The sequence below is a fragment of the Anticarsia gemmatalis genome, chromosome 2 (assembly GCF_050436995.1).
Source record: "Anticarsia gemmatalis isolate Benzon Research Colony breed Stoneville strain chromosome 2, ilAntGemm2 primary, whole genome shotgun sequence".
Classification (NCBI taxonomy): domain Eukaryota; kingdom Metazoa; phylum Arthropoda; class Insecta; order Lepidoptera; family Erebidae; genus Anticarsia; species Anticarsia gemmatalis.
Genome location: NC_134746.1, coordinates 10,339,105 through 10,577,900, shown reverse-complemented (window position 1 = coordinate 10,577,900; position 238,796 = coordinate 10,339,105). Strand labels below are relative to the sequence as shown.

General features: G+C 35.2%; 7 protein-coding genes and 1 non-coding gene across 18 annotated transcripts; 5 read left to right on the top strand and 3 right to left on the bottom strand.

The window, feature by feature from the left end:
- Positions 1 to 4,918: 4,918 nt before the first annotated feature.
- On the bottom strand, positions 4,919 to 45,784 carry HERC2 (E3 ubiquitin-protein ligase HERC2). Of its 4 annotated transcripts, none has more exons than XM_076131959.1 (89): positions 45,372 to 45,784; positions 45,046 to 45,220; positions 44,481 to 44,625; positions 44,008 to 44,175; positions 39,800 to 40,054; positions 38,465 to 38,620; positions 38,253 to 38,381; positions 38,056 to 38,176; positions 37,798 to 37,966; positions 37,363 to 37,573; positions 36,857 to 37,005; positions 36,437 to 36,596; positions 36,212 to 36,309; positions 35,970 to 36,125; positions 34,386 to 34,491; positions 34,200 to 34,305; positions 33,898 to 34,120; positions 33,546 to 33,690; positions 33,364 to 33,446; positions 33,184 to 33,263; positions 32,936 to 33,078; positions 32,521 to 32,717; positions 31,969 to 32,185; positions 31,420 to 31,657; positions 30,943 to 31,110; positions 30,463 to 30,675; positions 30,078 to 30,240; positions 29,860 to 29,978; positions 29,390 to 29,562; positions 28,712 to 29,283; positions 28,507 to 28,631; positions 28,042 to 28,409; positions 27,615 to 27,781; positions 27,353 to 27,492; positions 27,055 to 27,238; positions 26,715 to 26,948; positions 26,509 to 26,627; positions 26,153 to 26,339; positions 25,775 to 25,926; positions 25,558 to 25,654; positions 25,052 to 25,203; positions 24,421 to 24,562; positions 24,052 to 24,177; positions 23,764 to 23,925; positions 23,380 to 23,487; positions 23,206 to 23,307; positions 22,739 to 22,971; positions 22,576 to 22,644; positions 21,972 to 22,143; positions 21,797 to 21,892; positions 21,460 to 21,614; positions 20,957 to 21,223; positions 20,507 to 20,626; positions 20,335 to 20,436; positions 20,093 to 20,248; positions 19,765 to 19,926; positions 19,312 to 19,542; positions 18,878 to 19,001; positions 18,248 to 18,381; positions 17,718 to 17,873; positions 17,150 to 17,384; positions 16,767 to 16,906; positions 16,346 to 16,504; positions 15,774 to 15,893; positions 15,558 to 15,693; positions 15,135 to 15,287; positions 14,702 to 14,869; positions 14,448 to 14,545; positions 14,215 to 14,371; positions 13,753 to 13,955; positions 13,148 to 13,437; positions 12,690 to 12,910; positions 12,420 to 12,514; positions 12,230 to 12,336; positions 11,849 to 12,026; positions 11,493 to 11,616; positions 11,242 to 11,371; positions 11,033 to 11,139; positions 10,800 to 10,927; positions 10,350 to 10,499; positions 10,095 to 10,217; positions 9,644 to 9,854; positions 9,156 to 9,350; positions 8,724 to 8,896; positions 8,338 to 8,468; positions 7,920 to 8,083; positions 7,465 to 7,619; positions 7,259 to 7,371; positions 4,919 to 7,164 (listed from the first exon to the last, which is right to left on the bottom strand). In XM_076131959.1, the coding sequence occupies exons 1-89, from the start codon at positions 45,642 to 45,644 to the stop codon at positions 6,984 to 6,986; spliced, it is 14,598 nt and encodes a 4,865-aa protein (XP_075988074.1). In that variant the 5' UTR covers positions 45,645 to 45,784; the 3' UTR covers positions 4,919 to 6,983. The 4 variants fall into 4 exon arrangements, with proteins under 4 accessions (XP_075988074.1, XP_075988080.1, XP_075988089.1 ...); XM_076131965.1 differs by having other exon boundaries at positions 16,352 to 16,504; XM_076131974.1 differs by having other exon boundaries at positions 18,248 to 18,366.
- Positions 45,785 to 46,242: 458 nt separating this feature from the next.
- Atf6 (bZIP_ATF6 domain-containing protein ATf6) lies at positions 46,243 to 54,150 on the top strand. 2 transcript variants are annotated; one of them, XM_076131948.1, is made up of 13 exons: positions 46,243 to 46,400; positions 46,717 to 46,912; positions 47,115 to 47,236; positions 47,323 to 47,423; positions 47,603 to 47,669; positions 48,443 to 48,708; positions 48,986 to 49,191; positions 49,598 to 49,748; positions 50,281 to 50,378; positions 50,773 to 50,867; positions 51,831 to 52,028; positions 52,284 to 52,673; positions 52,788 to 54,150. In XM_076131948.1, the coding sequence occupies exons 1-13, from the start codon at positions 46,358 to 46,360 to the stop codon at positions 53,204 to 53,206; spliced, it is 2,352 nt and encodes a 783-aa protein (XP_075988063.1). In that variant the 5' UTR covers positions 46,243 to 46,357; the 3' UTR covers positions 53,207 to 54,150. The 2 variants fall into 2 exon arrangements, with proteins under 2 accessions (XP_075988063.1, XP_075988055.1); XM_076131940.1 differs by having other exon boundaries at positions 47,112 to 47,236.
- A 421-nt stretch (positions 54,151 to 54,571) lies between these two features.
- On the top strand, positions 54,572 to 55,420 carry LOC142978568 (uncharacterized). The gene has a single exon (XM_076123066.1). It carries the CDS (start codon positions 54,716 to 54,718, stop codon positions 55,367 to 55,369), a length of 654 nt encoding a protein of 217 aa, XP_075979181.1. The 5' UTR covers positions 54,572 to 54,715; the 3' UTR covers positions 55,370 to 55,420.
- A 262-nt stretch (positions 55,421 to 55,682) lies between these two features.
- On the bottom strand, positions 55,683 to 56,752 carry mRpL30 (mitochondrial ribosomal protein L30). The gene is made up of 3 exons (XM_076123055.1): positions 56,544 to 56,752; positions 56,334 to 56,460; positions 55,683 to 56,040 (listed from the first exon to the last, which is right to left on the bottom strand). Exons 1-3 carry the CDS (start codon positions 56,654 to 56,656, stop codon positions 55,738 to 55,740), a joined length of 543 nt encoding a protein of 180 aa, XP_075979170.1. The 5' UTR covers positions 56,657 to 56,752; the 3' UTR covers positions 55,683 to 55,737.
- A 309-nt stretch (positions 56,753 to 57,061) lies between these two features.
- Positions 57,062 to 60,577, top strand: ana2 (anastral spindle 2). The gene is made up of 5 exons (XM_076131918.1): positions 57,062 to 58,785; positions 58,859 to 58,916; positions 59,051 to 59,181; positions 59,458 to 59,675; positions 60,057 to 60,577. Exons 1-5 carry the CDS (start codon positions 57,245 to 57,247, stop codon positions 60,146 to 60,148), a joined length of 2,040 nt encoding a protein of 679 aa, XP_075988033.1. The 5' UTR covers positions 57,062 to 57,244; the 3' UTR covers positions 60,149 to 60,577.
- Positions 60,578 to 60,729: 152 nt separating this feature from the next.
- LOC142984327 (GTPase-activating Rap/Ran-GAP domain-like protein 3) lies at positions 60,730 to 231,321 on the bottom strand. Of its 7 annotated transcripts, none has more exons than XM_076131907.1 (25): positions 231,229 to 231,321; positions 186,831 to 186,855; positions 103,369 to 103,438; positions 83,886 to 83,975; positions 80,284 to 80,365; positions 70,377 to 70,483; positions 69,818 to 69,949; positions 69,608 to 69,734; positions 69,434 to 69,532; positions 69,219 to 69,322; positions 68,271 to 68,376; positions 67,716 to 67,858; positions 67,224 to 67,346; positions 66,728 to 66,887; positions 66,447 to 66,587; positions 66,090 to 66,374; positions 65,834 to 65,943; positions 65,646 to 65,759; positions 65,453 to 65,564; positions 65,146 to 65,235; positions 64,514 to 64,635; positions 63,935 to 64,098; positions 63,491 to 63,639; positions 63,103 to 63,238; positions 60,730 to 62,971 (listed from the first exon to the last, which is right to left on the bottom strand). In XM_076131907.1, coding segments are annotated over exons 1-25 (2,874 nt in total). In that variant the 5' UTR covers positions 231,230 to 231,321; the 3' UTR covers positions 60,730 to 62,889. The 7 variants fall into 7 exon arrangements, with proteins under 7 accessions (XP_075988022.1, XP_075988005.1, XP_075987973.1 ...); XM_076131890.1 differs by lacking the exons at positions 186,831 to 186,855; positions 231,229 to 231,321 and adding exons at positions 185,127 to 185,300; positions 186,535 to 186,568; XM_076131858.1 differs by lacking the exons at positions 186,831 to 186,855; positions 231,229 to 231,321 and adding an exon at positions 170,803 to 171,753.
- Atac1 (Ada2a-containing complex component 1) lies at positions 184,990 to 186,594 on the top strand. The gene is made up of 2 exons (XM_076131929.1): positions 184,990 to 185,166; positions 185,316 to 186,594. Exon 2 carries the CDS (start codon positions 185,321 to 185,323, stop codon positions 186,296 to 186,298), a length of 978 nt encoding a protein of 325 aa, XP_075988044.1. The 5' UTR covers positions 184,990 to 185,166; positions 185,316 to 185,320; the 3' UTR covers positions 186,299 to 186,594.
- TRNAP-UGG (transfer RNA proline (anticodon UGG)) lies at positions 215,195 to 215,266 on the top strand. Its single transcript has one exon. It is a non-coding gene; the product is annotated as a tRNA-Pro (tRNA).
- Positions 231,322 to 238,796: the final 7,475 nt, after the last annotated feature.

The following is a 238,796-nucleotide window of genomic DNA, read 5'->3' as shown; positions in this document are numbered from 1 at the left end:
TGCAAATCAACGAATAAATTCTTTCAAAATAAATGCTTTATTTCGACAAAATATTTGATTAAATTAAGCAGGACTAATATGGCAGGACATGGAGTAGATGATGACCCAAATTTAAAAGGACTTAGTCGTATATTCAATAGTCAAACAAATAGAGGCAGAGCAAATGTAAGTATCAAGTAAATTATTATCTTGTAAAGGTATTCTATATGATTAGGTTTTAAATACCTAGATGAGAAGTGCTCATGATGGTTCCATCTCGGATAGACGCCGACGTTATCTCCATCATTCGCATTCTCTCAAATCCCCCCCGAATCTCATGTCTTTACTCTCTTACTCTCTCCACTACGACTTGCGGCTATATTCATACACACAAAGTTATTAAACGCGTGCTATACCTAATAGACTGCTAATTGAACTAGTTGGCTGTGACGTCAATAAAAAGTGTATTTCGGTCGATTAACAATTTACATTTATTTATTCAACCAATTGGTTAAACTCTTGGTATATACCTTAACAGTACGGACATACCTAAATATTTTAGTAAAAGTTAAGTCCTAATAATGATTTGCCGGGTAAGTTTATTACTTCTAAGGGCTCCCCTACACAGTGCCAGCGGCATGGCCACTGGTTGAGCCGTCGGGTTACGCGGCTTGCCGGCGTCATTTGTTTCTAGCATTGGAGCGGTAATGCTAGGTATTGATAGCTCTATGCGGCCTATGAGAATAGTTTAAATTGACGGCTGTCTCGAAGGTCTCGGTTTGGAATCCCGAGTCGGGCTCCTAAAGGGCTCCACCTTGTAGACTTCCGTGCTTCGGAGAGTACAAAATCGTCGGACCTCTGCCAGACCTCTGGACGGTTATGGCAGATACTGTCTTAAAATGATATGAAAAGTGGTGAACTGCTTCTGTGGCGCAGTCGGTAGTGTATGTTACTTCCGTGCAAAAGTCTTGGGTTCGATTCCCAGGACGATTATATGAGACTAGCTTGCAAGGGATTTTAAAGTAAAAGCCTAGCCAAATAACTACCAAGTTTTGTACGAGTGAAAATCTATTTTTTTTAACTAAATGTGACAATGTTCTACAGCATACACAGGTATGGTATGTATCAATCTAATAAAACAGGAACATTGCCTGTTTGAGGTTTTACTCTTTCTACACGATTTTTGTATATTTTTTTATGATTAAGATTACCTATAAGCCGGTGAGAGTTTTTTTTAGATATGATTAAATCGATTAATCAATAAGTAATAACATTTATTTTCAATTTAAGACAGCGAAGGTTACGATGGGTGCGATAGCACTATATTATGTGTATTACAAAATCACCAGAAGAAAGAAGTAATCGTTACAATGGTAAGACTTGCAAAATTTATCTAATTATAAGAGATAGCCATTCACAAACTTATAAAAATGTAAGAAAATAACGATATGTAAATACAAGTAGCAAACAAATGAGCAAAAACTAAACGTTGTCTGCCAAATGACCTTTTGAATTGTTGGTTTCTTACAAGTTCGAATTTAAAACATAGTAGTTTATTTTTCTCTTTCACTCTCATGCAATACGAATAAGGCTATCCTGCTTTCTACTGTCATGGGTAATGCTGAACTAATGAATATTTCCATGTGTAGACTCGATTAGAGAAGTATTGTACCTACTTCGCGTTATTACATAAGGCTAGAATATCTATTTATCAGGTAAAATTCTTATTTTTTATATAAATATTAACTAGATTTAACGCCTATTTCCTCAGTGCCAATTCATTATATTGGCTAATAGTTATACGGTGTAAATTGTAACTTACGAAGATCATTACGCTGCTTACAGAATGGCCGGAGACAGTTCTGTCGATGAATCCCAGCTGAAGGGCCTGTCCAAATACTTCAACAGCCAAACAAACAGGGGCAGAGCTAACGTAAGTGTTCAGTACTTTTTGGAAAAATGTAGAATATCGAAAACATTACTCTTATAGGTTAACTGATGAATCTAGTAAGGAACGGTCTATGGGAGGTTTTCTTGACTACAATGCTGGATGATACTCTGATAACGTCATATTTCGGACTTATTTTAACAATATAGTTCTTAAAGTTTATGCTTATTCTTTAATAATTTGGTAGATAAAGATTATGTTGACTAATAGAGTACTTACATCACTTGAAGGGTAAACAGACATTAATATATTTATGAAAGAATAATAAATATCCTTTTAGCAGTATTATAAATGCAGTTTGAGCAAATAACTGGCAGGATTAGTTCAGTTAAACATACTTACAAGACTTCCAACAAAATAAATATCCATCTAGCTAAATCTTCGGCACACTGCAGTCTCCTTTCTAGTCAGTTCCAAAAAAAGGTTATATGTTGGTTGCACCAAGTATACTTTTACTAATTATGTACTGAAACCTTTGTCAGGAATTGCTCCATTTATTTATTACTTTTTAAAAAGTCAACAAGATTTTGTCATGTTACTTGTACAAAGAAGAGTTCCTCTTATGGTACAAAGCCCTTTCTATAATTAAAGTATTTACTTCCACTTTCATGTGACTGTATGCAGTGCATAATATGTGTTTTTTTTTATTACAGACAGCCAAGGCGACTTATGCATTCTTTGGTGCCGTTATCCTATACCTTACACTGAAGCCCAAATCTAAGAAGTAATGCTAATCTTTATGTATATTCTGTTTTGTGATTATTTTAGCCTCAAGGTAATATAATTTCAATAAGGGCAATGTCTAAGTTATTTAGTGAATAAAATCATGTGAAAAAGACAGACTTTTATTTATATCAGGAATTATCATCATCATCATATCATATCATCTATACTAATATTATGAAACCAAAGAGTTTGTTTGTTTTTTTGAACTCGCTAATCTCACTTCATTTAGGATTATCTGTTAAAACACGTGTTTATTGTAACAAGTTACCTTTATTGACAGTTACACAGTACACACATAGTGGCATAAGTCGCACATAGCTATCAAATGCCCAGTATTACCGACCAGCAGCGTAACCCCGCGGCCTTGCTGTCGGTACTGTGTGTAGTCGAGGGCGGATTTTTTAAAACTTTTTAAAACTAGCAGTTTAATTTTTTTGTTACATTTTTAAATATTTCTTTCGAAAATGTTATTGTTTAATAAATAAACTTTATTGAATAACTAATGGTTTTTACAAATATTATTTAGTTAATGAAATATAAGCGATTAAATATTCTTGTAGACGATTTTCAGTTCCACTGAGTAACATATTCAAAACCTTCCTATGAAATACATAACATAATTTACTGAATAATCACACTTTTATTCACTTACATGAAGGCCAATGAATTAAAAAAAGTGCACTAATTTCATCTACAAGAATGATTAACTATTGTAATCGACCTATTGTCTCCCCTGACTAACATTGTGACAAAGTGATAACCTATTTTTCTTTGTAACTATTTTAATTTCAACTGTTTATCTTTAATAAGTCCATATTAAAACGACCAACAAATTTAGTTTTATTATAATCAATGATATTAGTACCTAACTAATATAAATGAGTAATTAAACCTTTTTTTGTATTCTCAAAGTAATGGACACTCACATCAGTGGAATGCAAAAATTACTCAGTGGAAAAGTAAGGCTCTGATTAATATGGGCACTTTTTTTGGCAAATTCTATAGAATTCGAAAAATCAATAGACTCAATAGGTTAGGGAAAATAACTCAACCCGGTTTAAAAAAATTTATAATTTGGAAAAAGGGAAAAGGAGGCTTTTCGAAAAGGCATACTTAATAGAAAAAAAACAAATTTGAAATTGTTCAAATGTTTATGTTTTAATAAATAACCTAGATATTCTATTATATATATTAAATCACAGACTATATCGTAAGCCTCTTAGTTATTGCTTGTATCATTACCTCGCGCGGGATGTTCGCAATACTCCCTCGTACTATCGAAATACAATCAAATTAATTTGGAAGATAAAATAAATAAAATAAATTATTAAAAATAACGGTTTCCTGTGATTGACAAAATATCCACTGTGCATGCTGTTTTAGCGTTCCACTGAGTTACTATTCATTCCGATGACTAACGTTTTTCAAAAAGTTTATCAGTGGAACGTTACGATTTCGCACCAACGACATTAGTTTTTTATTTTTTTACACAATTTCACATTAAAAGCAACGAAACTTTGATACAAATTAGTAAAATATTAATTAGTTTATCGTATATTAAGTGCAAATTACTTGAAATATTGTTCATTTACCCAAAATCCGCCGTTGATCAATGGAAATATTTTTAGCACTTGACAAACCGCCCATTTTCATTGATATTTCTTTTGAGAATGATCCACGAAACAATGACGAAAAGTATTCCAAGGAGTGCACAATAATGTTGGCATATATTAGAAAGACTACTGGTGTAGTAGATTTTTAATATATCGCTTTTATGAAGCAGTTTCTCAGTGGAATTCCACCCAAGTCAAAAATTAAGACTTTCATTTAATAAATTATTAAAATTCACAGAGTTGTTTTGTACGTATAGTATTTTGAATATAGATAATATAATTACTAAGCTATCAAATGATAGGAGTTTCGCTATCGAAATATTTGTAATTATCTCGTAATTTTAATTTGTTGGTGACAAAACATCGGTAGGACAGGGCAAATATCGACATCTGCAAAACAATATTCATGAAAAAAATATTGAAATAGTTAAGTAATTAGGACAATTTTAGTAGAAAAATATAGTTAAGTATATGTTTTTACTGAGGACATTAAATAAATAAAATACTATCATGGTTATCGTTTAAAAAAAATGTAAAGTCGTAGGACATAGCAAAAATCGATGGTACACGTTTTAAAAAATCCGCCCAGGAGCTTTGACACTGTTTCTGAGATTTGTCAGTTGGAGTTTTTCAGGATTTTACATTTATGGTTATAAATAAAACAATGAATTGAAATAAATATGTATTTATAGTTACTATACGCATGTATAAAACAAATAACGCTGCACAGGATAGATCACAAAGAAAGCTTACAGTTTCAGATCTCAAGATTAATACAGTCATAATAAAACTCTTTGGTGTTAAAGGAATATTTTTTCGCTATTGTCAAGTTATGATAATGATGAAAGAATGAAACTACATTATGAGAATTTAAACAATTCTTTTGCTGATATGAGATGTCTTGAAATAGTAGAACAGTGGTCATGGTAGCAAATAATATAACTTTAATTTTAGTGAACAAACTAATTGTTATTCTAATTTTAAAACATTTTCCAAAACGTTAAAATCATTACCATAAAATTTTACGAGACAAAATATTATTTTGCATTTTACCATCATTTGTGCATTCTATTACTTTCAGTATAAAAATGTAACCCTAATCGTGAAATGCTAGCACCAAAAGCCTACAGATAATAAATAGGTACCTACTAGCAAAGCAACTATTCAGTAAACATCTATGCAAATTTAATAATGAATAAATAATTAGTTATTAGAAATAGATTACTAACTAAATTTGGACCTATTCCACCAAATCAGGAATGCTAGAGAAATGTTGACTTTAACTTTTATGTAGGTGCTACAGATGGAAATGGTCAGTAATATTATAAGATCTAGAAGTAGAATATTATTTGAAAGTTACTATGAAAGGTGTTATAGGCCCTTAATAGATTACTAGTGACATCTCAAGGTAACGTGCATTTTAACACAATTACGAGAACATATGCAACATTTAACTTCAATATACATATTTTTGCAGTTACATTACACTAAAATGTGTAAGAAGCACAATATTCATTTTAACGTTACAAAACCAATAAACCGTGCTTTTCTAAAGTTAACGAGTCATTGATTAATAACATAGAACTTGAGTTATGTTATGTTACCATTAGTTTTAATGGTCTTACTTAATGTTAAGAAATATGTATTACCAAAATATTAGATGTGAAGGTTAAATATGACTTCGTATTCAAAACTAAAAGCGACCTTTATATAAAATTGCGATCTAACAATGCACATTATTATAAATAATATCATATCGGCATCCTACATACTGCAGCAACAATGACTAGCTTTCATAACATTTGATCTGTGAAATGCACCTCATACAAATCCTACCTAATTCATTCGTACCCTCGATCTATGCCAATAACATCACAGTTCCAAGCTTCATTCAGTCAATAATTGGTTCTTATACTGGAATAGTTAGTATAGACTTATGATATTATGGTATTCGATAGCTTGACAACGGTTTGTATAACAAACCAGGCGGTAATAGGACAATATCAATAAGGAACAAATTGATTTTGGAAAAATGAAACTTTCATTAAATAACTTCATCCAAACTTTCCTTCCCGAGGTTACGACGCGACCATTGGGGCTTCATGGTTCCTTAAAAATATCATCTATAAAACACTTAACTCAGTCCTTGAAACGGAAGATGTCAATATTAAAATACATATAATTTAATCCACGACGTTTTGTGACACAAGTCTTATTGTACGAAGGACTCAGTTTAGCGGCAGACTTATAATTTTAAACAACATTTGGTGAGATTACAAAGCACGTTACAATATATTACGACAAAATGGAATGTGGCAGTGTTGCCTCTCGTTGTATACAATATTCGTCATAAACACATTCACACATTCAATACAATCGTTCGAGCGTCAGCGTCAACCTAAGCTATGGATGGAATGCTGTAATTGAGAAATCCGATTCGCTTTACACGTAACGTTAACTCATATTGCGCGGACAATACAAGGAAGTCTTTACTATCGGTGAACATAGAGTACAAGTGTAACTACATAAATATCATGATTACAATGAGTAATTGATAAGAGTATTCGAATCACGAAAATATAACATCATCAACGTCTCCTAGAAAAATACCATCAAAGCGACAATAGTTTAGGACTAGTCTGTTCACACACGTGTAGCGGTGCAGGTGAGATATAAACCTAGGGGGGTTTGTGTGGAGCGTGTAGTGGTGGTACACTCTACAGCCACGTGGGTGCTCTGGTGAGCGAGTACAGCGGCGGAGGCGGCTGCGTGGCGGCGGGCGCGGGCGCGGCGTCGGCCTCTGAGTCTGATTCCTCTGAAGACACGCGCTCGGCCGCGCTTAAAGCCACTCGCGCGTACTCGTCTGTGTCTATGCTCTTGCAGAAGTGAATCGCGTACCTGATAGATCAAAAATAGGTAATTTATGTCTTATTTGATTAGAATTAAGGTTTAAAAGAATAATATTTGTGTTGGTAAGTAATGTTGCAATTACCGAAGTTTCTCTCGTAACACAGACTTGCAGGAATATCTTGGCATCTTGAGAAGGAAGAAGCACGTGTAGCTTTCTGGCAAGAAGTGATCTGGCGGCTGATATTTATCTAGCACCTGCAATATGTTAAAACAACATTAGTAGTGTCACAACCAACACTTTCTAATAAATATGTTTTACTATAGTAATAACGAATAGTACAAAATTACCTGTAATACAAAGTCTCTTTGCCGTGGGTCCTGAGGCGCGCGCGGCAATCTCGTCCGTCCCCACACAAAACGTAGGAATAGCGCTCGCTCACTACCTGATAACTCTTCCATTACTTCCCAGAACCATTGTACTAATGGCGCATTTGGTTCGACACCTAAAAGATAAGAAAAATATAAGTTTGAATATATGCACGATACAACTGCAACACATGTTCAGTGTTCTCTCACGGCATGACTTATCTTTAAAACACAACAATTTAGTTATAGACTGTCTTATTATAATTATACAACGCTTATAATGCTCGGCATAGGTAATGCGTGTTTCGTCTTTCTTACTACTAGTCTCAAACTTGATCGCAAGAGACAATATATGGATTAACTAGCCCGAGCCTATTGCCCGTTTATTAATGAGTCTGAGAATGTGCTCCTAACGTAGTTTTGTTTAATCCATTTACCTTTGTAAGTAGCGGAAGCTCTGAGTGCGTGTACGGGAATGTCAGGCGAACCGCACACTAGCGTCTCAATCTCTGCCGCGTTGAAAAGCGCCAGTAGCGGCGCGGGTATCACTCGGGACATACCGTCACGTACCGCGCGCACTTGCTCGTCAAACTCGTGTAACCTGTGAAGACAAGATATGTATTTTTGATTAACTTAAATAAGGTGGCGCCACTTAGGCGACAGATGTTTTTTTTAAGTTGAAGATTTTTGCATTTGACCTATAGATTACTGAAATACATAACAATCCCATAAACCCGCTCTTAGCACTAGGCCTCGAGCGTAGCTGAAAATGTTAACAGGATTACTGTAAAACAAGTGGTAGTCAGAACCAAAACCAGAGTATTTTTCCATAACAAAATCCAAGGTGTTATGTACCTGTAGTGTAAAGCCAGTTGCACATATTCATCTTTATTGTCGGGTGTGACACGCTTGTGTCGGGTAGACAAAGGCACCTCGTGGCCCGCCGCAGACGGGATCGAGAATGGAAGCTCCAGATTTTGCAGTTCCTGTATTAAGATAGTAAACATTTGTAATAAAAATCCACGCATTTCAGTGACAAATTAATAAAATGACTTATATTGTGAATTTTTTTTAACCCATTACCAAATATGGTCGCCAAGGATGGTCACACAAAACCTTTAAGAAAACAATCCCAGCGAGCGAACTACGAGTAAATCTGTAAACGGCATTTGGACTATTACTGGGTAAAATATAACAAGTCTTAGGTATTATAATAACAAATGTATCTGAATTATTCTTACTTTGTTATTGGGCGTCATATCTCTGATACACAAGAGCGCCGGTAGGAAGTCCTTGTCGACCTCGGCCAAGTCTTGCGGTCGTAGCGGCTGTCCTGCTAGCTGGCGCCACACGCCCTCCGCTAACGACAGCGAGAGCGGGGATCCGGTACGAATAGCGATGCCCATTAGCACACCTGGATATACAAATATTGAAAAAGATTTTTATTATTATCTTGTTTATAAACAACCTTGGTATGAAGGTACTAATAAGATACTAATAAATGATATGTTGACGATTCCCAGTTTAAGACAATACAAAGATGTAGACAATAAAAGACTGTAGTAGTGAAATCTAGTTCGCCACAAGAACCACAAGTGCGCTGCCGATTGACACACACTACAAGTTACGTAAACATAATTAAGACAAAGGATGTATATTATTGAAATTCATACCAAGAAATCGGAAGCAGTTAAGATGTAGAGGTGTGTTCGCAGTAGGGTTGAGTAAGAAGGCATCTCTTGATGCGCCGGCGTCGCCTCGTCCGTTGGGCGTAGCCATTAATAGTGGAAGGGAACCGTTCTGTAGTTCCTCGCACATTTCTGCTATACTCTCGCTGTACCCACCGCCGCAGTCATCCACACTCTCACCTGTAAAATAGCATTATAAGCTCCATTTTTATCCTAATTACTGTGATTTTTGTCGAATTCAGGTATTCATAAACTAAAAGTACAGCCACTGTTTATCAAGTGACCATCTGAACATCTTACCAAGACATCAGCTATTTAAAATAAAGACAAGCGTGATTAAGCGAATTTGCAATATAAAGGTTATGTCAGTTCACGAAAAATTTAAAACGTCCCAAAAAGGTGAAACAAGAACTATAAAGTCTATAAAAATAATGTTTAAGGTTGCAACATTGTTCTATTTGTTCTTCACTCACCAACAAACTTGACCTTCCACACTCTATGTGGTAGCGCGAGCGCGTCCTGCGTGAGTGCGGGCAAGCGCGCTACCATCTGTCCGAACACGCTGCGCATGCCGGCTGGGCCCGCCAGCCCCGTGCCGCCGCGCCGCGCCCGCCTGGCTGCTACCCGAGATAGTTCTACTACAGGCCCGTGTTGACGCTCGCGGACCATTGTTGCCATTATCGCCTATTAGAATTTCATAAAAACATTTCCGTTGAATAAAATATAGAAGTTTATATTTTAAACAACAGTTCTATATGTGTCTCAAGCAATTAACGGTACAGAGTGAAAATTATATTTCATTCGCACTATGTAGATATGCTTGTATGAACTATATAGCAAGGAAATACAAATTCAAAAACTATTAGATTGTTTTAATCCTATTTTAACAAAACTGATGCATTTTACAATTCTCAGGAGGCTTACCTTTCTAAATGCCGCTTCCTTGACGTTATAGAACAGTAAAGTCCTAAGCTGGTCTAAGGGTCCCTCCAAAATCAGTAGTGGTAAGTTCGGACACACTAATTCAGAGAATTGATGTAAAAGTACCTGGTAAAAGAAAAGTATACAATTATAATCCTGAATGAAATATTCCTAGCTACATAAGAGAGAAAAAGAGAAAATTTATTTCATGAAATGTGTTAGTTTGTTGTTTAATAAATAGACTGAAATTTTGCATACCAATCTATTGCAAATGAGTTGCGGCGTCAAATCTCTTAGGACATGACACTCTAGAGGCGGCGCCGGCGGTGGTCGCGGGGCACGAGGCGCCTCTACACACAGAGCCACTGTATGAGCGCTGCCACATGCCACTTTCGTCACACGTTTACCCTGAAACAAGGAACCATAAAGTCCAATTTTGCAAAACAACTTACGTTTAAACTGAAAGTTGTCCCTAGTTCTTCTTCGGTAGTGCAATTTCTTACACTGGGTACCGTCAAATAGTGATAGGTTTGCATAAAAAATGACTTGACAAAAATAGTTCTACCGAAACACACCAGAGGGCTGATCAAATTTTCATGCAACATTTTTTGACAGACTCACATATAGATAGCCCAAAGTGTGGGAAATCTTACTAGATTGGTGCACGTTTACGTTGTAATCTCATAATATTTTACATAAGATGCATACCTGTAAAGCCATCAGGAGTCTCGGTCGTTGAGCTGCCAGCGTGGTGCCGTCTCCGAGCTGACCTTCATCATTGTCACCCCACGTGTACACCTCGCCGTTATCCGTACACGCCACGCAGTGAAGACTACCTATGAAAAAATATTTTAACTATTAGTAAAACTGTTGTGTGGTCAAATATAGTACAGTACGAAATACTTTAAATTATGTATTTAAAACACCGTAAGATAATTTACCTGTAGCGATAGAGACAATCGTCTTTCCTTGCATGCCCGTGACACGCATTGGTCGTCGCACGTGTTCGTAACTACCGTGTCCGAGTCTATGATAGTCACCTTTGCCCCTGTTATAAACACAAAACATTAAGTAATCATCGACAGCTTTTTAGACCATTAAAATAATTAATAATAAAGAATTTAAAATTAAAATTAGGACAATATATTACCAAGTATAAACACTTCCGCACTGACACAGCGCTACAGAGAATTGGGATCCACATTCCACTTTGATTACGCGCAGTCCTTTCAGACAGTCTATCCGCATTGGTAGTTTGCAACCTTCTGAACCACCTCGACCTGACAAACCAAAATACAGATATTTCATTATTATATTACTCGTGAGATACAGATTCTAACTCTAACATACTGATATATTGAAACTGTTTATTGTATAGAATACATAATTATAGTGGATTACCTAATTTCCCATAGTCACCGTCTCCCCACGACCAGACATTGTCATCATCTGTAATACACAGGGTCTGTGCGTCTCCTGATCCACAAGCAACATCTATCACTCTGTAAGATGATAACGCCTCTACCTAAAATAATAAAAATATTAGACAGTTGCACTATCATGTGATGTAGCAACGCTTGCTTACGTCAACCGTATTATTTTTTACGTATTGTGCGTAACGGCTAGATTTAAACACAAAAAGCCAAATTGAGAACCGCACTGTAATCGGTCACCAGACCCTAACTTTGACTTTGACTCACTGTAATTTCCCTTTCCCAAGTATCTAAGTAGACTGCTCTTAATAAAAAACAACTAACCATCTTCGGTACAAGTTGATCTTCCGAGTCACCATGTCCCAGTCGTCCGTAGCGTCCTTTGCCCCACGTATAAATACGTCCACGCGCCGTAAGACAAGCAGAGTGAGCGCCACCACACGCTATCGCTACCACTTCTAGTCCTGAGAGTGCTGTTATTAGCTTTGGTCGATCGTAACTCCTAGAAGAAAAAGCAAGTAATTTTATGAAGTGCTTAGTTTGACAAAGTACATTTTCTATATTAATAAAGTTACAATTTTAGACTTCAGATTCTATATACCCAATAACATACGCAGATGGGTCTCTAATTCTCTAACGATAATAAAACATATCGAAAGGTCTTTGACTAAAAGCTTTATAGGTGAAATAGATAGGTATACTTACACTCTGTTTCCATGTCCCAATTTGCCATCTTCACCCTCACCCCAGCTGTATACGTCACCATCAACCGAAAGAGCCAAACAATGCTTGCCTCCTGAATTGCAAGCGACCTGGCAACAACAAAATATAAGTTTAATTAACATCTTTACATTGAACAAAAGCATATAAAGTATTCAATATTTTAGTTTTGTACCTTAGTAATGAAGACATGTTGTATAGACGCCAATAAAGTTGGCTGTGAGACAGAATCTATGCCACCGATGCCTAGGCGACCGCCTGCACCATAACCTAATGGAAAGAAAAAACATGCTATAGTATAGAGGAACCAGTTAACATTAAGTTGAATTGGAAAATAGAACGTGAAAGTTTACAATTGTAAACTAGCTAATAAGTTTTGAAAACGTGGGCGTTCACATTTCAGTGGCATTGATAGTACAACTTCAACGTGCTAAAAACTACTTACCTGTAGCATAAACTTTGCCATCAGGTGTGACAGCGAACAACGTCTGTTCGCCTCCCACTAGTTGAACGGGGTTGAGTGCAGCAAGCGCGTGGCATGGCGTCGGTGTCCGTACTTTAGCACCCTCTACACCGCCGAGTTGACCGCGGTGGTTGTGGCCCCAGCCGTACACAGCACAGCCTCGGGATCCGCCGCCCCACCAACCACACCAGTCTTCTGGGCGCCTGGTAGGATGTTACGATTGATATGCAAAACTTAATCTTAATAAATGTTCTTTAAAATTCTTGTGTTCTTACTTGTGCGACCCTTTTTTTTTAAACGTCTCTTACTTAGTAGAATTTAAGCTTGCTTATAATGTCCTCTAAAGACGACTATTCATCAAGAAATATTTCTGATAAAAATTGAAACAGTATACAATATTCTCTGAAGTAACTTATAAAGTAAGACAAGATCACACTTACTTATTAACCCAATGCAACAACTGTTCATCATGTTGTCTAGTAAACTTGGTGTTATCTTCCCACGGGTAATAAGACTCGCTGGTTGCCTCATCACTATTGTACACTCCTAAATCGGCCAGTCTTTTCCTAACGTCGGATAAGAACGGCATAGGCATGGCTACTCGCCGTATGAGAGCGTCTGCCGTTCTCATACAAAGACAGTAGCGTTTGAACCAAGCCCAGCGTGCGGCTTCGGGGCCGTTGCATACTCGTGAGTCCAGACGGAGACCGCATGCTAACCAGGCAAGCTCCTGTTGATAAAAAATGTGAGATGGATATCAATATTACACCTATATTATATGTATTTTTTATAGTTCTAATGTATAGGTGCCAAAATGGATTTCTTCTTTTTATCTTAGTCTTACATAATGGTGTGATGGACTCTGAACTATCTGCCTTTTTGAGCTATAAGGAGGAGAGTCACCAACCGTAATTTTCTATGGTCCGACTGGCAGAACCATAGAAATAAGAGTTATCACTATTGTCTAGATATAAAAACCAACAAGAATAAACATTTTTATACCTACAATAAAAATAGCACCGAGTGAATAGCGTACAATATTTACCTTAAGATAATGCGTGTGTAACAGATGCGTGGGTGTACGCAGCGCGGGTTCCTCGTGGTCGTACTGCGCGTGTAACAGCTGAGGCAGATGCGCCAGCGCGGGCGGCGCCGCCGTGCTGGGGTCACCGCCCGCGCCGCCACACCCGCCACCACTGCACACCACGCCGCGGAGACGTCGTACGCACCATACACGGGCACGCCACGCTACGAATGTTATATTACAGTAAAAACACATTTTTTCTCACAGTTATCAAATCAGACAGACAGAATCAGAAATTTGAAAATAAAACACAAACAAACTCATCCCGCGATAAACAGTTTGGTACATTCATACCATTTATTGCATTTGCAGAAGAGAAAAAAATATGTGCTTGGTGTGATTGGCCAATCAAACACTTTCAACTCTTCATTAGTTCAGTATAAAATAGTATAGCATGTATATTTCTCGTCTTTAATAACTTACATAATGTAGGCATCTGCGCACATATAGCTAACGCTTGAGCTAATCGAGGTGCTAGCTGATGATCCGTAGAAATAGCTGCCAGTAACGGACCGTCGAGCAAGCGCCACGCCAATTCCACTGACGGACAGGACAGCACGTAGCGATCTGAACCGATCTCCTAGGAAAGAGAGAAAGGAATAAACATTTTTTTCACGATATGTATCTGCTTTATTAAAGTGAGAAATGTTACGTACTGTGAGTGAATGCGACGGCAATATAGGAAGAGCAGTAAACCTCCAACCCCATCCATTGACGGAACCGTCGCTTGTGAATCTCCAACGGAGTTCGTCACCTACAAACAAATATTAGTGTATCTATTACTGTAACTGTTTTATCTTTGTCAATAGCTCTCCTTTTTCTTTTTAAAAATGACATGCATTAATTGGCTTAATCAGTCTACATTTAATAAGTTATTTTTGATATAATATTATTTATGAACTGTTCTCACCATTAACTACAATTTCTTGTGCCCAATCAGTGGGCTCGCGTCCGGAGCGTGTGGCGAGCACGCGGCCTGTACTATCTGATATAGTCAGTGGGTCATTCCGCCGCTCTGTCGAACAGCCTTGTTCGAATACCACACGAAGAGATGAGGCGCCGGGGATTTTTACTACACCTATGGGGTAAAATATGTGTTAGAGATATGTATGAGTCTTGTTATTGCAGTCTCTCCAAATAATAAATCTAGTAAAGGTAAGTTTCTAGTAGCATAAATAAGTAAATTTAATAGCAACTAGATTGAAGACATGTTCTTACGATTTTATTATCGTATCGTATTTTAGTATCGCAGTCACCGTAGTAGCCCATCTACTTAAGCACTAGCAAAAATCTATTCTGACAATTTTTGTATACAAAGTAGGTTTCTAGTAAAAAGTATTTACCTGATATATCAGTATCATCAGCGTAAGGGTGTGGACTGTCAACGGTTACTGGTTGCGGGGGTGCTCTGCCTCCACCTGCTGCAGCTTCTTCCAGTTCACATACGCACACTTCCACTACCATGTCCGCCACTGCTGGTTTACTTGCACATAACGCTGAACAAAACAAGAACAACAAAAACAATAAAAATATAACATAACACACATAACATACGAGAGAATCAAAATGAAATTGTTCGAAACAGTTAAAATCTCTAGTGACTATAAGATTGGGTAACGAGAATTCTTACAGTATACTTTCATATCGAATACGAATAGACTGACATTTAAGATTACTTTATCAAAATGAGTTTCTTCAAAACATGTCAAGAAAATGTGGAATCGACTTTTCACGATACACTCATTAATGGTAGACAATGGACTTACCCATTAGAACATCAGTAATAATTTTGACAGCATTATTTGCATCTGGTATTCTGCCTGCTGCGGCAAGTTTTAATAAATCCACTAGGGCCCTTGCATCTGATTCGCCGAGTTGTGAAGTAAACTCATCAAGCACCAACTGAAAAATATCACAAAATAATATAACGATATTATGAAAGAACGTTTCTATAACAAAATTAAATTCGTTATTATTATTACCTTAGGAGCTTCCGCTTGTTGTACAGTCATAGTAGCCGCGGCTACGGACACGGCGCTTGATGACATAACCGCCGAATGTCGGGACGATATGGAACCGCTTAAGGGACTGCTCGCTCCACTCTATTTACAGACATTTTAAAATTATTCACAGCCTCCTGATTTAATATCTCACATCAGGAAAGTTTTTATTTATACCATTAACCATCGGAAGCCTTCAAAAAGATACGCACATCCATACCAATAATACAAATATGAAAAATTTACACGTCCCTAATCGGGGCAGGAAGACAGAGCACAGACAATTTTAAAGACCGAGCATGCCCATCCACCTAAATGTTACGATTAATCTTTATATATATAATTCTTCTGTAAGTGTGTATGTCACTGAACTTCTCTTAAACGACTGGACCGATTTTGCTGAAATTTTTTGTGCGTGTTCAAGGGGATCTGAGAATGGTTTAGATTCACAATTTTGTCCGCTGGACAATGTTTTTTTAATTAATTTTTAATTTATTAGACAGGACAACGTCTGTCGGGTCCGCTAGTTGATATATAAAATGCAATCTCATTACACTGACTGGCAAAGTGGCTCTGTCAGCGGGCGCCTCCCCTCCTCCGGTACGAGCGTCTGCTTCGGCGTCTTCGTCTTCAGTATCGATGGTAGGTACGACTGGGGCGGCAGTGGAGCAAGCTTCATGTGCACGTAGTGCTTCTACTAGTAGATTGCGCGCCTGGTCATTTGAAAAACATCATTATATTATGTTTCTTCTTATTTGAGTATAATACCAAACATAAATCTAATGCAGTATTATTAGAACACGTTAAAAAAATCATGTGTCATGCTAAAAGTCGCAACTCAAAGATTACTATTGTAAAAAAAAGATACTCGATTCGAGCAATCACGTCGATTGGTCATATAGTGCCCCAATTTTTCAAACAGGAAGATCAAAATTAACACTTCGAATTATGATTAATGTAGATATTTTTATATACCTGTGTTATATGTAATGCTAGTAATATTAATGACAACGCATGTTGAACTGCTACAGGCGGCTCCAGTGCTAAGGCAGCTACTGCTAACGATGGACGTGGACCTTGCGGCTCTTCAACTACCGACTCCTCAGAATATAGACCTGTTGAAAATACACCGTTTTGAACGAATTTCTAAGCTATTTTATTGTTTGATTAAGGCAAAGTTTATTTAGAGCTTACAAACCCTACTGTTGACAAAACAATTAGTTACGAAGAGAAGATACGTCTTTATTGTGTATTTTTAAGTTTGAACCGTTAAGAACGTATTGCAGAAGTTTTTTGTTAAATATAATTATCACTTATACAAGAAATAAGAACGTTTGTTATCACAAAATTTTGCTCACCAAGACTCTGTGCTCCTAATGGATCTTTCAAACAAGGGAACGGGAGCGGTGCGATATGGGGTGACTGAGCATCAGCTTGTAAAGCGGCCGGTCGTAACGACCACGCGGCTGAATGTGATGAACCCGCTGCCGCGCGCTGTACTCCCTCTACACCTGCGACGAGCGCTGGACGACGGTTCACGCAGGTCGTGCCGTTGCCTTGCTGGCCGTGGTCGTTGTCACCCCAAGCCCACACCTATGACGAACAAAATGATTATTGAAGTGCTTAATTTTAGACATTTTCTTTCACATGTGATATTTGTAATAAGCGCATTTAGCCCTTGGATTTTCGACGTAACAGAAATAATAAAAAATACATTGTTTCAAGCGTTAATCAGTTCTTCAGCATTCCAGAAACTAAAAATGGATTATTTCGTCATTCTGTTATAATGACAAACAGTAAATGTAGTCAGATAATCTACAGCACTAAATCTAAAAACACTAGTCGTTGATATCAGACAGTAGTAAAATTTTGATTTATACCAGTTATATTAATCGCCAAGAGACCAAAGAAGTAAATGTATGTTACCTGATGTTCGCTAGTAACTGCAAGACAATGGAGAGCACCAACTGCAACGTGTATAACTCTTCTGCCGCGCAGCGCTTCAACAAGAGTTGGTCTACGAACATGCGCGTCACAACCGTGTCCCAGTCGGAAGTAATCTCCTTTGCCCCATGTCCAAACCTGACGAAAGCAGTAAAGTTTTAAAGTATGTTTCATCAACTCTTGCAGACAACATAATAATGCACATAGCTCTGACAGAATAAGAAATATAGATATATAATAGAAAGTCACTTTAATGATGTTTAACAGTTTTTATGTGTCCAGGATCGATGTGTGTTTAAAATCTTATTCTATCCTACTAATGTCATAAATAAAAAGTCTGTGAAGATGTATGCATGTCTGTTACTCTTTACCGTAAGATACGGAATGGGTTTAAAAAAAATAACAACATATATAGAATTGTTTTTAACCAGAAAAGACTTTCCACGCAGACAAAATCGCAGGCAGCCGCTAGGGTAATCAATAGCTAGTGTAATATTAAGCTATATACATACCTCGCCATCCCTCGTAAGAGCCAAACTGAACTGCGCCCCACATTCCACCTGAATCACACCCAGTGTATTCAACCTTTCTATGTTCATAGGTACAGCACACCCGTCCGAGCCGCCCCGACCTGGTTCAAAGCAAGCTGGTGTTACTTTCATAGTCATATCTGTTTCTTCCACTTAATGATATACAAGCAAAGAGCATGGAGGTGATTAATATCGACAATAAAGCAAGGACCAGCAGGTTCGCTCAATATATTCACTAACATCTAAAGACTGAGCATGCAATATGAAAATGCAAAGATTTTGAAAGCTACTAGGACAAGATATTTTTGGGAACATATTTTAGGAGGAAAACATAGTAATGGGATCAGTTTGTCTGTCTGCTTTTCTCTTTTCTCAAATTGAAGTCATTTATTCTCAACTCAGGGCCTAAAAAGGAGGGTAGTTTTTCTTTAAAATGGTTACATACAGTAGTTCGAAATAAATATACAACTATTTATGGTTTTATATACATTTTCTTTTTATAAAAGGGTTATTGCCAAGTCCAGATCAGTCAAAGCTTTAGTAGATGACTCCAATCCATAGTCATAGAGGTGTATATTAATTGCATTCACTGTCAAACATGACATTACATACCCAATTTGCCGAAATCTCCGTCTCCCCACGAGAATACTTTGCCGCAAGCAGTTAAAGCTAAAGTTTGAGCATCGCGGGAACCGCACGCCACTTGGATTACTCTAAAGCTGGATAGAGCTTCCACCTAGAACATTATGCAATACGTCAATCCCATAGATTATAATAAAAATATATAATTTCAAAATCTGTTTTGCTAGTATTCAAGTTTAAAATAGGAAAATCGACGATGAAAATTTTAAATAGTCTTAATTTTCACTTCAAATCCCCTTGTGGATCCTCTCTCCAAAGGATAAGAACGAAAGACGACGTCGTTTGCTATGTCTTCGTCACCCGCAGTCCGTTTACGTCTATTGTATTTACTTCACACGTTCCAATATCTGCTATATTCAATCACACAAAATTTTACGATAACAAGCTCTAAATAAAAGACTTACCATTTTAGGAGACAACTGCGTCATATCATCGCCATGTCCGAGCCTGCCATACTCTCCAAGGCCCCACGTATACAGATGTCCGCGAGCGGTCACACACGCACTGTGCGCTGAACCACACGCGATGCTAATAACACGCTCTCCAGACAACGACTCTATTAGGCGAGGCACTTCTAATGTGATGCGGTTACCGTGGCCCAGTTTGCCGTCTTCGCCTTCACCCCAAGAATACACCTAAAAATAATTATTAGTATTAGTAGAGAAGTGATGAAAAGAAAAAACAATATATTTAGACAGAGTGTGTCAACTGCACGCATATCGTCAAATCCACCCAGGGTACGCTGATTTTGATTAAATTTCGCCTTTGCCCAGTGAAAAAGCCACGACTCGTCTTTATGCAATGCACGACATACAGTTACATAGTGTGTACACCAAAATATCAAGATTAAGGCTTACCTTGCCATCAGCAGTAAGTGCTAGTGCGTGCTTTCCACCAGAATGAACGGCGACGCGACGCACGAGTACGTGAGCGAGGTACGGGTTCGCACGAGGACTAGATACGTTATTACTGTGGCCCAGTCCTAACCGCCCATTGGTGCCTTCACCACACGCGTATAACTAAACAAGAAAAAATATTATATTTCTATATTTAAAGCAAGATATAAGAAATCAAAGAAGCTTAAATGATTTTCCATCACATTGACTGAATGCAAATAGATTTAATAATGCATATAATGTAATGTATATAATGTAATGTGTAATGAGTTATAAACAATAAACTTACTTTTCCATCATGAGACACAATGAAGAGGGTCTTAGATCCACCAGCAATGTGTACGGGACGCAGAGCACTGAGGCTTGGCGAAAATACGGGCACTTTTACTTTGGAACCTTTTACACCGCCGAGCTGATCTTTGTCGTTTAGACCCCACACATATACCTGCAGGAAAATAAATCAAGTTACTTCAAAATGTACAGTGAAATATGAACCTTACTGCTAGTAAATTATGGATCAATATTTCTTACCTTAGGAGAGTCACTAGGCAAAGCCGGTGGGTTATTATCAGCCGAAACAGCTCCCGTTAGGTTATCTTTTTCCATCCAGTCTTCAGCTACAAAGTTCATACTCTGGAAATACAAATATAATCAAAACTCATTCTTATAAAAATATTCCCAAAGTTCAAATTAGCGCACTCACCTGTAGAATTTCAGTGTAAAGTGGGTTTGGTCTGAACCCAGTGATGTAGAGTCCGTGCACCCGACAGTCTGCGTTTACGTTTCGGTTTTGTTTAATACTGATTTCTATGCAGGCGTAATACTGTAACAAGAAAAACAATTTTGTTATAAACATTGTAAAAAAAAATGTAGTCGTACAAATATGTTACGTATGGTTAATAAAATATATATTTGTTTCCGGTTTTAGTTTATTTTATATGTAATATCCCGCGCCACAAGGTGAACTCGGTACGGCCTTTCTATGATTCGTGAAGATGTGATTGGTCAAGCACTCGTTGTTAATTAATTAATTTATTTATTACCACCTTACACGATAGCATCGACTCACTATTTTATTTTCACCACAAACGAATGTCAACCATTTGTGCTAAAACAGTTAATTGCTTTAATATATTCGTAGGTACAAACAAACCTGTTTGCAATCGGCGAGCAGTTGTATCTGTTGTAAGTGCGGTGGGTGAGTCGGCAGTCGATCCCGCTGATGCGGGTGATGGGGCGGGTGTGGCGCGTGGGGCGGGTGTGGGGCGCATGGCACTGCTGCCAGCGGTGCGAGCGCTGCGTCGTCAAACGTAGCGCCCGCGCGCACGGCGAGTGCACAAGGACCGTGAGCTCCACCGCACACGCCTAGACCGAGACGTCTTACGCGAACTCCACTACGCATTTCTACTCGGATCCAGTGCTACAAAAGTAAAAAAGCAGTATGATAGTTGAGTGTTCCATTTTTGTCACTAATAAAACTAAGTATAAATTATAGTATTATCGATAAGTCTCACTAAAGGGACACTATTTTCATAGAAATTGACAAGAAAAACTTGTGTTGTCTTTATAAGTATGTAGGTAACAATGTTTTTCTTTTATAATCTGGTTTGATAGAGTTATCAGTGAAGTATTTCAAACTTCACATTTAAACCGTACCTGTCCGTTACCACTAGAGCTTTGCCAGTAAGTATGAGGCTGTGAGTCAAGTAGTCGTCGAGCACCGGCGCCGGGGCGGCATGATGACACGCGTACAGCTCGTACAGCACCTCGCCATCCGACTGCCGTACCACCCGCGCTTTCACCCCATTCAGCTAAGGAATAATAAATAAGAATATTAATTTCCATAACCTACAAAAAATACTATTTGTAAATCGAATAATAAAATCTAGGACCGCTGTATGTCTTGAATACGTCCGTTCTTAACGTATAGAGCGACCTAGTTGTAGGTACGCATTCAAAGCATTTAAAAACAATTTCCTAAAAGAGCACTTACATTGATCGGTAACAAGCTCCATCTCACTGACTTGCCCCGTCCATCCCGGTTGTTGAGGAAAGTCCACAGTCAAGTCACGTCCATTACTTGATATTGCTGCAAGACATACGCATGAAATAAATAAAATATACGAATGCATGTTGTAAAGAAAATGACTTTGTTTACATGTACGTACATGTTACAGTGCCCACGCTAGTATGATCAATACAACCCCACTTGTATCGTGGTTGTGTGACGGCAGCACGTACTCGTACGCGGTCACCGATCGCGAACGGCGGCGTGCCCGAAACTACTTCTGCGTGCATTGCGCGCACGCCAAACACACGACCTAGACCACGCCATTCCACCTGCGCAATGTATTTAAATATTTAAAAAAATACCGTTAAAACAGTGTGTTTATATTTGTTTGAATTATAAGTGTATACGTTTTGTCAAGTGGTCGGATAAATATGTCAGTAGTAGATTATTATTTTAAAAGTTCCGGTATTCATTATCTGTTTTAATGGATTAAAACAGATAGACAGACAGTATTTTTTCTTAGATAGTTTAAGAACTGAGAGCATCGTCGACAATAATTATTATTAAAATTGAAATTGAAAAAATTTAAAATTAAAAAAGAATTACGATGCGCAAATTAAGAACAATATTTACATAACTCTGAAGATAATGCAATGAGAGTATTGTGTGTGGCAGTGTGGATGAGTAGCCCTATAAATATTACAAGTGAAGGCATAGGTATTCAGGTTAAACATAAGAAGGGTTTACTAAATAAATCTTACATGCAAAAAAACATTTTGTTTTATGTCGCGTTCAACTTTTTGTACTTGTCCAACGTCGCCTAATGCAACCTGAAAAACAACAAAAAAAGGTTCTAGACTAGTAATAAATCATACCACTAACAAATTGAATGAACAGTTGAAAATACTTTAGCGTATTACGTACGGGTTCAATGGCCTTACAACAGCGTACAGTCATTCCTGGAGTGATGACGTCAGACAAGTACTGTCCGTATTCTTCTTCGGACGCGAAACAACTGCGCCACCTATACGGTGTATGTTTCTTTTCTGGTTTAGGTATGTGTGGTCTCATTTCAAATACAGAATCGTCCATTCCTTGTTGAGGTAGTTCTAGTAAGTAAGCCACTAACGATTCTACTGAAGGTAAGCTTGTACCACCTGCAAGGAACGATTAAGTCTAAGCACCTGCTATTTATTTAAATGAATATTTCAGTAGTGTGATTTTCTACAGCCATTACTATCGAAAGTATGCAATTTAAAATGACATGAAGAAAATAGTTCTTGTGAACTACGCTAGGGGCGCTAAACTAATGAGTTCACACAAAATCGATAGTCAATAGTAGTAGGAAACCAGGACAGTAAAAGAGATAATTTGAGGCAAAAGACACGTACCTAATGCTTGTATAGCAGCGTATACTGCATGTCTTGAAAAGCCCATTTCTATAACTTGCTGCACTTGCGATGAATTAGCCCACGTGTTGAGATCTTTTCTTGCTATAATTAATATTAGAAATACTTTTTATAAAAGAACGATGTAAATGGCGGTTAAGTCAATGGTTTACTTACAGAGTGAAGCCGATGCGGTGCTCGTAGATGGACCCATAGATAATTGCATAACATTACTCTTGTCTATGATTGGCATTTCTGGTGGCGATTCATGGTCTCTATCGTCACCTGCGGGGTTTATGTATAACGTCATACCACTTTACTTAGCATAATAATCCACTTAAAAAAATTAAAAGTATCCGATTTGAGATCTCCGTACCCGTTGCACGTGTGCCGCAAGTGGTACGTGCTTGTTGCACGCGCAATTAAATTACAAACAGATTTTTGTGATGGACAATATAAAAAAATTCTAGCTCTACAAAGTTACTGTCGAGATGATAATTAACTATCAAATACAACTTAACAAATGAGTGAATAACAGAACAGAATCAGTACTTTTCTCACCATTAACATGTGCAGCTAACTGTTGTACTATAGTGAGAGCGGCCGCCTCTAGTTCGCGTGGTGTATGCGACGCTGCGAGAGGACTGGGTCGAGTTGCGAGCGCTAGAAGCCGGCGAAGTAAAGTTCCTTCCGTCCCTAGCGTTGTACCTCTGTCTATATTACCTGGATAAAAATTAATAGGCTTTTATAGGCTTATTTAGAATAATAAGAACTGTTTTCGAAGAAGCCGTAAGAAAATAAGTAGTAACATAAAAAGTTACAAAGAACGGTTTTAATTATTGGACTTACCCGCATTATCTGGTGGTTGCATCAAAACTTTACGGAGTCGCGTGCGAGTTGTCAACAAACCACGTACGGCGCAAAGTGTCAATAGTTCCATCTGTTGTTTTCTTAGCCCGTATACGTCAATTTCAGCTAAAAGAAAACAAAATACCTTTTCCAAAACTAGGGCGATAAAACATTTAACCAAACAAGAAATCTTTTTGTGATTTTTTTGGTTAAACGAGGAGAGTGATGCATTTTGCCGAGACGAAGATGTACCATTCTCCATAGGCACACGTATACCCACGTTTGTGTGTTTGTGTACGCAACAGATACACGATACTTTTAGCCAGTAAAAAAATCTATACAAAATAATGCAACATTTAGCAATCATACCAGGTAAATGATGTGGATGCATCGGCGAAGCTTGCGGTCCAGCACCAAGTAACGCAGCACACACTCGCAAAGCACTCTCTCCTCCCGTCAACGGTTGTGCCAATCGTTCACATTCAGCACTCTGGATACCGCCCAACTCACACTAGAAAAAGCAACCTTAATAACTTACAGTCAAGGAACATATTTATGTACAAAAAAACGGGAATTATTTCATATCATTGTTTCAGAAAGCATCATAACAATCATTGTTGCGTAGCGGTGTTTTAATCATTAGTAAACCTGCACCCTGTGTTAGGCAAAAAGTTAGTATTTTAGTATAGTTAGTATTAGTGTAGTTAAAATAAAGCTATTTTATAACTGTCTATCGGCCGTCTTCAATAAGCAATCTTGAGTCATGCCTTACTTAATTTAAAGATGGGAAGATTATGTCTTAGTCACAGAGTTTTTTATTTGTCTGTCAACACTCAACAGGGCTAAATAATAATGGACAATAACAAAAACATTTAAGCAACTTAGCAATCTAGAAAGCTCTGACTATCTCTTTTCAGTTTCAGTTTATTGAAAATGGCCGTAGATTTCAACAAGAAGTTAAGTATTAGTAGTTAGTTGAACTGTTACGTTGATAAATTACCTTAGTACTAGTATTGTCCTCATGTATCAGTGTTATCTTTGCTCTAGGGGAGAGCTGCGTGACGATGGCGTTGCGAGGCGGTGATCCGGCTGTCACTCGCTGTCCTAGTCTTATTCGCCATTCGACTCCACCGACGACGCCAAGAGCACCAGCTGTATTAGATAATATTATATTTGAGGATTTACACTAGTTTTCAAAGCGAAAATGTAAGTGCACGTATACGCACTCGATTGACACGTAATGTACACAGTACGAGTTTTTTTAATCCGTTACTGTCCAATTGCTGGGCAAAGCTCTCCTCACGAACGAGAGAGGGGTTAGGCCTTGAACCCACCACGCTGGCCAAGGTTAGGAAGAAAATGTATTTAACAACTTTTAGGCATAGGAGCAGATTATAATTTAATTATTTATAATACGAGCCTGTAATAACATAGTGTAATGTACTGAAATAATATAAAATAAGCTAGTTATCAGAATCAGGGGCATTTATTAGTGATTGTACTTACCTATGAGACAACTTTCAAGACTAGGTGGCGTAGGTTTCATAGTTTGCGTCATATCTTGTTGACTCGTATGCGGCCACCAATGCCAGTCGCTTGTCACCTGTTACAAAAACAATTATTTTTTTCTTAATACCTCGCTTACTGAGCAAAAAATGACTGCATGTAGTCTCAATGCTTCAGAAATGTAAAATATTACGACCTATTATAAAAATACACGTACCATTTGTGCTGCAAGTTGCAGCTTGTCAAGCAACAATGTAGTTAACGGCATGTGCCACTGAGGCGCGGTGTGTAGCTGCCGTAATAACGTCACAAGCGCCGCGCATGTCCCACCCGTGTAGCTTGCCGTAGCTGGCGCACGCCATCTGTTGTCTGCACAAGAAAATTGTTGATTATGTTATGACTTATGAGTAAAGCAAGTCCAGCCAGAACTGTAAAGTGTGTTTGTTACATTTAAAGAAGATTATTAACGCCCAAAAAGCTACGAAAATCTTTATCTTTAAAGCACTTATTCTTCAGAAACTTAATATTATACTATATGTCAAACAGTAACGATGTTAGACTGCCATGTCTTTTTAATTGAAGAGATTTTACGTACCGACTTCCTCTTCCTCAGTATTAGCTGAAATCAGGTGATGGTTAGGTTTGAACGCGGGATCCCACGAATGAGTCTCTAGCCAGAGTCTTCCAATCAAAGCTAATAGTTGAGCGCCCACTGTCCGTCGCCATTCAGCCGCGCCGTTGTGTTCTACGAGCACTCGACGAAGTAACCATAAGGCTTGAATCTATAGTAACCACAAAGACACTGGTAGTTTAGTTATAGTTATCTATTCAATGGATCTTTACAAATAATTATTTTATCCGTTGTCACAAAGTTTGTTTTGATTATGACATAGTTCACACGTTTGTAATGGTCCAATGGTGATAATTATGTGATTCATTAGTTTCACTTACTTGTAAATAAACGAGATCTTGTGTAATAGGCTTGTCCGCAGCCGAGATAATACTGTAGCAAAGTTCGAACCACGAGTCGGTGCAGAGAGATATCCGCATTTCGGGGCTCTGTGCACTCGCTATACGAACAAAACACATACATATAAATAACAAAATAACCATGAAAATATGTAACTCCAACTTTATACCAGTTTACAAATGCTTACCTCTTGCAAGAGCAAGTGCAGTATGATAATGTGCAGCAAAGGCAGTAGGCGGGGGCGTGGCGTGCGCATGCGCAAGCGTGAGGAGGCGGCGCTGAAGGGCGGCGACGTTGCGACGCGCCACGCCCCCTATCCCCGCTCGTGCTCCGCCCGCACCCGCACACAGTACACGTATAGCGCCCGTACACGCCCACCGCACTTCGCTAACCGGCCACCATTCCACGTTGGGTTCTACCACTAAAATACATAAAATTGAAATGAGTAATACAATGAAAAATTTTTACACTTTAATATTTTCTTTGCAAACTTCTGCATATTAAAATATAGAAAGGAAGACACTTACCAGGTCCATGAACAGTTTCGTCAACAGAGGGCGGTGGTGATGGCGTGCGGGCTAGCTTAAGATCATATTTGCCCTCTTTGCCCATACGATAAGAATTGGTTCCCCCCGCATCCCACGCAACACGTACCCACCCATCTTCTCCAAGCTCTCCTATGACACGACCTTCGCCACCTGGCACGCCATCCTACACAAAGAAATAAAAGATAATATAAGGCGCGAAAATTTTGTTGTAAAATGAACTTTGTGAAGGTATTCATAACGTTGCTTTTGCCATGACCAACAGGAAATTGTGTGCTACCTGATCGCCCCATTTCCAATCTTTGCCTCGTACTACTCTAGTGCCGATCTTCATTAGGGACGCTAGTTCAGGACCAGACAAAGATGCACCGCGAGCGCGAGCACCTAGACGTTCGTCTTCAAATATGATCAAACAATCCGCTGCAAAAAGAAAAAAGATTTGATTCAGCATCTACAGTTAAACAGAAACTTATCGAGTCACAAATAACAATGTATTTTAAAATAATAGTTATGAACGATAACGGATTTATAAGTTAACTTACACTTTGACTTCAATCCATTAGAGATTAGTGAAGTCAATTGCGAGGTATCGCCTCCAATTTGTTTCAATAATGTGAGGCACGAGCTCAGAGCACCGCCGTTGATCAGCTGTTCTAATTCAGGACCCTGACATCCTTCTATGAGAAGAGACAGTAGAGTAATAAGGAACCTGCAATACGCAACGATTGTTAGTACTCAATTTAATATATTTAATACGAATACAATAAAGCACATGGTAATTTTGTTTGCTTTAACGCTATAAAGTTACTAGTGAGAATTGAAAAAGTGTTTGAATGATAACCATTTCCACCAGGAAACTTACCCTACGCTTTCATATCGAAAAATTACAGTAACGACTATTTACGGAGTAATTGCAATATATTCTAGTGAAAGCGCAGGTCGTAAGTACTAAACATAATGTGAACTAACCTGGCTCTAGAAGGTCTATTCAACAACGCATGAGCACCATAATTAGCACTCATCTTCAAAGGCAACGCCTGACTCTGCTCGCCTTCCAACACGCGTGCCTTCAACTCGATCAATACAAAATCCATCAGCTTCGATCGTTCTAACATCACCATGTATTTCGTATAAGGTATCACAGACTCTATGCCAGTTAGCGGCGGGATCAGTGGCATAGTTGGCTTCATAGATACATAAGGTACTGAGTCCGCCATACACCCACCGAGAAGACCGGACAAAGCCCCGTATTTAATACTGTCAGACATTGTTTGCGTTGAATGCAAAATGCTATTGATCATACTATATCCGTTTCTTCTCATTTCTGCTCTTTGCACCTGAAATTGTACCGTATTTATATGTCGTATTTTACTCATTATTTTAAAGAACTGTACTGACTTTAAAACACATGGTATGGAGATCAAAATGTAATACCTGACAATACAATGCTCTCCTAAGTATATCTATATCACAAGGTTCCTCAGTCATAACGAAGTCTATAATAGCTATAGTCAGACTTTGTTGCTCCGAAGTCACTTCCTCCAATAACCAGTATAAGTCTGAAATAAATAAAAAAATAGTCAAGTTATTCATCACTGTATAAAGAGATCTGAATCTTTAAAATCATATTTTATTTTACCTTTTTCTTCACAAGCGAGTCTAGAGACCCACGCATTAACAAACTTATTTCTTTCCGAATTATCGTCATCCTTTTCTTCATCAGCCAAAATCAAATCAGTCTTGATATCATCAGCCAGCAACATGACTTGCTTTTCGCTCTCCATCGATTCTTTCAGTATCGAGTTCTCGGTAATATCGTTAATAGAGCTAATCGATATCTCATTTGTCGGAGTCTTATCTTCGTTGTCTCTGTCTAGAATGTCGTCTCTTTCATTCACTTTATCACCACGCCCTTCGTTTTTCATATCATCGTAATTCGATGCGTTCTTCAAGTCCTTTTCTAAAGGCTTATCCTTAACTTTAATGGTAACTTTGGATCTATTTGTCAGTTCTTTTGGAAGAGCAGGTTCGTTGTTTGTTCTGGAAGTTTCGATGACGATGCTTGGTGCGTCTTCGGGAGTTTTGTTGGAAGCATGTGCGATGGAAGATTTTATGAGAAGGGCATCGCCTTGTAAAAGGCTACCAGTTGCTTTAAGCATACTTTTACTAAGACTATTTTGTCTGTTTCTGAGATCTTTAGTGGTTTCAAAACTGAAAGAAAAGAAAATTATTAGTAGACGTTATATGTATACTTACCGCGACGCATTCTACAAGCTCGTAAATTTATACATATCAATAGCTAAACAGAAGTTATTACCATTTATTAAATCCGGGAGTTTTAGCAGCCTTCATCACCTTCTGGAATATTCTCTTAGCACTAGGTGGACGACGTGTTGGAGGACGTGAGTGTAGTGCTGCGACGGCCGGAGATATTGCCGCACGCACTTCATGCAGAAGGAAGCGCGCTCTTTCTAGTGGTGCTGCACAAACCTGTATTTGAAGAAATAAAATACAAATTATAAGATTACTTCCCCTAAAATAATAAATATGTATAACCCATTAATGTCTCACTGCTGGGCAAGGGTCTCCTCCCTTAATGAGGGAGAGGGAGGGTTAAGCATTGAGTCCATACTACACATAGGAGCTTAAACACCTAAGTCTGAGTGTCGATGACTTGATCTGCTTTATTTGATAAGAACAATGGCTGGGGTTTGCACTTTGCTGACTGACTGACTCAAGATAGGACAGTATAGTATATTGCAAAAAGAACTAGTTCGTCCCTCATACCTCTTTATAACCTCTTGAAAGTTGTTGCCTAGTTCTCATCAAAGTCCATTTACTTTGTTGAACTGCTTTCACGATTTCCGACATTGCTGGTGATAATTTCACTTCGCCTTTTTCCATTTCTAAAAAAAAGATAACAATATAAGTTTATGCTAGTTCATAGTTGTTTTAATTTTATAGGTAAAATAATTATTATTTGTTTTAATATTGTTTTTATTTACCAGCTGTGGCAGTGGCCAAGGCGTGTTCTTTCAAGCCAGAGTGGTATAAAAGGGATGCCAATAACGCCCGTCGCAGCTCTTCTAGCGGATGTTCAGGAGGGAAATGAGGGGCGCAACCCTCACGCCTTTCACACGCCCACCATAGATGTAAAGCGAGTGGATCCTAAAAAATAAAAAAGGATTAGTCTAACAATAATATATTAACTGTTACTATTTTATATTCTTTCTTAAGTGAGTTCACACTTGATCTGACATTTTGTCCGTATACGCACGTACACACTCATAATTTATGAGCTTATAATAAATAAACACTGAAAACATCACTTGTCAAAATCCTTAAGTAAGAATAATGTTAATATTATACCAATGTAAAGACTCTACTAACATGTAATTTAGGTTCAGCGAGTGCATGTAACAACGCCTCGGCTCTCGCAGCTGAGTTGAGAGAAGAAGCTACTTGTACGCGTGGAGGAGGTCGTGGTGGTCGACACGCTCGTGGTTGCAACGGCACTTCTCCCGCAGGACTATTGCCGCCAGTAGATGAACCACTACGGGCCTCGGCTTTCTCTTCTTCAAATGGATTTGTTAGTTGAGGCACCTGGGAAATTTATAACATGTTTAAGCTTCACCCCAGTAAATTCTCAAATTTTAAAAAGGGGAGAGAGTCTAGCAAAGTAGCAAGTATATTTTATGTTTCCGTAGAATGGGTATGTGGTTTCCCAAGCCGAAAATCGGCGTTCAAAGTTCAACTTAACATTTAAGAGGATTTTTTGGAGAATTTCTAGATACCGTATAGTGCACGGGATTCCCAGGGTGAAATGTGTAAGGCCGCTCCCTAATGGTTAAACCAATATAATGTTGTTACCTGTAGACCACCTCTCAGGAAGACTGCAGCAGCATAAGGAGCATCCCGCTCCGCTTGTTGTACCGGCAATGAGCGCGCTAGTCGAGCGCCGCATTGTGACAATCCTAATGATACGTTGAACGCGCACGTTGATAGTATATGATGTGCTCGGAGTGTTGATGTGCTTTCCTGTGGCAGATAACCGTTACTTTTGAAATTATGAGACAAGATTACCAACTATTTGAGCATTTGTGCAAACAAATCCTTAAATATTTTATTTGTGTAACGTGTTCACTATTTCATATTTGTCTTAAAACTGACTTCAATAAGCAATCATCATCACAACATATTGTAAACTAGATAACGTGTGCGCTCGTGTACGTTTTAACCACTTTTTTAAAGGTCTGGTTATATTGTTAGTCTATTTAAATATTATATGACGATACTTAAAAATCAAACATTAATATATAGAAAATAGTAATAGAAAATTATACTTACATGACACTTGTAGCTATAAACCTGATCCACAAACATCCCAACACACTTCTCAGTAATCCTAGACAAGTACGCGGCATGTGGCTCTACGCTTAACGCAGCGGTCGCGTCGGTACCTCGCAACTTGCGTACGAGTTCCACCGTGCACGCGCTCTCACAGTCAAAGTTGTCTACGTCGAACACGTGCCCGGCGACTACTATCCATGAACCACCTTCTTTTGTATGGTTTTGTAAATCACACCTGAAAAGAAATAAACATTTAATGCTCTTATTTGATTGGGATATCAGATTATTCACACTACGACTTATCTTGACTTTTCTGTTCAAAAGTCAAGATAATAAAGTAAAAAATTTCATCTACATATTTTTTTTCAGCAACTACACTCACGTCTTTCTGCACCTACTTACATTATACTTTAAAATTACTGAGATAGTATGATAAATAAGGGTAACTTTCATTAACATTAATAGCAAATGTCAAAAACTACTAAACAAGTTTACTGTCGTCTATCGCACACAAAAATAAGTACTATTAAACTTTATTATTTTTACCTTCTAATAATACTGCTGTTCAACTGATGTTTCTTGGAGACGAGACCAGGCCAGCCAAGCAGGTCTGCGTCCAACTTGGCAGAGGAAGGCAGGCACTTGGCGGCGTCGTCGCACGCTCGCGCTATCTTGACTAGAGAGGCGGCGCAGTCGGCCAGAGCGCAAGGAGAACGAGCCGCACATGAACATAGCCAAGCGCCTAGCTCGCTTACTACACGACCTGTACAGTAAAATGCAAGTGATTAACTTTACCTAATAAAGACAATGTAAATAATTGAGACTTCCATTTCACGAATACATCATCATCAACACGAATATTCATCAAAACAAAATTCAACACTGTTGTGTCACACAATGTCAACTGTTTGTTTGTTCGCGATAAAATCAAAAACTACGAAACGGATTTTCAGCGATAACCAAAGTGATTCATGGGAAATTTCTTTAAAGAATCGTAAACAAAACAAGTAACAATCGAGTGTCCAGAATTAAAAGTCAAAATTGTCACTTAAAATGTATTAATAACACCCAATATTTGCGTATAGTTCAAATACTTACCAACAATATCAGCCATGATAAGATTGCAGAGAGCTACCAGCTGTGCATTATTGGCCCTTCGGACGGCTCGGACGAACGAGCTCAGAGTGGACTGTACATGTTCCGCTAATAACGTCGTGTATTGAGTGAACAGAGCCCGCACTCCACCGCGAGTGCTTCTACCGCCGCGGGACCACATCGCTTCACAGAATAATAGCCTGCGCCAAAGAAATATTCAATAATAAAGGGCTTTATACAAAGTCAGATACTTACAGGGTATGCAATTAAATACGATGTTTATCTTAAAAATCTCTTGTAAATAAAGAAAAACGAAACAAATTTAATTTTAGCAAATAACCTGAGCCTAAGTGGCGCCATCAAATGGAAAAGCTTGGACATTACAAAAGAAAGCATATATTATACTTTAGAAACTTACCTTTGGAATCTTATAAGTAAATCACAGCTAGGGCTCACGGTGTCGTGACCTTTAGGATCATCAGTCTTACTCGTGTCTCCTTGTAATATCGCGTTGATATGCATTTGAGTTTGACATGAAGTGTTGCGTATTAGATGTTTTACCTGACAAAGAAAAGAAAACAATAAAATATACAAACATTGGTGCAATTTAGCGGCTATCATGTTCAAAGAAAACTAACATTAATATATAAGGCGAAGGATACTTACTAAGTGCATCAAAGGAACGGAAGCACCTTTATCGGAAGAAACTGCAGTGTTAAGTTGATATTCTTCAGCACAAGCTGTAACTAATAAAGCATCACATTTTTAAAAACCTTATGCGTAGATATTTAAATGTCTTTCGATAACAGAGGTAAAGTATTAACTTTCGAGAAATATTAGAAATACCTGGTACTGGATCTGTTTCATCGCCTGTAGTAGGAGGCGGTGGACCACGTTGTCCAGTTATTATATCGATTTGATCGTATTCCCTACAAAAAGAAGTAATTTGTAATACCCTCATGTCGTATACCACTAAAGAAAAGTAAATTTGATTAGACAGTGGAAAGTATCAAGGTGAATAAACTCACGCATCAAGTTGTAAATGATTGTACGCGTCTGTAGAATGAGCTTGTAGGGCATTCTTCAGTGCGTCTCGTAGTCCACCTCCGCCGAGCAGTGACCAAACAAGGAGCTCAGTCATAAATCGTGCCCCTGCACTCGCTGGCACCGAGCCTGTTATCAAAAGATATATTTATTTAAGAAAATATTTAACAAAATATTTTCTGAAGATCAAAAGGTAGATGATGTTACCGGCCGAGCCTTCATCAGAACAGAACTAAGGCTTAGTAGGAATATTTGTATCACGGTAACGTGGATATCTAAATTAACTTACTAAAGGGCTAACAAAGAAAACTGCTGCAGTTCTACTCCTCAACTCACCTTGTGGAAGCAACGTGATTAGATGATGTGCTCTAACATGCGGCGTAGGCAGCAGTAGCGGCCAGGCGGCAGACAGCGCTCGCCTGGCCGCGGCCGCTGCGGCTGCACCCGCCCGGCCTTCCACCAGCGCCACTAGCGCAGTGTGCACGCCATTACACCACGACCGAGCTTCGCCTGATGAGTCCTCTGTCTCGGGGCCGCGGGAACACTGCCACGCTTGCACCTAGAATAATTATAACTTAACATTTTTGTATGTATAGATGATTTAGATGTTGCAAGTATGAGGATTGGTAGTTTCTTACTTGTAGCCTGAGTAAATTCAAACAGGATACAGCCATACATTCTACTTCCTTGATTGTAGCGGAGCTTGATTGTTCCACCACTAACCTCAATAATCTCTCTAAAAGCCTGTAAAATATAAAATACGTAAAGTAATGCTAATTAATTATCGTTTCGTAAATGTAATCAAAAATTGTTGATAAACTTACTTGAAAGTACTTTCAGATAAATCAATTACAAATGGCATGGAAGACGGTAGATCTCTAGGGGTTTCTTCACTCCATACAAAAATCTGAGTTGGTCCATTTGCAACACCTAAAAAAAGAAAATATACTTAGGTCACTACTTATATTTTGAGCCTTGACGAATTTGATTGTTTTAAACCCCATTTGGTGTTTTCATCGTAAAGTTTGACCTTTTTGACTACTACATTCCTAAGAAAGTTTTGAAATCTGCGCTGAAAATATTTTAATTATCGTCGATCGAAAATTGTAAGTGTGCGGGAAAATGGTATTAGGATGTTAACATTTTCGTGCAAATATTTTTTACGACTTTCGACGTGACTTATAGAAACAGTCGTGTCTATATTGACTTATTTATTATTTTGGTGATAAAGTCCGATCTTTTAAAAATTTAAAATGCTAATATGTAGAGTTCTATCATGATTATTTTTCCCTCACCAATTAAATTCCTGAAGGTCGTCCAAGGTCACCAGTTGTGTCCGGAAAAATCGATGCTGTGCGAAAATTTATTATGCATTTTCGTTTCCTAGGCCAACAATAGATCGACACAATCCTATACATTATTTCCACTCTTAGATATAAAATATTTGGAGAGAACATTTCCGTTCAGAAGTTTTTTTCTAAATGAGCCAATTTTTTTTCTACAAAAATTCGCAATGGTACTCGCGCCGATTAGTGCGAACAAATGCTTGAAAATTCTATCGTTTTGCTTCAAAATACGTGTATTAAATCGTGACAGACCACAGATCTAGGATCTATGCGCATGAGCCGAAAAGTAAACGTCAGTCGACTTTATGAATGCTTTAAGATGAACTAAATCCAGAAAAAGTTTTTCGCGCTCGAAGCACTTCGAAACAAATAGTCCCTTGATTTTTTATAAAAACTTTGTCACGGCCCAAAATGTCTTTAGCAAAATGTAGATTGGTTAATTCTTATTGATTTACAATCAAAAGTTTACCGAAAGACTGGTTTAAAATATAGAAAAACCACAAAATCCTACAGGTTGAGTGCCATAATGACAATGCTCGCCCTAACGCATCTTGTTAAACAACCGGCTGTTATGTGGACGAAAATAATCGAATAAATTAGTTTATCGCCATACACTACAGTTTAACATCAAATGACTTTATTGAGTTCCAAAACGTCAAGAATAAATAGCATTAACCTTGATTTTTCATCGGCACAAGAAACAGGTTATGCTTTTAAACACCCTGTTTTTGAGGGGTCTTCGGGAAAGAAAAAAAAATATTAAAAAAATATTTCGATCAGATAAGAATCTATCTAGATTAAGCATACGAGTACCCGAGAACACGATAAAGTAGTTTTCACTCGCATATTTACCGTTTTTCATAGTTAGGCTCAAAATATAAGTAGTGGCCCACGTATTAGCAGATAGCGGTTAAACTATTTAACTGCACTAATCAGTGCTAAAGACACTATTATTCGAAGAGTTATAATTAGGTATACACTGAAGGATTGTACTATACATAGAAAATGTATTCTGTGTCGGTTTGATATAATTTGTCGCTCTATTGTTGCCACCACACTTACCATTAGCTTTGAACGACGGGTTGAGTACTTGTAGCAGTTGCGGTACGGGGCGTGTGATCTGTGCTCGCTCGTGCGTACCCCAAGCATACAGGGCGCCCTCTGACGTCAGAGCAACACCATGCGATGCGCCCAAAGACATGTCTATTATCCTTATACCTACGAAATAGTATTAATGAGCAAGTTTTAGTCAATAGTAACAAGAGAAAATAATATGTTATGATATTACAACTGTAGTAATTTACCTTGAAACGCATCTATTATTTTGGGGATTTTCTGATTTTCCAAATTCCCGTGACCCAATCTGTAACCATCGCCTTTGCCCCAAGTGTACACTTGACCACTAAAAGATAAAACAAATTAACTTCCATAGTGTTATGCCTGTCACCAATTTTCATTCCTCGACTAAAAAGACATAACTAAATTATTTTTTTTTGTCATTTAATGTCATCAATGGTAAAGTAACTCACGCGTCCGTAAGCACAGCGTGCCAATGTTCGCCAGTGTATACGCGAGTGATTCTTAGCACCGACAATGACGTCAGAGTTCTGGGGACGCCACCTTCGTTATCACCGAATACTTGTACGGCACCTTCCCACGTGCAACAAAGGGTATGAGCTTCACCCCAACCTGTGTAAATAAATCATATATAGAAATCAGTATTACCTTACCTAATTTTATGTGAAATACCATGACTGCTACAAAATTATGTTTAACGGTCCCAAGTTTGTTCTGGTAAATCTTATGATGACATTAATGTAAGACTCGAATCCAGACTCGTAAAGTTTCATAATTATCTGTTTCATAAGTAAATTATTGTTTAAACACAAATTCAAATTCAAAACTGTTCAGAGATCTTACAAAGACAAATCTTTAAAAGGTTGCATTACCGAGTGCGACGTCAATGACCCGTTCAATATTGTGTGCGTTGAACGAGACAGGCTGCGGCGTCAGACAGTTCTCTATAGTGCCGTGACCGAGTCGACCTTGAGCACCTCGACCCCATGTGTATAAAGCACCACGTGAGGTTATTACAGCGCTAGGGACAAATTGAAGACATTTTATAATCGCGTCTTTACACCCGCCACAAATAAGACAAGTATACGCCCTCTAATAGATGTTTACAATACTCGTCTAATTATATAGGCATTTAACAGTTTTCAAACACAAAATATTAACAAAAACAAAATATTAAATACGCAACATGTTATCTCAAAGGTTCCCTCCGATTACAATAGTCATAATGCAAAGGAAAAGTACCTCTGTCTGTTACATTATCAGCGCTCAACTCTTTACGAACTCAGACTAAACTATTAGTTTTTTTATATCTTATCTATAAAAGAACGACGGTAAATAACTAGTATTCTAAATCAAACAACTTTTTTATACCACATACCTGCAAGCAGCACCAGCAGCGACCCTCACAACCTCATGATGAGCTAGATGGTGTAGATGAGAAGGCGCGTCCCTGGGCGCCGTATCACCGTGTCCCAGTCGGCCATCGTCCCCCGCGCCCCATGACCACGCGCCACCGCACGTTGAACAACACAGGTAGTGACGACCAGCCGGGTGGCATGATATTTGACTTATTATCTGGTTTTCTAGACCTAGTAACAGAAGTAAAAATTTAAGGCCCCGTTGCTCCACTCATAGTTAGAAAGTGGCAGTCAAAACTGCACTTACAGCTGTCCAAAGGACATATTGGTGGCAAAGGTAATACTTATCTAAAGGATATATTGCAATAGGAGTAGGGGGATGAGGTATACTAATACGATGAATATTGACGTCCAAATACGTTCATTTATATTTTCAACCAATGACAAATACATACCGGGAACGAGTTGAGGAGTCATCGTATCATACGGCAGCGAGTACACAGCGCCGTCGTGAGTTAAAAGTAACGCCAGTTTCTCTGCACACGCGATTTGTTGAATCCTCAATATTCCCAAGTGAAGAGGGCCAGCACCAACGGACACTACTTCTTGAGCTGATTCCATACACTGAAAATAGTTTTACATCGTTATTAGACGAAAATATAATTATGAATCTTATAGAGATTTTAATAAATATTAAAAGCTGTTTTTCTTACAGTAACAAATCCTTTCATAGGTGGCAACAAGGGGGCTCCAAGTCTGTCCAGATGGCAGAGCAACGCAATACCAGCTTTTCTCACACTCATTAGACCATCACCACTTGGAATAGTCAGCTCCCTATTAAAAGTAAACAAAGGCAAATCAATGATGTATAAAACACTAGCTTAAAAAGTTACCTTGTTATTTTACTTACTTGAGATAATTTTCAGACGGATTAGGTTCTACAATTGGCTCACTGTTGACTATAGGATTTGGCGCGGGTACTTTCGCCATACGCCGGAGAAATGGTCCCAATGGAGCGGTGCATTCTTCTAGCGTTATTCTGAAACAGCATTTAGAAAAAATATTAGATTGTTTGGTTAAATATTGTTTAAATGTGTGATAATTTCATATAAGTGTTCTTACCTATTGTCCGGCTGTCGTTTCTGTTTAGGAGGTAACGTGACTAATACATCAGCTGCCTTCAGTAAAGCGGGTAGTTCTGCTCTTCTAGCGCAAGATTCTACCCACACGCATAGTGACGTCCGCCAGTCACCCAGCGGGACGTTGCAACCTACTTCGCTGTAAAATGGAAAACATTAACTTCGTCAAATACACGAAAGCATAATAATGACACATGATGAATGATAAAATTATAACCAGTTCAAGTATAATATTGTATGAAAAAATTAACGTTTATTCCATCTAGTCCTACTAGTAGTTCGATAGTCGAACTGTTTGGATATTTTTATTCCAATTTGTTATACTGACGGATCGAACTATTTAGAAACCTGGATTTTATTCCAAATAGAGCTATTGTGCATATAATGGTAGTCATGCAGGAAGAGGAAATTGTCTTTTTTTTTATTTTTTATTAATCCTTGGTGAAGGATGTTAGAAAATGTGTTTAATCAATCATACATGAATAATTTTTAGATGAGAGATAGTAATTTTATCGATACCTGGAGTGTTTCTGGTGAAACGCACTGTACAAACAACTTTATAGAAGGTTGCCATATGAACATTAATTATGAATGTAGAAGGAAAAAGGCCACTTTATTGATGAACAAGAGAGAGCATCCTGAGAGATGAACATATTCAAAACACACCTTTTTTTTAATAACCCATTTTTGTCCCACACGAGGAGGGAGGGGTTAGGCCTTGAGTCCAAGACTCTGGCCAAGTGCAGGTTGGGGACTTTGCATGCCATCAATAAATGTATTAAACAAATTTTTAGGCATGTAATGTTTTACTTCACCGTGAGAGCACGTAATAATTATTTCTAATACACACATAACTTCAAAAAGTCATTGGTGTATTGCCTCGGGTTCGAACCTGCAACCACTTGCGTGGGAGGTGCCAGCTTAAACCATTCGGCTATCACTGACATTGTTTCGAGGTAAAATTTCAAATATCACCTCTTTCGCCAGAGATCCTTCTATGTCCTACGGATGTCACCATATTTTATAAACATCATGATTGCTTTATGACTATACTTTCAAAATATTTTATTTTCTATTTTATAAAAAAATCTTGAAAAGTAAGTAAGTAGGTGATGTTTAATTTTTTTTCACTGTACATCGGAGTCAGTAGTTCTATTTGGAATAAAATCCGCGTTTCCAAATAGTTCGATCCGTCAGTATAACAAATTGGAATAAAAACATCCAAACAGTTCGACTATCGAACTACTAGTATCTATATCTTTATTCCATCTAGTCCAGATGGAATAAACGAAAATTAAATAGTAAAGTAAATGCATACCCAATCACAACCTGATGTAGGAACTTAGCGGCACTATCGACGACCTCGGCCCAAATCCTTTGAGACCTCGGTGCATTGTGTGCCGCGCCTCCCGCGAACAACGCCGCGTCGGGCAGGGCGCGGACCGCGTCGAGTGCGTCGCGTAGCAACGCGGAGCACACGTCAGCGTCTTCACCGCATCGCCACGCCCGACGAACGAGCGATAGAGCGAGACGGAGAGCTGCGCGAGCGCCTACGCGTTCTAGACCTAGGGTACTATAGTACAGAGAATGGAGAACTTTAGTTATACTACATATAAGATTTGTTATGTCCCAACTATGATAAGTATGTTGGCAAACATTTATTTAAGGTCGAATTCGAATGTGTTTGTCATTGATTTTCGTGACTAGAAATTAAATAAAAAAAGAAATAACAATACTAGAGCCATAATGATACCTATTCATAATTGCAAACTTGCATTGACCTAGTAAATTGAATTAATTCAATAATTCAATGTTTTGTAACATGTGCATGTTTTCATGACTACATATCCTGTGTATTGACAAATAGTAACTTGAAACTCTCTCTCTCTCTCTTCCATGCTATGAGTCCCATATGGTAGTGGGGTCAGCCTTCCTAATCTTTCTCCTCCACTTCGCTCTGTCCTCGACATCGTCTTCGGAAACCTCACACTCACTCATGTCTTTCTGCACTACAGTTTCCCATCTAGTTTTGGGCCGTCCTCTGGATCTACGACCGGGGAGGGAAAGTTGTAGTGCTTTTTTTCCTGCGTAGTCTGCAGGCCTTCTCTTGACATGGCCATACCACCTCAGCCTACTCTCCTGCATTTTGTCGGCAATGTCGCGTACGCCCAGGCTTCCTCGTACGTATTCGTTACGGATCTTGTCGAGCCTGGTCACGCCGCACATCCACCTCAACATCTTCATTTCGGCAACTTGAATGGTATGCACATTCTTTTGTGTCACGGCCCACGTTTCACTACCGTACATAAGGACTGGTCTAATGATGGTTTTATAGACCAGACCTTTGAGTTTAACTGGCATTCTTTTATCGCATGTTACACCGGTGACTTCTCGCCATTTCAACCATGCAGCTGCTATGCGGTGCTGAATGTTGCATTCCAAGTTACCAGAACTGTGCATCATGTTACCCAGGTACTTGTATTGATCGCACATGGCCACTAGTTGTCCATCAATCGTAATCGGGCTATTGTCGCTTGGACCTGGTTCATTTAGGGACATAAACTGTGTCTTTGCAACACTCAGTTCAAGGCCACCGGTCTGTAACTGATGCTTCCACGATAAAAGCGCTCGCTGTAACTCGTCCCGACTGTCGGTACAGATAGCCACATCGTCTGCATATATGAAACTCCACGCTGCTGAATTCTGCGCTTCCTCTGTGAGTGAGTCCAAAATCAAGCAAAACAGAAAGGGGCTCAATACAGAGCCTTGATGGACACCTTCGGAGACCGCAATCGATTTTGTCTCACCCACTACCGTGCGTATGTTTGATTTGGCTCCTTTATACATGTCGGCTATGATATTCACGTATCGCTCGGGGATATTCTTCTTACGTAGGCTCCACCAAATTGTATCTCTTGGTACCCGGTCAAACGCCTTTTCCATGTCTAGGAATGCGACGTACAACGGTTGATTTTTAGCACGGTATTCTTCAGCGATTGTGCTTAGAGCGAACATAGGATCAGTGGTTGATAACCCTGGGACAAAACCATAATGGTTTTTAGACAATGAACACTCAGACCTGATACGATTATCAATAACCCTTTCATAGAGTTTCATTGTGTGACTTAGAAGTTTGATTCCGCGATAGTTGTTGCACTCATATTTGCTACCTCTTCCTTTGTAAATTGGAACTATAGTGCTCAATCTCCAAGCCTCTGGTATTTTTGAGGAGAGCATGAGGCAGTTAAAGAATTTGGTAAGCAAATTGATTCCGGGTTCGCCTAAACATTTCCAAACTTCTATTGGTATACCGTCAGGTCCAATGGCTTTCTTGTTAGACATCTTTTGCAGAGCATTGTTGACCTCACCTGAACATATTGGATTGATAAGTCCCATGTTAACCTCCATTTTTGGAAGCTGCACCACAGTGGGATTAGTATTTAGAAGCTTCTGATAGTATTGGTGCCAAGCTGTTATGATGTCTCTGTCTTTATACAAGAGGTCGCCATTGGGTCCTTTGATAGTTTTGCAAGTCCCTGGATCCTTTGTGCTTCTACAGCGTTGTTGTGCGAGTTTGTAGATAATTTTTTGGCCTTCCTTGGAGTTTAATTGGCTGTACAAAGATTTTTGGGAGTTGGCTCGTTCTACTGCTATTGTTCTTTTAGCGTCCTTTTTGGCTTTTCTATATTCTTCTTTATCTTCCGGTGTTTGGGTGGATTGCCACGTCTTAAAAGCTATCTTCTTTTTTTGAATTGCTTTCTGCACTTCGTCCGTCCACCACCACGTCTCTCTTTCCGCCTTTTTCCCTCCCTTTGTACGACCTAGAGTGTTATATGCTGCTGTCATAATGGACTTGCTGAATTGAGTCCAGATCGAGTCCACGTCTGATTCAAAATCAACCTCTATGTCTTTTAGATGTTCACGGAACTCGACAATCTTATCACCTTTTAGGTTCCACCACTTAGTGAGCTCTGGAGTTTGGAGAGGTTTTTCCTTAGCTGTTTTTCTAAACAGCATGTCCATTACAACAAGGCGATGTTGGGTAATAACACATTCTCCTGGGATGACTTTGCAGTTTTTTACGCGTCCGATGTGTTCTCTGTTGACAAGGATGTAGTCTATCTGCGATTGCGTGTGACCACTTTTGTAGGTGATTTTATGTTCAGTCTTTTTTGCAAAAAAAGAATTGACGATAGCAAGATCAAATGCTGCTGCTGTTGACATAATAACTTTTCCTTCATCATTTGGTGTGCCAAATCCGTGACCTCCGTGCACTCTTTTAAAGGCGGCATTTGTTTCCCCGATATGGCCATTCAGATCACCTCCCAGAATGGTAGTCTCTTTTGAGGGAATTTTTTGAAGTTGACCTTCTAAAAGAGTCCAAAATGTGTCTTTCTCCTGCTTGCTACAACCCACCTGGGGAGCATATGCTGAGATGACATTCAGGATCTCCCCTTCTACCAGTACTTTCAAAGACATAAATCTGTCATTGATACGGTTAACCTCTAAAATGTTGTTTAGGTGTTCTTCTTTGACAGCAATAGCTACGCCATTTCTTCCATGCTTTGCACCGACATACATAAGTTTGTAGCCTCCGATGTTACGGGCTTTTGATCCTGTCCAGCGAGTTTCTTGTAGGCAAGCGAAATCTACGTTTCTGCGACTAAAAAGTGAGGCTAGTTCCTTCGTCTTTCCGGTTAGTGTACCAACATTCAAAGTAGCGAAGCGGACTTTTAGGTTACGATTTGGGACTAACGTCGTTAGCCGAGCCCGTCCTTGACTCGGTAGCCCTTGCATACTATTCGCAGAGGTAGGGCGATGTGTCTGCGCGTCGTTTCGCGGCGACGCCCTATCCGTTATCCTCAATTCTTTGTGTAACCTTTCCATTGTTGCTTTTCTAAAAATTTGGCTAAATCTGGGTTTATTACTTAAGTACCGATTGCCATCTGACATACTAAAACCTTTCCGCTTGAGAAAGGAAAACCCTGGATATTTGGTGTTGAATCCGTGTACAGTTATTTCCACTGCACATAGCGAAATCTGATTATCCCGTCAGAAGTTTCGGTCGCCAGAGCCTCGTCCGTTGATCAGCAGGATGTACCGCGAGCAGGTGAGGTTGACGTTTGAGTTGGCTGAGATGGTGGTGCCAAACCCCTTACACCCTAAATAGTAACTTGAAACTGTGTTTGTAAAACTACAATGAACAAGACTCAAAATAATAAGTAAAACAACTGGTTTGATGGGATCCTACGGCCTCCTTTGACAAGTACTAATGGAGTTTAATAATCTAATGGAGTCTACACTCCACAGTCGACGTCAAATCATGGATATGACTCCTTCAAGACGAAGTATCGCCAAAATCAAGTCGTCGACATGTGTCGGCAGGTCGTTGTCTTTGGTGTCTAGACAACATTAGATAAAGTATGATGAATAGGCTGGAAATAAGTTTCTAATGTGGCTATATTCTGCTGCTAAGACTTTTATTAATATTTCAAATGTAGAATTATTACTTCAAAGGTACTTTACCTTTCTGAATCCTCTGAATGCTCTTCATTCTCCTCCTGACCATCAGCAGTGCTTTCCATGGGTTTGTTCAGTGTGTTGACAACATTGCTCAGTGCTCTATTGCTAATGGCATGTGGAGGTTTCTTATCTAATCTCACTTTCTTTAACTCTTTGTTCTGGCTTTGATCCCTGAAAAATAGTTTATTTTGTTATTGATAGTAGCTGAGTAAAAAACATAAATGGAAAATTTTCAGAAGCATTCAATTTTAATGGCTTCTGAGAAAAAGCAGAATATTTTATTTATGGTACAATAAGTATTACTGTTGCTATGATACATAACATCAAAGTGGCAAAAACAGTGTGATATTTAAGAGTATCTAAAGTTAAAGAAGTTTTCTGCACTCCACTGTAAGTGTAGTAATATAATCACAGATATAACAATACTCACTCACTTCTTACTTTCTTATTAAATGCATAAATAAATTGTAGCTTACCTTATTACAGCTACAAGATGTCTATTGCACAGTATGATTAGGCGACGGATTTGGGATATAAATGGACAGGTGACTGCTGTAGTTATAGCCCGGACTCTTTGCTCCCATAGCAATGATTCCATCAGGCTTTGCAAACATTCTGGACCTGGGATACATTTAAACAAAGATCACATCACATAAAAAAATAAAATGCTTTTTAGATAGAATAGAACAACGTGCTTGATTATGCATTGTTCAAACTAAAATTAATATTAACATATATAATGATGAATCTATTATTAAATTACAAGATTAAATTGTTGATATTTAAATAATCATCAATAAACTAAAAAAACATTTATTTTAGCAAAATGTGTTTAATAAAATCTCATAAATATAATTGCTATTAGTAAAACATGGGTCTTACAGGTTTCTAACAAGAATCAAAATGAAAATTGAAGTAAATAATTTTCAAAAGAAAAGAACAAAGAAACTTGAAAAAAAATAGCCAACAATGACATTACAGAATAGATTTATTGCATAAAAAATATACTACAAATATAATCATTATAAGGATAAATTATACCTGGATCTAATTTCCATTTGAGATCATCAATTATCTGTACTGATGGTGGGGGTGCTGCCACCCTAGACTGAATAGAGATTCTAAGCTCCTCCTCAGCAGAGAGGGCAGCACATGGAGGGCAGGCACACCCAGAATGTGGCCCACAAAGCCCATCACAGCATGTGCAAGTCAATATCTATGTGAATCATAAAAATAAACATTTGTTTTTGTTCCCATGTGTACACATTGTCCATGACTAATTCACACAATTTATAGGTATTTTAACACAAAGACATGTGACAGATAATCAAGTTGTAAATATATATTCCTACAAAATAATAACTCACCCTGAGTCCACAATAATATTTCCCACTGTCCCCTAATTTAGCAGTTATTCCAGCACTATTTACGAGCCCGTTTCCGGCATCGAAATAAATTTCTCTATCCTGTAAGAGGCTGTTGAATAGAGTGCATAACCCATCAGGATTATGCAGTGCTTCCTGTAAATCAGGATTCAACCATTTTGCATCCAAATGCTGTTGCGGACGAAATATGAAATCGTCTTGGTCGTCAGGGGCATTTTCAGACATTTTCGCAACCGGTGCCTCGGAATCGTTCATTGACCCATTGTTAAACAAAATCACGAATTGTTTAGTAAAACCTGAGTAATTATAATTAATTACTCAGATATTTTCATTCTGGAATATTTAGAAAAATAAATAAATAAAATAATACACCGAAACACTAATCGACAAATCAATCGGCCCGAGAAATAATGTCAAATAATTTACGTTCCGTTTTATTATAATCAGCTGTGTGCTTTATTTCGGATCCATAATTTGTAGCGTTAAAATCGATCGAACTATACAATAAAATATAGTAAATTGTGAAGTTTTTGTATACCTTATACATAAAAAAATACAAATGTTTCATTGCACTTGGCTTTACGTTTGTTCATATTTTCATTATTGTATGAAATGGAACGTAGAAGTCGCTTTATTCGTTCAGAAATAGGTATACGTTAAAAGTACACAGTGCAAAGTCTTCATTTATCCTTTTCGATTCCTTACTCAAAATAGGTACCTAGCAAATCTGTTCTTAATAATGTGTTAATCTATTTCATTGATTTCTAATCATTCATATAGGTACGTATATTGATTTGATTACTTCATTGGTTACACAGATTAAAAATTAAAATAGTGAAATGAAAATGAAATGACAGACAGAAGACGGCGCTGTCGTGTTGTTGTGATTGTGATGTGAGAGACCTACGCAATAATTAAATAAATTGGAGCTCATTTTATATGTATATGGCTTCTAAGCGATTGTTCTGATGGATACAGATATCTTAATTGAAAATAAGGACTGTTTATACGGTAACTTCTGTTTAAAGTTTTACTCACAAGCTCCGGCTAATATCAACAATGTGCTTACTAATTTTCTTGGAAACATGTTATTGACCCCTGTAACTTAATTTGTGTTCGCACGTGTCCTTGAGTACGCTTTCTGTTTGTATTTACAAATACGCAATGATTTATTTATTAGATGTTTATACCTACTGTTTTAGCTACGTACGCAATGTATATTTATAATTATGTATCTAGATAATGGTCAGCATGCATTGTGTCATGCTGTATCAGTAACGATAAGAGCTGTCAATTGCATAGTAATTTACGTTTACGTTTATTTTAGGAGAAGATTTTCTTGATCAACTACTATCTAATGACTACAAATGGTCATCATTGCTGGATGCTACGGATGCATCACCGAGCGAAATATTGGCTGATGCGGCACCCACCTTAATACCTCCAATATCACCTATTTTGAGCATCAAATCTTCAATAAGTAGTAGTAATTCTGATTCTGGCAGTGAAGATGACTCTAAAAAGTAAGTTTATGAATTTAAAAAGTTCTCATTCACTTTCACTTGTAAAAGTTGCAGGTTTATGTAATATTACTGAAGTCTTTATATGGCAGACTTAATTAATATTATTTTACATTCACTTTGAAAGCTGTATTTTCTTTAATTGTCTTATAAGAATAATAATTAGATTTGTAATGTGTTTGTATTTTTTTTTTACTTTTAGCAGTTCAAGTAGCCCCTCTGTAAGGCAGTCATCACAGTCACCCATTGATTGGACTTCAAACTTTAATGAAGAACCTGCCAATAACTTGAATCTTGAAGACATTGAATTATTTCTACAGAAAGCTGGTATGTCTTCTAATCTGTTAATAAGAATTCATTTTATACAGTCATTTGTCACATTATAAGGTAAATAATTATTTATTTTTCAATAGTTCCTGAGCCTGTGAAACCTCCACCTACAAAACCCTATACAAATGGAGTATCTACAGAAAGGAATGGTCCAGTTGTGGCCATCGAGAATGGTGTTATTAAGGTATGAAATCAATATTATAAAACTGTAGCACAATACACACAAGATATTAATTGAGAGCCCAAAGAAGACCCATGGTCAGTAGTGGGTTTATATGTGTATTTATTTATGTAGTAAAGATTTTTGATCATCAAAATACAAAATCAGAATGTTGACAACCACTAATATTGTTTTTTTTATAGGGCATTAAGATGGAGACTGAAGACTGTGATAATGATTTAAGTAACTCTTACACTAAGGTTCACAAAGGTAAGAATTGTTTTATTTTTCTACAATGACTAATGAGTAATGAGACAATGCCTTTGTTCAGCCAATTGAATGAAGGACTTTAGTACATTCAATAAAAAAAGTAATTTCACTTTTACAGTTCAAATGTTTTTATGTTTAACACAATAGCTGTAAAAGTAACATATGTGTCATAAATATAATTTATAATAAAAAAATAAACATGTTTTTCTGTGTAATTGTGTGAGAACTTTACAATTCTGAATAATATGTACTCATGTGTTTGTTTAGTATGACCTTGCCTGTTTTACATTTTTATTTTACTACAATCATTGTTTAGTGTAACTTTTTTATATAATGATACACATGAATAATATGGTTGCTATATTAACAGGAAAAACTTTTAGTTTCCTTTTAAACACTTCCTGGGTTTCATTCAGTTGAATAATAATTTGTAAATGAAATAGATAAATGTAGACTTAAGTCTGGTTTGACTACAAAATTTTTATCAGATAGCATTTTAGCTAATGGCTGTCCCACAGCTGAACAACAATCACCCCCCAAATAATTTGCATGCCCGCAAGAAATGTGCTAAACAACTTTTAGCAGGTTCATCACAAAGTAATCCTTCATCATTAGAGATCAGAAAGCTCATCAGATGGACTTTGGACATTGTTTTAAACATTTGCTAACACTTTATCTAGTAAATTGGTTCTTTGACACTTATTAACAAGCTCTAATACTAGCCCATATTACCTATCTTAAACTATAAATATTAATAATCACCTTCATTCCAGGAAATGGTTACCATCAGAATTCATATTTTAAAGTTGTTAATGAAAACACAAACGGGAATATATCAAATGACAAACAAATAGTAGTAAATGGACAGATAAAATTAATAGTGGAACAGAAGAAGGTGCCCAGTATACTTAAGAGAACTTCCAGTGTAGTCAAAGCACCAAGTATTATTATACCTGCGGAGAGTACCAAAGGTGGTAAGATTGCTATATCACCTCTCCCGCAGGCTAAATTCAATGGTGCCAATGATGTGCAATATAAAGTAAGTAGAGTTTCTTGAAGTATTTTTTATTGTTGGCATGAGTATTTATTTCACAACATTCATTAAACATTGGGTGTGTCACACTACAAAGGACACATCTAGTCGTCGATATGTGTTGGCTGGTCGGCGACTTTGGTATGCAGACGGCTTTAAAGAGACAATATCATTTTAAGATCCGTTCTAAATAATACTTGTACTGCAAAACTTTGTACAGGACATAATCAATTAACTTAGCACTGCAACACATTTTTTCTAATACAACATTTATCATTTTAAGGTAACCTCACCTAGAAGCAGTGTAGTGATTAACCCTAAACCAGTAGTACCTAGCAATACGAATGGTACGACGCCACAAATAGTACAAAACCATGTGATACCTCTAGTTGAGAATGACGCTCCCAGTAGCCCCAATATGGACCTTTCTAACTTCAGTGAGGCTGAAATACGAGCTATTAAAAAGCAGCAGAGAATGATAAAGAACCGGTGAGTCATGGAATGAAAAATGATGTTATAATCCTTACTGAAATTTTAAGTGTGAAGTGTGTTTGGTTGTCCCTCTTTCGTGTGAAAACGACTTTACGTATTTGGTAGCGTAATAGATAAGATCAAATCTTACCCGTGTTAAAAAGTATCCTATATGTTAATCCAGGTTATAAGCTATCAGAGTACAAAATTTTATTAAAATCCGTCCAGTATTTTTTTCGTGAAACAGTAACAAACATACGTATGTTACATTCATCCTTACAAACTTTCGCATTTATAATATTATGTTATTATAGTAGGATTGTAGAATATTCCCACACTTCACATTCATAACTTAATGACTGAAGTGTTATTATAATTCGTACATTTAGACAATACAATAATGGATCAATGGATGTCTTTTCAGTGAATCGGCGTGTCAGTCTCGGCAGAAGAAAAAGGAATATGTATCAGCCTTAGAACAACAGTTGCTTGAAGCACAACAGGAAATCGCCAGGTTGCGATTGGAAAATAAACTATTGAGAGATCAGCTGGAGGGCAATGGAAGGAGTAGAAAGGTACTTATAGTTCATGACTAATTTTATTCAAATATAGTGTGATTTCCAATACATTACCATTGTATAATTAATTTATTATAGTTAAGGTTAGAGTATGTGGTGCAGCTGTATGAGCAGAATACCATGTCATTACGTAACATCCTTTGACTAGATCATGGGTTCCCAAACGTTTGGGAAAAAAAGAATCGCCTTTACTCGATATTTACACAAATGTTATCTGAATTTGCTTTTTATCATTTGTCTTTGGACCTCCTGCCGCTCTTCACGAAATGCTTCAGCGCCCACTAGGGGACGGTGTCGCCGACTTTGGGAAACCTTTGGACTAAATACACCCCAGATTGTAGTATGTTTTTCATGTTCTTATTTGTCGATACTCTGTATAAAATATAATGTATCAATTTTATGTTCTTAGTTAATTCGAAGCTAACAGTTTATTCAGCAGGTGTTTAATACAATCTGACCTTGTGACTGTATTACCTATAAATTAATTGTGTTAATAGTGTTCAAATACAGATGGTGTGTATTGTCACAGGTGCCGAGGCTCGACGCGTCATTACTGATACCTAAGAAGAATATAGCCGTTATATTTGCTATGGTCTTCATGGTTTCATTAAATTGGAATGTTCTGGGGTAAGTCGATTAAAAATATAGTTTTTAATACTTTTCAGACCAATAACAAGAAATAAGTAGGATAAGGGGTACTCGACATGTATTCTTTTTTAGTATCCAAACCCCGATTTGTCTGGTTAGCATGATATTTATCAAAGACAATGTCTATAGTAGCATTTCATTCAATATTCCAATAAGTTTTTTTATTGTTAATGTTTATGCAAAAAACGTATCAGATAAACAACGCGTGGTTAAAATAATTATTCATTAAAACCAGCGTAAACATAAAAAAATACACATATAGTAGAATTATATAGAAACAAGTTTACTTTTACCCATCATTGTGGTCAGTGGATCATAACGATACTTATTATGATAGCGATCTATTGTACTAACATGCATTGTTACATTGTAGGTGGAACGCAAAACCTTTCATCGGCTCCCCGGCGCCACACCACAACACGAGGCATTTGCTGTGGTCTGAGGATAATGCTGTAGATATTAATAGTGGTACGTATGCATTGAAAAACTGTTAGCGTCTATGAAAACAGGAAGTTTATTAGAAACATCGGAATGAAAAACATTGACGTATCGATACATGGATCTTTCAGATAAAAAACATCGTAATGAAAACATCATATGGTGGGTAGGCTGATTTCCATATTATTAGGAAAATCAGCTACCATTAATTGCAGTTAAAATCGATGTTAATTAAACAAGGATGTATGTATTGCAACCTAATGAATGACAGAGACACCAGTGTCTATTTAGTATCCCTAAATTCCCTAATGACCTTAAGACTAGGGGAAGTCCCTAGCTACGTCAACGATTAAGAACTAGGCGTGCATGTAGGTAGGTACTAACTCGTAGTATACTAGCTAAAGCATTCGATCCAAACAAATGTTCAAAATATGTTATTATTGCCATTTAAGTATAAACTTAATCATATGTCGTCTTTTATAATCCCAAAATACCCTTTACATCTGACCTTGAAACTCAAACCGAATAAAAAGCTACACATGTTTGGGTATGCATTTATGTATCGTACGCGTTTTAAATATGCATAACCAAGCTTGACCTTGGCAGTTAAGAAGACATACCGGTTGCTACTCACGAATGTAAAACCAGTATCGCATCAAATACTTGTTTCAATGCTCTTTACTGATAAACGTAATTTTACGACGTTTGAAAGTCAGACGATCACATAAACTTGTTTTATTTGCATACAATTTATGCGATATGGCTCAGAAAAATGGATTATCTATGTGCAATATTTTCAATATTTTTACTAATGAATTTGGTCTAGGGACAAGGATAGTTATAAAACTGAATCACTTTCTAAAATATTTTCTCATTTATGTAAATGCGGAGTTCATAATGTTATCGTTGAACAATTTAGTATAACACAACCATGAAAACACTGATGCACAAAACATACATTCCCTATAATAACATACTTCTTGCTCGTTTCAGATGACATAACCAACACAACATACCCAACAGATTGTCAGAATGGTACGTTAAAAGTGTCAGACTTCATCAATCAGACGGAAAGTATACGAATAGCTGGCGAGCTGAACCGCTGGATCGGTGGCGGCAAGACTCTGAACTGGACCTACGATGTGCCAAGGAAGAAACGACAAACGTATCTCAGTGAAGAGAAGATTAACGGTAATAATTATATGGTCCTTGCAATAAAATTATACTATGGATCCCCAAAATTTTGTTCCGGGTGTGAATCTAACCCACGATTTTCCAACACTCTCGTAGTGGCGTGGCGAACAACCTTAACCTTAACGCTAAAGAAAGTCGCCAGTCGTCAAATTAACATACAAACAAAAAATTGCGAAGTACAAGAAGATTATTACTTTACTACGTTTTCAAAAAGGTCTCAATAATTTAACTAAAAATGCGTCTTTCTTGCAGGTGGCCTGTTAGAAACCTACAGATTATTCAACAAACTGAATCTGGATAGCAATCTCATAGATTTCCCTACCATCAGAAATCAAGCGAAAACAGTAAAAGATAAATCACGATTGCGTCGTCTCAGGAGGAATAAAGAAATAGATTTCGCAGACAACGCTGTTATAGACTACGACACTTTATATAGGAAACCTATAAGAAAATCAGTGGAAGATTTCAATATGGATGATCTAGGAGAATGGAATGCGCTACTTCAAGCCTTGCACAGGCGAGATGATACGTTTTATGTAGTAGGTGTTGGTAAAGGCGAACACTTGCTTTTACCAGCCGTGTCCCATAACGTCACTAGGCCACCTAAGATGGCGCTTATTCTTCCAGCCAGAACTGGTAATGGTGAGTTTCATAAATGCAATATGTATTTGTTCGCTAAAAGGCGAAATTAATATGATTCACTTTTTTCGACTTTATCTAATTAATTGATATTGACATTTGATTTCTTTGTTTCAGATTCATCTATGAATGGCCATGTGACACTCATGCAAATCGATTGTTCCGTTGTTAACACATCTCTAGTCAAACTCAAGTCCGATACACTGCCAGAAAGTTTGAGGAAACACAGTGCTAATGGAGGCACTGAAGCTGTTCCTGAAACAAAACGAGAAAACACAACTAGTGATTATAAAGTTAACGTTAAAGAAAAACTAGACGCAAATATTTTACACAATTCTAGTAATAGTATAAAAAATTATTCAAATAATCAAAATTTAAGGCAGAAAGAAATTGATATTGGCAAAGATGATCTTTTTGCCCATTACTTGTTTTCTAAACACGAGGGGCGCAAAGATAATTTAGCAAAAAGGCCACGAAAAATAATAGAAAAGTCTTTAGAAAGCCATGTGTCGAACGATACTATAAATCCGACATGATAGAACTGTTATATTTTATGGCTGGAATATTATTAAATGCAGCTGCAATATAATATTATTATTATAAACTGGCCTATGCAGTGAATGAATACACTTAATTTATATTCAATACGCGCACTTAACGAGAGTTATAGTCAATAATCTATACAAGTATGTTGTTCACAAAAATACTATCTATGATTTGTTGAAAAGTTAATTTTATTTTATATCTTTATTCCATTATCTTAATATTTTTCCATTATACATAATATAATTATAATATATTTAGACTAAGAATAATAATATATAACCGATCTCAGTATGTCGTAAAATTCGATAGCATAAAAATATCGTATAAATATTTTATGATAAACATGTGTTACAGTTTGACAAGGTGTTATTGCTTGATATTGAACTGCAAGCCAAACAGATAACTGATAAGTATAGTATGGTTTGTAATCATTACTAGACGCCAATGGTTATTCTAATATGTAGTTATTTAAATATATTTTATATTGTTATACATAATGAATAACTAGTATTCATGACAGTTATAAGTAAGCGGAAATTGTTATTATTTGCCTCTGTCACTCTCTATTGATAAATAAAACCTCTTTATGTATTTTTTTCTGACTAAAAAAGCATTTGTGTCCAAACTTATATACTTAATTATTAAGTTGTTAGCTTGCGATTATTGTTGATTTTACTTTAACGATCTATTTATTATGTTAACTATTGTCATAAAATTGATTATTATCTATAGATTGTCTATCACAAAGTAATTATTTTTAGCACCTGTTGGTTAGTTTCACGGAATTCTTCACTTAATTTAGTTTACTATGGCTATAATATATACACTTTTGTGTTTATATGCAATGTACTGTACCTACCTATTATTAGAATATATTTCTTTGTATTCCGTGAAATTGAATTTAACTAAAATAAAATAACCATTTTAATTTTAATATTAGTATTTGTTTTTATCTTCTTTTGACCTATCTACAAATCCTTGAATCCATGTCCAGTAGTCATGGTACATATAAGATGACACACTCAAGGAGCAGTGCCAGCTACGTCCACCTGGGTAGGGTTATTTCTCGTCAATTATTATTCCATCAAAATAAGTTCCACCAAACTAATACTTAAAACTGTGCAGGTGACGAATGGATTGTTTTAAAATCAAATAAAATTTATTTACCACATAACAAAGTAAGTATACTGAAATGCAATATTTACTGTGAGTGGATGGAATAGTACTAGAACTACTAGCTACTAACCTTTCAGTTGATTTTATAAGTCAACTGAAGAATTTTATAACTGTTAAACCATTTAATAAAACTTCATTATAATCTATCTCTATAATCTGTGGTGCCATTTATGTCATGTGTCATTTATGTCAATATCAGATGTGTTCTGTCAAAGTAATAGGGATTTTTTCGAAAAGAAGTAACCTAAAAGTAAAAACAATTGTGTTATCGAAGATGAATAGTTAAATAAGAATAGTAAACGATACATAAAGTTTAAACAAAGATGAATTGCCTACGTTTGCTTCAATTAGCTGAAAGACAATCTTTTAATGTGTTCCAAATATCGGCAAGATGTTCTTCCCATTACCGATTACGCTTTTTGGAGACTCAGAATATGTGGAGAGAGAATGACAATATATCCAAACGATGGCAGTTGATATACAAAGCGCCCATGTCGACAGCTCTTAATGTTGCTTCAACATATTTAACTGCAACAACAGGACTTCTCAGTGTAGGTGCAGTTTATTATGGAGCATTTGTGTATGATTCTACAAGTCTCGACCAACCTGTTATACTTGGCGATGATGTAGTGATAGCCAACAGCCCTACAGAGTGTTTTATTTACATTGGAGCCTTCATTGCTTTACATGTAGCTATAAAAATAGTGTTATCGAAATATGTTGTCCGACTATATCAAGATGGAGATGAATATTTGGCAGTTTATAGAGGGCATCTTTTCAACTCTATAAAGAAACACAAGTTCCATCTAAATGAATTTCAAAAATTGAAGGGTTCAGTTATTATTCCATGGAGTGATTCAAAGTATGCTCTTGGCAAGAAACAGGGAATTTTATTAGAAAACTATTTTAAGACTCCAGAATATTTGAACTACTTAATAACTAAAAAAAGTAAGGACACACAAGATGATGATGAATAAAGCATTGTATAGTGATCTTTGTAGTTATTAAAATAAATGTTTTAGTTATTATCTTGTGTTTTTGTTTTCCAATGTTAGCTACTACAAGACATTATAATATTCCCAAATACTTTGTGCAGTCAGGCTGTAATTAAAGTATATCAAAGCATTATTCATATAGATAGTTCCTTTGTCTATTGTCACTTTTATTTACTTCCTAAGTCAAAACACCAAATCTTTGTGTTGTCACCCTTTGACCCAGTTATTATTGTGAGGGCATATAATGGATTTTTCTACTTATTAGACTTAAAAAATGTTTAATAAAAGAAAAATATTTGTATTAACATTTATTACTAAGACACCTAAAACATTAACTAATTATACATGGTCTAAAATCCTCCAGAAAATGCATTATTCCACTTGTATCTAGAATCTCTCTTTATAGTATCAGAATCCATTTTCTTTGCATCATTAGAGAACTGTTCTAATGCTTCAATTTGTTCTGGCCTTGGTTCCAACTTCTTTGTGACAATACATTGACCATTTTCTTTCAATACTGTGTAGTTTATATCATCTTTGGTTGGCTCTCCATAAGGAAATACTATTGGTGTTATTTTGACCAAATGTTTTACTTTCCATAGCCTTGAATTGTTTTCGGGTATGTTTTTCACAATTGCCACATTTGAATCACACTGAAAGAAAGAGATTTTTAATAATTTACAAACATACAATCACATCATCATTGGTAACATAGAGATCAAAGTAATAATGATAGCCGGCGTTCAACATATTATGCTTTATAGTAAGCTCCACAAAAAAACTAAAATTCTGCTACTTGCGGTGGGGCTGTAAGCCTACTCCAACACAGTCATATGAAAGGCTGATTGGTTGGGGTACAGTTTCTTCAGGGGGTTGGCTTATGGAGGGAGATTGATTGTATATATCAGATAAGTAGAGTTAACTTAATAGCCTACAAGTGACTTACTTCCTCTAAAATATTTAGCTCCTTCAATATTTTCTTTTGCCAGTATGGATGATGTCTGGAAGGTTTAATTCTTTCTACTCGGAATAACTTTGAAGGTGTGTATTCGGGATCTTTATGATCAGGGTTCCTGGAATGGAAAAGATATTTCCAATAACACGTTCATTTAAATCAGAAAACTATTATTGCTGCATCCAGTTTGAAAATAAGTACCTTGGGTAGTACACTATACCTCCTGGATAGCGAATACCACCGGGAGCTTTATATCCTTTTGATCGCGCAAATGTTAATAAAGGGCTTACAACTTTAAGTAGCCTGGCATTCATGTTGATGAAAAAAAATTTCCCTTTCTAAATAAATTTATAACCTCTGCACCGAAATGGAACCAATATTGACATTTGAGTTGACGAATGACGGCCCTTTTACTGACATATGGTAACAAACATCGCCAATTGTAAAAATGTTATTTTTAATCTTTTTTTTTATACATGGCAGTAAAATCCTACGTTTAAAACACATAAAGGATAACTCTAACCAATACATTTTATCAAAAAAGTTAAAAAAAAATGATTTTTATTATGTAAATTTAACAATGTGAAATATCAAAATAATAAATTAAAATGTTAATCTCAAAACTATTTTAAAACGATCCTTTATTGTTCAGTGCCCGCGTTTTATTTGTGCTCCGCTGATGAGTTACTGTCATTAGACATAAATGACGTAACGTAAAGTTTGTTTGATAGGGGCACGGGCGAGTATTTTCAAAGTTATGATTTGTGTTTGAAGTTATTAATAAGTGAAAGAGTACTCTAGCAACGAAATATCTATCTTGTTTATTTCAGGTGCATTATAAAGTTACAATATTCTTATTTTTAGTAAGTCGAATATCATAAAAACAGTGAAATAGCAAACTTATGAAGAAAGTTCGGTTTGAGTCTCCTGTAAAAGTCCAAAGTTTGACTATGATGGAAGATTACGAGTGCCATTCGCCACGGCCTTTTACAGAAAGGCAGATATACACTAACGCACCCGATATTTACAATTGTCCGAAAGTTTTACCATACAGTAATGATCCAGTGCAGATGTTTGAGAGCAGCAATAGTTCTCCATATCCAACGATGAACAAAACCCAAATACCAAGCCTACAGCAAGGTTCTCAGTGGTCGCCTAGCAATGATTTGGAACTCAGTATGCTGGATGCTGGCAATCATGTTCCTTGCAGGCCTACTTTTAGTAAGTCTATACTCAAATCATCTGCGGTAGAAAACAATTGTATTGATATGAATATTCTAAGAAACATAAGACATCAAAACAAGTCACCTGTCCCAACTGTTTCTGAAAAGAAAATTGTGACACCACCCAACACTCAGGCAAGGCATGAAGATTTTTTCATAAAGAGAGATAATTTAGGTAAAATTCAATTAAACATGAATCCTATACAGCATCAAATGAGTAGATTAAGTTTAGACAAAGAGAATAATCCACTAGTCATGAAAACCCAGATTGTTCAGACTGCTGCTATAACTCGTCAAGAAAACCAAAATCCTTCTCCTGCTGAGAAGAACTCTGATTGTAGCTGTCATCATTGTATGAAGACTATACCCTCCAAGGCCAACCCTGGATTTAGAGAGCAAGTACCTCAACCTCATTTTAGAAATTGCATACCAAATTACATGTCTCATAATGCTCCGACTCATCAACACAACCACTGTACTTGTGGTCTACCTCCTGTGCCAAGCAGATGCACCTGCTGTGATTATAACTCACACCATCAACATTGCTCACATAAACCTGACATGGTCCAATCACCTGCCCCAAAAATGAATGCAATAGACAAAAAGACTTGGGCTATTGAGAAATATGAACAGAGTAAAAAGTCTGACACCATGGAGGTTGAAAGACAGACTAATATTATCAAAGAGAAAAGAGAGCCCACTGTATCTGATCTTTTCAAAATAATAAAGTTACAGAATGAACAGTTGCAGCTACTTCAAGAGAAAGTTGATAAGTTTATATCAGCTAGTCAGCAGAACCATGTGCCAGTACAAAACTGTATATCAGAACATGTGGCTATTGAGACAGTAGGCAATGAACAACACAAGATATCAATTGGAGTCATGACTAGTTTTGAAATGGTGAGAACCTCTACGATAATAAACAAAGAAGTTTTGAAGACCAATGACAATGCTCAGATACAGTGTAACAGATCACAAATAAGTATAAAGGGGGTGGTTTCTAAGTCACAGTCTCCAAACTTGAACTTTCTAGATGGTATTACTCCTATGGGCAAGTCAATGCCTGAGTCTCAATGTAATGGAGAAAATATCACTCAACCAGTGAACGAAGAGAAAACTTTTAATGAATTGAGTTTATATAATGTGCAAGTTGACAATGCTACTACACCACTTATGTCTCCAGATCAGAGCTTGTATCTGGATGTTAGGGATTACAGCGAGTAAGTATATATTGAATTAGTTTTATATAATATAGAAATGGAATCTTTGAATAACACATTGTTTTGTTTGCAGTTCTGAAGCTGACAGTGACCAGTCCAATGTTGGATGGACATATTATAATAAAGTTATGGTAATATTGCATTTCCTATACTTTTATTATTCCTATGCTTACTATCTATATTCATTTTTAAATATGGAATTAATTTAAAAGTTAAGAGCATGAGACTATGAAAAAAAAGCTTATGTTAAATATGTATGTTTCAGACCCATGTGAATGGTATGCTGCAAGATTCAGACATGCCATCTTCGGCCAGTGCTTTGTACAGAAACACTAGACAGCAGATGCAGGCAGTACAGGTGCAAATTGACAAGACTAATGTCAGTGTTACTAAGAGGTAAACACATACTTTGAACACTAATATTCTTTTTTATATTTGTATATTTTGTATGTTGTATCTAGTTTGTTATGAATACATTTGTCTATCCATCATTTTATTCTCTGATTGTGTGTATGTAAACTTTCAGTGAATTCTGGTGAAAATTTGACAAAGGTTTGTGTATACTTATTGTGACTATATCTGTCGGATATGTTATCCGACGCTTAACTATAAGCTATAAAACCTTTAAAAAATTATAACATCAATTTCATAGATTCTTATTATAATTTTCAGAGTGAAATTCGGCGACGATCCGCTAGGTATCCATCAGCCGCACATATACGCAGGGTCCACAGATACCAGTATGAAGATGAACCAGCTAGCAGCCAAGTACCTGAAGGGTGTACAACCTGCCCCAGCGCCGCATCGACCCCCGCCGAAACCTACGGCTGCTCCTATCGACATGTCATTCGCGACCAGAAATTATATGGAGAGGCATAAGATATTACAAGGTGATTAACTTAATTTTATACTGTCTTATGATCAAAATATTGCTTCAGCTACGTTTGTCACCGATAACGAGATCTCGGGTTCGATTTCCGGGTCAGGCAACACAGCTCTTCAGTTTTCCTAGTTGATGGTAAAATATGCTTAATAATGTGTGCTAAAATATGCTCAATAACTCGTGTGTGGTAGCATTCTCTGTAGTGCCATGGCAATAGGCCCATTGAGGACTAGTCCTGTAAATACCAAAAAGAAGTTGTATCTCGGAGTTTATCCAGTGTGATATTATAAAACTAAGCTGATAATTTTATTAATTGAAATTTATTTCATGTTGTATGTTATAGCAATAATTTCAATTAATTAAATCCTTATTTGTATATCCATTACAGGGGTGCCACCTTCTTCCAAGTCACCTCATCCCGCCGATATGCCCAGGTTTTTAGACATAACCGCCTTGAAACAACAACCTAAGTTTTTATAACATTTTAGTTGATATTTTAGACAATATGTAGATTTTAATTTGGTAAGTAATTGTTATTTAATATTAATATATAACCCGTGTTGTTTAGATGTATTATTCAATTTGTTCATATTGTTATATTTTGTATATAAATTAATGCAGGTATTTTTTTAAAGTAGTGACTGACTGTGTTCATATTCAATGTTTCATGTGTCCATTTCTTTGTACATAGTTTAAATGTATTTCTTGAAAGTAGTGTAGTGACTGTCAAAGACATGGTGTCAGACTTGGACGATTTTTTTTATATCAAGTCGATAATCGTTATTGCACACAGAATGGACATTTGCACATATAACAATGTGCTACACCAAAATAACTTTGTTATAAGAATGGACTAAAGCATTCCTATTTAGATACTTAATTATGGAGACTACTACTTAAATAATATATGATTAAGATACTTTTGACTGTGTTCTTGATTTTTATGGACTTGATTCCAAATACTTCCGATTCTGTGAATCGCGAAAAGAATTGCAGTATATTTTAATGACTTCCAAGCATGTTGTTGCTTGTGTTTGTTGTATAAAATGAAAGTCAAAGCATTCTGAACAGACATTTATTTAAACCTCAGAGAAAATAACAGAGTAAAACCCTACATTATACAAGTAGGTATATTTGTTATGGAACAGTTGTTTGTTAAATATATTACATTTAATATTTGTTCAGTATCTCGGGTTTAATATGAATTATTATAATAATATACATTAATTTTTGTCTACCGTATATATAAACAATAAACTTTAATTTCATACAATGTGCTATTTTACTTTTTTCCATTCAATATCACATTTTTAAGAAACAAGTGATAGGAAAATTAAGCCGCATGTACATTAGTAAAAAATGCTTTATTTAATAATATTAGACAATATTTATTATATTTAAGACTAGTAGTTGTGTGTATCTAAACATTTTCTTAGTTACACACGAATTAATGCATTTAATATTATGTGTATGCGGCTTCATATATTATCTTTTAAAATACATAATTTAATAAACATCTGAGCTACATAAAACATCTTCATTTCATATTATTTTATTAGAGGTAAATATTTTAATCTCTCACAGGCAATTGTACTTCTTTAATTTTCGGATATGGGGTAAAAATAATTTTTGATATAATATTTTCTACATTAATGTTCACTAATTAGCAGTTTAACTATACCACACATTAGTTAATCAATCAGCACAAATACGATGTACTGTTTATCCAATTATAATACTTTTAATTTTATATACACATTCATATTTCCATTCCATATACACAGGAGAAACAAACGAACAGACAAAAAAGGATCTATATCGAATCGTCTACATATTTCTATTTGACTATACTTAATACCATAAACCTTATCATCTAGTAGACTTGTCTGTATTATTTCAATTGCAATTGGACAAAACTCTTTATAACTACATGTACATTCATATTTTTAATTCTCATTGTGATATCAGCATTCATAATAAGTCCTTATGTTTATAAACTTACGATTATCAGTTTGGTTCTTTTCTTTGGTTAGTATTATACAATTACTGCACAACATCGAAACATACAACTTGCTACTCAAATTATGTTATACAAGTAAGTAGGTAACTTTAATTAATACATTTGAAACTCTTTAACGCTACTATTAATCCTCTATGTACATTGAAGATAGTATTGTATTAACACTTAAATAAGATTTCAATTCTCTTGCATCGCAAAATATTACAGTTTTTATACTATTAGTCTAGAAAGATAACCAAATAATTGGATGGCACTTCTTTTCTGATGTCAAATAGACTTCCGAGAGATAATACATATATAATCATTTGATCATAATTCGTTTAATCCTAAAGAGAACTATTTTACATCACTTTTTTGTCTTACATGTTGCACAAGTCCAGTGACTAGAATATAATATTAACATGAGATTCAGTATTTTATTATAATTAGTTTGAATTATGTATATATATCTGTAGTTACACTGTACATTGTATATTTTTGTAAAAATTGCCTCTAGGTCATAAAATGTCTTATCCAATAAAATATGTTAACATTGAACGACCATCTACATTTTAACTGTTAGTTTATATTATAATTTTGTTTAAATTATGTTTTCCAATATATTGAGCATATATTTTGTGCACAGCAATTCAGTTAATATAGAATTTAAATGACTCTAATATTCTTAATTCAAGGGAGAGAAATATAAACTATTGTTATAGCATAAGTTTTGTGATAAACCTTCGACATTGCAACATTAATAGAATATTTATAATCGTCAACGTAAGATAGCTTCGTACTAATTTGTTCATAAACTACCAAATATATTTCTGTTCGCTACACATCACCCATATTTTTATATCACATCTTTGCCATTCAAAAGTATCCATCTATTATCTACTGTGTCTACATGTAACATGACTACTTATTTAAAAATAATCTGCATTATTAATACTCGTAACGTTAGATATTTTATGTCTGTCACACACGAAATAGATTATACTATTGTATCAGAAATATTTTTTCTAAAATGCGTTCTTCATATCTACATAACATTTTCAATTTCATAAGTCTATGACGTGTGCAAGTAACCTTATATTTCAATAGTCGATACCTTTAGGTATGTATCTACCTACCTAGTACCTATTCATATTTTAAAATTGTGCACCTGGTTCCGTATTCGATAATCGCTACGAAAATTGTTAGGTTGTCTACGTATCACTTATAGAGTTTCGTCGTCGCCTCCACCTCTCGACTTGCTGTCTAGTCTTAGTTCTGCTAGCCTTTGTCTCATACTGTTTGGCCTGAAATATAAAAGAGGATATTGTTGTGTATCTAAAGTTTGTACATAATAAGTAAAAATAAATATTTTTTTATTACAAACAATTTACATTTATTCTAAAGCTAATAAAATAAAAAATGATATGAAACTGACCGTTGGCATCTCTCAGAAAAGTATGAAGTAACGACTTGGTCGGCAGACACTGACTGTCGCTGGTATGCGCCCGCGCTTAGGTTGCTCTGAGGTATCTTGTAGATGCGCACGCAACGTCCGCTGTTCTCTGGTAAAACTGTAAAAGAGATAGCAAATAGTAAGCAGCATATTCTACAATTCATTCATTTCAATCTGTTTAATTGTTTTTGCGTGACGATTCGGTCAGGTTAATGTGGTAATCACTGGTACCAATATGGTTTCGCCTTGCAGAAAAAAAGGGATTGTTTTGTTTTAGAATCTCTGTTTATTTGCCCTAACAGTGGGAAAAATTAAGTTCGATGAAATGAAGTTGTTCCTAAGTTCTATATTTCAGGACATAGTTATGTACCTTGAGGTGAAGTAGGCGGTGATATCGGCGCCATGCGTTGGAGTGGCGGTCTCATGTTCTCCTGCTCGGATGATATGGAACTGCTTCTGCTCGATGCGGAATTATTTTCCGACATTGCTGTACGGTTGCTTGGGTTGCAGTGGTCACCTCTGCAAAAATAAAATAGATTCGATCATTTAAAGTCAATTGGTATCGTGATCTTACCTCATTCTTTACTTTAGATTCTTAATGATTTTGTCTTCTGTGTCTTATCGGAATTAGACAGTTGAGGTAGCGTGATACTAATTTCAATATTGGGTTTGTAATGTATTACAATATTGAAGTTGGTGCTTAGCAATTCACAATAGTGCTACGCCGTAGCACTGTAGCAAAGCTCAACTTCTTTTATAAGAGCTTTAATGCTTATTCCGAAAGAGGTAGTTATAGTAACATTTTGTTTTTTACCTTTCATGATTGTCATCTTCATCGACGGAGTAAGGTCCGCATTGTTTGCTCATCTGTCTGACCAGTTCGTCGTGTAAGCTGAGACAAGGGTCAATCTCTCGGCTCAAAGGCACGTATTCCGGTGCGCATGCCACATAGAATATATCCTGCAACGACGGTACAGCCTTATATTATTATTAGAAGATGAAAAACAACTGATCAGGTGGATTGATTTATGTGGTGGTTATCTTTATCCATAAATTGTTCAGAAAGAGTAGTTAAGTAGTGCATTATATTTGTGATTGTAACATTTGTACAGGCATTTTTACGTGCACGTAAGCTGCGTGTGCTATGAACGTATACGCATGCACGCTTGTATCATGAGGTGAAGCGAATCTTGGCTAAAGGGTCCTATGATTATTTAGTCATTTCCTTATTACAATTATATTTTTTAATATTTATACGACTATAAGTCTTGTATTTTATTCTACATTAAAAGTAAAGAGGAAGCATAGATTATTTAACAGTTTATAAGCCAAGTGCGTTAGAAATCACTAGTACAGAATAGGACTAAAACAAGTACACTTTATAAATACTTACTTTCCTCCCACAAAGTAGTTTCAATCCAGGTATACAAGCCGCATGTACTAACGATCCGTTAGCAACCAATCGTATCTCTAATAAATCTTCAGCGAAGGCCATTATGTAAGGGAACGCACACACTGAAACAAACCACACGACACAAATTATAGACAGTCGGGCAATAAGTAGAGCCAATTTGACGACATCAGGGCACAAGGGTACCACACTACTTTGTGGGTCTGATTCCCACACGGAGCAATAATTATGTACCTACATGAAGTGAACTGTTTAACATCATTCTTTCAGACGTGTTTGTAAAACACCATATTATGTGATTCTCTACAACTATAGACTACCGTCTGCAAAGAGTTCTGTAACAGTCGGTATTATCGAGTCCCAAGAGTGAAATTTAAAATGTACTTAAAAAATTGTTCCCCTAGCATCCGTTAGAGGCGCTGATCAGATTTTAATACAAAATAATTTGATAGCTAGCCAGTTGTCGGTAGTCGATAGTAGTAGACAATCGCGGTACTGATGTCCTAGGCAAAAAATAAATGCAATAGAACTTAGTAGGTACATTGTCATTTGTAATTCTACATTCATTCAACATTGTACTAAAGTTTAATAAAGGTGAACGTATTTTCGCTTACCCACGGCTGCAGGTACAGTTGTCCAATGAAAGTCATATTCGCCGTCACTCTCCAACCCTTTGCTCGTTAACCTTTCAAAATGACACGTATCTGCAACAGAGGTTTTGAACGCTTGTACTCACGCAAAGGTTATCCTCTTATTTGTGTTTGTTTTAGTCTGATGTAGTTGTCGTACACCGGTTTGAATTCACAATGTTATGTTCTAAACATCTTATTTTTAAGATTTTATGATTATTATGTTGGATAAAGCGCCATACACTTAGATTATTTTGGTATTTTCCACAGTAAACGTAATAAACATACTTACGATTATAACATAAAACGATTTGTCCGTCTCTTTCATCGCCAATGCGTAACGCATTTACAAGAGTACCGCGACGAGGCCCACTATCTTCTGAATTCTCAGCTCGTTTTACTGACTGCAAATGTAATTCGAGATTATTATTAACAATTATTACAAAATCTAACTTCTCTACTTTCGAAACGTGAGTGCTTCTTACCTGCCCTGTACTAGATTCTAAAACTTCCCAATGATGTTTGTATCCGACTACCATGATTCCCACTTCTCCGTCCATAAGTTTGATGAGTATAGGCGATTCACTTAGTTGGATATCCTGGAAATAAGAACATAGTAAAGAGAATGAAGATTAGTAATAGAATTATGTCCCATGTGGTTTTTGGTACTTACTTTGATATGTATGTATTCAAAACCCATCTCATTTTCAGTCTTAGATTCTTCAATCATAATCATAACCCTTCTGCCGATCGCTACCGCTAATGTGGTTTTACCTCCTTCACCTAAAACGTCAACACTCATTAAAGTAAGCCAATATATATTTTCGTCTGATATCATCTAATTCTGTAGTTTAGCCGTGAACAGATACACACAGACAGTTTTATGAAATAAGTATAGTTCTAACAATATGAAATTATTCTTAACATACCTGTTTCAAGTAGATCAAAATAATGTGCAGTCTTCGTCCGTGGAAGTCTCGCGTGTTTACAATCTTGTAAGGGTCGCATCGCCCAAGCGCCTGCGCATAGTTCTTGAATAGGCAGCGCGTAAAGTCCCGCTCCCCCCGCCCCGCCAGTGGTGGACCCGCCCCCCGCTATTACCCTCGCACCGACGCGGAAGAGTCCAGCACGCTCAGTAACCCTCGCCGTCCTTACGCAACCTTCCCATCTTAATACTACACGAGTAGTTCCACTTTCTGTAAACAAAGAAACAGCTATAACAAAAATATTAATTTCAAAAAATCCTTAGTATGATCAGTATTCTTAATAATAATTTGAAATGTTACCTTCTAGGATATACGTATTAGAAGTGGTAGATAGTAAGAGTCTTCCTTCTGCTAGCTGTTCTGCACACACAGGTGTCGCTGGTAGAGGTGCGGCTCGCCACACTCGGCCTTCCCAGGGTGTTCGACGGGAACCACCACAACCTTATTAGAAATATTTTAGTTTATCTACATAATACTTATGTCTTGATTTTTTTATATTTGGTGTAACAGTTTACTGTATTACAAACCAGATTGTCTACGTAATTTATTTTTCTGGAACGAACACGAGGGTAGACAGTTACCTGAAGAAACAAGGCTTGTGGGAGCATCGCCGCGTAATACAGCATCAAGTTTGAGTGCTTGTCCTACGTGTAAGAAATGTTCGGTGCGAGCTGCGCCGGCGCCACCAGCGCCTGCGCCGCCCGACCATACGTCTGATAGCGCTCGACGCGATAGCATGGGCTGGACAAGACATATGTAATTATTTAGTAAAAAATACCGCTATGATAATCAATATAGTTTCACAAACAAAGAGCCTGCTTCAGATTGTATGACAGGTAAATCAACCTAAACTAAACGAAATTACCGCCTCGAAATGTAAAGTTATCTTATTTTCTTGAATCCTTAAATATGTGAAATAAAACTTGTTCTAATGAATTAATATTGTTTAAATGTATAACACTCATTTGAAAATACTAGAAATTGGGTTATTATAAGGTGCAAATAATCAAATCTCAATGCCAATTTCAAAATGGCTACCTATTCAAACCTAAGCTAAGTGGTAAATTAGAAACTTACCACCTTGTGATCGGAGCAGTGCTCGGCGTAAATGTCTCGTATGAGCGTGTCGAGTGTCCGCTGTCGTTTCAGAGCAAACGTCGGCGTTTGGAAAGCCGCCTTCTCTCCATTCATCAACTTCACCTGTGAATGTTCAAAATGTTTGACATTTCAACACTTCCCCATTTCTAAAGACACGCTAACGACGGGTTGAAATTTCATGTTGGTTGTTTTTGCTTTGAATCTTGTTATGTAAATGTGTGCTTTATTTACCGTTTTTACTAATTATGATTTTGATAAATGGTAATTTAAATACTATTTACACTTATACAGATTAGGAGAAAGTAACAGAAGCGGCTCTAAAATCGAACCACTGTTCAATTTCTAATAAATGTAATTATTTTTTCTTACCATGGTGACAGCTTACGTAAAAAAAGGAAATTTTCTCCTCCGTATAAATTCCGTTAAGTTGGTACATTAGTAAGTTAATAATAAAGTAAAGTTATAACTTACCAGTAGAAATTCCCTGAACAGTTGAGGATCATTGAAGATCGGTGGACATGGTAGTGAAGGTCCGAAGGGTGGAACAGTATCGTCGCTGTACACACTCAGCTTGTACCCCTCGCCTTCTACCTCTGACACGACTGCGAATATATCTGTACATTGGTTAAGGAAATTTTCCGATTTATATAGCATGAGACCTAGCAACTCTTGTACCTAAAGAGACCAATGTCCAGCAGTGAGACAACAAAGGGTTAAAAAAAGAAATTAATTCTAAGCGACTTTATAATATCAGTCGAAAACGATAAAGTCATCAGACTCTAGAATATAGTTGTCCATGTCCATGTTTGAACAGTACATCGTAATATTTGGTATGACTTATCCGTGGCATCGATTTTGCCCACTATCCTTTAAGTATAGTCTAAGTTATAACGTTCTTGGCTTAAAAATGTTTAAATGCTTAGAGGTTCTGAAAGAGTAACAGAGTGATTTTCATATTATAAACGACCACTAAAGTAAAAAGTTTGTAAAAACGGTTACAATGTATAAAGTTATTGCAAAGGATACGTGTGAAATGGCTTTTGACGCACTGCGGGTTGAAAGTATTGTGAGCCGAGTCCTCCGTGAACACAATGTTGACTATGTCGTTCCCGATGTGACGCTTCCTCTCCAACTGCAACGAACAAATAAAATAAATATTTAAAGAGTAAATATTTACCCTCCAAAATTTCGGCGCTCATATCCAGTTGCGCTCACCGGTTGGTAAATGGTCTGTGGATTAAGTAACGCTTGGAGCGGTCTTTATATAGATGGGTGAGGCTTATTGGTGTTTAAGCTTCCCGTGCTTACTTGAGCACGTAGAATGTCGGTCCCGGTTGTTGTCAATTAAGATAACAGTCGTTAATTGATGTCAAAGGCATTTCGAAAGGCTAGATCAACTTTGACACTAGTATGACCACTGACCAGACGATAAAATAAAAATATATCTCAATTTAATTTGAAAATGTTACACTTGGAAGAAGAAAAAACGCTGATACGACCGTGCTTCTCTCAAATCGTAAATTTAAGTGTATCTTCGTGAAATAATCTATAAACCAGAATTTCATCAGTTTGACTGTTTAGCTTCGATAACGCACTACAGAAAGAGCTATTTTCACATTTAAACACTAATGGATTTGTTCTGAGAATGCTGATCTCAGATGCTGATAATGTTTTGAAAGCAACAATGTAAAACTTTAATGGACTAAGTTCTGGAGTTCAAAACCTTATAAGTACCTACCTACTATAAGTTTTATAACACTTAGTTTATCCCATATCTAGATATTAGTATAGTAGATGTTAAATGTAAGTTGTACGTGTAACGTAGGTAAGAAACGCACTTTCACACTTGCAATACAACTCGTAATAAGTAAGAAAATGTTTATAAATACCAACATTCTCAAGTTTATTAAAAATAAAATGACCTTGCATTTTTAATTTAGCTCCAAAGTTGTTTCATAGTTGTATTGTCCTTACCTGTTGCTTATTATCCTTTGAGAACGGTAACATCGTAGAGACGTGGAACATTATTTCGTGACCCTGATGCATCGTATAAATGGAATGGCTGCCTGTCATGTCACCTGTTACGACATAAAATTAAATTAATGTAGCTAGGGAGGGTAGTTCAACAACTAATATATAGTTTTAGTATTTTCCATAATAAATATAAGTTTACTAAATACAAAAGTTACCTTTGACGTCCAGTCCACCTCGAAAACGATTCCATCCTCGTAATCGAATTTTGTCTCCCAAAAGCGAAATAAATCTCTCCCATTTCTCGTCGCCTTTCTCTGAAAGAATTTTACATTCAAATGATCTTTTCTTAAATATACATTTCGCTTTTAATATTTCACTTAAATATTTACCGTTTGATAGCATTTCGTCGTCAGTCTTTTGGCCGGGTTTCATTAGCATTACTCCTATCTTAAAATTTACAGAGCCCTCCTGTTCTTCCAGCAGTAAAACGTCTTTTTGTAATTCGGCACACGTTATCTGGTAAGGAAAATATGTTTTGTCAACTTCTTAAGCTTATTAGAGAAGACAAGATACGGAATGAAAGGTCGCATATGTCTCACCTCTCTCGGGACTTTATCTACACGTTCCATTGCAGGAAATTGGCCTAGAATCTGCTTGACTGTCGGTCTCGTAGGAGCTTGTCCGCCGCCGCTACTCCAAGCGCTGGGCGGCAAATAAATTTTATGCGCACCCTGTAAAATGTTTTTCAAATAAAACAATATTCAATGTACATTTTATTTATGCAGTTTCTGTTTTGTTGTGCAGGTTTAAGCTTGAACAGTGGCATTTAAGTCTAAGTTTTATTGCACAGCTTTAAACCTAGACTTCGAGCGCTCGTAAATAGCATCAAGAATCATAAAATACTTTAAATAATAGTCGGAGAATAAAACGGGAATGCAAACCCGGTAGTAGAAAATTCAAGTGTTTTACGACTTGCCGCTTGAACAAATTAATTGTTTCGTCACAGTGGTAACTATAGTGCTGAATATGTAACAGCCATATTTTTCCCAATTTTATTGTAGGGCCGATAAAAGGGGGCTATAACTAAAAGCTGACGTGAAATAAAAATGATTGAAATCGGGAGGGCGGCGTCATAACTTGGTAAGTGGCAGTTCTCACCATTTTATTGAAGAGTATAGCTCGTAAAAGTCCCGCTCCTCCTTCCTGGACGACGCTCAGCAGGTAGGGCTCTCTCGACCCATCCACGCCGATATAATTTTGATGCACTGAAAAAAAATTGCCTTAATATCTCGACATTGAAATTATATTATTTAAAAACAATATCCTGAGGTTTGTAAACATTATCGCTATAAAGACGGCATTCATACATATAATACCTATAATTCAGAGTTCTTCGTTTAGGCTTACACACACGACAAAGGGGATGGATTTAACGAAGAAAGTAAACTTTGTCTAGGACTAAGTAAACAATTTAGGTAAGTGCCACTAAACGTAATACCACAACAGTGAAGCACTTATTGTTTAAACATCGCCTACTTTTGTTTCAATATCCCTTCGTTACAAGTTAATAACTCTGGATAAATGATGATTACTTAGATAACAAACTTATTTATTTCATAAAGCTTTAACAATATTAGTCATTATTCTTAAAAGCCTAAGAAAACGATCGAAACAATCTACATACAAATGCTATAAAACTCGTTTGCTCCGTGTTTCTATTGGTTGTTTACTCGGACTAAACAAATATTTAGTCTATTAGACCGCCTATCCTTTATTCCGTGTTTAGTTTTCTAAAGTGAACACGGGCATTGAATTAAGTAGATTAAGCGGTTTGCCGTGGTCTCTCCTAAATCTACTTCGCGTTTTGTTAGCGTAGAACTGTTTAACTAAACTTTGAATCGTGTTAGAATTGTTTGCATAATGCATCTATTTCAAAGAACGTGCAGTTCAGAACATTTTCTAATTGAATTATTTTATATTTCCATTCGAGAATAAAATTCTGGTATCAAATTCATCAAGTGTTTTCAGTTTGCAATATTCAGCGGAATGCCGCGGGCCGTAATAAATAGAGCGAAAATATTTCATTTTAAAAGCACCTACGTTTTAGTTTAGAGTAGGTATGCTATCGTGATTCAGAATAGCGAATAAATCTAGACCAATAAAGGTTAAAGCGAGTTCACAAAACATCGCTACGTGTACAAATATTTAGGACCCAAGGCAAATATGTATTTAAGTATAAGACTGCTTTAAAGTGATAAGGTATATTTATAAAAGTGTATGTGTCTGTCTCATATATTAGATGTCTCTTTGATAAAGGAATTCAATAACTTGAAGCGTTATGCTCGCTTAGAGCTTGAGATCCAATACGCCTTTTATTTCTATTGTGAGTACTCTAGATATCCTATTATATTTCAACCTTTCATATTACGGTCTTTAGTTCAAAACATCAAAAGTGTGACACAAAAACCGTAATATGTAAGTGCCAATATTATACACAATTAAATTATACCCAATCAAAAACCACGATGAACAGATCTAAGATCAGAGAATCGAGTTATTATACGTAGCTTCTATTAGCTATTATGAATACCAAATCCGCAACGTGGAAATTAGGCTTGAAATTAATATTGAGGCAAATTAGGTTACGTTTGTGACTCCGTGAAAGGCAGTAGGTAATTAACCCACGAAACCATTTTAGCAAGATATTAACGTATTTCACATAAACATTTGAAAACAACTAATCTACATTCGCGTTAAATAATCTAATTTTGAGTGTGATGTGGTGAATAACAATGCTCGTTGTGCAATAACCACTAATGAGGTGGCCACACAATTTCAAATGCATAATTTCGCGATTCAAAGCTACCTATTTGCTACCTAAATATTATTTCGATATTGTTTATTGCATACTTATGCATATTACTGTTATTTATTAAATACGGTAGCGCTTTAAGTGTAGATGCTTTGAAGAGTAAGCTACAATTGCGAAATACAGAAGTACTCAGACGTCCTTCCTGTAGTCAAACCACTAACTGAAATGCTGAGGTTGACAGAGGTCTGAAATGATAATACCAGCATTGGCCTATGAGATCTACATTATTTTAGCGTTGATGTTATCTTAAGTGCATTATTTTAGCAATTACGTTTCAGAAGAAATAAAATTAAAGGGATATAGGCTAATCGGGATAGTTACACGTGGTTATCGTGGGCTTAGTCCATTGTTTAAGCTTCGATGAATATCTATCGTCGATGGGCTTTAATCACATACATAAGCTGTATCTATACTAATCTATACTAATATTATAAAGCTGAAGAGTTTGTTTGTTTGATTGTTTGTTTGTTTGTTTGTTTGAACGCGCTAATCTCAGGAACTACTTGTCCGATTTTAAAAATTCTTTCAGTTTTAGATAGCCCATTTATCGAGGAAGGCTATATATCATCACGCTACGACCAATAGGAGCAGAGTACCAGTAAAAAATGTTACAAAAACGGGGAAAATTTATGTGACGCAAGCGAAGTTGCGCGGGTCAGCTAGTAATTTATAATGATGAAATATGTTACGTAAATTACCTAGGCACATTCCCCGTTAGGCCTCATTTTAATTAGATTTTGATTAGTAGATAGTCATGGTTTATGAACGAGGTCACATAGCCAAGTGAAATATAAGAAGAAATAATACAATCACTACGCAGAAGCTAAACAAGCAGTTGCAACATTAAAATAGCATCGAAAAAAACAAAGACGAAGTCCAGAAAAAGGATGTTTTTAGCTCACGATATTAGCAATTTCCCAGATTACAAGAAACAAGACATCTTGTATTTCACGTGTAAACTGGATAAGCAATTTGATTAACAGATCCGCTTCAAAGCCAGCTAGTTTCCTCGAACATTTACAATTAAATAGAATTACGTCCCAAATCTTACATAATAATTTAATTGTCCCGGCGTTATACCGATACTCAACAGTCAAAGTACGTATAGCAGACGACGTAATTTAGTAGTCTTAAGGGAGCGCAATCAAACAATCTTTGTCTTCGACGTCTCATCCAGAGATCTCCGCGTTTAATATCGATACTGTCGGGCTTTTGTGGCGGTAATTAAATGAAGTTTGTCACTGGAGTTCCTTCTTTAGATTATTGATTTCGTCAGTGAAATGTATTCTTTAAATCTTTGGAATAAAATTGGTAAACGATCGTAGGATTATATAGGAGAAATTTTGAAAAATGTTCTCTAAAATATAAATAGTATAAGGTAAGTGTCATGTATTACGGCAGCTCCGCAGGTTAAGTTATTAGAGTGTAGCAATTTAACCTAATTTTATAACCTTCTTAATTAACCGATGCTCTACTATAAAAAGTTGTTAGAAGTAGACGCAATTACGGACGCAAATAAGCAGTCGATTGTTATTACAAGCAACTGTAAATTACACCACCAACCCTTTGATAAAATTTATTTGTGAGCTACAAAAATAGGTTTATTGTTACATTTTCCTATAGAGATACTATGTGGCGATAATAAAGCCATAAAGGCACAAGTTCCCTCCGTGACGATCTGATTATATCACGCACGCACGATAAAAGCGCTTCTATCGAATATCTTCAACGAAAATGTACCGTACCTACTCCGATCCCTTTCAACAAGCTTTTAAGGTGATTTTAAAGAAACCGTGAGCTCGGGTCGATGTGTTATGTAAATATTTATACGAGGGCTGCCGGCTTCCGATATTTATTACTTTGGACGGAAAAATGTTTATAATATGATTTAGTAGCGGTGTGTTACAACTACGCGACTTCGAATATTAAAAAGGTACTTAATTTAGATTGTGTAAGATAAACCATTTTGTAGTAGGTGCTTTAATAGCTTTGTTTTTATTTCAGGAAGACTTTTTTATCCATCGTCCGGATATTACATTAGTAAAAACCTTTTAAAGAAAAACTTCTAAGACATTGAACTGTAATGGACTAAGTTAGCAGGGCAGTTTTAAGGATAGGATTTTGTTTAAAATTAACGATGTTTATCGAATGCGACCGGGCGCGTCACTCGCACCATCAATTGTACATTGATAGGTATTCTAGTTCCAGCTTTATCATCACGAACGCATAAGAACAGTTATTTTTCAAGTAAAACCTCAGTAAAGCATTTCAAGAAAAACGATCGAGACGATTTGAAAAGGCTTTTTCGAAGATTCTAGATGTAAAGGCGACGTTAGTGATAAATCACCACTTTTTCTAAGACAATCCAGACGAGAAAAAAGTGTACTTTCAACTTTTCTTCTATTTTGAGTTATGTTCGTACTGCAATAATATTTCCGCCTGTTTAGCCAAAAAGCCTTCGGGGATAAAGTTGTTGAACCGTAATAAATAATATTTTCAATAACAATACTGTCACTAACATCTGGTGAAAACAGCTATTGTTGAATATGACAGAACCCATTTCTACAGTTGAATGGACGTAATAACAAATTAAAAACAAGAATGGCACATTTATAATTAACTAGCGGACTGGCCCGGCTTCGTCCGAGTATAGTACATTTTTATCCCGTTGATCCCATTCCCAGGGGAATTCACGTCCCGTCGATCAGATACAAACGTTGTCCTGACAGTTACATACATGTTAAAAAATAATTTAGCAGAAGCAATGAGAATTTTCAGAAGCTATGCGCGTACATAAATATCAGTTGTTAATTTTTATTTATATAGATTGTTTTACTTTTTGATGTGCTGTTCTTGAATGCTAAAAAAGGAACGTGAAATATGTAAGAGAACATATTTTTACAGTATAATTAGAACGCGGCGTTTCGTTTGATAACTCCAAGTTGATAAATGTGTTTTTTTTGGTCTTTGTTGTACGATAATAAAATGTGTTTCAATTGTTTCAATTTAATTTATGGTGCGTAGGTGTTTCGTAGAAGGTGCTACGAATGCTACGATCGATAGAGGCTGTACACATTTCGTGGCCTTTTCGACATCATATCACTTTTCGTAGTTCATACTATTGATAAAGTTTTATTTCAGTCATAATCACATAAGATCCACGTTAAAAAATACGTTGCTTACTTAGAAATAATTAAAGAAAAACCAATTATGAAGTATGCACTCACATTCTAAACAACCCAGTAAGGACTAACTTATTCAAAATCCCATTTGTTCGAGTCGCAGCAACTTAGCTTGTAAGCGTATAAAAATAACCTCAGCGGTTATGGCAAACTTAGTTTAAAACGTTGAACTTAATACTTGTCTGAGGTTCCTGTCTAACTTGGAACAGAGGCGAGATGTGAAACTTTACACAATACAGACCACTTTAGTCATCGCTAACGTACCAGGAATCCTGCGAGATACTCTACGATATTAATTTTCTTTGAAACTGACTTTTGACTTAAGAAATAGGGCGCCGGATATTAATATTCTTTACGTACAAATCATTAATCGAGTTTTTCAAAGACCCCACGTACATGTTAATGAAATGAGTTGACGTTAATTAAAAACCTTTGGATACGAAATTCATGAGTTTTATTAATTGATTTAAAATCAGTTTTAGATCTTAATTCTCAGTTGTATTACATTTTAATGGATGTTTTATTTTAAGCAATATGCTTTAGTAATATCAATGAGATTTAACACGCTACAATTGAATTGAATTTCGCTTAAGTATTTATTTTTGTATTAGTTTATAGATCGTTTCAAACTTTGATGGATGAGTATCTGAATTGCGAGTGATGAATAGGTTTTGAATGCCTAGGGAATTGTTGTACAATTAGTTACACGGTATAACAGATACAATAAACAAAAAAAAATCACATGAATTAAACAGTTTTCTCAAAGTTTTTATATTTTCAAAAGTATGAGACCTGTATTTCTAGTGCTAAGATTAAACGTTATATCTTTAGAAATAAAAGTAGTAAAGTATCCTATAGTTACATCTTTAGAAATAAAAGCAGTAAAATTACCTTATAATTAAACAATTTAAACGTTATATATCGTATAAGCTTGTCTACACGCAATTCCTTTTGCGTACATGATAATATACGTACTTCACTAGACAAGCACTGTAATGAACGTTGCGTTGTAAACTAGCCGTCGTATCTCTAAGTTGGGCGTTAGTTCTTGAGCCTAACTGTTGAAGCATCACAAATTAGCATCGAGTTCCATGTACTATATCATCTATACCGAGTATCGACTGTAGTTTAACAACTTGATAGAGCCTTTTACGCAGGGTTCGCGACTGGTGGAGGTATAAAAAAATAAGAATTTATAGCATCAGTGACTCTTAGGCTACGTTCAGATGACAGGCGTTGAACGCGCGTTTTCATAACGCGCGTTTACAACTACATACTTTTTATTCAGGCCGTACACATGCTAACGCGCGTTTTAATAAAGCGCGCGTAGACGCTGCGCTAACGCCTGATAGTATTCAGCGCGCGTCAACGCGCGCTTTGAGATCATTGGTTTTCTATGTTTCCGTTCAGTTGAGCGCGCGCTTTCGACGCGGATATACGCAATTTTAGGGATTAGGAATCTCTATGTCGGATGCGACAACGCGCGTTCAACGCCTGACAAGCGCGTGTCATGTGAACACTACACAAAAACTAAACGCGCGTTCAGCGCGCCTTCAACGCCTGTCATCTGAACGTAGCCTAACGCGTATGCAACTGATAGTTGCTAATTCGATACAGCTACTTTTCTTATTAAGACACGGAATTATTAATTATAATCTCGATATATCTTGAAACTTGTAAGGATCACCAAGTAGGCTTCTCTGGTCTCTGCCTTCCCAGAAGGCGTAATCGGTAATATTATGTATATAGGTATAAGTCGTGCATGCCAAGGCTCTCTATTAAGTTATCGAACTATAGTTAGCTCATGCAGATTGTGTCAACATAAATTTCAATATACGTAAGCTTGTTTTACCACTTTAATAGTGTTCGCAACGAGTTGTATGCAAAACTTTTTGATTGCATTGCTATGTTCGCAACACGTGGTGGTGTCGCTTGTTATTTCACCAAGTATACGTTTTAATTGGCTTCGAATTCAAAATGGATTTCAATTTTAGGAACGGGCTCTTTTTTCGATACGAATTAAAAGTAAAAATATATTTGTAAATGCTATTGCGACGGGCAGAACTGTTTATTAACCTTAAATTTAATACAGGAATTGTCTGTATTAAAAATCTGATAAATTGTATACCTCGTAATAATATCTAACATTATTGCTTAGTGTAATAGTATGTATGTCTTGTATATGTTAAGGTTTTGTTATTTAATTATTGGTAAAATTAATAAAGTAACGAACGATGCCTGAACTTATGTTTGACATTGATAAGATCAATATTTGACCTTTAACATTTTGTTCTCAAATATCAAATTCTTATGCAATCAATCTACCAACATTATGTAAATACTTATATGTTAAAAGTAGCATCTGATTGTAGTTTCTACTACGTGGTATGATTTTCTGTCGTAAATAGTGGCATAATTGTGCAAATGGCAAGTGTTAATCGACGTTAACATTATGATTTATCAAATTAAAAATAATAGGCCAAATATACTCTGAGTTTTAATCTGAATCCTAAAAGCTACACAACAAAGGAAGGCTTTGGGTCTATTTAATTTAGTAAAGACGATTTCCTTGAGGCAAAGGAAATTACAATAGTTTTGTTATTTCCCTTCACACTCGTGTAAGGAGAGTGGATATAATAGTATTTACTAAGTATGTATATGGACTTAGTAGATATTTCGTCGACTTCCTACGCTTTCTTATATTGCGCACAATTCATTATGAAAAATACTGAAATAAGCTTAAATTTGCCTGAACAACATTCGACTTGGAACACAGCCGTTGGCTATGAAAATACAATACGTTAAATTTTTTATATTATACAGTTTATACAGTACCGCGATTCTGTACAACTATCGAGTATCGACTACCGACTCGCTATCGAGAAATTTTGTATGAAAAATTGATCAGCGCCCCTAGCGGATTTTCGCAACAACTATGTTCTTCAATGGCGCCATTTTCCACCAAACATTAAAATAAAGTAAAATTAAATATTTTTTTTTGCTGGAGCGCGCTTTGGGGCAATTCGAAATTCGAAATAAAATACTCTTTCCATTTTTAATTTTAATAAATTATTTAAATATTCTATATTAGACAATTCTAGGAAGACGAGGCCAACGAGACTGAAAAGGTATTGTCTCCTTTGCCTGCTTCAACGTAGAAAAAAAAGACACTGATTCTTTTTTTGTGTTGATGTTTCGTTGAACAACATTAATTATTATTTTTATATCATTGATTTATTTTTACTTATACCGTTTAAAGTAGACTATAATTATTATTTATGAGAATAGTACCTTTCATGATTATTTTTTATCCACTATATAATATATTTAAAATTAGTTTATACACAATGATTACCAATAAAATTTTATTTAAAGAACAAATTTTCAGAACGAATCTTTTTCTCACTTTAAATGTCAAGTTTTCGATACTCGATTGCTCGCGATTCTCTGCCGGATTGCTGCCGGTATTCCTAACGAGTAGCTCGATAGAAATGTATGGTACTCGGTAGCGAGACGTTAGTATCGAATGTACAGAATCGAGGTACAGTTCACGGCCGACATAATTTCCTTTGGTTTGCAGTCGTGCAATATCAATAATAAGTAACTGCAGATTTATAGAAATTAAACCATCTATCTCTTTGGATATTCATATATAATTTGTTTGTAACTTAGAATACAAATAATAACATAAAATTCTCTCATCAACCGTAAGAGAGGAAAAATATTTTTACTTTGTTGTTCAACTTACGAGTAAGAGCCGGTACAATATTGGTTACTCTTCCCTATAAGTGGTGAACTATAACTATACATAAACATGAAACTTTTATAAATATGTAATATTATTCACTTAAGTAAATTATTTGTCCAGATAGGCGTAAACAGAGCTTTTTTATGGCACACGATTAGCATTTTATTAACGTAATAAACTGTCATAACTATACCGTTACAGATTTATCCAATTTTGACCAGTCTATTTAATTAATAGGTACTAAACATATGTGTTTACTATGAGAAGAGAAACTAGGTACTTTGTATATGAGAATATTTTTCAGTAATCTGGTTACCAAAGTAGAAGTTTTGCTTATTTTGGAATCAGATTACCATGTGTTTTGTGCAAATATTCTTATTTTATTTATGTAGGTACAATGTATAAACAGGGACGTTACGAAAGTTATAGGCGATAAAAATTATGTAATTAGCATTTAGTCTTTCGCAAATTCTCCACAAGATAATATATAGTATCTACAAGTAAGTAAATGGTTATAGGAGAAATATAACAAAACATCTTGATCTAGGCGTAAAGAAATTATTATTTAAAAAAAAATCTATTAAGTACCGTCACAAAAAAAACTTTCAAATTGAATTGAGAAGAATTTCGTGAAGTTTTTAGAGAGCAAATAAAAGAAATTTGTTATCTATGTTAAAATTAATATCTTCATGGTTACGGGAAACTAAATCGTAGTTCTCGGGATTTGACTGATCAACTAAAACTGTATTATTATCAAACGTAGTAACAGGCTATACAAACGCAAACAAATTAATCCCAACTTGTTAGCCGTGGTCATTCGTCTGTTAAATTTGCTATAGAGACAGAAATGTATTTATATTCCGTTACCTGCCTTAATTTTGCTTAGCATTAAATATATTTTAAGATCTTACGTTTAATTTGGTATTAACCTTTATTGTGCAGGAAAAAGTTACAAAGAAAATATTACCTTGGTTTGTTTAATCTAATAAATGGTTACGAACGAATTTCTTAATATGCGTTTTTTTATTTTTTCGTTTTATCTTTTGATAGTACCTAATTCTGACCATTTAAAAAAAGTTTTATTTTAAATTTTTCTATGTAAATATTAAGATTGCTAAGTTCCTAACAACCAACTTGGAAGTCTACGGATTTCTCGCCGGTTATAACAATAAAAAATCATTTCAACTATTTCGACCTTAAACTCTTTTCAAGGTTTAAAACAATAACAGATACAAAAGTACAACTAATGAATGGTATACTTACTTTTGCCGAGGAAATATTTGAAGTACCATCTCGTCTGAAACTCGGGGTTCTCGAGCACAGGCGCGCTCGGCGGCCCGAACAACTGCGGAAATATCAAAACAATATCACCACTAACTCGAGTTATTGTTATAAAATTCATTTATTGAAGTTTCTTCGAATACAACAATAGATATCCAGGAAAATTGAATTTCTTTCTTTATTTTTATGAGTAAGTATTGTTTTGACAATTAATTCATCACTTTCAATGTATTATTATAATTTACACACTATAGATTCAATAGCAATATAGAATCTAAGAGGTTTTTGTTTTATTGGGTAAGTAGTAGTTTACTGAGTTAATCGTACTTTAACGCATTGAGAAGTTATAGATAAAAAAAACCTTTACAGAGTTGCCGTTGGTAGGTGCTAAGAAAAGATCTAGTCTTAAGACATAATTTATACCAGAGCGAATGCTGATGCTGCATAATTTATATTTCTCATCTGTTTGCTTTAAACATATTTCAAGACTGACATGTTGCACGGAGGGAGTGCAACTAATTGGACTCTTTCGGTAAAAGCAAGCTTGCCTAATCTGTATGTGTCTGTAACGTTCACAAATTAAACCACCCAGAGAGAGAAAGAGGGATTAAATCCATCTATACTAAGTACGTTCATACGTATAAAGAATCCCTTTTGTTGAAAATGGATAATGGCCTGCGCTTTAATTAAAAATATCTATCTGAAACAGATTTCGAGTAAATGAGTGTCTGCGAGGGCACAAATACCTCTTTAACAACATGAATAAAATGAAAATCACAAATTCGACATGAAAATGAAATGTTGTAGGTAAAAAACGTTGATTTGTTTCTCTGATTTGAAGCTTACATCTCTGTTTTACGCCAATCCCACGGTGACATAGGGAAATTCTAAGAAATGAAATTAATAAGGAGCGTTTGTAAGAACAAGCATGTGCCATTTTGTGTGATGTGTGTACAACGAAGCTTTGGGACACAAATTACGGTTTATGATTTGTATAAATTTCAAATAAAATTATGAAAATACGTTTCTTTATTGTGAAAATTTCATCCACCTACGGGCACTCGAGGGTTTTCTGGGTACTTACATAATTGGCCACAGGGTTCGTATGAGTTAACTGATGTATCTGAAGTTGATGTGGGATACTTTATATATTTAGAAAACCTTCTGTACTAAATATACGTTAGCCATTTTAAGCCACGAGTCTGTTCATGGAGTTATTAACATTCATGGTTCTCCTATTTCAATCGTAACATGGTTTTCAACATTCGATTGCCCACATTAAACCTATGTTACGTCGAGCACATTACTTACTCTCCGCGCAGCTAAATCAAGTTAAACTAAAAGCTGACTCATAAATTAAATAGCTAACCCATAAGTATTTGGAGAAAAATGTCGAATCCTGATATAACTTTGATAGGGGTCGATAAAGATAAAATGCCATCAAAAACATTCTGTAAAAACCTCAAGTCTCGCCGTAAAAAGTTGTGAGATCTATATAATACCAAGTCGATTAGTCTATTTAGTCTCTACTTAAAGGACCTTCTGTCTTAAGTTATTACGTATGTTATTATCATGCCAATTTAAAAAAAAATACCTTTAAAACAAATAGACTGACCTGGCCATCGCATGATTTGATTATTAGTATGTATCACACTACACAGCACGACGAGAAGTTAATGCTCCTGAAATGTTAATGGCGAATTTGTGTTTTCTGCGTTGCGATGACCAAGTCGATCTATTTGTTTTAAAGGTATTTTTTTTTAAATTGGCATGATAATAACATACGTAATAACTTAAGACAGAATGTCCTTTAAGTAGAGACTAAATAGACTAATCGACTTGGTATTATATAGATCTCACAACTTTTTACGGCGAGACTTGAGGTTTTTACAGAATGTTTTTGATGGCATCTCACTTCTTTTTGTAGAGCGAACTTAAGTGCAATTTGTATGGCAAGACGATTTTTTTCATAATTCAACATATTTTTCTACGGGAATGTGGTTCAGTTTCACGGGATAAACACCCTTACCCACCCTATACCCCCTCCCGTTATGCCTCATATAGTAGGTACTTATTTACACCTATTTATTTTATTTTCTAGAGTAATAATAATTCATTAACTGCAAATGTAACCTTGTAATCTTATACATTTATATGGGATTACAAAGTTATTGTTGCAGTTGGTGTATTTAGAAAACTGGACCGAAATTAGAAAATACTAAATTTTTCCCATGATTAAGACACTAAACCCTATTTGTATTCTAAATTTTAAGCTTCTAAGTCTGCTAGAAGTACCTTAGACTTTTGATGATCGGTGAGTCAGTGAGTCAGTGAGTCAGTGAATCAGTGAGTGACAAAATTCACAAACTTTAACAAGTTGTCATTCTTAAACTACTGGTTCAAATCGACTGAAATTTTAAATCTACCGTGTTTATACAATGACTGATTAGTTGCTGAAAATCCAGGCTTCTTGTTTTATCCACAACGAAATTATAGGGGTGTCAAAAATAGCCCGAATTGCTTCGAGAAAAGGATGGTACGGCCGTGCCGCTTTTTTTTTGCTCGACTTGCGGGGGCACTTCCGTGCCCCCAGATTATCCTAGAGCAGTCTTCGTCAGGCGCCTCTCGCCATAAAAAGGTGTCGTTGGAACCAACTGCGTTTAATCGTCGTAAAGTTTTATTCTAAAATTTAAATGACTGTGGCTGTTCAACTTAGGAAAATTTATCATTGAAACATCTGCAGGTTTCTTACAAATTGTGAGATGGGGTTGTAGTTGAAGAAAGTTTTTGTAGAATATGAAGCCTTGTTTGTATAAGTAACTTTTACATTTGTTTTATGCGAGACTTGAACACGTTTATTTAATTAAAGTAACAGCTGCAGCGACTGTAGCGACTCATATTAAGTTATTCGTCTTCCTGCACATACCGGGCGTGTAGGACGCGACGTATAATATACATACACGTGTATAATCGTGTGTGATGGATACCCTACTCAATCTCAACATGCCAGGACGGGCTCTGTTGGTATTCCGCAATAAAGTTACAAAAACGATTTTGAGAGCGATACCGCGATGTCAATATTATCCCAATAAATGTTCCGCTCTGGTTTTGCGGTCGACATTGTAAATATATTTTAAAGGAAATGAACATGAATGATAACGGTCGTGATGTGCTTTTGATGATTTATGAAGCGTGTTTAAACGGGACGTTATAATTGTATTGAACCGGGTCAGTTTCGTCCTAAGGGGATTAAAACGATGTCCATATCAAAATGTTTATATTTAGATTGTAAATTAATTACGTTTTGTTTGCGTATAACGGGGAGAAGCTTTTGATAGGATGTTTGCTTTATAACAGCTTTAACGAAAATTCTTATTAAATTGTCTTCCATTATTGATGTTACAATTTTATAGACGATAATAAGGAAAACATACCGAAAATTCATTAAAAGATGTATTTCATTATTCTTATAGAACAGAGCTAACACGGTTACAGCGAACACATAGACACTACAAAGTCGCGATAATTAAACCACAAAGCAAGCTTCAAACCTCAATCTTTTAGAATGTTGATGAAAATCTTACCTCGTCTTTTTCCCCGAGGGAGTTTCCGTTCTCGAGTCGGTAGCGTCGTGCGACCGCGTCCAGCGCGCCGGGGTCGCCAGACGCTGACAGCTGCAAACAATGTCTCATTAAAATGTATACACTCTACATTATTTACAAAGTACACACTTTCTTGTGACCACGAGTACTGAAATTGTATGTGTTCGAGAGTTAGACGTAACAAAAGTTAGAACGAAGTACGGAGAAAACTTCTTAATTGTTTACGCTTAAACATCTTCATAAATGTAACAAAATTAATCAAATTCAAATGAAAGAATCTAAAGCTATAAATACATTCAACTGGTCTTACTAAAGTTGACTAGTTCAGTTAACTTACACCTGTACATATGAGATGCTAAAACAAAAATATTATTCGACAAAATAACTATGATAAATTAGAATTCTAAATCTACGAATTTAACCTTTTAAAACTGTAAGACTTCATGCAAATAAAAACAAATACGAGAGTAAATAAAACATCGGAGCAATAAAGTAAATGAATACTCCTCCGCATCATTTCGCTCTTAATTTGGTTACTTGATCTTCAGTTTGAAAGTTTTCCAATTGGAAGATACGAATAGAAAAACTCAATCGCTCTTGAAGACTGTTCAAAGTTTTACAAGTTTGTGCTATGATATGGTTTAGTTTTGAAGTGCTTGATTTGTGACGCCAATAAATCACATTACTATACGAAGTTTCTTCATTTGTCATGTGAGATGCTGTTATGTAGAAATGTTTCACGAAGGTTGTTCTTGGAAAGTTTTATATTTTACGTCTAAATATTTGTTTAGTTTGTTCTCCTTGCTTTTAATCTGGATTAGTTTTATTGAAGTCAAATTAAAGTAGGTACATAAAGTGACTTTGATGACATCAAAGAGGAATAAGATCATTTCTTTTTTCAAAATAAGGTTAATTACCAGTAGATTTAAATGCTAGATTACATCATTAAAAACAAAAATAAGGATCTAAAATAATATCAATGTTCTGTCATTATATTTTTATGCTACTATTCTTGGCTAACACCTTACTAAGATGTCCTCTCTGTTTTCGCTGACACGATCTATTCTTAGTCGCCTAAACCTAGGTAATCCTTTAATCTAAGGACATTATCACCAACGTAATTACTAAGTAATGTCTCAAGATAAACGGACCCAGAATATGTTGGTCATTTCGTAACACGACTCATCAAGTTTCTAATGAATTCCTTGCAAATTAAGGACCGGGAGAATTAGATAAATATCGGTATAAGAATGTCGGTATCAAATAAAATTTACATAAGCTTCGGCTTATCCAATTTATTGGAAATTTTCTCATTCTTATGAATATTTGATTGCTTATAAGGCCAATGAGATGTAACGAATATCTTACATGTCATTATTATTTGATCAAAAGAATCATTACAAGTACTTTGAAATCGTAAAGGAATATCACGTTTCTCACTACATTGAACACAATTTTACGTGTACTGAATTTATATAGCAATTATACATCTTTACATTTAGCTAATGTGAATACAAATTATGTTCGTTATTAGAATTTTGTGAAGTCTTAGGTAATTTGTTTTATATGAACAGGCGAAAATTATATTCGGTTCTTGTTTCGATGTATAAAGTAACATAACATATACATTAACATATTATATGTATAATATCACTCATATTTCTGTTTACGTGTCAGCAATTTATGTTTAGTACGGTACTATCTCGGGTCCGTATATTATGTTGAAGAGCTTGACCGTCTATCAAATATAAAGTACACCTGACACGTATCCAGCTAGGTACTGTAGTTCATTTTCACAAATAGGGAGTTGAGTGGGGGATAGTGATGTATTATCCACCTGTAATGCTATCTATTGAAATCTCTTTAAGGGTTTCAATAAGAAAACTGGATAATAGGAATGAATACAATTGTTTGCAATAAATATTTTTTACATTTGTTATCGTTTTGATAAGAAAAGTTGCTTATTACGTATTGGCGTTCTTTAGATTTCATTTTACCGATGGTAAAAAGGCGTGTTTTTATATACATATGTATTATATACTAATATGAAATTTAAAGGTAAAAAAGTTTCAAAGTTACGGTAATCTATTAAATCACGAATAAAAATACGATATAAAAAGAGAATGAATAGATAACTAGGTCAAGATACCACAAATAAAAATAAAATGTGAAAAGCAGCAAGCATGGGGTTTGTTCATAGGTTTCCATAACAAACGACTCTACCGGGGTTAGAGACCGTAGTATGATATATTACAGTACTATATAACCCAGTGGACGGTCTTTATGACACCGACGGGAATTGAAACCGTCTGGGTGGTTTCCTTCTGGAGTTACATGACAGATATATTATTTTTATTATGGTGGCGTTACTGATTTCTTTTTTGCGATTTTAGAGTTAAAACTGTTAATAATGTGGATTGTGTTCGTATAGCCTTAGATTGTTTATGTTGTTTTGTAAACTAACTCACGTTGAGTCAAATCGAAGTTATTTCAAAACTTTGAATATGTCTACCACGTTTTTCTTTTAAAAAATTTGCTTGTCGAAGTCGACTGAAATTATGTTCACGTTTAATATTTAGACACCGTCTTAAGTAAGTTCTGTAGAGGCTTGAATCGTATTAACTCTTGATGCGTTAAATTCGTTTTGTTTGTGTAACATTCTCAAAAAACACATTGATTTGTTTTTTGAGAATGTTACACAAACAAAACGAACTTCAACGACTTTGTAGTAAAATAAAGTAAAGATAAAGTTTCCTGACTAACTAGTTTTCTTTATTTGTTGTTTAATATTGATATTAAAAAGAAAATCTTGAACTGTCCGTAGCATATATGACTGCAGTACATTAACAGCACATAACGCGAAACATAAATAATCACAACGCGCTAACATGATTGTGTACCCCTCATTTAACACGTAGTACGTGGTATCGACCTCAGTTGCCTTGAACCAGTGTGTGAGTACAGGAAGTAGAGACTGGGCCCTGGCACGGATAGCGCATTGGATGATAACTCGCTTTAACTGACTGTGTGTTCCCATCTTTCATATGAAAACTTCGGACATTGTTGTAGCTATATGATGTTGAATACTGGCTATATATGTTAGTATGGTACGGAAGATGCGGGTAAAAGTACCTAAAGAACTAACATTGGTCGCAGTGGCTTGATATAGTGAGGACAGATGCCGTCTTTCCGATTAAACAGAAAAGAAACAACGTAAGTAATGCTTGATATAGTGTTATTTGGCGCATGATTTTAAGTTTTAAGTTTTGACTGAAACAAGACAAAAATAATTGTTCCACATAAGATGTCAAAGGTCTTCACTAGCAGTTAAAGTCATCAGGGTTACCACTAGTAAAGAATAGAATGGCTTGGTGTTATTGCCATTGTTTAAAGCGCATTGAATAAATCAGATAAATCCGTTCATAGCCGATTGTTGGGTAACCCTACAGCAGAATGCATCGCTTGCATGGTATCGAATACGCGTCGTCGTTTTACACACATTGTTCATCATAAATGTGCATCGATACGATAATGGCAGATTTGACAGATGATATGTGCTGAAAACGCGGGAAGCTTTTACAAATTGCTCATGTTCGGAATGCAGTTTTGGCAAATGTTCACTTTTGTTCATGTCGATTTTAAATTTAATGTATTGACTTAACTGACTAGCAACATGATGTTTGCAGTTGCGTAATCTCTCACAGATAGCTGCATTAATCCTGATTGAAATAAGATTCTTTTATAGCAGCACGATCACGAGAAATCTTTCAAAGCAGGAAAATTTGCGAAATATCAAGTATGAAATATAGACCATTTGTACCCGCGTTCTAATTTAAATAAACAAAACAAAAATAAGAGAAAAAAACATAATTACTTGGAGAGGAAACAATAAGTTAAGGATACTGGAGGCTTACGTTGACTTGTAAACAAATGTCTCGTCTAAAAATAATAGACACTTTTGTCCGTGTTGAGGGAACGCGGAAAGCCTTATTATGAATTTTTCGTACAAAAGCCCGCCCAATCGGCTTTACGACTTCTATTGAAAACTGGGACGCGGCCGGTCCGTCCAACGGCCTGTTGTCGGCCTAAATATAAGGGTCAATTCATACTGCAAAGTCACGCGGCATCGTGAAAAGCGCGGCCGCCGCGTGCGAGATACAATGTGTGCAGAGCATGATATACACACATGCCGACGTCAAGGTGCCTTTGAACTCGTGTCGTGTACCACAATCTATCAAATTACCCTATCCGTAACTCATGTTTATGAATTTTAAAAATAGACTATGTTTATAACAATGACTTGCTGATATTGGCCTTTTGTGCCTTCATTTAGTCACTGGCTTATTTTCGAGCATCACAAGAATAAACGTCCATTCTGACCTAGAGCAAGGAAGGGGCGGATCAAATCTGCATATAAAGCATGCATCACAATCCTTTCATTTGCAAATTGTATTAAATAACGGCCAATAGGGAGAAAAAGTAACCTGAGTGAGGATACTCTTTATCTCGGAACTTTCCTGGAAAAAGGATTTTCTATGGCATACAAAATTTGGACGGCACCGAAGCCCCGGGACAAAAGCTTGTATCAAATAACATGAAAACAAAATACCATTTAAAAAACGTTTTGAACAACAAACGGAAATTTAGCTTTTTATCGTTTATTAAGGCTTTTGTTATCGCGCAACCATCTGGCGGTGACAAGTAACAAACGTCTGCTTCGGCCTAGATTTAGGACATTCCAATAAAATAAAAAGTATTAGCTTTTAGGTGGTCGAAATATAAATGTTGTTTTGAATTCCAATTTGTCCGCGAAAGCCGTAATTTGTTAAAGAACGGACGAATTCAAAACCCTCTTCTTTTTTTGAACACAGTTTAAAATATTTTAATGGTAATATTATCGGAACACTTATCACCTGTTGTACTTCTATGCGAGTCGAGTACTACAAGATATATTACGTAAAGATTATATTCTTAGGTTTCTGTACTTTGTAATTGCACAATCCCTACTATAGTATTATTATCGTATTATTACTGACTTCCAAACTTTAGCTAAGTCAAACTAGGCCAGTACTGATTCCACCCTTATACCACATGAAGATAGATAAATGCTCCTAAAATTAACTCAATTACATAGAACTTAAAGTTAGTTCCCGAACTGTTCATTAACTAATATTACCTTCTAATACTTGTTTCCATACTCGGTTAATTCAGAATATTTCAGAACACATCGCGTTGGCGGTTACTTCAACTATTTCAATATTCAATCGGCGTCAAACTCTTAACTATCGGTATTTTATAACTACAAAGTTTCGATACGTTTTGTTCGTACTTCGCTAATGAGGGTAATAAGAGGATTTCCATATAAAATGAGGCTTGATAAAGTTATTTTATTATGTGAAAGTTGTGTATGTGTGTGTGTGTGTGGCTATAGATTGTTCATGAGGAAGGTATGATACAGGTAGCAGATTAAAGTTTTATAAAGAGAATGAGAGGACTTTGTTTCATTTGTGCATAAGAAAGTAAGGCTACAAGAGTTAGTAATAATGGTGTCATATTATAGCATACTTAGAGTCTTCTAATATTTCAATCTATAAATGTTTGTACAGTAATTTGGAACTCAAATTAATTCACAGTTCTACACGTGTATCATATCAATTCTAAAACAGCAATGTCTAGACTAAAAATAACAGATAAGTACATTATTTTATTTTTATTTTCACAGACTGTTTTAATCAGGCAGCCATAGCGAGTACGGTATGGGCATAACCACGTAAAAATAAACTCAGAAAGCTATTTTATAATCGTATTCACATTACGAATTAAAAAGTATTGTTATAAATTGTGTTCTTTGACCCACAAATGCCAGACCCTCGTATATAAAGGTTTAAAATTTAAAGTATGCCTTATCCCTACGACCCACGTGAAAGAGAATTTTCTAGACCAACATTTTTGATAAAATAACTGAGTACTAATGCGTATTTAGATTTTAAGTAAAGAAAATATGTAATTTATTATTAAATTTAATATTATAAATGCGAAAGTAACTCTGTCTGAATCTTATTTATGCCTAAATCCTTGAACCTATTTGTATGTATAGTACAAAGATAGTTGGATATCTGAGAACGTATTGTAAATGATTTAAAGTAACCTTCCAATTTTTGTAATAGTACGAGTTGTCTCTTTTGTTTTCACATACCCTTATTCTTAATGTTTTAGGTACTTATAGTACAGTAAACTACAATAAGATATTGTATGTTTGCATACACAATAAATATTTTTATAGGGATAAAAGTTCCTAAGTTAGAAATAAAATAGTATAATTAAAAGAGGAGATCGTATAAAATTCTTCAGCTCAAACTGGCAAGGAACGATTTTTGGAGACTCAGCGTAAATTCGTCGTCTTGATGCTATCAGGATAATTGTCATTTTCGACAGTTGAAGCGTTCCTTGCTGATCTTACTGCATCAGCTTTTATGTTACAAGTGATCAATTTGTGTCCTTTTGGGTGCCTAATAGTTGTTTAATCGCGTTGTTCAATGTAAAGCACTTGCATTTTGGTTTGAAACTTGCATTAATTGTCATCTATTAATAACAGACAGTGTTTTAGTTTCTATTCTATTTTCAAGACTTGATCTTACTTTATTTAGGAACTTAACCTAATTTTTACGAGCTGAATAGAAATTTATAGAATCGTCCATAGATTTTTAAAGGTATTGTACTACCTACAAGCTCAATTAGGAGTGCATTAAGTACCTACTACCTAGTATAACAATTTAGGCTGAATATGAAACCGAAGTTAAAAGTTCTACATAAACATTAAGACTTGTTCTCAATTCAATAGAAAAAAACTATTTCGTGTTAGAAAATAACCTACAATACGACATCAATTACATACACGAAGGGACACTTTGCATGCAATATGCTGCTTACAAACTCGAGTCATCAATCTTATTTTACCTACAACGGTATGTGGATTTAGGTAAGCGTAGACCGACCAGGCAAGAAAGACCTCCAGTGGCTACCAACCTGCCTAGTTACAAGAGTTCAATGTATATTTGACGTGCTTGTATTGAACATATCTGGTACTGAAGCCTAGTATGGTACTGCGGAATCTGATTAACCTTTGGTAAAGTTTGGCAGCTGAAACAAAGTTGTAAAGGTCGAAGTATTGAGAACTCCACGAAGGGCGGCCGCTTCGTTAAATGAATACTGACAAATGTACTGCTTTTTCATTTCATAACTTTAGATATGGAATCTTTTTTCAACTTTAGAAAGTTACGTATTTTTGCGGCGTTTGACGTGAAGAATTTTTTATTTAGCAAGTTCTTTAAAAATACAATTAAACTCCTATGGTCGTCTGTCAAACTCTCAAACGTAGCAGTCACTGACCTCATATCGCCTTATGACAACCGATCTTTTAAATCGAACCTAAATTTCAACAGTTAGGTTTCCTGGAATTAATCTCAAAATGGCGAATTATTTCAGTTTCTCGTAAAAGGAAATTGTTGGGTCTGTCTCCAATTCTGCTGTTGAATAAGGGCCTCTCCCATGGGAGGTAGACGACGACGACCGACTTTAGATCTGAACTTGCAATCTTCCGAGTGTCACTCAACGGATTATCTTATTTTATTTAACCGACAATGTTGTTAAAATACCCATTTTCGTATCGTATAAAATGTGTGAAAATTTCACGACTCGCTCACTATTAATGCTGAAATTTTATACATTAAATATTCATGACGATAATGCGATAATAATTTGATCCCAGTGAGCTGACGCCGCAACCCGGTACTATGATACAAATATGATTTAAATATACGTTTTAATGGAACATTTAATGTATACAAAAATTTACTTTTAGGTTATATTCTCTCGCAAAGTCTCGGCAGTATAAAGTTTGAAATTTTCAAGGTAATATAGTTGAATCTGTACGTCTATGGGTTGCTTTATTAATGTTAATAACAGGGCCGGGATGTGCGTGAGTGCCTTTAATAAAGGTGCGCGGCTTAGCCAGACTTATTGCTGCGATTATCCGTTGTACTGTGCGGATTATTGCTTTTAGACGCCTCGCTGTACGCTGCCGAACACTGTTTTAAGTTCTTTTATGATTGTGCCGTGCCGTACTAAAGCATTTTTTATATATCCTCGCCGAATTTTATATTACTACAAGTTCTTCTTTATCTGTAATAATTTTAAATATCAATTAAGAGTTCAACCTTAAGTCAGATATCATAAAATCAAAACTAAATCAAGCGTCTGATTCAATGAATATAAAAATAGGTAATAAGGTGAAATAAAATAAGATACCTAATAAAATAATGACACATAAACTGTTTGTTTTTCATCGGCGTATTGAATGTTTATTCCACAAATAAAAGAGGTAAGGAAAGTAGGCACGTAAAGTATCTGAGAATCAGCAAAGTATCTAAGTATCAACGGAATTTCGATTAAACCACAAAACGGTTTTCGAAGAATTTTTATGATCCGTTCTCACAGTTGAGTGATTTCGATTAGACTTCGAATAGGCCCTATTAATTCGTACTGACCGCCTATCCACTTGAGAAACCGATTAAATATGCTATTTTCTAAATTTGTAGCAAGATTTTTTCGAAAAATAAACAGAATTTGCTTCTATATGTAATAACAGACGCGTTTTATTATAGTATGGTTATATGTAGGTTTTAAGTAATTTCAGTAGCGCGATTTTCGATCTAGTAGTAGATCGAAAATCGCGCTACTGAAATTACTACTATATTGACTATAGACAACTAGCTACCTAAGGAAAAAAGTGTATGAAAATCTGATCAGCGACCCTAGTGCGTACCATAGGAACTTATTTTAAAGTACATTTTAAATGTCAAATTCTTGATACTCCATAGGACCTACTATAGAGAATCGCGTTACTGTTCATTTCTAAAAGCTTAAAGTTCTAAGCTACATTTATTAGCCTGTTGCTAATACCCATCACGAACAATCATTAGTTCTTTGACAAACATTATTCGACTTCAACCGTCACTCGACAGTTAATTTCTACTGTAGAACAAATTAGTTTGACTGTAATTAGTCATTTTGATTACGAAGAATTTGTATTCAAGATGTTTGACGCTCGTATTTGTGTAGGAAAATGTTATTGAAATTCATTTTGTATTTTCGAAGCCCTGTTACACGCTTTCATTTGGTTTCGGGGAAAAGGATTATGTTTTATGCCAGAAACAACATTTAAGTTGTTAATAAATTTGAAACATGCTTAATTAGGAATAATATAATCTTGGACTCGAGGTCTAACTTAACCCTCATTACGAGAGGAGACCCCTACTCAACGGTGGGACATCAATCAGATCTATATAATCTTACTATAATGCGTTGATAGACGAGGAAATAATTCCCATCAATATACAGATCATTTTACTTTCTATATGGAAGACAATTCTGTCATGTCTGTTTATGTATAAAAAAAAATAATCACTCAAATGGACAACGAAAAACCAAAACAACTATTCGAAACAAATATAGGCATGTTCCATATCTACACATCAGAGAAATGATTTTCCGTGGAAACTACCCCTTGAGCAGTAGTCCAATCGTGATGTTCCCTTCGTCTCATTTCAACGCTGCAAATATACAGTACTTACGGACTAGTGCAATGCAAATACGATTACTAGTTTACCTATATTTAGTCCAGAACCACATAAAGATTGTAGTATATTTATCTAGTATTTTAGTAGAAAGGATGTTGTATCGCGGCAAATACTCGTGTTCCGTTTTCCCACACGAATACCAACAGTGGTTGATAGGTTCGTGTTTGAAGACTGGTGGTTCCTGGAAGTACAAATGTTTGCCAGCTCTATAAACACCCGGTGTTGACACGAACGACTAGAAACACTGAATCAATATCGACTGTTACTGGCCAGGTAGCTAACTGCTTTAACTTAGGAATATACCAGTAATCATTTCTACGATAAACCACTAGCTATCTTAGTTGCAATAGTGCCAGATCCTGTTACGAATAGTATGCAGATCCTGTCACGAATATCACCAACATTTTGAATGTGGATAAAACCGTGAATCTTAGACTCCAGTTATTGTGTTGTCAAGAAAATAAACATGCAATGCAGAATTATGAACAGTTATTTCATATGTGCTATCACCAATATCTACTTACACATTTACGTATTCATGTATTGAATTATACCTAAATATAATAATAACTTTGTTATTTCTTACGTTGCTGCAAAGATAGGCACGCGATGCTAGCCAGGAGGACGCTCGGAAAAGAATAACAAAAGTTCAAACTCAGTCGGGAAATAGTAACTTGCTAAAGACGCCAAGCAATAGTTAAAATGTTACGAGGAATATGTGCATAAATGGTTATAAGGCTAAATAACGATATGTGTGTTACATAAATCCTAGGCTACATTTTCACTCGACATGTTGGCTCGATGATTGATTCATCCGGTCTAATAGCGACGTCATATTAATTGGCTAATTAGTGGGCAGCGATGATCTCATATTGATCGGCTGATTCCTGAGGTCAGTCAGTTGAATTTTCTAGTAGCCCTGTTTTATTTATTGCTATACTGATGTTGCTATTCAAAGATTTTTTGTTTATTAGACAAACAGGTTAGTGTTCTTGACTACCAACTTTAAAAATCTTTAAGGTGCCTACATATTCTTGTCCCAATTGTGAAATGTTCAGAAGAAAACAATAGTCTGTACCCTCCAGGGTGCATTGGAATTAAAACCAAGTACCTACTTCATGTGTTTCTTGTAAAGTCTCATTTCGTACAAACTTTTTACCTGTGCCGTAGCAAAAACCAACAGTGGTTTTCGCTCTATAGGAGAATGTAGTAAAGCTAGTAATTATACTCGTATTTAATGTAACTACTAACTTCGATTTGCATTCATAAAGATGTAAAATTTACTCAACATATTTTTGTGAGGTATTAATACCGAATTAAAAATAAAAAAATACGACATGAAAATCCCTTGTGAGCAACATTTTCAATTGCTCAAGAGCATCATCAATCAATCTAAATAGAATCTTGTATCGAAAGAACATCTGTAACGGTAAAAATCTTTACAAAACTGATTAGGTCGATGACCTGGCAGGAGGAAAAACTCCGTGAAATGACAGATTGCCAATGACGGAAATTGGGCGGCACTGACAGGATATGGAAACACGAACACCTGCGTACGCTTGAATTAACTCCGTACAAAATATATTCATAAAAGTGAAGGAATAGGCAATTGCCTTCGAAATTTCGACATTAGTACTTTATGTAAATCTAATTGAAGTTTACCGGTTAGTAAAATCCTTAGTTCTTTATTGCGTGATTCTGGCAATGTTCCACAATTTGAACTTATTTTTTTTATGCAAAAGGCGACTTCTTTGGCACAGGTAGTGCCATAGATTTTGCGGAATCACAGGTGTAGCTTGTTTAAGTTTTTCCAAATAGCACGTGAATATATTGTTTAACTGCACACAAAACATACTGGTGGCTTGTAAGAGGATTTTATAGTTTTTTTCAGTTTACCTAAAGAACAGTCTTTAGTACTCTTTAGGCATATATTTTAATATCTTGCTTCAGGTGTAATAACTAAACTAAGTTATTATTATTAGGTTAATATTCAAAACTACGATTAACATTTCCTTATAAGTTTACGTTATGATAATGTGATGTACACAAACACTTCATAAATTATTCAATATTCGTGATATAGTTATTGATTGACCGAGAGTCTTTATGTACAGAGCGGTGATCACTTAACAATTGTTACCCTATTGTTGACGAGTGTTGATTAAAATATATTTTCTGGAAAAATTGAAAACAAGGGCGATTTTCTTCACCTTTCTTTTATGGGTCCTTGTATTTGTCATTCAAATAGAAAAAAATATACGGAAAGGAAATTGCCTCTCATTTGTCAAGCAATTAATTCGGAAGACCATCAAGCATATTCAATTTAACATTACATAAAAATGGATTACCGCTCTCTGGTCGCAAGATAACATCGTTTTGACATTACAAAATTAGTTGGAACATATTAGTACTTCCACTACATGCTAGAGGCGCTGCAATACAAACATTGTCGATAGCTACTCGATGACGGCTCTCAAGTTATTCGTGTTCGCCCCTCAGGTGACCTTCCACTTTCCATGTCTCATTAGCCGCTGCCAAACGAGGTTGACTTGACCCTTCCCTTCAAGAATACCTACTTGATACAGGTAACTAGATCGGGAAATTTTCAATGGCGCCAGTAATAAGCAAGTTGTTTCGTATTTTTTTTGGCAATATTTTGAGTATCCGATCTCAAATTGTAGTCGCTTACTCCGAATTATATATTTTATTACTAACGCTGTTTAGGCAATGACTAATAATACTGGGAAAATAATGTAAAGTAAATAAGTGCTTTGGTAAATTCAAATACAAACAACAGACTGCCCGATGGGAGTATCTGTTCGAAACTAATACCATAAAGTCTATATCTTAGCTCAACACGTAATTATAGTAAAATTCGACTTTATATCATGTCTATACAATACACAATTTACTCTAATTCGATTTAGACAAACAAACGCAATACAAAAAGCAATCACAATAATTTCACGTAGTCGGGACTGCGAACAATGAGTTCAAACATTTTTTGGACAGCGTTTATCCCCTATTCTTGGTAACTCATTTTGTCAAGATAAAACGAAAAGCCGACCGTGTGCCTGAAGGGCTGATAAACAAATAAGTACGTCTGCAAACTATTGAATGAGTCTGAAATACTGCGGAATAAAAACGCGCCCTCGTTTTTGACGGATTGTTTTGATGTTGGCAGCACTTTGTTTGTTGGATGACAGAAAAATATGTCATTTTTCAGCGGTATTGAAACAGAACAACAATGTCTGTTCGTTTTGAAGCACGAGAAATATATCTTACATGCTCAAGCCTCATGTCCAAGGAAAAATATTAGAGGAATAGTTGATTTTTGATATTTATTAGATTTAAAAGCGACTAACCTAACCTGTAACACGACGCTATCGAGAAAGGAAAATCCGAGCAGCGCCTCACGCGAGCGCTTTAGGAACTATATTTGCAGTACATTTTTTATGTCAAACTCTCGATACTCGATAGTACCGACTGCAGAGAACCACGCTACTGTACGGGGTGTTAGTAACGTGAATTTAATATCTTTAACTAAAAGAAATAATGTAATTTACTAGTTACACTTTCAACCCTTATAACACCAGCCATTCAATCATATACGTTTTATTAACGCAATAAAACTTTATACAAAAGGAAAAGTGTCTATTCACTAATAACGTTAGACTAGAACGAACAATGGCGCTTTGTTCGTTATCACATAACAACAATAGCTAGTACAATTGATACAGCCCTTCTAGCTGTGTCATCGTTCATCGCTCACTTAACATAAACCCGAGTTAAGACGAGTATGTAACAGTTTAAGAAGGTCTTAACTAGTCTCATGTGAATGTCATCTTAAGCCCTTTCTTTTAGGTGCAACATTTTCTTTACTAGACGGTGCCTGCTCTAAATGTTGAACATCGGCGCAGGAGGATAATATACGAAAGCTTAAAATAATATTAAGATAAGATTGTAAATAAAAAGTAATTATAAAAGTAGAACCAGCGTTGTTTATAAATAAAATAGTTTTTACAATAAGTTAGCCAAAGTATAGGGGTAAATTAAAAATGTAAGTCAAATTTGTTACACAATTTTTTTTTTGTGACAACTCCCTCACTTAGAATTGCTCTTGTATCGCGGGGACTTTTACAAACATACAAACAACGCCCGTGTGGGAATCAAACCCATGTTAGCAGCGTGGTGACCTAAACCACTGCGCCACGGACTCAGTCGAATTGAAATAAATGTCAAATAGAAGTCAATGGCTTTAGCTGTAACTTTATATGTATGAAGAAATTGGCCGTAAGTTTTAGTTAAATTGCTTTAAATTTGTACAGAACATGCATTTCCTGTCTACCTGGCCATTTGCCAATTGGTTTCTAACTTATTCTGCTGAGGTTGGATCAAGTTGAAATAAGTTGCAATCTCATTTGTAACAATGGAGGTCTTTAGGTCTTTTTATTCATTTTAGAATACTATTTAAAATTAGTTAAATGTGCAGTAAATTTTCAGAAATATCTATCTTATTTTCATTTAATGGTAGAGTTAGGGTCTTCCTCCTTTTAACCTTAATAAAATAATTCTGTAACGCGATTCTATACCACTACCGAAAACCGACAACCGGCTAGAATCGAGAATTTTGAATGAAACGTAAAACGAAGTTTTCTTCCTTTTAACCTTAATAAAATAATTCTGTAACGCGATTCTATACTACTATCAAGTATCGACAATCGGCTAGAATCAAGAATTTGGAATGAAACGTAAGACTAATATTGACAGATCTTTTCTACATGCTGTCATTATATCTATCAGATATCCGACTTTTTTCCATTAGTCGCGAAACTGGTTTCTTAGATACTTTTTAGAGACTTTCTAGCTCTCATACGCGTGTAACTGGTTCTAAACCTTGTTTTAAATAAGTACCCACCGCAATGAACAATGTTTAATTACCGCAAAAACTTTGTTCACACTTCAAACTTATGTTGTCAGCGCAATATAACTGTCAAAAAGTTTTCGAATATGTGCCGCAGATGACGAGCGTGCACGTGAATCAATTAAGTACGCAAGTCTGTTAACGAGGGCCTGCTAATTAATTGTGACAACTTCTACTCAACTTTTAACTTGTTTTGTCCAACGAAACGTTAATTAGAACAAATTCCCACTTTGTTAGCTGTTTTTATGAACTCTGTTTATTTAGAATTAAAATATTTTTGTTTGTTTTAGTAAAAATATAATGAAATTACTGGCTGTTTGTTCTTTTATGAAGGGCTGGAACTTTTTTTTAAATAACAATCGTTCGAATGAGATTTATTTATTTTCTCATTAGTTTATTAATTTAAGAAAGACATATTATGAAAGACAAATAAAAATTCAATTGTTGCTAATAACCTCAAGACAATGTAGAAACATATTGCATTACATAAAATTACATGCAATATATAAAATTACATTTCATACTGTATTTTAAATGTTTTTTTTTTCATTAATCTGTCTAATAAATGAAATCTAAAAGCCTCTAGGTTCAATTTACGCTATTTAAGACGATATAATTACATATAAACATTTTTAGAAATAGTCATGGATTGCATGAATCGAACAGCAAAACCACAGTTTACTAAAAAACAGTTTCCTTCAACAATTTTACTATGAAATCATAAAAATACGATTCGGTGCGGTCTGGGGCGTTCTTTAGAGCACTCGTTTTACAGCTCAACGACATTTAGAAATTGCACTTCCATATATTTATTGTATTCGAATTTACAGACACTTAAAATAACCCTAATAATATTGTAAATACGTTATTACTAACGTATTTCTGTATCTTTTCCTCATGCCTAAACCACTGAAACGATTTGAATGTTTGTGTAAAGATGGTTTAACACCCTTAGAAAGGACAATGGATATTAATTCTTTCCGAATTTCACAGAAAGAACTATGCATACTTTATAATCCATATGACTATAGTCCACGCGGACGGTGTAGCGGTCAAGAGCTTGTATATTATAATTTGATATTCTACAGTACTGCCTTTGAAGCTAATCTTCACATAATATCTATTGCATTATGCATGACGATATGACGGGAGCCTTTCACTATTCTTTATTACAGTAATAAATGTTCCGGTGGTATAATAAAATGACAGATGATCCGTTTTATATAAACGTTTTGCAATTTTATTCATGTGGAAATCTTTTCTGTAACAATTGCTTAAAGATATTATTTTCGACTTGATGACTAATAACTATTTTAAAGTTAAGTTATTTTTAGTTTTCAATTTCCAAGGAGGTTTGATATCAGCTAAATCCCTTGGCGCATGTTTTTGAGAAAGAAAACATACTGTGCCACTTAACGTGGAATAAGTGCAAGACAAAGAAAACTATAAAATTATTTGAAAATACCTATTGTTGGTAACAAAAGGAAATCAAATAAAGTACAAGTTGCCAATTTTAGTCTGAAGAGTACCGGTCGAGAATAAACATTGCTAAGATATATATACGCTTATCATAATATGATAAAAATACAAATAGTTTAGTCATAGTTTTCCCCCACTTCGCAAATCGCAGGTAAATGCAGACATTCAACATTTCTTATACCAAAACGTAGCTTACCGCTGGAAAATATAATGTTAGTAAAATTGTGGTATCCGTTCGCGTATCACGTACTGTCTAATGTAGCGGTTGCTTTCAATATTGAGAGTATTTGAAACACTCCAGGTGCACTCTCCGTCGTTTACTCTTCGGAGAGTATCCCCATTTCTACCCACGACTAAATCATACATTTTCTTGCTCTGTAGCGCGATTCTCTCCAGACAGTACTATCGAATATTGAAAGTTTGTTATTTGATATGTATCTTGTACTAGCTGACCCGCGCAACTTCGCTTGCGTCATTTAAGAGAATGAGTCAAAATTTTCCCCGTTTTTGTAACATTTTTCGTTGCTACTCCGCTCCTAATGACTGTAGCGTAATGTTATATAGCCTATAACCTTCCTCAATAACTGGGCTATCTAACACTGAAAGAATTTTTTAAATCGGACCCGTAGTTCCTGAGTTTAGCGCGTTCAAACAAACAAACAAACAAATAAACTCTTCAGCTTTATAATATTAGTATAGATAAATAGTTCCTTGGGCGCTCGCTAGAGGCGCTGATCAGACTTTCATGCAACATTTCTCGATAGTTAGTCGGTTGGTTACACTCAATAGTAGTAGAGAATTGCGCTATTGTATATTGGTTTCATTTTATGATATCTTATTAGGTATAAACATTTAGTTTCGTTTGCGATTACATTGTCTTAAAGGTATAGCGTTTTTCATCATCATCTTTGACGGTGTTCATCTATTGCACAAGATTAAGGTGGCGTCAGTTAAGATTAGTGCACTTTTGTTCATGACTCAAAGAGCCTAAGCATTTGTGGTCCTGTTTTCACAATATTCATTTATGGTTTTGCAATTGTTGTTTACGGATAATGTTATGCTGGCGGAAAATGTTTTTTTTTCCTGTGAAGATAAACAGAACGGGACGGGAAACACATATTGTATTCATTACACATGTTGTTTCATATTTTTTATTTCATATCGCATACTGTTTACTAAAATCCCTTTTCCATTTTACTCGCACGTGTCTTAACTTTGAATATAATCAGCAGCTTCAAACTGGAAAGCTGATCGATGCAAAATGTTGATAACAAGCTGCCAAACCGCTGTTGAATATAATTTGAGTTAGCGAAAGCGTCGTTAAAAACCCTGACTTAAATTATCTGTAAACAATAGCAATAATCTAAGTTTACACATTTTATCTCTCATAATAAACTATGAAGTTAATTTGGTTACCATAGTACAAGCTCTGCTTAGTTTGGAATCAAATGACCATGTGTGAAGTGTCTAATAATATTTATTTATTGAAGTGCTTTAATGAACCAATCAATTTATCACAATAGTTAGCCGTAAAATTTCTCTAAACAATGTTTTATGAGACCAATTGATTGCTGTCACCATAACAGTATCGTCACTTGAATCATGTGAACAGCACTATTTTATGCGGGGACAGTTTATGCTGTTTATAACAAACATTAAAGTTATATCTCCTAAAGGTCTAGTCTATCTATTAAAGGTAAGCAGGTTATATAGTTTAACGAGGAAGCGTCAGGTGAAGGGACACTAGTGTTTATATTGTCTATATAGTGTTTATGCTGTTTGTAACAAACATTAAAGTTATATCTACGGTAAGCAGGTTATATAGTTAAACGAGGAAGCGTCAGGTGAAGCCTTGACCCAGTTGTAGAACGGAAGAGCATCCTACGTTGGTCAACGATGTCTGAACGACCGGCTGATGGCTGCCGATGTAATCGCAGATTAGACAATCTCTAACTTATTCAACCGTATATTTACATTTGATTTACACAAAATATTTCAGTGGTTAGGTATATTTAACTGGCTTCAAAAGAAAAAAGTTTATTAATTCGACTGTATTTTTTAATGTTTTGACTTTATTTAAAGGTTGGTTAGTCTATTTCAACTTGATCTATGTATATTGGACGTCTACACGTATTTGAGGTAAAAAAAATATAAAAATATGTCATTATTGTCTACCCTTGATAATGTATTGTGGTCATTGAATCTTTAGCAATTTTCTTTGCGATATACGTTAAGGGTGCTATGAGCGCTAAGGGCGAGTATCATACATTTTTTGTTAAAAAATCATCAAACAATTTTGTTGTCGATACTTGATAGTGGTAGAGTTTCGAACCATAGTCTATTTTACTTTATTGATGGATCTGCACAAACACGAGACAGGTGAATTTGATAGGTGTTGTTAAAAGTTGAGATTAATTGAATTTTTAGTTGGACAGTGAATAATTTGAATACAGTTTGTATGTGACATATTTTTATTTTTACGTGAATGTGACAATATATTATCCTGTTGCTGATGAAACTAGAATTATGCTATCCATTACGTCGATTTTGCTATATTACATATTCCCAATTCAAAAAACAGTTTTTTATTGCATTGTTCTCTCTTTAGCGCACTTCAATATACACTTAGAAAATAAATCCTTATCGTACTGGACAATCCCTTCCAGGCAACCGTTCAACCGTTTTTATTACGAAATTAGGTTATAAGTTAATTATAACGCTTGTATGAATAATGCTGAAGATAAATAGCAGATACTCAGGTCAGTTATAATCCATTTTAATTAGAGAGTTAAAGTATGCTTAACTGCCATACAAGCGAAGCTTTTCCCGGCTTTTAATTAAATACCCGTTTAGAGTTTTTCTCCTTTTGGCATAGAAAATGTACCGGGTCTTCATTAGTACACTGAAATACGTTTTTCCAATTTGCAGTCATTTATCATGAAGGACGACGACAATTTATATGAAGACGTGTTTTTTGTATTCAATATTGAGAAGAAGTTTGAATTGATATTTATGTAACCATTTAATACTTAAAATCACATGTGCTGATATCAACATAATAATTTATTATTTCGGCAACTTAGTAGAGAACTTCGGCATACACAATTGATTAAGATGATTATGTATAATATGGTGTATTTTCAAAACAAAGTAACTGTACGTAACAGACTACGGTCAGCTGCATAAGCTTGTGGGTCATTGATGTTCTAAACTCCTATTTTTTTTACATTCGCTAGCTGCGAACTTTGCACACAAGGCTTTCTACTAAGTTGTTGGACTACAGTTCAAGATAAGAAACGTTTTCTGAAGGCATGCATGAACGCATGCACGGAAGCACTATTGTTTGTGTACAATACCTACGTGTTGCTCATACATTCCTGGTATATTAGTAGGGACATCAGGTAAGACAAACCTTTCCACTTACTTGTTCGACAGAGCCATACTGTCTCCGTGAGAACACTCCCCTCCTTGAGATCAGCTCACTTGCTGACGATCTGTGGACAAACAAACAATAAAACTAATTAATAAAGTTTTATTTATTTAAATTAAAACACGATATAAAGCAGTTTGTTGGCAATGAATCGGTGTTTATTTACAATTTCATCGATTTTTCATCTATCTTTATTAAAGTTTTGATCAATAGCGGCAGGTACATGATTGATGATGTTTCTAATATTATTTTGCAATATAAAGAACAGGCGTCGCCGAGTGATCGAAACATGCGCGTCTCACTTAAGTGGTCGACGGTTCGAGCCTGAGGCCGGACACCGATGAATTTTCGAATTGAAAATATTTTTTCTCCCTCACTCTAACGGTGAAGAACTACATTCTTGAGGGTATGAAAGGTCTCCTACCCGTTGTAGACCAGCGTGGTGGACTCAAGGCCTAACCCTTCTCTCGATTCCGCTGGAAACCAATGTACCCAGCAAGGTATAGTAATATGTTTAAAAGAATGAATACTTATTTTTTGTTTCTAGCATTTTCAGTGTAAAGAAAAGTTCAACAAAGGAATTGCATTTAAAGTTTTGAACGTTTGCGAGTACTGCCAGGTTAGATATCGCAGTAGTGCATATCGTGCGAAATTTTTCCAAGCGATTTAGCCGGTAGGTACCTACCTACCTGTTCTTAGGTCGTGAGTATGCTACGAGCGTCGAGCGAAAAGATCTCTTTCTTTATGTCGTAAAATAATGGTTATGACTTAATAGTTAATGGTTATAAAGGACAATTATTGTCAGTAAGGCAAGGATCCGAATTATTTATTTTGTTCAATCCTAATCATTCGAATCTACTTCTTAGACAGGTCTTGCGGGAGATTTAGTACAAAAAAGTTATATTTAATTTCAATTGCATTGCATCTGTTAATAAATAGAGATTTTTTAAAATGTTTATTCGAAATTCCCTAAAGACGTCATGCGACATGCCTGCAATTGATACTCAGTGATTTGTAAACCTAAAAGCATTTTATTTCTGTAACCTCAAAGGAATGTATAGCGGGAAGGTGATCTCTTTTTCCCAAGAAAAATCGCTACGCTCACACTCCTTTCTGAAATACCGACCTTAGTTCGGTATGTTTAGAATTTTTATATCGCAGCTATCTGAAATTGCCGCCGCAAACCTTGTTGGTTAATAGATGAGTGCAACTTTGTGTTCCATATTTTATAGCGGCGGTGGAATTTGTGGTCTCAACGCAAGGACAAAGCTACGAAAACAGGTTATTTGTTTATGTGTTTTACTGTGCTAGTAAACTTTGTAATACAGACTTGGAAAAACGATATTCTTATTTGTGTGGTTGAAGTTAAAAAATAGGAAGAGGTAGGTCTTGGTTATTTACATGGAGATAAGCTACCTACTATTATTACGCAAGATTTTTTTTTGTTGTAAATGGTATATTGAAAAAAAATATGAAGTTAATAAACATTTAATTGTTCTGGTTTGTATTAAAATATGTAGACAAAACAGTAATTAGGGGGAACTTTACTCAACAGTGGGTAGAGACATCTGAATATAAAGAAAGAAAGAAAGATAGATTGATAATGTTTAAATAACCGCATAACCATGGTTCCCAGTCTAACTTTAACTTCACACAACGGTCCAAACTATCGCGTCAATAGACACCATCACGAACATTTAGAGCCCCAATTAACTCCCACACATGGAGAGTATTCGAGAGTGAGTTTCCTCCTCGCAATCCGTCCCCTCACAACTCTAATACATACATAACTAGTTTAGCAAAAGGTCACATGTATATTCAATCACCTGTACGTATGATCGAAAGGTTTGTAGGTCGATTTCTGACCCATAATTTATGTTTTAATTGATGTTGATTTTAATATCCTTATCAGAGTTAGAAACTTCATCTACAGTGTCGGAAATTGAAAGCGTCGAACAAGTTTTTTATGGTAAGATCGGGTTAGTGCAGTTAGAAACCTCTTTGATTATGATATCACTAAGTAAAGAGGCAGGTTATTTTTTTCATTTTTATGAACGCCACACTGACTGCAAATAATATTTCAGGAAATACACGTGGCACTACATTATAGCATACAGCCTTATTTAAGGTATATTGTAAACTAATTCAAATCGAATGTACCGTAGTATAACAAAAAGTATATTCTTACATATCTTTTATACCTGAAACAAAACCTTTTTAAGACAAAAATACAAAAGAAACTGATTACATCCGCAGTTTAGATTCGCCAAGACTTTTATCTTACATTGGAAATCTGAATTGCTTCGTAAAACAAATCAAGTTCCGGGTATTCTCCGTAATATGGTAGCATGTGGAGTTAGTTCAGTTAGTGTTGGACTACACTTAGCCGCTAGTGGCTTTGGGGAATAAACTTTTGTGATTTGTACGATGGAGGTACTGGTGAACGAAACTGTAGCTTCATTTCCAATGGTAGTTTTATAAAAGTGATGCTGAGAACTTCTTCGGGTGGCTTATGATAGAAAAAATTGAGATATTATTATATTACGCAGTTTGACTATTAATACGTATACGCACGCTCAGTATTTAAGTGTTGATTGGTACTAAAAACTATATAATAGAGAGCCTTTGTTAGTAAGGTTTGCGGTCGCTGGAGATGCACAAAATTCAGAATTACAAACATTAATGACCTGCAGAGTGCAGGCTTATGCAGCTGACGATGGCCTGTTTAATACAGCTACTTTGAAAATACAAACAACTATTAATTAAAATCTACATAAATCATGCACGCGTAGTTCCCTATCAACAAAAAATAAATGTCATCGTAGAAAATTTTAATTACTTTTCATTTAAACGATCAACAATAGAACTGTTTGTCTTGCTCATAGTCTAACGTAGAAAGTTTTCAATGTTTTCCCGACGCGTCGGCTGATTACACGCCGGCCGAGTGAGTAATGGTTCAGAACATTGTGTCGGCTCTTTCACTGTTTACCTATTGTTGCCTTTGTAACGGGTTCGAACAGGTGAAGGTTGTTCATTCACCTTCAATTGTATTACTTCAGTCTGATATATTAACCTTTGACTGTAATTTTCACGTGAATTGAGCTTGTATCTTAGCGCCATCCAACGGTCATGACTGGATTTACTTCCAATGCGCAAATATAACTATAGGAAGATATTATTAACTTATTTATCATTTTAGTCAAATGACACAAAATGAGTAGAGAAAATGGATTTGACGTTTTTTGATATTTCGTAAACAATAAAGTTATTAGCAACTTTATAAGTTCCAAATATTGAAATAGGTTTTGTAAATGTTCTATATAAATATTTACCGGCATTCAGTAATTTTCAAAGTAAATCATTATAATAAAAAGTAATAAAAATCTGTTTACTCGCGAAAAGACTTGTGTAATTCGGGACGCGGAGGTAAATATTTTTAAGTCTTTAATATATAAAGGTCAAGCTTTTAAGCGTGGGCCACAAAATAATGCCACAATTATATTTAAAGAGCTACGTAAATACTTCAACGAAATATTTCCTCTTTGTACAAGTGCTTCTGAATACAAGAATACATGCCGGTTTCACTCAGATTCCGCCTTTGAGAAATTCCCTTTGAAATTAAACTACATATTTGTCTAAGCCTCCAAACGTTGAATGTAATCCATTCCTATAATTTGGTGTAAATACAAGTGTTGACATGACAAAGACGCCTGTGCCTAGGCGGGACAATGAGCGAGTCAAAATTTAAAGTAATTAACGAAGTTTGCAAAGTAGCACACACACGCAGTCATGAGCACATCAAAATGTATACATGGCACCTTTTTAAACGTAGGTATATTGATGAACGAAATCATTTAAATATTTGTTTCTACTTTAGCGACTTAAAAGCTGCTGGTTACTGGTGTCGTTTATAAAGATGATTTTAAAATGTAACATCTTGTACATGTTTTATAACCATGATGTTTCTCGTCAAAAGTTACTCTGACAGAAACCCAAAGTCTCGTAACACATTCGAAAAAGATTCAACATATGAATATGTATTACATTGCTGTTCAGCAAAGGCCGTAAAAATAAAGCGTTCATTAGCATAAAACAATGGTGGATAAACACAGAGATAATATCAGTATAAGCGAATATTGTCCAGATTTACATATGTACGTACTATCGAACCAACTGATTCATGACCCATTTTGCCGATAATTCGCTTGACACCGTCAAAACAGTAAGAATTTCGTCTCTATCGTCAAAGTTGCACTTAGGACATTTTAAACATGCATACGACTGTGTTATGATGTATCTACGACTACATACAACTTTGACCTTTGTTATTACAGTGCGTAGAGACGTTTTCGATAAATCACTCTTAATTTGAATGTAGAATGTAAGTAGTCTAAACTCTTTTCACTACGAAAAAACCTATTTGTGTCAAATATCAAATAGCACGTCATTTAGAAATCTGTGAAACGATTAGGGTAACCATTACAGTCATTGCCCATCATACAGTGATTGCCAATGTTAAGGAATAATACTTTTATTTTAATTTCTAAAGTAACCAGTTCAAATTAATTGCGATATAATATGTCATTTTTAGAATATTGGTAACATTTTTAATTTATAGAACTCATGGCCGACGTTTGTGCGACAGGCGTGTAGTTCAAAAAGAAAAAGTAAAAGTTTGTTGCAATATTTGTTAAGGATAACACATTTGAATTAACAGTATTCGCTAGTATTTATAGTTTTTAAGTGTTTTATATTGAATTCGTATAAAGTTATTGAAACAAAGGACTGATGTTCTTTTAGAAAGAATATTTAAGTTGCGTTTATAATAGAGTTTATGTCAATGTTTTACTAAATAAACACACTATTGACCAAAATTGTGTATCAATTCTTTAACCGGGTAATAACTATGCTGGTTACCCTATATTATTTAATTTTTATAGTTACATAATTTCCTATAATGGCCGAATAAACCATGCCCTGAGTGGGTATCGAACCCACTCCTGACGCGTCGCAGTCGTAACATCAACCCACTACGCCACGGAGCCTGTTGAAAACGGTAGCAAAGCATTATTGTATTGGCGCACAAAGATTTGTCGCAATAATGACAGATAACAAATTCATTACCAAGGAAACGAAAGGTTCAAGCCAATTTCGACCTACGCGTATATAGACGCGTTTTAGAAAATGAGCACATGGTGGGTCATGATTCAGTTTGTTCGATAGTACATTGGGTGTTTATTCATTCTTAGTTATAACTTTTAGGGTCGCTTTTCGCCAACACGTAGAGACTTAATATCATAAACAAACAACAGAAATTAGCTCCTTCTGGTACCTTCTTAAAGCGCTTACGAATTGATTTAAGCGTATAAAGAGTTTATTCAAAGCTATATGTAATGTGTAATTTAAACTACATAATCTGGAAAGTCTAAAGTCCTTTGGCCGGAACAAAATTTACGGAATCCAGACTAGTACGCTGTGCCAAGCAGATTGCGCGATATTGCAGTAGCTTCAATATAAGTCGCAAAAAAGGGAAGGTTTCGGGTTTTGGAGATTTTTTCTTTTTCCGTGTGGATACTAGTCGACTTTGAGGCATAATGTTGTTTACTAAATAAATATATAAATCTACCAAACTATGCGACAATTTTAGTCTATTTGAGACAAATCATTTTATAAGACGAAGATACACAGATTCAGATTTCCAAAAGTTTATAAATCCGTACTGACTATAGTACCAGTTGCATACATAATTCAAGTGATTATGCATGAGCATATCAAAAACAATAGATCGATCTTCTACAATCAACGACTATTGACAATCGGCTTGCTATTAACAAATTATGTAAGAAAACTTGATACCTAACGCAAGTGATTTATAGTTACATTTTAAATGTCAAACTCTCGATAGTACAGAAAATCGCGGTACCGGTGAACAGATGCAAGCAAATCCAATCTCGAAATTGGACTGAAAAAAGTCCATTGAGATTACTTTAAAGTAACACAAATACGACGACTGCTGCACCGCAGATAGCAAACATATGAATCAGGCTCGCAATAATCTCCGTTCCGTATTACCGATGCAATGTTCCCGAAATACTTTTCGTTAGTCCGTCTGGCTTCCTTTGTGTAACCGGGGCTGTATACAGCTGATGACGAGGCGAGCTTTTGAGTTCGATTCACAAGAACCAAGTACTATTGGTCTTTTGTAAATTATATTTGAATATTTCTCAAAAGAAGCCTGGATTTCTGTAATGTGCCCACTGCCCGCTTAAATAGTTAAATGTGGCTGTATTTCATACACCTCGGCCTACACTTTCGGGTATAACAAACGTGATGTTATGGTTGTATGTTCCCAAAATACCTTTCGTTAATCTTGTCTCCATTTGTGGGTTTATTCCGGGCTTTAAGTGGCATATAATCTTTACGTGTTTGCTTTAAGTTATCGATGCAATAACACAAGGGTAGCGTCGTGGTTCACGTTGATGATCCTCGCACGCACATATATTAGTGAGGCCTTAGTTAATGTGGGAGAGGGTCGTTGACCTCGCGTGAACTTCCAAGTTCCTTGTACACGATTATACATTGATAAGAGTTAGATACTAACGCAGATAATGGGCCTAAATATGCTTATATTCAGGTAAAATACTAGTGGTAAGTGAAAGGCATCAATTCATTAAATACTATTTTCAATTGAATATCAAATTGAAACAAACAAAAAAAAATAGGTGCAAGCACACAATAGCAAAGTCAAAATAATAATAGAGTTAGGTGGTCTCGAAAAAGCGCAAGAGAATATTGGATTTTAAAATGCTCCGAACATTCGTTGACATAGAATGCCGGCGGTTCAGTAATCCCGCACGCTGTATGCATCGCATCTCTGCTAGATTGTCAAAATATGTACCTGCATAAACAGGAGAGAAACTAAGCCGTATGCATCTAGCATGATATGAAATGCTTGATATTCTCTGGAGCCATGGAAAATTGATATTCTCATCGCAGTCTCAAGTAACTAAGGACTGGTATCAAGAATACTTGCCGCTTAATGAATTATGCCACTGAAGGATGTAGCATAGTATGGAAAAAAATACTTTACTTTACTTAACTGATTTACATTTCAAAAAACTTATTAGAAAAGAAAGTCTGAGTATTCCGATGTAGGTACTAGTTTTTCAGAACCTAGGTAATTTCACTGTCAGTAATTCGAACGAATTAGAAATTAAAACCGAATGTTAATTTGATTTATACTAATGCATACGAGTCCATATAACTTTTCAATCACATTACCGTATAAGTTTAAAAAGGGTTTTATGAGTGTCAATAAAGCGCAATTACGTTTAACACTCTCAATATCAAAAACTACGTTATGCATACCTTTCACAACGGCCATTTTGCTAATGAAAGTGAGTAGAGACTTAATTCGATTGAAAGGTGTTTGAAATGGAAACGGACCGGTCCGAGTACCCCCGTCATTTCGTATTATACGTATCTTGAACCCTGTTTACCAACGCTACAATTGTTTTTCTACATTTATACAAAACTATCTAGCTGTGAATTTATGCTAGGCTTAGGAATTTTTATCGTCTTGTTTTCTTCAGTAGGTATATAGACATTGAACGGAATATAGATGTAATACACACAGAAGTTTACGAGACCTTGTGGACTAATACTATATAAGTATTTAAACATCTACGAATAACAATAGATATTCAAAGTTGCAAAATAAATACTGAAGTTAGTCTTCTGAGAACATTTTACTCAGAAATATAATAACGTAAATGTATTTAGACGTTTATTATATATAGTAAATTCGATATGAAAATAGCTTAAGGTCTGGATTAACATAAAAACTCGTGTTTGTTTATCATAAAGCGGTCGGAGTGAAGGCGGCAGAGGCAGCTGGCCCTTTATGTTAGCGTCAACATGATTATATTTTGTAATTTTTCTGCTGAACAAATATTTTGTTAGGTATTTCTTTTTCCCAAGTTTTTCTGTGATGTGAGATCGTACAGTGTTGCTTGTCATCTCACGTCTGTGGTAAGGGCAATGGAAATAATAACAAATTGTATTTTTTGTTGCGAAAGTAGAGAATCATTGCTCTCCTGCGATTCACACCAATTTGTTTCTGTACGTGACTTTTAGCGATGTTACGGAATGTATTGTAGTAATTGAATTGCTTCTTACTGATGTTTGATAGATTTCAAGGTGTATCAGCGAATATTTATAATAATTAGTAAAAAGTGCATATGCAAATATCGAAAACCAAACTCGATTACTTATAAACCAACAAAGATATAATTTCCATTTAAAATATGGCGCATAAAGGCAGAAGACTAGCTTGCACACGCAGCAATTTATTAAACGCAAGATTGAAGACGCAACGCTTTCAGTTTTCGCCACCTAAAGCCGTACTTTACATTGAAGTCAGCTGTTTTACTGTTGGTGAAAATTTCCAATAATTTGGAGTGCACTGATCTGGTCCCCTGTGACCTCTCCGCTATTGAAATATCGCTTACTACGCCCCTCGGCCTTGCCACTTGACACAACTCAAATTCAATGTGGAGTGGAGACTCAACTTCTTCGCAGACTCCGCCAAAATCTTTAGCTTTTATATAAAATTCTAATATTTCAAGCTCCATGTTAAAAGGTATTATATGAATGTTTAAAAGAACAAAATTTATTTTCAATAACATATTACCGTCTCTCGGGATCAATAATATAATATTGCATAATATTATATAGTTTTGTATGATATTGTTTGGTTTATATTGTACAATTTTTTTAAATACTGAGGTATTGTAAAATTCTATCGTGCAATGAGATTGCGCAAACTGCCAAACCGGCAGCCTTAATTTTCTATTAATTTGATTCAACGATATCTTTTATTTTCTTGCTTTTATTATCTTCTACGTACACGATCTTTCTACATCAACATTATCATTAACTTCCTATACGTCTATGTTGTATCATCACTAAAGCCATTTGGTTGATTGAAATGATTGCGAAAAAGAACCATAAACTCACGGGTATTATAAGGCTTTTACTTAGACCCGATTAGGGCAAAATGTAAGAGGGTATCCGGTATAACACATATGTTATGTTTTTACTTAGAAGTAAGCGCTCATGATTCATATTGCTTTTTATATAGACATTTAGGCCCAGTTTCACGGTATGTAGACAAGTGCCGGGTAACCTATCCAATAGATAAAGTAGCAGAAACTGTATGAAAATATCTGCCTAAATTTAATTTAATATGCTTGCTGACAGTTAATTAAAACTGGCAAATCCAGTGGACCGATTACTAACTAAATCGACAGCCGATTACTTTTTGACGAATATTATATGAAAATCTGACTAGCGCCTCTAGCGGGTACTGAAGGAACTAATTATGTGAATGTCAAAGTTCCGGTACTTGATACTACCCACTGTAGAAATTTGCTATATAGGGCTTATTCTAAAGAATTATTAAACTATCAACAATTTTATAAATGCATTCTAACTATAGCCAGTCTAGTTTTAGTAGTATTCAAACAGTTTTATTTTCAGTATTCACCGATTTAACTATAGTCATCTGAGACCAGCGTTGATCGAAACACATGTTAATTGAAACCCACTGACCGAATTGAACTGTGGAACAATATTCTTATTGTAGATTGAAGTTAGATCCAATTAGTCGGTGCGCTATTGTGTGTGTCGTACAAACTATTGTCGCTCCAACTAACTGTAGGCACTCGACTACAATTAAGCAATCGATGTGTACGTCGTAATTGGCTGTGCTTAGACAAAGGCACTTACTGGTAACGGTAGTAACTTAAGCAGTCTTTCTTTTTGATCGGATAATGAAAGTATTAAAAAGCTTTAGGACTTTCAAAGAAACCTGTAATGCAACGTTGCAACCAAAAAGTCTATGCGCTCGACGCATAGCTAGAATTTGCAAATCGATTCGTATCGCGAAAGAATAGTCTCTTAAGCCTTCTTCCTTGCAACACGAAATCGCATCGCCGCAATTTGCGTCGCAGATCCTGCGTTGCGAATTCACATCGCGGCGATTCGCGGTTTTCTATACAAGCTCTAAAATCATGTTTCAATACCTAATATCGTTTAGTTAAATGAAAAGAGTATCTAAGTACTACATTTATAAGTAAGTGCGAGTTAAGCGAGTTGGTTTTCCTTTCAAGATTAAACGCTGTGAGGTATACAAAGTTAGTTTTTTGAAGATGTCAACTTCCAGCGTAATGAAAAGGAAGTTTTAAGCGTACAATTTAATTTAAATACGTATGTACATGTCGGACGCACGTTATATATGTATATTTGAACCTTAGTACTTGCGAATACGTTACAAATCGGCCATTGTATCGTTATGAATGCTTGAACTAAAGCCCGAAAGACTTTATTTTTCAACACAACTTTAACGAAAAATTCCTTTCTATTTACAATGTTTGTTACAAAACATTGTAACAAATCTATGAGAATGCGTGGCGCCATCAAACTAAGAAGTCCTATTTGTGTTTGTTATGAATGATAGAACAACTACATTGTGTATAGCGGAACATCCCTTGAGAACAACCGTAGGAAACTTTCGGTAATTTAGAAATGAAACTAAATTTTAGGTACAAAATATTTCGAAAATAACACTCACGCTACAACAATTATTCGCCGTCACACGGCACATTTCGAAGATGGTTTTTTGCTAACACTTAATAACATACTACTACAGCTAACATAGTACTTAGTAGGTATAAGTTTTTCTTTTTTTTTAAACCTTTGCTGTTCCACTGCAGGGCAAGGGTCTCCTCCCAAATGAGGGGGAAGGGTTAGGCCCCTATAGTATCAGTTATAAGTCAGTAATAAAAAAATGGTTTTTGCACTGCGGTAACGATTAAATAACGCATTAATAGACGGTTTATAAAATCGAGTTATTAAAGCTAAACTTATTTCATGTTAGTTTCAAAGCAATATATTACTCAGTCTATAGTTACAACAATACCCAGCCGTTATGTCTTGCGAGGACATAATAGGTGGTACGTTTGTCATTGATAAATGATACGTCAGCCTAACATGGATACATAAACCATCTTCTAATCTTAACGTACTAGGAAGATGAACATAATTATAATATGTTCGTTTGATAACAAATAACAGGTAACTTTTGAAAATATTCGTGTGGGTAAGGTCTAGTCTTAGAACTATTTAAAGAATATTACTAACATTATTCTCGATAGAAAAATGTCCAAAGCGACTTTATCAATCTCTTAGTACAGTTTAAGGGTTTTTATTATTTCCCCAAAAGAAAAACGTCATAAGCGACTTTGTACCATCTGAGGTAATAGGAGTAATTTCGTAAACCAGAAATGCGTTTCGCTTTTGAATAATATTCTCTGCGGTTAGAAGTAAAGCTCCAAGTCAAATACTTGAAATAACAAGCACAGATTTCAATCTGACATGTGCAAGAACTCAACAACTATCGGTGCAAAGTTGGAAATCGGTTTCCAACTCATACTTGTAAGCGATCAGATATCATATCGGCACTGAGACTACTGCGTATGTGGGGCAAAGTTCTACTGTGCGGTCTTACTTAGACATTGTCGTATGATTGTTTGGAATCCACTACTCAATGCTCATTATTAAACTAGTTTCTGCCTGCCACTTGGGTACTCTACTGGGTTAAAAAGTACTTTATGTGATAATCCATGTTAAAATCTATCAGTCTACCAAATTTCATGTTCGTAATTCATGCTTTGCTGTTTTTTATCAAAATCGTTATAGGCCGACAACTTAGTCGAGAGCTTTGGCATGCACAATTTATCTAGATTATAATTAAGATATTTGTGTAGTTCTAAAATAAAGTGGCTGTATCAAACAGGCCACCGTCAGTTACATTGTCTTGCGGCTAACTGATGCTCTTAATTCAAAATGTTGTATACCTAAGCGCGCTACGAACTTTGAGTACAAGACTATACTAAGTTATTTTTTTTCGTTTTCGTTTTTTTAAGACAACTCCCGCACTAAGAATTGCTCTTGTGTCGCGGGGACTTTTACAAACATACAAACAACGGACACAAAGCACAACCAGACCCGAAACAATTATTTGTGGATCGCACAAATAATTGCTCCGTGTGGGAATCGAACCCACGACCCGATGCAGTGGTATCGGCGTGGTGACCGAAACCACTGCGCCACGGAGGCAGTCAATGGAGCAGTTATTGGACTATAGATATGTTTGATGGTGAACCATCCAGGACAGATCTATACTAATATAATAAAGCTGAAGAGTTTGTTTGTTTGTTTGTTTGTTTGATTGTTTGTTTGTTTGTTTGAACGCGCTAATCTCAGGAACTACTGGTCCGATTTGAAAAATTCTTTCAGTGTTAGATAGCCCATTTATCGAGGAAGGCTATAGGCTATATAACATCACGCTACGGTCATTAGGAGCGGAGTAGCAACGAAAAATGTTACAAAAACGGGGAAAATTTTGACCCATTCTCTTAGGTGACGCAAGCGAAGTTGCGCGTGTCAGCTAGTCAATGATAATTTCTCATCATTCAATGATACCAATAATAATAATGATCATCTCATCAATCAATGATAATAACATATTTGCTTACAAATTCTAATTTACACTTGTGTGATCTATAGCACCATACACAATGGTAGAGTTGAGGCATGGCGTACCATTGTCACGTACGCTGTAATATGTAAATCATACAATCCTTTCGCATTCATACGAAAATTAAAATTCCACGCTGACATTTGCTTCGGTGTAAATGAAAATATTAATTTAAACATTGAGTAAATCACAGAATTTTGTGCGGTTTGCGATGAGGATTTGATTACACAAAAGTGATAGATTAAAGGTCTAAACAGTTTAATGTTTGAGTGTCACTGACCTCTCCAATTTTTCTATTGTTATATTTATTTATAGTTATCTGTGTTGAATTTATTTTGGAAGTCAGTTATAATTTTCGATCTTTATTTAAACCAAAAATACTAACAGTGTTAATTTATTTTAGTTAAAACACATCAGCATCAGTAAGATAGGAAGTGACATAATTACTATTAACACACGACAGTTATTGTGATTACGAGCAAATGCCTCGCATTCAGCACAATAACATCAGATTTAAAGGGGAACTTGGGAGTATCGCCGTAATCGCAGCATTGCAGGTAGCGTTTAATTTCCAGGCGCCGCTGTTAAAATGTAGTTTAAGCAAGATAAATGTTACCCTGCATTTTGCAGCCAACACATTTTTTTAAATACTTGCTACTATAGTATAGTTAGTAAAAATAGAAAGCATTACAGAGAAAAAAATGAGTTTGTAGGCCTGATAGCGCTTCCCCAATTTATTGCACCAACAGTTATTCATTTATCTTATCTTTTGGAAACGAGAGGTCGTAACCTAACAACAATTTATTGAAAACAATAACCAAATACTAGAAAACGCAACAAACGAAAACCAACCTCTATACATCACGTATCGTTACTGGCCACTCGCACATAAATCATGGATAGAACAAGAGAAAAAATAAAACAAGTTCGGAAACATGCGGCGACAGCGCACCCATACATCGCACATACAAATGGATGTCGTTCTTCGAATGCCGCTACAACGCGCGGACCGAATGCCTAAACAATCGCCACCGGTGCTGAAAGATTCATGTTGTGATGCAGCAATTAAATTATCCAGCTTTCGTATAAAATACTAGCGTTCCAACTCTTTAATCTAAGAGCATTTTAATCTTATCGAATTGAAAACGTGTTGTCTGGGTTGCACCGTTAGTTAACTTACGTATAAAATACGTACACTGAAGATACTGCGTATAAAACTCGACGTAGTTAAAGTTCAAAAAAGTAAAATTGACGATACTTTTTCGTAGACAAAGATATCTATTACCAGCTTAGATTCTGCCGTCCCGTAACTACTAGGAGCGCTTTAAACTTTAAACAGAATTGTGTCTCGTGTAAACTTGTTCGGGACATTTACGCAACCCGAGACTTCTACATGATATAATCTCAAACTGAATATGCTTGTCCTTACGTAGACATAGTTTGTGGAACACCATTAAAGTTTACGTGAGTCCCGGCCGCGTTTTAGTATATACTCAAGCCAACGAGATATACCTGACACAACTAATTTAAATCAAGACAGATATTATTGCCCCTTACTCGCTATTTATAACATAGAGTATATTTTCAGCGGCTATAAAGGCTTCGCTTTTAATAGCATAATCTTCACGCGAAACGATAATTCCCACTGGGTTATAAATGCCATTAATATGTTATAAAGTAGGTGTACAAAGACATTTAATGGAATAACCGTTCTCGAAACGGAAACACGGTCGATGGAGCGAACAACGTTCTTTAATAGACTTTTCTTGTTCCTCGCTTTATTTCTAAACTTATTAAAAGCTTATGAAATAATTTCCTCAGATATGTATTCATAGAGACACGCGAAACGTCTGGAGTGAATATAATCAAAGTGGTTATTAATGTATGCAAAGAGGTTTTAACAGGTTTGAAGGGGTCAACTTTTGGGAAATAAACGTTTGAAAACATTAGATCCAGTTGACGACCAAAATTAATTAAACGTCTTTTCAATTGCATTGAGGTTGCAAATTGAAGAGTAAATAAATTATACTACGCAGGGAGGAAATTAAATTAAACTTTCTGTTTTGAGCAGCTTTGTGAGTGTGTCAATTAAAATATAAAAAAATATGACTACTGCAATTAAATATTTTTAAATTAACTTACTTTTTTGTATTTAATGCATTAATTTTTCATAATTTTTACTGAATTCGAAAATACTTTTTAACATAACATTTATGAATGACTTTTAGATTTTCTTTATATTATTTTTTGTATAAGAAAGTCGAACGCTGTAGCCGAACATTTATGTGTACACGTCGATATAAAAGAGCTAGGCTGTAATGCTGTATTATACCTTCATGATATAAAGTCTACGGAGCTGAAAGTAATCGGTTATTACATGCCATGGAAGATCACGCGAGGCTTACAATGAAATCGAGATTAACAATATTTTGTGTCGTGAGATGTCGCAGTACGATGGCTTATAGCAAATCGAAATTTGTTTTCAATCGGTTGGTTTATCGCTGTTCGTGTAATAAGTATTTTGATGACGTGATTTGCGACGCCTTAAAGAAGGAAGCCTTGAAGCTATGTGAAATGTTTGCTTGTTTACGTCTTGCTAAAGTAAAGAAATATTGTCGATACCACAAATATGTTAAACTGACCTTCGACTAAAGTCATTAGTCACTGTAGCAAATAAGGTAACATTATTTTTTAAACTGTACACGACTTTCATTCTCATTAGATATTATGAAGAGTTTGTACGATGGTTATTTCGTTAAAGGTAAAAGGCGCAATGAAAGATATAATTTATTGGCTTAATATTGCAGGTCAACATTAGACATTCACCTCACACAAATGTCAAAGATCTACAGAAAAGGGTTACTTTATTGCTCTAAGGGAAGCTTGTAAACCTTTCCGAGTTTGCTTAGTGTAGTTGGAATCTTACAGTTTGAGGGCACTTTCTTTCCTTGTTCAATTTCCGAGGATTGGCTCTGTTTGTATACCTTTGGGCGTGATTACTTCGATAGACTTCCGAGTTTCTTATAATGATACAGTGAGGGACTATTTTGAAAGAAGTTGTACAGATCTTTGCTATTAAAGACAAAAGTTCGATTGGTTTTATTGATACGGACTATTTGTACGTAGAAATTAGTTTAAATATACATTATACATTTGGTTTTGTTATAATAGAGTGATGAATGAATAATTCATTAACTTAATGGCATAATTTCGCCACGAAACCATTATACAACATTAATTTTACCGTGGATGCTACATATATGTACATTAGTCATGATTTTGTAGCTGGTCTTTCAAAGTGACGCAGTTTCTCCCAATCAAAACTAAATCAAGAACATAGCGTAAGTTGTGAGAGTAATCCCTAAAGTAATAAGCAAAAGTCTTCTGCAGTCTGCTATGAAGTTTGCCAAGTGCAGTGCAGTGCAGGTAAGTTTCGTGTGATAGTAACGTTTTATTTGACGCGAGCCCAATTTCAGCAGAGAACTTTATTAAGTCACTTTGTGAGTACGGAAATTTCATTTAAATGTTTGCTACTTTTGCATAAGCTGTAGTATTTTTTATTATGTAAAGTTTTTCTGTTTTCTAGTTGTGATTGTGTGATTAAGTATATTCATAAAGTGATTATGAATATCTAATGGACGGTTTGCCGTTCACCTAGTGCTGAATTCGGGGTCTCGTAATCACTCATCACAGGCGTTGTCTTAGGCTATGGTATTAAGTGACGATTTTATAGTCATTTGCTTAAAGTATTCTATATCTACGTTTTGCAAAGCAAAATCTTTCATTCGTTTTTTTTAATCGTTATTTGAACGACTAAATAAAAGTTCCGAAACATACATACTATTCATATACACAACCGAACCCCGTTCATAGAAACTCATTCAGGGTAAATGATCCCGTGCATACAACATACCCCATAGAATGTTATAATACGTGCTAGTGTCGGTATTCAAATATGATCTCGTTGGAATTGAACCGTGTAATCGAATATCAACGATGCAGGACTGAATAGAGGTGAAACGATTATTTAGAGCCCCGCGGTTTATGCTTTAACCAATACTGTGATTCCATGTGTATGTTCCGGGATTTTGTATTAAAGTATTTGTTACTTTGAATTCATTTAACTTGACTATTATTGATCGAAGTTACGTTTTTCTTTGCTATCTTACTTGATTTTTTATTCGATATAGCAATGTCATACATGCAATCATTCGGTTTTTATTTATGAACTATCGGACGAAAATTAACGTAAACATTGAGATATCCACTTAAAGCTCGTAATCTAAGTAAATTACTTATGAAATAAGCAAATACTACATGGATCATATCATTAAAATCTATCAGTTAAACACATTCTTTTAATAATGTATTTCACTCTATTTTCTTTAAATTAGGTAAGGGAACCTGTTGTACCTAGGCCGGTTTTTTAGAAATATATTTTTTATTGTGATTTGACGTGCAGCACACAAATCATATTTGCATATTTTGAAATGTCAATTATTTGGGTACTCACCAAAAAAATATCAGAAATGTATATTTAATACTTACATAATATTTTTAAATTTAAAAAAAAATGGGAAATGTGGCCAAGGTACAACATACCCTATGTACCTAGGCCAGTAGTACGTTGTACCTAGGACACATTGAAATTTGGGGGTAATTTAAGCAAATTATCAAGCTTTGTTAACTAAAATCATTTTATTTGATTTATTACAGTACACAGTATTATTACAGTATACAGTATTTAACAAAACATTTTAAAAATTTTCAAATGATTAACATTTAGAAATGATCAAAATTGAAATAATATTCATAGCTTTTTTTATGCTTTTCAAACAAAATATTTAAACAAAAACAACTAACTTTGGCCACCGTTCCGTTACATCACATCGCTGCGCCAGTGACCAGTCAGTCAGTATCAGCTGATCGACAGTGACCGAGGTACAACACTACTCCAACTTCACTAAAACGGTGATTTTATATAGTTTAGAGGTTAAGTATCTCGTAAGTTTTTTATTGTGTTGAGACTTGTAAAATCAAAGAACCGATAGCATATAACAGTTAAGTGACTATTAGAAAACTTTTAAAACTATTAGACTTCAAAATATATTAGAAATACTTACTTTTTCACACAAAAAAGTTTCAGCGTCGATAACACCAAACACCGGCTTAATGGCGGAATGCGACTAACTTTACATTAAATAGTCTGTAGTGACGTATCGAATACCGTAAACAGTAGAATTTAATATCGCGCGAATATTTGAAAACGAGCCCAGTGGCCTAGGTACACATAGTGCCAAGGTACAACAGGTTCCCCTACATGTAAAAAATGCACATTAGCAATAACGATCACAAGTTTCTACAATAATAAAGCGAGTAATGTGTAAACCTAAACATTTGTGACGACTTTTGCGCGCAAAATGTCGCCATATTTCAATCGGACGATAATAAAACTGTTACATCAAAATGCTTTCATTGTATTATGTAAAAACGTTGCAGTAGATGTAAGTTGTTTTGTTCCAATATTCCCTATTTCTATTTTCCACCTCAGTACTAGAGTTTAATTTGAATTTTATCACGTTTCGTTTAATTACAATCGCGTCTATGTGGAATATTTAATTTTACTATTTATAAGGCTCTGCAAAGTTCTGAATACAGGCCAATATTTGAAAGTAGGGGTACAGTATATGTTATAATGAGAAACAAATGTGAACATTTAAAATCTAATTGGCTAGGTCTAAAATTCTCATACGCACACGTGTCTATTATTCGATTCGATTGCCTCCTGCTTCGATCTAAAGCTGCTTTTTACCTTCATATACCAGACTTTGAAATAATTCTAAGATAAATTGATTTACGAACTAAGCGGGTATATTATTGTCAGTCACATTGACCAACTACTTACAGTGTTTACTGAGCTATAGTACTGGTGAGCTTACCGTAGACCCTTTTAAATCTCTCAGTAATAAACCACCAAGCAAAGCAATAAAGCACAGTCCGAGTAATCCTTTTCTCGCTAATATTCATCGTCGCCATTCAATTTAGGTTTACATTATACGTCCCGAATTTTAATCATCCAAGACTCGAATCCAATTAAGACATTTAGTTTGAGGTCAAATGGTGACATGTCCGAAACTAGATTGGGGTGTACATTAGAGCGACTGACGTAAAAGGTCCGGACAAAGCCCCCACTGAGGAATTAATGTCCAAATAAAGCAGAATACTCCGCTTTTGTACAAGACCGATTTATAAACCAGTGTTAAATAGTTACGATAGTATTACCAACGCAAACTTACTCGGCATTCGATCGACGTCCGAATTCAGTCAATCGGCTGAATTCAGTTCATGGCTCTATGAGACTGCTAACGAACTTCATACGCGACGCCGAGCTGAATAGATTTACTAAATTAAAACAAAACGAAACAAAATAAAACAATGTTCTCAAAATGAACTGCATGTTTATACGAATTTCAAATTCCTCGCTTGTTTGTTATTAAATTTTAGCGTTAATTTGACATGAATGCGCTTGATGAATACTGCGGCCATGTATGTGGGGTACCGCGTATTTCAACACTGTTTAAGATTCATGACGTGTAGTGGTCAAAATTTACATGTTGCATGCGCGAAGTAGGACATCGCAGTGATAAATGTCAACTGTGAACAACTTGGTTGGTTTACCGACCGAAGTAAAAGGGGCTTTCAGGCCTTCTGTAATGTGATAATGTTAATGAAGTAAACCAATTTTGTATGTGAAATGTGTTTGCTCACTTTGTTTAGCTAAAAAATGTGTGAATGTTGGACGTCGGATATTAAATTTACGGAGGGTTTTTGGGGTCTTCAATTTGATCCTTTGTGCTGTGCCTGTTACGGGTTGTAATAAAATGTTTTTTACTTATATTTGCTCGTGTGTGTGAAAGAGTAGTAGGGTTCATTCAAGCCTTCAAGTCTTTGATATTTGAACCTTCACGTTTCGAATTTGCCCAAAAGCTACCTTCATTCCCAAAAAAGGGTAATCGGAACTTTTCCTCGTTTTGCCCACTTTCCTTGATAAAAGGAAATTACCTAATTTGCATGTATGATTATATACGAATCATGTTCTTTTGTTATGAATATGATCTTTGTAAACTTTTAAGAATCTCAACACTACCATTACTCATCTGTTTTGATTTTTGGTATTTTTGGTTTCAAGTTATTTTGGTATCCTTCAAGCCAATTCTACGGATTGGTTAACAAGTCAGACATTACTTGGGTAGCTTTGCAGTTCAAATAAAATAGATACTTCTAAACCGAAATATTTTTTTTATCGACTGCCTTTAAAGCAAAACATCTTAAAGATTTAGTAACCAGTAAATGTATCTAACTAGAATCCGAACCTTTCATAAAGCAGTCGATAAAACTTCATTAAATTGAATGGAGCACTCAATTCATTCGTTCACAATCACGGCAAAGTGTAGCAGTTCCTTGCAATATTCCAAAGTGTTCGGCCCGACACAGTTTAACGCAGTGGAAAAATAAAGCAAATCGGACGTTAGAAGTGAATGAAAGAAATGACGACGTCGTTCTCTCTAACGATCGAAGGGAGACGCGTAATAAGTGTCATTTAGCTGAGCGTCAGCACACGTCCTGAACTGAGGATCGCGTAAATCACCCGGCGGTGATTAACTCCTGCCGAACTCTTGATTGTAGATAGACTAGTGGAGAACACGTATACGCGTTTAAGACTGCCGTACGTAATTCTTATGCTATTTTACTTTTGCTATTGTACGACAGCGGTAGTAGGAAAATTTGTTGGCCGTTGTATTTTTTAGAGTTGTGTTAGCGCCCGCTAATGCAGCTTTAGAGTACTGTCCTAGCCTTTGTTGTAAGTTATTGCAAAATGCGATAGCTTAAATTTAAAATAGTTATCTAAATTCTAATAATAGCCCGTAAGCTTTCTTGTAAATATATAATATAAGAATACCTTTGCTGAGCAATCGTTTTGGCAAGGTTTATCAAATCAAGTCAGAAATTCGACATTGTTTAACAGCTCCAAAATAAAACGGAGCTGTCATACATGTTCAACATATATTCAGCGTTTATTATCTCACTTCATTACCACTATTTGTCAAATATACATCAGTCTAAACACATGATGAGTGTAACCCGTTGTTATCTGTAAGTTTGGCTTGCATTAATGCTGCTTAACGATTACAGCTACCAAGTACGTATGCTAATTACTTTATCCCGTGCCGCGGGCCAAAACATTCACAACTAATCTCTTTATCGCGCCACCTCAATCGTCGACCCCCTAATATATAGCCTCAGTACCCTACGGAACAGACCTCGTATTCGTTTATTTACAAAGCTCGTCTTACATAACAGTGAAAGTACGATACAAAACCACAAACACGTGTTTTGTGCTTTAGTAAAGATTTTGGTTAAATAGTTCATAAAAATACGTTCGAAATTCTGTATGGAACGTTTTATACAAACAAAACTAGCTTACAGTAATCAATATACCAAATACTTTTTTCGCATAAGTACCTTCGTGCGTGAATGGACTTGTGGAAAAAGGTAAATGAATAGTATATTATATTCTAATTAGGAATATACAAGGATGATTTCAAAAGTTTGCTAGTTTGCAAGTCAAATTGGCAGGCTGTACCTAAATACAATGTTTAACAAAAATGCTTCAAAGGCTTAGACGTATGAAAATGTATTAGTATTGTATCATGAACGAACCGACCTTTATGCTAGCACTAATTGTCGGTCCTTTTAGATTGATGTTATAATAGTTGGCTGTTGGAACAATGAAGATTTATTGCCGAGGAAATTATAATTATTATAAATAATGCGCACGCTGGAAATTCTACGTCAAGACAGTTTATTGCAAGTACTGTGCAAATAGTTAAACAAGTAAAGAGAATGATAGGGTATGATAATTTGAATGAACATCATCAGACAGATTAATCGGATACTTATTGGTCATAAACTAGAGATAGTTAATGAATTTCCAATTTTGACCCGTTCCTACAATATTGATGGATATCTTAAATATACTCATCTTTTAACTTCGTTAAAAATGCGACATGGCGATTTTAGTATGAATCAGAAATGTAAAATAATATATAATAATATAATAATATTTTTCCTTTTATTTGCAACGTGTTCAAATAAAGTTGTTGTTGAAAAGTGAGTTTTTGTACATTGTACTACGACAAACTACCGAAAAACAATACACGACGAAAACAATGAAAACTTAAAAATTAGTTTTTGGGTCAAACAATAGTGTCGCGCTGCAAACAAAGTCGCTGCCGGCCATATTGCGGTCCATAGTATTTGGCATCAATTTATGCGCCGGTACAATATTCGTTGCACAAACACTAGTTTTAATTCAATAAAACTTCACTCTAGTTGCAACTGCAGTACTACAGCAAAGTGTCTCATTGGAGCACTCCCTTTGTGTCTTGCACTTCGCTTTAAAAGATAATAAAATGTTTCTAAGATTTATTTTGTATTTGTTTGAATAAAACTTCACTTAGATGAACTTATTTTGATAAGTTACAATTAGGTATCTCTGTTGAGTCTATTGACTTGTTTGTCGAAAGTAGACGAGTTGTTTCATAGTTGTTTCTTCGGAAATGAAACTTAATAGGGTTATTTATTAATGATATTTTTTTGAACACATAATTTAGTTCTGTATTTATTAAATCAATTTAACTTAGTTTTCGATATAGGTCTATTATAAAACAGGCGTTAGGGCAACGTTTGTTACGTAATCACGCCAAAAATACTGTACTTTTTGATGAAACTTGCTGTAAAGTAGCTTATGAACAAGAAAATCACAAGGGCTATAGAAATACTAGCTCTTGCAAATATAACTACACTAGCTGATTTGCGCAACTTCGCTTGCGTCACATATGAGAGAATGGGTCTAATTTTTACCCGTTTTTTGTAACATTTTTTACTGGTACTCTGCTCCTATTGGTCGTAGCATGATGATATATAGCCTATAGCCTTCCTCGATAAATGGGCTATAGATAGATATATTTCAAGCGCACGGAGTGGCGGGCAAGAAGTAGTACGTTTTAAATGGACCCACACCACGATGCTTCCTAGTTATATTATAATAATATCGCTATCATTGTTGTGCAATACTCAAGGAGGCAATGCTGCCTTGTGTTCGAAGGCGACGATGTGCATTGTGGAGGGTGCGCTTCATATATTTGCAGTCAAGGTATCTATACAACAAAGGACTAGTTTAATTGAGACCCTTTGTTGTGGTATTTACTGAAGGCATCTTTTCTAATGTTCCAATTGAAATATGATGCACTAGTGTTTTCTTTATAGTATAGAGGTATAAGATATAAATTAAGGAAAAATATTGTTTAATTAAAAAAGAGAAAAAAGAAGAGAAGTCGTAAGAAAAATAGAGAAGTCCTTATTGTCCTTCCTTTAAAAAAGTACCTGTTTTAAAATTGCTTACTTAATTTATTATGTGCTGTTTGAGTACGAAATTTATAACCCACTTGATCGTTAAAGACCGCATATTAGCAGCTTTTATTTAATTTCAAGTCAACTTCAGCTCACTTGCCAACTGCAGTGAATGCTTCGCTTAAGTTCAATTAAAATCCAATAGCACAGTGAAGTTGAGCTAATACTGCAGCTGGGGTACCCGTATAACCAACACGCGACAAAACCCGCAATATTTTAGGCACTGAACAGACAGAAAGGAGGGAGTGAGAGAACAGGGTCGCATCCGTACTATGACATGCAATGCAAGTCAATATTGTTCGTGAGAAAGAAACAATGTTGAATGGTAAAGCACGGTTTGTTCCTCATGTGTGGGACTTGGATCACCTTAAAGTTTAAAGTAATCCAAGTTACGTACGTTAAGTATTCAGAGTACGGTCCCAGTTCATGGATTTTTTGCATTGCGGATGTTCCTTACATTCGTTTATATGAACCTTTATTCAAAGTCACCAAGCCCCGTCATCACCTTACTTTTTTTACGGTCTTATTACTGGTACTTATGCCTACATTACGCTAAGTTTAATTTCTATCAAGTGCTAAATTGTCAGATTGAGATTTATTGAAGAGAAGTGATTTCCGCCCATATCCATGTGATAATGTCATTATATAAACTACATATGAATAAAAGAATTATAGAACAAGTAAGCTAATTATCATAGACAGCATTTTATACGAGTGTCGTGTCACATCACAACGGATTTTATATGGCTTGAGCCTAATCTCCGCTATAATAGGATTTTGTATCACAACCCTTTGCGTAGAGTGTACTAAAGTGAAGAAAAGTGGGGATAAAGGGTGCTCGATGTCTTTTTAATTAGTACTTAGTGGGTTCTGTGTCGCGCTGATTACTGCGGAATTTCTTTATGAGAACAGCTTAGCGAGGATAATGAAAAAACTTCGCCCGTTATTGTTTCGTTGAGCCTACTCATTATTTTTCTCTTACGTCAAATTTTATCTTTAATTAAATGTGGTTTAAACTTAGATTTACTTAACGCTTAGGATGTAGTTGTAAACAATGAATAAGTTTTAAATCGATATTCATTGATTTGTGCCTGGCAAAGCGGTTGTCTCGGCGTTATCACGATAGATGCGTCTTTGACGTGTTTGACACTCGATTGTAGACCACTCAATCGTTTTTGATTAATTCTCTAATAATTTTAATATGATTTTTTACCTTATTTGCCATTCAATACTGTGAATCTATAATATAATAATCACGCAAACAAGCAACGCAACGCAAGTTTGTATGCATGCAACAAAAACTGCTGCATCTCAAACACCAAATAAAAACGATGAATTATAGTCGTTTTACCGATTTTCCTTACTTAAAGTACTGTCAGACTGCAGTATTATATAAGCATATACATTCAAATAATAATATTTTAACGAAATCAAGGAAAAATAAACGTTTTGACAACGTATGTATGTTATACGTATGTTATTACTTCCACGTACATTCTCCAAACCACGAGTATACGAAATCATTACGGGAAAATGATGTATTTTTAATAAATTACTTCTATTTTTATGAATACCTTTTCTGTTTTATTACGTCGTATAAAGGTACTTAACATTTAAAATGAAATACAGCCTCCGGGAGAGGACTTCAGATTTGAATAAACTCAATAAGGGAAAAAATAAATATGATCGTAAACGTTAGTAGCGGAATATAAATAATAATCATTTTTTTCCGGACTGCCCTATGTAATTATTTATTTTGTTTTATATTAAAAATCAAGCTTTATAGGGTAGTTCAATGTATTATCTCTTCATTACAATACTGGCTGCTGATCGCTACTTCACCCGCGTGAAAAGATTTCTCAAGGCTAAAATCCTATATTTTAATCCAGATTATAAGCAATCAGTGCACCGAAATTCATTAAAATCCGTCTAGTACTTTCGTGAAAGAGTACATACGTACATCCATCCTCACCAACTTTCGCATTTTTAATATTAGTAGGTGAATACTACGGATAAAAATACGGAAATTGCAAAATTACATCTAAACTAATATTATAAAGCTGAAGAGTTTGTTTGTTTGTTTGAACACGTTATTCTCAGGATCTACTGGTCCGATTTGAAAAATTATTTCAATGTTATATAGCACATTTATCGAGGAAGGCTATAGGCTATACGGCTGTTACGAGCGGAGTAGCAACGAAAAATGTTACAAAAACGAGGGAAATTATGACTCATTCTCTCTTATGTAAGGCAAGCGAAGTTGCGCGGGTCAGCTAGTTATTACTAAGATTCGACTGATATTGAGGTCTTAGCCAAAATTAAAAATACCACATTTTCTGTTACAAATCTATACGAAGGAATTTACGCAGGTAATTTTATAGTTTGATTAATTCAGTACTTTCGGGCTTCAAACTTATAAAGTAGGTTGAGTGTATAAATCTCGGTAAACCGTGTGAGGTGTAAACCTTAACTTTGGACCCAACTCCGCCTTCCCTATTCAAGTTATTTATTGGCATAATGATACGGGTATTTTTAGCGTATGTGTACTAAAATGAAACTTCTTTCACATCATCCTCTATCTTTATTTGGTTAAAAAGCTTATAGTTTTCCGCGCTGTTAATTGATTGTTTCTTTAAGATCGAGTTAAAACGGACTCTCTAGTTAAGTATAAATTATAAATATGACTGCATATTATGTTTTTTTTTATAAGTTTGCATGTAGGACTTTACCCAGCACACTAACTTAGCACAGGCATAAATATCTCATAAGAAATCAAAGATACGGTATAATAAATTAGACAAATCTTAGCTCAATAAAATAAATTCTACCTGTAGGTATAGCATAGTTTATTGCTTCAACTATCAAGTTATAAAGTGAACAGAATTGAAACAGTAACACGATATATAAGAACACGACAGGCGTAACATTCGGACGTTTCAACATCTCGGATTGTTTGATGTATTCGCATAGCAATCGGCCAGTTTCAACTTGAACGACTTTCAGACCTTGTTTCTCGGTACTCCGGTATTTCTCCTTTGTTGCCCTCCGTTCTACGTTATTTTGGGAAGAGGACGCTTGGACAGCGGCCCGAGGCGCGGTCATATAAGAGGTTCTTTGTTTGAACGTTATACGGACAGTGCTGTGACGTTGACGTGACGTCACATACCTGGAAATACGGTAATGTATTCTAACCTTTTGGAAAGATGCAATATTCACGTTTGAGTTGAACCGTTGAAGGGTTAAACTGAGTTGTGTAATAGGTATACCGGCAAAATTGGAATAAACATCTCACAATTGATGCGGCCACTGTTATTTATTAAGTATAGAATGCACATAGAAATATATTTTTCATCTTTTCATGTAATCGTTTGAGAGGAGATAGATATTTTCCCAGCTGTGCGACATAGATAGAGTCACGCATAAAAAAATCAAAAGTTCATATTAGTTGCATGAGTGAAACAAAATCATATGAAATCGATACGGTACATAATGTTGAACAAATACATACATAACAATCATTAGAAAGCAGACCTGTAAAAGTATGATGAAAGATTTACTTCTATTACTAAGTATCTTAGAAAAAAAAAATCTTTAATTAACTTACATACTTGTACTCCTTTAGACGGATAAAAACTGTTAACCAATTTGCATCGCGTTTTGGACTAAAAGGCAATTATGAACTTTTCACGTGTAGTATTTTTTATGAGAGGGTTTTTATTCAAATGTAGTAAGTGGCGTGACTTGACATGTCGAGTGCACAGTTTTCATGCATTTAGTCCGTTTTTAAAACGGCTTTTATTGCTTTAAGTGGACGTATGTTTTGTTTGTAGTACTCGTTCGTTTTAAAACGTTTGCGTGGTATTACAAATAATAGGTTATGTTAAATTGTACTGGGTATAGTACTAGGTATTATATACCTACTAATAAAGTGCAACAACAAGAAGATTCTGCTTATATTGATCGTATTTGACCTCAACTATCTATACATACCTGATTATTGATTCAGTCTACATGATACACTCATATATCCCCCAAAATAAGTGACTAGTGTCGATGTTTTTATATCTATCCTAAAGTAAGTATTAGATGAACATAACCAATATTCATGAACCGCAGTTCGATTCTCCTCAAAGCGATACTGGTCTCAATAAAAGTTTGAATCATTAGTCTTAAAACCGTTGAGAAAAGCCTTTAAAAGAAAAAGAAGATCGCTCTTGCGAACGCTCTTGGCTATTGCAAAGCCTTTTAGTTCCATTGAGAGTCCGAGAGAATTGCTAATACAGCCCATTTGTACTGTTCAAACAGCTTAGTAGTCAAGACACCCGTTAACGTTAATATAATGACCGCGGTTCAGGAAATAGCAAGTCTTCTGTCAAAATGTTCTAACTTCCCTTCAGTTACGTTCCCGCAAATTACTTTATTATTAACGTAATAGAAATGAAGTTCATAAAAACGGTGTAAGAGGAAATCAACACTTATTTATAAGTAGATATCGTTGTGGTTCGCTCCGTCTTAAATTCGCTGATAAAATTTTGCAACGCGAAGCAGTTTCTTGGCATCAGACTCTGCTAACATTTCCTGACTGCTTTTATTAAATTAAAATCTTTGAATTCATTTACTCTTTGTACAATATAATACGTTCTCGGCATTTGCTAGAGGAAATGCTTGGTTGAAAAATATAAACACGGAACTAAAGAGATAGAATTCCTGATTATTGGCTGGGTTTCAATTTATAATATTACTGTTCCTGCGATGTCTACAACCACCAGGCTTAGTCTTCGTTGCACTTGTAGCTTAATCGCCAAAAATGGGCATATGTCTGATTAAAATTTACTCGTTTCGGGTTTGGTTACATTTTTCGGTTCTGTTCTATATTACATAGTGAAAGACTAGCATAATTGGTAGCAAAGTATTACATCTCTAGCTTAAATCTCTTTCACTTTCCTCAATTTCAACATGAACATGACAGCAAAATGATATAAAATGCTTTTACGATGTGTTTCCTTTACTGTTTCTTTCTTCTTCAAGTAGGTATATTATGATTCAATATAAAAAAAAATAGCTTCACAAAGCAGGCCTGATACCTGTCAGGAACAGTGAAGATTGTGTTATAATACGAGTACAAAGTGAAAAGGGGACTGACACGGTATTTTTTTACGCCTGTTATACACGGAAACAATAATATAGTCAGAAAACATAGGGAAAATACATACTTTTCGCAATTAATGTTGATGGCCCAAACAAGCCGATTGCTTATACTAGACATGTCAGCAAACTCCAATGCTTATTGAACATATTTCAACCGGAAAAATGAGTACTCAACAATACTTTCCTGGACTCGTTTTAGCGACCTCGTGATAAGCATTCGTGTACTTACAGTGTACAGTTATACCACACCGCAAAGGTAGCCACAGGAGTCTTCTATGTACAATACAATGTATAAGTAAAGGTACATCAAAATAAAAGTGAAAAATGTATTTCAAATAAAAAAACTAAACGCAGGAATTGAAATGGGAGCGAAATGGCAGAAAATGAGGCGGGTAATAGGCCGCGTCTTCGCGAACTGAGTTTAAAGAATTGAGGGATTTCAGCCTGACAAATTACAGCGATGTAAAGATTGAGAGGGCACTTTGATAAATAAATACATTTTGAACCTCACTTAGACTACTTTATGAAAAGTCTTAAGACATTTTTAGGAGAATTAACTACTTTTATAACGGTAATTCAGCGCAACATACAATATTTTTTGGAATACGTTATTGGGTTGATGAGTCTGGAATTATTATGTTTTTATCAATAACTTATGCAATAAAATATTATATAAGTCGATAAGATGATTCGATAACATTTACTGATTGATATTGTAAAGTTGTTTCACAATACACATAAACTTCTACCTATGTATTCAACCCACTTCAATTTACTGTTGAGAATGAACCTTCCCTCAATACATAAACTTGGATCGAATAAAATAAAAGGACGGTAATCTTATACCTATAAAATATTTTTTTAACCCCAAACCAGCTGAGCGCAACAAAAACAATGCGGTGACACCATAAATCACATTGTCATACGTATAACCCTAACAAAGCGTATCCTTTGTGATCGCATTCATTTTCACGGGCGGTAGGCCAATTGTCCCTGTGCCGAATTCGAATGCATTATCACCTATTTATGCAGATGATAGTGAAATGGGTTTGCGACATGGACAATTGATTACTGTGGCCGTGCAGCAGGCGTTGAATCAACAGTTTATGTTTGTACCGCTCGTGAACTAGTTACGAGAGGACTGCAATTGAAACTGTAAGTAATTAGTAAGATCACTCGTATACCTATAGTTTCTGCTGGAAGAATATATATGATTGAACTATAGCCCCGGATGCTTTTCCATATTATTATGATGCGCGAACAGTAAAGCGATGTATGCACGTGAAAAAATATTTTAATTAAGTCGTTTGCTTGTCAGTAGCTCATCTTAGTGGAAGCGATCTTTTTGATATTTTACCTTGATTTTCTACAGTTTAAAACAAGTTTTATAAAATAAAATATTAAAATTTTATAAGAAAGGCTTTACAAGAAACTAAGCCATTATCAAGAAGGAAAATGAAACAGTTTCTTTTAAATTATTATCAAAAGACTAAGACAATTTTTCTTCTATTTACCTGCGCTACAAAATACTTTATAAATGATATTCATTTTCCAGCAAAAACTACACGGTTCGTTGATGGCGGAAGACTGTTCTTGTCTTTTCCTACCATTTGTTCTGTTGCAGTGCAAGTTTCAAGTCATAAATCAAGAAGCTTAAGTTTCTTAGCAACTTTGCATGTAAATGGAGTAGAAGTTTAGTCGTTAATGTTCTAATGTAATCCGGTTTATCATATCAAGTGTATTATACTAACGGATACTTGAAACTACAGTCTTGAATAGAAGTAGTTAGGCGTTATTTAAACGAGAAACCAGCACATGATACATATAAATCCAAAGTAATTAAGATGGTAAGCATGCTGCTATAACTCTGTAAGTGAGGGGTTGTGGGTTCGACACACACAAGAAACAAAGTTTTGCTTGATCCACAAATAGTTGATTTGGGTCTAGTTGTGCTTTGTGTAAAAGTCCAGTTCTTAATTCTTAGAGCAGATTTGTCATTAAAATTGAAGTGAAAATCTTCAGTCAACTTAAATTTTTCGATATTAAAGTAAAATAAACAAAACTATCAAAACTTAATGAAAAATAACGAGACATATTAACGGCCCCGATAGTTCTAAGAAATAATTTCCCAAGTAGTCATTAAATGTGTACCCAAGTACATCTGCGTACTCTATATCTATCGAATCTAATTGGCACCGCCTCAAAAAATAGGGACCCGATACAACTAAATTGAATAAATTACAATAAATTGCCAATTAATTTGAAATATGCTACGTATTTTAAGACGTTCTGAACTTTGCCAAGTTGGTAACTAGTACACCAATCTAATGTTTTGTCGATCAATTGATATTTTAGTGCCTTTTAACGTGCACTTTGCCCTTCGCATTGCATTAAATGAGAGTTTATTATGCTTCTATTTCTATTTACTCGAAATATATGTTTGTGTGAACATTATTCTCGCGTGACAATGTCAAAAAATATATAAAAAGAAAAGTAAAGTTCGTTTAACACGTTTTATTTTTTAAACCGACGTGTAATGCACCCAAAAGTTATTTATTTAATGCAAACTAGAATGTCACACTACAATTTTAAATGCTCAACATTTTTTACGATGTCAAAGACACTGCTTGCAGTTCAAACATTTAAGGTTCATTCATTATTTTGAGTATTTTTGCACCAGCTCTTACATGCAGTTTGATAAACCGTAATATTCTATACTAATTGTTAACAAAGTGTGTTTGTCCATCTTTGAGAGTTTTGTATGTCGACTGATCTAGCTTGAGTAAAATTTAGCATCGTGATAGACTGTAAAAACAACATAGGCTACTATTGCCACCAACAAAAAAATACAGTGATCAAGCCGTGGGTAAAAGCTGGTTTTTTAACTCAATATTTTTCCATTAAAAATAGTAGACCACTCTTTCGCGTGATATAATGACATATAGACAGACAATTTTAGTAACTCTGAGTGCGTGTTTATAAAATATTACGTATATTCCAAGCCAGTCTATATTTTCAGTTCACTTCATATATTTTGGAAGCTTTTCTTTAACATGACAGCTGCGGGAGCCGAGTACGCACTTATTTTTTCATCGTCATTTATGATTTACAACTTGTACAGTGAATCTCGGAGAGGCTTCAGACGTACTCACTTGTTTTTTTTACTAAATAATATATTTTTCGGTTGATACCACAACTGAATTTTGTTTTTCTATCGAGAACTTTTGTTATATAATATTTTTGACCAGTGTAACGCGTAAAAGCGTAAAAGTTCATTTGGATAAGTCACACAATAAGGCTTATTTACGGCTGTCCTGGCTCTATTACGCCACATTTGCTTGTTGTATTTTGTTTTATGTCTAAATAAGATTTAAAACTACGAATGTGTAGATGTTTGAGAATTGCGTCCAAATCTTTATCAGGTAAACAAGTGAATTATTATATCGCTTCGGCAATGCTCGGTATCTTTCGTGTGTATTCGTGACACTTGACTGACAGTCAAGAAATGAGGTCGGCGAAGGCTTTGAGATTTCATTGCGATAGTTATTCGTTAGCCCTTATCTAGAAATTATTTAATTGATGCTTTTGGTAACGCACAGCATTATTTAGTGCGGGCGATATCAATCTTGAAACTATTTTTACAAAAGGTTACTAGTAATTAATAGCTACTCTGACACCCATTTTGAATGTCGGTTGTAACAAGATAAGGTTCGTTCTTACAAAACAATACTGTAATTATTACATTAAAGGTCACTCGTGATGTGACCTTTCTTCATTCTTTAAAATCTTTATTCTAAAAGATACGTAGTAAAATCCGTATAAAATTTAATTGCGATTACAAGAAGGGGCTCAATTATTTCCACTAATTACATTACAATGCTGGAGTATATACTGGATAGTCAACGGTTATATCACATAGGTGAGAGTTAAATGACATTAGCATGACAAGGCGACATGAGATGACGACACCACAAATGGTGTATATTCATGAACGGTAATTAACACCGTACATGAGTTCTACTTACAGTCATTGATTTACAAGAAATATTCCAAAAATTTTACCTAGGTATTTTAAAAAACTTGAATTGTTATCAAGAAATGCGCAGTTAATCTAAGTAAATTGAGCGAAATTCATTGCTTTCTGTAGGTATCAAGCTGGGAGCTAAACCGCTGAAAATTCTATTCGAAAATCCACGCAATGTTTCACCTAATTACGAATACATAACTAACTCAAGGGAAGTTTGTAAGCATCGTACCAAGTGACGTTCTTTGGTATCTACACCTATCTGAAAAAAGCGTTTTTTTAATGTGTGTATGTATGTATGTATGCTGTTTGTATGATGTATGTATGATTGTTTGTATGTATGTACGGCGTATGTATAAACAACTCAATAAATAACAGGAATATGTGATTCAACAATGATTCGGCGCGTGATCGCATGCTCACCGGCAATTAATCGTCTAGTGTCGCTGGAATCTAGTTCAAAGTGCCACACTACATACACTATTATGCGACTAGTTTATCATTGTATGCAGATTGATATTTTTATATTAGTTTTTCTGAATAATTCACTAACACTGTATTGGGAACTAAAGCTTCGTATAATGGATTTATCATTGGAATAAGTTCTAAATATATATTACAATCATATCTCCCAAATCTTTTTAAGTCAGTTCGATAATTCTAATATTAGTCACAAATCTAGTGGTAAATAAACAGTATTAATTGCTGTAAAGTTTGCTGAGAACATAGATTTCAATTCACTTTAATAAAATTGATTCTAACTTAACGAAATACCGATAAGGATGCAAATAGATTTGTGTCACAACAATGACTGAAAAACCTCTCCTCGTTACATAAACATGATAACTGTCAGTTGATTGCCACTTATCCTCAAAGATTGATTTGAAATTGAGTTTTTAAGGGATTAGGAAGTTACTAGAATTCTAAGGTAATCTATGGTTTGTATTAATAGAGGTTTAAGCTTGAGATAATTAAAAGTTAAATACGACGATTGGTAAACTGATTTAAACACTATAATATGGTACTGTAAAACAGATGCTAAACGTAATAATATATTTTATTCATATTGTGACATTTGAAATAGCAGGTATCAGATCGTGGTCCTAAGACCAGTATTAAGAGCGACCTGTTAATACGAACATCAGAATATAATCGTCTTAGTATATAAAGTTTAGCTTCCGTATTTTTTTATATCTCTTCTACATAAAATAATAATACCTTACATTTTCGTTTCACGCCAGAATTGAAGCATTTCTGGGTGGGCTCGTTTTCTTCATTTTTTCATAAGAATTATTAAATTTTCAACGTCATTTCTCTGTATTCAGTTTAAGGAAAAATGTAAGGAAAATTTTCACCTTTACCTAACAGTACTAATGATCAGGTAACTTGGTTACTTTTTTATCTTTTCGCATTTTAGCACGCACCTATAACAACGAGACCTTTTTGTTCAAAATTCTGATTTGGTATAATCCATTCTACAATATCTTTAGTAACACGAAAACGTACCTACACTGTATATAATATTTAAAATACGTTAAACCAACTTTTTACAACATAAAAACCACTTTTTGTCTCTCAAATGTTACGTTAATTACATTTTTCACATGAAATCCAATTTAGCGTCCATTGTAAACGCGGTTCACGATAAAAAATTTATGTCCATCGAGGTAAACTTTATTGAAAAGCTTCCAAAGCAATTTCCAACACTTGTAGCCTTATAATGAACACTCATGCACGCCATTTTAGTCATGTACACGTAAAACGAACGAGTAAAAGGGCAATCGCTTGTTTATATCTGTGTTAAACACCTCAACATCGATATTTATTAGATTCAATCATATCATGCAAGGGCTTAATTTCAAAAGTTGTATACTTTTGAAATTAAGCCCTGGACGCATGCACGCACACATATGCACATGGAGTACTGAGTACGAAAAAAGTATTTTCGCGTACTAGAATGCTTAGAGAAAGTGGCTTAGCTGCTTTTCTCGACCATTGCGATATGACCTAAAGTTATATCTAATCTAATATTTCCACCGGAACGGTTTCTCCCGAGCCATTGTTTCAAACCATCCAATCAACCAAACTTGGAAGAGAAAAGAGAATAGTTTCCAATTGACATCACAGGCGATGGTGTGGTCTCAACGAATCAATACACAACCTGCCCGTATGAGGCTTTGACGAACGTGACTAACATACGGATCACATTGATCCGAACGATCCAACTGTGTGCCGATTAGACGATTCATTTATTTGTATAAAACGTTACTCATGTGGATACTTGCTTAGGCGCTGTTTGTTCTTCAGATTGATCACTTCCATTTTCCGAGACAGCCGTACAAGTAATACGATACAAATGTTAGGAGAATTGCTAGGATATTTCCGGAGTAATAGGAAAAATAAGGCATGGAGTTGTTTGTCCAGTAACAAATGTAACGTAACAGGTAAACAAACATGTAAGCTTATTACGTAACGTGAAAAACAGCAATTCCTTTTACGGGGTTGATTTCCGTCAAAATGTTCGGATGATAACAATGAATCTATACTATGGACAACCAAAGGAATTAAGAAAAATAGTAAAATATTACTGAAAAACAGATTTTATATAGGTACTATTTTCCTTCAATGAAAATAAGAAAAGCATTAAAAAAAACACTATTTGATTAGTCGGAATCGTGAAAGTATCGAAGGCAAGCAGGTGTGCCAGTATTAGGTCACAAGAACTGACACGCTGGTGATTGCTCGTATTTTCGTTACGCGACGTAAAACTGAGATAATCCGAGAGGCAGCCGAAAACGACGGCACAGGGAATTCTTTCTTAACCCTGGCTCAGCTCGCGTACTGAGCATTGAAGGAATTTGTCTTGCTTTATACGAGGACTCTGATGATTACAAGTATCTTAGAACCTAAATATCTCTCCTCTATTGGAATTTAAAGACAAAAATTTTGCAACTGAATTTAAATGTATCAGACTAAGTTATTGTGACTTCTCTGAAATTTTGTACGGAAATCTGATCAGCACAACTAGCGGGCGTCGTAGGAACTATTTTGGCTGGACATTTACTGTAAATTATATAAGTACCTACAGCAAATCTGCGATAGAGAGTAAAAATAGTATCGTGTCTCTCCGTTATGACCACAAGAATATTTGCCATAACGCCTGTTACTCCATATTAAGGTATCCATTTCTTAAAGCCTTAATAATAAAGTTATATGTTACAAACATTATGAATATTTTTTATTACATCCAAGTGGCGGGCAACCTACTTCTAAGTGTTTATGAGTTCGTAAGACCCCTAGCTTAAGCAATACGCTACTTAAGTAATTAAGTTATTCACTTGGTAGGTGGGCGATAGTGGCTAGCTTTACTGTACTGAGATATAGAGCAGTTACTATTGGCTTAGTGGTACAGAATATTTTATTTTTCAATTAACTATTTTGTTTTTCTTCATAAGTAGCTATATTTTCTTGAGGGCTGATTGTCAAATACATCATATTATGTATTTTTTTGTTTTGCCAGACGACGTCAGGTTATTCTTTTCTGAAGCGTGACCAATGACCATGTTGCACAATTTTGAATTCTTCTTTTAAAGATTAGATAGTGTAAATTGAAGATAGTGTCTTAAATATCAGGGTGAAGGCTTCTACCGTATCGTTATTTTGTTTGTTTCCCACACACCTTTAAAAGTCACGACCATACAATCAGTTACATTGACCGATTTTATTGCCTTTTAGTCCGGAACAACACAAAAACAGCCCCGTCTGTAACCCGGTTCAAGGACTGCCCACATTTTTACACGTGGCAGTTGATAATTATATGTAATCCATTATTTCCCAACCATTTCTTTTGTTCCATATAAAACAAAACAGCCGAACAAAAGCTGTTCCAGTCTCAATTACATTTGCTGACGGAATTTGAAAGTTTAATGCGATTTGAAACAGTTTGGAACATTTACACTTTGTAATTTAACTAGAGACTCACTCCGTACATAATGTAGGTACATAGTAGCTGTTAATGGAGCTGCTCGCGTCCACAACACAGTTAAGTACTATTAATTTATTAGTAGTAGACGTAGCTGCTGCTATTTAGGAATGCTGGTAGGAAATAGGCTATGAGATTGTACGTTGACTTTGTGGAACAGATTTACTTTCGACTAGTAGTACGATTCTTTATGCTATTTTATAAACGGTGCTATATGAAGCATCGAGAGTTTCACATTTAGAATGTGCTGCATAATTTATTAGTCCCTCCTGCTAGTGGTGATAATCTGAAGGATCATTGAAGGGTGTAGAAACTACAACTGTCGTAGTAGAAACGTTTTAATATAACGACTTTGATAGAATAAGAGAAAAAAAGTATACCACTAATTAGTACTGTCGATGATCGCAAAAAGTAAATCTTAAGATATATTTGTAGTCAAAACAAACCAAGATCATCTTACATTCATCCCAACAAAGAGTTCATTGACCCGTCCATTCGGTCTCATTATTTTAATATCTTTTAAAGGCCCTAATCCCCGACTCAGCCAAACTTGCCCACACCACAGTAATTAAAAACCTCTCATTAACTCGACAAATATTATAAAAGGAGATTTTGAAAGCAAATGATTTGGCCGACAATGTGTTGCGAAAATACAGAATACTCAGATTACAATCAGCAGTTGAGCCCACTTCATTAACATTTACGATCAGATTGTTGTATATACATGTGTTTGTATAATTTGTACGGCGTCATGTGACCTGTATTTGACATTCGATCGCGATAAACCCCCATTTTTGCCATTCCAAGTGTTAAATTAGACATCGTTTGCGTGTGTTTTATTATGGAAATTTCTAATTGTAGAAGACGTGTATATGTGAGACTTTGTTCAGTAGAATTACGTTAGACGCTACATTGTTTTGTTATGTTATATGTGAGGTATGCTGTGTACGTTGTATTTAAGTACAATTGTTTATTTAATAAGTGCCTTTTCAATAGAACACAAGTCGATTCTCTTTTGTTATAGACTTATAGATGCCTGAAATAAGCAGGAACAACTACGTCTTCAGAAATTAAACTAAATAACTTGTATTATTTCGCATCAAATAAGTTCTATTTAGACACAATAACATCATCATTCATAAAGTAATTTAATGTTCTCAATAGCTTAATATTTCTCATTCAATATATCTATATATAAGTCCATCAATGCTAAATCTTGAACGCGAGCAAATTAATCTGTCGTCTGCAGACACGAAATAAGTCTACGATACTTTATTTTTTCACATAAACACGAAAATGAAAATATTACGTTAGCAATGTTCAAAATAAACGTTTCTTTATTACATAATTGAAGTATTCAGCAATTTTATTTCTATTTAACATTTGTTTTCAGATCTTTCAGTCCCCAAGTTCCAATTACGGTCCCTTTATTAATCCTCTTAGTATAAAACCAGTGTCTTTATTGAGGTCCGCAATTAGTCGGCAGCTAGACTCTTGATGTGAAATAAAACACCCTTTAAACGTTGAACGGAAGTCTGCTAGATTGAGTTTCTTTAGCGGTCATTAACCGCACGACTTTGCCATTAAAAATATTTCCGCCGTAATATCAGACAGCCTGTGAACGGCCCGTAGAACATTTCATTACATTTTTAATCGTGTTAAATGCAACAACTCTGTGGATTCAAAACAATAATTTTGTGAGAAGTTTGTGCGGCAAACCTAGTTGGTTAAAGCGGTAAAACTACGAAGTTTCGTGTTTCGTTTGTAAATGAAAAGCAATATTCGTAGTATAAACAAGCGTGGTGGCTATTAGTTGAGTTATTAAGTTGATAATTAGTCATGTTGCGTTCAGTAGGTCAGTATATTTATGAGTTACAAGCATTATGTGCCTCTTGGGGCCGCGTAACAAAACCATGTCGGATTAGATTGCGATACTGTTCTACGATGTTAAGTTGCATGAAACTGTTTATGAAAGTTTAATCAAAGTTTAGACGCAAGTAATCATGGGGACCCGTGTTTAATAAGCCATCGAAAACATTGTTGGTAGTTTTTAAAACTCTATTTTGAACCTACCATAAACGTAGTTGGTTTAAATATTTAAATGTTAATGTATATAAATTTTTAATACTCGTTTTGGTAATTAAATTACGATTTGACTCTAGGTAGAACTATAATATTATACTCCAGTGTGAGCGAAAGTTTTAACCGTAAACTATGAATGATATAATTTTATTTCTCTTAGGTATTTAAACACCGAACTGAAAACTGACCGCTGACCAACAGTAGGAAAACTCGTAGCTTATGTTAGTTTACTTAAAAGTTTATACTATACAATTATAAATTGTTAGGGAAAAGTACTTTACGAAACCTATACGTTTAAATTAAACATAGTTTTCAGGCGTTATCGTGTTTATGTTTAAGTAAACTCGCAAGATCTACCTTTGATTAGGTTTACAATTAGGTACTAACAACAGCTTTTACACTAAGAACTAACTTTGTTTTTGTTCTCTATACGCTTTGGAAACTTTACCTATATTTTATTTGCAATCATTTCAACTGTATTCTAAACTTAATTTTGGGACAATAGCTAGTGTACCCTGCGCCGAAACGTTAAGCAACGCAAGGTAAAATACATGTCCGCGTTAACTCCCGTATAACACATGTAATGCGACGTGGTGTTATCTATATCAAGGGTTTAAAAGATTCGACAAATCTTGGTTGTTTAAAATATTTGTTTAATTTGTTTTGCGAATTTCAATGAACTCGTAAACACTTATATCTAAATCGAGTAAATAGTGCAGACATTGTTTTGTGATTGGTGAATGTGGATTGAAGTGTGGCCTCAACACCCGGCGTCACAAACAAACTCGTTCGAACACTCGATCGATACCGCGGTGGGATTCCGTTCAGCCAGTTCCTTTTGATCATTAATTCGATAGAAAGTCAACGGCGTGTTATTTGGTTTGTAGTGTTGTCCTACCGCAGGGTTACGGCTGTTATTTTCCAAGATTTTTATAGCATTGTATTCGATAAGGAATATTTGGGTGTAGACAAGTATGGACATGATGAAGCAAACCGAAAAGAAGAAACTAAAGGATCGTTGAACAAATAGGAAGGGTGGTTATGAGTCTATCCAGCCTTCTGCTATGAAACTGAGATCCTCTCTAACTATATCGTTTACTAGCTGACCCGCGCAACTTCGCTTGCGTCACCTAAGAGAATGGGTCAAAATTTTCCCCGTTTTTGTAACATTTTTCATTGCTACTCCGCTCCTAATGACCGTAGCGTGATGTTATATAGCCTATAGCCTTCCTCGATAAATGGGCTATCTAACAAATCAATATCTGAAAGAATTTTTCAAGTCAGACCAGTAGTTTCTGAGATTAGCGCGTTCAAACAAACAAACAAACAAACAATCAAACAAACTCTTCAGCTTTATTATATTAGTATAGATATGTCTTAAAATACTAAATGGGTGCTAGATACTTTATCTATCTGTCTTTAGATCAAATCTTAGTTTTTCAATGACACGGTCGGAAGCCGGGACTGTTAGTAATCATCATCATCATTGGCCTATGTCCATCTGTTGCATATAATTCAGGAGGCGTCAGACATGAGGAATATTTGTTAGTTATACGATACGACGATGCGATTTATATTGATACTGCCCATCTGTTCAAAGTCGTTAATAATTTATTCACCAGAAACTTAAACTTAAGCTGAAGGAAGTGTATAAATAATCACCTATAATAATTTCATAATATTACCTTCAACGTGCTAGAGAGCTCGTGATAACAAGTCCATGTACTCGCTTCCTCCACGTGGTAGTTAATTGTACCTCTATTATTATTAATCAAGATCCTTTGGATAAGCCCGCCGTAACCTGATAAACTTATCTGTAATGTATTCATACATTATTCACGATGTTCACAACTCTGACGGCTGGATTGGCCATTAATCCAACTTCAACCAATTTCCACTGAGCTCGTGTAGTTCGTTCTTCTCGTGTACGCTGTTTTGGAGGGAAAAGCTTGTTCACGGTATATTGTTAACCTGAGACTATAGGTACATTTACTATAGTTTTGATTATGTAAAATTGATGCGCAATTTTAAATTGGTTATAAAGTTTTGTTGAGTTTCATATAGATTTGGATTAGTTTCCACAATATTAATATAGACATTGCGATAGTACATTGTATGTTATTAAAGTATGAATCCAATCGGAAGTTATTAAAAACAGACATTAATCTGACAGTGAAAAACAAAAACGTAAGTAAAAGTAAAAGTTACTGTTAACGAATTATCGTAGGAGAAATAGTTAAATGTTATTCGTTTTCACAAAACTGTGATTCTATCTGAATAATATATTCTGCAGTATTGCTGAGCTAGCTCCATTAGAGAAAAGAAAACGCGAATGTATACGGAAAATAACCACATCCACGTTTACCACAAGTCGTTAGAACGAAATATGCTGTATATTGAAACGTTAAATTATATCTTATTTGAGGTTACAAAGACATTTTTTTAATTTTTCTAACATTATTTAGTATCATTATTAGAACATTATAGAGCTATATTACTTCCGAAACTACTGAATACGCTTTAATAATAATTAATAAGTTAATTTCAGTAAGTTAATAAGTAAATTTTAACACAGCTCGCTAGTTAATTGGTTTTGATGGCAGAATAATCTATTGAAACAAAAAAAATAAGAACAGCGGTATAGCAACAGACCGTTAGTTGATATTCCGAAATCCGTATTCAAATCGTTCGACCAACAAGGATAGTGGGGTCCTTCGTGACCTTTATATGAAATCCTAGTAGATATATCAATACGAAAATAAAATGTAACGAGAAACAAAAAGATACAAGATTACGTGAAGTATTCCTTAGATGGTATCCCAATTCAATTTATCCAGTTTCTCATTTTTATGAAAGGTAGTGCTGGGTAGAGATTTACGCTTGTGATTTTTGACGCCCTGTCTCATGACAAGTGACCCTTTGCTTCTGATTACAGGCCCTTAATGATGGCGTTCACAAGTCAATTTTGTGATTGCATTTTATTTTATAGTGCCTAATATTTTGTAGTGCTTTATAAATTAATTACATATCGATATATACGGTAACTTAGAATTGTTGTTTATTGCCATTTATTTACTGTCATCAATTCAGTTGTGATACGAGCATGTTTCGTAGCAACTAATTTCTCAAATACAAATATTTTAAGTGTCAAACTTTCAATACTCGTTAGTACAGGATGTAGGATCGTGCTACAAGTCTTGAATAATGTTCCAACCACGATAACAGTATTTTATTAGGAGAAACAGAATCTGTTACGATAATAATAATTCAATAAGTCTTATCTATCCACATTCTCACATAATTCTAAGTATCATAGCGTCAGTTTATTATATTAGCACAACCAGATAAAAAAGTAGTAAATGTTTTATTTCAACGGACACATAAACAGGGGAATAGTTGTAACAGACCTATTTGTACGACTCTTAAGACATAGCACACGATTAGTGAAAGTCAAGTTGAGCTTCGTTCGAGTGCTTTACGACCTCGAAAATGACTTTGTCCGGTACTTGTGTACTTTTGTATTCGTGTGTTTGAGTTTATGCGAATATTTTTTGGATAGATTTAATGGAACCTGTAGTTAAGACTTATTTCTAGGATTTGGTTTGATTTCAATCAATTGTTGCTTCACGTAACGTTATAACTGCTTGATTTTGGGTCTAAACGGTTATTGTGTTTGAAAACCACCTATAAATTTAAATAATACATTCATACACACATCAAAATAACGGTTTTTTAAAGGGGTAGGAAGAGACGAATCTTGCTTTATTCAGACTGTCGGTTATGACTACTACAAACACCCTTTTTTAATTCTAAGACGTTAAATACGGATCTAATGCACATAAAACAACAATAGCATAAAGACAAGGGCAAATTATCACGATATAATTGTTAGTTCACGACCGCTGCAGTGGCTTATTACGACACACTTGGGAATGCAATGGATATTACCACTAAAATTAATCACCGGCTAAATAATTTTGCGGAGAGAATGTAGCACATTTGGTATTTTATTTGGAGCACTAACTCACTCATTGTATTTTAATGACCCATACCTAAGTATTCGCATAACCACACGTGAATTATTTCACGGAACGCAAAGACCACATCAATCATTTTAGGACACCTAAATAAAACCACGAAACAGAGTCAACTGCGCAGTAGTTCTATGCTCGCGGTCAAATTATTCAAGCTGCTATGATCCGTATTTTTCAGTCGGTAGTGTCAAAAATTGCGTGCACAATTATGACGATAGTCATGACCTGACGCTGCTGAATGTATGGAATGGCTGAGCGTTTATGTCAGTTAAAGTCGCGCGTGACCAAAAGCTGTAAAGCTAATTTAGAAATCAGCATTTTGTCCAATTACTCAGTTTCGCCGCGTCCTGTCAGTTAAATGTGATGTCATGGCGGGTTTTTATTGAACCAGTTAAGTTCGTATGTTGAGTAATGACTACTGTTTCGGAGAACACTATTATATCTAGTGGTCATAATTTAACATAACACGAAGGTTTATTTAGGAAAGCAATTCTATAGAAGTTAAAGGACCTTTTTCAACATATTAATAAGTGTCAGATACGCTATCTGATAGTAAATATATCACAAGAACTGTCAGAATTCGATCTATAAACCTATCACAACCTGAGAAAATCTACCTGATACATATTCAGAAGTGGCAAACCTGAGCCTTCAAGTTGAAAACTTACATGATATCTACCGCCTCACTCGAAAGTGGTAAGGAACTTATATCAAACATTGTGAAATATGACTATTATGACATCCTTCACAACAACTACAACATTATCTATCACACCAGACGGTAAAAAAAACCAACAACCCTCCAAAGTTTTGATAAAATCAATTGACCGTAAAATAAAAAAGGATTTATGGTCCCATTAACCAGTATTTTGTTATTTACTACGTGTTGGCGTAAGATAAACAGGAAAACCAGTGGACGAGAGTGTCTGCTTGTCCCATCACATTATCATCTGCGACAGACTTAGTGGGACTTCTTCCTTGTTTACTATAGACTTATAGATATAGCTATGATAGCTCTGTATGGTGCGAACGGGTGTAAATGGATCGTCTTATCACTCTTCGTAATCGCGAATGGATGGACTGTAATATACTTTATAGTAATGTTCTTTGAGACCGAGTAAACGGCATGTACGATACTGAAATCGTGTGTCGTATACGCTTTTGTTTTCTGAATGAGTCTGTGTCTGGTTGGTGATTAAGGGATTTTAAATTTTGGCTGCTAGTTTATCTGCAATCACGTATAAATTTGAATGAATGAATGAATGAATGAAATGAATGAAAAACTCTTTATTGTACATAAAGGAAACACGAACAAACTTAAAATAAACTTAAAATAAAAGTACAATTGGCGGCCTTATCGCACAGTGGCAATCTCTTCCAGGCAACCATTGGATGGAGAGATATAAAAGCAGTTGAATGAAGGAGGGCAGTACAATTGAGTGTAGATAGTGAATATATAAATATTGACATATACGTATATAAAAGAGTAATATAAACATACATATATATAAATGATACACAAATAATATATTTAAAATACATACTTAATAAATACATAAAATAAATAATTAATTTTGTAGCGAAAGGTAGTGTTCCTTAACTTGTTTTTTAAAAATGGGTAAGGATTGAGCACGTCGTATTGACACTGGTAGTGCATTCCACAATCGTACAGCTTCAACAGAAAACGATCTATCAACAAACTTTGTGGAATGCACTGGCATCTTCAATCTTAAATTTTCTGATGATCGCAGGAGTCTTGAGTGCGTGTCATGCAAGAAATCGAAACGTTCTTTAAGGTATGGGGGCGCTAAGGGATTAAACAATATATTGTACAAAAGAGAGAGAATGTGAGCATTCCGGCGTGAACGTAGGGGTAACCACTTGAGCTTGTGTCTGTATTCAGAAATATGATCATACTTGCGTAAACCAAATATGAATCTAATAAAGAAGTTTTGAAGTCGCTCAAGTTTATTCAATTGGTCCTCGGTGAGATCAAGATAGCTGACATCAGCATAATCAAGAACGGGAAAAAGAAGGGATTGTACTAACGCAACTTTAGTCGTGATGGGAAGAAAATTACGCAGTCTGCGCAAAGACCCCGCCGAAGCGAATATTTTGCGACTGACGTGTTGGATTTGAGGAACCCACGACATCTTCTTATCAATGAAGATACCCAAATTCTTGACTTTGTCACTGTATGGGATATCAATACCGTCACAAGACACGGGAGGTATCAGTGACCAGTCGATTCTCGAGATCATTCTCGAACTGCCAACAACAATTACCTGGGTCTTATCCGGGTTGACCTTTAACCCGTACGACTTGCTCCAGTCACAAATTCGCATCATGTCGGTGTTTATAGTTTGAACAGCTTCCGTCAACCTATCTAGAGGAGCGTGGGAGTAAATCTGTAGATCATCTGCGTAGAGGTGGTAGGAGGAAGTCAAGAAGTTAGAAATTGAGTTGATAAAAACTGCGAAGAGAAGAGGGGATAAAACGCCGCCCTGCGGAACGCCAGCATATGACGGGCACCATGCGGAGATCGTGTTATCGATGCTGATACGTTGCCGGCGCCCAAACAGGTAACTACGAAACCAGTCAACCGCTGTTGGAGATACGTTAAGAGAGCATAGTATCCCGAGAAGTAGATCAAAGTCAACAGTGTTAAAAGCGTTGCTAAAGTCTAGCAATGCAAGCACAGTTAGATTACCACCTTCCATTGCTGACCTAATGTCTTCCGTAATATGAACCAGGGTTGTGGTGGTACTGTGACCGGGACGGAAACCAGACTGGAGTGGGTTAAGGAGTTGGTTTTCGGAAAGAAAGGAACTAAGCTGATCATGAACGAGGCGTTCAAGAACTTTAGACAGGAAAGGTAGGATAGAAATGGGCCGGTATTCAGAGAAGGATGAAGGGTTACATTTTTTAGGTAGAGGTGTGATTTGGGCGTCTTTCCAAGCTGATGGGAAGATGCCCCTGGAGATGGAGAAATTAAGGATATGACAGATGACAGGGAGTATCTCATCAAGGATAGGAAGGATCATATTACGGCTGACGCAATCGGTACCTATTGCATTCGAGGTAGTAGATAGGATGCTTTTCTTAACGTCACAAGCAGCAAATTGATGAAAGTCAAATGGGAAGCAATCGGGAGTCGAACTTAGTGAAAGAGATTTTAGAGTATTATCTTTTAGTAAGGGGTCAAAGTTGGGTAATGTAGTGAAATGCTGGTTTAAAGCGTTCAGATCGAGAGATTTAGGAATTGTGTCTTGGCGAGATTTGCCGACTCCCAATGATCTCAGAAATTTCCAGACTTTGGCTGGATCTCCGTTTTCGACAGATGCATGAATATGTCGGCGTTGTGCATTCCTACACACCTTACTGCAGTGATTACGTATTGCGACATATTTATTCCAATTAGCGTTGGTTGGACGACATTTAAATTTCGTTTTAGCAGCAGCTTTCTTGGAGAGTAATGATTTAATGTCGTCCGTCAGCCAAGGTGACGGAAGATGTTTCACTCTTATTTTACGCAATGGTGCATGAGTGTCGTAGAGTTTTATCAGACTGGAGGTCAATAGCTCAACTTTCTCGTCTACATTTTCGGAATCAAAGAGAGAATCCCAGACAATGTTGTTGACATCCGCACGAAGATTTGCCACATTCATTTCACGAAAGTTGCGCTGCACCAGGATTTTAGGTTTAGGTTTCGGAGGTCGGACACGGTAAGACAAGAAGAGGAGGTCATGATAGGAAAAAGCATCTGCAGAACACTGACCATGCTTGGAAACACGATGAGGGGAAGAAATAAGGATAAGGTCAAGCAGGGACGGAGTACAGTTAGGAAAATGATGAGTAGTATTAAGAGGAAGTATGGAGAGGTTATTGGAGTCAACGATTGATTGGAGTGCATAGGAACGGTGATCATTTTTAAGGAGGCAGGTGTTGAAATCGCCCATGATTATGGTTTGACTGTACACGGGGAGAACATTTTCTAATAGAATTTCAAGAGAGGTGAAGTAATCTACACGTAAAGAAGGACTATAAAAAACACCGAGCAAAATTTTGGAGTGGAGAAGTTCAACTTCGAGAAAAAGATGCTCGCCAGCATTTGGTGGTGGGGGCTGCGGTGACATGCTAACTATGGAGAAAGGAATATTATGCTTAAGATAGATAGCCACACCACCCCCACCTCCCACTGCGCGATCGTTTCTAATAAGCTCATAGCCTGGGAGTGAGTAAGCAGATGAGACTAAGCATGGTTTAAGCCAAGACTCAGAAACAAGTATTGCATGAATATGTGTACAGTCGAAAGTAGCCAGCATATCCGGGAAATGGGCCGGAATACTCTGAGCATTAATATGGACCACATTAAAGTTCCTGGGAAAATCAGAAAACTGGGACGACAGTGTCTCAGCAAGAGATGGAACACTTACGAAGCTGGTATCACTACTTGCAGAAAAATATTCTTCATTATCTATGCTAATGTCTAATAGTGACATAAGTTAATTATTTTAGTAAAGATAAATAACAATAAATAATTAATAAAAAATAAAATAGAAGATACAATAAAAATAAATATATACTATATATATAATAGAGGCTGATAAACAAAAGTTATTGCTCCATCTGCCGGCTGCGAGAACAAAACAGGTACATTTAAAAAAAAATAATAATAATAATTAACACCTAACAACTAGTCCAGGTACGAGAAAGGAAAAAAAGAAAACATAGAAATAATACGACAGTTTCTTAAACAGGATTGTATAGAATAAATAAAAGAAGAAAATAATAATATTAATAATGTTATTAATAATATGTGTATATAAAATTAAAAATACTAGAGAGTCGAGAGGTAAGAACGGTAAAAAATAGATTTTTAATATGGTAACATTAAGTATGAAGTGTCAGAAATGTCAGATGTCAAAGTCAAAGTCAAACGGGAGAATAAACATTTATATTATAATATTTGTGGGAGGTAGAAGAAATGAATTATGCAAGTAAACATGCGAAGTGTACCTGGACTAGTTATGAACTCGGATGACCTCACTTTTTGGGGGCTACTCGCTTCGATTTTGAGGCAACCAGTGGTTTGGGCGCCGAACTCGGCTTGGGCAACAGCTCACCGACCTTGCACAGCTCGGCTTGTGTTGTCACACGGTGCCTCACGTCTTCCGGTCCCAGAACATGGATTGCACCATCCCGAGTCCAGCACTTGTTGACCCCATACTTCTCACGAGCCGCCATGAACACATCGTGCCTGCTCTTGGTGAGGAACTCCGACATGGTGACTCCGGAACCCTTAAGCTTCGTCTTGGAGAACCACAGCTTATCACGCAGCTCCAAGTCCCTCAACTTAACCAGTATTGGCCGGGGCTTCTTAGCCGAAGTCTTCCGCCCCATTCGCTGACAGCGCCTAATGTCATCATTGGAGAAATCACCAATGCCCAGCTGCTTGACAACGACACTAGTGACTGTTTGGGCAACGTCTTCATCCTTGGCAGGCTCCGTAACACCATGAAGCAGCAGTATCTTCCTCCGCCGCTGCATCTCCATGCTGTCGACTGTTCGTGCAAGCCCGTCAATTTGCAGTTGCAGCATTGTCAGGGCTTGGGTAACAAATGCCCTGTACGCTGCAAAGTCGGAGGCCAGGCTGGAGACACTCAGAGGGGCGGACTTCAGTAGCTGCGCTTCAAAATCAGCCATTCTGCTGTTGATGCTGGTGCTGAGCTCATTCAGTGTTGCTTGCACGGTGTCCATTTTGTGTAGTTCAGTGTAGTCAATGGTAGATAGTGAGTAGTGAAGTGCAGAAGAGAAGGATTCAACGAAGAGAAATATTGTAACCGGCAGGTAGATAGATGAATAAGAAATTAGAACATAAAATTGTATAAATAAGATAAAATAACTATTAAAATTTAATTAAAATACGCAGAGCAGAATTTTAGTTCCTTCTTCTTGCAACTACCCTCGCAAAAAAAAAAAAAAAAAAATTTGATAACGGATTCTCTTGGTTCTGCTTCTTAGGGCATTATGTAATATCCATTCTTCAGTGAAACTGTAGCGCGATTTGCTACTGTCAATACTTTCAAGTATAGAGTGTTTGACGTTTAAAATGTTCTGGAATTTCTATGGTGGCCGCTAAATGCGCTGGTCAGCTTTTCGTACAAAATTTCTCTGTAACTAGCCGGTTGCTGATAGTGGTAGAGAATTGCGCTACTGGTTAATTGAATTTTGTAAACGGACCATAAATCTTTAAAGGAAGACAAAGCCCGAAAAACACAAGACCGCCCTCCTTCTATCAGACGTTTCCGTACAATTTGGTATAGTTGCATCGTCGTGCGTCACGGGCCCATCGACGCGGGAACTAGGTCGGCCATATTTGTCGTTTTGGCGGCAAACGGCGTCAAATTGCCGCCGCCATGGACATACGCCACAATAAACACCCCTTTATATGATAAACATTTGTTCCCTGTCATCATTAAATCGCGTACGATTCACTAATTCTGAGTATTGTCCCGAGTTATCATTACATCATATTATCTGTTTGTACGAACAAGTGATTTGTTAGGGTAACGGTATTTTCCATTTGAGTTGGCGTGTATTGGGACTATCTTAAAGCGAATGGCTCAATTTATAGCGAAGGAAACAGATACATCGACCACGATTAATAGGTAAATAACGTTTGAAACCGGCTTTTGTTTGCTTGTAACGTAAAATTCCATTGTTATACAAAAATGCGTTTAGTCCACCTCGTTGTAGGCCGACAAGGAATCAAATTGCGGTTTATATTTCAATGAAAACCATGCAGTCATGTATTAAAACGTCTTTGAAGTATATTACTATGACCTTATTTTAAATAAGCATTCATTTGTGAAAATCTTTCCTGACACATTACCTGCGACCCTATGCTAACGAAAATGGATTACGTTTTTCTATAATACACCTTTGTTTCTAAATATAAGCTCGTTAATTTTCATACAGGTATAACTCGATACCACCTGTAATGGATTTAGAAATATTTCAAGGGCGATAGAACGAGGTCAGACGTGCCTGTAGACCATCAGTACAAGCCGCGGTGATCAATCTTGACAAGGAACTTTTAAAAGCCTTCAAATATAACTTTTAAAGTGCTACGAAACTTTCCACCTACTGTAATTGTACGACCCTCTTAAACTAAGATCTCATAGTATAATGTACGGAGCTACTTTTTTTGACAAATGTGAGAAGAAGCTCCAAAAAGAGAAATGTCATTCCACGCGAAAACTTTATTAATGTCGCCATTCAATCGAATCAGCCAATAAAATTATGATAATGGTTTTCATACGAGCAGAGGTCAACTGTATTCTAGTGTATCGAAGTGTTTATACGAAAAACAAAACACTAACGACCGTACTCTATGATAATGGACCGCAAATATCGACGTCGATAAACATTTAGAATGGACTCGCCAATTCGTATTCTGGAACAAAAACGCTTTTACGCTTTTAAAAGAATTCAAAGTCTATATAGGGTAGACAAGTCTGAATATATTTTGTGAAATACGGTTAGAATGGTTACTTTCACAAGTAATATTTTTTTATCAAGTCGAGCGGGAGAAATTATGTGAGGTGACTCCAGAAGTATCGGTGTCACCGCTCGGGGAGTTTATATTCATGCCGCGATCCGACGAGGCGTGATTTAATTCCGACTTAGAAGCAATTTTTCGGAACCGAATGGCGTAATGCGTCGAGAGCTTCACGGGTTGCTGCCCCTCACAAATACGAGACCAACTGTTTCTGGGTTAAATGTTGTCGATCTATTTTTAAACGGAACATTGGATGTAGATTAGTTTGACTTTATTTGAAGACAGTGGGAGGACAATTGATTGGCAGGTAACTAAGGAACTTAAGTGAAATGTCAAGATATTGGAGGTGACACTGCTGGGTATTGGGTTGAGCTAGTTATTTGTGTTATATGGTTGTATTACTTTTGGACATATAAATAAGATCTTTTGTAAGCGTTACCAACTTGTACTTTATTACTGACACTTTTCGAAAAATGGAAACTCATTAAGTAAACGACTATATACCCTGTTGATTAATAAACATGTTATTTTTGCAATATAATATGTATTTAAACGATAATTAAAGTGTGTCGTGTGTCAGTGTCATGGGCATGAACTTACAGTACTTTTTTTTAGTTTTATAATTGATAAAACAATACCTAATACATTGTTATTATATACATTATTGTTTAATTATAATATGGATTTTGTAATGTATATAAATCCATACTATTATAATTAAACATATTCTATCCTTATAAAACTCATTGTTTACATAATAAATCCTTTATCCTGTTCAATATACCTATTTTAAAAACTGACTATATTTACTGCAGAACCACATAGAACATTTTTTTGTATGGAAAGAAAACTATTAGGGCGCGTTCACATATAACGTCCGTTTTAAGAGGATCCGTTTTACGAATCCGTGGATTGCTGTTATTTTGTCTAATCGGTATTTTTTACTGGATACGGAATACTGTATTATGTGTGTACTGGCTCATACAACTACATACGCTTATAACACACACGTTTAAACGGACCTGTAAAACTGACGTTATATGTGAACGCGCCCTTAGTCTTAAGTCTACCGAATCATAAAATAACTATCGAACCCTCCTTTGAGGTCAGACTTGATACTAAACTCTAATGACCCAATATAAGCCCCTAATCTTTTTCTATTCGATACAAAACTACTAAAATAGTTAATAAAAGCATATCGCTTCATTAACCAAAATAGATTACGTATTTATCAGATAAAATGGATTACCCTCAAGTGGCCATAGGAAATAATGAAAGCTTGATTGATAAGCCTTATCGTATTGGTATGCTAATTTAATATTTGACGATTACTTTAATATAATCTGAATGCAATTTGTTCGTAGATTCTGAACGATACTCGTGGAGGTTCTTATTGAATATCTGATATTGAATTTTTGTGGTGAAACAGTTGTTACTGCAGCTGTGCTGTCTTTGATTGCCAGTTATTATTGCTTAGTTTTGATACAATAGTACAATAATAAAATTAGTTTTACAATAATAGAATTTTGTTTTGAAGATGTCAGATATTTCGTGGATTATCTGAAATAGTTATAGTATAATTTGTTTCATACCAATTGGTTAAAACGTCAAAATATTACACAAACCCGATTAAAATCAAGTAGTACGCAAACACACCTACGTCGAAATCAATATTATAATTAAACTTTAAAACGCATTTAACCAAAATAACGTCAATAATCCAAAAATATCTTGATACAAAAGGGTCGCTTTTGTTTAGATAGAATGTATTTTAGTACTTATAGACGCGTTAAATATAAGATTTATTTATAAAAACACGTGCACATTGAGCGTATAACGACGTCGCTTGGTTCATTCAGATCCTATGAATGGCATACAAACGGGTTAGTTGTATGGATAATACGGTACACGGAACACTTTGTGCGTATAATTAGCAAGTTATTTTTAGTACAGACATATTTATTAAGCCCATTATTCGACCTTTGTGAGACGTATACCGAACGCCAACGTATTTTTTCTTCCAGATTAATTCCTAGTGATATGGAGGTTTTTCCAACCGTTTAGAGCAATCAGATTAGGATATCAGTTTTTCTTAAGGACTTTCAGTACCCGTATCCGAAGAAATAAATGATATTCTAGACCAAACTGTAGGCTAACGTGAAAAGAGGTTATTACTCTGATTGTAGGCGTAACCTTAACTCCAGACAAGCTATTGATAGCTCCATTTGGCCCAGTTAAGTTAGCAATCAACTTAATTGCGCTTAGAATAGCTAATATCACAATCTGTGCAATTTCCGCCGATGAATGGGTTTAAATCACGTCACTTGAAGACATGGTATGATAAGCTGTATTACGAATACATTTTTGACATTTTCATCGATTTAACTAACCAAGGCCCAGTTTTACAGTTTTGAAATAGTCAATAGTCAAAATTTCATCTGATAAGCTATCTAATTACCCACAAATGGTAGCACTTAGTACACTACGATGGCAAGTGAGACATGGCAAGTGCTTAGTCAATGCATAGGCAATTCTTTGTTCGCAAAGTGCAATACACATAAACAACTCTCGTCATAATATACTTCGATACGATAAACCGCGATGCCGGAAGATTACTAGCTCGTAAAAGACGGGCGTATAACAAAGCGCCATTCATAAATCCCAATACACAAATACTCAGACACCACGTAAAGAAGAAAACAAGTCGTAAGTAGGGCAAATCCTGTTGTTCACGGTCTGTTGGTCGCCATCGTCCCGAAGCTTCCTGAAGGGCGTACGAACATAATTATTGTACGAATGCTCGCTGTAATTAATGTTGGTTTCAAAGACATAATTTAAAACTTGTTTGTGTGAGCAAAAACAACAAGTATAAGTATTTACGAACCGTGTTATGTCGGAAAATTTAGTAGACGTGTTGGGTTTCTTTAAATTTTGATAATTTTTGTGTCATTATTATTTGGTGGAAAGTTATTAAAATACAATACTAAATGTTGTTTGTGTGTTGATATTTTGTTCTCGAATAATCAACATTTTGTTTCTGTATACTCTGTTGTAAGAAAAAATAAGTTTCGGGTATCATCTCAAATATATAACTTGAGCACAAATACAGTCGTTGTTGGAAAACTATTTTTTAATACAAAAATTATTAATAAAATAAAAGATCCATTGAATATTTAAATACGTCCTTATTTACCCAAAAACCGACGAATTGCAAAAGTCGTCTATTACTACAGTTTTGTAATTTTAATATTCATGAACACTATCACTGTACAAGATACAGATATCGCTTGCTCGCTAAAACTGCGTCATAAGAAGTGTAATAGGGTGCAATAAAAGTAGGAACCTTTTATTGCGTGCTATTAGTGTGCAGGCTCGTTTGCTGGTTCTTTGCTCTATTGGCTGTTTATACGTTGATGGCGCCTAGCTTCTATAGGAAACAACTACGTATACTTACATAAAATCACGACTTTTTCCCCCTAGTAGTAAGCAGAGACCAAAGAACGCCATTTGGTACGATCCTTACGAACTTCCCTTGCCTTATAAACATTCATCTTGTCATAATCGAGCGCCAGTTAGGAGTACTATAAACCAGACATTTTTGCAAGACATCGCCGATATGGTTTGTGTATTTCTTTATAGGTCGTTATTTCTGAACAGCTGCATATGACGTTAAAATTCGGTATTGATTGTAGCAGATGAGGTAAAAGCCGGATTTAAAAAAATAGTTTTATCTAAGTTTGCCTTCGCGCACAAAAGCGTAGTAATGTTTTTATTTAACGATAAATTTATTTATTTTGAAATTATAATATAAAACTCTATAATAAATTCATAAAGTCACGGGTGGAATTTAATCATAATAAATATAACGCGAGAATTTCTCTACCATATCTGTAGGTTATAGGTGCATATTGTTTGCGTAAATCAGTTACCGTATTGTGTTACACACAACTTTGTGCTTGTTCGAGTCGTGCACTAGTTGCAGTAATTAGATTGACCTGCATCCTACTATTGTGTGCACTTTGTCTACCCTCAACTTACCTACGATTTAATAATATTCTTATTAATTAGACTGTGTACGCTACTGCTTAGGTGACCCTTGTGACTGAACCTCGATAAAAACCAGATTGATTTTGAGAAAGTAGTCAGTATTGACTCCGGATTTTAACTTTCCCAAAACCAAAATATATAAAAATCAGTTCAGAATTTTTGATGTGAAAGCGTAACAAACAGTCTTTGTCACTAATTAGCAAACAATTAAAATTTCAAATCATACTGTCCAATTTATTTTAAATGCGAAACCCGAAAAATAAATGTATTAATTGGATTAAAGTTTTTGCATAAAACCACAGTTATGTTTGAAAATAATTTATGCATTTAATAAAATTAATATGGAAATGTTGGATGTAACATTGGTTATTAATACTCTGATATTTCGCCACAAATTGGCGACCACTTGTTTGTGGTTTAGTTTGCAACATGGAATGTTTGATTTGAAAACTACATTTAGATATCTCTTTAGCACATTTTCCTGTATTATAAAATAGTTTATTTTTCGCTCATTTCGTATTATTTCAGAAGTAACGGGACTTCTCAAGTTTTCTCGGTAGTAAGCTTAAATCTCATTATGCTTAACTAGCTTTGCCCGGTATTTTCCGGAATAATAAGTAACCCATGACAATCAAAGTCTATCAGTGAAATCATTTGAGAAATAAGTTGGCTGGCTTCAAGTTCTTACAAAAAATACTACTTTTAAATCAGATAAATAGTCAAGTAAATTTATAATCAAACTCATTGCAGATTTACACCTATACGATTCTGAATTTTCTTTACGCATACGACGAACAAACAAGCCAGTAAAAGCACTAAAAACCTATTAAACAGGAAATCCTTTTTCTAAATTAAACTAGAACTAAAACTATAAAAGTTTAACGTCCGTATAAAGGCTTTATTGCTTTCCCAGAAGCGATAAAAACAACGACAGCACAGATTAATTCGTGCCAAACTTTAAGCAAATTAAATGGCCGCTCTTTGACTGTCGTCAGTGGACTATTAATCACTAGCTCGAAGACAAATGCATTCCTTATTACTCTTTTATTGAGATCAACGTTTATTAGTATAGTCCAACAACTTAGTAGACAGCATTGTTGGCAAAATTCACTGCTGGCTAGCAGATGAAATCGAATCAGCGCCTCTAGCGGGCGCGGTAGGAACTATTTTTGCATATTAAATGGAAAATTCACGATACTCGTTAGAACCTGCTGTAGAGAAACGCGCTAGAGAATTTAAAATGTCAGTGACTGGCAGGCTAATGCAAGTGACGGAGGCCTGTTTAATATTCCTACCTTATTTTGGAAATACACAGAGTTATTAATTAAAATCTAGATAACTCGGGCGTGCCAAGGCTCTCTACTAAGTTGTCGGGCTATAGACTAAGTTTGATTTGTGACTTATTTCTCGCTAAATTCGGTTCGGAAACCGAGTATTTCGGGATAGATTAAAGTGTTCACGTTTAATCTCGGATGTCGCCGTATAAACGGAACTACTAAACCCGTTCTTAAGTTACAGCGTGATTGAACAAACATCTGTTAATCCAGCAATCAACTTCCGCGTGTGTAATATTAGAAGCAGATAATGGAATCTTTTATTCTGTCAGTATTTAAACGTTATTTCTAAAAGTTATTTGAATGTAAATATAAATTGTACATATTAAAAAGATGGATGCTTGAAATAGAACTATAGTAAAAAAGTATCGTAGTAAAGTATCTTTCAATAGCAGAAGTTTAGTATTGAAACTAAAAATTGATTTTATTCGTATAGTTTAATTAATTTTGTTCAATATATTTGTGCACAACATTTACTTCAAAGAACCGCAAACAAGTAGGTCAGAACTATTCTTCAAGTTATTTTCAATTAAAATCTATTCGATACTGAAGAAAACTGCAAACGTCACTACGGTACTCCAGTAAATAGTTATTGAAAATATCGACGGTCCCTACGTACAATAACCTAATTGCAAAACGCGAATTTTACAGGAGAGCGGTTTGAAGTTTCAAACACTTGTATCTCAAGTTCTATCAATCGCAGAGCTATGAAATTTTGCACGAAGTCTTTATTTGTTGTCTTTTATGAGAAAATAAAATAAAAACGTTAAAATATATTCATTTTATTTCAACTTACCTGACGATATTTTGATGGCTTTACCTTTATCTTTTACATTTTTCATTTTCTTTTTTGCGCGAGCGCAACAAGCCCGCATGTGGGAGTTACGGGGGAGGCGCGCGGGGGTGTTGTTGACTTGCCAATGTAAAAATTAAATGTCTTAACTCTCACTAGTGACATTTTACATTGGAAGTGTTGTAGTTCTGGGGTTTGTCGAGTGTTGATTTAGGGTAGAATTAAAGCATTTTTACTAATTTTTCTTTGATCAATCGAAAGTATATGACAACCGGAAGGTCACGGAAACAAAAAAGGCAAATCCCGTAAGTACCACTTGAGGGAATGTACGTAGGGACCGTCGATATGTGCGATTCGTGTCACAAAAAAAAATTGTTAGAGTAAGTGTGGGAGCTACTTCGTCTTCTTGATAACTTAGATTCCTACATAAAATTCATACTGTTTGTTAAGGAGTTTGAGCCCACTTTCTCATGTACATATGTGGTTTGTTTGATTATCTATATAATTATAATTGAATCCCTATTTTTCTTGGTCACGCCATCACGCGTGGACCGTTGGACCGATTTCACTAATTCTTTTTTTTATACAATTCCTTCAAGTACGATCTTTAATACAGAGAAAAAAAAAGATTATTGAATATTATATATTTATTAAAAATCGGCTGTTAGGCGGTACGAAGTTTGCGGGATCAGCTAGTAATAAATACATATGTCACGGTTATGTATTGTATGGTCCATCTTCTAATAACTTTCTTCATACAAAAACACCGTGTATGATATATTTTTGCTTCTAGTTGTCAAGGTGTGTATGTGTAGTGTGTATAGAAACCCGCACACATTTCATTATTGACTTGAGGCCTGAGTAATTAGTAAGTATACGAGGAGGGAGCGGTGAAACCGGGACACGAACTGTGAGTGACGTGCCCTCTGATTGATAATAGACTTCAATATGATTACCGACACATCAATTTGTATATTACTTTCTTCGAATACAAAATAACATTAAACTGAATTTCTACATTTCTAAGAATTCGTGACGATAAAATTACGCTCAAAAATTAAGTAAAGAGACAAGCTTTTTGCCATTGAAAGTTTTTAAGATCGTAATAAAATATTTTATAATATACTACTTCAAAGTAATTGCCGAGTACTTACGATAAAGTCATACGTGCAAATACTTTAATATTAAACTAGCATATTTATAGAAATTTCCAGTGACATGATAACAGCAGTCGTATTATGCAATATATTACTTTTATTACATGTAACATATTTCAAGAAAATATTGTAAAGAAAAATCATATTAAAATGTTGTACTGAGGTTCGAGAAAATGCTGACTGAATTTTCGTAGAGCCTCTACGGTGCTACGAAAGTGCTACGTCAGTGGTTACTGCTCTTTAATTTTTTTTTCTTACGCCAAGAGCATACTTAAACATCCCATTTGCATCACAAATACTTACTTGAGGCCCATATATTTGCATTTTAAGTTACTAAGAAATTGATTACAGTAAAAAGTAAAATGGAATTTGTCTCAATAATCTTTAGGTTCATTTTCCTAATACAGAAAGATTTTATAAATTTTTGCGGTTAACGATGAATTTAGAATATCATTTTTTATAAACCAATCAAATGTTGGAATAAATAAACAGTTGTTTATATCATCGTAAAATTAATGAATATTCAAAGAGGACTATCTTTAATTAAAGGTAAGTTAATTAACACGTTCAAAAAGCAGTATCAGTTACTGTATATTTGTATAATAATAATTGGCAACAACGCGTTCTTACCAGCATACAACGATGGACCTTGGATTTCCATATCGAAATTCCTCTTTGTGCCCGAAGCGCATTTGATCTCGTTGTCAAACAACAGAATGTCCCCAACTCATAATTAGGGACATTTATGAGAAAAAAAAAGAAATATGTTATATTTATTTTATCTTGTATCTGTCAGCTTACATGGTTAACCTTTAGATGATATTTGTGTCGTATAAAAACAGTCCTCTTTCATGTCGATATTTCTTTTATTATTATCATAACATTTCTATAAGTATCTTCATCTTCAGTGAACTATGTAATATGATTTATTTTTGTATCTTAAATGGTAACCAATTTGGGATCATTATTTGATTCAGAAAATTTTATTTAGTAAACAATTTTATCGAGACAGTGATATTTTTCTCTTAAATCGTCAAAATTGAGTGGTAAATGAATTGTTAAGACAGAGATTTTTTTAATTGTCTAATTTGAGCAACAAATGAAGCTATTGATGACTAAACTAGCTATTATAGCTCGCGAAAATCAATTTTGTGTGTCTGAATAATAGCTTAAAGCCGCTACAAGCCAAAAAAAAAAATAGAGTTTAAGGAGAAGATTGCAGGTGATGAAAGAAATAGACACTGTGACGTCGTTTTTACTTTTCTATCACAGGCAGAAAAGGTCTAATCCCTCCCTCGTTTGGGAGTAGACCCTTGCCCAGCAGTGGGACAACAACGGTTTAGAAAAAAACACAAAGAGTTCTGTCCAAAATGTAGACATACAAAGTTATATGGCACCTGATTAAACGAGTTATGAAAAACGTTGCTCTTTTGTTTTACATGAAAATATATTTTAGTATAATAATAATATTTATGTACTCATCACATATAGCGAGGTAATTAACGTTCAACACAAAGACGTTTTGGAGCTAAATGTTTATGTCTAGCATCACTTCAGAACGACGCTTCTAATAATTTACTAAGTCAAAGACCCTCTGTAGAAGCTCAGAATTTATTATACAAACTTCACATATGGCTTATGTGAAATTGTAATTTAAAATTATGATACCATATAATATAAAGTTAAGTTTGAGCCTGTAATTTCTCATTAACATGGTAAAATTATTTGCTTTACCGAAATTTTAGTGGTAATTTGGTAAATGTGGGTAATATGTACTGTTGTGAACTTTGTGTACAAGATGAATTACGTTTTAGGTATTTTATACTTAAGAGCTAATGCCGATTTAAATAAATTTCTAAAATTATACTCAATAATGCCCGTATTTTGTGACACCACTTTTTGTTCTTATCAGTTGTTGTTTAAAAAGTAAACCTCTTTCATTCCGACGCATATTTATTTGAGTACACAAATAATTAATTTAATTGTGCACCGAATACTTCAAAAAGTATTTTTAACTCCCGACAAGACTTTAAATCATATAAAGACGTTACACCGAAGGAATGTTTTAGAGGTCATGTGAAGGTGGTCGTAGAACCAGTAGCTCGTTTATTGCCTAACTTCAGATGTAAAGACCAATACCGATGGTCGACTGCCCCAGTATTACTTCGTATTGCTCAATACTGAAAGTTTACAAGTAGTTCTAAATTCCTAAAAAATACTTGATAAGATCATGGTTCATGTTCTTACAGAAGCGAAAAAGATTGTTTAGATTCCTTTGCAAAATTATATATTTAGCTATAACGATCAAATCAATAGGTTGACATCATGTAGCTCAATACAATATGTCACGGTTACAGTAACGCGAGTCTCTACAAACGTTACCATCGAGTATCGAGAGTTTGACATTTAAAATGTACTGGAAAAATTGTTCCCACGACGCCCACAAGAGGCGTTCATATAAAATTACTCGCTAGCTAGCCGGTTGCCGGTAGTCGATAGTTGTATAGAATCGCGCTGCAGGTACTCTAATTACTGCTAATTAAATAAATAAAAGTGCAATAAAATTGGAGTGTTCCTTAACCTTTAAACAAGTAGTTTGTGTCAATACGCAATTATGTTAGCATCGTATGTGCAAGATCTCAATGAACAATGATTTTTTTAAACATAATTATCATACAGTCGTAGTTTAAATTTACAACTACAACTTCAATTTTAAATTGAAACATGACCTCAATACCGGCCCAGCAAAATGACTGCACAAAGTTTTAAGCTATAAAGATTTCAATTTCAGGTGCGAAGATGTGCTTTTGGTAATATTCATAAAAGTGGGACATGAAACTGTTATAAACCTAGTTTTGCGAGCCCCGATCGGGCCGTTGAAGCGTTGTGCCGCGGTTTATGTTCCGACCCTCGACTTTTAATTACAGGTCTGGTCAACGAACACTTTGTTGGCTCAAGGATTTAAAACACAAACAAACTAATTGCATGTGTTTATGCTAATAGAGTGTCTAATTGCTAGGGACGATAATTGATAGGTACGACTATTGTTATGTCTACGTTGGTTTGTTTTACTGCATGTATTTATTATACAATTTATTTATGTCAATTGTCTAATAAATAGTTAGTTTTTTTTGTTTAACTGAATGTGATGTTTAACATTACAGACATTATTACAAATATCAAAAAGTATTTTTATTGGGTAAAAATACGTGCGGGATGTTTTGATAAACAATAGAGTTCTATTACAGTTCGTAATAAAAGTCCTTGTAAAGTTTTAACCGAACTGCCAGTTTCGATTTACAATTTCACCGCTGTTTTCTTCTGAAACAAAAACAAGTTTCAAAGCGAGACCTCCGCCGTATGTAAATGTTAGGTAAACGCATACACAAACAGAACTTTTCACTGATGCATTAAATCTTTTGGTATACAGCTCCAAGTTAGTGCAAATACAATCTGGGCCAGCTTTTATACATTTACTGAGTCAAGAAGAACGTCGAGTCACGAGTCGCTCTTCAGACTTTGATAGAGAGGGATGGCTATAAGAAAAGAACGAGACAAACAAAGCTTGCAGCGGGAGGCAGCTGGGCGCCTATTGTAGCTCTGTCGAGACTCGATCGCATTTTGTTCGCCGGCAAAGCTGCATCTCATTGCCGAAATGACCTAATTTGCACAGTAACGAAGTAGGACACCATTGTAATAAATATTTGTTTCCTTCGCGTGCAGATTTCACGCGACTCCTTTATTTTAATTTCACAAGGATGTACGACGTATAAGAAATTATTGCGGGATTGGGGAAGGAAGCCTGAACCGAAATACCTATTATTAAATATTGTGGGACTCCGTGTTCTTATATTATTCGGTTGCTTAAGCTGCAATATTATTTAAGGCATTATTGGAATTGAAATACAAATCTGGGGGCACGGAAGTGCCCCCGCAAGTCGAGCAAAAAAAAGCGGCACGGCCGTAACATCCTTTTCTCGAAGCAATTCGGGCTATTTTTGACACCCCTATAATTTCGTTGTGGATAAAACAAGAAGCCTGGATTTTCAGCAACTAATCAGTCATTGTATAAACACGATATATTTAAAATTTCAATCAATTTGAACCAGTAGTTTAAGAATGACAACTTGTTAAAATTTTGAATTTTGTCACTCACTGATTCACTGACTCACTGACTCACCGATCATCAAAAGTCTAAGGTACTTCTAGCAGACTTAGAAGCTTAAAATTTAGAATACAAATAGGGTTTAGTGTCTTAATCATGGGAAAAATTTAATATTTTCTAATTTCGGTCCAGTTTTCTAAATACACCAACTGCAACAATAACTTTGTAATCCCATATAAATGTATAAGATTACAAGGTTACATTTGCAGTTAATGAATTATTATTACTGTAGAAAATAAAATAAATAGGTGTAATTAGGCACCTACTATATGAGGCATAACGGGAGGGGGTATAGGGTGGGTAGGAGTGTTTAGCCCATGAAACTGAACAACATTCCCATAGGAAAATATGTTGAATTATGAAAAAAAAACGTCTTTTCATACAAATTGGACTTATGTTCGCTCTACAAAAAGAAGTGAGATGCCATCAAAAACATTCTGTAAAAACCTCAAGTCTCGCCGTAAAAAGTGGTGAGATCTATATAATACCAAGTCGATTAATCTATTTAGTCTCTACTTAAAGGACCTTTTGTCTTAAGTTATTACGTATGTTATTATCATGCCAATTTAAAAAAAATATACCTTTAAAACAAATAGATCGACTTGGTCATCGCAAGAAAACACAAATTCGCCATTAAGATTTCAGGAGCATTAACTTCTCGTCGTGCTGTGTAGTGTGATACAAACTAATAATCAAATCATGCGATGGCCAGGTCGGTCTATTTGTTTTAAAGGTATTTTATTTAAATTGGCATGATAATAACATACGTAATAACTTAAGACAGAAGGTCCTTTAAGTAGAGACTAAATAGATTAATCGACTTGGTATTATATAGATCTCACCACTTTTTACGGCGAGACTTGAGGTTTTTACAGAATGTTTTTGATGGCATATATTTTTCCCGTGATATATGAGATCAGTCAGATTTCCAAAAAAACGAGTGTAATAAGAATTACAAGGTACCAAAAGAGCTAATATGCCTAGATTAAAACTAGTTCTACGCGTGTGTGGCGCCCTGTTAAGTGCTTAGTATAAAGAGCAGTGGGGTGTCCAACATGTAAATCAGCTAGGACCTATAATCTAATAAACTGCACTTTAGGTAAGTGCAGTCTATATTAGTATAGCGCTTACACTAATGCGCTCATATGATATTTTGTTGTACAAAAGTTAATGAATGAATATTATACGCTAAGATATTTTTAGGTTGCTTTATGTCAAGGATAAAATGTACTGGAAACCTGTCTTTAAGTTATGATCTTACGATCAGGGTTGTAGCTGAATTTCAAAATATCAATACAGAATATATATTTGTTGCTACACCGAAACGATGTATATGATTCGGCTTATTAACTCCAAAATTATTAAGCAGCTATTATTTTCTTTAAGAGAAAATAGTTCATATTAATTAAGTCTTCAAATCTACAAAATATTGAACTTGTTGAATGACGTGCCGAGTATAATCTTGTTGTTTTGGCTCCCATCAGCTAGCGGCACTAATGGCGCGATAAACATCATCCTGGTAAACGGCCCAATGTGTAAACACTCCACTTTCTATCACAATTAAATCCCTCTTTATATTACTCATTAAATTATGGTCGACTTTATCAATAAGAACTTTAAATCTAAAGCTTATTTTGAATACCCATACTTATTCCAATACGGTTCGCCTACTCATATTACAGTCAACATAATTTATTTAAACAAAATCACGCTTTTTTTTAAAGAAGTAGAATGAGACCAAAGCACACTGTTTGTTTTCTTGCCTCATTCACATCCATACATTTTGTCATATCCCCGGTTACGGACCATTTTTCAAGACAAATATTTTTTTTTTCAATAAACTACAAAATCATGCAGATATTTTATTTAAGACATGTTTACAACAGTTATTTAGCTATTTTATTGTGATACAACCTTAGATAGATAGATAAGTGGGTAGTACATGGGCAAAGTTATTAAAACGTCCAAGTAACCCGTCATTCAATTTAGGCGTAACAGAACAAATTTAAGAAGTGGTAACATCTGTGCATCGGCCGGTCCTCAACCTACTGACCCATTTCTACTAGTTAACAGAACAACTTGAGATATAGATAAATAAATGACATTAATATAATAAGTCGTAGGTAGCAGTCTTCTTTTTGGTTATTATTCAAAGCGTTAGACCCAAGAAGCCTTTAGGCTAGAACAAGTGTAAGACTAATTGAAAATAATGGTACGGCAGCAGCGACAAGCAGGTATGGTATGGAAGGTTATAATTGATTATTTATTAATAATTCTATGTCTTTTCAAAATAAAGTTGCTACATACACCTAACTGGTTTCCGTCAGTTATATTTGTAGGGTTGCGGGTCACTGCTGGGTTAATTTCAGAATTTTGTATAGCTCCGCCAGCCGCAAAACTTGCATACAAGGCTCTCCTAATTAATTTGTTGGTCTACAAGACTAAATTTTTGTGAGTAATCGAAAACTAAAATATATCCCATGTATGCAGATGAAGTGAAACATCATAACCTCGGGTCTTATCGTATTCTTATTATTTAGCTTTTTTTATATTGTTAACACTGTAGTTTTGTATCTCATTAAAATCTCCGTAAATAGTAACTGAAAATTTCAAAGAAAACCTATATAATATAGACAAACACAGTACAGCAAAAGGTTGTAAGCCTATCTACTTGACCCTTTCCCGGGTCAAATTTTATGAGTCTCGCGCCATAATAAAGTGCAGATACCTTTCATGTTTTGTGTCTTTTTTACTACCAGAATATCGTGGAAGCGTTTACACTCTTTTTTTTGCTAATCTAAATGAACGGCAGAGCGACAAGGTTGTAAAAGCTGGGGATAGTTACAAGCTCTGTAGGCTATCACTACCACGTATCTCAGTTGACAACTATTTGAAAACCACTTTGATATACATTGTTTACTCCGAGATCATAGTGATTAACACGTTACGTCAAAGCAGTAATGTATTGAACAGTGACCATCAATTTGACGTACACTGGTTGTCAACCGAACTGGTTGTCAAACGCATACTATAGATAGGAACAGTCACGATCGAAAAATATATAATTTGTATACTGTCACATCTCCAATCGCAATTTTGTGTGTGAAAACATCAATATAGTGTTTTGTATTCATCAACAATAAATACACGGTGGTTGTAAAATTACTTTGAAGTAAATAAGCAGTAATAATAAAAATTCTGATCGAAATGTGACAGTGTATATTTTTGCTTTTGACTGTACATCTTTTTGTACGACAAATATGCGCTCTAAAAGTTATTGCGTTAATTTCACTACGATGTAGCCCGACCTTTACTGGAACATCAAAGAAAATATTTATTTTAACAAAAACGTACTGCAACGGAACGGCGTATTGCAATGAAGTAGCATCCCACTTAAAATTTCTGTACCATAAATGATTTCCATGCTCTTTCAACATTTTCCAAACATTACTTGAACTTATTGTTCTAAATTAAGATCAAATTAAAAAACATGAGATTCTAAACTACCAAATGCTTAATACCTGCAGTGCTACACCACCTGGCTACCAAATCTTACATATGAAACACGTAACATAAAATATATCCGCATTTGGTCGGTATCGGTCCACGTAACATCCGAGATTAATAGCACGTAATTTATCGAACATATCTGTTCCCTGGCGTCTGTTTCACTGATAAATACCGTCGCTTTACATACCTGGTGACACTTGAATATGATACTCAAACGTGATATGATGACAACGATCTATTGAGATTGGATGTGAGTAGGATTGTTGTCTCATTGATACACAGTAGGATTGTTGTCTTGTAAGAGCCAGTTTCACAGTTTAGAAATATCGGATAACCTAGGCTATGTCTTAAATAAACAACTGTCCAAATTACGTCTTTTAGGCAATTTTTGACAAATACCAGATCTAAAAAAAAGAAAAAAGAGAAAGATTTGGGATATAAATAAATTCGATCACAATATTTTACAACAAATGAGGATTGATTAAAATTGGCGATCCAGTTTTAGAACGACATGAATGATCTGATAATTGTATTCTTCTTATTTTATTTTCCTATAGTATTTTATGTTTAGTAGATGAAAACAGCTGATTTGTATAAAAAAATCAAGACGCAAATACCTATTTAAATCACGCACACTTCAGCAGATTCGAAAAGCACAGGTTTGAGACAAGAATCTTTTGATTCATCACTCTCAAAGCCTGTCTCCTGCCTCTCAAAGTCCTTGCTATTCTCTCAAGCCAAAATACCACCTCCTCCCTCTTCTAAACCAAAATCTTGTTTCCGCCATTTGCAATTTACGTTATGGTAAAGAGGTTAATACTCCAATGATAAGATTCCACGGCACATCATTTATTCTTGTCGTTTAAGCTTTCAGTCTGAATAAGCGTGTGAACAACATGTTTTTCGTAAACAACTCGGTGAGTAAACAGTTCTGGCGCACGTAACTAAGATTTTTTAGTAATATTGTGTCTATTGACGAAAATTTTCTTAGGGAGTGGCAATGATTATGTTTTCCATCTAATATTTATCTTATAAGGACTGAATTTAAAATAATGTATATTTTTCATTTCATAGTTTTTGCTTTCAGTTAAATATGACCAAAATTCTCCTTTTACATAAAAGGTTTATGTTTATTTCGATGTACAAAGTAATGTATTGTGATCTTTTGACCGAAAATTACTAGAAAACAAAACATATGAAACTAGTGGAAATGTTTATGGTATACTTCACAATAGCCATTACCCAATTTACGATAAAGCATAGGCCAACTAACATTCTTCCTGAAAAGCCAACATATGAAACTAGTGGAAATGTCTTATATACTTTAAATTATTAAGAAACTAATTATTAACGAGTATTAAATAACGAGAAATGGTAGTTAAACTTCACCGTGGTTAATAAAGGCTGTTGAGTTTTCTTCTATTCGTAAGTATCCATTGTTTACCATTCAGATAGAACAACTACTGTTTCATTAAAACAGTATTGGCAGTCGTTAACGAACGAACAATGCGCCACTATACACCTCTATTTACAATTGATCCAATCATAGATAGCGAATGCGATTGCTCATTTTGTACTGTAATACACTCTAATAGTTTTATGGGGGATATGTACGACCTTGTAGAGGTCAAACGTGAAGAATACCTATGGATAAAAACTTGCAGCGCGATTACAAACTTTTAATCTATCGCGTCGCCTTCGTGTTTTGATATTTCTATTCGAAATTATTTTTTATGTAAGGTATAACAATAGTCTCCCAATTGCTGGTTTATTCTTGGTAAGGAATTACCCCCCTGGAGACAACATATTGATGTGTATAATAATTGATTACGTTTCTGTATCAGAAAGTCAAGGTAAAGGTGAATTAAGTTCACGTTGCTATGAGTTTGTTGCCGTTTCAGAAGTTCCTGCCCGAACAGAAATTCGAAGTAGAAGTCATATGTATCCGTAGCACAAGTTGTACCATAAATTGCAATATATATTTCAAGTAAGACTTTAATATGTACAATAAAAAGCCACAGTCTCCCGCTCCATACACTGTAAACTACATTATGACCGAACTTTATCTAACGAAATACAGGTAGAAACGTTAAAACAGCCATCACGTAACATTTTAACCCACAGTTTCAACTTGCTACAGTTGTTTTACGATACGCTGTAAAAACTACATAATATCGAATGATTTAAAACTTTCTGTGCATATATGTGCCTTCAGAGGTTTATGTGAAGCCATTACGAGTCCGCCGGCAGCAACGCGCCGCTATGACTTGTAAAATGTTGCTTTTTAATAGTTGCATAGTCATTCTTGATGTATCAAATAACGTAGCTCTTGTAGTACATTACGAAATATACATTTTCATATACGTTAGTTTTGCGAAGGGTTGCTACGCAACACGTCCGTTTTAATAATTTCTAAATAGCGTTTGTATTTTTTTGCTAGCTTTTTTAAAGTGCAAAGTCATTAGCAAGAAGATCAACAATATCTGTTATTATTTCCTCTTTTCTACAACTTACATAGCACTGCTGGCTCTTCTGTGCAGTAGCTGCAGCAGGCTGCCGTCCGCGCCGGAGGAGCAGAGACTGCGCGAGCGCGCGCGCCGCTCCCCCTCGCGTTCGCTGCGCTCGCGCCACCGCGCCATCAGCGACTCCAGGCACAGCATCGCGCCACCATCGCACACCATCCGACCCCCGCCGGCACCACCCTCCTCCCAACACTTTACACATAAACCGAAACACCTAGACTTTTTACAACATTCCGTGCCCTTCCCCCGATACGTCCCTCTGTTTATTGCCCGCCTAGACCGTAACTACCGACACATTTAATGGTCTGCCTCGACTACAAACGTACGTGACTCACTCCGAGTACACAATGTCGCGTTTCTTATGCATTAAAACTGCATCACTAGCCCGAAACTAAGCACTCAGACGAGCTATCGTGTGCCGTAGTCTTATATAATATTTAATATAAACTTTTTAACTTCACGCTCATATTTTTCTTTTATGTTCTACGTCGGACGAAAGTTTCTTTTCGATTTTATAAAGGACGGACGCCACCTCCGATACGGCGCAAATTAAAAATTCACGGTAACAATTAAAACTTTGTTAGTCCGCTCTCATAAGTTCGAGATGCGCCACTTCACGAACAAAGTTAATCACGGAGTTTATCATTGGTAGACGGTGGACGATAAGTCTGGCTTACACGGAGAAACAATCGCATTAGTAAATGGGGCAAAGCCGTTACATCACGCGAGGAGGTAGGCCCGGCGGTAAGTTTGTGACACCGGCGGAAAGTGCATGAGAAGAGATTTGATGAAGGGGAGCACTCATAATCCGACGTGTTATCGGTGTAGTAGACGGGGAGAGACGTCGGGATGTTAAGTGAGAAGTTTCCCGCCGGTGCGCGGTCGGCGAGCGTCCGCCGGGCGGAGTGGTGTCGCGTGGAGCGCTACTCGGCGACTGAGCGGAGCGCAGTACTACGACCGTAGCGCGTCTACGTCGTGGTCGGCCAACGTTGGCGACGTCTACTACTTACTTACACTACTTATAGCGCACACTCTAGTTTGTTTGACGTGCCTCACCGCCCAAACTTCTATTGAGAAGTTTTGCTGTTATAAATCATGAGCGGTTTCATAAGTGTCAGTGTAACTAGTGCGTGAAATTTAATCTCCGCGTTAATTGCGTTCATTAAAGCTTACAGGTAATGTGCTTCCGAGTATGGACGGTTGGATGAAAAAGTTGCGGCATTACGACAACTACGTTTGAATACCGCTTATATTGGTATTAATGCACAAATAATGAACTTTTCAGGAACAGCTGATGGTATTTATAAAGTCGTCCAAGTAAATCTTACAAGAATATTTCCTAAACATTTGTTTTGCCTCAGGAGAAACAAATGCTCTAATACTATTTGAGAGCTGCTGGGCTGATAACTGGCTTACTTACAGTAACATTGACACCTAAAAGCCATCTTACGATCGTGGGTGTAAATAAACCCACTCATGGGAAATCCAATAAAAAATCTTTCTCGTTAAGTCAGTCGTTGCATAAGCGCCCTATAAAAGGTATTATATACTTTGTTTTGCCTTCTAAATTAAGTTTGTAAAATTACCTACCTACCTGGTTAATGTGCAATCTGATGTTTTTTTTTAAAAGCCTATAAATTAATAGACATGGGGACATCATGAGCCATGCCTTTGTTTTTTTATTGTCCAATTGCTCTATCTGTTAAATAGACTGGATATATTAGAAGTCTTTTCTGTTTACTTGCATTATAAAATATATCCACACCAAATCCACTTTATAAGTCAAATTAATAACCTAAGCTATAAAAACCATTAATGTTTAAACTATCAGTTTCACAATGGACAAAATCTCTCACTCAACTCAAAGCCACGTGACTGAAGGCTAGCAAACAGTATTTCCACTTTATTCTAAAACATATTTCAATCAAAGCGTCTCTCGTTCTAGACTTTAGCAAACTATAAAATGTATTCAGGTATCTCGGCACGATCAGACTGTTAGCAATTGCAAATTAAAAACGTGCCTCGGTCCCCATCAAATGACTACAGGCATTATTGAGTGCTATTCGTCGACTAACAAACAAATAACTCTGTGGATTGTATTGAAACACGTGTATCGTACCTCTTAGCAGTAGATTCTTTCAATAAAATAAACACGTGCCTTCTATAGAATATGTCCCTGCGGTTGACAGATTGGAAAACCTCAAAAGACCTTAAAATAAAATTTCATTTATGTCACATCTAATGAAGCTTTAAGACTCAATATTTCGGCGCTCGTCAATATGTACGGGATTATTTTAATTGACTTCCTATTCAATTAGGAAACGTTAATGTTATGAAAGATCATTTATCCGGTTTGTTTTCATAAAGTATAAAGGCCTACTTTTGAAATATAATAGTGTAGAATGTGAAAATTAGATAGAAACATATTATAAACGTTATCATTATATATATCATCATTATTCATCATAGAACTACAGGTTCAGGTTCAGGAACTTACGGTGGCAGTCATGAATACTTTCTATCAGAACAGAACCTACATCAACGATGAAGAAAAACACCGTAAAATAAAGAAATATATTACATGGTGATTCTCAAAATGTTGGTTCTTCCGCGTGTTGGGAAAACTTAGACCCAAAGAACTAAGCTCATGGTCTGAAACACACTGCAGGTTATGGACAAATAAATTAAATAAAATCTCTCTCTGTCAAGTCTGTGTAATGTAGGACGCAAGTGGTACGAGTAAGTTCTAAAGCGGACCCTTCACTGTTAAATATCGTAGCGTCCTGCGAAACTTTAGGTAACTAATCACGTACAACGGCTCTTGGCACAATTAATGGCATGGTTTTGACATTGCCATACAAATTTTGCTCGGGGTGTTTTGGTAACGGAACCTGCGTAACCATTAATAAGGTTTTGTAGGAAAGACCTTAAGGTCATTTTAAAACCAGGCTATTGCATTATTTCAAAACAAAATAAGGCCTTGATTGTAATTAGTGGCATTTTTCTATATCTATAAAATTCTAATTTTGGGGAACTAACAGTTAGTTCTGGTTAAGCTTTGTATCGGAGTGTCTGTAAGCTTTTTCGGCTAAAAACAGACAGACAACTAGACAGACCAACATAAACATATTTTATGCTCGATTAATGTCCGATAAATAATTATATTACTCGAAAAAATATTTTAATAATCTTCAATATTTTCAGTATATGAGGATAGCAAAATGCATTAATACATACGATGCAAGTATATCTATACTTTCAGTTCAGCAACATTGCGTACACTTAACTTACGCATAAAATCTAGTTTCACCACATAGTGCGCTGCAGATGTTTACAATGTGGACTGCCGGGTCGTGTCAATGCACGCTTTATTCGCGGACCCTCGCCAAAACTGGCGGTATCTATCGAAACCTGACGTCACGCCTATAAATGGTTCTTGAACTAGTGACGTTGTACTACTTTGAGCGTTTGTTTACTATGGTGTATAAGTAAGGACAGCTTGTTAGCACACGGTAATACTTTCCTTGGTAAAGATGCACTGGGACACGCATTTCTATGGCTACATACGAGCATCTTGACCGAAGGTTGATCAAATTGTAAGCATGAATGCAGAATAAAGGTAAATAAAAAAAATTAAAATCTATGTAGGTGTGTATGTGCCTACGTTGAAAGTATTGTGCTACATAGTGAGGTTCGGTATCCTAAACTAGAATATAAATCTAAAGGAAAAATCTTTTATGGAAATCTATGAAACACCCGATATTAGATATTTTTTACATATTTATAGATATCAGAAATAGAAACATATAGCTTCAGGCGGAAACATCCAAACCCTTTCTCCTTCAGTGCTTTTACATATAACTTTATTATAAGCTCGCGTTTCCGAAACCAAATAGGTCGATCCGTGAGGATTTGTATGCTCTCTATATAATACTACTATATAGTACATAAATATGGAATATACAAAAATTGGCCACCAAACGGGGTCACCACAGGAAAATATGATCCATTCGACAAGTCGCTCGGAACTTTCCGAATGTCAGTGAGATTTATTGCATTGGCGTTTGACTATTGATAATATTGAATGCATGCTCTTGCCCACGACTTCGATTGCGAGGGAAGATATCCTTATTTTCTGTACTTTGTCAACTATGTTCAAAGGTACATCTTTATATTATTATTTTATTTATTTAAACTTAATCCCTGAGGCATTCTCTCAGAGTCTTCCTTAGGCTGATGCAACGATAATTATTAGGGGCCAGGTCTCCGCAGAATGAAGAGTTCAATTCAAAAACTAATCTAGGATACTATGATTTTTCCTTCAAGTAAACATAATTCCTGGCACCTTTATTATATAGTTTAAATATGTCTTTATCTCCCAAAGCCTCGACGAGAAACGTACAGAGAATAAATCATTGAGTGTTTCAAGTTGATCAGTCAACTTGAATAGGATACTGGATTAAAGCCTAATGTACCGAAACGACTGTGTTAACTAAATTGTTCTATATCTATATTTTAGTCGTCAAGCAAGGAGATTATATTGTCCTTTATAATATGTCAGAATAATAAAAGATATTCGCGATTCATGTAAGGCATTGAACTGCAATAACGTTATTATCGTATAGTTGAATCAGTTTTGCGAATGGTTACCGATCAGCCTGAGGTCAAAGTTTTTTAACGACTGATAGATTTTACCTTCTTTACTTAAGCTTAAAAATAATTACAAGATAATTTAACAAAATATTTTCGAAAATATGACCCCAAATTTTCTGTAGCCGTTGAAAATTTTAGATAAATAACCTTTATAATCCGGTAGAGGCACCCGGAAGGACGATGCCGACACTCGCAGTTCAGTGATCAAAGAGTAAAGTTACGTAATACGCTGTAAGCATACAGCTTTTTATCACCACCTATTATTTACACTTCCGGGTTATGGATTCGGGTTATAGGGTAAAAACGAGGTTTTAATATGCGACGACAAGCCTAACGAGCCTTTTCGCAGATGTTGTATACTCACTCAACATAATGAAGTAGGTAAACATAAATATACTAAAGGGAACACAATGTATTTTTGATAGAAAATCTTTGCAAGCCTCATTAATTAGTGTTTCACTATTTGTATTTTTACGCAACTTTCAATGAAAAAAGTGTATAGAACTTCGTTTCTTCATAGATTTTTTCATGACAACATATTTTTAAAGAAAATGTTAGTGATAACAGCTACACACGCATTTCGGGAAGCTATAAATGTTAAGATACAAACTATTTCCGACACGTAAGGGCGCTATATGGCAGGCACTAAAATGCACGCAAGTAGGTACCGAATTATTTTACGACAAACGTGCCTTCGAAATTTCAATGTGTTCTTATATGTATATAAAGAATTAATTTGCAACATACGCTTACGCTAATTTCAGAAATGTTAATTTGCAAACGTTAAACTGATTTTGATGTTTAACGTAGAAAATAATTTTGTAGAAATATAATACTCTGATTGACGATATGAATATGATGATTTGGAAAACTGTCACTGAAAACAGAATTTTCAATAAACTGCTATCTATTTTATCAACACGAGGGACGAAGAGATATAAATATCCTTTACTTTCTGTTCATAGAAGAAAATATACATCACCCAAGAATTTCGAATCATTGGCTTACTTAGACTGCCACAATATACTCGTATGTAGTGGAGCGAAGTGGAATGGAATGGGTTGACGTCACACTTTGATGTTCATTCCTTGGTCCACAGCATTCGGCATGATTTCAGATTGATGTGGAATTGCCGCGAGTATACGTAATAAAACCCCTTTTACGCTGCCATGTAATAGAATTCGCCTTTGACAAAGTACGGGAGGAAAACAAAATGTAATGTGTAACGAATATTGCGTTGTAGGATTACGAATGAGTTTGCTGGTGTGTTTTTATTGTTGTTTTAGTGCGGTTTGTTTCTTTGCGGCAGATTTCAGCAAAAAAGCTGAGACGAAAAAGAGAAAAGTCTTCAAAAGATTAAGGAAAAGGACCCTAATAGTCAGCAAACCAACCGACGCGATTTAATTGTGAAAAGATTTTTCGCGAATTTTTGATGCGCGATATACCTAATATCTAAAGGTGCCTCTCGTCGAAAAGTTTTTCATTTGGTCTCATTGATTATGTTTATATAGCAGTTTATTCAACGCTGTTCACTTTATGATACAGTTGCAATTAATGGTAATCACCTCTTAACATTCTGTACAAAAAACACTTTTTAATATTTTAGTGCAAATTTAAGTAAGTAAGCATAAACTATAGTTTATGCCAACTTACCATTACTTATCATTTAAAAATGTCAAATTTCTCATACCCTCAACAGAAATGATCTCAAGTGACTGAAGTTGGCAAACAATTACGAGAGAGAGCCGATATAACTCAAACACTAAATTTATTAGGCAACAACAACACACGCTAAACACTTAAATTGATGACGGCAGGTACGCCATTATGTTACAGTTAGAAGGAAATAAGTCGAGTAATAATTGTTACATACACATATCGCATCGGTGATGCCTTGCAAAAAGGTCAGGTGCGTAGTACTCGTAACCGGCGGTCCAGTATGACAAGATATGAATGAAGCAAAGGAAGTTTGTAAGGATCGTATCAAGTCACGTTATCTGGTCTCAGCCTACCCTTATGGGAAGAAGGCGTGATTACAGTATTTTTGCACGTATACATAAAATTACGCCTTATTTACATTTGGGTAGGCAGAGACCACAGGGTCGTGCAAAACACTGCAACTTTATTCTATTGAGGTCATGAAACTACAAAACGAAATTTCAAAATATTTGGCGAAAAAAGTCAAATTCTTTGTGCTGAGAAATATGGTAATAGATTTAAATACCTTTTTATATTTAAACGTCTAACTAAAAATATATTATCCATTATCTGGTCATTTCTAAATGTCAGTGGTTTCTGAGTAACTCCGCAACATTTATCTCATGCAGAGCAAACGTTTGCACAGTAATTAGCGCGCGTGGGTGCTCAATGAACTCGCTGCTACACTCACAACTTGCCGGAATAACCACGATAATTTAGAAAACGTAATGCTATTACTTATTTTCGTTCACTTTTCAGTGTTAAATATTATGAATACGAACGAATTGTGAAGCACTACTGAACATTAATGTTTCTGTTTCAAAATTCAAGTTAATTTTGTAGCGTAAGTAGCACTTACGCATTAAAATTTAAGCATACTTTTGTGTTTTGTCTCTTCTGTGTATCATGCAGTATCGTAGCTAACAAATTGGTACACAATTCTCCTGACATGAAAAATCTAAGTAACTTTGCTATGAAATGCCTATTTTTTAATTAAAAAATACTCATTTTTATTCGTTTCATTACCTACCTACTCATTACTCATGACGTCATAATTATTTTCCTATGATGTTTAAAAACGTTACAAGTTACAAAGTAACTGTTTTTTACCGTATATTTCCAATGAGTGGGCTCAAAGATGCTGTTACACGTTGGTGTACGAAAATGTAATAATTTCTAAGAATGTTACGTACATTGTGGAAAATCAAAGGAATTCTTCTCGTTTAAATATTTGGTCTACCCACTAAAGAACACGTGTAAAGAATTCAATGAAAACCTTAATAGTAGGCTTGCATAATCTTCGAAATACGAATCATTGATGGATTTTGCACTAGGTACTAGAAGACCTATTGCGGTCGCTTAGCTTCGATGGTTAACAGACACCCCAATCACTGAAACTACAGGACCAATTACGTAAATTAATTCCTGTTTTATTATGTTTGGAAATAGTGAAAATATCAAGACAGTAGATCTTAAAAGTACAATTGAATTAAAGCAAGCTTGCAATGATCGTAGCATGCTTCTGGTCTCTGCTTGCTTACCCTTCAAGGGACAAGGAGTGAAATTATATGTCTAGGAACTACGCGTGTATAAAAAATCGAAGAGACTCCAAGATCTATGCGGTTGTATCAAGCTTGCCTACAAAAATACATAATACATGTAAATGCCTGCGCTTGGTATCAATGTTATGTCCGGGTGGTTGCCGAGACTAGGCCTTGCCATCTCACATCTTTGTTTATTTAAAACACTCGCATATCTCGCTCCAGGCTCCTCTGAGAGAGTGCTATCCTAAAATGGGTTACGTATGGCCGTTACATCAGTTCCGAACATGTTTCGTGCTACCAAATAATTTATGTTTCTTACCAAGTTCTAGTGAGGTTTTTACTAGTATCATAATATTCTGGGTCTAGTAGGTATTTTCAGAGTCTTCGTCTTACATTATCCTGAATGTAGGGAAGGCTTTAGGTCAAACAGTCGGCAGTATTAATTTTTGTCACTGAAAATTACAGTTAACCGAAGTGAGAATGATGAGTGCAATAATTTTACATTTGGTTTTTGAGATTCTTACAAGATCCACCCAACACTTTGTTATATGTAAAATTAAACCTTCGCTTCGTAAAGATTTTATGCTATAGTAAGTAAATTAGAAATAAATAATATGAAGAAAACTAAACTGGTTACAAAATAACATCACGGTATGTCCCAAGAAATTGTACTACGTGAATAATAAATAAACAGAAAAAATACGACCTAAAGGATGTGCGTTCTACCAAAAATATACTCAACGGGTACAAAAGAAAATAATATAGGGCAATCCTTTTGAGTGGCTGAGTTGTCCCTTACAAATAGTTTCATTTCACTGACTGCCAAGCAATTATAGGTACCTACCTGTGTAGTTGTGTATTACTCGTATTCCTTTACAATAACAAGGTCAAATGGCCTTTGTTGCGTAAGTAGACAGACATATGGGTGGGTAGACAAAGTAGATGAAATAGGTTCACTTATGTTTAAAATGTCTGCTTTATAAAGAACCTATCTGACAAGTAGAAGGCGTTATGAGGGTGTTTTTAGTTTCCAATTATAGCTATAATTGAAAAATCCATTCTGGATGAAATAAAAAAGTCAGTTTTCAAAGGATGACGATAGAGTAAACTTTGGCTAAAATCATAAAATTGCGTTTGAATTTTAATATTGATCTGTACTTACTGCCTAAGTACCCCTCTATTTACAGCCTTAGAGTATAAATAAATTAGTTGATAAGCCATCATATAAATAAGTTGATAACCAAAAGTCTGAATCTACGGAGAAAAATTTAGAAGCAAATTGAAAATTACTTTTCCTATGCCAAAACACGTTACCTTGATTTTATTACACAACTCAATTAAACGGTCAAATTAAAACAAAACATTTACTTAATACAGCTACGCTTGCATTTATAAAGAGCACGTATGTTATAAACGCAAATCACTTCGCTCCATAACGGTTAGGACTTCACTTTGGTTGGTTACTGGGGTATATTGCATGAGACGATCCAGTCTGGCTGAGGTCCAAATTATAAGCAGTTCATGCACTCCACGGCACAAAGCTGTTAAAACTATAGGCCTCTTGTATTTTGGCTAATGCCTAGTCAAAAATATACCGATATAGGTACACATTATACTCAAGCACGAAACGCGACTAGACCCGAATAATTCGAATCTAATATTCTACATTTGCGGTGCTATGACTGCTGAGGATAGGAGTCCTTCGAACTTTAAAGTCATTGCTTATAAAATATACTTAGTTCTAGTTTATTATTCTCCGTAACGATTATTCTACCTAAATGTATAAACTTGTTAGTAAAAGGTAGGTAGGGTAAACCACCCAGTAGTCAGCCTTTTAGTGAAAATGTCAATTTGATTTAGCCATATTTTTAACATTTACAACTAGATGTAAAATCATTAGTCATTGTATGAAAGGTAATTTATTAAACTTTAAAAAAAAAATAACAAAATATCATATTCATAAGATTATTATGGAAAAAAACCACATTAAACAAAATATGGCACTTTTTACCAGTAGTCAGCCCCATTTCGCCAGTAGTCAGCCATATCTTACCCAGTAGTCAGCCTCTTACTTACTCAATACAAATGTTCTATTTTAAATATATTTTTATTGAAATCTCCAGGAAATAAAGCACATTTGCAATAATACCATGCAGTACAATTTATACATCCATTAATTTTTAACCCCCGACGCAAAAAGAGGGGTGTTATAAGGTTCGACGTGTCTGTCTGCGTGTCTGTCTATCTATGGCATCATAACTCCCGAAAGGATGCAGTGATTTCAATTTAGTTTTTTTAAATTAAAGGTGACATATGTGCGAGTCTTTTTAGACATGTTTGATGAAAATCGGTGGAGCCGTTTAAAAGTTGTAGTGGGTTAAAGTGGGGAGATTAACCGAATGTCTGCAAATTTACTCGGACGGGGTCTCAAATGGCTTCGCATGCTGAGAAAGCTGGTGGTGGGAAAGTCAGAATGGCTTAACCTAACCACCAACCTATAAAAAGTATGAAATCAAAAAATATATTGTGAAATCGGGGGTTTTCAAGATTTTAATTTATAGTTATTAGCACTTAGGTAATTGATTTCTAAATGTTTTCTAGTCAATCTTTCTTCACACGGTTCACAGCGATAAAAGTTTATGCCATCAAAAACATTCTGTAAAAACCTCAAGTCTCGCCGTAAAAAGTTGTGAGATCTATATAATACCAAGTCGATTAATCTATTTAGTCTCTACTTAAAGGACCTTCTGTCTTAAGTTATTACGTATGTTATTATCATGCCAATTTAAAAAAAATACCTTTAAAACAAAGAGACCGACCTGGTCATCGCATGATCACACTACACAGCACGACGAGAAATTAATGCTCCTGAAATGTTAATGGCGAATTTGTGTTTTCTTGCGATGACCAAGTCGATCTATTTGTTTTAAAGGTATTTTTTTTAAATTGGCATGATAATAACATACGTAATAACTTAAGACAGAAGGTCCTTTAAGTAGAGACTAAATAGATTAATCGACTTGGTATTATATAGATCTCACAACTTTTTACGGCGAGACTTGAGGTTTTTACAGAATGTTTTTGATGGCATCTCACTTCTTTTTGTAGAGCGAACATAAGTCCAATTTGTATGGAAAGACGTTTTTTTTTCATAATTCAACATATTTTCCTGTGGGAATGTTGTTCAGTTTCATGGGCTAAACACCCTTACCCACCCTTTACCCCCTCCCGTTATGCCTCATATAGTAGGTACCTAATTACACCTATTTATTTTATTTTCTACAGTAATAATAATTCATTAACTGCAAATGTAACCTTGTAATCTTATACATTTATATGGGATTACAAAGTTATTGTTGCAGTTGGTGTATTTAGAAAACTGGACCGAAATTAGAAAATATTAAATTTTTCCCATGATTAAGACACTAAACCCTATTTGTATTCTAAATTTTAAGCTTCTAAGTCTGCTAGAAGTACCTTAGACTTTTGATGATCGGTGAGTCAGTGAGTCAGTGAATCAGTGAGTGACAAAATTCAAAATTTTAACAAGTTGTCATTCTTAAACTACTGGTTCAATTTGACTGAAATTTTAAATATACCGTGTTTATACAATGACTAATTACTTGCTGAAAATCCAGGCTTCTTGTTTTATCCACAACGAAATTATAGGGGTGTCAAAAATAGCCCGAATTGCTTCGAGAAAAGTATGTTACGGCCGTGCCGCTTTTTTTTGCTCGACTTGCGGGGGCACTTCCGTGCCCCCAGATTTTCTGTTCCTTTATTCCTTCTGTTTCTCAACTCTCCCCAATCTACAAAAGATGCTCTCTTCTTCTATAAAACTATTTTAGCTTTCTTGATGTGTTGAAACATAAGTCAATGGTAGGCTAGGAAATAGAAGGTAGATGATAGAAGTAACTGGTATCATTCCTTTCTTTTCTCATTTCCCAAAATTCCTTCGTGTTTCGGAAGGCATGGTAAATTGTAGGTCCCGGCGGGCATTCAAGGATCTCTGGCAATCGTTGCCATTAGTCAGAAGCTTGAAAATCTGATAACCAGTCTTATGGTAGTCGTGGTATAGCCCAGGTAACTGGGTTGTGGAGGTCATATAGGCAGTTGCTCCATGTAAAACACTGGTATTCAGCTGCATCCGGTGAAACTGGAAGCTGATTCCAGCATATCGTGACCAGTTTCTTAGGGCAGTCATTTGTTTTTGGGAGTGCACTTAGTCTAGCTTAATGGTACGAGGCATTTGTGAGACTATTAAACGATTTCGGACTTGTAGTGTCATAATAATGTGTGAAATGCCAAGTACTCGACTCGTTTCCATGATTTTCATAACATTTTTGATCGCTACCATAGCACATGACAATTATTCCTCTTTATACAGATCTTTTGGTCTTTTTGATATGATACTATTCGAAAACAAGTAACTAAGTTTTGTGCCAACATAGCCGTCCACAAATTTGAACCTTAATGAAAGGATTTAAGACCCAATTTCATTTGGCAAAACTGACGGCCGACTATGGGATATGTAGGTCCAATGGTCGGCCTCATGAAATTCACTGACTTTATATGCGGCCGACTACTGGTAAAATACTATTTTTGTCTTAGAAGAGTTTAGCTCAACGCAATAGTTATGTTGAGAAGTATTCGCCCTGTTAATTTCAACCACATATATGAGAATTGCAAAAAAACCAGTAGTCAGCCACTCATGGCCGAGTACTGGATCAACTTCATATTTTGCAAACCCAATAGTCGGCCACGTTAATTTATAATACAAAAGACAAATAAAACGCCTGCAATGCATGATTTTATCGAAGATAAACTATTAAATACTAGCATAAAATATCAATTCGTTCCATATTGCATCAAATTCATTTAAAAACATGCCAAAAACTAAAACACGAATCCTTAACAAAAAAATAGCAATGGCGACGTTTTTGGTCATGTCTTTGATGGCAGTTCACAAGAATGAGTGTAACACGTCAACCTGCCATGCTATCGAATAGTAATTGTGCATATTAGTCAATAAGATTATACAGATTCGATTAATGATTATTTTATTGGTCTTTACTATTTTCTACACTAATTATATGGATATAAAGCCTGTAAAGGCTGACTACTGGTTGGGGGCTGACTACTGGGTGCTTTACCCTAGGTAGATACAGCTAGATAGTGTAAATACTTTGAAAAACCTAGCTTTTAGGTACCTAAACATGGAAAAACTTTACTTTCCAACCAGGTGAGTTTACAAGAACTTTTCTCCGCGAGTTTTTGTTTTATCTGGTTGACACGGACGTCCGCCTACACTGCCTACAAGCTGACCTACAGCCATTATAATCGAAGTGGAAACCACCTTTATATACCACGGACTAGGCATCCAAGTTTGATGTTATTCTCGTGACCTTTCCACCAGACTTGTAGCGTATAAAAAATAGAACAGGCAGACTTTCATTCATGTTATGAAATATTATGAAATGTTTATGTTCTATTTCTGGGTCATTCTTTCTAAAGAGAACTCATCGTGAGAAGATGGTGAGGTCAATCACAATAATGGCAGTTGCTGATTTGGTTGTATAATATTTATGCAAACGCGTCCCAATGTTGATTTATTTCGCATAGTATTTCGTAATAAGGTGTTTCTTTTTTACTTTAAAGTGTTGAATTTTTCAAATAAAATCGATAAGTGAGTACATAATACCTAATATTAGATGTTAAAAATGGTTAAAGTTGGAACAAGCACTAACTGTTCAACGCGATTAGATTGGTACCAAATGATTATGTCGTGCTAACTGCGCAATTTGGAAATACAAATCTCTGGAATATTATTCCATTTGGGATAGATAGAGTAAACATGAACAGCGCGCTCTATATTTCCTTTTGTTAAATAAGAAGAACCTGGGTATACTTCAAAGAGCTTCCTTTCAAAAGCCCTCTGTACAATCTGTACTTCAAGTTTAGCAGCGCCCTCTACTTCAGATGTAGCTAAAAGCTACGAGTGTTAAACTTATTCACTAGATGGCGTGAAACTCAATGTGGTAGTACGCGTTCCGAACATGTAAAAATAAGGGAGTCAAGTAACAATATTGTACTGAGGGGTTATTGATATGTATTTAAATTTTGGGTGATAGTAATAAAATATATTTGAATTAATCGAATTTTAAACAGTATAATAATTTCAAACAATATGGATGTAATATTTCATGCGCAAATTTGTCTTCGCGTTCCGAAGCTAACGTTCTATACGTTATCTTCGGAACGTGACTTTTCTGTCTGACATTAATGACATAGGAGGCATTGAATCCCAGTGTTGGAAACTGTTTTGCATTGCTGTTTTTATATTTTGAATAATATAAAACAAACTTCAAGACATATAATTTATTGACTGTATTATTACGTTGAAGTCTTAAGTTTGGCTTACCTTCCAGACCATCCTTCAAGCGACGTGCTCCGATATTCAGGTTTACATTTTTTCTGTTGTTGTACACTGTTTAGTTTGTTTTTAATTTTAACACTCAATCTCTTTGGACTGCCCGGCAGTTTTATGCCTGAAGTTACGTTCATTGTCTTAAGAATAAACTAATCTTAACACCATCTATGTTTTTTCCAGAAAAAATGGAGATTGATATAATAGAATCTGAAAATCAGGAGTCTGATGAAGAATTCGCTTTTGAAACCGATCACCTCGCTCTACGCGGCAACAAAGACTACTGCGATCTGCTGAAATACATTGTTAAGTTGGAAGCTTTAAAAGTCAAGGCTTTGAAGGACATAGAAGATTTATCACAGGCTCAGAACACAGCCATGGAGGATCCACTGAATTTTATTGAAGAAGTAAAATCAGGTAATCATAATTTTCCCGACCGACAAACTATACCTGAGCTACCAAATATAAACTGGAGTAATTATGGAATTGATGCATCTCTTGACGGTGATGATATAAGAGACACTAAACCAAATATGGATGACCTCGACTCCGGCATGAAGGTCAGAGGTCGCAAGTTCACTGACAATAAACCTGAGACATTCAATCAGTTATGGTCCTGCGAGGAACAGAAGAGATTGGAGGAACTTCTTGAAATTTACCCTGAGGAAGTTATTGAAGCTCGCCGGTACAAGAAAATAGCTCAAGCTCTAGGCACAAGAACACCTATACAAGTCATGAGCAGGATACAAAAGTATTTTGCCAAATTAGCTAAGGCTGGTTTGCCCATACCTGGTAGAGCTCCAAAGGGAATTGGTAGAGAAAAGAAGTCTACTTTTTATAAAAAGTCAACCTTCTTTCCACAACTTCATGTTCCTGTCACTATGGAAGATCCATATGATGGTGGAGAAGCCCATGACACTATGACCACATTAGACATTAAAAGTAATAACAAATATATGATAGAATTACTTAAATCTGCAAAGGAACAAAGACTGTTGGATGAAACTGCACCGGTGTATCAAACTAAAACAATGTGTGTTGGTTGCCAGAAAACAGGGTTCTTAGGTGCAAGGTGGACGGACAACACTGGCACTGACTACTGCACAGACTGTGTTGTGAAGTTACTACCAGCTGAGAGGCTAATACCTGTGCGACAACCCATGTAGTCTAAAAATAAACTTATTTATTGCAAAAATAGATTTTGAAATTATTTTCCCCTACACTATATTTATTAACACTCAGTTTTTTGTTATAGACACATCACAATTATTTATTTAAAATCATGCCACTATTATCACTAAATTCACTATCACACACTAACACTATTTTCAGCTAGTGGATCTAAAATACTCATTTTATTAATTAACACAGGCAAGCTAAGTTTTAGAGAGCAGTGTCGCACAGTGGGGCGGCCGCGGCGACTGATGAAGATCCACTGGGCTGGAACACTGAACACGGCTCGCACTCGTCTATTGTACCCTCTATCCTAGCTAGATACCTATAGAGATTGGAGGGTTAACGGTAAGGGACATCGACCACATGCTAACCCCGCTCGGCGCGTATTTCTTTTTTAAATCTCGATGCCATGCACAGTAGCGCAGAAGCGACGCCTCGCAAATCGAATCACGGCTAATATTTCCGACTAAAACTCAAAAAGCGTGTTAGTGCAAAGCACACTACTATATCAAACAGACTCACCCCGGTCCACTTTTGCTTTGATACACTGAAAATAACATACATTTTGTTAATTATTGCTTAATATTTTGGGCTAGATTACTTTCACTATGTTCTAAGTAAAAATGTACCACGTAGGTGAGTTACAAAAACATCTTTGATTAATGCTAACATCTAATATTTTAGACAAACGAATTTATTATAATTCTCCAGTCCATTAGAGAACGTATAAATCTGTTCGAAATTTTGATATTTTTAGCGATCAATAATACCTACCTACTAAAGTTCCTGTCGACCCATACAATGGTAGTCATTTTTAACAAAGCTTCGAATATAAATCTTGAGCTACAAACAAAAAATATGGATGTCATTGAGGAGATAGGACAAAAGATTGTTTGTACTGTTTCCCTGGCAGGTGGCGCCGAGCGGCTTCAGTTAAATTTGTTGGTGCCTGAATAAACATAGCGCTTAGCGCTAATCAGATAGAACTGGTAATAAGGATTTATTGTTTGTACAAAAGCGCTTTAGTACTCGGAAAGAAATTGCGCTACTTATGCGACATATTCCTTATTACGCCTAAAATGCTAGCAATAAACTTTCCTAAGAAAAACAAATGTTAGATACCAAGCGTGTTACCTGAAAACGTTCTATCGAAGTTTGTGCATTCTTTATGAAGGGTTGTATTTTCACACATAGGATAACGTTTTCGGCACCACCGGCGGCATGAAACATGTTTTGTCTATGAAAAACATCACCGATATTTTTCGTGGAAAACATTTTTTTGTGAAAGTTTAGAAAAAACAGACGCTACGGTTTTGTAAATCAACTTGCTTTTGTTCTGGAAAAACAAAGGCTGTAATTGAGGGCGAGTTTACTTTTCTTTCGTTTCGTTCTATTGCTTTGCTAATTAGCTAGATTGAAAACAAAGTAGAGGCCATAGTCATCATCGGGTTGATGTAGATAGGTAAGTACATTTTATTCTGTGGCATTCTGTGGCCTATCCGTCTCTCAGATTACGATGATTGGATGCGGTGAGGCGAATCGGGCCATAGTCTCGATCCCGTTCTCTTGTTAATTAGAATAGAGACAATTTACTTCAATAAATATGTTTTGAGATAGATTTATTTCTGCTAAGTTACAAAGACCAGATTTAATTAATATTATGGTTTCATTTCCTTTTGTCCCGATATTAATCTAGAAAGACGGAATAAGTAGATATTTTTAGATGTTCAAATTGGGTTTGCAACCACCTAAGTAAGTACCTACTCACCTTGTCCGTTCCCTAAATTCTTTGTGGTAGGTAAGTAGATCCTAAGTTTGTAACAATTTTAATCTGTAAGCCTCAGTTTCTGAGGTACATTTAGCGGTAGTTTATCTTTTCAAAAGCGTTTAAACTCATATAAAAAAACGCTGAAGAATAGATAAACTACCGCTAAATGTACCTACTCAGAAAATGGGCATAAGTGAAGTAGATATTCTATACCAAGCAGATATCAATACACACCAAAAGAATCATATTTTAACAAGAGTTTGAAATTGATTCTCGTATAAAGTAAAACGGGTTGTATAGTTTAGTTTATCGTTATCCCGTCGCGCTCATGTTGGTTGTGTTGTGTTGGTAAGCCGTTTCCACACGTCGCGATCATGCGCCATCCCTGTTTTGTTTGCAGCTTAGATATCGGAATAGATTCTGCATAAAATATTTATAAGAAAATCGTTTTCATAATATTGACAGTTATCTTAAAACTATGAAAGTTTATTATTTCCAGGCGCAGAATTTCTCTTCTGAAGTTGATACAAATCAAGCAGATTTGTTTCAATCTGGGGGCACAGAAGTGCCCCCGCAAGTCGAGCAAAAAAAAGTGGCACGGCCGTAACATCCTTTTCTCGAAGCAATTCGGGCTATTTTTGACACCCCTATAATTTCGTTGTGGATAAAACAAGAAGCCTGGATTTTCAGCAACTAATCAGTGATTGTATAAACACGGTATATTTAAAATTTCAGCCAATTTGAACCAGTAGTTTAAGAATGACAACTTGTTAAAATTTTGAATTTTGTCACTCACTGATTCACTGACTCACTGACTCACTGACTCACCGATCATCAAAAGTCTACGGTACTTCTAGCAGACTTAGAAGCTTAAAATTTAGAATACAAATAGGGTTTAGTGTCTTAATCATGGGAAAAATTTAATATTTTCTAATTTCGGTCCAGTTTTCTAAATACACCAATTGCAACAATAACTTTGTAATCCCATATAAATGTATAAGATGACAAGGTTACATTTGCAGTTAATGAATTATTATTACTGTAGAAAATAAAATAAATAGGTGTAAATAGGTACCTACTATATGAGGCATAACGGGAGGTGGTATAGGGTGGGTAAGGGTGTTTAGCCCATGAAACTGAACAACATTCCCATTGGAAAATATGTTGAATTATGAAAAAAAAACGTCTTTCCATACAAATTGGACTTATGTTCGCTCTACAAAAAGAAGTGAGATGCCACCAAAAACATTCTGTAAAAATCTCAAGTCTCGCCGTAAAAAGTGGTGAGATCTATATAATACCAAGTCGATTAATCTATTTAGTCCCTACTTAAAGGACCTTCTGTCTTAAGTTATTACGTATGTTATTATCATGCCAATTTAAAAAAAAATACCTTTAAAACAAATAGATCGACTTGGTCATCGCAAGAAAACACAAATTCGCCATTAATATTTCAGGAGCATTAACTTCTTGTCGTGCTGTGTAGTGTGATACATACTAATAATCAAATCATGCGATGGCCAAGTCGGTCTATTTGTTTTAGAGGTATATTTTTTAAATTGGCATGATAATAACATACGTAATAACTTAAGACAGAAGGTCCTTTAAGTAGGGACTAAATAGATTAATCGACTTGGTATTATATAGATCTCACCACTTTTTACGGCGAGACTTGAGATTTTTACAGAATGTTTTTGGTGGCATTATATTATATTCCTGATCATATGAAAACCTTGCCAATGATGAAATTTAAAAAATGTTTTACGGAATTACTTGTTGATAAATGTTATTATTCTGTCCAGGATTTCCTAAATGATACATTTTAATCACATAATTGCCTTATTTAACTATCTTGTATAAATATTATTGTATTTGCATGCCAACAAGGCAGAATGTACATGGTTCTTTATTATGTTATTTTCCATCCTATTTGTATGTACCTGCATTCTTTGCAAATAAAGTCCTATTCTATTCTATTCTATTCTATTCTAACGTTTAAAACATAGACCGACGGTAGGATCGTCAAATTAAAACGATTAATTTGATGAAACTTTGACGAAGAACATGGAAACGACAGATACTTACATTAATCACTAATCGAATGGAATCGTTTATTAATCCATATTAACTTTCAATAAACCTTACCCACACACACCCTTACACAATTGATAATTTAACCAACAAACTAGTTTGTAAGCTGCCTACGGTAGGAATTCCTAACGTTTACAGCCTGTCTGAAACATTATGTTTCATAACGCCGTTAAATAATAAAATCCAGGCGACATGCCGTGGCGATAACAATTTAATATGTTTATGAACATCAAATATGGCACGTGGCCCGTCAACCGCTCAACTCAATACACCGAACTATGCGCTTTTGTGATCGAAACGAGCTCCAACTTTACGGACATTCGAGTTTATTGAGATCGTAACGCTGTATAGTGTCCGCAAATGGATTTCTTTATAAATTTAAAGAGTATTTCACCTGCCGTTCGATTAAAGAAAGTTATGTTTGTGGTCGTATTTTTTTGCTCTGGATTACCTGAAGGCTGAAGGGATAGACCTCTTTTAGGTACGCTTTATTGAGGTAGCTAGGTACTAGGTACTGCTGCTATATTTATTGTGGCTCTTTGAAATTGTTATTCAAAAAACTCTACGGTAAGGCGTAAAAATGTACAGAAAATATATGTACAATTCACTAATTAGGAAACCTAAACCTATTTCTACATTTCAGATAGGTACTAAGTACTTTCAACTGTTGTTTCTATGGGAACCTCTCTCCAATAATATTGTCACCTTAACACAGATCGATTACGTCACGTCTCCAGACTTCCAAACAGTTACCAATATCGAAAACAAATCTAATTTAGCGAACACATACTGAGCCATATTGTTAATAGGTTCCCGTTGTTCGGTAATGGATGACACTGCTTTTGTCTAAGTGGCTTTAGTACTTAGTTTAATATTCTGCAAGCATTCGGTCGCTTATCTAAGAAGTTTGCGCGAACGCCAAACCGATGCCTTATTGTCGCGAAGGGATATCTTACAAAAATATCGTATAGACAGATACCTACTAGATTATTTCTTTAGACTTCCAGAACTTATGTAATCCTTTTTGCTGGAAGACTTTATTCAGAAAAAATGCACGCCCCCATAGAAAAATATAAGTAGGTATCTACTTATAGTCATATTAGTTAAAAAACGCGTAAATTTGTATCGGGAAAAGTTATTGAATTCGTAATGTGGAATAGTGTGCAGTTTTTGAGTAGTCTCAACTTAATTGTGATGTGTTTAGCTAAAATTATTTTTTGTTAAGAATGACCCATGCTCTGAAATTTCCTTTAGCTTGTAGTCAACAGTATGCAGTCTGTGTACCATATGTGGCGTACGTTCTTAATCCATTAAACTATAATAATATCGTTTATCCTCTCGAAGACGCCGCAGCGGGCGCAGTGGGAAATAAGCATTTCCTTAAGGAGTTTAAAAGCTTCCATTATCTCGTTACTGCAAGTTTTAAGGTAAAGGAGAGACTATTATTAGAACAATTTATTTAATGTTATCGTTTTCGGGATTTAAAACCATGCTAGTTTTGTAAATAAGGATAGTTTAAGTAGATCATCTTGCACTTAAACACTTACGTATAACAAGTCAAACACTTCAAAGTCATTCGATGTTTATTCAGATTTTCTATGACCGTCTACTTATAGGTCAATGTTTTACTTCTCAATTGAATTCTTAAAGAAGGCAGCTATAGAACACGAATTCGGCATACGCCGACTAAAAAAGTAGCAGGTTGTTTAGCAACAATTTCGTATTCTGTATACAGCGCGTGGGATAACACGGTTTCAATAAAAAATAAGCTTATTAAAAGCTCGTTAAAGTTGCGCAAAAGATTACAGGCATTGTTGTGACGACGACAACGTTTTACACGACACACAAAGATTATAAAATTGATAGGAAACTCGCTTTATTATGATCGATGGCTCGCAGTGACGCGTTGAAACCATTAACTTTAAAAATGTTATTACAGATCGCCATAAAGCTTTATTTTATGTTTCATATAGAATTTATAATACTGGTGATAAAAACTACACCAGCCCGCGATACGATGTTTTACCAACAACATTTTTATAAAGGTCTCATTTTTACGAACGCTGAAAACGAGTTTAATTAGAACCGGTTTTAATATAGTAAACTGAGATTTTTTGTAGAAAATGTTGGATATCTACATTTTTGAAAAGCAAATAGAGAATTGGATGTTTTACTAAGAATCGCATTTCTAGTTTGCATTTCTTATGAGCTATAGATTTTTTATTGCATTTAAAAATTGAGAAATATTGAGATGAACAAACGTATTCGTTGAAATCGCGATGATAGATAATTAAAACAGAATACCAAGAAATATATTTTTTTGAAATCACAATGCTATTGCTTGTTTGTATTTCTCAAGATACTAATAAAAAGCCTTAGTAAACAAGCGGTCTGAAACTATCTTCCAGGAAGAAGTAAATAAATCACTCAATCAGTTTACGAGTAAACCAAGCAAAAAGAGTACAACTAAAACCAAAAGCTTCGCTAGTTGTTCAGACTTTGTGATTGAATTTAGCTAAATCTAGATAAATCTCTATCCCGTATTCCGGACGGAATTTTAGTAATATATCAAAGAAAAGAAATTCCTCGACATTACCTATCTATTTATTCAGGGTTGGATCTCTAAAACTATTGAAAATTTTGTCCTTTTTAGTAAGCGCGTGGCATATTATTATCTACCTACTGCCTTAGGTATTTGTTTCATTATTGTATCATCTATCTAGAAAAAAAGGTGTAATTTTTCGGTATATCTCACATGTTATATTGAACTTGTTCCTTAGAAATTTTTGATCGGTGACTTACCTACAAATACCTTTTTATATGAACATTGCAGTTAATAGATTTATACTTAGGTGCACGTTAATTGTATTTTAAAGTTTTGATACTTAAAAATATTATTATGCTAAAAAAGCTTCTTGGTCTTTAATTCCCCGAGAATACTCGGTGGTTATCCTCTCATGACAAGCTCTAGTTATAATTCCCGTTACTTATTTATATGCGTATCAGTAAACAATGATACAATGCACGCTTTACGCAGTGCAGTATATTTTGTTCCGCTATTGTTCTAGTATTCAATATCACAACCAGTTTCCGGCTGCAATATTTGCATTGGAAACAATATTCCTAGGTGGGTACACCAATCTATTTGATTTAAGTTGTATAACAAATGTTTTGAATAAAAAGAAAAAATATTGAATGAAGAGAAAGTGTTATTCTGTATTCGCATGTAAACTGTAGTTCTCATAGAGAATGTGTTATTTATTCTGATACAATCTAATCATTACGAAAAAAGGGTTCGATTGGTCGTAGTCCTCATTCATTCCGACGGTGGCTGATGGATCGTAGGAAACACAATCTACAAGATCGATCACACGTAATCATTCAATTTTGACACTTATTCCCTGAGGGGTAAGGTCCGATCGCCAATTTCTCATCCCTAGGTATAAAAAGTAAAGCTTTTTTATTGTGCCTAACTAACGTAACAATACAGCCTAGGGAATTGCGAGTTAAAAAACATAGCTTTTAAGTAAATTGAGCGAACCGTGGGGATGAAAGCTATGAAAGGCAGTTGAGTAGCGAACGTAGATTAGAAAATGCAGATGGGACGATCACCGGCAGAAGCTATTTTCGAAGTTCGATGTAAAGTTACTGGTGGAGCTAAGATTAACAACTAGGTCTTTTGATGTATCGTTTAAGATGTTTCTTCGATTACTATATTTTGTAAAATGAATTTGTTAGCTTGTTAGCTAGTGTACAGTGCTGTGTGCATCCATCTGGCACTTTAGCTTGCCTTGGCAACTCTTTGATGTTAATCATTCGTTTATCACTAGATAATTCTGATGAAAAATCTCGAACGTTTCACTATCAAGATGTATCAATTTAATATGTTGTAAAGAACATCAGCCAAATTCCTCGACTGGTATAAACATATAAATAATGAAATAAAAAATAACAGCATGTTGCATGAAAAATATGAGAAATAAGATTAAGATGTAGATATCAATTCATCTAAAAAGTAATTGTATTATGTTTAAGATAAAGCGAAATTATACCCAAATAATAGAGTACTTAAACCAAATTGTATGCTATGTATTTCACTTTGGACGTAAGTTTTGAAGGCACGCTAGGGAACGATTGTATGACTGTATAATTTATCCCTTACGAACCGGAAACCGCTTGCCGCATACTGTAGCCACATACGTCTTATTAAAACATGGAATTCAATGCGTTACATAGCAAGCTATGTAACGCATTGAATTTTACGCATACTATTCTATTTAAGCTAAACTTTATAGTGCAATCGGAAAAGTGGCTTCTTTTGTCTCTGTCTACCCACCCATGTGTGTACGCATCTTTAAAAAAAAGGTATCCATAATTATATAATTTTCGACTTCATATTCATATCCATAGTCAACAGATGACTATTCTAAAACCGGCACGGTTTATCTGCTCGATTAAAGCGCTATAAAGTTACATAGTATTTTTTGCTAAAATATGCACTTGGCTTAGTCACATTTGGCACAGCTGGAAAGAAACTGTGGCTTGGAAGTCAACCAAAGTGTGTTTATTTTTTGAAATTTGCCTCAAAAGTTTATTAAAATCTTTGATTAGCCATTAGTTCCTATATTTAGAAAATCCCTACTATTTAATATTACGAATGCGGTCTGTCTGTTAGTCTTTTGCGTTTTCACGTCTAAACCACTGACTCGATTTCAATGATTTTTTTTACAGACAGAGTTTTGAGAAAGAAAGGCTACTTTTTATCGGAAAAAAAATGGTAGAAGAGTGGATGAATATTTGTATGGAAATTCTACCCTAAGTCACTAAACCACGCGGATGAAGTCGCGGATAAAGCAAGTTATCCAAAAATAATAATAATAACACCATCCTAAAATGTCATTCTACGATTATGTATGAACCCTTTCAGTGCTTACCCATCTCAATATCCTTTTATAAATCAGACCTTTTATACATGTAAAGCCTAATAACCCTAAACATAATCCATACGCGAAGTGTTTAACCCTAAAAATGATAAACGATCCTAAATTACGGAACCAGTCGCGCTAATGACCTGTTTATACCCATTCAGGATTTGTTCAATAGAGAATATTAATACGAATAGCTCATAGACTGTATTTGTACTAAATACCTGAATGTATATGCATTGTTCTCATATAAATGAACATAATTTTCTATTATCAACCGCAGTAATACAGTGTGGTTCGAACTGACAGAGCCAGTGACGAGTTTATTATGTTTTGTTTAAAATTAAGTTCTGAATGAAGTATGAAAGAGATTATAACACAATAGTGTTAATTGAGGCGGTTTAATGCGCGTGTAGTTTCGCAAATTCTATTGAGTATTCTATTCGGGGCATAGTTTTGTCGTATACTGCTTGTTCTATTTCGTGCGACTTAAATAACATTGTGCGTACAAATCTATTAAAATTTTGGTTCAGTACAGTCAGGAGTTTATAATAAGTGAACTAAATATTTATCAGAGGGACTGTTGTGTATCCTCGTTGACATTCTGATGTCTGATAGCCAAAATTCTGTACAATGCTTCTATGCTGAAATCATGATGATTAATTCGTTATGTTAATGCAGCAATGACTTTCATTGAACACTAGCTGTCAACTGAGAAACACAATACGCGTGCAAATCCGACAATATAATTTCTAATTCAATCCATTGTTAGATAAGCATGGTCTTTTAAAATGTGGCTATGTTGAACCAAAGAACGTCCGAAATACGTCATACAAAAATTTTGCTCGTAATCGTAATTAAAAATCCGCTGTAGGTAAGTATTTAATCATCTTAACCCTTTTCCCTCGTTAAACAGTAAAGGACAGGCAGCACGTAGGTATCCATTAGACGGTCAGGGGTGTCAGGTGTCGCGTCGTATCACCAATTAGCCGGTGGTTTGTGCCACCCCTGCCCGCTCGCCTTTAACTCGGGAATGAAAATAAAAAGTTACAACCGCATCTGGTTTATTTTTTCTTGTGTCTGTGGTAAGTGTAATTAGTAAATAGGTTTTGTTTAAAACAATGCTTTTAGAAAGGTTAACATAATAAAATATAATTCTTTAGAACATGTTTGATAAATACATGTCCGATTTTCTTCAACTGTTTGTGGTGCGAACAGTAGTGCATGCGAACAATCATGAGTCGTGACGTCTCGAGGTCGATTCTTTCGGCAGTGTTAATCGGTTTTTCCCATTACTCTTGGGATATTCTTGATAGAAATTTAGTTGGCCAATAGACTCTCTCTCATATTTCGTGCTACCGACCATTTAAACTATCCATTTAAAATACATGGTACATTTTATTAAAAATGTATGATATACTTTATGGAAAAACAATATTTCACCAATGGATACAATGAAAGAGAGTCTTAAAATAAATTAAATTTCCTATTCCACACTTTGAAATATTATGATTCCGGCAGGCAGGGATTGCGGTCCCTTATAAGCACATATATATTCTTAGTTAGACTAACACCATTAATTGATTCTCACGCTATTCAATAGGCGATTATTTCGGGCCCACAATATTCGATTGGTTTAAGCCCTTTTGTTTACCATAAAGGAAATGTAAGTACGTAAGTAGGCGCAGTTTATTTTATTGAGGTTTCATAGTTTTGTGAACAAAGACTTACTCGAATTTAACTACTTATGGAGACGTTACCGTTTAGGTATTATGTTATTATGCTGTATATTTTCTGTGATAACCGATAGACTACGAAATCAACGGTCACTTGATTTCTACGTGTATTTTTCGTGGATTCAAATGAAAGTATTGAATAGTTTATTTTATATATATTTGTCACGTGTAGCCTATGTGTTATTTTGGGTCTCCAGCTACCTACATACCAAATTTCATCATAATCGATTTAGTAGTATTTGCGTGAAAGAGTAACAAACATCAATACATATATAGTCACAAACTTTCGCATTTATACTATTAGTAGGATCAATTTAACACTAAAATTTTTGACATATTATTATATGCCTCTGAAATAATGTTATTATGCTTAAATAAATGAATTAAAGTCGATGCGTTTTGCTTGATAAATTGTTTCATTTCACTTAGAATTTATATTAGTATCTGCATCAAACTCAGCAATCCCTCATTTCACATTAGGTCCATTTCATTACGAGCCAGCCCTAAACGAGAATAATAATTTCGTTGCTGATTTAATTTTGTATTAAATTAATTTATTCCATTTATATTCCGACTTAATTATTTGAAGCCTTGATTTGATTTATCGAGATCGTTATGAAATACAAATTTTGTTAGAACCAGCTACTGCCAGCGGCTCTGGCTGGAGGGTACTAAGTATTATATTATTTACCTTAGTTCTTTTAGAATATAAATTATATGCTTTAAATTAACCAATTTAGTGGATTCACCACTTATATAAAATAAAGTTTATTAAACTTAGTACTAATACGTGGATGCGAATCTAAAAAACTCATTTTTACATTGATATCACAAATTATCAAGAAAAAACCCTTGCCCAGCAGTGGGACAGTAAGGGGTTTATTTGTTTAAATTATTATAAAGTTAAATTTTAAGAAACAAATAAAAAAATAAATTTTGAAGTACGTGCTTGTGCATGTTCGAGTTTACGCCACGAAAGTCTTCTTGTTCAATAAATGGAAAATTCAATCCTATTATGTCAATTTGTTATGGGGAAACGTTAGGAAAAGCGTTATATTCAATATTAAATGCGTGATGCCGTGGGAAACCGGCAGGTGGCGCCACCTAAACTGAAGGTAGAATATAACGACGTACGCTGAGTATTTGGCTTATGTAACACTAATCAATCGAAATGTTATTGCATGATTTTGTTATTAACTCGTATACTTGTCAGGCATGTGGATGTTTATTGTATGTGCCCAGTTGAAGGAGGTAGAAACTATTTAAATGATGTCCAGTTTTTCAGTTTTCCAGTGTTACAATTCATTCTCGTTACCAAAGGAAAAAATATAGACGAACAACTTTTTTTTTCGTATAGGTACAGATAAGTAAATGATTTCGTATATACAAAACAAAAAAACATTATCTTCGAAACATGTTTCGTAGTTCTCAGAACTGATTCCCTCTGCCTGTATCTACATGTTTAACATAAACAAATCCGTACAAAACGAGAACAGGGCGACGTAATTACAAAAAAATACTCAGAAATCCGTATTTTGTAAAAAACAAAAGAGTCTTCATCCGTAATTCGGTGTCAGGGATACGAAATGAATTAGTTAAGAAACAAAGGCGGGATGTTAAGACGTGTATAGAGGAGAAAACTCAATTATAGCTACACCATTAATTATGATCAACAAGGTTTTCAAAGAAAATACGTTAACATGTAATCAGGAAAATTGAAGCGAATCTCGGTCCTTAAAAACATCGTATATCATACTTAGTATTGCTTATTCTAGTGAAACAAATAAAGTTAGTATAATATTAGATGCCATCAAAAACATCCTGTAAAAAACCTCAAGTCTCGCAGCGTAAAAAGTGGTGAGATCTATGTAATACCAAGTCGATTAATTTGTTTAGTCTCTACTGAAAGGACCTTCTGTCTTAAGTTATTACATAAGTTATTATCATGCCAATATTAAAAATATTTCACGTTTAAAACAAATAAATCGACCTGGCCATCGCATAATTTGATTATTAGTATGTACCACACTGCACAGCACGACGGGCCAGCAACCGAAATCCTCACTAGGGTCCTTCCGAAAATAATAATTGAGATGAGTATCTTAAAGAAATTAATGCTCCTGAAATTTTAATGGCGAATTTGTGTTTTCATGCGATGACCAAGTCGATTTATTTGTTTTAAACGTGAAATATTTTTAATATTGGCATGATAATAACTTATGTAATAACTTAAGACAGAAGGTCCTTTCAGTAGAGACTAAACAAATTAATCGACTTGGTATTACATAGATCTCACCACTTTTTACGCTGCGAGACTTGAGGTTTTTTACAGGATGTTTTTGATGGCATCTCACTTCTTTTTGTAAAGCGAACATAAGTCCAATTTGTATGGAAAGACGGTAATTTTTTTCATAATTCAACATATTTTCCTATTGAAATGTTGTTCAGTTTCATGGGCTAAACACCTTTAAGTTATGCCTCATACAGTAGGTACCTATGTACACCTATTATTTTCTATTATACTACAGTAATAATTAATTCATTAACTGCAAATGTAACCTTGTAATCCTATATAAATGTATAAGATTACAAAGTTATTCTTGCAGTTAATGTATTTAGAAAACTGGACTGAAATTAGAAAATATTGAAATTTTCCCATGATTAAGATACTAAATTCTATTTGTATTCTAAATTTGAAGCTTCTAAGTCTGCTAGAAATGCCTTAGACTTTTGATGATCGGTGAGTCAGTGAGTCAGTGAATCAGTGAGTGACAAAATTCAAAACTTTAACAAGTTGTCATTCTTAAAGTACTGGTTCAAATTGACTGAAATTTTCAATATACCGTGTTCATACAATGACTGATAAGTCGCTAAAAATTCAGGCTTCTTGTTTTATCCACAACGAAATTATAGGGGGTCGAAAATGGCCTGAATTGCTTCGAGAAAAGATGGTACGGCCGTGCCGCTTTTTTTTGCTCGACTTGCGGGGGCACTGCCGTGCCCCCAGATTATGAGTAAAAATTAGCTAAATTGGATTCCTAATAATGGTGATTGTTATCATACACACTATATTAATATAAGTTTTCAACTTTAATGTTATTACAAATTATCCGTGCTTCGTAGTTTCGCTCGCGTTCACAGTGATTACTCTAAGTCCGCGGGTAATAGTACATAATAATATGTTGTTATAACAGCTTTATTCCTCTTCCAAAATATCATAGGTACACAAAATAACTTTAACTTAAATAACCCAGAATGGATGGATACATGCTACAGTGGAATTCTATGGGAGAGCTGCTTTTACTCTGTGGTGAAATGATATAAGCCCACAATAATAAATATCTTTAAAATCAGACTGCTGGTGGTGCCTGGAAAAGATCTCTTCAGCTATAAATATTAAAATAGATTAACCCAATATATGAGAAGAGTAACTCCACCTATCACCATTAAAAACAATAAACATAAAGTATTCATATTTTTGCCACTCAATCCATAAAAGCAGGCTGTATTTCAGCTTCATTTGAAAGTATGATAACTGCCTTACAGTGAGTATTTTTGTCATTGTTTCAACAGTTATTAAAACACAATGGACTATAAACCTGGGTCTATTTCGCCGACCGAGTGCTTTCGTTCACCGCAAGAAGTAGTCTTACATAAATCCAACGTGTTTAACTTAACAGTACACAGACTACCACCAGTAAAACACACAAATAGCTACAATTAGAGAAATCAAGTGTTTTTAAAATAAACTTTAATTTGGCTTGATGCTTAGGCAAAATAATCAGAGCTGAGATTTTTGGCTACAAGCTATTGATCATCTTTTTGTATGAAAACTTGATCAGCGCCTTTCGTGTGCGCATTAGGGTAGAGTTTGATATTTCTAATGTTCATGAGATTAATCCTTATACTCTTGATAATCGATAATACCGACTGTAGAAGATCACATTACGGCTTGCAACCATAACCAGTGCAACCTGTGCCGGAACATCAAGCAAAATCATAATAAATATGCTTGCTCGCGTAAATCCCCGTGTAATATTATAATAAATTTAACCCATTACTGTCCCACTGCTGGGCAAGGGTCTCCTCCCGTAATGAGGGAGGGGTTAGGCCTTGAGTCCACCACGCTGGCCAAGTGCGGGTTGGGGACTTTGCACGCCCTCAATAAATGTTTTAAATAAATTTTTAGGCATGCAAGGTTTCCTCACGATGTTTTCCTTCACCGTTGGAGCATGTGATAATTATTTCTAATACACACATAACTTCGAAAAGTCATTGGTGTGTTGCCTCGGGTTCGAACCTGCGACCACATGCGAGGGAGGTGTCAACTTATACCACTCGGCTATCACTGCTCAATATTATACATTTTAATCTTGTTCAAGCTAAAATTTACTGGTAACAATTACACTAAACACCTTTGTACGCAGTATCGAGTCGCGTTACGTAAAATAAATCTCCTAAGCTGGCCTTAACGCTGCTCTCGAAATAATCCCGCTTTACGTAGCCGTGTTTAAAGATCTCTCGCATTTCGAAGAATTATCGCATAAGACGTATGTTTAGATATGTATCTACGGGCCAAGCTTTAATATTCAACGTTAAACTGCTATGCATATATTAGCACCATTAATTTGAGATGAAATTAGGTATGCATACATGCTACGTGTAATGTGTATGAGTACTGTAGGCATAATTATGATAATTGCTATGCAGATTATTGCAGTCAGTATTAACAGCTTTCATTTATACGATCATAGCTCGATTCTGATGGTAGATTTTCTATATCTATCGCCAAATTATGCGTGAAAATCTTATCAGCGCACCGTAATCCACAAGAACTATTTTTATAAAATAATGTTCTCAATACTGCATATCTGCAAAATTACCTGAACAAAATACATTACTAATCCTTCAAGTTTCTAAAGGGCTCTGAAATATATATTTTTGAATTACAAATAAAAACCAAACTCTGGCCTTTCCTTCCTATTTTTATGCAAAAAAATGTCGGTCACGCTGATGTTAGCGGTGATATTCCTATATCAAAGGAACAATGAACGAGTGAATGAGAGTGACTACGTCCCGCGAACGAGACCGGTGGGGGAGAGCCGTGAACAATAGACGTGAGAGATTGATGAGTTAATTATGATGAAGAGTTAATCTCTACACGGATTATGCTTACATCCGATTTTGTAATACCACCTCGCTAAACCGGGTAATGAGCGTGTAAACTATAGCTGAGAAAACAGCGGGGAATGAGGGCTTTAAAACGACTTAAAGAAGTTATTTATACGAAGTGAGTTCGTATTTACGCGCATCTAAGAAAAATATACATCGTATTCTAAGTCAAAGGTTGGAAAATAAGACCTTAATGCGACCTACGAAGAATATGATTATATTTTAACTTACTAATGATACGTGTAAAGATTTAAACGGTACGTTCCAGACACTGGATTAAATTCATTCTACATTCAGAGATTACATATTTCTTGAAATTTCATTATAATTTCGTAAGGCATTGTAGTAAAAAAAGTTGTTTAGAAAATGGGTCTACGTAGATGTTTATCTTAGTATTTCAGTCATAAAGTTTGTTGGAACTAGCGCTCGTGAATGAGGCAGTAACCTGGGACTATTTGCACGAATATCAAAAATTTGTAGCCCCGGCACGTTGGGCTACGTATACTTATACCCTTTGTGCTTATTACGTATGTATGATGTAAAACCTGTAGAAGGTTTCTAAGAATAGAATATGTTTGACGTAGTTTTTAAAAGTCGATGACACGGGTACTACTTACGTCAAACATTGTTATACAATAGCACTATTCTGTACCACTATCGACTATCGACCGGCTAGCTATCGACAAATTTTGCGTGAAAATCTGATCAACCCATATAGCGGGCGCTGTAGGAACCAGCTTGTAGTACATTTAAATGTCAAATTCTTGCAAATGTTCATGTTTGTATTAAAATGATGGATGAAATAAATATCTATAATCTACTTCTTCAATATTTTGGTTTGATCAAATCAGACCGGTAAGACACCAGAAGGTACTTTGTATTAAAAAACAACCAGGATTTATTTTTTAAGCGCCATCATCCAGAGTCTCTACTCAACTAAGATATGACGAGATCTAAAGATTTTACATGGTAAGTATAACGCAATATGTACTTTCAGAATATTATACTACCACCAAATGAAAATATAAGGCACATAGTGAACATACACGCTGCAAACAAAAGCATTGCTTTTAGAAAGTCCCTGCAGCAAATCCCGGGAGAGGATACTAGCATATAAGGTAAACGCAACATTACCTAGTGGCTATCCAGGCTTTTATCTTAAAAACGTTACTAGTCTCTCCGGCCCTAACTTCCTTTGTCTTGGAGATATTCTTCCCTTTCCGCTACACGTTTTTGAGACTTTGCTGTCTGTCTTTCTGTTGCCAGGTTGTTTCTTATGAACCGTGTATTTCTGTTGTTATTGTTTCAACAACAAATACAGATAGATAGAATAAAATACATAATTTAGAGGGTCATTTAAAAAATATGGCTCGGTGCCCTTCATGCGCAAGGCCAAATCGCACTTGGCCGAGTTTTTTGATTATGCGCAATATCACAAAAGCATTCCGTTCCAATATGTCTTTGAAAGCACGTTTGTATTCAGTCAGCCGCTGAGTCTTCCGTTTGGTCACCAAAATTGTATTGAAGACGATATTACAATCTGTTGAAGGAGATACTTGTTTGTCTGTCGCAGTTAAGCTTTTTCTTGTCTGACAAATTCTAGGGTGTCGGGGAAATTGCTTGTAGAAAACGCAAGTGGAATGTATAGCTCAAAGAACGATTGTTACTGGCATACAGTTGCCATCAACCATACTTGAATACTAATTAGCACAGTTCTTAATAATCATAGAATAACAAAGCTATGAGAAGTACATTTACTAAAGTTTTTAAGCTCAACGCGAACGCCAATTGCTCAAAAAAGACAATAATAAAACTCATGTACATAAGAAAATTTTATGTACAGTAATTATGATGATACGAGAGTTACCTAGAAAATGGAGAGGTAGAATTACGAGGTCCATTTATGAGCCTGTAAAATATGACGACATACGCGTATGTGAGACATAAAACATTGAATGTAACTTAATTTTCATCCGAGATAATAATTTATCTGCGTGATGAGTGTGACATTTACGAGTGTCGACATTTCAGCGGTAAACATTAAATAGAAAAAGAAAGTAATCCCACATAGCTGTGCCGGCAGCGATAAAATTATTTTATAGCTAAGTACACCACAGTTTTACGAGCCAAACTTTGTTTTAGGTCCGATTTTCCCGTTTCCACTCACGGAGTTGTCCTTCACATCCTGTTATGAGAAGAAAACGACATCAACATCTGGATCCTACATCGCAAGTAGAGAACAAAAGGAAATCGAAAACAAATCTAATATCGCTATCCAATGCTCGGTTTGTGCTATCGACACTATTAAAATAATATGACGAGATGATGGATAGAGCGATGGAATAAAAAATTGTTCGAGAGTTGTGTGGCTCGCTTTTTTATGTTTGAGCTCTCGGTAAGTGGTTGGTATCAAATTATCGCGCGCCACTGCTTCGCTTGATAGATACCCATCCATTTATTTTCGTGTACACAATGTTGTGTTGTAATCATTTACTATGAGTTAAACACATGCTCGAGGAAATACATAGTTTGTAAACAAACAGGAAGTAGGCAAACATTTGTTAATAAGATATTGATTCTATGTCAATTGAATTTTATATTATCGGCTCATTGAGGAGCCACCCACTACTTGCTTATTGTGATGAGTCCTTCAAAGAATAGACCGTTGCCAAGAGATATTAAAATAGTAAGTGATATTGTACAAAAAAATATGTATATTCTAAAAGTGAAACCATGTAGGCAACAAACAATATATAAATCTATACTAATAGTAGGATATATAGGAACTGTTATTTGACACTATTGTGAAAATCTACAGATATAAAATCACTTTCCGAGTAATAATCGCAGCATGAGGTTGCCATCAGTAGGGATATCAAACTTGTCACGTTAAATTGATGAGTCTAACCTCTCGCACCCGACCCAAAAGATAGAGTTCAATAACCTTACAAACCTGAAATTCTGCAGGATATAATAATATATTATGAAGTTTTAATGATAAATAAATAATATCTTTCCTTGAGAAGATTTTTGAGGATGCCTAAAATTTTTAAGTCAGTAATGTTTTCTAATTATCCCTTTCGTATATAAAGATTACTCCTTTTTGAAAACTTTAAAATAACGCGATCAAATTGCATATTTGTTTTAAGATAAGTGACCGCACAAATGTATCAGTGTTGGTGATAAAAGAAACATGATGATGAAGGTGACATTTCAACCGATTTTCGATAATTAGACACAGCACTGTCAAAGAATTCTAGAAAAAATATTGCAAATCCATTTTTACCAGTTTTTGCATAGTCAAAGTCAATTGTGTAGTTCGTAGGTTAATCGTTCGAAGACGTTGGTAAAACTTTACTTGCTCTCAAATGTAAAGTGTCTGGGATCTTAGAGTTTATAATCAACCTTTTGCGTAATACTAGGCCAATTAGTTGCCCCTTTATTCATGAACACTTAATTGAAGCGTTTCAACTATAGGCTGTTAAAAGCGTAGACCGATAATTTTGACAATGAACAGGCCTTGGCGGTAAGGCTAGTAGTTAAGCCCACTTACAAGGTATCAAATCGATTCCTAAGACAATGTAATTTTCTTCTTGTTATTTGCTTTATTAGCAGTTTTTTATATTATGTAGAAATAAATTTAAGAATTTTTTTTTACTTAAACTTAAGTAAATGGCGAAAAATGTTTTGATTTCGATTCTACATCATTTCATAAGAATAGAATTCACTAACTATTGGAATAAATCCTCTATTATATTATAGTTATTATTTACATAATCAGTGACTGTATCAATAATAATAACACATTGTCATATTATGTGTTTATTCGTATTTCACCAAAAGATATATGTATCTGATTATTTGGTTCGCGTTAGTTTCCTCAAATGGCGTCTCGGAATATTCATGAATGCTAATGTACGGGATAAATGTTTTTCTAGCGAATCAACTTAGTGTAAGTAGGTGTTTAGTAAATATGTTTATTGTTTACATAAAAAGGAAATATAAGGTTATAATAATATTGTGATCAAATTAATGTAAGAACCTATCAAGTTCTTCAAGTCACCTCTAAACGCCCTTGATCAGTAAACAGTTACCGAAGCCTCTATTTTTATTTAAGTTGGGATAAAATTAGAAACTTATTCTTAGAAGTATTGATGAAATAATTCCCTTGTGGAAAGTGTCACCAAATACAATAATTGGAAGACTGAAAGGTCATGCGGTCTCCTGGAACTATCTAAAGGATGAGTACTTAAATAAAATAATTTAAAAGGCTTTGCTTAGTTCTGTAATTCTTTATTTATTTAGGACAACCAACAAATATATACTCATGGAATGTACTCTGATCGGAAATGTGATGTCCTAAGGCTTTCGTTGTATTTATTTTTGGCTTGAAATAACACAATAACAAATTACAAATAACAAAATTGAACTTATGTATCGGGTCACTATTATCACAACTTAAGTAAAAAAATCGGTTTTTTACAATATGGACATTCTTACAAAAATAGTAAATTAATTAAAGTTCTAGAAAAACTGCCCGTAATTCACATTTGTAATCACGAACATAAAACATATTTTGAACCAATAGCAGAACAGAAGTACGCGGAAAAATGAAGGGGAGGCTTCGCCCTGCAGTGGAACACTAATGGGTTATAAATAAACAAATGAACAAGCATGTAGACTCGATGCAACCATGTAGTAAATATGAAAGTATTGAAGTAGGAGGCAACAATACATCGGTGAACCAGGTCGTTTATCTACTAGTATCGACTAGCTATAGAGAGTACGAAAATTTGATCAACGCCCCTTGCGGGCTCCATAGGAACTATTTATTTTGTCAGTACAATTTAAATGTCAAGTTCTCGATACTCGACAGAACCAATTGTAGAGAATTGCGCTACAGGTTATAAATAAACAAATTAATAAGCATGTAAACTCGATGCAACCATGTAGTAAATATGAAAGTATTGAAGTAGGAAGCAACAATACATCGATGAAGCAGGTCGTTTATCCTTGTCAAGTATCGGTGGCTCCATTCGCAGCTAAAGTTTGTTCCGCGCGATTTTCCGCCCCAACTCGTCTCTATGCTTCATAGTGATTTAGCGAAACGTAATCGGATTTCAACTCGCCGTCAATGGAAATATAACCTTGACATTATGAAAGATTGATCTTGAGATAGTTACTGTTTTGTCTAGCTTATTTGATACAAGTTGGACAATGGGGCGAATTTTATCGTTTTGAACGAGAATTAAATCATTTGTTTATTTTATTACTATAGGGTTATTGTTAGCTTTAGACTTTCGATATGTTAAATTGGTAATATAAAGGTTTATTTTATCTGTGTAATATTTGGTAGCATACTATAACAGAAATATGTTTTCATAAGGAATTTCCTTTGGTGTTACCAATATTAAAGTCGGTAAACCTCTACTAAAATAAAGCATTTAAAATACGATAACTCATAAGAGAATTTCGTACAATAAAAGTAGTATATTATGGAAATCATGAGCTGAACTACTTAATAATCATTATACAAATACATACGCGATTTCTAATTTGGTTGTTTTAGGAAAACCCATTAATGCATACTCGTTTCAATCCCCTAGATAAATCGTTTTCACGGAATAATGAGATGAGTACAGCTGAAAATGCACGGCGGGAAATTGAAAATATGAGTCGTCCCGACAGCGAGTCTGGACCAATAAAATTTTATCTCAGCAACCGAAACACGAAGGAAAAATATACGAGAAAATCCGCAAAACACGTACTTTAAATCGGAACGTCTAATGAAAGGCGAGGTCATTTCCAGCTCGTCTTAACTCCGTTCGATCCACAAAAGATATATCTTCCTCTTCGTAATCCTACCCAGCTTTTATGTTTCACAAACTACTGGAACCTTTTTGTAGACCGAAGTAGCGAGAAATTACTAAATATCTGCGAGTTACATGAGTTAAAGTATGGATGCTAGAAGTAAGATGTAAGCTTATTGAAGATATTTGTCGTTTCTTTTTGGTGTTATTGTGTTTATGTGACAACTATAACAGCTGAATTAAATTCTAACTTACTACTTATAGATTACTTATTTGTTATTTTCTGTTTGTCTTGTGTGTGATAGCGTTAACACTAAAATATTTCTTGTGGTAATTAGCTAATATAACCGTTAAATTTATTTGCAACAAAAATACATCGTTATTTCAAACTGTATTAAACATGGTTCCTATTGCAACATGCTAGTTGTCTATTTCAAGAAAAAAACATAACTGCGCATAATAAAGACATAATTCTTGTACTTAATAAATAATTAATGAACAAAATTACCTAGTTGAATAACAAAACGGGATATGATATAAGTTTAATCGCAAGGTAGGTCGCGTAATACATTGATCATGTTCATAAATTATTCAGTTCCAACCGTAGCAAATCGTACACTGGCAGTAAAACGATTTTTATGTACATACACACTGAAATACCTTATTCATACTGTTGTTTACTTGTTTTAAGAGGTAATACACTATTTCCTGTATAGGAAAACAATCAATTTCGCTATGTTTATACATAGCTCAGCAACTTTTTCCGTAAAAATGTTTGTGCGTTTGTTTGTTAGGAGTAATCTCTGACGGCGGTTCTCAAAGCCTTATCTATCCACTGATTACTTACTAGAGAAAAGCATTGTCTATCTTGATTAATGATTTATCATTTTGACGTAATAATCTAAATAGCGATCTAACTTTGACGGAACATTCAAAATGGCCGCATAAATACTACTAAAATGTCACAAATACTGAAGGACGAAGGAGATTAAATATTCCACAACCGGCTAGCTATCGAGAAATGTATGAAAATCTGATCAGCGCCTCTAACGGGCGCCGAAGAAACTATTTCTGCAGTACATTTTAAATGTCAAACTTTAAATACTCTATTTTGCTACTGAACCTTGAGCAAGCTAGAGTAAAATATTAATGAACTTTACATAAACCGCGACGGTATTTTGCTTTAGAATACAAACATTAGCCACAGGTTTGTTTGTTTTCGCGCTGCCTTCAGCTACAGTTGTAAATAATATTCGTTCATTAGGTACGCCTGTTTGAACCACAATTACCCTGTATGAAGTGCGTTTTACAACAATATAGATAATTACTATCATTTCTCGGCTATTATTATTGCCGTTATATAGTAGATTGTTCGCTTTATTACCGAACAAAATGATCGGTATGAATACTTATTAGATATTTTGATAGACGTATGTATTTACTAATAATACTCTACATACATAAAAAAACTAAAGATTTATTTGAATACTACTATAAGGTTACTGGAATGACAAAATGTTATAAAAACCAAACGCTGCGAAAATTACTGTAACTTTTCATCGCACTGCTACATTTTTCCCGTCACTAAGTCGGTTGTTTGGTGTCATACTTACATGATTTAATGACTTTAAAAGAAACGTTGTTTTCCATTACACATACATTAAATCCGGTAACTAGTTTTGTATGAAATATATATGTTCTATAAGTATTTTTGGAGAATAAGTGAACAAAGTCCTTACTATTTTATTAAGCGCCTAACTACTTAATAACTATGTTTAACAAGGCGTCTATACGATCGCAAGTACTGTATTTTACACTTTATAAAGATTACGAAAGATTGTTTTCGCGTGTCATTGCCCCTTAAAGATTCGTTTGAGAAAACACGTAGTGGTTCTTATGTAAGTATTTGTAATTTAAATTCTCAGCTTTCAGTAACAAGGCGCTCTGAAATGTTACTACCAACTTTGTTTCAAACATTTTGTAAGACATTCTTTGTGTTATTTACATAATTATCAGCGGTTCGAACGTTTACCGCGAAATTATTCTGAATATATTTTTATGGACATTATGAAGATGCTTTCTCGACATTTTTTCAGGAAAGTCGTAAGATAAATCAAACCCTAAGTCACTTTCTGATATGAATCGCGATAAGTTTAGTGATTTAGTAATGCTGACTACATTATATTTTTTAGAAATATTATATGACTAGCAGCCCGGTCCGACTTCGCCCGGGAATAGTAATAGTTTGCTAATCCCATTTCCGTCAACCCCATAAAAACCTTGTCCTGACGATTACAAACACATTAAACAAGAAATTTCCAACTTGGTGCACTTGTTTTAAGTAATGCGCGTATATAAATTTCTGTGATCCATTTTTCTTTATATGTATATTTATATTACCAACGAATTGAAACTACAACACGCAATTTTTTAAAGGCAATAATTTGTACTAACTAATATATGGCTACAACGAGGATACAAATTGTTCTCATAATTTCTAACCACATTTAAAATACTGTACCTACTAAGATCGTAATAAATCAGCCTACATATTTTTTACACGCATTACAATTAACGTACTAGAAGCTTTATTACTTAAAATTGTGATTAATAGCCCTACGCCGGGTAATCGTAACTCATATTAGACCGGCCTCAAATTTACACAGAAACCTCACAATCCCGCCCAAGATTAATTATCTTCTACAATTGACCTACCTACGTGTTACATAACGTTTTAGAAAACATATTCAAATTATAATTTTCAGTCAATTGTACTTTTAGAGCAAACATGCCTAATACCTAATATTTCACGCAGTCTAAGGTAAAATTCATGTTCCCATTAGCTCCCGTATTTCTAATATAGAAATTAAGTCCTAACTCAAATACCAGATATTTCTATAGATACTTATTAAAACTATGACTATTTTATAATCATAACGGAGGACTTTTTCAAATTCCACCACTGTCCAAGCACATGTCAAGTCTTAACCATTTTTTTTTATGTATAATTAATAGAATACGGGAATTAAGGTAAAATGCGTGTTCGCGTTAATTCCCGTATTCTATTATACATTAAACATGCAACGCGAGAGTTTAAAAGTTATCATTTTTTTATAGCTATGTCGACGACTAGTTTTTTAACTCCACTGCCAAATCGAACAGCTATGTTCGACCCTAATTAGACGTACTTAAGCGGTGAAGTACTCTAATCAAACTCCGTTCATGGTTAAAAAGCGAAAGAAAGCTGCAGGCATTGCACAATTTACATATAAATAATTCACAGTTTGAACTTTTATTGTGGACTTACGGACTGCTATTACGGCAATGAACAGTCATTTACTGAAATTAAAGGAAATTAGTCAAAGAATTTCTATGACAGTAATTCTAAGTTTAGTTTGATTGATCGATGGAAACGTGGTCAGTTTTATTTGTGCCTTCTTTCTTTTGACAAGCCACCACGATATCTAGAGATAATTCGAAGTCACGTAAGTCACACATAGGCAAAGAATCTGGGAGGCGATTCCTACCACTACCTACTATCACCTAGATTATAGAACTGACTAGCGCCTTTAGCATAGTTTAGCAAGTAACAAGTTTCTGCAACCGATTTTAAATATGGAAAATTACTCTACTACCTACGTTCAAGATGAGTTAAGTTAGAATACACTAGAGGGTGCTGATCAGTTTTCATACAAATTTTCTCACTAGTGGTAGATATTTGTCCTTATAAATGTATGACATCGATTCGCTGCCAGGGTTCTTTATTCCGCTACTAATCTCCGTCACACTAAATCCCGAAGTTTTCGATCACAAGTCTAGAAGAACCCATTTATTACTGTCTGATTCCTAGATACAATCTTATATTCAGTAATATGTTCATTCGATAGAGCATAATATAATTATTATCCAGGTCTTAGAAGTGAGTAATTTTGAACCCAAGTCCTTTATTCCGTTTCAACACTACCCGTTATCTGAAGACATCAGAATAATTACTAAAATAAACGTCATTATTCCATTTAGCTTTTATGAACCTATGCATCCACAAAAACATTAATAAGATTTATTTACGTAATTCCAAAGAATAATATATTTTTAGGCACGACAGAGAATCGTTGATGACAGACTAGTGAATATTGCGATTGTCCCTTTGACCATCCTCCAAATTGGTTCCTTACATCGCCAAGTCACGCTTGCAGTAGTTTCTTTGTAATATTTTCCTCAAAACAACAATAAACATGCAAACCGGTAGCGGCAATTTCCTTACTCTTTTTATGCTTGATTCCAAAGGACCGGGTACAAGTTATGGCCAGTTACGTCACTACTAACTGCCCTCTCGTTTTTATGGGCTGACGTGGTGTAACTACAATATCCTGTAGCGTGATCGACGGTGTAAGGGTGACGACACACGTGCTGAGACACATTTAGACATGAAAGTGGTAGTTAGTGTAACTTCTAAAATATTGGTACTGGGAAGAACAGACACGATTGTATGAAAAAGATCTAAAATAGTCACTAACATGATTATAGAAAATCATCTCACGAAGAATACGTTCGTAATAACGTTCGTTAACATTTACATTTTTCTGTAGCAGCCCGGAGTTTGGTACCGTGTCCAGTAAAATGGCAATAAGCTCGTCCCTATTTCGTGCTATTTCTAATGGCGAAATGTGAGTGTATTTCGATACACCTCTGCCTACATCTTCGGGTATGACAGGCGTGATATTATTTAAGCATGTATGTATTACAAACTTATCTTATGTAAAGTCACCAGTATAGTATTCCCTTAACGCACTAGCCAGGGCACGAAACGGGTCAGGCGTCATAAATCGGTCGGCCATGCAACGAGATCACCCTGTATAGCTACGGCACTAGTGAAGACTAATGCGTTACTTGTACAACGTGTCAACGTGTAGAAAATAATTATAAAACTAACAAATGAACGAAACTACGAAACTTGAGACTGCTGTACGTCCTTTTAAGAATTTGACATGACACACATTTTTATAATATTAAGTACCTTTGTGTCTGACTCTCTGTATGTTCGCAAAAATTCTAACTGTACCGAACGGATTTTCAGGCGATGTTCGCCAGTATACAGAGTGATTCTTTAACATAATGTAAGACGGGCAAAGTAATTTAGTAAATATTATGCAATAGTAATCAATAAATAGTTCTTGGTTGTGTCTCCTTTTACTTTTATTTGGCCTCGCTGTTTATATGTTTGTCAATGTCTACGTGACAAAAGACTACTTACTAAATATGAAAATAAAATCCACACACCACCTCACAGAACACTACTTTATGTACACGGGTACCTATTTCTGTCGACTTATTAAATAGAAAGATATTTTATTACACGTGGAGGCATCTTACATGCAAGAAATTTCAGAACGCTTTGTTACGCAGTCCTTTGAACATTAGAAGGAGCTCGTATGAATACCCGCGCGCCGGCTGAATTTTCGGCTTCTTATTGGTTGTCAAAACTTCGTCACACGGCTTATGCGAAATTATATATTATACATATTGTTTACTTTATTGATCAGACAATTTGAGTCATTGACCTTCTTTGACATTAAATTTGCTTAACTGAAAAGTTTGTATACTATATTGTAATTTACCATCAACGGTAACTAGATAAAAGTCTGTATATAGGTATTAGACAGATATCAAATTTTTAAGAAACGGGCGCGGTTTCAAGAACCTTTATCCTTCTTCATTTTTCTTCTTCTTCTTGGCTCTTAAACGAGTGTTTTGTAATTTATCCCAGTCTATTAATGAGGACCCTAGTTCCTGTATTTGCTTAATGCTTGTCATCATAGATATTTGTCTGTTAGAGAAGTATTATAAAAATGCCTAAAAATCCTGTGAGCGTAGTATACACTATACACATACAAATGAACATATAACTAACACAAATATACATACATATAAATACGATAGCTATTGTGTTTATTATGCAATCGTTAAACCCCTGCACGCTATAATCGATTTGAATGCGTTCAGATGTGACTCGATGTGAACGAATGATATGAGATTCTAGTTTTAGATTTAATAAAGAGTAACATATATTATGTTGTATGTGATACTAAGTATTCAGTTGTGCTTGTGATGTAATATTTCACTTTGGCAACTACTTACAACTGTTTTTGAAATTAGATGATACATCTATTTAAATATTAGTTTAAAACGATGGTTTGATCAGAAATTTTCCGCAGCATTCACTTATTTTTGTTGAAGAACCTTACGTTTCTATTCCTATCCTTTAAATAGGTTTTGTTCTCAACCCGTCAATGTATAGAAGTCTAAGATAGAGATAGTCTTATTTCACTTGAGTAAGGATTTTCCGTATAGATATAGGCTGAAAACTACGTAGCGGTAGAAGGGATCTAGATGAAGTTGTTGAAAAGCATAACTATTTCGGGGATTTAAAAGTTCAAAAACTTTTTATGCGACACATTTTTTTTACGAAAGCAGCATAAATGAATATTAAATTAGACTAACCCCACTCTAGGGTAAGAGTGACATTTATGTTTAAATGACAATAAACACGTCTTGATGTTTTGTAGGTCATACGGCTGTAATACCCACCTTTATTGCACTGGTACACGTTTTGTCCATTACTATCTAAATAATGGGCGAACCATGTACCTTTGAAGGCAATAAATACAACATTATGTTCTATTTCTCTAGTAGTCACATAACTTATGACAGTTGCTAAAAAGTAACGGAAATTAAATCGGAACTGATGTTCAATTTAGACAAAACAAAACGATTGTTTACTAAATGGGTCATTTATATTGCCACACAGGTCATAAAAACAGGCGTCTATGGTTTGTCGTTACATCTAGCAACGGGAAAATAATTGAAATGCGCGTTAGTCAACAGTAACAACAATTAAAATACTAAGTAATCTATGGCAACTGAAGATATCTGAAACACGGTCTTAAGACTTAATTTCTTACAGGATATAAGAACATAAAGCTGTACTTTAATATTACCATTACATAAAAATCGAACCATGAATCTTGCGGTCAACCGTAGCCCTCAGACGCAACGAACGCATCAACCATCAAGGCGGCAACGCTTCTTACTATAAAAATACACAATCCACAGTGTAAACAACAAATAAACTTCTAATACTCAGAAAAGAGAAAACATTTTATAGGCACCTACTTATTTACACAGACATAGTGTGACATTTCCAAATATAATCGACCGTGACCTTTGACCTTTAAGCGATAATGTCTCATTAACGTCGCGATGTTAACATTCCGAATCTAATCATGTTTTGAAAATAACTATCAACCGTAAAAAACAGCCTTTTATGCTGTTTGAAGAAATATACACCGATTGTGATGTTTCGTTTCAATGGTAATTTACAACTGGCTCGTTGGTCTAGGGGTATTATTCTCGCTTTGGGTGCGAGAGGTCCCGGGTTCAAATCCCGGACGAGCCCAAACAATCTTTTTTGAAGCAATATATTACAAAGAATTGTTCAAGTTACATTTCCGTCAAATGAGGTTATTAACATAGTACCAAATACACATTATTTTATATAATGACTTTTAACCATTAAGTAGAGACACCATTTTATAAACGTGCTAATAATGATAAATAATATCACACAAATCCTGCAAGAGTATCTTAAAATTATTGATTAATTAAATATCTCTTTTTTATATTTTTTTAAGTTAAATTTACAGCGCCCCAGACATTGTTCCTGTAACTAGGGCACTACTGCAGCGAGTGCATTTCACGTTGCAGCGAAGGTTCGCGTTTAAACTGACAGATGGCGCTGAAGTCATTGTCGCAAGCCTCTTAGGAAAACGCTCTTACTGACAATAAAATAACGGCTATATAAACGTGTATATAAACATTTATACGTAAATAAATAGTAAAAATAGAGTAAAATTGGATTTGATACAAACGGGAGAACATAGATTAAACTTTCTGGTTCGTTTTTTAGCTCAATAATGTACTTTTTCCGTGTTACGTACGATTAAACTACCTGGAACCGGTTTTGTTCCGAGAAAACTGAAGCCACCTATCCTAATATTATTGTGTGAAATCGAAATATATGGAGACTCTTTATACTCTACGGCAATAACTATAGGGTTTGTTTACTTATATTTTGACATGGTATTATCAAAATATCAACTTAGATTCTACAACTCATTAAAACCTATGGAAGATGCAACCAACTATGTCTTCGACGCATGTTTTATAGAATAACTAAATAAAGTGGCATTCCTAGAAATACTCCCGACAAAGGCACAGCTAGTTAATTCGCTAAACGGGACCACTTATAGCCAGAACACCATGAATAACACCGATATCAATCATTTAAAAATACAATACATACTCCGCAACGATGTCACGCTAGACCATCATCGATCGTTACGAAAATAGAGCGAAGAAAACTTATAATATGAGGAACAAGTAACATCGTTCTTTATGAAACTAATCTTCACTCTTAAAAGTTCGACAGGCATTTTTTTGTTTGACAGTTTCGATATAAAGTTACTAACGAGGAGAGACACGATATTTGGAAGACTGGCAGTTGACTGGTAGGTATTGTATATTTTTAAAATAGTTTCCTGCATCGTTAGTGTCAAATTTCATATAATGATTCATGTAGGTAATAGGACGTTCGGTAGTTATGCAGTCTTAATAGACTTAAACACATTTTTGGGTCGAGAAAAGGCGATGCTGCAGTAGAAGACTATGGTCTCCAATTTCTATGGCTACGGATCTCAATCAAGACCTTCCTTTTTAACCGACTTCCAAAAAGGAGGAGGTTCTCAATTCGAATGCATTTCGTTTTTTTTTGCTTTTCAACGAATACGGGTTTAAACGGAAGTAGTAGTCCCAACGAAATATAATGCTTGTCTATGTCCTGTAACACAAGTATTGTAGTATTTAATTTCTGTATTTAACTATGACAATGGTCCTCCCTATTAGGATATCAATATTCAGCACCAAACCGCTTCATACAAAATACTTTCTTTGTAAACCAAATCAACCTCGAAATATAAGCAAAGAAAACGGTTTCTACACATCTAATAGTTGTCTACAAGGTTGAATGAACTAACGACTGGTAAATAACGGGCATCGTCAGAAAAGGATCGCCGAGCGACCCTTTCACAGTACACAAACTTGTTCAAGAAAGGTTTTAGTGCCAATGAATTATTTATGTAGCTTCATGAAAATGTTGTAAATGGATAGCTGGAAGACACGAATAAACTATTTAAGAAATGGAATACTACTACGCAAAATTACTTCAAGAAACGACGGTTGGGAAACAATGGCCAGTGGAGAGAAAACGGACCTAAACTATTTATATACTTGTAACTATTGTTATTGATACCTAATTGTGACTACAGCCACCAACATTCTCTAACCGTGTCTCGGATGTCACTCAATTTTGTATTTATCGCAAATGACAGTTTTCAATAAATAGTTTAGTAATTCTGTCTCATATTAGTTAATAACTCTAAAGTTATTAACATATTTAGTGCTGTCTATAATCATTAGTGTCGAACAATTGGAATACCTACATGACATTGATATTCATATTTGAATTGTAAGCCTAATTTTATTATAAGTTTCAGGTTACAAATAAAACAATTAAGTACTTCATTTATCAACCATATTAGCTAGATCATGGCGTTTTCTGGTCTCTGCCTACCCCTGTAGGAAAAGAGCGTGATTTTATGTTCATATGTATGTAGTCAGTTGGGCGTCAATCGAAATAAAAGGGCAAATCAACGACATTACTTTCAGCTAGAGATTTAAGCCAAAAATTTAAGCTGCACTGACAAAAGCATGGCTATCTTATCTCCAATAGAACTTAAGTAGTAAGTCTTGTATAAGAATAACATAGTGTTTCTTACTATCTACCGTCATAACAAATGTGTCTGTCTAGGTCAACTCCTTTGGGATCACCCAAGGTTGTCTTATTCCAGATATTGTCGCAATTCACGAACTATATTTACAAGTTCTGCTATCAATAACTTAGATCTTCTTAGTTTTAAATGTTAGGATACACATTTGCTTGCATTTTCTAATATAACCAAACCTACATATATTACGTTTAATATTCTAATCCCACCCGAGACAAATATGAGCACGTGTATCTGTTTTGAGCCTGGTTGCTATTGTGTCTACACATATAAGGTTGTATTTATGGTTATCTTGTCAAATAACCGTGTGTGAGTTCACATCATTAAACATATCCAATGATATTTATTTATTTAATTTTAATTGTTAATATACACTTAAGGTTTAGGCAGGGTCAGCCTTGTAATTAAACTTAACCTAAAACTTACCTCTTAACCTTGAATTTGATATAAACGAGATCAATAGCGCGAGTTTCGCATCTGTGAAGGTAACCGACAATGTAATTGTTGCAGGAAAGGTGAGTTCAGTCTCCACACAGAATAAATTATTATCTTATTTAAGCTAGATACTAACATAGTTGTTCTAAGTCTAGTTGCAATCTCTACACACAGAATATCAAGCATACTAATAACGACAAAGCAATATCTAACAAAAGAAATGCAATATACTTTATGATGAACACAACTTCTCCCATAAAACAGGGAATAAAAGCTTTAACATTTCCCAGTAAAAAGAACTTGTTAAAGTATAAACAGAAACAGTCCTTAGGGACATTCGTCACGTAATTAAACACTCGACTGTAGGGTCTTTGCTACCATTTATCTTACGGACTCACGGCAAATGTACTGAAACTGAAATATACCAACTTTGAGAATAGAAATGTTACAGAACACAAATTTTGCATTAGTATTCCCTCCGATGATAACAGTTCTAAAGACCCTAGAGACACATCTATGCATCGAAGTTAGGAACGTTACATACACGCTAGCTTATGATTAGCTAACTTGTATTCCTACCTATCGAATACTTTTATTGATAGATAACTTTAAGATAAACTACATAACAGTATCAGCGTGATTAGTTGTCTTTAATTGAGTGTCTAAAAATGCATAGGTAATGTAACAAATTATATATCGTTGCGTAAACTATCAGCTGATTACATGGCTTTATGTATTTTTTTTTAATGATACAGTTTATTTAACATAGAACATGCTGTTTAAAGATCCTCGTTCTGAATATGTAATAAGCTCCCTGAATAGTAAACACGCCCTTACTCCGCATCTTGTTTCATGCTAATCCTCCAATTTGTTCACGAAACTAAACAATTCAGTATTCCTATACGTGCAGTCACGTTCACTACGGAAATTAGGTGTCTCATGGACAGCCGTGACGTCACCGCTCCGGGCCTCTGGGCTCGGACAATGTGGCTAACCGACGTCATATGTACGAAGCCACCGGAATGGACAAGCCAACGAAATTACTGAACTATGATGGCCGATAAGGCTACTGTTACTACGCTTCAATAGTTTAGAAACCAACTTTGTCTGCTTTGTGGGACAATTAACAGAAAATATGTGAGTGAAACCATTTAATTCTCTTATTTTTTCAAAAAGTTTTTTGTTTTTTAAATATTTTTGTACCAATAATGCAACTCGGGACGCGTCGACCAGTTGTTAAACTAGTTTGACGTACCACCGTAACTTTATTTCTTTCCTTTTCAAGAAAAATACATTTTTAAGTCAAACGAAAATTCCCGCACTGAGAATAAATTGCTTTTGTATTGCAGTGACTGCACAAATATAAGAAAAATCTATTTAATTCTATTATTTCCCCAGATTTGAAACAGAATATGTCATCCACGCATAAAATGTCGGTACCAACTGCTAATTCGCTGGCTTTTACATAATGCAAGCTAGCTCATTGCTGACTGTGAAACTTTGGGCTACATTCTACTACACAGGCTTCCATTCTGTGAAATTTCCATGCAAATTCCAACTGGGTGCATGATGAGTACAAGTACCACGTATTTGCATGCAGATGCAGATTACAACTGTCGTGAGCTTTACACAAAATACTACGTTGCCTTCAAACGTCCCGTATGCTCGGTTTAGTTACACAAAATTCACGGTGTTTTGTCCTTTTCGTTCACAAATATTTCCTCACTTGATCGGCAGTGACAAAACATTGATTAAGTGCAGCTTACTTTAATGCTTTATATTATGTTACATGTATTTGAAATCCATACTAATATTATAAATGCGAAAGTAACTCTGTCTGTCTGTCTGCTACTTAATCACGCCTAAACTACTGAACCAATTTGCATGAAATTTGGTATGGAGATATTTTGATACCCGAGAAAGGACATAGGCTACTTTTTACCCCGGGAAAATGACGCATTTCCCGGGAAAATTCAGGTGGCGAATTAAGTCGCGAATAATCAATATTATAATGACATTAAAATAACAAAATTCCGTTGTCATGGCAACTGTTTTAATGGCGGATATGCCTTAGCGCGACTTCGTTATATTAGGAGATATTTAAATAATTTTGATATGTTTTTCGTGAAAAAAAGGCATATTATATATCATCACGCTACGACCAATAGGAGCAGAGTAACAGTAAAAAGTTTTATAAAAACGTGGAAACTTCTGACCCATTCTCTCTTATGTGACGCAAGCGAAGTTGCGCGGGTCAGCTAGTATTATTATAAGAGGTCATATAGCATTTGCAAGACTGTGGCATGCAAAGGTGTATTTATTTTCCAATCAGCCTACAATGTAGAACAAAGTTACTCTCTTCGTAATCACGAGCTTTAAACGTATTGAAGGATGTAAATTGTAAGGCCATTGATTCATATAGTAGTTATAAAAGCGTTTTACAGTAGTAGAAGTATATAAGAAGAGGCTGAAATGTTCAGTTAACCCTAAAACGATATTCTTGGTTTTTATTCGTCTTCCAACATTGTTAGAGTACCTAGATTCCATCAAATACAATAATAAGAAATGAGAGCCAAAGTTGATAAATTCACTGAAAAAGAACTGGTATCTGGGGGCACGGAAGTGCCCCCGCAAGTCGAGCAAAAAAAAGCGACACGGCCGTAACATCCTTTTCTCGAAGCAATTCGGGCTATTTTTGACACCCCTATAATTTCGTTGTGGATAAAACAAGAAGCCTGGATTTTCAGCAACTAATCAGTCATTGTATAAACACGGTATATTTAAAATTTCAGTCAATTTGAACCAGTAGTTTAAGAATGACAACTTGTTAAAGGCGAACGGCAGGTTTATATGAAGAATTCGTACAGCTTATAAAATGTCATGTTTAGGTTTACTTTTTGTTTTAATTGGTAGCTAATATGATAGACAAGCTTATTTTAAAATTCTTATATTTTTAAAAGTTGGGAGGTAAAAGTTATGTCCATTTTTAGAAGCCCCGATAGTTCGCTAAATTGCTCAGATGCTGTCAAAACCACAATTCAAAACAACAGCAAATTGGCGGATGCGTAGACGTCAGACGAAAAGTGACGTCTCATAAGATTTTCTTTTTCTTTAGTTGTCAACAAATATAAGCCATGGACCAAAAATTATTATTTAAATAAACAAATACTTTCTAATTAATCCGGACTTCTAAAAATAATACTCCCAAATAAAAATAAGTGACTTAATCCCCTTTATAAGTGGTACAAATTCTGTTACGAAACAACACAAACTTTAAGCTGTACGAAATCTGCCGATCTCCTTTTGAATTTTGTCACTCACTGATTCACTGACTCACTGACTCACTGACTCACCGATCATCAAAAGTCTAAGGTACTTCTAGCAGACTTAGAAGCTTCAAATTTAGAAAACAAATAGGGTTCAGTGTCTTAATCATGAGAAAAATTAAATATTTTTTAATTTCGGTCCAGTTTTCTAAATACATCAACTGCAACAATAACTTTGTAATCCCATATAAATGTATAAGATTACAAGGTTACATTTGCAGTTAATGAATTATTATTACTGTAGAAAATAAAATAAATAGGTGTAAATAGGTACCTACTATATGAGGCATAACGGGAGGGGGTAAGGGTGTTTAGCCCATGAAACTGAACAACATTCCCATAGGAAAATATGTCGAATTATGAAAAAAAACGTCTTTCCATACAAATTGGACTTATTATGTTCGCTCTACAAAAAGAAGTGAGATGCCATCAAAAACATTCTATAAAAACCTCAAGTCTCGCCGTAAAAAGTTGTGAGATCTATATAATACCAAGTCGATTAATCTATTTAGTCTCTACTTAAAGGACCTTCTGTCTTAAGTTATTACGTATGTTATTATCATGCCAATTTAAAAAAAATACCTTTAAAACAAATAGATCGACTTGGTCATCGCAAGAAAACACAAATTCGCCATTAACATTTCAGGAGCATTAACTTCTCGTCGTGCTGTGTAGTGTGATACATACTAATAATCAAATCGTGCGATGGCCAGGTCGGTCTATTTGTTTTAAAAGTATTTTTTTTAAATTGGCATGGTAATAACATACGTAATAACTTAAGACAGAAGGTCCTTTAAGTAGAGACTAAATAGATTAATCGACTTGGTATTATATAGATCTCACAACTTTTTACGGCGAGACTTGAGGTTTTTATAGAATGTTTTTGATGGCATAAGTCGTATTATCTTATCGAGTACCCTGAATATTTTAACTCCAACTAGGAAACTAAGGACATATTGAAGCCTAAGGTTTGGCTTATGAATTTCGGCAGCACAGCTCGCCCTTTCTCGCTTTGAACTTTGTCTCGAAACGCTACTTAGTACCTAGATATTGCTAGAATTAGTGTTAAACATAAACCTAACCTCATGTATCTATAGTTCAATGTCATGTTAATGTATGTACATCGTCACATGTAGCCGCTAAGCCTACTAGATTAGTGACATTGCCCTGAAAGTCAACTGACACGGTACAAAGGTACTAATTACAGTACTAGCATTTGGATTAGGGTTGGCGTTTGCGAATACAGCTCTGGTTTATAGCTGTAAGATGCTGGCGGATTAAATGTGAAGATCAACAATGTAATGGGCTAGACGAATCAGTGATAAGTGATAAAGACTTTTCGTTGTCTAGTTGCAGACTTATATAACGCAATGTACAGTAAGATTAATGCGCTGAACAAACAATGGTTTGCGATATTTGGAAAAGTAGTTAAGGTAACATTCGGTTCTTAGCGACCGCGACGCGCGACCGCGACCCGCGACCGCGACCGGGTCGCGCGACCCACTGCTTAGTATGGATTTATATGGAGTACTAAACAAATCTAGCGACCGCGACGCGCGACCGGTGGGCGCGGCTAGAGAGCAGAGTGGGTCGCGCGACCCGGTCGCGGTCGCGGGTCGCGGTCGCGCGTCGCGGTCGCTAAGAACCGAATGCTACCTTTACAGAGTTCAAATTGATAATAATTTAACAGGATTAAGACTGCATAAGTACTGAATTGGTTTGTTTGGAAAAATTAAAAACAAGTTTAGAAAGGGACGAATTAAAAACGATTAAGCATTGCAACGAAAATGAGCGAAGACGACACTTTGGAGCGTCTGCGTTTTAAAACAAAGTTTACAAGTTTACCGACATCTGGCCGCGGAATTCTAATGGATTTCGGCATAAGAAGGATTATCTGCTCCAAGTAGATACCGACACAGGGTTAAGTTTACCATGTTGTGCAAATACTCTAAGAATAATAACTTTCGAAGGCCTTTGTCCGGAATCTAATCTAACTTGTGCTTTAATTATAACAATTTTAATTTATGTACAATCCTCTGAAGTTGTAAGACTAAGTTAAATATTGTTTTTGGTAATTACTTGAAGAATATCGTGAAATATTAATGTTTAAATGTAAAGGTATTATTCACAAAAGTCAAAATTATCTGAGGCTTAGTTCGGAGCCTATCATCATAAAATTGTTCATGTTGTTCTCTAAGTTATGTTGGTAAGCATTAACATGTCTTCATTCATGTTTTCAACTCACAAGCTTTACGCTTTGATAGTCACGCAATAAACATAAAAGTACTAGAAATTGTTCATTGTTTCGAGGATTACACAGAGCCCCAGTTTGTTAAAAAAAATCCAAAGCTGAAAGCTATAGGCGGTAACTTTAAAGCCGAGATTAATTTTAAAATGAAACTCATTCCTGGCCAGTTAATACTACCTGTGTGGACTAAAAGTTAGGTTTTTGATTAAAATACATGTTTTATGTTCATACAACTGTTGTTTTTATCTCCTACTGACCGGGATAAGCGGATTTGCGAGGCATGTTTTCGAAGTTCGAGTTCAGCTTTTGAAATTTTTGCAGCAACATAAAGTAATTATTAAGTACAAACGGAGCGCCCCGGATTAACCCGGATTTGAATGATTTGCCTTTATCCGTCTCGTGCTACATACCTTTTAAATGGAGAAAGATTTTTCAAACAATATATTCTGTGATTACGGGCACCTTACTTAATCACACACTCATTACTATAGTAGTAAAGATAATGTCCATAAAGTATTAAATTCCAATAAATCCGTGAAAGTACGATTATACCATTGATTAAACCACTTTTACTTCACCACTCTTAATTATTCAACGTGTCTAGAGTCAAGTAGAGCATTTTTTCAATTAAACTGCGACAGAATTCAATCGATCAATGTGACCACGAGCATTTTAATTTATATCAACGTAAATCAAATAAAGGTCCTCTCCCCTGGGATCATGAAATGACGTCTGTAAGCTCCGAAATGGAAAAGATTTAATGGAAAATTACCTCACCCTAAAATAAAATTCTATCGTATTAACTTTGAGGTTAATAAAAATCACATATTTTTATTCATATAAAAAAAATAATTAACTCAGAAATTCTCTTTTGATTGTTCTTATTCCAATCGTGTAGCATTAACGAGGTCCCATGTTCAGTACTTAATGAGATTTCTTCATATAGAAAATAAATTAACCTATAAAAATGCTTGAACACAATCAGTAGTGCTTTAACAGTCAGTAGTTTTCCTACCTACTATGATATATCACTATTAATGACATATGTACGGTTATTTATTATAGATCTAACTGAACAGTATCAGAATCTATTTGTTCACCTAAACCCCAATTTTCAACTAATGCTTTCAAACTAAATAGCCTCTGATTTAATCAAAATAACATTATCAGTTAATTAATATGTAAATGGGCTAAAACATTCACAATAAAAGTTACACTTCATTTGCCAAATTACGTTTTCAAGGTAGTGCTGATGCGTGTTCAACAACAATACGAGTTAGTACTGTTCATTACAGTATGCTAATGTTTGTTGAATACATTGCCCGTTTTATTTTCTCCTAATTCTTGTTAACTTTTGGTCAACGATGCCCTAGTATTGTTACTATGTGAAAGTAGGTTTTATACCACACAACCGCGTCCTTGCATGGATTTCGTGGATACGTCAAATATGTTTTAGTAGTACCCTGGTTTATCGTCAAAAAGCAAAGCAATTATAATTATATTAGATCACAAAGTTTAACAAAATATTGAAATGCAAAGAGTCTTATACGCTTGAAAATTAAAGATAATGGATACCCTATTTGTGTGACGTTTCGATCGTGCATTGACCGTCGATAAAATTTGCATCTTTATCTAACAGTTATCTGTACTTATAAACCTAAATCCAGGTCTAATGCTGCACTATATAAAAACACGTGTAACTTGTTTGTCGTTTCATTCCTCGTATAAATGCTGTGTGCACTGAAAATACGCTCCAGTTCATGGAAGTGCTGCGAATAAAACGGCCATTCTTTCCTTAACGATCAAATTGCTATTACGTTTAAAAAACGCGATTGTTCGAAATGGAAAAAGAAATTAAGAAAACAGACTTGTTGGTTTTTCCTTTTGCTTTCTTTCTCTGGTTTTTATGCTGTCGAACGATAGTGTCGTCGGGAGAAATACATTTTTAATTAAATGATTATTTTTTTTTTGAGAGAATTTGCTTAACAAAAACCTTTGTTTTCACTTATTGTCATTTAAATTACTGGGTATACAGTTGAATGTAGAGAGGGTAAACTATAATATGTGGTTAACATACTCATAAATAACAGTCAAACTGACTGAGAGTTTCGAAAATTAACGCTATCAAACAATAAAAAAATCTATGACATTAAACATCCATACTATCCATACTAATATTATAAATGCGAAAGTAACTCTGTCTGTCTGTCTGTCTGTCTGTCTGTCTGTCTGTCTGTCTGCTACTTAATCACGCCAAAACTACTGAACCAATTTGCATGAAATTTGGTATGGAAATACTTTGATACCCGAGAAAGGACATAGGCTACTTTCTACCCCGGGAAAATGACGCATTTCCCGGTAAAATTCAGGTGGCGATCGAAGTCGCGAATAATCAATGTTATAATGACATTAAATTAACAAAATTCCGTTGTCATGGCAACTGTTTTAATGGCGGATATGCCTTAGCGCGACTTTGTTATATTATGAGATATAAATAATTTTAAGAATATTTATCGTGAAAAAAAAACATATTTTATATCATCACGCTACGACCAATAGGAGCAGAGTAACAGTAGAAAAGTGTTACAAAAACATGGAAAATTCTGAATCTGAAAATTTTCTCTTATGCGACGCAAGCGAAGTTGCGCGGGTCAACTAGTATGTATATAGATATAAAAGTATTTATACCTTGCATTTCCTATTGTTCAATGACGCGAACGAAAATACAATTGAAGAGTTGTAGATTTGAATATTTCGAATCGCTTTCTTCGCAAGTTCGTCGTGAACTTGGCTAGCCTGCAGGCTACTTCACAATACTGGTCTTTGAGATAAGTTTGCTTCTTCCAACATGATAGAAGTTGAGCTAATTAGAACTAAATTCCAGTAGTTGGAGCTCAACCTTGGTACAACAGAAAATGTTGACTGCTTGCCGAGAATATGTACTTCATAGTTGAAACTTACCAAACTTGTGAGCATACATTATGGTTTAGTGGAACATACGCTAATATACATAAGATTTTGCCTTTGCAACATAAAAGTAAGCTTAATCTTATCGGAATTTGGAAACATAAAAAAATATACTTATAACTAAATTAAATTATCAGTAAACGTCTTATTAGTTTTGTATAATTACCTGTGCAAGTAATTTCATTGTATTCTCTTTTAGAAAACATTTTGAATTGAAACCTTTTTTTAAACGTTCCACGGACTCTCTATAACAAATAACTAGGAGTAGTTCGCCCTAGTTGTGAGTGTGACATTTTAATTTAACTTTTTTACCTATCGCCGTGCATTTCGAACAGTTTTCAAAGTGAAAAATGCCCCCAAATGTATATTTACAAAAGTATACGACGTGTTTCGTTATTAATTTCACTAGAATGCATACGAAACTAGAACTTCGTCTTCGTCTTCTTCTTCGTCTTCGTCTTCGTCTTGTACTTTGTTTGCTTTAATAAACTAGTCATGATAAAAAACATATTATGATACGTGTAGACAACAATGTTTAGACGGGAGACCATTAAATTAAACTCCATTTTAAGCTTTTGTGTCACAGAAAATTGTTCAAATATTTAACAGACTACAAATTATAAAAATAATTTTGTAGGCATATGAAAACTTATCTGAAAAACATGTGATGAAAATATTTTGACCTAGAGTAGTATCAAGCCGGAATAGCGCAACGGAACGAGCAACAAAACACTCGTGTTAATTGAGAACTGAGTCAAAGAGAAAGTTCACCATCTGCCTTGAACTCCTACGTACAATTTTGTTCAAAAATTCAAGCCCCCATATTCCGTAAGTGAAACTTGGTCAAGGCCCTGAACTTTGTATGCAAAAATAAGTTTTATGTACGTACTTTATGAGTATTTATTGAGGGGAAAAAGGAAGCCCTTGTTTTGTGTGTTCTTTGTAAAACCGTATTATTACCGTTGAACTTGTGGGAAAGTTAACACGCTTAACTTTTACTGGGGTGGCGGAAGCTGTTTATTACAAAATTCAAGTAGTATTCTATCTAATTCTATCTGTTTACTGGGTTAGACTTAAAGGCTACATAACAGTATTTTGTAACAGACCGTTACCGTATAACAAAATATGAACAATACTTGTTTATAAAACATATTCATTCTCTATACAGACGTACCTTTCCAAAACAAGTAAACATTTCAAAGGAATACCTAAACCCTTTATTCTATTCAAAATCTTATTAGCTAAATAAATATACTAAACAAAATTGCTTCTTTTTGTTACGCTTACTTACCATACATTTTGAATTAAATTTGCGTTCACTTACATCAGGAAGGTCCGTATATTTATGTGGGTTGTCCCTTATAGGGCGAGGACAATCTTAATGTCCGTAGTTAGGGATGTAAGGCCAATTTTACAAGAACACGGAAGGGATTTTAGGGTCGCCTTGTGTCATAAAGACGGAGTATCTTTGTCATTTGATAGCGAAAAAATTACGAGATTATTGCGATTCTGTTTTTAGAAAATAATATACTATTTATCCCTTTAATTTATAGAACGGAATTCTATGATTATAACGTAGAACGATGTTATAATTATTTAATGCTTAACGTTGATGTACCTTAGACATATTTTACAGTTGTATATCATATTATCATATATGTAGCAGACTGTCAATATTGTTTAAAGCAAGATGGTAGAATATTCCACCTTATATTCAGATGAGAAACAAGCTCACAGCTGGGCTTGTCTCACGACTGTAATACATGCAATAGCTTTTTTGAATAAAATAAATATCTGTATTACAAGTAATGTATCTAGTAGGTTTAGACTGTAGTTCACCAATCATTGCATTCTTCGAGTGCAATAATTCCACATTGATTTATGTTGTAATCCATTAATCTATTATCTTACGAATACGTTGCTATGTCTCATTAATCACAGCAGCTTGTTATTTTCAGCCATTTATCTACAAGCCTCGTGATTTATTTCGATCGAGACTTTCAGAACGTAAATAACAAAAAATATGATTTATAATCTCTCTGTCGCGGCCATCTATTTGGTTCACCTATAAATGATTGTTTTATGATCTAATCGAGTATTTTGATACTGATGTATTTATTTATTTAGTTTTGGACAACAAATGTTTCAGAAAGAGATGTCGCTATAAACATCCGAGTGCTGATCACGAGGCCTCGGGCTCGATTCGCTGTTTGAGCAAAGCATAACTCTTCTAATTTATATTAGAATATTTGTCATTAGTAGCCCAGAGTTTAGTAAACGGGAATATGCTCTCCCCTTAATACGTGGGACTGACAATGTCAATGGCGAAATATGGGGAGTATTTCATACGCTTAACCTCCGGATATCACAGACATGATATTGTGTATATAATGAAAATTATAAACTTTAATCAATGACGCAGAAATTCTTAATACTTAGCATCAAAATACAAAGCAGATCTCAATTCCCTCGAGATGCCAAATTCCTGGACTTTGAATCTCAGTTATTTATTTATTATTAACATTCCTTCAGATATTTGAAGGTAGACGCCAGATTCATTACAATCCATTCAGAATCAAACGCCATCTGAAGAGGCTATAATGAATACCTTTCAAAATTTTTTGAAATATTTCTAAATGTACATTTTTAAATAGAAATAAATTAAGTAGTATTTTCAATGATTTTTAGGATTATTTCACGGGAACGAAATTATAATTTATAGACATGATTATATAATTGAGACGTAAGCTCTATCTCGTAATATTTCCCATGTGTTTTCAGAACTATATAGTCGGAGCAAAATTGATGTAGCAGTGATAATAAAATACAACTTATAGACCAAGGTAGGTCTGACAATAGATACTAGATTTATCAATTTTTGCTGTAAATTTTTCGAAATTATAAGCGCGTAATGGTCAATTATTTGCTACAAAGTTACAAAACTGTTCAAGACTTTCGAGTGTTTGATTCTATATTAATGAAAAGGGCTTGTTATTTTTCTTCAAGGTAACCTTGAAAACTTTATTATAACAATCGCGTAGTTTTCAGACAATTACGCGTATTTTCACACGAACACGTTATCTGATTTAATGTCAAAAGTACACGATATTTTATGCCAAAGTAGATGGTTATAAATCGTCATACTTTCTAGACTTTGACCTTAAGAAAATTCTTACAAGATTAAAGTTCTTTCTCATCTTCTTTCTTCACTTGAAAAACATTTGCTTTTACATAATTTTATCATCATGTTTATAACAAAAGTAAAGTATTCAGTTTTTCATCATAATTTTTGATAAGTTTTTGAAATGAATATTATGTAAGTACTGTTGCATACGTTTTAAAGGTAACTTTATTTAGCAAAATAGAGATGAGAATATATAAAAGAGCCTTAAGTAAAGAAAACACTGGATTTTTTATTAAAATTATTAAACGTTATTACATTTTAACGTTCCTTGTTATTATATAATTAGTGTTAAGTGTACTAATAAAAATAAAACACCGTTTTCGTTTAGTTCTTTGAAATTCGAAACCAATTTTATCTTTTCTAAATTTTAATCTCGAGAGATTTCCACGACATTAATTTTCAAGGGATAAACTGGGAGTCCGATAACTCATATATCATATACAGCTAGGTACCCAGAGTGGTTAAGCTTCAATCTAGACCGAGAGTAGAGAGATCCTAGTCATAAATCACTTATACCCTCATCGCACGAGTGTCGAAACTCTTATGAGTCACGACATATTAATCTAGAACCAAAACGTCTAGGTGAAAGCACACGGTAATGTTGTTCAAACCTACTTCACAACGCACAATGCCCTCTACAAATGCCTTTACGTAATCATGTTTTTCACTCACTGTTTTCAATCCTTCGACCGTAATAGCTTACAAACGGGCTCCACGTAAATGCTCGCTAACATTAAAAATGCTCCATAGTTTTCAACGCCTACTTCAGCTTTTTTATATCAGACGACAAACAACAAAAACGGTTTTTACGATAACTTTTTATTTAACCGTATAAAGCTTGAACAAAAATATTAAATGGGGCACATGTTTTGCTTCATCAAAGCATTGGAATATCAATCGAATGTTGGAACGATATTTCCGTGAGTCTCTTTACCTATTTTTTATATAATATTCTTTGATATTTTGCACAAGCTGTGGCGGAGGCGGAACGTTTATCGCACGATTCAGATATCAATCTAAACGTCTCTCGCACTCGATTTCCGAAGTGTTTGTGTACAGTTTGGGAGGCTTATTGTCAGTAAATTCTGTATCTACACTATGTTGTTGAACGTAAATATTTAGACATAATATGGTTAGTCAATATTTTTCTTTAATACCACCTATTACGTTGCACACATCCTCCGAATTAAAAATATTCTCTGGCTCATTAATGCAGATATTTCACAAAATGCGACGTGTCAATATCTCGTTGCGGTTGCCGCATCATCACACAGTCTAGGACAAACGCGGTATGGCAACGCGACCACAGCGTACAAGTTAATGTTGAGGACATATTGTAGTACAATGATTACTCACTGGTGGTCCACGGTGAGTGCTCTACGGGGCGGAGCGACCAGCGCCACAGGCCACGCCGCTTGCACTAATGACTCTCTCACGAACTGCTCCCACGACGGTGAAGTTCCTTCAAACAAACAAAAATGCATGTTATTAAAAATATGGCACATTGCCACAGAAGTTAATATGGTGCTGTATAATATAATTACGTAGAATGGGGTCTATTCTCCTTCGAAATGAGGTAAACATGTATGTTGTTTCGGTTTGGGTAACTGTCCTTTTTTGCGTCTAAGTTTGAATTTTAAAGATTATTATAACCATAATTTCATCTCAGTAAAAGTTGACAATACTTTACAAATCTTCTTCGATAGGCTTAAGTTCTTATGCATTAACACATTATACAGAAGACATCACTTCATTTTACCTATGTTGACTTGATCTTTTGCACAGGGTCTTCTTTTTAATCAATGAAGGCATAAAAACGGTCTCAGTTCCACGTTGCATGAAACCTTTTGTAAATTCTGCAAGTTCAGCACGAAACGAATAGCCATTGAAGAAGTTCGAGTAGACAGTACGATTGTATTTGGAATTCTCTTCGCGTTCTTGTATCAAAAGTTTCAAGCTTACGGCGAAATTATATACCTTCATACCTACCTTGAAAACTTCTAAATAGATATTGCGATGCTGTGTTGAATACTATAATAATATTATTGTAACGAGAAGGAAAATTAATTTATTCTTACTATAACAGCTTCACCTATTCAGAATAAGTACCGGTTAGCTTTAAAAAGGATATTATAACAGTAGATTTCAAATGTGTGTCGTTATTTTATCTTTGAGATGGGTGATCCGACACTCTTCTCAAAGTTAAGAAACTGATATTAAGTGTAGAATGAAGTACGGAAAATTTTGTTTTACTCATATTTATCAAAATAAAGCCTATTGTATAGCAGGATTGCAGAACGCCTAGTTAATCTCTGCATGTACCTCATTCTCTCTCTCTCTCTCTCTCTCTCTCTCTCTCTCTCTCTCTCTCTCTCTCTCTCTCTCTCTCTCTCTCTCTCTCTCTTTTATTAAATGAATCCCTTATGGTAATGGGGTCAGCTTTTCTAATCTTTCTGATCAATATATCATTTTAGCTCTAAATAAATGCTAACACAAGTAACGATTTGTTAAATGTAGGGAACATGTAAATTACTAGCACACACTAATGGCAGCACTAACGTAATAATAGCTGTAATTATAAACCCACGCTAGTTATAGTTAGTGAACTAACAACATGAACTGTTCAGAGCCTAAGTACAGAGAGAGACCTTAAATCTACAAGGTACCTAAATGGATTAGACCGCAGGCTGAGTTATCATTTCCTAATCTGTATCAAGGTTGAATAGTTGTAGTAATGTAAAGTAAGACTGTATTACGTTTAATAATGTTTAAGCAAGTAGCGACTATTAACAACCTGCTAGCTGTCGACAAATTTTGTGTAAAAATCTGATCAGCGCACCTAGCGACCGCCGTAGAAACTTTTTTTGTAGTACATTTTAAATGTCAAACTTTCGCTACTCAAAAATACTGACTATAGAGAATCTCGCTACTGACTCTTTAGCCTATAGGTAGTTTAGAGAGTGTCCTATGTGCGATTATAAACAGCAAATATTAATATTAATTTCCTCTAAATTTGTTCAGTAGTTTATATAGAATGAATAACAAAGATCCATCCAAAGATTAGCGTGTAAAATATTAGTACATACTATTATTTTCTATTATCATTGATTTAGAATAAAACTTAAATATCCCTGACAAAACAGATGAATTTAGTGCAACGTATTTTTATTCAAGCATTCGAATTATCTGCTCTCTAGAGAACATTGTGAAGTAGTCATTATCGCCGGAACAAATTTGGCAAGCTATCCAATTTTTAAGTAACTATTTAAAATATAGCCAAATACAAACGTTTGGAATTTTAAAACGGTTTGGATTGAAAAGTGTTCAGTTACTTCCATTATTTATATTTATACTGAAAATTGATTTAAGAGTTAATTCAGACAAATAATTTATGCATAGCTATGATTTATCTTTATATAATATAATTCATTTAATGTTTGTTGTGCGGTTTGAAAAGGTGTTTAAATACGAAGAAAGCAAAAGATTTTTGTAGCAAGTGACCTTATGTGCTCTCTGCCCAATCCTTAAAAAGTGTGATATAATATCACACTTTTTATATTTTAACTTTCACTTTTTATATATTAATTCACACTTTGTATGCAATAATGATGTATGCATATGTACCTAGGGGCATATTATGTATATTGTTAGTGATATTATTATATTTATTATATTATTAACACAAAATAGTCTTTAACATATCATCAAAAGTCATACTAAACCAATAATAAAGCAGTATTTCGTTATAGTATAATCGATAGTAATATGAACGGTGTTAGATTATGTTTCATGCATAACACAGTTGTAACTGCCTAATAAAATATTCTGATATAATCACGTTATGTCTACAGCATTAATATTGTACGCGTACAACATTAATATTGTACAAATCGAATATCATTAGTCTGTATATATCTTTATATATATGCGGCTCGATATACCATAAGTGGTGATGAACATTTTTTACAACAGCTTATAATAGACTAAGTAACAGTTTTTTTTTAATTTGTGATTTTTTAGTGCTAAAGTAGAAGGCACCATGACAATAACTAAATGCCTCACCTAACCCGTAGTGCTCGTAGCTCTCGTAGCACCCGTAGCGCCGTCCGTAGCACACGTTCGTAGCCCAAACCGCGCGACCAATTTCACCGCTAATTGAGTTTTCGGCTTTTAAAGCTAGGATTCAGAGCCGTTCAAAATTAAATGCAGCTTTAGTTTCCTCTTTGTGACACTATTTTAAGTAACAGTGCGTTTAAAACAATGGGACTGAACACTTATTACCTTCACTAACATTTATTGAAAACTTTTTTAGCATATTGAGCTTAGTAGAGATATTAGTAACCAGCCTGCCTACATGGAACTGACTACTTAGTGTTTGTACTGGCCACCTTTATCCTAATTAAAAAAAAACAAAGCTTTTAAACCCACTGACTGTTTTACGGTTGCCATTCTTCGCAAAAAGCACAAAAAGGTTTTTTAGTTTACGTTCATTAGGATCCATTACAGTCCTGCGAGCTGAACGAATAGAGTACATTAATCGTCGGCCGTATTACCTTGAGGTAGTAAATTTTCATTTTCTAGAGTTATAAAGTATCGCCTGTTCCGGGGTAAGAGCGTGTTGCTATTTACGCCTTTACGCGGTACCGTTTCAAGAATGTATGTAAATGAGGTAGTCAATTGATGTCGTAAAAGTAACATTTCTTTCTCCTTTTATTTCTTTACAGATATTTCATATTTAAGTAATGGAGGTAATGTTTTGCACGGATATAATTCATTGAGTATTTGTGCGGTGGTTTATGGTGATTGTAATTGATAGAAAACTAGGGCATTTTAGTTGAGATTTCAGTACACAATTGCACATACTGCAGGTTTACAAAATTGTATACGAAGAATTCGCTCCTTCAATGCAAAAGGGCCACAACTCAAAAAAAAATGAAAATCGTTTTATTGCAAAAATGACACCTGAACCAACTATATTTTATAGTAAAAAAAAACCCCATCATTTTTGCTTATATTATGGCTGCACTGACTTACTGCCCTTTTTGCATTAGCTCACTTTACCAGGTAATGTCAGTGCGAAACAGCCACTTTGTGAGTTGCGCCCGGAGATTCAACGCAAATGCTCGTCAGTTGCATGAAAAAGTGCCACAATCCAAAATATGTCTGTGTTGGGTGCAAAATTTCAGGTTAATGTGATTATATTTTACAATACAAAACTGCCATATTTTGGAAAACGTCCTTTTTGCATTCTAACTATAGTATTTGTTACCATATTTTGTGAGGCGCCCATAGCCAGTTGCGCTCACCGGTCGGTAAACGATCTGTGGGTTAAGCATAACCTTGGCGCGGTCATTCCATAGATGGGTGACCGCATAGTGGTATTTGAGCTGAGCGTCTCCGTGCTTCGGAGGGCACGTAAAAAGTCGGTCCCGGTTGTTGTCTACTAAGATAACAGTCGTTAAGCCATGTCAAAGGCCTTCGGGCGGCTTGAACAACTTTGACACTAGGTTGACCACAAACCATACGATATGATGAATGAACCATATTTTGTAATACAAAAGTGCCATATTTCTGAAAACGACCGTTTTGCATTCAAACACTAGTATTTGTTATTATATTTTGTAATATAACAGTAGCATATTTTGAAATACGTCCCTTTTGCATTAAATTATTGTGGAATAAATAATCATTTTTAGCGTGCTAGAATGGGAAGGCCAGAAATATGACCGTTTGGTATGATAATAATTTTAGTTTTCGTTACAATTTTTAAAAATAAAATAATACATTTTGATGCAGGCAAAGTAAAGAGGCACCCTTTCCTTTCAAATTCCTTTTTCAGAGGCTAGATCCGACCAGTCCTTTTCAAATGCGTCTAGGTCATCCCGCCATCTCCATTTAGGTCTCCCGCGTCTGCTATGACCATCTTCTGGCATCCAGTTGGTAGATATGCCGGTCCACCTTTCCGAATGCATATGGATAATGTGGCCGGCTCAGTTCCATTTCAGCCAGGCGGTCTTCTCCCTTACATCGGCTATGCGAGTTTGGGAGCGCAGTATAGAATTTCGGACGTGATCTGTTCTTTTGATGCATAATATACTATGCTCCATCGCTCTCTGGCTCTTTCTAGTTTTCCGTAAGGGACCATGTTTGGGCAGCGTAGGTAAGGACGGGTAGTAGGTATAAACATGTCGACGAGCTTTCACTTCAGTGACAGTGGAAGATTACCCTTCATTAGCTCTTTCCTGGACCAGGATCTCTTTCAGGCACTTGTGACACGTTTGTCCAACTCTTTGTCCCGTCGGTTGTTAAAAGAGATTATCTGGCCCTAGCAAGTGTACTCGTCGACATAGTCTATGACGTGCCCGTCTACCTCGACCCTACGTTTTGTGTTGTTGGTCATAACCTGGGTTTTTGTACGGTTCTTACTCAGTCCAATCTGAAGGTTTTCCGTGCTCAGATCTTTGAGCATTGATTCGAGTTCCGATGCCGAAAAAGAGAAGAGGACTATGTCATCTACAAAACAATGGTTTGTTAACTGTTTACCACTTACAACTATGCTTTTGATTGCCACTGCCATAACACCGCCAGGCTCCTGAAAATTTCTCTGAGGGTGCTGGTAAATAATTTGGGAGATAGCGGGTCTCCCTGTTTCACGTTTCTTTGGATTGGGAATGATATTGTTGTCTATTTGCTTTGATGAGTTTGATGTATGAAGGTTCGATTCTACATAGTATCTTTCAGTAGGACTTGGATGGAGTGATGATTCTATGGCGGAATGAGTAATGCTGTCAAAAGCTTTGGAATAATCCACGAATGCAAAATATAAAGGCTTATAAAACTCAAAAACCTTTTCTATTATCTTATTTCTTTAATACTCCTGCTGCACTCAGTCTACTCGTCACGTTACCCATTGATTGATGATGATGATTGATGTTTAATTTTACTAAATAATGAAAGTTACGCACAAAGTTGATCTCAATAATTTTACTTACTTAATAAAAAGTTAAGATTTTTTAATTTAGATTGTTTTCCTGGTCTATTCAGTTATGGTTTTACTTAGTAATTATTATTAAACTTTTTGATACGGTTTTTTTACCATAAAAGTACAATTAACCATTTTTATTTGTAAAACTGTGTTTAATTTTTGACATATTTCTCATAATATTGGTTCAAATTTTGAATGCAAAAGGGACTTATATGCTTTTTTCTCTTAATAGGTAACAGCTATTACAAAGTTTATTTTGTAGAAAGATAGAGCTAAAAAATACGCATCTAATGATATATTAACATCTTATATTTAATAAATAAATATATGAAATGTTATAAAAAAACAGTTTCAAAAATTTGTTTTGGCTCTCCTGTAAAATTTATAGATTTCGATTTGTGGCCCTTTTGTATTCAAGGAGCGAATTGTTGTTTTGTTTATGTTCAAACTGCATTTGCTATTAATAAAAAGATATGTAATATAACGGAGAAGTCTTTTCTATCAATTAGTCTATAATTCCGTCGAGGATTCAGCAAAATGTACTCTGTGAAGGTACAGGTCGAAAATAAAACGTAGATCGTAATTAATCTTATATTGTAACTGTAATAAATTAAAAAGGAGGATTGAAAACTAATTTGTTTCGTCATTAAAAAATAATGGTCTTGGGCATAAATAACACGTGTAAATTTTACAGCAAAGTTCATTCTTTTTAGGCTTGATCTATACTTATAATAATATTTTTTAATATTATAAAGCTGAAGAGTTTGTTTGTTTGATTGTTTGATTGTTTGATTGTTTGATTGTTTGTTTGTTTGTTTGTTTGTTTGAACGCGCTAATCTCAGGAGCTACTGGTCCGATTTGAAAAATTCTTTCAGTGTTAGATAGTCCATTTATCGAGGAAGGCTATAGGCTATATTTCATCACGCTACGACCAATAAGAGCGGAGTAGCAACGAAAAATGTTACAAAAACGGGGAAAATTTTGACCCATTCTCTCTTATGTGACGCAAGCGAAGTTGCACAGGTCAGCTAGCTTTTTAATAAAATTAGCTAGCATAGGCGTAGGTAGTTGATTTTAACATCATACTTACACATTTTAACACAAAAACAAACGCCCACCATCAAATTTCAAGTCGGCAATTTCATTTGAGATGAAGAAAAACAGCAAATTTCTCTTCAATTAAAGTTAGTTTAGGACAAGTCATCTTCCATTTTGTTACAATGCTTATTTAGGCTTGTTGGACTCAAAGGACACAATAAAGATGCTGCTCTATAAACAAAAGTAAACTAAAATGTATATTTTCAGTACTGGCTAGTCCAAATGATTAATATTTCCACGTCGCTTGACATTGCCTATGGGATAATGTACAACTAAATCAGACAGAAGAATATAATTGTAAATCGGTTGTCAAAAAAGACCAACTAACAGTCTGTTTCAATTCGTCTTTTTTTTAAGAATTTAATATTGAACTTATATTTATTTAACATTTAGAATTACACATTATATTGCCATTATAGAACGAAAAATGTATCGTGTTATTTAACTTAAAACCTTTTTTAAAATATACGTAGGATTTTATGTTACATACGGTGAAAATCAGTCGAAGGAGTCTCAAAAAATTTCGTCGCAATCGTTGCACAATTTCGTCGAATTTGGGATAAATAATAGTAACTAATAAAAATATCAAAGGCAGACGGTTGTCGCCCGAGGCTTTACTGAACTAGAGTGAGAGGTTGTCCTTTAATTGAATTTCATTTTGTAATTAAGAACACTATTATTTTATCACCTTGTTATTGCAAATACCAAAAAAACAAGAACTTCTGCGAAGGCCCTGTTACTAATAAAACATAATGGAAAAGCGTAAATTTTAATGATTACGTTGAGCGTGGAATTTTATCTACACGAAAATAACGAGACCTTTTTTCTTTGAAAAACATA

Excerpts from the sequence above, each read along its gene's own strand:
- HERC2 (XM_076131959.1), bottom strand. The coding sequence starts at position 45,644 with ATGAACGATTCCGAGGCACCGGTTGCGAAAATGTCTGAAAATGCCCCT. Across the intron at positions 33,691-33,897 it reads AATCACGTTGCTTCCACAAG|GCTCGGTGCCAGCGAGTGCA; the intron begins GTGAGTTGAGGA and ends TTTTGATAACAG. Across the intron at positions 11,617-11,848 it reads ATCAACTTGTACCGAAGATG|GTAGAGGCGTTATCATCTTA; the intron begins GTTAGTTGTTTT and ends TTATTATTTTAG.
- Atf6 (XM_076131940.1), top strand. The coding sequence starts at position 46,358 with ATGGATACAGATATCTTAATTGAAAATAAGGACTGTTTATACG. Across the intron at positions 47,424-47,602 it reads TCGAGAATGGTGTTATTAAG|GGCATTAAGATGGAGACTGA; the intron begins GTATGAAATCAA and ends TTTTTTTTATAG. Across the intron at positions 47,670-48,442 it reads TTACACTAAGGTTCACAAAG|GAAATGGTTACCATCAGAAT; the intron begins GTAAGAATTGTT and ends CCTTCATTCCAG.
- LOC142978568 (XM_076123066.1), top strand. The coding sequence starts at position 54,716 with ATGAATTGCCTACGTTTGCTTCAATTAGCTGAAAGACAATCTTTTAAT.
- mRpL30 (XM_076123055.1), bottom strand. The coding sequence starts at position 56,656 with ATGAATGCCAGGCTACTTAAAGTTGTAAGCCCTTTATTAACATTTGCG. Across the intron at positions 56,461-56,543 it reads GGTATAGTGTACTACCCAAG|GAACCCTGATCATAAAGATC; the intron begins GTACTTATTTTC and ends TTTCCATTCCAG. Across the intron at positions 56,041-56,333 it reads AGCTAAATATTTTAGAGGAA|TGTGATTCAAATGTGGCAAT; the intron begins GTAAGTCACTTG and ends TCTTTCTTTCAG.
- ana2 (XM_076131918.1), top strand. The coding sequence starts at position 57,245 with ATGAAGAAAGTTCGGTTTGAGTCTCCTGTAAAAGTCCAAAGTTTGACT. Across the intron at positions 58,786-58,858 it reads GATGTTAGGGATTACAGCGA|TTCTGAAGCTGACAGTGACC; the intron begins GTAAGTATATAT and ends TTTTGTTTGCAG. Across the intron at positions 58,917-59,050 it reads CATATTATAATAAAGTTATG|ACCCATGTGAATGGTATGCT; the intron begins GTAATATTGCAT and ends TGTATGTTTCAG.
- LOC142984327 (XM_076131858.1), bottom strand. The coding sequence starts at position 170,969 with ATGGTGTGCGATGGTGGCGCGATGCTGTGCCTGGAGTCGCTGATGGCG. Across the intron at positions 65,760-65,833 it reads TTGAATACATACATATCAAA|GATATCCAACTAAGTGAATC; the intron begins GTAAGTACCAAA and ends TCTTATTTCCAG. Across the intron at positions 64,099-64,513 it reads AACTACTTTGTGGGAGGAAA|GCTGTACCGTCGTTGCAGGA; the intron begins GTAAGTATTTAT and ends TAATAATATAAG.
- Atac1 (XM_076131929.1), top strand. The coding sequence starts at position 185,321 with ATGGAGATTGATATAATAGAATCTGAAAATCAGGAGTCTGATGAAGAA.